The 233,200-nt window shown below is 61.0% G+C and overlaps 6 protein-coding genes, 5 long non-coding RNA genes and 1 other non-coding gene across 32 annotated transcripts; 4 read left to right on the forward strand and 8 right to left on the reverse strand.

Annotated features, from left to right (window-relative positions):
• Positions 1-16,867: 16,867 nt before the first annotated feature.
• NOC4L (nucleolar complex associated 4 homolog) lies at positions 16,868-24,897 on the reverse strand. 2 transcript variants are annotated; one of them, XR_015242144.1, is made up of 16 exons: positions 24,708-24,897; positions 24,382-24,502; positions 23,599-23,705; positions 23,229-23,336; positions 22,877-23,026; positions 22,705-22,804; positions 22,576-22,610; positions 22,123-22,173; positions 21,908-22,019; positions 21,644-21,704; positions 21,318-21,428; positions 21,060-21,220; positions 20,323-20,405; positions 20,073-20,186; positions 19,361-19,993; positions 16,868-18,775 (listed from the first exon to the last, which is right to left on the reverse strand). XR_015242144.1 is itself a non-coding variant. In XM_086681390.1 (15 exons), exons 1-15 carry the CDS (start codon positions 24,822-24,824, stop codon positions 19,871-19,873), a joined length of 1,554 nt encoding a protein of 517 aa, XP_086537516.1. In that variant the 5' UTR covers positions 24,825-24,897; the 3' UTR covers positions 16,868-19,870. The 2 variants fall into 2 exon arrangements, 1 of the variants encoding a protein (XP_086537516.1); XM_086681390.1 differs by having other exon boundaries at positions 16,868-19,993.
• Positions 24,898-24,945: 48 nt separating this feature from the next.
• Positions 24,946-30,258, forward strand: DDX51 (DEAD-box helicase 51). Of its 2 annotated transcripts, XM_086681386.1 has the most exons (15): positions 24,947-25,284; positions 25,373-25,524; positions 26,447-26,597; positions 26,912-27,057; positions 27,151-27,222; positions 27,313-27,419; positions 27,577-27,685; positions 27,771-27,916; positions 28,091-28,277; positions 28,355-28,470; positions 28,566-28,682; positions 28,858-28,959; positions 29,063-29,126; positions 29,219-29,353; positions 29,568-30,258. In XM_086681386.1, exons 1-15 carry the CDS (start codon positions 24,993-24,995, stop codon positions 29,592-29,594), a joined length of 1,923 nt encoding a protein of 640 aa, XP_086537512.1. In that variant the 5' UTR covers positions 24,947-24,992; the 3' UTR covers positions 29,595-30,258. The 2 variants fall into 2 exon arrangements, with proteins under 2 accessions (XP_086537513.1, XP_086537512.1); XM_086681387.1 differs by lacking the exons at positions 29,063-29,126; positions 29,219-29,353; positions 29,568-30,258 and having other exon boundaries at positions 24,946-25,284; positions 28,566-28,721; positions 28,858-28,947.
• A 6,420-nt stretch (positions 30,259-36,678) lies between these two features.
• Positions 36,679-41,832, reverse strand: LOC147575220 (uncharacterized). Its single transcript, XR_015242145.1, has 3 exons — positions 41,242-41,832; positions 39,621-40,987; positions 36,679-39,255 (listed from the first exon to the last, which is right to left on the reverse strand). It is a non-coding gene; the product is annotated as an uncharacterized LOC147575220 (long non-coding RNA).
• Positions 41,833-47,967: 6,135 nt separating this feature from the next.
• On the reverse strand, positions 47,968-145,803 carry EP400 (E1A binding protein p400). Of its 11 annotated transcripts, XM_086681375.1 has the most exons (56): positions 145,665-145,794; positions 134,842-135,005; positions 134,057-134,108; positions 130,798-132,158; positions 128,648-128,758; positions 118,968-119,058; positions 117,311-117,418; positions 116,444-116,826; positions 114,202-114,492; positions 113,086-113,271; positions 111,002-111,142; positions 110,459-110,537; positions 109,702-109,751; positions 109,275-109,332; positions 108,484-108,573; positions 106,044-106,151; positions 104,841-105,025; positions 104,420-104,597; positions 101,874-102,010; positions 100,866-101,035; positions 100,414-100,588; positions 100,177-100,313; positions 97,932-98,118; positions 96,282-96,448; positions 94,754-94,923; positions 93,778-93,987; positions 91,779-91,943; positions 90,139-90,294; positions 88,617-88,711; positions 87,887-88,158; positions 84,428-84,630; positions 83,945-84,114; positions 82,534-82,730; positions 79,394-79,505; positions 79,077-79,220; positions 75,778-75,918; positions 75,486-75,569; positions 75,013-75,147; positions 74,750-74,794; positions 74,517-74,670; positions 74,062-74,303; positions 73,779-73,952; positions 71,805-71,941; positions 71,631-71,687; positions 69,125-69,203; positions 68,757-69,008; positions 67,739-67,787; positions 67,555-67,664; positions 62,710-62,917; positions 62,384-62,580; positions 60,614-60,832; positions 58,647-58,842; positions 58,061-58,185; positions 56,030-56,176; positions 51,648-51,725; positions 47,968-50,866 (listed from the first exon to the last, which is right to left on the reverse strand). In XM_086681375.1, exons 4-56 carry the CDS (start codon positions 132,121-132,123, stop codon positions 50,594-50,596), a joined length of 9,354 nt encoding a protein of 3,117 aa, XP_086537501.1. In that variant the 5' UTR covers positions 132,124-132,158; positions 134,057-134,108; positions 134,842-135,005; positions 145,665-145,794; the 3' UTR covers positions 47,968-50,593. The 11 variants fall into 11 exon arrangements, with proteins under 11 accessions (XP_086537501.1, XP_086537503.1, XP_086537504.1 ...); XM_086681377.1 differs by lacking the exon at positions 134,057-134,108 and having other exon boundaries at positions 118,968-119,055; XM_086681378.1 differs by lacking the exon at positions 134,057-134,108 and having other exon boundaries at positions 67,739-67,784.
• Positions 82,950-83,080, reverse strand: LOC112856727 (small nucleolar RNA SNORA49). Its single transcript, XR_003223270.1, has one exon. It is a non-coding gene; the product is annotated as a small nucleolar RNA SNORA49 (small nucleolar RNA).
• A 5,081-nt stretch (positions 145,804-150,884) lies between the features above and the next one.
• On the reverse strand, positions 150,885-160,542 carry PUS1 (pseudouridine synthase 1). 3 transcript variants are annotated; one of them, XM_086681393.1, is made up of 6 exons: positions 160,450-160,542; positions 159,863-160,094; positions 158,777-158,914; positions 155,147-155,249; positions 152,393-153,084; positions 150,885-151,149 (listed from the first exon to the last, which is right to left on the reverse strand). In XM_086681393.1, the coding sequence occupies exons 2-6, from the start codon at positions 160,082-160,084 to the stop codon at positions 151,120-151,122; spliced, it is 1,185 nt and encodes a 394-aa protein (XP_086537519.1). In that variant the 5' UTR covers positions 160,085-160,094; positions 160,450-160,542; the 3' UTR covers positions 150,885-151,119. The 3 variants fall into 3 exon arrangements, with proteins under 3 accessions (XP_086537519.1, XP_086537518.1, XP_086537517.1); XM_086681392.1 differs by having other exon boundaries at positions 160,432-160,497; XM_086681391.1 differs by lacking the exon at positions 160,450-160,542 and adding an exon at positions 160,184-160,341.
• A 2,864-nt stretch (positions 160,543-163,406) lies between these two features.
• ULK1 (unc-51 like autophagy activating kinase 1) lies at positions 163,407-185,402 on the reverse strand. The gene is made up of 28 exons (XM_086681394.1): positions 185,058-185,402; positions 184,592-184,684; positions 184,467-184,508; positions 176,403-176,435; positions 176,038-176,074; positions 175,162-175,335; positions 174,998-175,071; positions 174,687-174,788; positions 173,758-173,816; positions 173,594-173,676; positions 173,290-173,340; positions 172,951-173,039; positions 172,123-172,276; positions 171,274-171,334; positions 171,049-171,138; positions 170,370-170,492; positions 169,485-169,633; positions 169,276-169,362; positions 168,688-168,956; positions 167,979-168,172; positions 167,575-167,684; positions 167,347-167,490; positions 166,777-166,970; positions 166,522-166,694; positions 166,301-166,419; positions 165,855-166,012; positions 165,031-165,166; positions 163,407-164,950 (listed from the first exon to the last, which is right to left on the reverse strand). The coding sequence occupies exons 1-28, from the start codon at positions 185,166-185,168 to the stop codon at positions 164,895-164,897; spliced, it is 3,165 nt and encodes a 1,054-aa protein (XP_086537520.1). The 5' UTR covers positions 185,169-185,402; the 3' UTR covers positions 163,407-164,894.
• On the forward strand, positions 184,631-192,215 carry LOC147575223 (uncharacterized). 2 transcript variants are annotated; one of them, XR_015242148.1, is made up of 3 exons: positions 184,631-184,755; positions 188,127-188,252; positions 192,066-192,215. It is a non-coding gene; the product is annotated as an uncharacterized LOC147575223 (long non-coding RNA). The 2 variants fall into 2 exon arrangements; XR_015242149.1 differs by lacking the exon at positions 184,631-184,755 and adding an exon at positions 187,565-188,041.
• LOC147575224 (uncharacterized) lies at positions 189,301-197,436 on the reverse strand. Of its 2 annotated transcripts, none has more exons than XR_015242147.1 (5): positions 197,300-197,436; positions 196,145-196,299; positions 192,997-193,089; positions 192,399-192,496; positions 189,301-189,672 (listed from the first exon to the last, which is right to left on the reverse strand). It is a non-coding gene; the product is annotated as an uncharacterized LOC147575224 (long non-coding RNA). The 2 variants fall into 2 exon arrangements; XR_015242146.1 differs by having other exon boundaries at positions 192,399-192,499.
• Positions 197,437-200,913: 3,477 nt separating this feature from the next.
• LOC147575225 (uncharacterized) lies at positions 200,914-210,722 on the forward strand. The gene is made up of 3 exons (XR_015242150.1): positions 200,914-201,280; positions 201,701-202,315; positions 209,884-210,722. It is a non-coding gene; the product is annotated as an uncharacterized LOC147575225 (long non-coding RNA).
• On the reverse strand, positions 206,452-227,204 carry MMP17 (matrix metallopeptidase 17). 5 transcript variants are annotated; one of them, XM_086681396.1, is made up of 10 exons: positions 227,046-227,204; positions 217,581-217,713; positions 216,728-216,800; positions 216,012-216,295; positions 215,567-215,743; positions 213,988-214,087; positions 213,386-213,468; positions 213,134-213,286; positions 207,832-208,089; positions 206,452-207,204 (listed from the first exon to the last, which is right to left on the reverse strand). In XM_086681396.1, exons 1-10 carry the CDS (start codon positions 227,187-227,189, stop codon positions 206,864-206,866), a joined length of 1,746 nt encoding a protein of 581 aa, XP_086537522.1. In that variant the 5' UTR covers positions 227,190-227,204; the 3' UTR covers positions 206,452-206,863. The 5 variants fall into 5 exon arrangements, with proteins under 5 accessions (XP_086537522.1, XP_086537521.1, XP_086537523.1 ...); XM_086681395.1 differs by having other exon boundaries at positions 216,728-216,857; XM_086681397.1 differs by lacking the exon at positions 227,046-227,204 and adding an exon at positions 224,223-225,797 and having other exon boundaries at positions 216,728-216,857.
• On the forward strand, positions 212,576-214,732 carry LOC147575227 (uncharacterized). The gene is made up of 3 exons (XR_015242151.1): positions 212,576-212,721; positions 212,870-213,251; positions 213,663-214,732. It is a non-coding gene; the product is annotated as an uncharacterized LOC147575227 (long non-coding RNA).
• Positions 227,205-233,200: the final 5,996 nt, after the last annotated feature.

Raw genomic sequence — 233,200 nt, forward strand, 5'->3', positions numbered from 1 at the left:
GTCTCAGGGGCCCGGCTGGTCTCTGGATCCCTGCATTGACACCTGACACGGCTGCCGGTTCCTGGGGTCGCCAGGTCTCCAAAAGCCCTGCCGGCGTGGCTTTCTTATGTGGCTCCTCAACTGTTGGCCGTTATCCACTGGATGGGCCGTCACAGTGTCTGGGGCCTGCGTGTTTCCCTGGACGGGCCCGGGGAACCCCTGAGGCTTGGGAAAGGAGGCAGCAGGACATCCCACACAGCCCCAACCTTGTCTCTGGGGGTGCGGTTTTCCGGGGGGAAGGGCCCCTCCTCAGAGCCCGGGGGGGCAGCAGGGCAGGGACGGGCTCTCTGTGCCCTGACAGCCAGCCACGGCTGCCTCCTGGTCGCGCCGACCCTGGGCCCTGAGCTCCTCCAGCTGGAGGGGTTTAGTGCTGGTCCCGAGACTCACAGACCCCCCGAAGGAGCTCGGGGAGGCCCCCACATGTTTGGGCACCAGGAACACGGTGTCCCAGCTGCCCTCAACACCCATGTTGTGACCCACGGCACCCAGAAGCCACGGGGAAGCGTCCTGTCTGCAGGTCTGCCTCGGTGCGGGTGCCTGCCATGTGCACCTCTCCCGAACCTCAGCCTGGGTCCTGAGTCCACCCGAGGGTCAGCCCCGGGGCACTGAGGAGGTCAGGGCGACTGATCACCAGCCACGCCCCCGGGCGCACATCACAGGCGCCCACAGCCGGCCCGGGAGCCGCGTCACCTGCCTGCCGGCTCAGGAGCCCGACCACTAGGTGGCCAGGCCCTCACGACGGCCTGTCCTGCACACACAGACCTTCGTCTCACCAGGCTGGTTTCTAGGGGTGAGGCTCTCCACAGGCGGGGCTCTCGATACAGCCTGGAGGGCGGCCTGGGGATGGCAGGGGCCTGTGCCTCTGCGCGGTGGCACTGTCCACCCGGAAAGCCCAGGGCAACAGGAGCCCCAGAGCAGGGCGGTGGGGGGGGATGCAGGCGAGGGTCAGAAGGCTCGGGAGCCACAGCCACCAACTGGCTCAGCGACGCCTTCCGTGGCCGTGGGCCGGCCAGTGAGAAGGTCTCCCCGCCAAGATCGTGGGCACCTGGAACCTCGGAAGGCGACCTTGTTGGGAATAAGGTCTTCGCAGGTGCAACTGGTAAAGATGAGAGCCCGCAAGTCAGGTGGGTCCTGACCCAGTGACAGGTCCTTGTAGGAGGAGGGGTTGGGACACAGACACGCAGAGGAAGAAGCCGGGGAAGACGGAGGCAGAGGCGGGAGGGACGCATTACAAGCCCCGGAGTCAGCGGCACCAGAAGCTAGAAGGACTGGAACGGAACCTCTCCCCAGCCCCGGAACCGCCCCGCTTGACAGCCTGCTCTCAGACACGTGGGCTCCAGAGAAGAAGCACCTGCTGGGGTCAGCCACCTGTGTGTGGTCCTGCGCTAGGGCGGCCCCGGGCACGGCCACGCTCCCATCTCAGAGACGTGAGGTGAGTTGTTGGCCGCACAGAGCATCGTGGGGACACAGCAGGACCGAAGCCCGGCCGTTCGCCGTTCGCCGTTCGCCGGACACGTCTGAGTGGGGCTGCGGCTTTCGTATGTATACGCTGACACACACCCCCAAGTGGACCCCCGTGGCCTCCCACTCTCTGCCTGACATTCCGGAGCAGCCACGCCTGCGCACGTCCGACGCCCCCGGAAGGGCAGCAGAGCAAGAAGTCAGGTTTGCAAATCCTGGTCCGGAAGATGTCCGTGCTGGAGACTGCACGAGAATGGGGAAGAGGGGCTGCAGCTCCGAGACCCGGATGATGCCTCCCACTGGGAGGAGGAAAGTTGGGGGGGGGGGATTGGCAGCCATTTGCACCACAGTCAGGTATCTTAGTGCGTGGAATAGAGTGCGTAGTATTACAGAGGACACCGATCCCACGGAAACCGCCAGCTGCAAACTGTGAGAAGGGAACACGCACCGGCATTCGTGCATCCAGTACCCAGACCGATCGGCAGGTGCGACAGCCACGAGGGCCACGCTGAGTGACCCCCCGCGGGTTTCTCCCATGACGGCCGCGTTGCATGATTTCCACGTGACGCAATCGCCAAGAACGGGGCGCTAAGCAGAGTGTGGCCGGCCGCCCCCGCCGGGCATCCTGCCCGCACACGCTCTGCCCTCACGCACCTGCCGGCTCTGCAATCCGCCCCAGGGAGCCCAAGCGGCGCAGCCGTGAGCGGCCGGCCGCGCGTCCCCACCCGCCTTCTCACCCGGCTGTTGCCTGCGAACAAGGGTCCTCGCGGGCCATTTAGTGCCTGTTTTCACAGCTTCGCGGCTTTTGTCGATGGCGCACTGGCACTACGAGGGTGAGGCGGGCCGGTGTCCGTCCGTCACGCCTGCGAGGCCGGAGACCCAGGCTGGGAGGGTGATGAGGAGGCCCCCGAGCCGCTGAGGCGATCGGGGCCTCAACGCTCGAGGAGTGTTCTCGCACGCACGTGGCTCCGGCGGTCCGACTCGGATGCCCGGGTGTGCGCCGGGCCCGGGAAGCAGGGGAGGGAGCTGCCGGGAGCCCGGGGGTCTGAGAGCAGGGGCAGCGGAGGAGGGGGTGGCGGGGGCCCCAGAAACCTGCCCCGGCCGAACTGCAGCTGCACGGCCGGCGGGCACTTCCTCTCGCGGTAAGAGCGGCCTTTCCCGATGGCTGGAGTTAATTAAACCGACCGCCTTGAGGAATCAGACGAGAAGCCCGGTTTGTTATTTCTTCTGCTGTTTTAAGCAGCTGATAGTCATTTTAAGATTAAATTAAGTGGCTTATCTGTGCTAATTCGAATCGACAGGGCGATCTGTCTTCTGCGACTAATTGATCGCGGATCACTTACAAGCTCACTGTGGAACGGGGAGGCCGGCCGTGCCGCGGGCTCGGGACTGATACCCTGGGTCCGTTTCTCAAAGGTAACAGCCGCGCGGGCTCCAAATTTTGTCCTTTGGACCCTCAGGACCCGCCTCTGAGGTGTCGTCCGGTGGGGGGAGCAGCGTCCGCACGGACACCCTGTCCCCCCGGCAGGCTGGCTTCTGCGTTTCAGGTCAGGGGGGCCTGTGATAACAGGTCAGGCGGACAGGACCGGCCAGGCCGGAGGCCAAGGCGCCCGGAGCACCTGCAGGCTGGGCTCACTTCTTCCGTGCAGGGGCGGGGTGTGTGTGTGTAGGGGGAGGTGCACCGGCGTCCTTGTGAAATTATTCGAAATGAATAAGAGTCAGAAAACGCTTTCTTGAATGCGCATTTTATCCGATGTAAATCGTACCTCAACAAAGAAAAACTTATTTCAAAACTGCATAAAGCATAATTCTGCCTAGTGAGTGAAATGTGTTCGTACGTGCACGCCGAAAGGTTTGGAAGCAAACGTACCCCAACACCACAGCGCATCAGATTTTTCACGTCTTATTTTTGCTTTTCTGTTTTAACTATAGTAAGAAAATATTCTATCGTCTTCCCAGAATTATAATTGTTACGGTATCTATAGCAATTATATTAATTTGATTTAACTGTTGCTATAAATGAGCTAAACTATTTAAATTAGCAGCGTATTAATTATATAGTTATTGCCAATAACTAATAATTAGAGTGCTTAAATTATATAGCTATAGGGGCACCTGGGTGGCTCAGTCGGTTAAGCGTCTGACTTCAGCTCAGGTCACGATCTCACAGTTTGTGAGTTCGAGCCCCATGTCGGGCTCTGTGCTGACAGCTCGGAGCCTGGAGCCTGCTTCGGATTCTGTGTCTCCCCTGCTCACGCTCTGCCTCTCTCTGTCTCTCAATAATAAATAAACATTAAAAAAAATTATATAGCTATAATTAATAATTGCACAATAAGATGATGGCTATGTTATTCACTTAAAATAGCCAGCCCCGGAAGTTCTGAGCTGGCTGGGGCCAGAATTCGCACCCCTTTTCTTAGAGCAAAGAGGTATTGTCCTACCCACGGTAAAGAACCACATCGAAACATATAGAGAACCTCCGGGTCTGCGTGGAAAAGTCACGTGGAAAAACGGACAGGCTTGATCGGACCTCGGAGGAGCAGGCTCCGTGCCCGGGTGTGCCGCCTACGGGACGTCCCGGCGCACAGACCGCGGCTGTTCTCCCCGCAGTTGCGTCACTGGCATCTCGAACAGGCTCGGGGGCCCCGGCCTCCCGAGAAGCTCCGGGACCCGACGCACGCGGCCCTCAGAGGTCGCCGCTGCTCCTACGGGAGCCCAGGGGTGGGCTCACCGGGCGCTCCGGCCGCCTTGGTACTGTCGTCCTCCCGCACCCGCCCGCACCGCCCCCCCCCTGCGCTGCCTGCCGTCCGCTTCGAGCAGCCACGCACGCTAGCAAAGCCCAGAAGGGCCCCCCGGGCGTCTCCCGTTCCCGCCAGCGCATGTGGTGCGTGTGCGCCTGTCCGCCGCCTCATCGGACCCTCCGGTGGCCCCCCCTCCGGGCCCTCGGCGCCCGGCCTGCCGCGGCGACGCTCCGGTGTGCGGGGTGCTCCCCGCCACCGCTGTGAGCGCACACGTGGGTCCCAGCCCCCGGTGCCTCCGACCACAGCCCACGGCCGCACCGCTTCTGGGCCTCTGTGGGGATTCAGCCGGCGCCGTGAGCCCGGCGTCTGGGACCGTGTGTCCATGCGGCCGGCAAGGCCAGCGGCCCCCGATCTCCACAAGAACCGGGGTCCGCAAAGCCCCAGACGACACGGGGCGTGGAAACGGACGCTGGGCCAGGCAGCCGCTGGGGGCAGCGGGCAGGAGCCCCGTCCTCGAAGCCTCGCGTCCGTCCTGGCACCGGCCGGGGAGAAAAGAGCATCTGCCTACAGGCCAAGGACACGGGGGCCCGGGGATGCCGGGGGATAGGGGCGGCAGGACGGACCCTCCCCCACAGCCTCAGGGGCAGCTCGGCCCCGCCACACCCTGGCTCTGGGCTCATGGCCTCCGGAGCCGTGACAGGACAAGCGTCTGTGGTCTGAAGACATCAAGTTGTGGTCGCTTGTTACGGGGACCCCGGGACCTGGGTACACGCCGTCCGGCCACCTGTGGGCGTCCTGGGGGACCGCCTCGCAGCACTTGGCGTCCAGCCGGGACCCCCGTCCCAGCTTCAGAGAGCCATTCCGCCACCATCTTTAATCTGTAAGCGTCTGGGGAGGCCCAGCCCCAAGAACCAGCCGAGCCATTTGCCACAAAAACACACGACTTCTGCTGGAGACGAGCTCTGGATGTGTTCTCTCCCTTCCCAGCATTTACACCAATCGACAGCACAGCGTCAACGGACACCTTGTGTTTCCTGCTCGTTGTTTGCTTAATGGGCTCGTTTCACTTGGCATTTGGATCCACCTCCCTGTTTGAAGAAACTGTAAAGGGCGTGTGTCCACCAACGGAGCTGACGTTCTGGTAGAACTCGGCAGAAAGAAAACATAGAGCAGGTCCACTGGCTTCTGCGTTCCTGCACCTGACTTTCGTTCTCCGGCAAATCCTTTCCACACAAAGCCCCATCTTTTGGTCATTTGTGACTCGGAAATCTGGTCTTACTTGTGGAAGAATGGGAGTGTCTTTCCAAGGAGAGCAGAGACCCACTGTGGGAGAGACGGTCAGTCTCTCTCGGCCGGGAGAAACGGGGAACCTGACGAGACAGCATTTAGCTATTTATCCGTTTTTCTCACACACTTAGCCCCTGGGGAAGCATTTCAGAGCCTCCAGGAGATCAGGACCAAGTGTCTCAGACTCCCTTACCCTTTCCTGGTGACCCCAAGATGGCTGCTGCAGCTCCCACCATCACACATACTTTCTAGGCAATGCAAATGAGGAAGAGGAAGGAGGAGAAAGCAATGGTGTATATCAGAAGGACAAAGGCTTTCCCAAACGTCCTCAGGAGACTTCTGGTTTTGTCTCAGGGGTACGCGTTTCACGTGGCCACCTCCCGCTGCAAGAGAGTCTGACAAGCTTGTTGGCTCAATAGTAGAGAACAGAAAACAGGGCTGGACAGATGCTGGTGAAGCCAGTCCACGGCGTGGTCACCCCGTGGTTCCGAGCAGGGCGTGGGAGGCGACCCTCACGGCTGCCCCATTGTCCCACCTGCTGTCTCTCTGGAAGGCCATGGAGGTTTCTGGACTGTGGAAAGAGGGCCCCGGGTGGACATGCTGTCACATAGTGACAGTGACAGGAATAGTGGGGATGGGGGAGGCCCCGTGGACTTCCCTACGTGAGACACCCCGGGTGGCAGAGGTCTCCGGTCCTGACCCCCTTCCTGGCTGGCCCAGGCTCCCCGCCCTTGGCCGGGCGGCCGGATCTGCTGTTAACGCCAAGGAGTCGTCCAAACGGGGACACGGCTGCCCGTACAAAGTGGTCGGGGCGACCACCAGGCATAGCTAGTATTTCACGTGCCCCCGGCTCTCCCAGTATTTCCTGGTCAGTCTCTGGCGGGGAGGGGGGCTGACTGCCCCTTGTGGCCTGTCCTTGGCCTTCCCGCGGGCCTCGCGCGTGCACCAGGCACCCAGCAGGTGCTCCGTGAATGTGTCTGTGGGGCAGCGATGCACCTCCCGCTGCCCGCGTCCCTGTGGCTGCTCCACGACCCTGGCCGCGACGCAGCCTCTCTCCTCTTTGTCCAGGTCGTTCTTCCAGAAGCCGTGGTCACGGGGCTCGGGACGGCCCTGGGCTCGCCCGGAACCAGCTCTGCCCGGAGACTTTCCCGCTCTTGGTGTTGAAAGGACCTGGGTGGGTGGTGTCGGGAGAGTGGCTGTGATCGGGCCCGGGGAGCCAGTGGCTTCACCACACGTGCGGATCCACAGGGACCCGGGAGCCGGCCCAGGACGACCGGGCAGCCCCCACGCTCCCCTCTGAGCCGGAGGCAGCATCGAGGAGACAGGAGGGCTGATCGATCGCCTGTCGCACCAGCTGACGGCAATTTACTCGTGAGGTCATTAGGTCTGGAAAGGAAATCACATTTCTCGTCCCATCGCCGCCGACCGTGGGTGCAGCTCGAGGTCTGCCTGGGAGGCGCCCGGCCCAGAAACCCAAGAACGTAAGTGTGTGATTAAGAATTCCTGTAACCATCAGAAAGGCTAATTAATGGCACTTTCCGTCGTGCAGGGAGAGAGTTTGCACCTTTAAACACGGGAAATTGGACTCCAAGCAAAGACAGACCGCGGAGCCAGCGGCCCCCAATTGCTCCCAGGTATTGACCGGGGCAAAGGAAAGAAAATTTAGCGCGGAATCAGTTCCAGAGTAAGGCTGACTGATGAGACGCGTTTGGGCTCTGTGCTCATCAAACACCAAGCTGGTCTGTAAATTCCCCATGTGGGCTGGGGGTGGACGCCAGACTCTCCCAGTCCCTCCCCCAGCCCCCACCCAGCCAGGTCTGCCAGCCTCCCCACCCCCAGCCCCAGCCCCCACCCCACCCAGCCAGTGGAAGGCTCCGAGCCTCAGAGACTCAGAGGCCCCCTGCCTTTGCTGTCCTTTTGGAAAGAGACATGAGGGGCGGGCTGGCAGGGGCATCCTCTCGGGAAGCCTACTGTCCTTCCGTCCACGGCACCCCCCTTCAAGCCCAGCCACGCCCCCTCGATGGCCCAGGCGCACGGCCGGGGGGGCTCAACAGACCCCTGCATCAGACACACAGGAGGTCTTGCCACAGACGTGCTGGGCAGTGTCCCGGGTTGAGGGCCACACCCCAAAGGAGGCTTTCCCACCGCTGCCTGTGCCTGATGGCGCCTGGGACCGGCACCCGCTGCCCCCCAGCTCCGTGAAGGACCGGACAGGACTGGGGGAGGGCCGCGCACCAGGGGCCCTGAGACAGGCCTCGTGTGCACCTGCAGAATCAGCAGGCAGAGGAGACTGCCGGGGCCCGCACGTCCGCATCTCTAACCAGCCGAGGGCGACCGCGAGGCTCCAAGGACCCTGCTCAGCCACGAGGACCTAAGCTGCAGATGGAAAACCGCCGCCCTGTGGCCACCCTCCTGGAGCCGCCCCCTCAATGGGAAGGCAGGCGTCCCAACCCCCCCAGACCACAGCTTCCTTCACTGTCGTCACCCCTGCTTGTGGGGGCATAGGATGCCCTTCACGGGCCTAGAACGGCCTGCGATGTCCCGCGTCAGAGCATAAGGTCCGCAGGTGGGCTCCCGCTTACTTCTCGAAGCAAATTATAGGGAGACCACGTGCCCTTCCAGTCCCACGTGTCCGTGGTGAGAGAGCCAGAACCTTCCACGAAGCCTCCACGCCGGATCACGCGGGGTCCTCCCCGAGCCCGCCAGCTCCCTTCCAAGGCCCCTGTGCCCTCCAGGCTGCGCCACACCTCGAGATAGAGGTCCCGCCACGCGCTGCGTGTGGAAAGCCAAACCTGTCCCTCCGCGCCAAGGCCATGGAGGTGGAAGCCACGGAGTGTCCTCCGGGGAAGCCACGCGGTGCAGGTGGGTGTCCCGCTCGCCACGCAGAGGCCGTCGAGGAGGATGCGGGGGACGACCGTCCGCCCTTCACTACGGCCCTTCTGCCCACGCCGTCGCCGTGGCTCTGCCGTCTACAACCCCAATCCCTCCCCGACCGGCACCCTGGGCGTTTCAACGTCTCCATGGCGTTTCCGTCTCTGTGTAACCGGCCAGGTTAAAATGAGCTGGAACCGGAGTGGGTGGGCCGAATCCCTGTGACCGTGACCCTGTAGGGAGGGGAGCCGTGCGGTGGCCGGGACGGGCAGGGCCCCGGGGGGAGCACAGCCCTCCGACACCCCACTTTCTGGCCTCCGGGCCGGGACAGGAGACATTTCTGTTCAGCCCCGTAAGCCGTCGGTCTGTGGGCGCCGTGGATGGCTAGCCTCGAGGGGCGTGTCCGCTGCTCCGCTGAGGGGGCCCCTCTGCCCTCCTGGCCCCCAAGTCCCAGCCCCGGCGGAGGCCTGCTGACCCCGAGCGGAGGGCCCCCCGCATCCGGCGTGGTGCTGAGGTTCTCCCAGCAGCCGGGGACCAGCAGGCCAGGGAAGGGCCACGAGCGGAAGCTCCGGGGTCAGTCACCGGTGTGCCCGGGCCCCTCGTGGGGACAGGAGCAGAGACTCGAGGCTTGGGAGGGGGTGGCTGAGGCCCCCGCCGGCCCAGATCCAGGCTCCAAGCCCAGACCCAGGCCCCGGCCACTGGCTGCCCCTGCCGTCCGTCCCGAGTCCGTCACCCCAGCCGTCACAACACCGTGTTTGCTCTCTCACGGCCCCTGTAGCCAGCGTCATGGCCTCAAACCGCCTGCATCCACCCGGCAGGGCCTGCAGCCGGTGACGGTGGTCCCGGAGGACACCTCGCCACCCCGCGGAGGCGGACCTGAGCGCAGAGCGGAGGGAGGCGCCCGGAGGCAGCCGGGGCTGGGGCGGGACGCGTCCCGCCTGAGGCCTCCCCTCGCTCTCCTCCCGCCCCCCTCCTCCGGGGCCGCCCTGCGGTGGGCTTCTGGGCACGGAGCGGGTGCAGGAAGGAGGGTGGGAGCCAGGGGCGGAGGCGGGGAGGGGAAGCCGGGGCCGGGCCTCCCCTCCCCAGGGAGCGCTGACCGTGCGACGCGGAGAGCCAGGCGCCTGGCCGCGCAGCCCGCAGGGCGGGGCCCCCAGGCACGGGCGCCGAGGGTCAGGAGCCCCCCGCGGGAGGGCGCCGGAGCCACCTGCAGGGACAGGGGCCGGGGCAGGGCGCACACCGGAAGCGGCACCCGTGGTCGGTGTGGGTGAGCTCCCCAAACCCGGGTAGCAGCTTGGAGCCCCGGGGGCCCGCCTTCCCTGACCCGGAAAAATGGGGGGAGATCTTGAATTCGTCTTGCACGGCCGACCTGACCCTGACCCGGCACGACGGGAGCCCGGCGGGCAGGGCCTCGTCCCCTCCCCGGGCCGGGCCGCCAGCCCGTCTGGCTCCAGGAGGCTGCGGGACCCCCAGAGACGGAGAGAAGAGCCCAGAGGAGAGCTTCCGCCGCCCTCCCCGCGGCCGACGGGCTCAGCCTGCGAACCGAGGCCGCCCACCCGCCCACCCTGGGCCGAGCCCCGGGAGACGCGGGGACCCACACAGCCTGGTCCAGGAGCAGCAGACTGCGACCCCCCCACCCCCGCCCGGGCAGCTCGCGCCCAGGATCCTCTCCGAGAGCCTCGGCGGGCCGTGCCGCCGACACACACACGGAAGACGCCCTCACAACCGCCCAGCTGAGCCCACTGAGGCTGCGCCCGTCCCGGCCTACGGACAGTGCTTACCCCACTGAGAAAGAGCGTCCAAGCCAGCAAGACGGACCGGGGCTCTGCCCCCGCCTCCCTGCCACCCCCTCCTCACTCCGCTCTTGGCAAGAGCGGCCTCCGCAATGGTCTCTGGTGCCCGAGGCACACTCCTGCCCCAGGGCCTTTGCACTGGTGAGCCTGTTCCTGGAGCCCTCTCCCCGTCACCCCACAGCCCCGGGTCTCCCCCCTCGCCCTCCAGCTCTGCTCGGACGCCCCCTTGTCTAGCGCAACGGCCCTGCTGGCAGGCTCGTCTCCCTTTCCACCTCCAGGGCGCTGACTGCCTCTGGAACCCCAGACTAACTAAAGTCCCCTCACCATCTGTCCCCTCCACCGCAGAACGAGCCCCAGGAGGGCCGGGACAGGAGTCTGGCGAGCCCCCCGAGTACCCCCACTTCCTGGGACACCGGTATGCACACAGTAGGCGTGCGCGCGAGTGTCTGTTGAATGAACGAGCACTGACGGAGACAGCCCTGGAGGCCTTCGCCCCCTTCCCACCCGCCTGTCAGCAGCCACCGCCCATGGCCCCCAGACAGGTCCCCAAGCCCCCGGCCCCACGGCCACGAGTGGGGTCTGTGGCCACCCCCAGGGCAGCCCCAGGGCCGGCTCGCATTGTGCAATGCCGCCTTTCTGGAAGAATCACGGAACGTCTCCACGACTCCCCTCACCCCTGCCCGCTGTGTCTGGCCATCCTTCCAGGAGGAGCTGGGGGGCCCCCCCCACCACCCCAGCTGAACAGGCCTCCCTCGGAGACAGAGCCTCCCGACCAGCCCCTCGGAGAGCTCTGCCTGCCAGCGGTCGCCAGTGGTGTTTTATGAGAACGCGTCGATTTTGTTTGTTGGGCTAAATGGCTAAGCGAGCGTGAACCCGGCCTCCCTGGCTGGGGAGAAGCCGAAGGCCTGATCACACACACCAAGCGGAAACACCAGGTGACATTTTCCGTCTGACGAGTTACGAGGCTCCTGGGGGCCGGACGGTGGTGGTCTGGCAGGGGATGGTCCTCCCTGCGGGGACAGGGATCCTCCGATCTTGGCTGGAAGGGAAGGACGGTCTGTGCAGGAGGAGGACCGTGGTGTGGGCGCGGCCCAAGGTCTGCGCGCCCGCCCCCACCAGCCCCAGGAGGCCGACCAGCCGACTACCTCACCTCGTGCAGGAGGAGGGCCCCCAGCGGTGGGGTCCGAGCCCCCCTGCCCACCCTGCACCCCTTTCCTGTCTCAGCACCTGCCTCCCCGAGAGCCGACGGCAGCCTGAGGGCCACGGGTTCCCTATGGCAGAGATCTTGTGGCAAACACTCTTTCTGCCCTGCAGTACGGGGTGGGGGGGGGGGGGTGGGGGGGGCTGAGGCTCGGTGGCCAGCAGGTGCAGGAAGCCAGGGTTCCGAGCCCACACGCTCTGCCCCGTCCACGCCGACCACAAGCCCACCCCAGCGATGCTGGGACAGCACAGCAAAGCTCCCAAGGGGCTGGGACGCGCAGGGAGGCCAGTGTGGTGGGCTCGCTGGCCCCATCGTGGCCTGAGAGGCGCTGACGATAGGGTCTTCCTGGGGCCCAGCCTCACCCCACCCTCCGAACACCGGCTCTGGGCCGTGGCGTGGCCAGGCCTCTGCCACTGTGGGACCCACGCTGGGGCCTGAGCTGGCCCTCCAAAGACTCGACTTTGCCCCAGACGGTGCGCGGGAGGGCTGTTCGCACAGGTCTGCTGGGAGCCTCGCTGTTGTTGGACGAGCCCTTTGGGAATTGTGTGTGTGTGTGTTTAAACTTTATTTTTGAGAGAGAGACAGAGCATGAGCCGGGGAGGAACAGAGAGAGAGGGACAGAATCGGAAGCAGGCTCCAGGCTCCGAGCGGTCAGCACAGAGCCCGACGGGGGGCTCGAACTCACAAACCGCGAGATCATGACCTGAGCCGAAGTCAGACGCTTAACCGACTGAGCCACCCAGGAATTGTTTTCATTGAACATACGGGTCCTTGGAGCCATTCTAGCTCGTGTGGCCACCCCATGGCGTGTAAATAATGTTAGCTCTCAGCCCAATGCCACCCCCTCCTCCCAAAATGCACCCCCAAGACCCCAGGGGCAGTGAAGGGGTTGGGGTCACCCCAGGGGAGAAGACAGTGCTGCCAGGGGCCAGCATCTTCCTGCCTTCGTGTTGGATCTTTGCCCTTTGGTGGGAGGTCGAGTGCTTCAAGCCCACGGGTATGGTCATCTAAGCCGCGTAACAAGCCATCCCGGAGTTTAAAGCAACGACAATCACTCTATCGTCTCCCTGGTCTCTGGGGGTTGGAACACGGGGCGGCCTGGGTGGGTCTGGTGTGCGCCACGGCTGGGGCTGGGCCGGCAGGGCTGGGAGCCGCCGCGCTCTGGTGACCATCTCTGTATCCTCACGCAGACCCAGCTCCTCCACGCCGTCAGGAGCACGTGGCAGGGTGGCCTGGGGACCCCCTGCTCCCACAGCGGCTCAGGACCCGGGGGTGAGTGTCCCAAGAGACTCTGCAGAAGCTGGGTGGCCTCGTCCAACCCACACTCATCGAAGAGCAAAGAGCAAGCCCGATGTCACTGGTCACCAGGGAAATGCTCACCGGAACCTACTGTCACAAAACAGCACACAACAGAAGTTGGTGAGGATGTGGAGAAACCGGGACCCAATACCCTCCTGCTGTGAAACCAGTGTAGGGTTTCCTCGGAACCTTGGGGTCGGGTGACCACGTGCGCCCGCAGTTCCCCAGAGAGGAAGCGGGCCTTCAAACCAATGCTTGTACGCGAGCGTGCCCGCGGCACCGGTCGGACGCCAACGGTGGACGCAACCCGGATGCCCGCCAACGGATGAAGTGGTGAACAGCTGTGGTCCGTGCACGCAGTGGGACACTGCGCGGCCCCAGCAGGGAGTGAGCCCTGACACCTGCTGCACACAGATGAGCATTGGCAAGAAGCCAGACGCAAACGGACAAACACCGTGTGATTCCGCGTGGATGGGCAATCCGGCATCGGTAAGTCCGTGCGGACAAAGCGGATCGGCAGAGGCCGGGGCGGGGCGTGAGGGCGAACGGCTGTGGGGTTTGCTTTCAGGGCTGACAGGATCTCTGGGAGACCAATAGGGGTGATGGTGGCACAATGTCGAATGAACTCACTGCCTCTGAATTGCACACTTCAAGCATTTTTTTTTTCAACGTTTATTTATTTTTGGGACAGAGAGAGACAGAGCATGAACGGGGGAGGGGCAGAGAGAGAGGGAGACACAGAATTGGAAACAGGCTCCAGGCTCTGAGCCATCAGCCCAGAGCCCGACGCGGGGCTCGAACTCACGGACCGCGAGATCGTGACCTGGCTGAAGTCGGACGCTTAACCGACTGCGCCACCCAGGCGCCCCTCAAGCATTTTTTTTAAGTTTATTTATTTTGAGAGAGGGAGAGTGCTTGCGAGCAGGGGCGAGCAGGGGAGGGGCAGAGAGAGGGGAGTGGGACAGAATCCCAAGCGGGCTCCGCGCCAGCAGCGCACAGCCCCAGGCGGGGCTCCAGCTCCCAAACCGTGAGACCACGGTCTGAGCCAAAATCAAGAGTCAGATGCTTCACTTGGCCGAGCCCCCCGGGGGCCCCTGAATTTTCAGCACACGTTAAAATGGTTGATTTCGTGCCGTGTGAATTTCGCCTCAATGAGAAGACGAAAGTCATAAGTAGATAAACTTTAAAATTTCAGGGGCTCCTGGGTGGCTCAGTCGGCTGACCGTCCAGCCCTGGGTTCTGGCTCAGGTCACGATCCCAGGGTCGTGGAACTGAGCCCCACGTCAGGCTCTGCGCCGAGTGTGGGGTCCGCTTGAGATTCTCTGTCTCCCCGCCCGCCCCCCGCCCCTCTCCTGCTCACTCGCTCTCTCAAAAAAATAAAACCAAAATAAGTAATAAAAATTTCATAAACACCGCAGAGCGTCGCTTCTGCCTGCGGGGTCCCAGACCCTGCCACGTTCTGGAAGCAAACGCCTTGCTGCATATCTGGTATTTAATCTACTTCCCAAGGGTCGGTCGTGTCCAGTAATACTAGAAATTAATCACAGCTTCTCAGAAACACAGCAAGGGTTCTCCGTGGTCGAAACAAAAGGGATCCGTCCCGAATGACAGGTCAACACCGTGACTCTGGGGACACACGGGGCAGTGGACCCTCTGCAGCCGGCGGAGGAGGAGACGTGCCCGCGCTGGGCCGTCGCGCTCCCCCGGGCAGAGGGCGGGTGGGGCCGCAGCGTGGGTTCCGGGGTCTGTGAGGAAGGGGAGCTGCCCCATCGTGGTCAGCGTGGCCGGGGCGGAGGTCGCGGGGACCTCACACAGACACAACACAGTCATCGGGGCGTCTGTGCGGCTCTCAGCAATGAGGCGACCTGCGAGACGAGCCAGCTCCAAGGAGAAGCCCAAGCGCAGGCCTAGCAGGCAGCCCGAAGGGAACCCCCAGACCCGCGCAAAGCCGGCCCCTCCCCCCGCAGGCCAAGTTCACCGGCACGTGCGGGGACGGGAGCCTTCCGTGAGGGGCTCAGCCAGGCGCGCGGCCGAGGGTCGCAAAGGGCCGGGGAGAGAGGTCGCCAGGCCGGGCGCTGGCGGCCACCAGCCACAGGCCAGACCCACCGCCTGACTCGGTGGATGGCCTTTCGGGCACGGGTGAGCTCATCTTCCCGTGACCACCGCAACGGGGCCGCGAGCCACAGCAGTCACTCTGGCCCTCCGTGCAGCCGGGGCACCTGGCACGGTCCGCCGTGCGGATGGGGCGGCTGAGGCTGGAGGGCCGTGCGTGTCCCAGGCTGCCGGCCACCTCCTCGCCTAGAGGCCGGGGGTTTGCGGTGGGGACGTGTGCCACGCTCGTCGCCCTCACCGAGCTCTCAGGAAGCAAGCCGGCTGACACCTAGTCGCCGAGAAGTTGCTCGGTGCCCGTCCAGTGCTTGAGCGTGGCGCTTATCGGCAGGACGTGCGGCCCGCATCTCGTCGCACGGGCGCCACGACTTCAGCGTCTCCCCGCCCAACCCCACTCGCCTCCTGGAGGGGACAGGGCACGAGAGACTAAGACAGAGAGACAGGGAGACTCCACTGAGAGCGCTGGCCAGGCGTGGGCCGCGAGGACCTGACGGAAGGACACTGCGGGGCACACAGTAGGTGCCCTGTCAACACCGGCCTCCCTGACGGTCCAACGGGGCCTTCAGCCACGAGATGCTCACGGGCGGGAGGGCCCTGCATCCGCGGCCCACTGACCAGGAGGGCGGCCCCGCGACAACTCCACGAGCAGCTCCCCACGGGCCTCACCCGTGCGTTTCTGCAAAGAGATGTGCATTCATTTTAAGCTCCCGTCCTGAACCGGGCAGAGTGGGGTCTCCGTGGGCCAGGGGTGGGTGGTGTCAGGGAGGGACGTATGGGCCAGGGAGTGGGACGTAGCATCTGACCCCGGGGGGTGGCTGACCGGCCAGGTTGGGGTGCGGCAGGCCCCTGCTCCCCCAAGGGGAGGGATGCAGTGGGGGGCAGGCCGTCCGAGGGGGCCGACCCTGGAGTCAGGGTCACACACCCTGCGGCACTCAGGACCCCCCCGAGTGGCCCCTGCACTGCCTGTCCTGCCCGACCCCCAGCAGCCCCACCATACTGCCCTGAGGACGTCCAGGAGACCGCTGGTCCTCCCCTGCCCTGCTGCCCCCAGGGCCAGGACGTTGGTTTGGACGCTCCATCCACGGCCCCTCCTCTGACATTTCCTACCCTGGAGGTGTCCCTTGCCCTGCTCTGCCTGATCACCTCATGAGCCCCCATCGTGGGGGTCTTGCCCCCTTAACGCTCTGCGAGGAAACCAGTGCAGGACCCCTCTCGGGGACCTCCCAAAGTCATACACACCCATTTCCCCAGAACAACCCCTTCTGACACCCACGGCCAGCCCGGGGTCCCCGAGACAACCTCAGGTTGGACAACCCCCTAGGAGGACCCCCGAACTCCCCGAGAGCAGCTCTTCTCGCCATCAGGGTTCACTGCAGGGAAGGGACACAGGGTAACACCACCCAGGGGAAGGCCCAAGGGGCCCCCAAACATGCACCTGCGGGGTCCTCCACTGGGGCCTTGGACAGACTCAGCTCCCCAGCCCTGACGTGTGACAGTGCACACGGGTCACTGCCAACCGGGGGGCTCCCGCCTTGGTGTCCCGTCTTTACGGGGGGCTGTGGAGCCAGGTGGCTACTGGCCCCTCCGGGGGTAGAGGGGATGCCGAGCGGCCCAAAGCCCGCCATGACCTGCACGTGGACCCCCGATGGACAGGGCGCTCGGGGCCCGAGTCCCTCCCGGAAGCCGGGCAAAGGCCAGCCCTCACTCCAGCCCGGGTTAAACGCTCCATCAGACCCCGTGCCACCAGGAGGCACGGCAGACAGGGCAGCGGCATGGACCTCCTCCCTACACAGAGCCACAGCCCAGGGGCCCCGGCCCGATGCCTCGTGTCCACCGAGGCTTTGGTTTCCTGCCCGAGGACCAGGGCTGACCCAGCTTGGAGTGGCCGCCCATCCTCAAGGGGGGTGGGGGGCATGGCGGAGTCCCCACCACGCAGGACTCCTGGGGGTGCTGGTCTCTCAGATGCCGTCTTTCCACGGATGTAATTACGAAGCAGGTGATGGAAAGAAAGTTCTGGAACTGGATCCAGATGATGGTCACACAGCATAAATGCACCAAGTGCCACTGAATCACACACTTTAAAATGATTCATTTATATCAAGTGGGTTTCTTCTCAATCTTCAGTGTAAGTACATCCCAAATATTGCATAGAACACACTTCTACTAAAAAGGTACTTAGTGTGTATTTCAAATTCTCCCCAAAATTGGTTTTTAAAAACTTCTGACTCAAGCTAGGGTGTGATGTCCCCAGCTGCAAACAAACTCGTGCAGACCCAGCCGGGTGGCCTCCTGGGGCGAGGGTGGCTGCCGTGGACTTGTGGCAGGTGAATGCGTGGGCACCAGAGGGAGCACAGCAAGGGAGGACCGCTGAGTGGCAGGGGAGCTCACAGCAGAGAGAGGAGGGTCAACATCGGGTGGGGACCTGGGGTGGCAGTGCTGGCACCTGAGGGCATGAACGGTGGAGAGAGAGAGACAGAGAGAGAGAGAGAGAGACAGAGAGAGAGAGAGACAGAGAGAGAGAGAGACAGAGAGAGAGAGAGGGAGGGAGGGAGGGAGAGAGGCACCAAGGCCGAGAGGTTCGCAGGGAAGAACCCGAGTGTCACTGGAACTCGTAATTAGCGTTGCCTTGCGTTTGTAATTTAAAAACGATAAACAAAACCAGAACTGCATCTTAATTGGGAAAAAGGCAGTCGGTTCACAGGAGAGGAAATAACCGCTCTGCTGTCCCGGTGCAGCCTGGAGCCGCTCGCTCCTCCCAGCGCCCACGGGGCTCCGGGAGGGCGCCCCCCCCCCCGCCCCCAGTCCCCGTCACGGTCAGTTCCCCCCAAGGCACCACACAGAGTTCTCTGTGCTGTAGGGAACCCACAGCACCTCGGGCCTGGCTCCCCAGGAAGACCGGTTCTGAGAGATCAGCTGGAGGAAACACACAGGCGCCAGCCGCCGTCCCGGGTGCTGGGACACTCGCAGACAAGGGGACGAGGCACACGGCTCTGCCGTCGCAGAGCCGACGGCACTCGGACCACTGAAGTGCACGACGCCGGCCGTCAGCGCCTCAGGGAGTCAGGGCGGGACACGGAGGCCGCGGGGCCGCGGGCTGGGAGCTGCCGGGGAGAAGGGCCCTCAGCGCAGAGGGTGCCGCCTGCAGACCTCCGGTCACCGTGCCCCCCCCCCCCCGGCTTGGGAGCCCCTGCAAACGCAGACCCCGGGCCCCAGGGGTCTTGTACTCAGATCCCAGACGGTTCTCGAGCCCCTGAAAGCCCGGCCCTGACGGCCATCAGGTGCTCAGGTCCCAGGGGCGCCTCCCTGCCGGTCTTCTCCATCTGTCCCCGCCCTGCGTCCCCTCAGCCACCTGCCCCCGGGGCCATGGGGCCCAGAGGTCGAGAAACACCACAAAGCGCAGCTGCCCAGGCGCGCACGGGGGTGAGGGGGTGTCGCGGGCGGGACGTGCAGGGGTGAGCCCCGGACCCGCTGGAAGGAGGAAGGCTACCGACAGCACACGATGCTGCAACAATCGAGAAAACCTGCTTGGTAAGAATCCTGTAGTTTTACTTTAAAAAGCAGGATGGCATCTCTCTCAATCAGCGTGAGGCCTCAGCCCTTCCAGGGCTGCCCCCCGGTGTCCCCGTGCCGGGGCTCAGCTGGGGCCGGGACGGCCTCGGACGCGCCAAACTCTGCCGGAAGCAGGCGGCTCAGGACCCCCGGGCCCTTCTACCACAGACGTGTACGCGCCCCTCCTCTGTGCCGGGTAAGTCCCGGGCCCCGGGGGCCAGACGAGGACCAGGTCGTGATGAGCTTCCCTCGGTCTCTGGGAAGGGTGGCAGGGACCGTCCACGGGGCACCGACGGCAGCGGGGCCATGAACAGGCGGCGCCCCACGTGCATGCCCGGAGCTGTTACCGACAGACAGGATGCCGGGCAGAGGCGCTTCCCTGAGGCCTCCCTCGGCTTGGGGTCCGCAGGCAGGAGCAGAGAGCAAAGCTGCAGAGAAGGCAGCGCAAAGGCCCGGGGGCAGAAGCGGACTTGAGATGGGGCCAGGACGGTACCACCAGGGGGCGGGCGCTAGCATCCCTAAAACCACACAGGTGTACGTAGAAGCAGCACCCCTTCACCCCTCACCCAGCGTCCCCACCAGGCACACAAGGGTCCTGGGCCACCGGGGCAGCTCCCTAGAGACCCAAGCGGCCAAACCACTGCCGGCTGTGACTCCAGGTGCTCCCGTGGGGGCGGGGAGGGGGGCGCTCAGGCAAGAGGCTGCAGAACCAGGGACGCCCCCTCCCTGGCTCTGCACCCACACCTGCATCTCCGCCAGGCCCCCAAACCCACGGGAGCGGCTATCACTCACGTGACTCTCTCCCTAAACAAGACGCTTTTTAAGAGGAAGCCGGACTCACGCCGGAGGGGAACCAAGCTCGCCCGGCAGAAACGGGGCCTTGAAGAAAGAACCCGGAAACACAGCAAACGACCGGCCTGCAGCTGCCAGCACCCACGCCACTCGGGGCCGAGACGGTTCAGGTGGCTCCACCCGTAACTGTCCCTCGTGGGGCAGACACGCCCACCGCGCACCTGGGACCATGGGGAGGTAGGTCCTCCTCAGCTCGACTGGGAACAGGTGGCTTGTGCTCCGTGCTGCCCACGACTAACCAGGACAGAGAACCCTCACTGTCGCTCCCAGGTCACAGTCCAACTGCAGCAGGGAGGGGGTGTGGCCCAGACGCTCGGACGTAAGGGGACCGGGGGTCACACAGGGCTGGCAGAAGCCACCGCCCAGTGCACCCAGAGCCCCGTGTGGCCGCAGCCCCCGACCCCCACCCTGGCCCCACGCCCACCAGGGCTCCGGCTAAGGGAGAGACTTCCAGAGGAAGGGAGAGGCGGGGGGCAGGCGTGGGGGGCCGCGGGTGGACACGAGGTGCCCTCCGTGCACGGCCGGCACTGTGACCACCAGCCTGCAGACCCGGCCGCCGGAGCAGTCAGAAGATAGGCCAGCGCTCCCCGGACTCCGCCCCGCCACCCACAGCCCACCCCCATCTCTCTCTTACAACACCACAGGTGGGGGCGGGGAGCGGGCGCTCAGGGTCAGCTGAGCGTGAAGTGCTGGGCGCAGAGATCATCCTGCCGGCCCAGCAGCCCCTGCGCAGGGAGGAACTCCAGGGGCACCGACTCCTGGCCCCTCTTTTTCTTCAGGTCTCGCTCGAACACCTGCAAGGGACGGACAGGTGTTCCCACGCCGCACGTCCCCTGCACCCCAGCCGCCCAGGCCTCAGCCCCGCGCCCTCACCTCGAACGCCGTGAGCTCCAGCAGGGGTGCGATGCTGGTCTCAGGCACCGACAGCGCCTGGTTGATGACGCTGGCGGCCTGCGACACCTCGGGGTGGTAATGCCGCTGGAGGGTCTGGGGAGGCACATGGGCCGTCACCCCCCTCTCCCCAGGGCAGCCCGGGGACCCGGACGGCACCACACGGTGGGAACACGTCCGGTCACGGCAGCCCCCGGGGGAGCCGGGGACGGGGGGGACACGCACAGCTCACCTGCAGCTCCCACAGCGAGCTCTCCAGGGCGCGGCTCTTGGCCGGGTCCTCCTCTGCAGGATCGTAAGGGTCGGCATCCAGCTCTAGAGCGAGACCCGGGCCCTGCTTCACAGCCTGCTCCTGAGCTCTGGCTGCTGGGGGCAGGCCCCCCACCCTCCTGGTTCCCCATCACTCCCCTGCCAGGTCTCTGAGCCCTCTCAGGTCCCCCCAACTCCCCTCCCAGGTCCCCATGCCCCCCAGGCTCCCCCCCACTCCCCTCCCAGGTCCCCACACCTCCCAGGCTCCCCCCAACTCCCCTCCTAGGGCCCCCCACTCCCTCAGCCTCCCCAACTCCCCTCCCAGGTCCCCAAGCCCCCCAGGCTCCCCCCGACTACCCTCCCAGGTCCCCAAGCCCCGACTCCCCCCCCACTTCCCTCCCAGGTCCCTACGCCCCCCAGGCTCCCCCCACTCCTCCCCCCCCCACTCCCCTCCCAGGTTCCCACTCCCCTCCCAGGTCCCCAAGCCCCGACTCCCCCCCCCACTTCCCTCCCAGGTCCCCACGCCCTCCAGGCTCCCCCCGACTACCCTCCCAGGTCCCCAAGCCCCGACTCCCCCCCCACTTCCCTCCCAGGTCCCTACGCCCCCCAGGCTCCCCCCACTCCTCTCCCAGGTCCCCACTCCCCTCCCAGGTCCCCACGCCCCCCAGGCTCCCCCCGACTCCCCTCCCAGGTCCCCAAGCACCCCCCCCACGCGCTCACCGGGGCCCAGCGGGCGGTGCACCAGCACGCGGCAGGCGGGGTGTCGGCGCAGCAGGTTGCAGATGAAGGGCAGCACCATGAGCAAGGCCTCGGGGGGCGCCGTCAGCGCCAGGCGGGACAAGCGCTTGGCGAAGGCAGCCACCAGGTAGGCGGGCAGATGGCTGGGCAGGATGGTGAACGTGAGTGACCCCCAGTCGCCCAGACTCCCGGCCCCTGCTCTGAGTCTAAGCCCCTCCGAGTCCCCTCTCCGGCACTCACGAGGACGACAGGAAGAGGTCGGCCAGGTGGAAAAACCGGGCCCGATACTTGACATGGAAGACAGACGGGTCCAGGAGACCGTAGAGTTTCCGGTAGAAATCAGGGTACTCGCTGGGAGTGCAGGGGTGAGGAGTGGCACGCAAGCCAGGGGGGCGGGGGGGGGGACACGGAGTGAAAACACGGATCATGGCTCCCAGGGGCCCTGTCATGCCCCAACTTCCCCTAGGGCAGCCCAGCAGACCACCAGCCCAGGACAGGGAGAGGACACAGGAGGGGCAGACACGCACGGCTGGACCCACAGGCAGGCGTCCTAGATCGACACTCACAGGTTGTGCTTGTGAATCAGGATGAAAAGTCCGTTCAAGGCCAACAGGCTGATGGCGCCCCCTGCAGACCAACGTGCGGCTGAGAAGCCCCAACGAGGCCTGCTCCCCCCCACCCCTGCCGGTGAGTTCAACAGAGCAGGAGGCCCCCGGCTCTGTCCCGCCAGGAAGGGGACTTGGGCTCTAGCATGCACCAGGCCCTGACGACGGCTCCTCCAGCCCCAGTTCCGGGAGCCCAGCCGGCTGGGAGGGGAGCCCGGCACTCACCCACGTCATAGGCGCGGGTAAGGAAGTCGATCATGAGGGTGGGCTGGGCCAGGTGGGGCAGGATGGCATCATGCATAATCACCAGCACCTTCTTGTACAGGCTGAGGGGCAGCTGGCGGGGAGGCAGCAGCGGTGGGTGCGCCCGCCTCACCCCAAGACCCACGTGGGCCAGAGCGGCCCAGACCCGGGGGACCTGCCCCCCACCCCGCCAGTACCTTGTGCTTGAGAAAGCCAAGCCACATCAGCTGGAAGGCCTTCTTGTGCTCCTGCGGGGGAGGGGGTGGGGTGCCGTCAAGGCCGCACACAAGGCCCCCACCCCAGCCCCCGGGCCCCGGAAGGGGAAACGGCACTCACGGCCTCCCTCCCGCCCTGCGTAAGAACTAGAAACCCAGAACTGGAGAAGTTCCAGCAAAGCGAGAACAAACGCGCACCCAGAACACGCCCACAGAGCAGCCGGGGAGCAGCGCACCCAGGGCCGCACGCGGCATCGACACCGGCACCCAGGAGCCCGCTAAGAGCCTGGGAGCCAGGTACCGGCGGCCTCCACCCCACCCCCGTCCCCGTGAAGGAGCCTCGAGGCTGTCTGAGCCGGAAAATTCTGGGTCCCACACGTGCTGCCTACGCGTGGAGAGGGCCCTGTCCCCAGCGCGCCCCCCGGAGCGTCTCACCTTCAGATGAGCGACCTTCCACTTGTGCGACAGCTCTGTAGGGAAGGCAGGGGTCAGAGGGCGTGCGGGAAAGAGGCGGCGGCTCGCTGGGTGCCCCCGCCTGCCCCCCCCGCCCCCCCCGACGCTCACCAGCGTGTTTCACGTAGAAGCCGGAGGAGCTGATCTCCTGGCAAGGCAGGCTCACGGCAGACAGCAGCGCGAAGGCGTTGTTCCAGAAAGCAGGCGGCACCTGCCGAAAGCCTGGCATCAGCTCGGGCGCAGCCCCTGCGCACCCCTCCCCCAGACACGGGACCCGGCTCACCTCGGGGTACCTGTCAGCCACCTGGCCCACGACACCCGTGGCCGCCTGCATCGTGTGGTAGCGGACGTCGTCGTGCTCTAGGTACTCCTGGAACCGCGACACCAGCAGCGAGTGGTCCTCCTCCGGAGACAGCAGGCCTTCCACCACCGACTGCGGGCCGGGCCGGGCAGGGAGGTGAGCTCAGCGGGCCCACCCGGGGTGCCCGCCACGCCCCACAGCCTCCCCCGCCCCCCGGGGTAAAGGGTGTGGCAGAAGCAGCTCCTCCCGGAGCCACCTGCAGCCAAGGCCCATCCCGGCTGTGCCCAGAGGTTTTTCAGCCCCCCCCCCCCCCCGACACCGTTGTGGCCCCCACCTTGAAAAGCTGGCGAGGGAACAGGTAGTTGCCCTCCCACTTGGGTTTCTCCAGGGGATGTGCTCCCTCCAGCTGTACGAACTTCATGAGCGTGCTGAGAGCCAGCTCCTGGGGAAAGCGGGCGAGGGAGTGGCTGAGGTGCCCGGACCACACGTCACCTCCCCGGCACCTAAGTCTCAGTGCACCCAAGACAACGCTCCCCCACGCGCTGGGACACAGAACACCGGCCGCTAGGACAACCAGCAGACAGAAAACCAGACGTCCTCAGGTAAGCGCGGACACGCAGAAGACTGAGGCCTCACCCCTGCCTGAGTGTGCGCAGCCTGGCGGGTACGCGCAGGGTAGAGGCAAGGCCAACGACCTGACTCACCTTGACCTCAAAGGAGGGGTGGGCCAGAAGCTCCCGCAGGCGGTTACAGCAGCTATGGTACCTGTGTCTCATCCACACCTTGTACTTCCGCGTCGCCCCCTGGGACCCTGAGGCAGAGCAGGGTGGTCAGACCACACACACCAGGCTGGACGCAGCTCTCCCCCCTCCGCTCTTTGCGCAGCCCCACCCGCAAGTGACCGGAAACGGGTCACCGTGGCCCCAGACCTGGTGCGGGGTGGGAAACCCTCCTTGCCTCACTTCACCCCAAGACCTACACAACCAGCGGTGGGAACGCGTAACCCCGACTGCCCACGTTAAACAGGATCAGATGCTACAAGTGATCCCCAAAAAACAAACAGGCGCCTGGTGGCTCAGTCAATTGAGTGCCCAACTCCTGATTTCAGCTCAGGTCGTGATCTCAACATTCATCAGTTCAAACCCCGTGTCTGGCTCTGCACTGGTAACGTGGAGCCGGCTTAAGATTCCCTCTCTCCCCCTCTGTCTCTCTCAGTCCCTCCCCCGCTCATGCTCTTTCAAAACAAATAAAACAAAACAAAACCCCGGAAAAAGCACAGCACGCTCAACCTTTGCTCTAAACAGACCACATACAGACTCTCTCACCCCAACCCTGAGCGCAATGGTCCCTCCCCACGGGGAGCCCCGGCTGTGCCCTTCCCCTGACCCAAGGTAAGGCCGTGTGAGGTCATCCCGTGTTGACAAAGTCTCCCTCCAGCCCTTCCAGAGACGAGGCCCTGGACCCGGCGCGTGCTGCGAGAGGCTCACCTGCCATGACCGTGTCCTCAGAGGGCAGCTGGCCCACAAACAGCTCTCCCCGCTCCAGCAGGGCCCCGAATAGGCGGCTGCACGCGCGCACCGCTTCCTGGGTCTCCTCCGGGTCCTCCGACTGCAGGGACACGGAGGTCGCAGGGGGCCGGCCCTCCCTCCTCACTCAGGGCCGCGACGCTACCCTCCCACCGGACACCCCCTCCCCGACCTGGGAGCCCCGCGAGACGGGAGCAGACGCCCGGGAATCCCGCCGTCGGCCCGCGTGCGCGCCCCCTGCCAGGCCTCCGACCCGGGACCGGCCCCGGCGCCCCGCGCGCCCCCACCTGCAGCACGGCCAGGATGTCGAACACGGCGTTGGCCTCGCGGCGACTCGCCAGCACCGCCTCCAGCAGGCGGCCCAGCGCCCGGCGCGCGCCCCCGGGGCTGGGGTCCCGCTCCATGCCGCCGCCGCCGCCGCCGCCCCACGCGGAACGCACGGACTCTCAAGCCACCGTCCGGCGCGCCCCTGACGTCACCGCCCCGCGCCGAGGCCTCTCGCACGACGTCCCCGCCCCGCGCCTCTGGCGTCATCGCCGCGCGTCTGGCCGAGAGGCGTGCGGCCGGCCGGCATGGCGCTCTTCCACGTCGCGCGGTACGCGGGCCCCGAGGCGGCCGGGCCGGAGCCCGGGGAGGACGGCCGGGCGCGCGCGCTGCTGGAGCGGCTGCAGTGCCGGGCCCGAGAGCGGCAGCGGCGGAAGCAGCAGCAGGAGCCCGCGGGGGCCGCGCAGAACTCGGGGGCGGCGGGACGGCGGCGGCGGCGGCCGCGCAGAGCGCGGAGGCGCGAGTGCGGCGGGCCGCCGGGGAGCCCGCAGGCGCCGCGGGGGAAGCGGCGGAAAGTGGACGGCGAGAACGCGGACGCAGGTGGGGCCGGGCCGGGCGGGGACGGGGGTCCCGGGTCCGCGGGGGTGGGGGGGCTGACGCGCCGCCCCTGTCCGCTTCTGCCGCGCAGGGAGCGGCGAGGAGGAGCCCGGGGAGAGCAGCGCGAGCGCCCAGGCCGCGGGGCCGCCGGGGGACTCGGGAGAACGGCCCCCCGAAGAGGCTTCGGGACCTCCCGCCCACGCCCTTCTGCTCGGGGGCTTTGAGAGAAGCAGGGCGCCAAAGGTGAGCGGCCCGGGGTGGGAAGGAAAGTCTTCCACGGCTTTGCTTCGGCCGGGAGTCGGGGTCGGGCGGCTGTCGCGGATCCAGCCCGTGTTGGTGGGGTAGCTCCGAGGGTCGCACCTGTTCAGCAAGCGAACGGCTTGGACTTCAGTCGTCTGTCCTGCAGTTTTCTTCTTGGTGCCTGGAATTCTATGTCAGCTTAGAGTTTTGTTTGTGATTATAATAAAACTGAGAGCGAAACTTGCAGGTAAACGTTTTAAATGGGTTTCTGGGTTGCATCACAGTAGCGTTTTAAAACATATTCTCTTAGCTGGTGGGCGTATCTAAGGAGTAGCTATCTTAGTGCAAGCTTTCGAGAAGCAGCTAGTAAGTTACAGAGCTCTTGGGTGGTGGTGATTACCAAGAAGAAAACGGTAGGTTTGCCAGGGTGCGCGGGGGAGCATTTGTGTCAGTGCCAGTGTGGAGGTGCACCTTGACTTGTGATCAGAAGACAGGGGGCAGCCTGGGTAAGGTGGACTGGAGAAAGCAGGGCAAAGGCCCTGAGGCAGCAGTGAGCTGTGGCACGTAAAACGAGGTTTGTATGGCTAAGGCTCAGGCAGCAACAGGAGGCTGGGGGCAGGTGAGTGTGGGTCACGGAGGGCTTTGCAGGCCAGGCTCAGGGTGTGGACGTTACCGCGGGTGTGAGAGGAAGCTCCCCCGGTGACCTTGCTCAGGGGAGAGGTACTTTCTGGTGCGCGTTGCTTAATTCCTTTAGAGGTGGCGTGGGGGTGGGGAGACGCCGGGAGACGCGTTAGAAGGCTCGTGGGGCCTGCCTTGCCGTGGCCTCTTCGGTTTGAGTGTCGCGAGTCCTTAGTTTCCGCTGGTCTTGTTCCCCTAACCCCGCGGGCTCTGGAGTCTTCATTTGGCCCCTTTCTCTTTACGGTAGGTCCAGCCTTTCCTGCCCTCGTGGTTGGCTGAGCCAAGCTGTGTCGGAAAGAGCGTCACCGAAGATTCGGTGCCTATCGAGGACATCCCTGCCGTCCATCCTGACATGCAGAAGAAGCTGCGGGCACATGGCATCTTCTCCTACTTTCCAGGTGCTCGGGGTGGGGGGAGGGGGAGGTGCCTTCAAGAGCCTCCTCGCCCAGAGTCACCAGAGCCGTAGCGGCAAGGCCGTGGCACAGCAGCTGACAACACGGGCCCTGGGCAGGGCCAGCATCAAGCGTGGTCTGGGATTGGGGCATCTTCGGCCGCCCGGGCCTGGCAGTCCCTAGAGGCTCTGGTGTCGTCCTCGAGTGAGAACAGCCCAGCCTGGAAGTCATAGATGGGGGACAAGTCTCCTTTGGGCTCCGGTGCCTTGCCGATTCTGGTGGTTCCGGCACAGACGTGCCTGTCGTCCCTCCTTGTCCAGTCCAGGCCGCGGTGATTCCCGCTCTCCTGGAGAGCACAGCTAACGGCTTTCTGGTGGCCAGGGGCGGCTACCGGCCCAGCGACCTTTGCGTGTCTGCCCCAACGGGCAGCGGGAAGACCCTGGCCTTCGTCATCCCCGTGGTACAGGTGAGCGTGAGGACCGCCGTCCTCGGAGGGGGGCTCGGCCGACAGGGAACCGGCTCTGCTGAGGCCGGTGGCTGTCCCCACCCCACCCCACAGGCCCTGCTGTGTCGTGCCGTGTGCCAGGTCCGAGCCTTGGTCGTGCTGCCCACCAAGGAGCTGGCTCAGCAGGTATGTGCACCCCACGCTCTGAAGTCAGACTCGGGGTCCTTGTCACTGTGGCGCTCCGTATCAGGTCGGTGACGGCCGCTCCTTCCCCAGGTGAGCAAAGTGTTCAACGTCTACACGGACGCCACTCCTCTCCGTGTCGCCCTGATCACTGGGCAGAAATCGCTGGTCAAGGAGCAGGAGACTCTCGTTCAGAGGACGTAGGTCTTGATGGGTCGTGGGCCCCTCGGGGAGCAGGGAGCAGCCGCATCGTAGCCGTCCGGCCCCCGCGAGAACAGAGGGCCTGGCTGTCTGCGGGTCTCCCCTGTGTTGGGGGTCGGCGTGGGGGCTTCTGCTGAGCCGCTCTCCGCTCCACAGAGCAGACGGCTTCCGCTGCTTGGCTGACGTGGTGGTGGCCACCCCTGGCCGCCTGGTGGACCACATCGACCAGACCCCGGGGTTCAGCCTCCGGCATCTCCGCTTCCTGGTACGTCGGGCGCCTGGAGGGAGGCCCGGGCTCGGAGCCGACACCGACCTCGGCCACCAGACTCCAGGTGTCCTGCTTCTCCTAGGTCATCGACGAGGCCGACCGGATGATCGACAGCATGCACCAGTCCTGGCTGCCCCGGGTGGTGGAGGCGGCCTTCCCGAGCGATAGCGCCAAGGACCCCTGTGCTCTGCTCCAGAGGAGGCAGCTCCGGGCCACCACTGCCGCCAGGTACACGCAGCGAACTCTGCCCTGAGCTTGGTGGGGCCACCCTGAGCGTGGGTCCCGTCGCAGTTCCCCTCGGTCTCCCAGACCCGCTCTGCCTTGGCGTGTCCCGGGCGGCCAGGTTCAGCAGGTGTGCCGGCCGGGCCAAGGTCGCCGGCCCACCGCCCGCTCCACTTCCAGCACCTGCTGCCCTCAGATGCCGCTGCAGAAGCTGCTCTTCTCGGCCACCCTGACACAGAACCCTGAGAAGCTGCAGCAGCTGGGCCTCCACCAGCCCCGGCTCTTCTCCACGGCGCTGGCACGCGGGGGCCCCAAAGACGCGGACGGGGACTCGGGCGGGAAGTACACCTTCCCCGCAGGGCTCTCGGTGAGCAGGGCGCACGGGGCGGGGAGGGGGCGCACGACGGTGCTTGGGGCGGGGCCAACCCCGTGCTGTCCCCGCAGCACTGCTACGTCCCCTGTAGCCTCCGCACGAAGCCACTGGTCATCCTGCACCTGATCCTGGAGATGAACTTTTCCAGGGTCCTCTGCTTTACCAACTCCCGCGAGAACTCACACAGGTGAGGTCTGAGGGGGTGGAGGGGGCAGAGGGGAGCAGAGGGGAGGCGGGTTCCGGGCCCTGCCCACCTGGCTCCCTCCCGCCTCTCCCGCCCAGGCTCTTCCTGCTAGTCCAGGCTTTCGGAGGTGTGACGGCGGCCGAGTTCTCCTCCCGCTGCGGGCCTGGCCAGAGAAAGGTGGTCTTGAAGCAGTTTGAGCAGGGCAAGATCCGGCTGTGAGTACCCGGAAGGAGGGGAGCGAACGCTCACGGCAGGTACCGGCCTGGGCCGTCCGGGGCGTACTTCCCCAAAGGAAGCTCCCCTCTGGAGCCGGTGGCGGTGTCCCCCGCAGGGCCGGAGGGAGAGGGGCTCCCGGCCTTGGGCGGGGTCTGAGCCCCTCGCACTTCACAGCCTCATCAGCACAGACGCCACGGCTCGAGGCATTGACGTGCAGGGTGTGCAGCTGGTCGTCAACTACGACGCCCCCCAGTACCTGCGGACCTACGTGCACCGGTGAGGCCTGTCCCGTGGCCTTGGAGGGAAGGGCCCCAGAGAGAAGCCACCGTCCGGGGCACCCCTGGGGGCCAGCACTCGAGGTGGTCGTGCTCGGTTTTAGGGTCGGGAGAACCGCCCGCGCGGGAAGAACCGGACAGGCCTTCACGCTGCTGCTCAAAGTGCAGGTGAGTTTGCGGGGCGCTTGCCGGGGGGACGGGGGGGGGCTCAGCCGATGGCCGAGGGGAGGCTGAGACCCCTTCCCGTCGTTGGCCTGCAGGAGAGGAGGTTCCTCCGGATGCTGGCCGAGGCGGGGGCACCGGAGCTGGCGCGGCACGACATCCCCGGCGAGCTCCTGAGGCCGCTGGTCCCTCGCTACGAGGAGGCCTTGTCCCAGCTGGAGCAGGCCATCAAGGTGAGGGGCCGTGGCGTTCTTGTGACACGCATCTGACAACGTGTGCGAGAGCGGGGGAGACGGTGGGAGGGCGGGAAGGGGGGCCGGGGCCAGAACCGCACTTCCTGAGCAAGCATCCGGAGGTGCTGCGTCTCAGGGTTGGGGCGCCAGGGCGGGGCCGCGGACGGGGGCGGGGGGCCGGCACCGTGCGAGTCTCTACCTCTCCCCTCCACAGGAAGAGCGAAGACAGAAGGCGGCCTAGACGCGCTCAGAGGACGCTGCAGAGCAGCCCCTTCCCACCCCGTGCCACCTGCTGGGCTTAGCCACCTCCTTTCTAGAAAATCCTGAGCGCCGCCTGCCGCGTAGGTGAACAGAAGACAGATTTCTCAGATTTCCAAGGAAGCAACCGGCCGAGAGGGCGCTTGTCCCCCTTCCCGCTGCCGCCTCGTGCCCGGCCCCAGGACGGTCCCTGCAGCAGGCCTGGCTCTGGGCCCAGGGTGAGGGTCTGGGGGAGGCTCAGTGGCCTCTGTGCATGGTGCTCTCTGCAAGCAGGGCTTAGTAGGACCGTTCCCGCGGTCCAGAGCTGGCAGGGCGGCCTCGGGGGTTTAGCCTCGAGCCACTTGGGTCCCCACGGTGCCCGCCATCCCGCATCACACAGGTTGCTCTGCGTCCCGCACTGGCACCTGGCTCGGGGGCTGGCTGGCGTGTGACGTCTCCTGGCGCCGTCCCAGCGTGGCGTGCCTGCATCCCCGTGGCATCAGCGTGGACCAGACCACACGCGCTTTCCCGTCAGTCACCACGCGGGAGCGGGGTAAGCCCGGCAGCGCGCCACGACATTCCGTTGCTTCAGAAGCGCTGACCCGCTGCTGTGCCAAGGGTTTGTTTCCACAGTTCATTTGCCGAAATTAAAACAACCTTACAAACCAGGGTCGGGCCCTAGTCCTTTGTCCTGAAGCAATCAGCAGGGTAAGCGGAGCACAGGCCGGGCTGCGTGGCTGCCTGCGGGGGGCGTGTGGCAGGGGTAGGAAGCACTCAAGCTGGGAATCTCCAGCTAAACGCGTCCATACCCCTTAGAGACAAAAACCAGCGTTCTCCGCGCAGAACCAGCTTACGCCTCTGTACGTGCTGCACACGGCACCCCCGGCACGAGCCAGAGACGCCAGAGATGCCAGGCCGCAGGTGCTCAGGGCCAGGAGGGGCCTGTGAGCCCCGTGTGTTCTCGCTCTGCGCCAGGGACCCGCTGAGCCGGCTGAGGCCTCGCCCACGGCCGGAGCCGGATGGCGCTCGACATCCACCCTGGGGCGCTGCCACCACGGGCACCGGAACCGGAACCGCCTGTGTGGCAGCGAGACCGATGGTCCGAATCACCTGACGGCTCTCGCTTCCCCGAGGACGGACGGGTGAGCTGCCCGTGGGCCGGAACCAGCCTCGCCGATGGGGGCTTCTTCCTGGGCCTCCTCGTGGTCAGACCCCTGACTCCAGGGAAACGAGGCCAGGCTGGCTCAGGAGACCTCTCCCCGGGGGCTCGTCTCCCACCCGCAGGGTGTCTCTTTCTTCACGCAGTGAGGCTCGTGCCCGTTGCCCGATTTCACGTTCGTCTGTACGTAACAGTGGGTGGACCGGGCACCAGGGAAGGGACGTAAGTCACGCTGTTGGCTCGGGAGACGTGGACGTGGCCAACAGATGATGCTTGGGCATGGACGGGGCTCCACAGGAACTGCCACCTCCCATCAGAACTCGGGAAGGAGGCTGTCAGCGGATCCTCAACCGTTTCGTGCGGTTGCGTCGTTGATTTTGGAGACAGCGTGAGTGGGGGAGGAGCAGAGAGGGAGGGGGGGAAAGAGAGAATCCCAAGCAGGCTCCACGCTGTCGGCACAGAGCCCAACATGGGGCCCAAACCCACAAACCACGAGATCATGCCCTGAGCCGAAACCAAGAGTCAGACGCTTAACCGACTGAGCCCTCCAGGCACCTGTTTCGCTGTTTTAAATGACCCGCTGACTGAAAGATAAAAATCACTTCATCCTCGAGTGCAATCCTAACGTACAGTATTTAAGGGTAAGGAGTGTGAGTGGACACATTCCCACTCTGCAAACAGAGGACCAAAGGGCCACGTCGCGCTGGTCCAGCGGGTGTTTTCGAGCCTCACTGGGTCCTCAGTGTGGCGCCCTCGCCCAAGGCCTCTGATGGGGGCGGGGGAAGATGCCGTTCTGACCCACGGCCACGTTTCTGGGTCAGCAGCTTCTCGACACTGCGTTTGGATCTCTGAAATAAGTGGTTGTGTGATCTCAAGACGCGATGAGTTTCACTGCGATTAACCTGGGACCTGTTACTTTCCCGGTAATAGGACGAACATTTGTGCATTTCTCTGTCTTTAGCCACGCGTGCTCTAAGAAGAGGTATGCTTCCGTCGGTCACGGCACACAAGGGGCCACGGACACCGAGTGACCGGCAGGAAGTGTGGATGTGGCTCTCAGCTGTCGCTCCCCCGTGGACTTGCACACGGTGCTCCGTGTAACCGCTGCTTCTCTCTACGTCCGCGGCCCCTGACACAGACCCGCGTCCCTGTGCCAGGCCAGAAAGCTCCACCTGTGTCTGCACAGGACGTCCCCGGGCCTTTAGAAGGCCACATGAATGGCCATCAGACTTCCCCGGGAAACGCTGTACGTGCACCTGTGACAGCCGCAGTCAGGCGCGCGTTGATGCCGTGTGCGGGTGTCAGGTGACTGCACCCTGACTGGGCGGGCCACACGGCCAGTGGGCGAGGTGCAAACGGAGAGAGACGTGTCCTCCGCTGTTTCAGCTACAGCGAGGTATTTAGGGACGGGGACGAGGCAGATAGATACCAGCCCAGCATGAGCAACCTGGTGGCCATAGGTGGCCTGAAGTCTCCTCAAGACCTGCAGCTGAGTAGTGACGAGTTTGTGGCAAGTTCTCCCCGTGGGCTGCCTCCACCAGGAAGCCTGAAGGGCCCAGAGGCCCCAGTGTAAGCCAGTGCGCCGTGGTCCGCGGTCCGGGAGCGTGTTGGCAGGTGACTGGGTCCGGCAGACACTGCTGGCCGGGCAGGACACGAGGCGCCTTGCTCAGGCCTCCCCCTCCCACGGGACGTCCCCGAGGGCCCACGCTTCTCTGTCCCGGGGGCCTTGCTGTTGTGAAAGGCTAAGGATCCGCACCGGGTTTGCGGCTTTGGGGGCTGCTGGTGATGCCAGGGGCCCAGTACCTGGGAGACCAGCTCCGTCCACCGGCCCCGGGCGTCTCTGGGGCTCCGATGGGTCTGGACGCCGGGGTGAAGGCCCCCAGATGCTGCACGTTGGGGACCGGGCGCCCAGAGAAGCTCCGCCTTGACCACGGGCAGACGTCAGGCTCCAGAGCCCGGGCTCAGCCTCTGCCCCGAACACGCCCTGCATGTCTGCTTCGGGAGCAAATAACCTACAGGAGACACTTGACACTGAAGCGGAGAGACCTCCCTACCTTCCGTCACCTCTGAAGCCTGCAGCCTCGCACGAGCCAACGCACAAGACAAACGTGATTTTCGGGAACGTCCTCGGCCACGATTCGGCACTCCTGATGCAGCAGGAAGTACACGCGGCCCCGCGGCCCGGCCCGGCCCCGGAGCGCTCTCCTCTCTGCAGGTCGTGAGGCCCGGGCGGCGTGCCTCTGAGAGGTTTGTACCCTCTGCATGGACACTGTGACATGGGAGCCGTGTTCCAGCCCCGTGCGACTGTCCCAGGGACCTGCTTTGAGCAGCGGCAGCTGTGATGCTGCAGAATGGAGGAGGCCGAATGGAATGCTCGCGGACTCCTCCAGAAGCCTGTCTGCTCACACCCCCAGCACACGCACCTCCGTTCGCCCCAGGGTCTCTGCACCGGTCGTTTGCATCACAAATGCTGCCGGACCTTCTTAAACGTTGCGTCTTTAAATAATTTTCTTTGGGTCTACCCAGATCTGTTACCCAAAGCTCACGTGTAGTTCATTCACTGTCTTGTACCTTCCTAAACCCCAAATGTATGAAAAATCTGTTAAGCGTTTTCTCAAATTTGTTCCTTCAATTGAACTTTAAAGCCCTTTAATAAAGCATGTCTGTCTGGCTGCTGCAAATTCCGCTCTTCATTAAAGTCCACGAGGCACACGCGCGTCCGGCCTCCCAGCCCCGGGCCACGTTCCCATCCAGTCTCGAACAATTCTAGCGGAACCGCACAACCCGGACGCAGCCTTGGCTCCACAGCAGGACTGGCCCGAGGTCCACCCTGTGTGACTGAGTCCACGTTCAAGACGCTTTCTCCGGCAGGTTCTCTCAGGAGGCGCCGCAACGGGTCTCATCATCGTTTCATGCCTCCTTCAGGTGAGTTTGCCTTAGCTTCACTACCAAAATGTCATTTCGTGAATAGTCTCCTGGAACACCCCCGAAGGATTCACTAAGAATTGAATACAAACTACACGCCCGACTTTCACAAAGGGGATTTGTTTGCACTGGAATAGTCCTCTAATGCGTTTTCAATTTCTGCTTAAGATTACAAATTCTCAGGACAGATGTAAGCCAATTTCTGGATAACTAGTTGCTGTAAGAGGCTACCGAGAAACCCCAAAACCCCAACGAAAAGCAGGACGCTCCAAGACTGCAGACTTCACACCCCGTGTGGCGTCACCTGCATGTCATGATGACCGTCAGCCCTAACCTTCCTACGCTCTGTGCTTGCTGTCACTGAACCAAACACAGGCGAGCCTCACGATCGCGGAGCCCGCCCCCCACCGTGTGCCGTGGACCCTGGGGGAGTGGGATGCCTCCCAGGGCCGGCCTGTGCTGTTGTCGGTCCCCGCCCTGCATGCACTGCCAGCCACTTCCCTCGCGCTTGCTGAAGGAGGTGCTGCAGGGCCCACACCCCTGTCCCCGCGGGCAGAGGAGGGAGAGCGACCGTCGGTCAGCAAGAACACTCAGGACCCCGTGACACCACCAGCCAGGAGCGCCACACCCAGCCACAGCACACGTGGAGCCCTCGCTGAGGCAGACTACAGTGCTGTCAAACTTTAAAAATTGAAATCATACGAAGTATGTTTTGATCATGAGTAGGTTTTAGTATTTGAATATTTGAAAGTAAGTATTAAACACAGAAAACCTTTGACAAAAATTAACGTATTGGAAATATGTGTCTCTACACAAAGAGATCGTATCTACAATATCACCATAGATGTAGGGACAAGGTCGTACTTCAGCGCCGTCGAGAAACAAACAAATCTCAGAAGGTAAAATCCCAGATTACTCAAGGCACGTGTTCTCATAGTGAAATCTTAACAAAAGAGATCTACTCAGCGTATCCCAAAGCTGATAAAAACAGTTGTATCACACCTATGAAACGCCAGCGTGACAGCATCCTCCAGAGTGTAACATCTTTTCTTCTAGCTTTGTTTACAATGTTACAAACGTAGTGTGCAGATACTTAAAACAGTGTCAGTGTATGAGAGGGCACATAAATGCACGCAGAGAGCGCAGTGTTCAGTGTAGAGTCCCGCGAGCACACACAGAGCTCCCTCGCCCCCAACAGCAAATAAGGTCACGGTTGGGCGTCCGACTTCAGCTCAGGTCATGGTCTCATGGTTCGTGAGTTCGAGCCCCGCCTTGGGCTCTGTGCCGACCTGTGCAGAGCCTGCTTGGGATTCTCTATCTGCCCCTCCCCCTACTAGTGTTCTCTATCTCAAAATAAATAAAGTTGAAAAAAAAAAATTAAAAAATTTTTAAAGTTTATATTAAAAAAAGAAAAAAGAAGGTTGTTATATACCCTGAGATGCACTGGGTCAGATTACCCTGAGTGCACTTGGTGATCCTGTCTGGACTTGCACAGCCGCGGCCGGGCTCTCTCTGTGTCCCCGGGACAGGCGCCCCGCGCTCCTGGTACGGGATGCGATGTGTGTATTTCTGCTGGCTCCCCGGCCAGCGGGCGCGCCCCCACCTGCCCCACACCAAGTGCTCTGGCCCGAGCGACTGTCCTCACCAGACTGACCTCTGCAATTGGGACTTATTCTGAACATGGGGCACATTAAGGAACTAACTCCTCGAAGGTAAAGCTAAGCACATTTTTCTGTCCAAGTAGCAAAGAATCATCACGAGCCCCTGAAGCCGCTGCGCCCCTCCCTACCTCACCCCTGCTCCCAGGCTTAAACGTGACCACAAGTGCCATAGGGCAGAGGACCGAGCAGAAATACGGAGCAGAGAGGAGGCAGCAGGGAGAAGGGAACAGGGGCCGGGGAGCCAAGCCCAGAGGGGCTGGAGAGACAGGAGAGAGGGGCGTCTAGAGTCACCTCCTTGCCTTTGGACCTGAGCTGGCTGGTGACCACCAGCTAGGTGCACAGGTCGACTTTTCAGAAGATCTCTTCTGCCCCAGTCGGCCAGAGTGAAGAAACGCAAACATTTCCAGACCTCTCCAAACAGCTTCATCAAACTGCCCGGCCCGCTGCGAGCCTTCTCCTACAGCTTTATCTGCTCTGCAGTTTTGTCCTGGGAGCGTCTGGGGGCCGGGCCACCGCGGTGGCGTCCTGAGCTCTGGGCAACGAGGCCGCCCGTCCGCATGGGGAGCTGAGCGTGGATGAGACAAAGTGGCCGGCGGGGGCCGCGTCCAGGAAGTAGCCGGTTTGCTCACGACATCAGCCAACTCTGCTGCTCGGACAGCTCGCTGTGCTTCTTGTTCTGCTAGAAGCTTCCACCAAAGGCTGCCCCGTGGCCCTAAACATTTGAGTGCTTGGTAACGAAAAACTTTCACCCTGGAAGGCACACGGATCTTCAGCACAAGCAGGGGGCAGTGTGGCCCGATGGCGGGGGCGGGGCGGTGACGACCGGCTCTGTATGCGCCACTGGGGCCCGGGGCCAGGTCTGTCCTCCACGTCGGGGCCACAGCGGCGTTCTGCACCGGAGGCCCCGCGGACGGGTCGTGCTGCTGCTGGCTGTCCTGTCCAGCGCATCCGTCCTGGAGCTGCAGCCACAGGGCCGGGCCGTGAGCACCGGGTGACATGAGCCATCACAGGAAACACACCGTGTGACCCCACCTTTACGAGGTGTCCGGGGTCACCCGCTTCACAGAGACAGGAAGTGGGAACGTGGGCGTCAGGGACTGGAGGGGGCGGGGGTGCTCAGTGGGGACAGGGCTCCAGTGTGGGAGACGGAACGTTCCGGAGACGGAACGTTCTGGAGACGGGTGGCAGGGACGGCTGCACAACAGTGTGGGTGTGCTTCCTGCCCCTGAGCTGTGCACTTGAAACCGGTAAAGAAAAACATTTGAATTCTTCTATGACATGATCACATATTTTTTAAAAAGTCATTTCTGCAGCGCTTGTTCCAATTCCAAAAGCTCTCAAAGTAGCGAATTTAAAAGATTTTATTTTACCTTTACAACAACAACAGGTAATTTCTAGAAGTGGGGTGCCTAACCTCTGCCCGTGGCCAACCGTGGGGTCTGCCCCACAGCTCTGCCGTCCCCCCAGCCCGCTCCCTGCCTCCCACATCAGTGTGTCACCGTCCCCAGGGCAGCGTCCTCGCGCTCAGTGACCCCCCCCCCCCACGCATCTCTGTTCTCTGCCACCACGCGGCCCTCCCGTCCAGGCGGCCAAACCATCCACAGCTCCCGTGTGTCTTCCCCGCTGCGCCTCTGTGGACGGGCGCTGATCCCGGAAGGCACCCCCAGCCTCCCGGGGGACCTGGCTCACACACCGGCCAGCGGCTTGCTGGTCAACGCCAGGGCTGAGCTGAGCGCCCGACCGGCCTCACGGCACCCAACCCGCAAAGCAAACTCTGGAAGCGGTGTGCCCACAGCCAGAGCGGAGGGTTCTGGAGCCACACCCCTACCTCACAGCATCCTGACACCACGGGAACTGCGGAAACAGCATTAGAAACATCGTTCTAGAGAAAATAAGAACGCTTCCACGGAGAGAGGTAGGAAAGTACACGAGGGTTCTCGTCAGTCTGGCTTTTAACCGACCGCAGGAGACACTCTAAGCACGAGCATCACGAGCCGGCACACGTGGCCCAGGAAACGAACGAGGCACAAAGGCACCACTGCCAAAACCCAGTTCACGTCTGGCAGAGTCTGGAGCAGCCCCAGTCCCACCGCCTGCCGGGGGCCGTCGGCACCAGCCTCGGGGAGCAGCTCCGGAAGTCCCCCAGCGCTGGAGGCCCGTCCCCAGGTGGCTGGCCGCCTGCCGTGGTCTCAGGAGGCTCTGTGTCACCCGTGCCAATCACAGCACAAGACGGCCGGCCAGGCTCCGGCTTCGATGCTCACGCTGTCATCAGAAGCGCGGGCTGCTGTGATGACAGAGCGGTGGCCGGGCGGGGAGCCCATGCCCGTCTAGACGACAGCCCCTGGGAGACGCCTCCGTTAGAGCAGAGCTGCCGTGGCCTGGGTGCCTGTCGCGGAAGGGTCCAACTCCCCAGCCCGCGGGTATGACAGGGGAGCGGTAGTCGGCCGCGGGTTTGCCCGGTGGGTGCGCTGACCAACGCAGAGCTGGGCGCCAGTGCCTGGGCCCCCCCCCCCCCCCCCCCGCCCCCGGCCGGCCCAGGTAGTGCCACTCTGTGTGCTCGTGCGGCCTTCCAGACAACGTGTTCATCACGTCTGTCGCTGCAGCGAACCCACGGGCCGAAGTGATCAGGATGGTGTTAAACCGACGCCCTCTCAGTAAGAACGAGCAGGTTCCGATTATCACTGAAACAGGGCGCCCTGGCCCCAGCCCGCAGAAGCCACCTGTCCACACCTGATGAACTGAAGAGGACAAAAGGCCGGTCTGCTTCCTGCGGGTGAGCCGGGGCACCCCTGTTAGCACCGGGGGGGGGGGGGGGGGAGTCGCACGCCCAGGTCCTGGGGCCCCTGGGTGTGCGGCTACAAGACAGACCGTTCAAGGGGAACGCGTGCTGACACATTTCATACGGACTCCCAGGGACCTCTGCCTACGGCCACGTCCACGTCTGTAACAAAGAACAACACTTCACAGCTTGGATCTACCAGCCGATGGAGTACAAATTCCAGAAAAACTCCACATTAGCTTCTGAACTTGCCAAAAAGGACAAAAAACTCTCATCGTTGGTTTTGTGACGGTCGATCGTTTGCTGAAGACGGACGCACTGGGCGAGGCTTTAGAAGCAGCGTCTGCGCAAGAACCATCGCTATCCGCCAACAAGTGTGAGGGTAAAACGTCAAAAATACTGATGTTGGGGCGCCTGGGGCTTCGGTCAGTTGAGCGCTGACTTCGGCTCGGGTCGTGATCTCGTAGTTCGCGAGTTCGAGCCCCACGTCGGGCTCTGTGCTGACGGCTCGGAGCCTGAAACCTGCTTCAGACTCTGTGTCTCCCTCTCTCTCTGCCCCTCCCCCACTCACGCTTGCACTGTCTCTCAAAAATAAACAAACATTACAAAAAAAAAACACAAAACCTGATGTCAACACCGAGTCTGGTGCTTAGAAAAGCAGTCAAACACGAGAGCATCACAAACGTTTTGGAAGCAAATAAAGCTCCAGTTTTTCGCACACGGTCATCCAAGATCTGAAAAGACAGGGCGGAGGGTCTGACGGCAGAGACGGGCCCTTTCTCGCACACAGACAACTTGGCGATTCATGAATAGCAGAAGAAAAGTCCACAGCAAGTGAGGGATCTGGGTTTTATAACCCCCCCACCCATCCCCTGCGGCCCCCGGCCGAGTCCTGGGTTGAACACAAACCCGCTGCGGAGGGTCTCCCGACAGCGGGGAAGCTGCACAAAGCTGCCAGGCGCCGAGAGCCCTGTTGTTGTGCAAGGAAAACACCCTGTTGGGAGCTGTGCGTATGGTGCTCAGGACTGAGCCTCTGTGACAGGACTCTGGAAAGAGGTGAGACACAGAGATACAAGGAGAGGTGGGTCGACAGGCAGGATGTGGATGCCTGATAGATGATGGACAGATGGATTACTTGTATCTAAGGGGGGGGGGGAGAAAGAGAGAGAGAGAGAGAGAGAATGAACCCTGACACGGGGCTCGATCCCATGACCCTGGGATCGTGACCTGAGCCAAAATCAAGAGTCAGGTGCTCAACCGACTGTGCCAACCAGGCACCCCCAAAATTTACTTCTTTTTTAAAAAGCAGACAAAGGGGGAAGAGAGAGAAGGAAAATCTATCACAAAGAGGGAACGGTCACAGAAAAAGCATAACAAAGCAAAAGCATCAGATGAGCAAATAAGGATGAAAACCATTCAGGCTGCAAGTTCGGCAGACGGGGGCTGACACATGGGAGACACCCCCCCCCCCGCCCCACTGCAGCAGGAAAAGAGAACGTGACTCACCCCACGGAGTGCCCTCCAGACGCCCCGTTTCACCTCAGAGCACGGACTCTTGGAAAGCACCGGGCTTCAGCGGATCCCCAATCTGAGTGGAGCAGGCTGGGGGGTGGGGAGGGGGGCACCGAGAAGCACCTGTTGCTGCTGGGATGAAAAGCAGCAGAAAGACTTGGCAGAAGCTGGGTTGCTATAGCAATGGGAGTACCTGGGGGGGGGGGAAATGTGGGAAGGGAAAGGAGGGGGAAAAGGGGAAAAGACAGTTTTTCAAAGGTGAGCAAAACCTGCGTTTCACACCCAGGCGGCGGGACCTCACTGAAGAGGAGACAGAAGTGAGTTGCCACCTGGTGGTTTCGGGCGACACGCTGTTCTGGAACAACAGGGGGCTGCAGAGACGGAAAGCCCGCCCTGGAGCTGTGCTGCGGCCCTGCTGGGAGCCAGGCGGGCTCACCCGCGGCACCCTCACCGCAGTCACCCGAGTGCGCCCACGGGGCAGCCGGCGGGGGGGGGGGGGGACCACGCGTGCACACACACCGCGAGTGTCCACGCCTCGGAAACACATCGTGACCTGAGCGAACCTGCGCGTCTGACACGGCGTACTTCTCAGAGTTAGGCAAACGGAAGAGTCTTTCCAGAGCAGTTAACCGCTTCTTGTCCGGGGTCTTCGCACGGAACGCACCCTGGAAAGCAAATTGGCCCCGAGTCCAACAGCACTTCACTCGGGGAAATACAAGACCAGAAACCGGTTCGTGCGGCTGAGGACGCCTGGAAGGCGAAGAATTACCAACAAGCGAACATCATCCTAATGAAAAAAGCCCTGGGCCGTGGTATTTATCAGCACCCTGGCACGGCGCTGAAGGCTGTCACCCCTGCCCCAGCGACCGACCGAGCGGCGGGCCTTGAGGCCGAGCGCACGCAGCGGGGATGGAGGCCTCGACGGCACCTGCCCACCCCAGGGGGCCGCGTGCTGCTGCCGTGAGCTGAGCACCGGGATGGGCCCGCACAACTCGTCGCCCCAAATCTAGAACGGACACTTCACCAGAGAAAGATGTGTGGGTGGGGCCTGGGAAGGCGAGGAGACACTGACCCGGCGGGTCCCGAGGACGTGCCCGAACCGACCTCACAGCGCGGCAGGGCAGCGGGACTGAGTGTGGGCAGGGACGCGGGGGAGCCGGGCCCTCGGACGCCGCTGCTCAGAATGTGTGACAGGGACGCCCACGCTGGGAAACGGTCCGGCACTTTGTTTCCCAGTTAAACACAAACCCACACCGACCACAGGACCCAACTGCCCCCCTCCCAGGGGCTCGCCTGGAAGACAGCAGGTGGCGTACAAAGACTCTCATGGCGAGAAACCCACAAAACGTGCATCTGTACAGCTATAAAAACTGTTTTAAGGGGCGCCTGGGTGGCGCAGTCGGTTAAGCGTCCGACTTCAGCCAGGTCACGATCTCGCGGTCCGTGAGTTCGAGCCCCGCATCAGGCTCTGGGCTGATGGCTCAGAGCCTGGAGCCTGTTTCCGATTCTGTGTCTCCCTCTCTCTCTGCTCCTCCCCCGTTCATGCTCTGTCTCTCTCTGTCCCAAAAATAAATAAACGTTGAAAAAAAAAATTTAAAAAACAAAACAAACAAACAAAAAAAAACTGTTTTAAGAAATGAGTAAATGGAGCCCAGCAGACACGGACAGAACAGTAGGCTGTCCTCAGAGGGGAGGGAGGCCCCACATTTAAGAGACTGGCATGTCAGGAAACTCACTAACTGTATCGCCCATTTTAAAGCTAAAAACCCCTAGATGACAAAACGATAGTTTATAAAATCAGCAGCCAGTCCTACTAAAAATTCACAATAACACGTATGCCAACGAAACACTGTTTAAGCCAGCTGCCCAAGCTCAACAGCGAGTACGTTACTCTCGACACACAGACACTGGTTCCGCTCAACTGGGAGCACGGCGACCGTGCGGGCCTCACCCTCTCATCCAACACTGGGCAGAGGCTTCCGCAGTGAGGACAAGGAAAAAACTAAACGGCGGGGGACTGAAACTATCATTATTTGCACATGCTATGATTGTATGGTTACAAGACCTAAGAGATCAAAAATTATAAAAATAACAGAATTTGGAGGCGCCTGGCTGGCTCCGCGGGAGGAGTGTGTAGCTCCTGATCTTGGGGTCGTGCGTTCGGGCCCCACATTTGGCGTAAAGATTACTTAAATAAATAAACTTAAAAAAAAAAAAAACCGGGGCACCTGGGTGGCTCAGTCGGTGAAGCGTCCAACTTTGGCTCAGGTCATGATCTCACAGTTTGTGGGTTCGAGCCCCGCGTCAGGCTCTGTGCTGACAGCTCAGAGCCTGGAGCCTGCTTCAGATTCTGTGTCTCCCTCTCTCTGTCTCTCTCTCTTTCTCTCAAAAATAAATAAACATTAAAAAAAGGAGGAGGAACGCCTAAGTGGCTCAGTTGGTTGAAGGTCTGATGCTTCATTTTGGCTCAGGTCATGATCCCAGATTCATGGGGTTGGGCTCTGCACTGAGTGCGGAGCCTGCTTGGGATTCTCTCTCTCTTTCTCTCTCCCTCTCTCTCTCTCTCTCTGTCTCTCCCTCTGTCCCTCCCTTGTTCTCTATCTCAAAATAAACAAATAAATAAAAATAACAGAATTTGGTAAAGTGCTTGGGATCAAGAGAAACACAGAAACATCAATAGCTTTTTTTCTATGTCAGCAACAGACCATAGAAAGGGAACTGATAAAACATCCTGTTGAAAAGAAAAGGAAAGGAAAGGAAAGGAAAGGAAAGGAAAGGAAAGAAAAGAAAATGGAAAGGGAAGGAAAGAAAAGGAAAAGGAAAGGAAAAGAAAAAAGAAAAGGAAGGGAAGGGAAGAAAGGAAGGAAGGAAGAAGGAGGGGGGAAGGAAGGAAGGAAGGAGGAAGTGAGGGAGGAAGGGAGGGAGGAAGGAAGGGAGGGAGGGAGGGAGGGAGGGAGGGAGGGAGAGGGAGAAGGGAAGGGAGGGGGGAGGGAGAGAGGAGGGAGAACCTTTATTAAAATAACATTTAGGAAACTATTTCTATAATCCTGAGATGGTGAAAACTTTCTTAGTAAACATGGGTTTCTTGGGAGACTCCGATGCCATAAAGGAAAAAATTACATAAAGGTGCTCTAAACAAAGTAACAAGGCAAAAAAAAAAAAAAAAATTAGGGAAAATACACGCATCATTTTATTAGTGGCTGCAAAGGACAATATTTCTAATACACAAGGAGCTCCTACAAATTAGTAAAGAAACAAAACCTCACCAGCAGGCAGGGGAGAATACCGGGACGTTAACCAGCGACCGGGGAAAAGCAGGAACGGCAGCAGCGGGATGCCCTTCACCCTCTGGATGGCAAAGAGCACAGCAGATAGGAGGTAAAGGGTTCCCTCCCGCACCGCGCACGGGAATGTCAACCGCTGTGACTTTCCGGGAGATACTGTGTCAATACCAACTAACGGTAAGGTCTAAGTATGCTTACCCTGTGACCCATGGTCCCAGCGCAGCTGCCGCTGACGGGATCCCGTCCACGAGAGACTGGCGTGGCCCCGGCCAGGCCCCAGATGAAACCCCGCCAGCGGGGACTGAGCGAGAAGGACGGTGCCCCCTTGCCGTGGACTGCTGTTTATCCATGTCCTGACTTGGACAGACGTTACACACGTACTGCTAAGTAAGAAGAAAAAGCAGGGGAGGAGGTGGGAGGATGGGGCAGGACAGAGCACAGGGAGGAACCCTGATTTTTCCGTGTTGCTTGGAATCTTGTTATGAGGGCGTGTTTCACAACATTTAAAATCTCACTTAAAAATATGCTCCATCAGGGGTGCCTGGGTGGCTCGGTCGGCTAAACGTCTGACTTCGGCTCAGGTCATGATCTCACGGCTTGTGGGTTCGAGCCCCGCGTCGGGCTCTGGGCTGACAGCTCGGAGCCTGGACCCTGCTTTGGATTCTGTGCCTCCCTCTCTCGCTCGGCCCCTCCCCTGCTCATGCTTGCTCTCTCTAAGAATAAATACATAAAATAAAATAAAATATGCTTCATTCTAAGACACACAAAATGACTTTGGCAAATCAAAGTTGAGATTAAAAGTAGTTAACAAAGAATCCAGAAATGAATGTATCGCTTCTGGGGCAGCTGCAGTGAGACACGCGGGGTAACACAGCCGGGCTGCTCTCCTGCAAGGAAGCTGAGCACAGGCCTTCCGCACTCGCCACCCACAGTGGGAGGCGCCACAGCCTTTGGGGACCAACAGCCACCTTAAAGCACTTTGTTCTTCTGGTTGAATGTGGGGTACCTCACAGTGCTTAAGGGGTCGTTCCTGAAAATCACGATCAAACTGTTACAATGGACATTTCTATTTCAGTTTTGGTATTACGATTGGGTCACTTCGGTTTGTATCCACAGGCTCAGGAGTGCGGACAGTCTCGCCCAGAAGTACCCAGCATCCCATTATCTTTCCTGTATTTGTTTGTTTGTTTTTTATGTAGGCCTCATACCTACGCGAGGAGCCCAACGAGGTGCTTGAACTCGTGACCCTGAGAACGGGACGTGAGCTGAGATCAAGAGTCCAGTTGCTTAACTGAGCCACCCAGGCGGCCCTGTTACGTATCTTTACGGGGAAAATTCTATTCGTCTGTGCCTGTGATATGAACGCTGGATGGAGACTCATAATATAAAGGAACAAAGCGCACGGCTCTCAGCCTCGCAGGGCACAGAAAGGCGTGTGCGGTGTGCGACAGCGCGCAAGCAGTGCTGGGACCCCAGGGCCCCCGGGAAAGCAGGTCAGGTGTGAGGCCCTAGGGTCCTGCCCGGCGGGAGGGTGACCCCCGGGAGCGCTCTGACCCGCGGGAGCGTGGGAGCGTGGTCTGGAGCCCCCGCAGTGCGCCCCCTTGAGCACCGGACAGCCGGCGCCTGGAGCACCGAGAGGGGCACTCGAGCCTCCCGCCGCGCCCGCTCTCTGAGGAAGGACGGTTCACGCGGCCCTTGGGCCAAAGCGTTTTTCCTTCTTCAGGGAGGGCGCGAACCGGTCCCCACGACCGCAGATTATGCGGTCGAGTTTCCCACCTTCGGGAAAACCGCAGTGGACAAGGCTCGCCGCGGAAAACCGCCTTCGTGACCACGGCATCCCCCGGGTGGGCCCAGTGGGCAGGACAGGGCCCAAGACAGCCGGTGGCCCCGGGAGGGAGGGGCGCAGTCACGGGGAGGGGATCGTCACCGGGGCGGGGGTCGCCACCACGGGAGGGGTCGTCACCAGGACGGGGTCGCCACCAAGGGAGGGGGCGTCACCGGGGCGGGGGTCAACACCACGGGTAGGAGGCGTCACCGCGGCGCCGACTACCGGCGGGGGACGAGAGCGGAGACAGCGGCAGCGGCCCCGACCAGGGGACGAAGCCCAACGTGCCGGCCGGCCCAGTGCGCAGGCGCAGCACGGGCCAATCGGAGTAGGCGGGGCGAAAGGGAGGACCCCCCCGGGAAGGGGCGGGGCCTGCGCGGCTCACATCCGGCCCCTGCGCACTCCTCTTCCTCTGGTCTCCCTCGGTCCCCGTGCCCGTGCCGGTCAGTTCGCGAGCCGGAGCTTGCAGCCCTCGTCACGTGCCCCCGCCATCCAGCCAGTCCATCCTCAGGTCACTGTCTGCCACAGACCACGCACGTCTCGTCCCTGCCCTAGGGGACGTGGGCGGGGGCGGTCATCCAGCAGTGGCCGGAGCCCAGTTAGAAGAGGAGGCCGGGCAGCGGAGGAAAGGAGGGGCGCTCCAGTGCCTACTTTCTCGACTGGGGCGAGGCACCTCAGCCTGGGGTCCGGAGGTGCGCGAGCACAGCTTTTGCGCTAGGGCAACGTCTGGCGTGTCCCGGCTTCGCTTCTGAAGCCTTTCCTGACGTCTCCGCTGCAGACTGGGTGCGTGAGCTCCAGCATTGCAAACCCAGAGGTCTGCCGTTCAGCACGGTCACGTCTGGCCTGCTAGAAGGCCACCTCCTTTTCTGTTTTGCGCACGGCTATAGCTCTGGGCAGAGACAACAAACTGCGTGTAGTATGCACTCAATAAACATCATCTGATTAAACCGGTAATTCACCCATCCCACTCATTGATTTTGATTTTCTTGAAGGAAAGAGCCAAGTTGTTGATCATTAAAAAAACAAAACTTCCACCATTGTAGCAGGATTCTCGCTCAGAGAGTCGTGACTCTGAGGCTTTTCTTTCCAGGAAGCAACTTTATTGGTGTCGGCACCCCAGCTGGGTTCATACCCGAAGAACTGAGCCCTGAACGCCACATGTGGTCTTTTATGCATTTTCGATTTGTCTCCCATCTATGGGTAACATACGGACATACAGTCTGATGGGGTGGTCTCATGGTATAGGGTCGTGAGGGAGGTCACGTAGCCTGGTTGCCTTCCCTTATCTTGAGGTCTTTTCTCACTACATTCCTTAGGCACGGGCCTCTACTCACCACTAGTGACTAAGTTTCAGCAAACGCTCTGAGCAGAGGTAGAACACAACAGCAGTGCTGCTGGGGAAACCACAAATACTAGTATCCAGTACAAGGTGTGGCTGGAGAACATTCAGGGGAGGAGCGAAGGCGTGCGTGCTCTGTGTGGGCTGGTCCTCGAAGACGAGACACACTTGACAACAGAGGACCGAACGATAAGGTGAACTTCGGGGGAATGAAGGCTGTCCCCAGAACAGAAGGGTACGTGTGCTGTGTACCAGCACAGGGGGCTTCACGGGGCGGGCAAGGACGCTGGGACCCGCCCCGTGAAGGCTCCTGAACAGCGGGGGCACGTGGGGAACATGCGATTTCTAGAGCCTTATTTAAAAATGACTAACTCGTGTACTTAGCAAACTGAACCCCCTTAATGGCTATGCCAAATGGCAGACACCCCTTTATCCCTGAGCGACCTCACCCCCCTCCCTCCCGAGGCGGCTAACGCCAACTCAGGGTATCCCGGGCACATCCAGGCGTACAAGCAGCTCCGTTCTGACAGACGGTTCTGCACCTTCTCACTGGCTGACCCGTGGAGGGACCTCTCCTTTCCAGATTATACAGCCCTACCTCGCTCCTAGTGGCTGCACTCCATTTTGCAGAATGCACGTACCATGATTCACCCAGTAAGACGGGACCTTTGCAAGATTAGTTTACTTCAGGGTGTGAACGCTACAGGCCCAGGACAGAGGAGGAGAGAACTCCTGCCCAGAACCTTGACAGAAGGTCTCCTGTCTCCCACGGGCCCCTGAGCACAGCCCCTAACGTGGAGCGTGGGAAGCTCGCTGCCAGGGGTTGACATCGGATCTGAACGGCAGACAGGAGGTTAAGGTTAGTTAAGAGAGAGACCCGAGTGAGCCTTCTAAAGCTGGTCGGAGTCAGGTGGCCCGCGGGCAACCCTACAGGGCGTGTTTCACGCTAAACTGAATCTGGACGCCCCGCGCACTGGAGGTGGTGGCAAATGGACCCGTGGGAGGTGCTCCCTGCTGCGGCCAGACAGCAGAATCCCTGTACTTGGTGGCCCCAGCCCCACCTTGAATGCACACGGAAATACGGCCTGGGGCCAGCTGTGGCCCGAGACCTGCAGGCTTTTCTACCGTTGGCAAAGACGTGATCACAGGGCCATGGTGAGGAACGGTTCGGAAAACACACGGTCCTCTCCACCGAGAGTAATCACAATGAAATCATCTACTGGGTGCGGGTGCCGGAGGCTAAGTGCTTTCCAGATGTCACAACCACTTCGGGAGAGAGGGACACAGGAGGAAACCGAGACCCTGAGGAGTGAAGTCACTGGCCCCATCACATGGCTAGGCAGGTGCCTGAGCGCAGACCATCACAGCCACGGAGCACAGAGGTCCCAAGCACCACCACCCCCCCTCCACCTGCAGGCACTTGGCAAAGGGTCGTAGGTCCCCATGACCTGCCCCAGCCAGGTCTGCGGATGCAGGCGACACCGCAGGAGCCTGCCCTCGCTTCTGCAGTGGAAGAAAAGATACCAAAAATAACCATCTGAGCTTTGTATGAAGTTGTGCGTTTTTTTTATAAAAAAGGTATTCTTTGTAATCAGCAACTTTTTTTTTAACTACGACAAAAAAAGGTAATCTAAAAGCAAAAGAGATGATAAAGAAAAGTAACGCGTGCGGGCCGTCTGCGCACAGGGCCGGTGGGCGCGGTCTCTGCAGAGAGAGCGTGACCTTCACTGAAAACCGCGGAGCGAGCTCGGCTCCTTCTGCGGCGCGGGCAGGCCTCTGCCTCCGACCCCGCGTTTCCCTTTTTTTTCTTCTTCACACAGATGTAACAAACACGGCTAGCGTCTTATTTTAACGAGAATACTAGTTTTCTATGAAAGAGAAAACGAGCAAACATATAAAAAGGTCATTTTATTACACCTTTTGTTTGGCGGGATACCGGTGCCCTTTTTAAAATCCTACTATTCAAGTACAAATGGTCATGTTTACAAAATATTTACAACCTCAGTCTTCCTGCTTTATATTTTACAACGCAACAGCTGTCTGGTCACACAGGAAATGGAAGATGGTGGAGACCTCAAACGGGAAAGCCCTGCCTCAACAGGCACCGAATCCGGCCAAGCGTGGGGTCCGGCTTCCCGCTCCCCACGGGGTCTTAGACACAGCCTCCCGCCCTTAACTGGAGCGAACGTCTCTTCGTAAAGAATATGGGGAACTGCTCCCCGTGGCGGCCGGGTGGAGCGTGACAGCGCTCTGGCTGCCGTCGTTCTCGGTCACTACGGGCCCGGCAAGAACCCGGCTCCCGGGCAGTGCGGGATTCCGCTCCCAGAACCACCTGAGGTCTGCGCACCCCCCCCCCCCCACCCGTACTCAGTCCTGAAACACGGACAGTGAACCTTCACGACAGAAGACCGAGAAACTACACACTGGGAGGAGGAGGTTTACTGGAATGACCACTGGGGCTGCGGGGCTGCTGGTGACGTCTAAGGAAAAGAGAAGTAACACGTCTCCTGCTCTGTATTCTGCGTGAGGGGACCCGCGAAGGAGACCCCCTCAGAGACGAGAGACTCCTGTCACGCACGGAGAAAAGGGCGGGGGCTCCACGCCACGAACGCTCTGAACCCCGGGTCAGTTCTGAGCGACGCTCCGAATTCTCTCCTGGTGTCCAGACTAACAGAGGACCGCCATCCGGGCAGCCCCGCCTCGGGGACGCTCCAACAGGTGCAGCCAGCACCTGCTCCAGATGCAGACTGCCGGCACCACGAAGGGCGAGGGGAACACGGACCGGGTGTGCGAAGGAGGAGCTGCGACAAGACAAGGGGGCTCTGGGGCACGGCTGGGGACGAAGAGGGGCAGGAATCCCCTCAGCACGCACAGAAGGAGCATGCACAGAGCACCCCTAGCACCCTGTGGTCCCTCCTGACGGCACCTGCCACACCTGAACCGACAAGCGTGGTTGTAAGAAAACAAGAGCGGAGGGCTCTTTGGATACATTCGAGTTAACCGAAATGCTAAGTCCCTTTCCAAATTCCCACCCAGAGCTCAACAACGAGCTGCCTCCTTGCTTCGGTAAATGCCCCCGTGTTACCGTCCACGTACACTGAATGGAAACAAAAACATACGGGCCGCTTTCCTTTGTGTCACTTCAAGTGGTACAACGAGGGGAGAACACGCGAAATTAGCAGGTAAAAGCCCTCAGGATGCCCACACAGACCTAAGACAACCGGATTTCCTGGACCGAGTGACATAAAAGAGGCACGGAGACAGAGCAGAGAGGCGGTCCCCGAGCGGGCGCTTCTGCCGGGGTGAAAATGGCCAGGTGAGCACAGGTCATCAGCCGACCGAGCCCACTGCAAAAACTCCTGCTTTCTCGCCGTAGTACAAAAATGAAACAGAGGCACACACGGGGCCTCCCCTTTGCCCCTCAGCTGTACCACCCCCTCGCCCCCAAATACTGCACAGAAGGTTCTCTGCTTTCCACAGAACCGCGAGGAGCGCAGGCGCTCACGGACGAGACCCCGGCACGGCGGGCAACGGAACCTGCCGCGAGCCCAGGGTGAAGAGCGGACCGCGCCTGCTTCGGCAGGCAACGCCTACAGGCTCGCGAAGAAGTCACCGTGCTCGAGGAGGTCTCCCGCGGCGGCAGACCACGCCCGGGACGGGCAGGAAAGCCAGGGGGGCGATGCCGGGCACCCCTGCTCTCACCGGGCCCCCGCCCGCACGGAGCGCTCCGGGCCCCAAACCAGTTCGAGACCGGAGCCTCACAAAGCCTGCCGGAGCCGCCGCGGCGCGTGGAGTCCAAGCACGGGCTTCCTCCACGAGCGGGAAGTGTCCTGGAAGTGCCGGGACGGAAACCGGTCACGCTGTGGGCAGGGCCTGTGGGAGGCCACACGGGCCGCTCTTTGGAATGAAAGTTCCACCGGAGACGGTATCCGGCCGACACCGTGGGAACACTTCACGAATGTGCTCGATGGGGGTCAGTGGTGAGAGTGTCCCGTAAACGTCCGAACAGGCCCCCTCTCAGGAGGAAGAGAAGAGAGCACCCTGGGCCTCTCGGGTCTGAGCTGCGCTGCGTCAGGCGGTCTGTCTCCTCTCCAAGGACCGGAGCGGGTCCTCAGTTAGGTGTGCAGCCCCGCGCGGAGGCAGACGTGGTCAGAGACCACGGTTCAGCTTCAGAAAGCGTTTTACGACCCACTGCGCACTCCACGCGGCCACCGTGATGCATGAGACTCGGCGCGCTAACGGAGGTTCTAAATGGCCTCAAGACCCAGTGCTACTGCTCTCGAGGAGAAACCGGAAGGTAGAATCGCCACCGTCACTTTTTTGACCGGCGACATACTACAGGGGCGGGGGCGGCGCAGCAGGAGGGAAATGATCACGCTGCTCCGCTTCAAGGAGAACTCCGCAGGTGCGGCACATCTCAAATGACATCGTCCCCAGGTGCAACGACAGACAGTCTACCCGCCTCTGGCTGGGGGCGCGGTGCACGGCGACCCGCCCTGAGGCCGCCCCGCTCTCGGGACTAGGGGCACGGAGGCTTGGTGGGCGTCTTTAGCCTCACGGCGGGGACCCTCATCTGTAGCTTGGGCTGCTGGCTTGGGCTGTCGGAGCTGGCTGGCACCTGGGCCGGGTTGGGGACGCCGGGGCTCTGCAGCTGGGCCGCCGCGGTCGTCACAACTTGCTGCTGCATGAGCTTCTGCTGCACCACCTGCGCCGTCGCCGTCACCGTGGGGATCATCTGCACCTGCTGCCCGGCCGCGGGCGCCTGGGTGAGGGTCACGGTCTGCGGGGAAGCCTGAGCCAGAACAGTTAGAAAACACACGCGGCCTAGAAAACACAGGTCTAGCGATGTGACCGACAAAAGGTTCTCGGGGGTGGGGAGGGGGTGCGAGGCCTAATTAGCACCAGTGCTTTTGTGAAACGTGAAACCACGTGACGGATCCAAGGATGCACTCTGGTTTCCGACTGCACAAAAGCAGGGAAAAGAGCCACCAAATGAAACCACTGCTGCTCTCAGGCGAAGGCTGACGACGGGGCGCTGGTGGCGGGATCAGCTCTTCAGACTAGCTGGTTCCTTGAAATCCACACGCCCGCGTGACTTCGAATGACACTTTGTTAAAGCACTGCTTTGTATGGCCGCATTTGGTAGCAACAGATACAAAGGCAGGAGCCTGATGGTTAGGTGACAAGGGTCACCACTGTCCCCAGCAGTCCTTACCCTTCTAGGACCCAAAGTCACTGCGAGCAGACAGTTTTCTTTCAGTGTTTCCCTAAAACTAAGGTATGGGGGCTTCGGCCTGTAGGTGCATCTGAAGTCACTGGTGAAGCAGTGACCCTAGAATAAGCCCCTGATTTCTGAACCGAACACGTACGTTCAGCTTTGTCCTGCTGGCCTAAGGGTTTCAAGAATCCTCCCCAAAGTGATTTTTTTCTGAATTATGAAAATCAAAAGTGATTCTGTTAACATTCTACTTTCTCACAACGAAAACCAAGAACCCCCCTAAACGGAAACATGAAGTTTACTGAGAAGTTGGCGTGAGACCCCCCCCAGAGGGCTGTGCGTCTGTGGGTCCTACCTGCTGGGAAGCAGAGGCGACCTGCTGGATGCTGGCCACGGGCGTCTGCTGCTGGACGACTTGAGGGAGTTTGGCAACCTTCGACAAAACAAAGAAAAGCCAAATGCAGAATTCAAAAGAACATATGCACAGAAAGAGAGTTTTCTCCCCCTTTCTTTCCTTCAGCTCTTAATAAAAGCAAAAACAGGGGCGCCCTGGGCGGGCTGAGTCGGTTAAGCGTCTGACTTCGGCTCAGGTCCTGACCTCACAGTTCATGGGTTTGAGCCCCACGTCGGGGCTGTCAGTGCAGAGCCGGCTTCAGATCCTGTCTTCCTCTCTCTGCCCGTCCCTCTCTCGTGCTCATACGCGCGCTCTCTCTCTCTCTCGGAAGTAAGTAAATGTCACCAACAAAAAAAAGCAAAAACAGAACAGCATCCAAGTGACCCAGAAGAGCCCCTCTCAGACTGCTCACCTGGAGCCTGAGAGACCCCGCTGACCACGCTGCGGGGGGACCGTGCCCGCCTCCGCAAGCTGCAAGCGGGTCTAACTAGCAGCTTCTCCTGGTGTCGTGTCTCAGCCACGTTTTTTCTTTTACTAAGAACTGTTTGTATGGGCGAGTTTATGTAAGAGAAGTAAGTCGAGGACAGAATGAAGTAGTTTAGCGTCTCCAGAGTTCTCACAAGAGTCCCTTCTTCGAGCCTGGGCAATGTCCCGGGAGGGCACCCCCACTGCAGCTAAGGCTCAGCCTGCTCCCACGATGCACCGATGTTTCATCACGCTGCCGTATTCTTCTCAATCACGACTGAGATCTCCCTTCCCGACAGAGTGCCGCTTCCCACCCCGCCACTGCCTTTCGCAAATGTTTCGCCACGTGCGTACGTGGCTGTCCCGAGGCAGAAAGAGGATTCTGGCCACTTGGGTCTACCCGGGGCTGTCGGTTCAGAGGCAGATCGGGCTCCTGAGTGGGCAGCTGCTGGGGGCCGGGCCGGGACACTGCTGCCTGGGTCTCTAACTCATAGAACAGGGATGAAATTAAGTCTTTTCTGAGACAATTCTGGAGCAAACGTGAAATTTCGTGACACACTTGTAAATGACAGAGCTCCAAGTAAACGCTGGTTCTCATTATAAAACGTGAAATTACGCGGAGAGCACACGCTAGTTAACTATTAAAAATCGTCACAGGATTTGCTGGGACAACGAACGCGCCCAAGTCCTCCGCAGCGCTGACCGGAAACAAAGACTTGGGCAGTTGGATGAGGGCCCCACTTGCACACAGCGGGCCGGGACTCCGTGGGCACACCACGAAACACGGAGACCCCGTGGGTGACACGGACACATCTTAAATGCGTCCATGAACTCACAAGAGGCGAGGAAGTCCCGGTCCCAAACCGCGGCCACGGTGGCACCCAGAGTGATGGGCGGAGGCGCTCACACCCTGAGAGCACGTGCTTCGTGAGGAGGCCCCGCGGGGGATTCTCACGGTCGCCAGGGGCGCGGCAGACAAGGGGCCGAGTTCAGATCCATGGTCAGTGAGGCCCCACTGTGGTTCCGTCACCGGGAGGGGATCTGCGAGGAAGTGCACCGCCCGAGGCCCTGGTGCTGGCGGGGGAGGGGACCCAGGCGCAGAACCCAACTGACATTACCCGAGGGACACCGACCCTCAAGCCACAGGGGATCTGGCCCTGGCGGAGCCCCCGGGAGCCCAGCAGGAGCAGGAATCGGCCTGCAACCCAGAGCTCAAAGCAATCCCAAAGATGGGCTTCAAGGAGCTGGCTCACAAGAAGGTAACTACTATGAACACGGTTACCGAAAGAACAGCAGCAGAGACATAAAATTAAAATCCTTAATTTAAACGTAGCTAATAAGGGATCTAATATAAAGAGCAAAAGCGGAGGGGCACCTGGGTGGCTCAGTCGGTTTAAGCGTGCAACTTCAGCTCAGGTCATGACCTCACGGTCTGTGGGTTCAAGCCCTGTGTCGGGCTCCGGGCTGACAGCTCAGAGCCCGGAGCCTGCTTCAGATTCTGTGTCTCCCTCTCTCCCTCTGTCCCTCCCCCACTCACGCTCTGTCTCCCTCAAAAATAAACATTAAATTAAAAAAGAAAAAAAGCAAAAATGGAAAAAAACATAAGGAGAAGTGCACAACCAGAGTGAGAGACTTTTAACACATCTGTGCAGTAACTGACAGGCCAGGCATCGGTAAGGACGCAGAAGTCTGGAGCGACCCAAGTAGTAAACCTGACCCAGTGGCAGGATGGCCTGACAACCGTGCCCGACACTGCCAGAGAGCCAGAGTCACTGGCGGACTGGGTCTGGAGTGTGAGATCAAGAAAGGACAGCTGCTGTGGGTTTGGCCCAGGCGAGGCCGAAGGTCAGGTGAGGCCAAGGCCCCGCAGAGGCCACACATCTTCGGGGACTTTGTCCAAAGGCAGTTAGGACCAGAGTCTGGAACAGGAGTAGCAACCGGCTGCAGGTGTGAATCTGGAGTCATGGGCACAGAGACAGAACCGGGGCGTCGAGACTGGGAGGGATCACCAAGGGAAGAAGAGCCTCTAAAAACACTTTTAAAACGCCACAAAAAAAAGGGAACAAAATTTCTAGCAAACTAGGTGAAGAAGAAAATTGTCTTGCTCTAATGAAGGATGATTTAACAAATCAGACCTTGCAAAGATGATCATGTGAACAGATACGGCTGAGCCTCCCGTCCACTCTGTCGGGGACTCTGCGGGCCTCACCGGCACAACAAAGCAGGAAGGAAGGGGCGGGGGAAGAGCAAGGCTCCAGCCACCACTCTGCGCGGGCCATGTGCCGGGGGACAAAGGAAGCGCAGGAGACCACGGACGGACTGTCGAAGGAACAGGGCTTGATGGAGGCATCTGGATTCAAAGGTCAAGGTACAGAGATTGTGCGAGGCACAGACAGAAAACAGAGACTCAGAAACACGTGACTACAAAAGCATCAGAAATATTCATTAAGTAGGAACAGATCCGATACAAGAGATACGACCTTCCTGAAAAAAGTCAGAAAACCTAGTTAAAGGGCATTAAAGAAGTTAAACAACAAAAGACACATCACGTTGGTGAATCTCCGGTCGAGGCTGCAGAGACATCAGCTTTCCCCCAGATTCATCTACAGAGTCCAGGAATGCTGCACCCCGCTAATTTTAGCGTGCGTGTGCCAAAGCGAGCGGTTCCAGCGAGAATTCCAACAGCTGTGGCTGTGGTGTGTCAACTTCACCAGCTGACTCGAACTGGGAAGCGCAGAGAGCCAAGAGCAGCAGGATGCTCCCAGCGGGACGAGGCGGGGGGTCTGCCTCCCAGATGCCGAGCCTCTCTACGCAGCCCGAGGGACGGACACAGAGCGCGGTGCTGGAGAAGGCACCGTTTATGCCAGTGCCACGCGACGGACCAGGGGGAAAGTAGTGCCGAAAGTAACAGGGTGTTCTAATGGGAAAATGAAAACGAATCCCTGTTTGTCTATCACCTGGAAAAAATTCCAACAAGGTTAAAAACCTAAGTGTGAATGAAAAACCACGAGGTTTGTAGAAGATACGGGAAAGGAACGTCGGGACGTCTGGGAAGGGTTTCTTAAGCAAGACACAGAAAGTGACATTCAGAAACAGGAAGACTGACGAGTCCCGACACGTTAAAGTTAAGAACTTTCGCTCACCCGGAGACACCCCACCGTGAGCGCAAAGATCGGGTGTCGACGGCAACAGTACAGAGCCCCGAGGGCGAACAGCCAGGGTGAGAGCAGCGCTGCGAGAGCGCGGGAACGGGCAGCGGCTCACAGAAGACGAGAGCCGCCGGTGCACGGGGTCCTGACGGGCGGAGCCGCGGCAGCCGCCAGAGGGACACGGCGGCACGCCGGCAGGCCGAGGCCAGGAGGAGGCCCGGGGGGCTGGGACCGCTGCGGAAGCCTGACGGACGCGCACCCCCCACAGCGCCGCTCCCCCACCCCGGGTGGCCGCATGCGCGGCTCACAGGTGCGAAGCAGCCCCCCTGCTGAGGCCCGGCACGCGTCTCTGCGGCTCCCGCCACCTTCCGTAAGCAGCCACGGGCCGGCGGCGAAGCCAGGAGCAGCCCACACGGCCGGCGGCAGCCGAGTGATGGCGCGTGTGGATGCGTGAAGCAGGAAGCTGACCGCTAACTCCCGGAGGAGCCTCACAGGCATGAAGGACGTCCCCGGAGTGTGACCTCAGCACGGCCCCCAAGCCACCCTGCTGAGACCCCACAGGCGGCAAAGCCAGCGAGGCACGTCAGGGCACGGCCACCTCCGAGGAGCAGAGGCCCACCGTGCGGCCTTCGGGGTATCCGCCGGCGGTCACCCCGCGCCCCACGCATCCGACCAGCCCGTGCGCGCCCAGTGGTGTCGCGCTGTCTCCGCATACGCGCTCCTGCTCACCTGGATCTGGGTCTGCACCTGTTGAGCCCCGGCCAGCTTCTGGGCCTGGGACATGGGTGTGGTAAGAAACTGGGTCTTGAGGGCTGGCTGGGTGGCATAGGTGACCTTCTGTGGCTGGCCCTGAGCAGCGATCTGCTGTGCGGCGATCTGGAGAGAGACGGCCCTAGGTCAGAGCCAGGCGAGGCCGGGCGTTGCCTCCTCGGGGCCAGCGGGGAGGGCCCCTGGCACCCCCAGCCCGTGCTCCCGGCACGGCCCCGCCTGTGTGTCACCGGCCGTGCCCAAGTCCCCTGGGAGACCAGGCTGGGGCTCACCTTTACACTGTCCGTACGCCTGGCGTCGTGTCCGTCCTCACGTCAGTGAGTGAACTTGACCACGATACAAAAAACACCCGCCTACAATTTCCTGAATCTAATTTTACGATGTGGGCAGGTACCCAAAACCATTTGGCATAAAGGGCGAGACACCTACACGCACGACCTTTACAGGTTTAATCTCGTTTCTAGTTTTCTCTGCCAGAAGAGGACTGCTCCCCGGGCCGTGCACACAGTCTACACAGGTGGTTTAGGAGGCCGTGGCCACCCACGGTATTCTTCAGTCTTTCGAGCCACACGAACATCAGACCGGCGCTACAGCTAAGGCCCCCCGCCCCTCTTCCCCGCCCCAAGGTATGCCAACCCTACAACGACACAGGCCCGACCACGGTGTCCTCGGCATCCTGGCACCAGTGCCTCCCAGCGCGGCCGGCTCTGCGAGCGGCCCCACCCTGCACGCCTATGGAGCCGAGTCCCAGGATGGCCCGAAAGGACCAGGGAGGGGACTCGGAGTGTGTCTCCTCCTCAAAGCGTCCGCCACAGGGGAGACACTGCCCCGGCGGTGGGTGTGGCTCTGCAATCAACCAGACATACCTTTCTCGAAGGCCAACGGCTCCACCCACCCGGGAGGAAGGGGCAAGAGGTCCCGAGGGCACACATCTGGCACGTGGAGCGGCTGCTGCCAGGATGGCTCTTGCCCGAGCCACCCGCCCCCTCCGCCCTCCCGAACGTGTCTGCCCTGGCACGCCCTAACCACGCCCCTGGCCGGCGCGGCCCCTTCCCTCTGCCGTCCCCACAGACACTACGGGGTCAGGGGCGGGCGGGATCTCCGCCCCCAGCAGGCCCCTGCAAGCGGGACGGCGACACTCCGGGAAGAGCCGTTCGTCTGACGTGTGTGCCGCACGCGGGACCCTGCGGTCCGACGGTCAGCTCTGCGACTCTGAGCAAGTCATTTCCTTTCTCTGAGCCTCAGTTTCCTCTGGGTAACACGCGCAGCCCTGCCCTGAAATCCGACACCGGAGCGACAGCTGCTCCCGTGCAGGAAAACAGCGGGTCTGACACGCACTTGGAGAACCAGCGTCATCGCCTACACGTCGGGCTGCGAGCTACCAGTGAGTACGCAGAGCAGCCCAGCACCTCACTCTCGCTTCCTCTCAGTGGGGCGCCTGCAGAGTGCACGGCCTGGGGACCCGAATCAGCTCAGAGCTACGTGCTCGCACACTTGTGAGTCGGCGAGACGCTGACAGCGCTCCTTCCGGCAGGCCCCTCTCCCCCCTCAGCTCGTCACTCCCCTCACGGCACGTACGCACGCGTGTACAAACACACAAGGACACGGCCCCCGCCTGGCTCATCTGAGCATAAGGTCTGTCCCGTACACCGGGGGGCCAGGCACTCACACACGGAGAGCTACACCTCCACCCCTGAATCCTTCCGGCCCTTTCCCAACCGTGCAATTCCACAGCCCGCTTCCCAGCTCCCCGCAGGCTCCTGGCACCCGGGGCTCCCCGTCCCGTAGCCACATTCTCCCCGGGAGGCCTCACAGCAGCTCCTACCCTGAGACCCCCGTGCAGCCTGAGTGCATGGGCACGGGGTCGTCAGGCAGCGAGGCGAGGCGAGGCGCACAGGACCCTCCCGTCCCACGCGCACACCGTGCCCGGCGGCAGGGCCCGGCTCGGCGTGGAGACAGGGTGGCGGGAGGATCCCCGCAGGAAGCCAGTACCTTCTGCTGGACAGCCGCTGGGCCCGGGGCAGCCTGTGGCTGGATGGCTTTCTGCTGCTGCACGGCTTGCTGCTTCAGCTTCAGCAGCTGCTGGACGTGCACGGGCTGGGCCACGACGGTCTGTCCTGTGAACACGACCAAGTCCTTAGTCACAGAGCTCAGGAGGCACGCGGGTCTCGGGGCTTCCCTGAAGCTCCCTGCATCTCCCTGAGCCGCTGGGTGGTTCAGACTGATGGCCGTCCCTATAGAAAACCTCACGCGGGATCTGTGCGGGACAAACACGGCCACCCCACGGGCACGTTTACGTGGTTTCTGGGCTCATGAGGACGTTCACGTAAAGGTACGGGGAGCTCAGAACGTTAACGGTTAAATGAAAGGCCAAACCTTGTACTTGGGAAGCCGAGGGACACTCCGGCTGAAGGTGCATTGCCCTGACATGCTCGACGTGGGCGTCCAGCACGGAAGCCGCCAGGGCGGGTGGCCATCATCGTGCCAGAGGACGCGCTGGCCCGCTCGAGGCTCTAAGCGCAGCGGGGGGGGGGGGGGGGGGGGGGGGGGCGGGGGAGGGGCCGCACAAGACAGGCACCTGCGGCTTTCTGCGGCTGCCCGATGGCCACACTGATCCCGGCAACGTTCATGGGCAGGGTCGTCACACCCGGCGAGGAGACCACGGCCGCAGGCACGGACACCACCGGAGGCTTCGCCAGCGCCACCTGGGCCGGCTGGGGCGCCTGAGCCTGCATCTGCCCTTGCGCCTGCAGCTGCGAAGGGGGAACCCGGGTCTAAACAATGAAAATAATGGGAGAGTCCAGAGATGTTCGGGACGGCACGCGTCTGTGCAAACATTTCCCCACAAGAGGCCAAGCGGTGGGAAACGATTCACAAAGTGAAAAGTGGTTGTCGGCTGAAGGAACATACGGGGGCGTGGGCTCATCTACGCTTGACCTGCCACCGGCGAGCGCGGGGACGGGGGCTCCATGAGCCCCACGTGCTGCACACCCACACTCGCGATCAGACCCTGCCACGCAGCTCGCACCTGTGCCTCTCCGCCCCCGATCACCGGAGGAGCCCCGGCCTGCAGTGTCTGCTACACAAGCCGTCTCCCGCTCCTTCCGCTACGACTGAAGGCCGGCCTGCCGCCCCCTCCTGTGGCCCCCGCCGCACTCTTCCAGAAAGCTCTCCCACGGATCCCACCTGTTGCTACTCAGTCATCACGCTGCTACCGAGTGCTCGTCGATTATGTTGCATCTTCGGAAAGGAAAACAGATCCACTTTACCCGTGCAAGCACTCGGCTAACCCTAAACCTACACACACATGAGTGTGAAAACCAGCGTTGAGCCCATGAGACGTTCTCACCTTCGTGACTTGTTGCGAAAGTGTGCAAGCGGGACGACTTGCACATGGCTTGTGGTCGGTTTCTCTGCCTTTTGCCACATCATCGTCCAAAGCTGCGTGCTGTCCCAACGAGTGGGACGCCACTGCACTATTTGGTAAAGTCCCCAGTTAAGGGGGACCTACGTCCCTCCTCTAACACGCCCGAAACGACAGGATTGTGCACCCGGCACGTGGTATTCCTCCTACTAGTTCTTTAGAGGGAACAGACACAGGTCCCCGAGGTAAACTGGTGAGCAGTTTTTGGCCGAATCACTGGAACTCCCCCCAGAGTCGGAGCCGATCTCCCTCCGGCAACCCTGCAGGGGGCATGTGCCGGCAGCCTTCCCTACACCCTGGCCACCACACGTGATCCCCACTCTTGTTTGAACTTAACGTTTCTTGTGAATACAGGCAAAACCACACTTGCCTTCCCGGTTCCCGTCCACTCCCACCCGTCTTGCGGCCTTAGAGCAGGCGTGAGGCACACGCACAGCAGAGCCTGAGCACCCAGCCCGAGCCGCCCAGTGGCAGGCGACTAGCAGTACGATTTGGGCAAGTTACCTGAGCTGTGGGCCTCAGTCTGCACACCTGCACAGTTGAGTGCACACTCAAACCCCCCTACTCCTGCCTCAGCAGCAGCCTGCGAGCACTGATCACGTGAGAGGTCCAGGGCCTAGGGCGGCGCCTGGCCCGGAGCAGGGTCCCTGCCGTTAGCGGTCACTAGGGCCAGAACGGGGGGCTCCCCGAGCAGGACACAGGCTCGCCTGATGGGACAGCGTCTGGCCCACAGCACATGAGACCCGCTCTTGCCGAATCTCACTCCTCTTCCCAGACGCTGATTTCACTGCAACTTTCTGCTCCCCTTCAGAAACCTCCAGAGTCTCTGGGCCGACAAAGCACAGGGACACCAGAGCCTGGTTTTCAGGCCTCGCCCACCTCCCGACATGGGCCTCGTCCCCAACAGAGCCTGGCCCTCCCTGCATCGTGTGGCTCACTCCCCGCCTCCTCCAGCTGCCCCGCCCGCCAAAGCTCTGGGCGGCATGGGGAGGGAAGCGCACCTATCGCTTTCCTAGGAGGCCCGCCAGAATGCCTAGCGTCGGCCTGAGCAAGCAGTAACAGTCCACGTAAACGTTCAAAGACATTGCCTCGGAAAAACAAATGCATCAACTGGAACTTACGAGCCGGGCCACCTGGAGGTTGGCCACGGTGGTGCCCGTGAGCAGGGCTCCGGGCCGCGGGGCCGTGACCGTGGCCAGCTGGGGGCTCTGCTGCGGCGTGGGTGGCGGGGCCTGCACTTGCACTTGTGTGGCGGGCTGTGGGGGCCCTGGCGGGGCCTGCGGTGGGGGGGCCTGCTGGGGCAGCTGCAGTTTCTGCTTCTGCATTTTGATCAGATGTTCCTAAAACCCAGATAAAGTAGCTTTTCATCAATATTAGCCGCATTCCAAATCCATAAATCTTGGTTTCAAGTTACCGTTGAACTATCCATTAAACACCGAGGTAGACAGTTGCTAATACGCAATATGCAAACCATAATCTAGGGGCTTTCTGACATTTTTAAAAAATGTTCTTTTATTAAAAACTAGCATTATTGACGCAAACTAGAAACAGTAATTCTGACAGATGAGTGAATTCACAGCAATATTTCTTGGTTTCTCTCACTCGCAAACAAGTGACCTTAAATCCATAACCTATAAAATTTTTAAAGTCTATAAATCATAATCCTTTTTGAACTTCTGAAGTTTATTAGGAGACGTGCATCAGCTCTCAACTTTTTGTTCTAAGTGTCTCCAAATGAATACAATCGATAAAGAAGTCTCATGCCTTTAAGTTAAAACATTAAGATGCCAAAACAGCCCAAAACCTATTTTAAGGAGTCAATTTTCTTTTTAGGGAACTTATGCTGTGTAATTCCTATCAGATCTGTGTCTACATGGGGACAATGACAACAACTCTGAAATCGACTTCAGAGAGAGCAGGCTGTGCCCAGGCACAGGCAAACAAGTGAGTGATTGGGAGGCCCTGGCAGCCGTGGGCAGGCCCTCGTGTCCTGGGGAGAAGCAGGACATGGGGAGGAGGGAAGGCAGTGCGGGGGGGGAGCTGGGCCCAGTAACTTTCTAATTTAAGGGCCGTCCCCCAGACTTCTGCAGTAACGGCCATGTTCTAGACCCGGGCTGTCCCATCCGGTAGTCACAGAGCCCCTGACACGTGGCTGGCGCGACAGGAGCTGAGTGCTTTCTCTGGGATCACTTCTGGGCCTTCTGGCTATGATCGAGTGTGAATGCTGTATCAGGTGGCTCGTCCTTTCTCTGGTGCGCCTGGGGCCTCACTAGTGGAGCCTCCGCTGAGGGCTTGCACACCGCCCCCCCCCCCCCCCCCCCGCATGCCCTCTTGCCCCTCTGCAAGCGAAAAGGGCAGGCCCAAGGTCAGGTACTTACCGTGGTGGGCCTGGGAACTAGCTGGAACTCTAAAACACTGTCTTGTTTCTAGCAGTTCTGTGTCTCTACTCACTACCCGTGCCAAGCAATGGCGCTTTTCCAACGTGGCAGATACAGTATCTCCCTTCAAAGTGAACGTATTTTTGTACACGATTGCACAGGTGGTGCAGAGCGGCAAAAATCAGGAACGTCAGGACTCAAATCACTTTGAGGAACAACACCGCACGTGCGCTACGCATCACCATTTTCTCTGGCTGGGGACGGAACCTCTACTTCGGAGCCTGAACTGCGGCGCACAGCGCCAGAAAGCGAGCGGGAAGACACGTCTCCAGAGCGCTGTGACCAGACCGCTCCCACGACCGTGGGGGGGCACCGTACGGAGAGTGGTTGTTAAAGACGAGACAAGCACGCTTCCCCCAAAGACCACAGCGGATCCGTGCAAAACACACTGGGAATTAAATGACAACGCGAGGCATCGGACGGCGTGCGTGCGGTTTCCTGCCAGATACTCACCGGGGTCAGCTTGCCGACAGCTTTGATCTGCGCCGGCGACTGGGCCTGGCCCTGGATCTGCGGGACCTGCACCTGGGAGGGCGGCGGCGGCGGCGGCGGCTGCGGCTGCTGCTGCTGCTGCTGCTGCTGCTGCTGCTGCCTGAGCAGCTGGAAGTGTGCGGGCGTGATGGCCTTCCCGGGCAGCTGCACCCCTGCGGCTGGAGAGGGGCTCCGTCAGACCTCGCACGCACACGGCCCTCCCTTCCTCCCGTGACAAACGGCCGCTCGAGGTCCCGGCTCGGTTTAACGGTGAGAAGGGTCACACGGGAAACCGAACCCGCCTTTACCTTGGGACACCTGAGTCACCAAAGACCGGGTCGGGGTCTGCACCGGGGTCAGGCTGGTAGTGACCACGGCCGAGGCTGTCACAGAGGTAACCGCGCGAACGCTCTGGGTGGGTGCCAGGGACACCAGGTCGGACGAGGCCGTGGCCGGGGAGCCGACCGCTCGCGGCTGGGTGTGGACCACCTGGGCGGGCGCAGGGCCTCCGGAGGTCTGCAAGAGGCGACGGGGGAGGCCGTCAGGTCACTCGGCGCTTTTCTCTTTTCTCGGTCGTGGGAGGCAGAGGACCCCGATCTCTGAACCCAAGAAAACGGAGCGCTTTCCGGATCTCAGCGGCTCGACAGGCTGAACGTGCCGACGGAGCGAGTTCCACTAAAGCGGGTCGGTTAACCGCAGAAAACCAGTCTGAGACGCCGGTGCTCCCGTCCCCGCTGTCCTCAAAGACTCTTGTCCCCGGGACACTGTGAGGTTTGGGCCATCCTCCAGACGACGGTGCTCACTCCCCAGACACCGAGCTTCTCCCGCCCCCGCACAGGCGCTGCCACTCCCTGCGCCCCACACGTGGACCCTCCGAGCCACGGCCGCCCGCGTCCCGCCACGAGCAGTGGGCATGCCCCACCGACTCCCCTGGTCCCTGCCGGCCCCTCGGTGCGGACGGCCGCCCCGTCCCCATCCCCGCGCACGGACCCGGCACCACGCTCTGTGCTTCCCGGGCAGCCGTCCGGCTCCACGCGCCTCGACCCTGCTCTCCCGCCTTCCCTCACAGCACGTCTCTCTCCTGCTCTTCCCTCCCGAGCACGGGAGTCACGCTCGTATCCCTCTGGTGGCTCCGCTAAAATTACCCCGTGAACACTTGCTGGAGTTTCCTCAACGGCGTCACACCCGCGCTCCTCCTGAGAGACCGCGGAGCGTTTCGGCGCCTCGGTCCCCCGCTGACTCACACGCCGCCGTCCCCGCGCGTGGTCCCTGCTGTCGGCCCCGCGCGGAGTCGCTGTCGGGTCGGCGTCCGCCTCGCTCCTCACACCTTCCGTCCGTCAACAGCCGCCTTCTGCCTCGAGCGTGTTTCATTCGGCCAGGGCCCACCGGCCGGGACCCGTCTTCGTCTGGGAATGCTACGTTACCCTCGTCCTTCAAGGTATTTCCGGAAGAGATGGAATACCAGAGGTGGTGGTCACCGTCACTAGCTCACCGTGTCATCCCAGCAGCTCCCGGCCTCACGGCCGGCGAGAAGGAAACCACCCCCGGAGGCGGCGTGCCGGGCTCGGGCTACCTCCACGTCTCTCTGCGGCCGGCCCCGTGCGGGCGCGGGCTCCGTCCCGTGGTCCCACATCGGGCTGCATGGGGACCGGTCGGGATTTCTGTAAGTACGGGTCAGCGCCGTCGCTCAGTTCTGGAAAACGCGCATCCTCAAACGCTACCTTAGCCCGCCCCCCCTCCCCGTCTGGATCCCGATGCACCACAGGCTCCCGGTCTGCAGCCTCACGCGCTCTCTTCCGCGCACTCCCTGCTGCCGCCCACACGGCACTGGGCGGGACTCCTCTTGCAGCTAATTCTCCCAGTTGTGTGTAAACACGCTGTAGCCCGTTACCAGAGTTTTTCTTTTTTCCAGTCCTGGTAACCGTATTTCTCGTTCCCAGACGTTCTCCATGGTGAACCTTGGACGGGTGTGGGGGCCACAGGCGCCAAAGCCCCTGCACAGTTGGAAATCCACAACTTTGCCCTAAAACTTGACTACTACCCTCCGGCTGACAGAGAACAGACTTGTGGCTCCAACTCTGGAGGGAGAGAGGCCCCACCCTGCGCCACCCCTGCGGGCAGCACGAGGGTGGAGGGAATCTGGGGTTCACTTCTGGCTCGGCCGCGCGTCCCGGGAAGAGCCGCCGGGCTCCCGGCTCACGGGGTCGGCACCTCTGTCCAGACACCCCAGGGGTGAGCGAGCCTCGGGCTCACACGGGGTCCCCTGTCCGGCGACACGGGTAAGAGGCACCGCAAGGCAGACACCACGTCGGTGCAGTTTCTCTGCATTTCTTCCTCCTTAGACTTTGCCCTAATACGTTTTTCGTCAGCTCCTTAAAACTTTTAAAGAGATGATGAGTCTTCTGTATCCAATGGTTCTGATGCATTTCATTAGAGAGCAGTGTAAGTAACAGGCCTGACCTCATTACCAGAAACAGAAGCCCGTTCCTGGACTTCGGAGACGGTCTTCCCTCTGCCCTTTTCTTCTCGGGTCCCATTCTGCGACACACGCAGCGTCACGGGAACTGTCCTAGAGCACACCTCTGCTCAGGCACTTTCCAGGGCTCCCAGCTGCTGGCGAACAAACCCATATCCTTCAGCCGGACACACAAACCCTAAGACCAGTGAGCTCAACGTCCCACGGTGCGAGCGCGCAGGGCCCCTCTGGAGGGGGATTCCTGCCTCCGTTCAGACGTCTGTTTGTGCCCCCTGAACAGAACCACCCGCCGGGCCCCGTACACGCCTTCCCAGTGCTGAAGAGTCGCGTGCATGGACGACGTCGTCCCGTCCTCTGGAAGCTCAGAGAGGCCTCCTGGTACCTGTCCCTCCTGGGCGGTCCCGCCGCGGGACTCTCAGAGCCCTGGGAAGTACGCCGCGTGGGACTCTATATTCTACTCCCACGTCGCCACAAAGGGTATCTCGTCTCCGAGAGCTACTCAAAAAACACGTCACGGATGGATTACTTTACCTCCTATAAACGTCAAATGTACAAACGGGTCTTTTTCAAAACAGAACGAGTGCAACGACTTGGGTGTCCACCCTCACACCAGCAGTGCTACTGGCCACGCAGGACATTCGTAACGCCACACGCCCAGCCACTGGCTGCTGTTATTAAGACGCTAAATCAAAAGTGCTTTACTGCAAAGCATAAAGAAAGATAAGTAAAATAATCCTAAATGATACGCTAGAAAAACTTCTCATTTATGCCGTAGCACAGACAGTACGACTCTCCCATTTCCGGTACACGGACCTACGAGTGTTCACAGGTGCATGTGGCCAAGCAGCCACCGCAATCTAGATACAGATCGTATTGTCTCCTGTCTCTACCGTTTTGCCTTTCCCATGTTATTTAAACGTGAGGCCTTCTGAAATGCTGCTCACTGGCAAACCTTGTCACGCGGGCCAGCAGCCCACTGTGTACGGCGGGGTGTTCCTAGAGGGAGCGGACGTGCCAGCGGGCCCTCCCATCCATTCACGGCTGAAAGTCCTGGGGTCGCTTCCACTCCGAGTGACTATGAACGAAGCCCCCTGCACACACACTCAGGCTTTCCGTGCAGAAGCGTGCTTTCGCTTCCCTGGGGGAAATCCTAGGCGTGGAGGTGGGAGGCTGTGCGGCAGGCCGCCTTCCCGCATTTCCCACACGACGCTAAGACTCCGCCACCAGCAGCGCGAGCTCCAGGCGGGCGGCCAGGTCTGGTTTCTAAAGCCGCGCTCAGAGACACGCGCCGGCGCACCTCACTGGGCCCTTCGCCTGCTTTTCCCTGAGGACTAACAACGTCCAACCCCGTCCACGCCTGTTGTCCCTGCTTCTTCTTCGGGGAGGTGACTGCTCAGATCCGTGGTCCGCTGTCTGCAATTGTTTTCTTACTGCAGACTCCTCATTCAATCTACAAACCGGTCCTTCATCACACGTGGCCAACGAGCATTTTCCAAGCTTTCCATTTTCTTAATATATTTCAAGCACCAGATGTTGACTTTCACGAACGCTAACTTTCGGTCTCCGCCCAAAGCAAGGGAGCAAAGCTGTTCTCCCAGGGTTTCCGTGTACGGGTCCGTCCTTCTGTTTCGGGTTTTACGTTTGGGTGTACGATCACCTCGGGTGACTCCTCGTACCCGGCGGGGGCCCGGCTCGTGGTCTCGCGGGCCTCCCAGCGCCACTCGTTGAGAAGACCAGGCTCTCCCCTTGTGGTCCTCTGGCGCTCTCCATGGAAACCAACGCCCAAGCGCACGTGGGTCTCTTTCTGGACTCGGTACCCCATTCTGCGGAGCTGTACCTGCCCTGCCACCGCCACCTTGTCTCAAGCGCTACAGCAGCACCTTTCGTAGGAGACACTTTCAAAACCAAGAGGGACAATACTCTACTTGTCAGAGCACTGCTCGCGCAGGGCACGTGCCGTCTTTGGGTACGTGACTAAACTGGAAACGGAGATGTAAGTTGAGCCTCCTCAGTCTCGTTTATTTTTGTCATTTACAGCGAAGCACCAGGGGCAAGGAGGTGGCCAGACACGGCGTGTGTCTTGGTGAGTGCAAGGTCTCCCGGTTCTGCGCTCAGAGGGTCTCACGGCCCCACGGCTTTCCCTCTGCCCGCTTCCCACGCACAGGTCTGGCCGCCCCACGAGCGGACCAACGCCTCCTGCGCTTCACACCCCACCTGGCCCTCACATGCCCACCCGTACGGTTCCCCCAAGAGTGGCCCTCTCTGCGGCCCCACGTCCCCCCAAGCAAATCTGTCACAGTACATGAGGCGCCCCCGTCAGTGGAGTCTGCGACCCAGCCTCACGACCCGCCTTTCTCCTCCCACAACCGCTACAGGGATTTCAACACACGCCCTCAGCAAGCACACCGCGGACGCTGTTCCCTGAACACTCACGTCATCTTAGGAAATTCAAGCTGGGTCGGTACTTTCTGCCCCACTGGGATATTTCTTTAAAAAGCAAACAACTTTTGGGGCAACCCCTGGCTTAGTCAGTACAGCCCCTGATATTGGGACTGCGAGTTTGATCCCCACATTCGGTGTAGAGATCACTTTAAAACAATAAATAAATACAAACAAGTTCCGCGGGGTCCTAAGTCTCACGTGCTACCGAAGGTACCCGTGCGCAGGGACAACTCACGGTCAAGGCTCCCGGTGCCACGGGTGAAGCAAGACGCTTATTAATTGACTGGAAGGTGGCGGCAGGGACACCCGCGATGGTGTTCACGATGACGTTTCCACTCACTGTGCCTGTGGGGAGAGCCCTGTGAGGCAGGAGCACGGGGATGCAGGAAATTCTCATGGGGGCGTCTGTGACCCCTTACCTGTGGGCATGCTTGTCCCCGTGACGGACGTTTTAATGGCTCCCGCCTGCTGAAAACAGAAAAGCATCTGGATTTCAGGACAAATTCTTCCCTGTGTAAAACCTCTGAGTGTTTCCACTTCGTCGGAATCATCCAAACGCATGCCTAGTTCCACAGCCCCACGGCCGACTCCTGCCCCGTTCCTCTGGGGCCCCGGCCGCACCAGCCGTCCCGACCCCCACGATTGCCAAGCCCGAGGCTCCATGCTAGCTGCTGCCCGCTCTCTCCCCACAGACTGCCATCACAAGGGCCGCACACAGAGTCCCTCCCCAACCACCCACCGCTGTGCCCTTGGGGCCACGGGAGCAGGGGCTCTGTGAGCGAGTGAGCTTTCTGACGGAGGAACCGTCCAGGTCACGCAACAAGCCCACCGCAACGGACGCAGCTACAGATGAGGACCCACGACCCCCACGCCCGGCAGTGGCGCTTCCCAAAAAGGTCCAGGCGTTCTCCCCACGTGTGACTCCAGTGTCCACACCGCATGGGGACAGGCCACGCGGGCGCACACGGTGAGGAGCACACCGGAGCACAATGACAGCAGCACAGGACGTGCGGGATCACGAGTCAGCCTTTTTATCCCTGTTCCGTGCGTCACTGTACCCCTCTCCCTGACGGGCACCGAAGACCCATGCGCACGCGTGTGCGGGAACATGCCCACACGGGCACCGAGGCGAGGAGCGAGGGTCGGGACAAGGGAGTCTGCACGGTGACACCAATGGTCCCCGTGCCTCCGTGGCCTGACCTCACAGCGACACCTCACTCGGCCCAGCCCCAAACTTCCCCGCTGCCTCCACCTCCTACCCTGCCCAACAGCCCAGCCACGGAGCCCAGCGTGGGCGGAGCGCGGCTGAGGGCGCCCCCTGTGGCTGCACGCTCCTGCCGGGGCAAAACTGGGCCTTCCGCCTCCTGAGTAAGCCGTGCTTGTGTCTAAACAGACCCTCTGCACCGACCCCGTCTCCAGGGAGAGGTGTCCCCTCACCAGCACGGCGGCGCTGCCCACTGTCGTGATGGCCGGGGGCACCTTCGGCGGGGGCTGCGCGGGCTGTGCCTGGGGCTGCGCCTGGGCCTGCGGCTGGACGGCCGGTGGCCCCGGGGGCTGCTGGCCACCTGCTGCCTGGGGCTGGGGCAGAGGCGGGGGCGGCTGCTGGGGTGGCGGGGGCTGCGGCTGCGGTGGGGGCGGCGGGGGCTGCGCCACGGGCGGCTGCTGCGCCTTCTGCTGATCGGCCAAGGCCTGCAGAGGCGGAGAGGAGAGGAGAGGGGAGGGGACGGGAGGGGAGGCGCCGTGGGGAGGAGCCCGCCCCCCACGCCCCCCACCCTGGCCCCACCCAGGGGCCCCGGCATCCACACCTTCTTCTCTTTGGCGATACGCTCTGCTCGAAGAGATGCAACCTGAATGGGAGGCAGCGGTTTGTCATAGTTGATGCCGCTGAAACACAAGAGCAGATGAGGAAGATAAACAGACGCGCTCGGGGGGGAGCGGAGTACTCCAGAAAGGCAGGGGGCTCTCACCACCCGAGCAGCCAGGTGCCAGGAGGCCGCTGTGGTCAAGCCCCCTCGCAAGAAAAAAAGCTGCAGGAGTCGTCCGAGACCACGTCTCCCGTTCCCTTTCCACAGAGAACCTTCCAGGAGGCAGGTCCGGTCTACCACAGCGGCAGCCGGTACAGTGCCGGGTACGTCGGGGGACTGAAACGTGTGTGTGCGCCCCACGGCTAACCACCTGCTCCAGGCCGGGCCTCCCCTCCCCCAACCAGCAGAGCCATCAGTAGCCCTGTGTCCCCAGGCCCCACTCCGGCCCTCCAGATGCCCCTGTGTCCACGACAACTAACATCAGGGCCTAGCGCCGCCAACACCCCCGGCTGGCCTCCCAACGGCTCCAGGCTGACCGGCAAAGCCCAGGGGGAGCCCAGGGGGAGCCCAGGGGGAGGGTGGGCCCCCTCAGAGCCCTCCCCATCCTGAGCCCTTGCTCCTGGGGGGGCGCCCCCCAGTTCCTATTCCCTCCCCATCTCCTCGACGCCTGCTGTCACAGAGAGTCCAGCTTTGTTTCAAGCCTCACGGACGCCCTCCCCGCTTCTGGGCCTTCCCTAGCAGGGCCCCGGGCCGTGCCGCACCTATCGGGTGCCCCTGCACGTCAGCCCCTCACCGCCCCCATGCTCGTGCCAGCCCGCTCGGGACGTCTCACCAGATCCCACTGCCCTGCCCCTGCTCTCACGTGATCACCTGGGCCTTCCTCTGGCGGTGGTCCCTCCTGCACACAGGGCTCCCTGGGCCAGCCGGCTCCAGGCGGGGCCCCTACAGCTCGTCCTCCCCCTGGGCCGCCGGCCCGGCCCCCGCTCCTTGCGGACCCTCACCCTCGGCTGCCACAAGACTCCGAGAGGACAGCCAGCTGCGGGCCCACATGCCGGCCTCTCCTCTCCCCTCACCCCCACCTTCTAGCCCTGTCTACACGGGGCCCGTTCCTCTGACCTGAGCCAGACGTAGAAACTAACTTGAGCCCCCAAGACACCCAGGCCAGTGCTTGCCTCACCCCAGCCAGGCTTTCACACTGAACAGCCTCGTCCGCCCAGGCGCCCCTGAAATGCCCACCTCCCCGCTTGCCCCGCTCCCCTACCTCGGAGCCACCCGGGCCCCCTTGTGCTCGTCCCGCAGACCTGCCTCGTAACCCGTCTCCCTCAGCCCCACGATGGGTGACCTGACACGCCCTCGCATCGGAGCGACATCCAGCAGGAACACCCCCGGTCCCCTCTGCCGGGCTGTTTCGTGCCGTCTGTCTGTGGCGCAGACCTTCCACCTCCATGAGATCGGTCTGAGTTTGTGTCTTGCAGGCACAACAAACATGATAAGAACGTGCCCTTCTGCTCGCTGACGAACCGCTGGGCCCAGCACAGCGCCAGGCACACAGCGTGTCAGTAAATGGTCCATTGTGGGGATCAATCCGCTAATTTAACCTACAAACACATACCGCGTGCCAGCTCTGTAACCCAAACCCCAGAACCCCTACGTCCACAGACACACGGGTGCTACATGATTCGAGTACAGAAGGCAGAGGCGGTCTGCACCGTGAAGAAACACAAAGGACCGCGGTCTGACTGTCGGCAAAGGGGGAAAGGTGGTGTGCGAGGGGGGGCCCGGGCACCAGCCACGTGGACATTCAGGGAAACTGTCCCGGGACCAGGAGGCGGGGAGCATCCTGCGGAGGCCAGGCCCGCAGAGCGGCCAGCACGGGCCGCCGGGGTCTCAGGGGAGACGGGCCAGCTCGGGACCACGCTGACGGCCGGTGAGGAGGAAGCAGGGCCCGTGGTATGCCGCAGACCATCGCTTGGACAACCAGGAAGGCTGGGCCCAGGTGGGCACCCAGGCTTCATCTAGACACGTGCTCCCTCGTCGTAAACCGTCCAACGCTCGGAAAGCAAGGGGAGCCTACGCCGAACACCCGGCCGGCCGGCACTCAGACCCCGACGTGGCCTCACCGCCCCTGCTTACTCGTAACCGCGCGTCTCCCTGCCCACCCTTCGGTCCGTCCTTTGTTCTCTTTTGGTCACTCACAGAGCAGGTACGCTCACCCCGACGCCCGGGGTACTTTCCAGGCAGAACGCGACGTGTGCCAGGATAGAGGCGGGTATGGCTGAGAGAAGACAGAGCCTCTCCCGCTGCCCTGCCCGTCCGCCAGCGTACCCCGCAGGCTGCAGGCAGGGACAGACCCTCGTCACGGGAACGCCACGCGGGCAGTTGCTGGAGATAACCAGCTGCCGCCCGGACGCGTCGTCTGCACGATTCGCTGACCGCGCCGAGTCGAAGGGAACATGAAAACAAAGACATTTCACGTGACGAAAACGTGCCACAGGTACAAAAATACCTTTCTGCCAACACGGAGGCGTGCTTGGGGTTTTTCTGAAAGGGATTCATGCCGAGCCTGCAGCACAGAAAGGAGACGACGGTTACCAGCGAGGACCGCCCGCAGGAGGACGCTCGCGGCAGGCCGCGCACGCCGGCTCCGTCACGGGCGGAAAGGGGACCTCGGGGAGCGTACAGAGGCTTGATGGGGGGGCTCCTCTTCCCGGCCGTCATCTTCATCAGGTCGAAGTGGCTCGTGTACAGCTGGGTGTGCGCAGCGTTCTCGTCCTGGGCGTACATCTGGCCCGTGCGCAGGGGACGGTTGTTCTTACTCTGAGACGAAATCGAGGGCAGCGCGTCAGGCGGGTGGCGGCTGATTCGGAAGCCTGGCGCTAGGCCTCCCAGACCGCGCGCGGGTCCTCCTTCCCGAGGCGGCACTGCCACCTGCCGGCTGCGGGCCCTCAGGCCTCTCCAGGCCTCTCCACGCGCCTGCTCGTGTGAGCCCCGCGGAGGGAGGACTCCCCTTCCGCTGGGACGGCCGCTGGGCAAGGCGCGCGCGGTCGCATGCGTCGCGTGAGGCGGGGCCGGTGTGGCTGCCCCCACGGCAGACCCCCGCCCGCACGCACAGAGGGGAGAGGCACGTGCGGGTGTCTGAGCCTGTTCTCGGGGGCTTCCGGCACTGTGTGTGGCTGGCGACCTTCCCCTTCACGTGTCCTACAGTTAACCCAAGCAGGGCTCTCTGGGACCGTCCTCTGCGGCTCCAGGCTCCGACCGCCCTGCCACCGGGAGTCAAACACTGCGTGTGGGACGGGAACCGAGACCTCTACACAGTAAGCGCCGTGCCGGGAGACGTGGTGCACGGGCACCTCCCTGCGTCGTCTGAGTGATGCCATTAAATCGAGCAGGGCGGCATCGGAGGAAAGCCAGAACGACCAGACGGGCGCGGGAAGGCCCCGAACGCGGGCCCTCGTCTCCCACGTCACCGTACGGGGAAGGAAGAAAGGCAGAGCAGGCTGGGGACCAGGTGCGTCACGAGAACACCAGTGGCCGTGGCAGGTGGCGAAGGGGCTCCGCTCCCACCCGGCTCCACCCAACACGCCGCCACCGCCGCCCCGCGTCTGTGAGCGCCACCCTCCAGGCGGAGTCTGCGCCCCACACGTGGCCCTCCGCATGCTGCCTACGGTTCGTTCGGAACGTCACCTTCGTGCCCGACACGTGTTTTGTCTTCTCCTAGGGGTTAACTTCACGTGTGACGAAGGAAAATAAAGCGTCAGCATCGTGTTTTCCACGTTAACGCTACGGCTGTAGCGCTTTCAACACATCAGACCAGACACGAGATTGTGCAAGGTCTCGTCGGTGAAGGCACCACAGGTGCTGTGAAAAACACTCGCTTTTTTTGTTCTTAAACAAAAAGCAAACGAATGCCCTGAGACGAACGTTTCTGGGAAAACGAACACGGAGACGATAGAGTGATTTTCACCCTTCATCCGAGGACCGCGCGGGCCTCTGCCGCACGTGCCCTGTGGGGTCAGCGTGGGCGCAGGCCTTGGGACGTTCTCCGGAAGGGAGGCAGACGGGCGAGCGGCAAGACGGGAGGTGGCGAAGACAGCAGATGACGGAAAGAAGCCCGCTCGGCTCAAGGAACGAGAGAAAGCGTGCAGGCGGACGCTTGTCCGCACAGCCGGCTCTTGGGGGTAGGGTGGGGAGAGGTCAGGCCGCCGCCACGGCCGGCTTTTCAGGAAAGACGCCAAGCGCCTGGCCGCTGTGCGTTCGGCACGTGCCACGCACGGTCGGCGGGACGGGGGTCCAGAGCCGGTCCTGCCACCGTGGCAGCCAACGGGCCCGGTGGGAGCACGGCAACGACACAGCGGGAAGACACCGACAGACTCTTGAGGTAGAGCCAACGGAGCCAAAGAAAGGCGCTCGAGTTCACCCGACACCTTCTCAGGAAAGGAAAGGAAAAGAGACGAAGGTGGGCCAAGCTTGCGGACGGCACACAGAACTTTCCAGGTATGGGACCGTGGCCTGCACCGACGGCGGCCGTGAAGGCAGAGCCGTGGGTGCACGCCGGGGACGGCGTAGGCGACCCGCCTCGCCAGGCTCCGCGGAGCCGGGGGCCGGAGTCCCGTGGGTGCAAGGGGGGTGGAGAGCGGGGGGGGGGGGTGCTCACCTTGCCCTCCTCCCTCGGAATGAGCACGTTCTCGTAGCGGCTCCGGCACTGCTTGGAAGAGCGGTAGATGCGGCTGCAGGAGTTGACCACGTCGCTGACGAGGTCCCAATTGGGCGTGTGGGCCGGGGACACGATGGCGAGGTTCAGAGGTAGCTCCAGGAGCTGCTTCACGGCCTAGAGGACGTTCCAGGCGACACGGGTCAGCGAGACCCACCGGCCGGTTCGCGCGCTCTCCCAAGGGAGCACGGCGACGGGACGTGGGCCAGAGGGGCCCCGCGCTCACCTGCAGCAGCGCCCAGTCCTCGCTGATGAGCCACTCGGGGTTGTCCGGGCCCGACTCGGCCGTGGGCTTGGCAAACGTTGGCAGAGGCTTGGCGAACTGCGTCTGCTGCTTCAACAGAATGTTCTTCTTCTGCTCCTTCCCTTCCCGCCGCATTTTCAACATGCCGGGCGTCGCGCGGTCGAACAGCGAGCGGGGAGGGACGACGGGCTCCCCGTGGCGCTGCTTCTTCTTCCTGCCTGCGACTGCACGGAGGGCTTTCGTCAGCCAGGCGGCCGACGGGAGACCGCGCCTCCGCGGGCGAGGGGCAGGAACGGGGCGGGGCGGGGGGGCGGTCACCACGGAGCCGCTGGCGGAGACGGACCCACCCTCCCGCTTCCACGCCAAGCGGGGCCACGGGGGCTCCTCCCCAGCCGCGAGCACAAACCAAGACACGCCAGCGTGGCCGCGGGGCGCACCTGACGGGTCCGTGCGGTGGCGCCTGCGCTCCTTCCTCACGTACACGGGAGGCAGCTTGGACTCCGGGATGGGTGTGCTTTCGTACGTGAGACACAGGACCGGGTCCACGTAGATGTCGTTGTCATCCTGGGGGGGCGTGGGCGGCGTCCAGAGCTGCGCACAGGAGGGAGAGCCTGAGCCGTGCGGCTCCGGGAGGGCGGCCGCCCCGACGCACAGGGGCACCGGCACTCACCGGCATGACCTCCATCTGCCCGTCGGCACCTTCACAGACGTACTCCTGCGGGTGAGGGGCAGGCTCAGGGCGACCCGGTCCGAGACGCAGCCACAGGCCACCAACCGTCTACCCTGCGCCGGTGACGCTGCCCTGACCGCACTCGGGGAGAAGCCCGCAGGAAGCAGACACCTGCAGCCGAGGGTCAGGCCTCCCGCAGCGGCCACGGGAAGAGAGAAGGGCCCGGCCCGGCAGCAGCGCCCCGCAGCCCGTACCCCGCTTACCGCACTGTATGCGTCCTCCCTCGTGTAGGTGAGGAGCTGCTCATGCTCCTGCTCCTGTAGCGCCCGCGCCTCCCTCTCCCGCTGGGCCCTGGCGTTCCGCGCCTCCCACTCCGTCACGGCGGTCAGCACGGCGTCCTGGCGGGGAGACCGCACACGGGGGCTCTGGGACTCCCGACACCGCGGCCCGGCTCGCCGCGTCACCGGCCGAGCCCCTATCCGGCCGCGGGCTCTCTGGACCCCTCCCCGCCCCCAACACCTAGCCCTCCGACCCAGCCGGCATCAAGCGACTTCCGGTCGAATGAGAAGCGTTCCCTGGGGTTTCCCAAGACTTCCTTTTTGTCTCTTTCCACACCGGTGGGTTGGATTTTCATTCCCTGACTTCCTGGCAAGTCACTTTACTTAAGGCTGAATTTGCCTCTGAAGCCGAGGCCCTCGTGGGTGGTGGGACCAGAAGCCCGCCCACCTGCCCTTACCTCGCCGTTGCCCTCCTTCTCCAGGCCAGCGGGCGTGTGGAATAACTCCAGGTAATTCAGGGCATACTTTTCAATAGGTGTAAGCTGTTTCAAAAATCACGTTTTGAACGGAATTAACAGCAAATCAAAAAGGTGAAGGTCCTTATATAACCCCCCGCCAACACCTGGATCGAGAAAAGGATCATTCTTTGTCACAGTGACAGCGGAAAACGTCACGAAAGGGTCAAGCGCTGAAACGTCTAGGTGTCCGGAAACTAAGTGAGTGGGAGCACAGAAGAGAAAGCGTCCAGACCTGTTCCATAAAGTCTGCTAACTCCTCCAGCTGCGATGGCTCTTCCTTCCACCCTGGGCCGTCACCGTCGGGCGACCCTGGCACCGCTTCCTCCTCGGGTTTCTGGGCATCGTCCTCCAGGTACTCAATACTCTTGAGGGCCTGAAGAAATTATCGTTTAAATTACTTTCAGGTGTTTTTAAATAAAAGCATTTTGAAAAAGAGCGGCCCTGCATAAATGCCGACACGCCTGTGCCGCACACGGAGCCTCCCTGCGGTGACGGAAAACTAAGCGTGACGGAGGAGGGCAATGAACATGAGCGGCTCACGGCCGCGGCAGACAGCAAGCCCCAGCGAAGGGCCGAGCGCTGCCGCGCCACAAAGCACCCCGGCCCTGAGAACACAGAAGCGCGGGGCACCTCGTTCAACCTCGCAACCGGCACGGCCACGACTCAAGATGAACGACAACCCTTCCACAGCACGACCGGGGGACAAACAACCCTACGCCGCAGCTGCCAAAACCAAGCCCACGGAAAAGGTAACGCAGACGACAGGCGTGTGAGACGGTCAGCATCACCACAGATCAAGAAACCAAGCAAGAGGAAGGAGGTGCCTTCCCACAGCCAGGGGCTCACGCCTGACAGGGGTGGGTGTGGATGGGCATGCTGGTGCATCAGACATGAGCCCACAGTCTCTGGTTTCGGGGTAACCTCTTTTCTTGGCAATCTGGCAAAATCTGCAGTTTAAAATGTTACCTGACCTCACACAATACAGAAATCATTCCAGATTGCACATCTAAATATGAAAACCACTGAAGCATCTACAAGGAAACGAAAGAGGACGTCCAGACGACCCAGGGTAAAACGACCCAGGGTAAAGAGAACGTTTTTTAAGCCCCAACCATGATAAAGATGGGCTACTGGTTGGCTTCAGGACCCAGGGTTTCTGCTCATTGAAAGACAAGCAAACCACAGAATGCACAAAGGTATTTTACAGATTCACCCAGAGCACATAAAAAGTGCCAACAAACCACTAAGAAAAAGAAATAACCCAGTTAACACAAAAAAGGGAGAAGGACACGAACAGGCACTTCACAAAAAAGTGCCTGCCCTGCCAGGGAGCACACGGAGGTCCACAAATTCATGGGCCGACAGCAGCGACACAACACCAGAGACGCGGCCCACATCCGCCAGCACGTGGCCGGAACGACACCCCCACGCCTCAGGTCCCATGCAGCCAACAGAGCATAGGTCGGCTCGGCCAGTCTGGAAAACTGCCAGTGGCACCTGCTAGTCACGTGCTCACTGATGACCCAGGGGCCCCACCCCAAGATGCAGTTAGGGTGTCTGCCAAGAGACACGGAGAAAATACAGATGCGGGGCTCAAAACACAGTCACACGGTCCCACAGTGGACCCGATGAAGTCACAATCGCTGGGAGACACGGGAACCACCGTGACCCAGAACCAGAGGCCAGGCCCACACAGGCACCAGGGTGGTCAGGGGTCAGAAGGGCGAGCCGCCCTCAGGGACAGGAGTGGTGAGGAGGCAGGCGGTCCCCGGGGTGCCTTCCCCGTAGCACCCTCTCAAGCTCTTTATGACGTGCATACTTGCCATACATTCTTGTACTTTATCACAACTTCCACGGAGAGCCATGTTCCCGCGCCAGTCCCCGGAAGAGCCCCACGCCCACTGGAGAGGTGCCGGGAAGCCCAAGGTGCCGGCTGCTCGCCCCAGCACACCGACGCCAGGGGCCTCCCCCAGACCCCCACACTCATTTCACCTTCAAAAGCCCCCCCAGTACCTCCTGCTCTCACGGGGCCACGCCGCTCCCATCAGCCTGCGCCCTGGCCCCCACGATCCAGACTCAGCACAGAGCCGGGAGGCCTCACTGCCCTCACCCCTCACCCCCTTCCTGACCCCCGGCCACCCCTCTGCCCGTGGCACTCCTCACCGGGCATCGGCCGCCCTGCACGGGGCCCTCTGCCTCGGCAGGGAGAGCCCGCGTGCTTCAGTCTCTCCTCTCCCGGTATGCAAGCTTCGTGGGGAGGGAGACTGTGTCTTTTACTCGACACTAGATCCCTGCCACCTAGAACACAGCCAAAACACACAGCAAGACGTTCAACAAGGACATTTCAACAGCAAGTGTGCGTCAGCCTGTGCACCGCACGGAGCGGCACACACACGTCCCCAAGCCAACGGCACCCGAAACACCATGTTTCCCGCACACACGCTTTCCCACCTCATTTTTCTCCCAGGACACAAGAGTTTTAATGCCGAGACGGTTACCTCATGGACAGGATCTATTTTCTTTCGTGCTGTTTTTCTTTTTTAACCTTGTGCAAATAACCCCTATCTTTGAAAGAAGGGGGTCAATCTATCTGTCCCCCAGATGAAGAGTTATAAGGTGTCCCCGCAGGGGACTCCATATGTAGGAAACTCCCGGAACGGCACACAGTGCTTGTCTCTGAGCAGGGGCGGGGGGGTGCGGGGTTCCTGGGGCGGGGCGCTTGCTTCCATTACAAGCTCTTGAGGATTTCACACGCACATTTATTACTTCTCAATAGCCAAGTGGAAATTTCTCAGGGCACCAAGGGCACAAGGATGGGAACACAGGCGGAGAGCCCCCAGACACGGGGGTCCCTCCGAGGTCGAGAGCCTGGAAACCAACACCCAGGAAGGAGGGGAGCAGGCGATGGCCTCCCAAGACGGGCCAAGGGGAGGGGGCACCCAGGGGCGCTGCAGCAAGACCACTGCACGAGGCGGAGGGGGGGGGATGTGGCCCCAACAGTGGGTCTGTAAGGGGTCTACACAGCAGCACCACCTGAAAGCAGCAGCACATGAGCCGCGTGCGCCATCTGAAACCTCTAGGTAAGTTAAAAATGTATTCAGCCCGGTAGACGCAGATACCACCATTTCAACGGTAAGCAACACAAAAAGGTATTAACGAGACCGTTTATGCTCTCCTTTGCACCGTCCCCAGAATCAGGTGTGCGTTCTATGGTCGCACACACGGGGCGCCTGCCAGAGGGGCTGAGACTGCAGACCGTGGGGACGGGCAGACCGAACGGCCGGCTGCGGCCTGGGGGAGGCAGTGTGGCTTGGGAAGAGCAGAGGAGCAGAGGGGCGCAGGGATGGCTGCTGAGCTGGGCAGCAGGGGCCCGAGGCCCCACCCTCTCCGCTGCTCCCTTTCCCTGCTTTTCCAGCCCAAGCGCCTGCAATGGAAAGAAAGCAGGCAGGAGGGGTGCGCCGGGGCCGAGCAAGGGGGCCCACAGAGCGGGAGGGCACGTCCCGGGTCACCTCCGGGAGGATCTGTCCTCACCTCAATGAAAGGTCTTGCAATTTTGGGCGCGATGATTTCCGTGGCAGAAGGTTCCTGAGAAAGGACGACAAACTCCTCCGCCTTCACCGGGAAGCCAGCGTCGTCCGTGGGAGAGCACACCTCAAACAGCTCCTGGATGGTACGCTGTGCACGAGACACACGTTAGCGTCCAACACGGGACCCGCCTCAGTGCCTGACCGGAGCGCCAGACCGCGTCACCAGGGAAACCGCCCGACGACCCCTCACCCGTCCGTGGTGAACCCACGTGCCCCGTCACCAGGTGGCAGGCGTGAGGACCACACACCAGTGACGGGTACCTGCGTCAGGAACGCCATGGAATAATCGTTGCCTTGAGCGGCTACTTCTCGGATCAAGTCTTTGGTTCCATTTTTCAACAGCTTCTCTTCGATGGAATTGCCGCTCACAAGCCTACAAGACAGACACACACTTACGATGAGCACGGGGCCACCGGGAAGCACAATGCCACGAGCGGCTGGGGTGCAGGTGCTCGGCAGGGGCTGGAAGGCTCTGCACGTGCTCGGGGCGTGCCTTAACACGGTGGCCAAGGCCACCTCTCCCGTGTCCTCTCCCCTGCCGCACAGGGTCCCGCGCCTCCGTGACTGCGGTCCCTTCTGTCCTCTTCCCCTCCAGCCTCCACCTAGAAAGGTCCTCCTGGGTCCCCCAGAGGGACCTCACATGGAGCACCTGACCCCCCAGCGCCGACAGCCTGGCGAGCACGCTCACACGGTCACGTGCACACGCAACGGCGGGCCGCGTCTGCTGCCCCGCACACTTCTCTACACTATGCTTCCCTCCTGAGTGACGTGCTGTAGGGACGACCCCCCCCCCCCCCCCGCAATGGTTCCGGTGGCTGTTCGACGGCCAGGGTACGGCTGTACTCTGGGCACGGACATTTGCTGGTTCCCAGTTGGTGCCGTGTAAACAAGCTACAGTAACGGCCTGCACCACAGGGGTCCCCTGGAAGGTGAGGCTAGGAACAGAGGGCACGCACAACCTTCCGCTCAGCAGACCTCGATAAATCGCTGTCCAAACAGAGCAACGACCCCACTCCCCACTCCGGGTGGGAGCTGCCTTCACCAGCACCGCCAGCAGCTTCGCCCACCGCTGCCTCCCATCTGGGTGCGTGAGGACGGCCATCACACAGGCGGCCACCGGACCTCCGCCTGCCAAGCCCGTCCCGCCACACGTGTGGGCAGCTGGAATGGCTGGTTTGGATTCTCAGGTCCCCACCCCACCCCCCAGCCTTTCTTGAATAAAGGCTCCTTTACTTCTCACCTTGTCAGAGCTATCCGATCCTCTGTCTGCTATGAGATTGCAAACGATCCCCCCAGTCTGTTATCTGGGCATCAGCTTTGCTATGGTATCTTTTGACAAACCCAAAACTGAAGTTTTCATTTGACTGCAGTCAAATATGTCTATCTTTCCTTCCTTCTGAGCTCCCTGTCCAGCGAAAATTATCCCTTCAAGCCACAGATACTGTCCCTTCAACTATCCCGACCACCATCTCACTTCCCTTAGCCCTGGGGTGGTGTTCTGGCCATAAAGCAGGCACCCTTCTCACGGTCAGCACAGTGTCAGCAGCTATACTAAATGAACAGGCTCCCATGAGGCTGGACGCCCCCCCCCCCCACAGGCTCACACCTGCACCGTTCACTGCTCCCCTCCTCCCGCACCTCTCTGCTGCAACCCTCGTTAGCATTTCTGTTGGCTGTTACCAGCTTTCCCTCCAGATGAACTTTATTTATTTTCTTAGACATTTTTATTTATTTTTGAGAGAGACAGAAAGACAGAGTGTGAACGAAGGAGGGTCAGAGAGAAGGAGACACAGAATCTGAAGCAAGCTCCAGGCTCTGAGCTGTCAGCACAGAGCCCGACGTGGGGCTCGATCTCACGGACCGTGAGATCATGACCCGAGCCGAAGCCGGACACTCAACCGACTGAGCCACCCAGGCGCCCTCCAAACGTACTTTAAAACCGACTGACCTCATCCAACTGCGTGTGCACACGCGTGCAACAAATACAGGCAAACACGACCACGGCTTTGGTTAAAACTGTGTTACTTTTCAACACTGCTCTGGGGAAAGCACGTTTTTATGCACCAGGTGTTTCTGCCCCAGGACACAGCACAGCCTGCTACTCGTGTCTTACCGCGTCTTGGTTTTATTCTCAGTCCTTACACACCCTGCACCTTTGCTGCCAAGACTGCTCCAGACTGTTCACGGATGACGGTTACCGAGAGTAAACCGGTTCTCCCGTTTCTGGCTAATGACCGCCGCAGGGCCAATGACAAGGAAAGGATCACCCAGGAAAACGTCACTCACGCAACACGCACACGGTGCACCGAGCTGACGTCTACCAGCACGGAGACAGGCTCCCGATGCCGATGAGAGAAACGGGATTCACACACGAGACTGCTGGCAAGAGCCACGGAAAACGTTAAAAAGACGTCGGAGAGACGTCCGCCAAAACGTGGTCAGCTTCTATCTCCGTGGGATGAGATCTGTAAAAGCAGCACTTGCTCACTGACTTTCAGAAGCATAACACGGCTCCTTAACGTCCGCCTCGGGAGGACCGCTTCGGCGAAGGCTACAGGCACAGGCTCGGGCTCGAGTCCCGGGCCGGCCGCCCCCACGGGGCTGCACACCGGCGCCACGCACATGCCACCACCGTGCACAGGCCGCCACTGCAGGCACGCCGGCACACACGCGGCAGGGCACCCGAGAAAGGCCGTCGCGTGCCGGCACACCCGGCCTAGGACGCGCGACGGGACGCAGACGCTTGTCATTACGCAAGTATAATAAATGCTGCCGGGAGTTTAGAGATACAGAGTAGAAGAACCTCCACTTCCCTCCGTTCCAGCTTTGGCCGGTTACAACTCACGTTTGAGGGTAACGAATACCGCAGCCGTCCTAGGACAGACACACCTGACGGTAACTGAGAAACTCGCAGGCCCTCTAGAAGAGGTGCGGCGTGTATACTTAGAACGGACGGCGTGGACAGCGCGTTACGTCGAAGCAACTAACTCCATTACGATCTTGAGCAAGCAGATTACAAACTGAGCAAACGGACACAGAGAAAACAAAGCAGCACGAACAGAAAAGTGCCTCAGAGAAAACAAGGAGTGCCAGGTGGCTCGGCCAGTTGAGCACCCGACTCTGATTTCAGCTCAGGTCACGATCCGGGGGTCACTGGGATGGAGCCCCGCATTGGGCTCTGCACGGAGCGTGGAGCCGGCTTAGGATTCTCTCTGCCCCTTCCCCTCTCGCGCGTGCTCGCGCGCTCGCTCTCAAAACAAACTCACTAGAAAAAACAAACGCCACAGCAGAACCACGGGGTGCGAGCCGTAGCGTGCGCTCGAGCTCCATGTGGTGCTTCTGCCCCCGCACCTCCCGCGCTCCAGGCTCGGCGGCTTGCTGACGGCAACCGCCGCCCGTACCTGTAGATGTGGACGTCTTTGCGCCTCCCGATCCTCTCGCACCACTCCTGGGCCTTGGCGTCCATCACGGGGTTCAGGTCGTTGTCGTAGAACACCACCGCGTCGGCCTCCACCAGGCTCACGCCTGTGGCGCGGCTGTGAGTCGACAGAATGGCACAGAAAATCCGCCTGTCTCTGTTGAAACTCCTCATCAGTTCCTGAGATGAAGTGAGATGTTGGGGTCAGCCCCCCCGGCACACGCCGGATGCCGTGGGCGCGCTCTGACATCGACCAGCTAGAAGCCAGCGTCTGGTCGTCCCGGCTCCTGCCACGTGCACGCGGCCACCGCTCACCACAAACCTCTCCGCACACTCCTCATGGGACACCGAGCCTCGCTTTTTTACGAGAAGGAAGATGTCTGACTCTACCTGAAGGGCACTGTCAGCTCAACCCGTGGGCCCCACGAGAACACAGAGTCTTCCTGGGGAGGGACGTGTGCTCGGTCCTGTACCCTCAGGCAATGCCGGAGCACTTCACGGCAAAAGGCTCCGGAGTAAGGCTGAGGGAGCGGGGAGACAGGCCCAGAGAGACCACCACGGGGACCCCTCTTCTTCCCAGAGATTCCACGTGTGACCTGTGACATCGCTGCCAGAAAACCTTGTCGGTTAACACCGCGCCGCGTCTCCTCCTAGGCCCTCCTCAGCGAGCGTGCGCACAGGCAGAAAGTCCCGTGGGTGCGGGAGCACGCGAAGAGGCCGACACGTTCCACGATCCGGCGGCAGGCCTTCCGGCGCTCGGGAACGTTCTCCCGTGCTCCCGACTCCCGTTCCGAACGCTCCGATGACGACCTGGTCATCCAGCCCACGGGGGACAGCGCGTGCTCACGACACCACCAAGCACCACGGCACACACGCGACCTGCCGACCCATCGCACGGCTGGACGCGCGTGTCGCTCTGGAGGGGAGTGAGGCGCTGAAGGGCTGAGCCCTCCACCCGGAATTACCCGGGCAGGCGCACGCCCACACTGTCGACCCGTCTCCTACAGAGCCGCGCGGCCTCACGCCCGCCGGGAGCGCACGAGCACGTCTGTCTCACTGCGCCCGCTGTAGCAACACACGCTTAGCCGACCCGGCGAGTAACGGAGGGGCACGCCGCGCGAGACGGCACTCGCTGGGTGCGCCGCGTCGGGACCGCGCCCGCACCTCCACGCCCCGCTGCTTCCTGGAGCCCACCAACCCGCTCCTCGTGACCGCAGGCCGCCTGTCCTGACACTGAGACAGCCAGCGGGCCGCACACGTCCAGTAACGGCGTGTACGTGCTAAAGACCTACTAAAGGGCCGCCACGGCTCTGAGAAACCAGGGCGGAGACTGGCGAAACTGGTTAACGACGCTGAAGCATAAGCTATAACAGAGAAGATCTTTTCTTCCTTACCTGCCGCTGCTCACTGTTGGCGTTTTCATCGATTCTGATGTAGGTGAGATAATGGAAGTTCAAGAACATTTCCAAAATGTCCAACATGAGAACCATCTGCGACAAGATCAGCACTCGACGTCCTTCGGATTTCAACTTCTGAAGTAAGATGGCTAAAGCTTCCAGCTTGCCTGTGAAATTAACGCCATCAAGAGTCTCTCACGACCCAGGGCAAGGGAACCCCACCTCACGAACAGAGCTGGGGCGCCTCAGCAGCTCCGTCGGAGGAGCGTCCGACTCTCGATCTCCACTCAGGTTACGATCTCAAGCTGGTGAGATCGAGCCCTGCGCTGGGCTCTGCACTGCCTGTGGAGCCTGCTGGAGACTCTCTCTCCTCCCCCCACCCACCCTCACCGCCCTCCCCCACTCGCTCACACACGCTCTTAAAATAAACGCAACCGAAACCGAAACCAAGGAGCAGAGCAAAAGGGAGCCTTCTCGTACCTGAGTCAAACTGCACCAATCTCAGCTCGGGAAACCGCAGGGAGCGCAGGGCCGTCATGCGCTGCAGCTGCTGTGCGTAGGGAGCCGTGTGCTCTCGCAGGCAGTGCCTCAGGACCCTCATCCTGTGGCTGTAGAGGGACGGCGGCCTCGCCACCCACAAGGAGGGGGGCGCGGCCACCACCGGAGGGATCACACACACCACCCTGAGAAGCAGAAAGTACACGCATCACACGTGGTGCCCACAGCGTCCCTACCGGGCAGCACCTGTCTCAGGAAGCAAAGGCTCAAGAAGGAAGTGGGCAGAACCTTCTAAGAGTGAGTTGCCAGAGAAGCCAGAGTGCCTAACTGTAGTCCCCATGGGGGTGACATGGCTGCTGGCCCACACCACCCGTCACAGCAACCATGGGAGTGGGTCCCTCCAGTGCCGGCCAATGAGGGCCCCCAGGACAGAAACAAGCAGTGCAGGGCACCCCGAGGTCGCAGGAGCAGGAACAGGGACGGCCCATTCTCTATGAAGTGCACGTGTCCATCTGGGGACGCAGGTGCCATGTCTCCTGGATGGCTGGGGGAGGGGATGGGACCCCCAGAGCCCATAGAGCCACCGTGCCACCAGGAGGGAAGCCAGACGCAGCAGGAAGAGGGCCCTGCAGAGAGCAGCCATGTGCCACCCCTCCAGCTTCCGGAGGCCACCCGCACCGGGAGGGCAGCTCCAGATGAATGTCCCGGACTTGCCACCAAGTGTGTGTAAACAAAAATGCCATCCATCAACAAAACCCTGATGGACAAAATCAAAGACCTAAAACAACGGAAAGCAATTCCATGTTCATCGGTCGGAAGAGCCCACAGGACAAGCACGTCTGCTCCTGACCTAAAGGCTCAGCGCGATCCCAAAGCAAACCTCAGCCAGCCAGTCTGCAGACAGCCCGCACCGTGGGCCCCAGGTCAGCGTGGGCACGCAGCGACCAGAAGAGCCCGCACGACACCAAACAAGAACAAAGCTGGAGGAGGGACGCCTCCCAACACCAAGTCTCACTGCAAAGCCACAGGGATGGAGAGGATGCCACCACGGTGCTGAGTACAGGATGGAACCTCCAGAGAGGCCAGTACAGTCCCCTGAGCACTCCCAATGGAGCAAAGACCTTCTCGCGACAAAGCTGCTGGAACAAGCAACAGCCGTGTGCAAACACACGCATCGCACACCCCGTGTTTCCTAACGGGACTCACGGTCACCCCCGTTCTCACAAACAAAAACCCCAAAGCAACAACCCACGGATGCTTGATCAAGCCTCTGGATCAAGCAATTTACAGACGAGACAGAGAACAAAGTAACACGTCCAGTTACACCCCGAGGAACCATCGCCAAATACAGACTGTGCAAAGTCCTACAGGGCAAACCCCCAGGTCTCCTCAACCAACAGTCCACGGCAGGGGGAAAAAGAAGAGGAAGCGGCAGAACCCGATCAGAAGACACACGACAGGGGCACCTGGGTGGCTCATTCGGTTGAGTGTCCGACTTCGGCCCAGGTCACGATCTCGCAGTTTGTGAGTTTGAGCCCGCGTCGGGCTCTGTGCTGACAGCTCGGAGCCCGGAGCCTTCTTAGGATTCTGTGTCTCCCTCTCCCTCTGCCCCTCCCCGACTCATGCTCTGTCTCTGTCTCTCAAAAATGAATAAACGTTAAACAAAAAATTTAAAAAAAAAAAAAAGGAAGACACTCGAGAGAGAGAGAGTTGTTGACCGCTGAGCACCTCCCTGCCAAGATTCGGACTTGAACTACACAGACAGGACTTAGGAGACAACCAAAAATGAGAAGGCTCAATACGCACTTAATAACATCAGGAACGGCTCCTTTTTTAGCTGTGATCAGGCGACCGTGTTGCTTTCAGAGCGCGACAAAATCATGTTTGTCTGGAACCTGTCTCAGGACGGCCTTGCTCCGGGGCAGCAGACAGGTGACTCGAGACTGGGCAGACGCTGACAGCTGCCGAGGACGGGCTCTGGGAGCACGGGGCTCGCTGCGTTCTTTAGCTCATGTGCATCTTAAGACTTTCCACAACACAGGACTGCAGGTGTGCGGGTTGGGGAAGACTGAATCTAGACACAGACCCAGTCCCTTCACTGGCACTCGCTCAGCTCCGACTGTAGATGTAAATAGGAGACGCAAACAGGGACACCCCTGCAGAACGATGCAGGGGGAGCCCGGGTGACCGGGGCTGGCCAGGACTTTGCAGGTCCAACACCAAAGGCATGACCACGAGAGGAGACACAGCTGGGCTCCGCTAAAACCAAACAGTCTGCCCTGCGAAAGCCAGTGTCACGAGGAGACGAGCCGTAGACAAGATGTCCGTGAGAGACACGGCTGATGAAGGACTGCGGTCCTAACACACACACAACTCTTAAAACACAACGAGAAGATGAGCAACCCGTTTACCAGATGGGGCAAAGACCTCAACGGACACCTCTCCGCAGAACGCGGCAAAAAGCCACGAAGAGAGGCTCCGTGTCCCACGTCCTCAGGGAAGCGCAGATTACGGCCCCCGTGAGACGCCACCGCACGCCCGTCAGAGCGACCCGAGCCCACTACGCCGGCCACGGAAGTGTGACGAGGACGGGGGCAGTGGGGCGGTCGCTCACCGCTGCTGGACGCAGGGCGGGGCAGCCAAGGGGCCGGCGGGCTCTGAGGGGAGGGGCGGACAGGCAGAGCACAGGGGGTTTCAGGGCGGTGAGACCGCACGGCTCACCCGAGCCAGGCTGCTGGAGGTCACCGCGTCCCCGCTGGAAACACGCGGTGACCATGAGGCCTGCGCCCGGCCCCACAGACAGAGCGGGAGGGAGAGAAGACTCGCGCCCGGGTGGGACCGGACATGCACTCAAAGCAGGGGATGGAGCGCAAATGGGCCAAGCCCCCCTGCTGGCTGCGGAGGAAGCGGAGATGGGGCGGAGGAAGCAGAGTTGCGGGCTGGGGCCAGGGGGCCGTGCACACAGCATCTGGGTGATTGTTTTCTCTTCTATAGCTCTTTTCTGAGTTTCGATCTCAAACACACACTTCCTGTCAAGCGACGTTACATTTTCCACATGGCTTTTGAGTAAAATGTAACTCCTCACTGCCACAGTGGACAGTCCCCCCATGGCCAGGCTGTGGTCGGTGCTGTGGCTCTGCACCCAGGCCAGCCCACGTCGACCCGGACGCTGCCCTGGGGACAGGCTTGGAACCCAAGGGAGAAGAGAGCACCCCGAGGACACACACCTTCCCATAAGGTGAAGAGACAGACTGATGCCGGAGCCAGAGACCCCGGAAACGATTTCTCAACAGACTTTCCGAGGGACAGTTCGTGGAGAAACCAACAGCCACGAAGTGGGGAGGCGGGGGGGGGGGGGGGGGGGCAGACACGCTCCGCTGGGGGCACTTGGGAAGCCCGTCTCGGGGAGCAGACTGCAAGCATACACAGAGGTCGCCCCACCTGTCGATGACATCCTGCAGGCAGGCTTGCCGTTGGGTCAGTGTCAAAACCAGGTCCCTCTGACCGCTTGAGGGTGAGGAGTGACCACCGGCCGGCCCGACCCCTTTCTGGTGACCGCTGTCAGAAGCCCTGAGCCAAGGTGCCTGTTCTCCGCCGACCACAGAACAAATCCGCAACAGATCTCTGCCGTAGACGGGAGCTCGAGAGCAGCGTCGCTCGTTGACCAAGTAGATCTGGTCCAGTCGCTCCTTCAGAAGTCTGGTCTTCTCCTCCTTTATGGGAAACAGGGCGAAAACGGCCACTGAAGAGCAGCAAGCCCGGTGCCTGGTCTCACCAAGCCCTGCGGCGTCCCTCCCGCACGCCAGTCCTCGGAGACGCCCACGGCCCATCCTGCGGCAAAAAGCAACAGCAAGGAGGCAGAACCGATGGGTGCACTTCTCCTCCAACGTGGTGAGCATTTCTGACGCCCAGAAGACGGACAGAGGAGCGTGAAAAACGTGAAATGTGATTTCTGGAATCACAAGACCCAGTTTCATCTGTTACGAAACGTATTTATAAAATCAAGTTCTGAAATTGAGAGACGATGTGCTTTCGAAGGCACGTATACCGATGACACTGTTAAAAACCATGCCTCCCCCCCACCCCCCAAGTAGCTTCTGAGAAATGACTTCCGCGCGAAGAGGGGCCCGCAGGCAGCCACGTAGCACGGGCGCCAGCTGCCCCGCCGTACCTGGGCCGGCCCTCCGACGGGGGAGGCCGCTTTTGAGGCCATGCCAGGTTCTCCTGTGGCCAGGGGGTTGACTGCCACTCGCCCAGGCGCACCAACTGCAAAGCAAGAGGGACGGGTCGGAAAACAGAGCTCCCGGTGGCTCTGCGGACCCCCTCCCCCAGCAGCTCGCTCTATGCAGTGTGTCACATCCTCTGGGGCTGTCAGCAAAGCCCCCACTCTCTGGTCCCCGTCTGAGCTGAACGGCATGGTGTGGAGAGCCCCCAGGGTGTCCAGAGGCGGCACCCACACTGGAGACCCGTGGTCATCCTCACTGTGACGATGCACGCGTCCCCTGGGACTCTGTTCACCTGCATGCCCCCCGGCAGGGAGCCAGCACCACCCTGTCTCTCCAAACTGAGGCTGGATGGATCTGCGCCCCACCAGCCCGCCCCCGTCAGCCAGGCCACGTGGCACATCCTGACAGGGACTTTGCACGGGGGGGCACTGAAGACTGACAGAGACCTGGGATAAGACAGCCACCTTGGGGCGCCTGGGTGGCTCAGTCGGTTAAGTGTCTGACTTTGGCTCGGGTCATGACCTCACGGTTCTCGGGTTCAAGCCCCACATTGGGCTCTGTGCTGACAGCTCGGAGCCTGGAACCTGCTTTGGATTCTGTGCCTCCCTCTCTCTCTGCCCCTCCCCCCCTACTTACGCTGTTTCCCTCTCTCTCAAATAAAACCTTAAAAAAAAAACTAAAAAAAAAACCAAAAAAACGCCACTTCAGGGGATGGGGCAAGGGCAGGCACTGGGCACAAGAGTGTGGTGGGGGCGACTGCCCTGTGGGGACAGGGGACAGGAGCGAGTTCTGGAAGGCGAGGGAGGCCTGGGAAACAGCACCAGACACAGGTGGGGGCACCTGCCGCGGCGGGGATGCGCAAATGCCACCAGCCCCGCGGTCTCCTCCAGACCCCACTACGGGGCCTGACAGGGAGCAGGGACAGAGGCCCCACCCAGTCTCGGCACAGACAACACAGAGACCGGGGCTGAGCAGGGGACAAGGGCCATGGGTTGGGAGGGGTCCCTGCCGGACTGCCTGCTCGGCCGCCTCAGACCACAGGAAGATGAGTATGTCCAGGACAGCAGGACCCTGGGGGGAAGCAGGCCAAGGACAGGCCAGGCAGAGAAGGGCCTGAATCCTGGTCCATCACCGGTCCCAGGGGAAATTCAAGCACGTTCACTAAACGTACTTGTGATGTTGACAGGCAAAATTTCTCATGATTCCAAGCCTCTCGTTAGAACAGAAAGAAAAAATCTGAGGTTGAGTGGAGACTGGTCATACTCGACAGACAGCTGTGCGGGGAAAGAGCAGGAAAACAACCCAGGCTGCTGGCGGCCTGTCTGTGGAAACCGGAGACGCTCACCAGCGGACTCGGGCTCGGAGGCGCCACAGGCGGAAACCCCAGACACCTTCCGGTTACCTTGCAAGCACAGTCGCACAGAAAGAAGCTCCAGAAGCCAAGTCTTCCCGCTCTGAGCACCCTACCTGGCGGTGTCACGGGTGCAGGGCCCGGGCCGCCCGCCGGGGGCTTGCTTCCCAGGGCGTTGAGGGCGCCCGCCTGAGACATGGTCTGCATCACCACGGGGCCTGGAGGCCGCAGGTAGGACTGGCCGGGGGCGGATACGATCTGGAGGACACTGCCTGCAATCAATCACACGGACGGCGGGAGGCGTCAGCCGCAGGCCGTGCACGCCTCTCCCTCCCGGCCACACTCACTTCCAAACACGGGGGAACAAATGAAGCAAAACACTGAATCCAAAATCAGATTTACTCCCAACAAGGCAACGCAGAGTTTAGTTACTAGAGAAACAACGAGAACATCTCATTTACGACGAACGAACACCAGATGGAGCCAAGTCGCTTTTGCTCAAAGTCAAGAAAACGCTCCTCGCATCTATGCGGCTCCTGACTTGCAGCGGTGCAACAGGTGCCCACGAAGGTGTGTCCCACCAGCCTGAGGACCCACACGACTCACGGGGCGAGCCCCAGCCCCCGGATCCCACGCTGGTGCTTGCCAGTCCAGAAAGCGCGATGAAGAAACCGCTAGAAACGGTTTCTGGCCCAAATGCCGCGGCTCTCCTCACTGGTTAAGGGGCTTGCCGCACCCGGCCTTTTGTGTGACTCTTTCTGACGTCTTTTACTCTGCAGGCGCGGCCCCACGTTGTGCTCCAACACGCTGGAGGCATTGCCAGATAGCCTTGCCCTTCTGGCCGGAAAACCGAAGGAAGAGCAAATGAAGCCCAATCAAGCGGCGTCTTTGCTGCAGGCTTCCTGAGGCTCCGCTCTGCCAACCCGCGCCTGACCATCCAGCGCCCATACGGAGCGCCCCAACCCTGGCTGACAAGGGTCACCTCGTCCCAGGAGGCCGCTGCAGGCGCCACCTGTGGCCGGGACCCACAGGCAAGGGGGACTCAGACTCTGAGCTGCTGCCACGTGGTCATTTCGGGCTAATCCTCACGTGCCCCTCAGACTACACCCCCCGTCCTCTGCACGGAGAAGTTACCATAGGAACACGTCCATTCAGACAAGGGCCTGGGGGGCTTTGGTCTGGGAGTCAATGCCATAAAACCTGTATATGAAAGAAGGTAACTTCTACGTAAATTGCTAGTTCTTTGGTGGCATCAGGACGATTTATTTCATGCCAAAATTAGAAAGTAACAGATATTTTCATTTTGATTTTTAAAATAGGGACTATTTGGGGCACCTGGCTGGCTCAGTCAGTAGCGCATGCGACTCTTGATCTCAGGGTCGTGAGTTCAAGGCCCACGTTGGGCGTAGAACTTACTTAAAAAATGGTAACATAAGTGTAAAAAAAAAACAAAAAAAACAAAGCAAAAGGGAACATTTCCAAAGAGCGTATTTTATCAAAAAAACAATGACAAAAACAAATCCCCCCTCCAAAAAAAAACCCAGATCAGCGACAGAGCGTGCCTCAACTCCAGACAAGCACGTGCTTTGGTGTTACCCGGCCAGTGCCCTGAACACCCCACAACGGAGGACTCACGAAGGCCGTCTACAGTGTCGGACGTGAGCTCCTCCGAGTCCCAGCGGCAGTCGGGGACGGGAGGGGGGGCCCGGGCTGACAGGAGAGCTGTCTGCGGTCACCACGGGCAGCTGGCCCTTACCTTGCAGCTGCAGGGGCTGGCCGGCCGTGAGCTGCCGCAGCTGGCTATGCGACAAGGTGAACTTGTTCCCTTGGAACTGCAGCGTCACGGGGGTCTCTGGCTGGGCAACTCGGCTCTGCGGTCCCGCCAGGGACGCCAGCTGCGCTATTTTGACCACCTCCCCACCTGCGGAAACGCAGAGGAAAAGGGGATTAAAGCCTCTGGGAAACTTGCAACTCTTCCACTGATGACCGCTTGTGGTCTAGACCCACCGTCTGTGGTTCACTGAAGTGTCACAGAAATGTCTCTTATGTATTGCTTTCTAACGCTTCCAGAAAATATTTTTATAGAAAACAGAAGTTAAAATTAACGTTGGATCTTGATGGTTAACTTATTTAATTATAACTGGTAGAGATTTTAAATTATCAGATATTAATATAAGAACGAAACTACTGAGAAATATTTTACTTTTCTCCGTAACCAACCAAAGAGCAGCAAACGTCAAATATGGCAGAAATCTACTCGTAATACGCTTTGAAACTCTAACATCAACCTCTTCAGAGAACTTTCAAAACGTGAAGAAGGATGTGTCTGATTCAGTCCACAGCGGCACACGACTGCGCCCCTGCAAGCGTAAGAGAGCTGGTAACTAGCTTCCGGGACACCCACAACGTTTGCACGACTGGGGAATGCATCTGAGGACATGCATACGTCGCACAAATGTAGCGTTAAGTATAAAGCTTCACGCTCATTAGAACTAGACTGTAGGATTCGATCCAGAACGTTGACTGAAAAATGCCAGACTCGACACTGCTTAGAACACGAGCTCTGAAAACGTAACTCGGACAGAGTCCTGTGCACCCAACGCAGGGAGGTGCTGCCCTCGGGCTGTGAACGGGCACGGGGCGCACGGGGCTCCGACCCCCAGTGGTCGATGATGGACACTAACCGCTGCCCCCAAGGAAGCCCACGGCAGAACGATTAGCGACACCGTACAGAGAACAGTTAGCGGAAGAGGAGGAGAACGTCCTGCCCCCGGAAAGCAGCGAAGAGGGGGGACAGGAGGAGGCGCGGAGAAGTGTGTGTGGACAGGACGCCCGGCCCTGCTCCATGCAAAGAGGAGGGCGGCGGGGGACTCTGCCCGAGCTCAGCTCCTGTGGCACGGCCCCCCGCACACCTGGCCCCGACAAACAGAAATGTCCCTCCCTCAGGCAGCTCGCCAAGACAGCCGCTCTATGTGCTGGCAGCGGAACGAGGCCTCGTCACGAGGGACTAGCTGAACTGGGGGGTCTCCTCACGACGTGCCCTCGCCCAGCTTCCCAGAGAGGTCTCGACACTGGCTGCACCCACACACCAAGTGCTCACGGGGCGTGTGAGAAACGATGATGCCTACGACTGTCTCAGTTAGGACGCGTCCCACAGCACAATGAGCAGGGACACGTGCAAGATTTGGAAATGGGTTAACGACACCGATCACGATAAACCGTTCTAAGGAAATTAAGTAACATCGTGACATTTCCATCACCAAATCATTACAAGATGCCTCAGCTGAGCAGTAACTCACGCCAGGCTTCAAGGTGACACTAAGCGAGAGTAAAAACCAGGCTGGTTTTCGGCAACCGCCACCAGTGCCCTCCGTGCTGTCGCTCTGGTGCCACCCGCTTCACGGGCTGAGCCCTGCAGCCGAGGGAGCGAGCCCCTGGCCGGTGCGGAGCAGGAGCGGGGCCACCGGCACAGCAGCAGAGCACGCGCAGGACGGAAGCAGAGCCGACACCCGGTGGGGAGCAGAGCCGACACCCGGTGGGGGTGGGGGGGCGGGGGGAAGGGGGGCAGGGGGGTCGGGCAAAAGGATGGGGGAGGCCCAAGCCCTGGATGCGGGCCCCGCACACTCAGGGTCAGAAACGACAGCGTGGCGAGAAAGGCAGCACCCGGGCACGGGGTCAGGGAGACAGAGGGGACGGCAAGGCTCCTGACACACGCTGACCGGACGCGGCGGGACGGGAGGGGCGAGGCCACTTACTGGGCAGGCGCGCCTGGGCCTGTGAGGTGAGCACCAGCCCCGGAGGCAGCGCGCTCTGCCCGGCCGGGTGCGGGGGGGCCTGGGGCGGGGGCGGGGGCGGGGCCCGCGGTTTCGCAGGATGGGCCGCGCTAGGTGCTGCGCTGGAGGTCGAGGCGGGCGGTCTCGGCGCGCCGGCGGAGGCCTGGGAGGTCTGAAACGGGGCTGCCGCCACTGCAATCGATAAGGTTGGTTTGTGCAAAGCCGTTAGAGGTTCTTCACGAAACGCAGTGTTTTCAAACCCGAGTCTCGAAGGAGCAAAGCAAACATCTACCGTCTCTGGAGGGAGAAACCCTCCCTGCAGAGAGGGCGGGGTGCGGCCTACGGGGTGAGAGAACCCTAACTTTGTGTCCGCTGTGCGCTGGTTGCCGAGGTCTGCTGCCACTGGACACGGGGTGCCGGGGGTCGGCTGGTCCCGCAGGAGCCCCCCCCCCCCCCCCCCCCCCCCCCAGCACGAGTGCAGCCGTGAGCCCTGGCCGGACGCTGAGGACCCAATGACTACAGCTGCAACACCGACAGTCGCCTCCTGCCAGCCGACCCGCCCCTTCTTTACGGCGACAGTCGGGCCACGGAAGCGACCCCAAGCACGAGCGGCCTTCTTGAAGTGTCACACACAACCCTGGACCCACGCTTCCCCGCATGGCTGGGAGCCTTCTCCAGGGCACATCCGCGTCAGCACGCCCACAGTGACTTGACTGACACCGCGATGTCTTGTTCGGGGTTGGGGGGGGGGGGTTGCGGGGGAGAAACTCCAGTTTCAACAGACCAAAAAGCCTGAAAGTCACGAGCGAGCTACGCGAGGTCCTCCGCAGAGCGGAAGCAGGCGGCCCGTTCCCGTCCAGAGCCACGGCCGCCCATGCAGAGGGGCAGGGGAAGCCGAGGAAGCACATCCACAGAGAGCCGCGGTCTCAGCGAGGGCGCACGAGCACACGAGGCCTACCTTTCGCATCCGGATTTGCAGAGAACGTAGCAATCGGTGGCCGTCCTCGCACGTGGCCCTGCGGAGCGGCGGTGGCCGCGGCGGAGGCCGCCGTCCTGGGCGGGTGCACGCTGGGGAAAGCCACGGTGCGACCCTCGGGCTTCTGGCCGTACTGCACTGGCTGAAACAACCTGGCGAGAAGGTGTGTGTGCCGCTGAGACACGGAGGGCCCGCGCCCCACCCCCCTGCCCCGCCCCGAGATGGCGAGGGTCCACTCCCGGTGTGGCTGGAACGAGCAGTTCGGCACAGGGGCGGGAGGCGTCGGCCACCCTCAGGACACAACGTGGCACCGTCTACCCTGAGGCTGGGGGACACGGTGAACGTGTGCATCTAACGTTCAGAAGCCTCAACGCTACTGCTTGCAGTGTGAGCGGAGCAGGGGCTCGGGGGAGCCACCTCCAACAGTCCGGTGACAAGGCAGCACAGGTCACAGTGGAAGCAGCAAGGGCGCCTTGGAGGCGATGGGGAGGAAACCACAACAGGGGACCTCTCCCACAGCCACCACACGCGACGTGTTCTTTACGTCCCTTTTACCTGGAAGACCGCAACGACGCAAATCCTAGACGCTTACGCCCCCGTGCAATGTAAGAGCTGGAGGCAGCCGACAGAAAGCCACGCCACGAGGCCGGGCTGGCCCCCGAGGACGGCAGCTCTGCTGGCCCGTCGTGTGTTTAAGGGAGGGGGGCGGCGGGGGGCGGGCTCCGGGTGCCCAGGGAGGCACGTGCACCACGGGCAACGAGAACAGGTGCCGTTTTGCAGAACTGGTCCCTTTCTCACTAAGCTCCCTGTTTTCTCGCTTCTTTCTCATCTGCCGCCCGAGTAGGAGATTTCGTGGATTTCCAACTTGCTAGATTTAGCGCATCTTAAACCACTTGCTTCCACTTCATCATCTAACGTGTCCTGCCCCTCCCAGCCACGTGGCACCTGCAAAATCGACTCAGATGTTCTTCAGGGGTCCTTGTGCCGCGGCCAGGGGCGGAGCCCTCTGCCCACCCCCACGCCCCCCCCGACCACACACTGCCCACGGTGCACCCTCTGTCCCAAACAGCGGCCACCACAGCACGCGCTGGGCAGATCCAGCCTGACCTCCCGCCCCGACCTCCTCTCCACACAGTCCCCTCCCACGTCCCAATGCTGCTAAACCGCCACCAGGCTGTTCTTAGGAGAGCAAAGGGCCACACCACCCTGCCCTGCCCAGGGGTACGGACTGCTCACGCATGCCACGTGCACAAGCTGCCCCCACAGACACTAAGGATGCCAGGCCAGCTTCCAGAAGCAGGCGACCCAGTGAGAGGATCCTCATCCCATAGCTGTTTCATCCCCAGCCACCTTCGGGTCCTCGTGTGGACCCACAGCAGGCATCCTGAGGGGCGATGGGGCTGGGCCCTTCAGCGGGGGGCGGGGACATCACCGACCCGATGGCTGATCGGGGGCCGGCCCGGACCCAAGCGAGGGCTTCGGTGAGGAGGCAGCGCTTCACGCCACACACCTGCTGGGCTTCAGTCTGAGAGCCGCTGGCCTGCCCGACGGGAGCGGCGCGGCGAACAGCTCCTCCATGAGTTTCCGCGTCACCTTCTTCTTACACAGCAGTTCCGCTTCGTGGCGGGTCATTTTATTCTCCAGACCGATAAGATCAAATACGGAGAGATCCGCTTCCTAGAAAAAAAACAGTTTTCCTCCACGAGGCAGGAGAAAGATGGGAACCCAAGCACATCCCAAACAGGATTGCCAGGCCCAGGCGGCCACGCTCCCCGGGAGGCTCCCTGAAGCCACTCTGAGGCTCAGGCGGGCCACCGGACCACAGCGTGCCTCAGTTTCCCCGCCGTTAAGACCATCTCAAGTGCCAGTGGGAATGGAGGAGACAGTGCTGAGGAACAGAACGGACTCAGCAGAGGAGAGAGAGAGACCAGACAGCGTGAGTGCCAGCCCTCATCGAGACGGGGAGCCTTCGGGCAGAGAACCATGCGCACCGGGGAAGCGGAGGTGGGTGCGTGCCACACCGCTCGGTCTGGAGCCCTGTAGACACGCGTTGCACAGGCGGGAGCACGGCCTCAGTCTCCAGCTGGGGGCAGACCCCCTCACCTGTGCTCTAACGAGGAAACACGGCCTCGTGCCCATCGCGATGTCGACAAGGGGAATGGACAGCAAGTGCCGGAGAGCCCCCCGCACCCTCAAACACACGGGGGGATGTGCAAACAGCCTGGCCGCTCCTCAAAAGGTTAACGCGGAGGAGCCACATGGCCCCACAACCGCACACCTAGACGCGTGCCCGAGAAACACAAAATCTGCGTCCACACAAAGCTGCTCCTTGAGCATCCACAGTAACACGACTCACGGCGGGCAAACCGTGGAAGTAAGCTAAGTGTCCCTTAAAGGACGACCAGGTGAGCAGCCCGGGCTCCACCTGCAGAGGGAATACGATTCAGCCTCGAGCAGGAAGGAAATTCTGACGTGCGCCACAAGACGGATGAACTCTGAAATCGGTACGCTCGGCGAAGTGAGCCAGACACAAAAGATGGAAGCAGACCGGGTACTGGCGTCTTGCTCACTGCTGTTCAGTGATTAGAAAACTGCTTGGCCCCTAGCAGGCCTCAGTGCTCACTGAGCGAGAGAGAGAAAACGGTAAAACGTGACCTACTCCAAGCTCTTGGGACGCCAGGCACAGCGTCAGGTTCTTCCCGTGGATCCCACACACACAGCGCACACAGGAAGGGCATGGTTACGCCCCTCCCCGCCCCCCACCAAGGGGGACTCAGCCCAAAGCCCCCCAGCCAGCGCGTGGGGTGGGGGGCACGCGGAGAACGCCAGGTTCCCGCAAACACACACATGCGGGCACAGGACCCACCCGAGGCGTGAGACGGCGCGTGACGGGCGCTCGCCTAGGAGACGCCAGCGTGCATCCCCAACGGGCACCCGTAGTGGTGCCCTGAGCTCCCCGCAAACGGCCCCTCCTGGGCGCTAGGAGCCCCTCCTTTGCAGCCGTCGAGCCGCAGGCTCGTCCCTCCCGGGCCGACCCAGGGCGCAGACCGTGCGTCAGGGGAAGGCGAGTCCCCAGCGCGGGCCGAGCGCGCCGAAAGCAACCTCCCAGCCCCGGTGCCGCGCACAGGGCGCCTGCTGCGGGTGTCAAGCCGACACAGACCTTCCGGGAGTCTCCGTCGAGTGCCTGGAGGACGAGGGAGGCGGAGCGGTACCGCAGGGGCCCCGCCGTGTAGGACGACTCCGGGAGCCGCGGCTCCACCAGCCCCGGGTGGTTGCAGATACGCTGCAGCCTCAGCAGGATGCTCAGCACGTCCACGAAGTGCCCGCTCTTCAGCGCCTCCTGTGTCCTGCTCTCGGGGAGAAACACCAGCACGGGCATTAGTGTGGGCGCCGTGGACACTGCTGACCGCAGGAGCACAGCCGGCGCGTCCTCGCCAGGTCTGGGTGAGCAGTCCCCCCGGAACACTCACGTCCCACTGTCCTCTAGGCAGTCAGGACTCTCAGAGCCGCTTACTGTTCCCTTGAAACCAGCCGGGAGGCAGAGCGCCAGGAGGGAGGGTCGAATGGGCACACAGCTGTCCCAGCCACCCCTCCCAGGGGAGAATGACACTCTAAATGGGCAGCGGTTGACGTGTTTCCGCCCCATAGTCACGAGTGCCGTAAAGCAAGGGCAGGCACCAGGGCGAGAGCACCCGACCCGGGGGAGGAAGGGCCCCCCAGGTGGGACAGCAGCCCTGGCCCTGCAGCCATGAAGGCAGACACACAGGCCAACCGCAGGCCAGGCCAGGCCCATGCGGGAAACACAGTGGCTGGAGACCTCCAGGGTGAGGAAGAGGGCGCGGTGTCCCCAGGAGGTGTGGGAAGGAGCCGTGGAGACTGAATGGAGGACGGGCTGGTCCTCAGAGACCCGGGAGCAGAGGCGACAAGACAGAGGGACAAGGAGTGGCAGGGAGGATGCCAGACTTCCAGATGGGCATCGGGGTGATGGGCTACTGCGTCCGAGGACAGGGAAGTCTAGACAAAAGGTGCTCTGGGGACGCCCTCACGAGACCGGGCACTCAAGGATATATCCCTCAAGGGATAGCCGAAGCAGCCGTGGGAGAACGTGGCCAGCTGGCGGGCTGTGCTGGAAGTCAGCAGAACCCCACACGAGCCACTCTCGGCCACAAAGAAACGGGCCCCAGCAAAGCGGCCGGGCAGGGACAGGGACAGTACACGGTCTGCAAGCCGGGGTCCGGAGAGCAGAGTCTGGAGAGGGAGAGGAGAACGTGTAAGGCGCCCCCTGTCTACACGAGGGCCGGTACGAGGGACGTATCTCAGAAGAAAATGCTGAAGCACAAGCGAGGCCCAGGACCCCGGAAATAAAGCCCTGGAGCGGAAGAGGCTCACACGGGCAGGTGTGCAGGGCCCCCAGGAAAGAGGGGGAGACGAGGTCTGCCGAGGAGAGGGCGCACCGGAAGACGGCAAGAACCGAGACCCGGCCTGCCGCCGAGTGACCAGAGCAAAGCTCAGAGCCCGCTCGAGGACCCCAGACCGTCACGTCAACGTGCAACGAGGCACGTCCGTCATCGGGAGCTAAAGTGGGGTTGGCCACAGGTGTGCTCGACGCCTCCCGTGTGACTGGACAGATTCAGGGAAAAAGAGGTCCACGGACACGAAGAGGAAGAGTCACTTCCCACTGCTCTACGAGGAGCAGGAGCCACGCCACAGCCCAGGTCTGCAGTCGCCATCCTCCCACGTCCACAGGCAGGACCGGCGCCACCCCCGCCAAGGCGAGCCCAGCATGCCCACGGCCCAGACGTCCTGAGGGCACCGTCTGCTGCCGGTGAAGGAACGCCAGGGGAGCCCCACAGAGGAGGACGGGTCTCCCCCCGCGGGCGTGACAGCACCCTCCACGGACCCCGCTCTCTGTAACCCGAAGTCACACCCGAGAGAGGAGCTGCCGGACGCGAAAGAAGGTGGCCGGTCCCCAGGGCACGGCCGGGGCAAGAGGACTCTGCGGCTCCTCCTCTCCCCTGCAGCATCGCCGATGCCACCCGTCAGGGACTAAGACCTTGTCCCAGGGCGCAAGAACGCACGCTTACGTTCCGGCCTCGGGTTTTCCAGAACCAGCCCGGGAGAACAAGCTGCACGCAGACGCCATCCTGACGACTCTGCCGGCGAGGACGTGGCGCGCACAACGGTCTCACGGGGACACCGTGCCCCGCTGGGCCCCCTGAGCCCCACCGAGACCCGCACGTGCAGCCTCAGGGCGGCACCCCGGTCACCACCTGTCCCCTCGGGCCGTCGCAGACCGAGCCGCCCAGTCGGAGCGCGCGTGCCTCGCCGGCCTCGGCCGTGAGCCCGGGGAGCAGGGAGGGCACGGGGTGCAGGCCGCGCGCCCTCTCGGCCGGGGGCCCGCTCACCCGGGCTGTAGGATCACGTCCTCGTACAGGGCCTTCTGCCGGCTCGACAGCCGGCACTTGAGCACGTGCTCGTACTTCCTCGTCAGCTGCTTCTCCACGTCCCTCTTCGTCCTCCTCAGGATGAAGGGCTGGGTCACCTGGACGAGACACGAGAGCACGTTGCGTCGTCTCCCTCCCGTCGTCTCCCTCGCCGCCCCCGCCCCCCCCCGCCCCGCCGCCCCGGCCCGCGGCGCCCACCCGGTGCAGGCGGATGACCACTTTGTGGTAGTAGTCCTGGTTCTCCTCGCTCGGGGCCTTGAGCGGCGGGTGCAGGTAGGGCCTGGAGACGCCGGGGATGAGGAAGTGCACCATGGTCCACAGCTCCAGGAAGGTGTTGTGCGGCGGCGCGTCCATCAGGAGCAGGCGCTGCTGGCTGCGAGCACAGGCCACGGCTGAGCCCTCGCCCGGCAGGCCGGCTGCGCGCTCGCCGCCCCCGAGGACGCGAGAGGAAAGGCACGGCGGGGTCACGGAGTCCGGGTAAGTGCGCGCCCCGGGGACGGACCGGACGACACGAGCGCCTCGGGACCCGCGGCCCCACACGCCCATCAGGGCGAAGGGAACCCCCGTGCGGCCGACCGCACCCGCCGGCCCGCTTCGCGTCACCGGCACGGCGACCAGAACCCTGGGGCGGGGGCGGGGGCGGGTCCCACCTCTTCAGGGTGAACACGGCCTCCCAGTGCCTCTCAGTCATGCCCTTGACGCGCTGCATCTCGTCGATGACCAGGCACCTCCAGCGCACCCGCGTGAAGGACGCGTAGCCCCTGAAGAAGTGCTTGTAGGGCGCGACGCACACGTTGAAGCTGTTGGGCTCCGTCCACTCCTGCGGCACAGGAACCCGGCCGCGAGCACGCCTCCCCTGCGGGAAGACGGCCCACACGGCGCCTCCCGTGCCGCCGCCCCATCCCGCCACCCCGCTCCTCCGGACCGCCGGCTGCTACGGCATACGGCACACGGCACAGGTCCTCCCGGGCTCTTCCTCTGGGAGCGAACGTACTGCAGACACAACCCGAGAAGCTGCTCTGAGGTGTTAACAACCGGTCCCGGAAGATGGGTCACCACGGAGAACCATGGAGGGAAACCAGCTGTTCCATCATCCGTGGGGACACCGCACGGAAAACGTCACGGGACGTCCGCACGTCCGCACCGCAACTGACTCCGTCACAGGCTTTTCAAAAACGAGCTAACGACCAGCGACGGTACGCGAATACATCCCAGGATACTCACTCTTCCAGTAACTACTACTCAACGTCACGGTCTGACAACGAGGCAGTGTGTCAGCTTCAGTGAAAGACAGTGACGTCTAGTACACTTTCACTCAGGATCCGGTGCCAGACAGCACAGGGCAGGTGTCCCGGCAGCTGGCCCGCGTGTTGGCAGAGCCCGGCGAGCGTTTACCACACGCGCATCAGGGCGTGCGCGGCACAAGCTCTCGCTGGGCTTACGCTGCTCAGGGGCGTGCAGGCAGCAGGGAAGGGACGGCCCCCGATTCCGGGCACGAGGGTGCCCGTTCGCCCGGGGGCTTTCCTCACGGGGCATCTGTGCGTTTAGGGGGCTCCAAATCAGGAACCGCCAGAAGGCTCGCCTGACACCCCAAAATCTGCCTTCCGCACAGACGGAGACCCTCCTGTGTGACGTACTCCACGCATCCACCCACCTACCTGTCTCTTTGCTCTCAGCTCTCGGTGGCTGCCCACGTACAAGAGGGTTTTGAGCCCAGGACACCAGCGCTTCAGCTCGAGCTCCCACTTGAGGATGCTACAGCCCCTCACGACCACGAGATGAGGGCCCCAATTGCCTACGTGAGAGAGGAGAGACAGAACCTTCGTCTGTAACAGAAAGCCTCACCCTTTTTTGGTAACAGAAAGCAGGCACCCGGCGCCGTGCCGAGCACGGAAGCACGGCAGCACGGCAGGCACGCGCACAAAGTGCCTGGGCATGACGCACAGGCGTCCCCCCCCCCCCGCCCCCCTGCTCAGCCAGTGCCCCTGGACTGGAGAGACTCCACAGGGAGCTGCCGAAGGAGGACCGGACAGAGTGAGCGCGCTGCGGGCGTGGGGCAGAGCTCTCCTGTACGGGGACCCTGCTCAGGACACGAGAGGCGCGTGCAGACCCGGCACGGCTGCCGGACCACCCCAAACCCTCCGCTTCCACTCGGTCCTCCGAATAACGTTTTCAACTATTAGAATAACATGTACGTGACAAACGCCAACTTCCGTGCTACAAACGAAACATAAACCAGGTCAGAAAGCGGAAACAGAAGACTCGAGAAAACGGCACGCAGCGCGCATGTCTGCAACCGGTGCTCGCCCCGTTGCGTCCCCTCCGGTTCCGAGAAGATCCGCCCAAGAGGAAGGTGAACGAGAATGGAAACGACCGCTTCGCGAAGAAATCACGGAAGTGGATAAAAGCTTTGCGCCAGGCGCACTCCAGGAGGAGAGACGCACATCAACCCCGGGTGCCCTTCCCCCACCGCGAGAACCAAGAGTTTTTAAGAGACCCGCATTCAGAATACAGTTGCACTTCTGGTTTTCTGCAGGCGCCCAGGGCGGGCCTCCCGCTCTGCTCACTGCTGCCCTTCCCGCACAGCCCAGCGCCCGCAGCAGCAAAGGCGCCACGCGAACGCCGAGCGCGCAAAGGACTGACCGATCCGTTCGTTCGTTCATTCAGCCGATGGAACAAAAGCCCGTTTTTGGGAGCGCTGTCTGCTTCCAATTTCTTACTATTACAAACACGGTAACCAACACCCCTTTCACCTCAACGCCCAGAGAGCGAGGCCAGGTGGCGTGCTGAGGGGGAAGCAGGCTAACAGAACCTGAGAGCTGGAGACTCTGGAGCTGGGGCAAAATCCAGAACCGATTAATGCGAGAAAGGAAGGAGCCCTGACGTCGATCCGTTTGTATTTAAAACCTGACTGAGCTGGATCAATCTTTCCAAACACAGGGCAAAGAAGAGGCACGTACTAGCGGTGGTGAGGGGAGTGCACCACAAGCAGGCAGACGGGGCGGGGGGACCGCCCCGAGTGGAGGGAACAAGCCCTGTCCACACCTGCATCCCCCCAGGTCTCCATGCGCCCCACGGCAGGACGCCACCTCCCTAATTTAATGAGCCTCCTCCTGGCTTCCGAAGGTCCGTGAAGAGGAAGAGAACGTGTCTGCTCCGCTATCCAGGAGCCCCGTTTAGTCTGGAATCAGAACATTTCCTTTCCAAGAGAAACACTACAGCCGACCCGGGAACAACACGAGTGTGAACTGAGCGTGAACCACACAGGTTCACGTACTCACACACGGATCTTTCTCAACACACATGATACTTTGTTTCCTCTTCCTGATGACGTCCTTGACATTTTCTTTCATCTAGCTCACTTTATCGTTAATAACACGCTGCGTAACACATGCACAAAGTAAGTGTTGGTCGTCTGTTCGTGCTCTAGGTTCAGCCCCCGATCAACGGTTAACTATATCCTCAGTGAAGTTTTAGGGAACTCAAAGTTACACACGGGTTTTTGTCTGCATGGGGGGTGGTTAGTGCCCGTAACCACCATGCTGTTTGTCCCAGACTCACTTGTATGTAAACCCCCGTCCTATGTTAAAGACACCAGGCACGTGCCCTTCTACAGCCCCCTCAAAGGCACAGAGCTGGGGACAAGAAAGCTCCTGACCCACAGGCTGGGTGGAGAGCAGTGAGTGGGGGCCGGCCCCTGAACGTGCCACTACAGAGGCCGCGGGGCCTGACTGGTGACGTGTGAGTCCAAAGAGTCAGGCGCGAGGAAGCGGCCGGGGTCTCCACTGTGGTCCAGCCCCCAAACACTCACCGGGCCCGCGAGCCGCTCCCTGAGGAACTCAGGCAGGGGAGCAGAGGCACTGCCAGGCAGCAGGCCCAGTCGGGAGGCAGGGGTGCAGGCACCGCAGCCCAGGGAAGGCACGGGTCCCGACTAGTGGGGGACACCGGGGTCACACGGTCCAGTGGGTCGTCACCGTGTCAGATTTTGAGTTACAGTGAGTTGCTCAATCTAGCGCGGACCGCAAATGAGTTTTCTGCTTGTTCAGACGACGCGTATTTCTGAGCCCTGGTCTCTTGGGTCCTGGACCAGAGCGCAGGGCAGTGGAGCAGGGGAAGACCAGCCACACTCCCCACCCTCCAGCCCGACGCACCGCCCACCGTCGGTCTTAGCGAATACGCGGTCCTCAAAACAACAAAATCTTACCTTCGTTGCAAGCCAGGTGGGCAAAAAAAGCAATGGTCTGTACGGTTTTACCAAGCCCGGCTTCGTCTGCCAATATACCATTGAGGCTCTTCCGGTAGAGCTTGGCCAGCCAGTCCAGGCCGATCTTCTGGTAATCTCTGAGCGCGCCATACAACAGAGATGGGGCGTTCAACTTCACCTGCAGCAACACACGGGCCAAATACTCCTCAAACTACCCGTTAGACACTTTTCTCCGCAGCGAAGTCAAATCAGTCGTTCGGTGGGCCTACAGGAGGACCACAGAGGAGACCTAGGGAAGCAAGAGCAGCGTTCGCTCTGCCTGACAGCCAACCTCTGCATCTGGAACAGTTACAGGGAAGTCGCGAGCCTTTTCTCGGCCTCACCGAGACACCGCCCCCCGGGGGGCAGCTCGGTGCCTCACCGTGGGGCTGACCCGGGCACTGCCCTTGGGCAGGACAGCTTCGGCCACAGCGGTCACCTCCGCGATGTCCTTTGTGTGAGGGTTCCCGATAGTCATTCTCTCTGCAGCCTTAAACTGGTCCATGATGAACAGCGAGTCGATGAGAACCACGTCCTTCCGGCTCTCAGCCGGGCAGTCTTCCACATCTGTGAACAGAAAAACGGGTCTGTAGCCGCTGCGAGAGTTTTATGATGGAAAGAATAAAAAGGGAACGAGCTGACAGAATCCAAATACTTCAAATGCAGTAGGTGTCTTGTCTTCGATCCGTTCTACTACCTAACAACACCGACCAAATACGTGGGTAGAAATTCCTAGGACGCTACCAGCTGTAGAACCGCTCTGGAAAGCTGTTGTGTGAAAATGGAGAATGAAGGTCTCTGTAGCAACTAGGAGCTGGCGTCACCAGATTTACGGGTATCTAAGGGCTTAGTGATTACCCCCACCACCAAGAAAGGGAAACTCAGCAAGCAAGGAGGCCACCAGCCCTCCCTCTGGTCCTGCCCGCCCCTAGCCTCTCTGCTCACAGGAATCCGTATCTGTGGATCAGAGCAAGTAGAATGAAAATAAGATGAAGTAGGCTTTTTTTTGGTGCAGCCTGTGTGTTTGTTCGGAATGTCTAATAAAACTGAAAAAAAGTCAAAACTAGCGTAGCCTGAATATATATGATGAATTCTAAGCCTATAAAATAATGACTTTTACAAATCTGAGAAAAATATTTCTACACTGTTCACAACTCGATCAGGTATTCTGAAATTTTACCAAGTTAATAAATAAAAACAGTGGGGCTTGGGTGGCTCAGTCAGTTAAGCGGCTGACTCTTGATTTCTGCGTAGGTCACGATCTCACAGTTGGTGGGATCGAGCCCCGTGTAGGGCTCTATGCTGACAGTGCAGAGCCTGCTAGGGATTCTCTCTCCCTCTCTCTCTGCTCCTCCCCAGCCTGCACGCACTCGCTCTCTCTCTCGCTCTCTCTCTCTCAAGATAAATAAGCTAAATACAGCATAAAGTTTAACAAAACTACATCAACAGAAAATTATACATCAAACACACTTGCGACTTTTTCTTCCATCAGAGTAAAAGAAAACGAAGGCAACTCAAACCCCTACGTGTTTTGGCTTTTGCTTTAAGGCTCAGTTTTTCAGTTTTTTAAAGGTTGAACACAGACCTTCTTCTTCACTCGCCTCCTCACTGTCAGGCTTCGGCTGCGGCCACTGGAAACTGGGCAGAAAAGCTCCTTCGTACAACTTCATCAAATCGATTAAGGGCAATTCGGCTGGAAAGGGTTGCGGGGAGAAGAGGGGTTAGTTTACATCAGGGGTGACAGGCAGTTGGGAAGAAGATGCAGAGGGAGGGCCGCGGCAAAGGGGAAAGGGCCTTCTTCACAGGTTCTCCGCTTCTTGGCTTTAACTCCTCGGAAAAAATACATACTTTCTAAAGACACACTGATGTTTTCCAAAGAGTAACTAACTGTTGCCCATTACTGACATGAGCTCTAAGACACTTTTCTTTATAAAAATGAGAATCTTTGAAATGAGACTAAGAAACTCAACTTTTATTCATAAAAAAATTTTTAAATTTCTAAAATAATACATACTAGAACCCATAAACTAGTAAGTGTAACTATAAAAACGCAATTGATAGAAAATAACTGGCGATACATAAAAATATGAAACATCAGATAAAAGTCAAACAAAAATAGAGCAAAAACCGTTTTGAATAGCGGGTACAACAGCGGTGATACCTTCTGCACAAAGAGCTCGCCCTGACGGACCCCACCCCCCACCCCTGCCAGGTCCCATGACCCACCCACGCTGGCAGAGGCGCCACGGTGCAGCACCAACACGGACTCCGAGCTACAGGTGACACCGAGCTCAGAAAGCCACGGCAGCAAGGATGCGGGAAGGGAACCGGGGAGATGCGAGAAGAGCCAGAGCGCCTGCCTGCGCGGTGGAGCGAGCCGCTGCCACTTAGGACCGCGAGTGAGCCAGGGCGCCCGGCACCAGCCCCCCCCCCCCCCCCCCCGACTCCCGTGTGCCACTGCAGGAGGAGAAAAGACGGGGCCGAGACTCCCCGGGAAGAGTAGTCGCACCGCGGCGGGGAAGGGAACGCGCCATGGAGCGATCGTGAGCCGGGCGGAGCCGCTGCACGTCACATCCCGTCACGCGGCCGCGGCTCTCCCAACGCCAACAAACGCATTCCTCGCTGCAACTTCAAAAAAGGTTAAGACGCCTAAAAACAAATCTAACAAAAAACACACGGTCGTAAAACGTGCCCGGCAGCTCCTGACCAAGACCTGTGTGATCGGGGACGTGCCACAATCAGAGGTTAGAAACGCTCAACTTGGTAAGGATGCAGTTCTCCGCCATCACCCGCCGGCTCAACTACGTTCATATCAAAATTCCCAACCAATTTTCCTCTGAAGCCTGATGAGCCAATCAGAGGTGCGCCCTAAATCAGCCGGAGACAGCCGAGGCTGCCCTGAGAAGGATGCGGGGAGGGAGCCAGGTGGCTCTCAGGGCGGGCACGGAGCCGGGGGGCGACGGGGGCCAGTTTTCATGGGGGGTACGGGGTGGGGGGGGCAGGGGAGCTGGTTCTCAGGGGGAGCACAGGGCCGGGGCAGGGGAGTGGGCTGAGCAGACTGGGACAACCAGCTAGCAAGGACCCGCTTGGCACAGGGCGCCAGGACAGCTGTGATCTGTTTTGGGATTAAAAAAAAAAAAAAAAATCGCAGTCTTCACACAACAGACAGATGCTATTCTTGACGGTTCAAAGACATCAACACGTAACTAAAATTAGAACCTTGTAGACAAACAGGGAGATATCCTCGTGATCCTGAGGCTAAAACAGGGTTTTTGAAAGCAGATAAATTCAAGCGCGCCAAGATTTAGAATGCCTGTTCTTCAGAAGGTCCCGTAAGGAGAATGAAGACACACGAGCCAGGAGGTGCCCACGGCACAGTAACCACGAAGGACACACGTGTGCCGTAAACAAGCACCACCCACAAGATGACAGAGAAAGGAAGCCCAAAACCAAAACGGAAAAGAGGAGCCCGCCGGCTCGGCAGAAGTACCCCGGCGGGACAGCGTCCGGCGCCCTGACATGAGGGGCTTGGAAGGAACCCGCAGCCCAAGCCCGGCCGGCCTCGCACGGCGGTCCGTGGTGCGCACCGGCCAACCTGCCTCCCGTGCGTGGGCACGGGCCACGGGGGCGCTCCCGCAGCGCGCGGAGGCAGAACGGGGGACAAGCGGAACGCCTGGCAGCACGCAGCAGGGAGTCAGTGACATGTTCGCGCCCGGGGCCGTGGCTCGGCAGGGAGAGCCCGTGAGGCGTAAGCAGCACACGAGCACCGGACAGGCCCGGGAACAGAGGAGCCGGGCGAAGAAGCGACAGGCCCGGCGCGCGATGTCATTTACACACGGTCCCGCAAGCGAGCCGGGCGGCGTGTGCAGACGGCAGGGGCGAGCGGGGCCGAGGCTGCCCGGCGGGATCCCCACGCCGGCACACAGCGTGCTTCCCGGCGGGTCGCTAGTCTCACACGATTTTACACGCACTCCCGTGCATTTTCCGGCGCCCTGAGCGCCCCCAGCACCACGCTCACGGCCTACCTTCTTTGGCCAAATTGGACAGCTCTGCCTGGTGGTCCACGGCCCCCTCGTTGGCTTCTTCCTCTTCTATGGTCTCCTCCTCGTCCTCCACTGAAACGGCCCCCACCAGGTGTCAGGGAAACAGACCTCCCCGCGTCTTCCCACCTGCTCACGAGACGCTACCAGCTCCGCCACCGTCTCGCCCAGCCAGCAGAGAGCTGGGCCTTTCCACCCCTCGAGGTAGGCGAGCGTGAGCAGGAACCCAGTGACCGCACCTCACCTCCCTCCTCGGGCTGCGAAACACAGCCCGGTTCATTACACGACAGACCTCCCGAGCGGCACACGGAGCGATGTCACACTTTTCGTCTGTCGCCTGACCCCGCCGCAGAACCCACCAGCCTGCTGCTCGGGTTTGCTCTGAGTTTGTCACCGCCCGTTTCAGACGACAGTCAGCCACTGCCCAGCCTGCTGTTCCGTGAACCCCGCAACTCACCCCCAACAGAGGCAGGCTCTGGGTGGCTGCGGGCCCACCCGCCATCCGCACACGAGCCCCCCTGCGGCCTTGTCACTAGCCGACGCTTTCTCTCCACCAGCTTCCGCCCTTCCCAGCGGGCTCCTCCGCGCAAACGAACTATCCACAAAAGGTCCTGCGCTCTGCCTCCTCCACCGTCCCCTCCTCCACCCTCCAAGGTGCCTGGTCCCGTGACACAAGTCACTGGGCCACCGGGCACCCTGACTACACTGAGGATGCCCCTGGCCTGCAGTTTGAGGGCTCGTCACACAGACGGCGAAGAGAGTACCGGGGAACAGACCTTCGTCATCGGTCAGGGATGTGCTAGCTTTTCTTTTCCTTCCAGACAGTGCTGACTCCTGAAACACAGAATAAAATCCACAAAGAATAGGACACCGAAGCAGAAACGTCCATTTCGCGTGCTCCCGGGAAGGCCCTGGTGAGCCCAGGACAAGCAGTCTGTGCACAGGAAAGGTGCTGGGCAGCAGGTAGGTGACACTAACCCCACAGTCCCACCCACGTCTTCCCATGTCCCCAGATCAACACCCCACGGGAGCCTAACAAGGAGAAGAACCGTTTATCTTCCCCAAAGTGAACCGACTCTGAACAGAAGGGCACACTACGGAGGCATCCACGTTTCTCCAGACAAGAGGAGGAACCCCAGGCACCACGTCTCACGCACACGGCTTTCACACTCTTACCCCGTACAGCAGCCCTCCTCAACTTACCAGGAAAGCTTCTGGCAAAACATCAAGCCCCTTAGGTCTCGACTCTTTTCCTAGAGACAGGGAACATGATTCGCTTTCACTGACGCTGCCTGTGCAGGCTGCACCCTGTTGCCACCTCCCCACGGGAGGAAGACAGCAGGAGTGAGTTCCGCTCCTTTCTTCTGGGAGCCAGCCCGCACCCCTGTACCTACAAAGTGCGCTGGCCGCTCTCCGGACGTCTCTGATCTGGAGAGGGACAGGGAGGCTAGGTGGCAAAGCCTGTCTTCTGTGATTTCTACAATCTTAACGGCCGTAGGACTGAGCAGAGGCCACCACCCTGCCTCGACTTCCTCATCAACAGGAGGAGGGCCGTCACACCGCCCGTGCCACCCCGCCCCCCAGGGCAGCCGCTTCTGCCAGTGCCCGATGACGGGGCAGCCGCTTCTGAGCGCCGCGGAGACCCCCCCCAGCAGCCACAGCGGGGCCCCACCGGGGGCGAGTGCCTTGGAGAACTCAGCCCAGTGTCCGGGCCTAGCCCCAGGTGACTGGCTCAGACCCTCAATCCTGAGAGCACCCCAAAAGCGGACCAGCCCGGGGGTGCCTCAGAGCACTGAGCTAAGCTGCAGAGAGGCCACGCAGGCAGACGTGTAGTGTCGGGCCGAGCAGATGCTCAAACCAACGCGCAAGCGCCCTGGGTGCCGCCACGTCGGCCAGCAGCGGGCCGGCGGGGTCCCAGCGCAGCGCCGGGAATGGTGAAGACTTTTAAAGAGAGTCCTACCTCTCCTGGGAACCTTCTGCAAATTTAAGGCCTTCTTCCTTCTCTCCTCCAATTCCACTCGCAGTTTCACCTCCACGACCTAGGCACAAAGAGTGGGACACAGACGGCACTGAGGGGGCTTCTGGAGGTCCTGCCACGGCGTCTGACAGCACGGCCGTGCCAACCTCCCCCCGAGGCACTTGACGACAGAGCTCTCGGCGCGGCGCTGCGGGCGCCCTACAGCCGCCCGCTGCCCGCGTCCCACCGGGTGGCGAGAGCCCCGCTGCCCGTGACGGGAAGCGAGGCAGAGCCGTCTCCCGGGACAGCGCCCACGCTAACGGACGCACCGGCAGCGCCGCAGAGCCCCTCGGAGCCCCTCAAAGCACACGGCACCCAAGGCGGCAGACGAGGGCCCGTGCGCTCGCGCTCGCGCTCACGCTCACGGCCAACCGCGCTGCGGGCTCTCCCCGCCTGGGTCTCTGGGCCACTCGGTCAGACGTGCTCGGAAGGCACAGTCGGTGCTGCTAGGTTTGACTTAAATTTTGTTTAAATTTCAGGATTCACCTGTTCAATGTTTGACCAAAAGCACTCTATTTCCCTGGCGGTCGAGGCAGCGATTCGTCTCAATCGGTTCTGCTCCTCCTTCCTTCCCCTTTCCTCACGAAGCTGCTTCTCCTCGTGATGGCGCAGCACAGTCCTGACGAGCTAGCAAATGAAAGGTCAAGAGCCTGGAGTCACGCCCCAGGAGGCGCGTCCGCACAGCGCAGGAACCTCTCAGCTGGGAGCTCACACATTCTGTCTGATCTGAGGGCACGGGGGACACGCGGCGCCAGCAAAAACCCCGCCGACACCCCACCTGACTGTCCACAAAGTGCCGTTTGCTGACCACGCTTATTTTTCTCCAGAAAGAACGCCAAATCGTGTTACAGCCTTCTTTCGTCATCTGACGCGCGATTCACACCTTCCCGCCGAACGTGGAGTAACGTTTGTAACAAAAGCATCCCTTCTGCTGCACGAGCGCAGCAACATACACTTAGTTATTTTAAACGTTTAGTCATTTGAGAGAGGGGAGAAAGTTGTCAGCACAGAGTCCAACGTGGGGCTCGATCCCACAAACCTTGAGATCATGACCTGAGCCCCAATTAAGAGTCGGATGCTTAACCGACTGAGCCAACCCAGGCGCCCCAGCGAGATGAACTTAATTGCAAGGCACGAAACATGCTGGGGGGAGGTGATTCATATTTTTCGAGGCTTTTGCCTTAAATCCCAAACTGCTTTCTAGAACAAATGCTCTTACATCATCCCAGCAGTCCTCGAAAAAGGTGCTGAGAGGGGCACCTGAGTGGCTCAGTGGGTTGGGCACCCAACTCTTGATTCCAGCCCAGGTCACGATCTCACAGTTTGTGGGATCGAGCCCCACGTCAGGCTCTGTGCTGACAGCGTGAAGCCTGCTTGGGATTCTCCCTCTCCCCCTCCTGCTTGCCATGTGGGCTCACTCACACGCGGGCGCACTCTCGCCTGCACCCTCTCTCTCTCTCTCTCTCAAAATGAACAAACGTTTAAAAAAAGTAAAGCTGCCGATAAGGAACCTGAAACAGACACACTACGAGCCGGAGCACGCCCGGCTGTGGGACCCCCAGCTGGGGGCCAGCTGGACACTGCAGATGGCCACCCACACACAGACTCCTCGGGGCGACATCCTGGTCTGATCGCACCCTCGGCACGGGGCCGTGTGAGGGGGGCAGCACGTAGCCACAGCGCAGGGTTCGGTGGCTTGCCACCTGCCCCATCCACCTGGTGCCCACACGCTCAGGCCCGCCCTCCTCTGTGAGATGTGCCCAAGGAGCAGTCAGGTTTCTCTGAAATTCCATTAACGGGACTCAAGACCTTTTATGCTCACATCCCTCTGTTTCCAAAGCTCTCGGGTTCTCTCTACCAAACCTACGTGGGGACAGCAGAGGGGACGGAGGTGAACAGCAGGGCACACAGGACCGCCCCCCAGGCCTGAGGGCGCGGGAAGAAGGGAAGAGCTTGGCCCTGAGGGACAGATGGTGATGCGGCACCGTGAGAGCAGGGCCTGGTGCCACTTACGCGTGAGCAAGGACACAGCTGCCTCGTATGCGGAGACCTAACGTTTCTGGTCCCTGTCCACACTCCCAGTACCGGCACTGCCTCCTACTGGCAGCGCCCCAGGACGGGGTGCCTGCTCTGGAACTGGTGAGGAGGAGACCCGCCCTCCGCCAGAACCGGGGGGGGGTGCACCAGACCACAAGACCAGGCAGGGCCGGGACCCAAGCTGCCCACCAACTCACCAGCCTCTGCCCACTCCCGACCCTGAGCCTGCTTGGCGCCCACCCCGCCTCACCCCGGGCATCCTCGCTCCAAGTGCCAGGACAGACCGGCCACAAAGGGAACCTACATCCCGTTCCGCGAATCCCAGAGCCACGGGAGACCGCGTTGGCCCCTGGCCATCCAACCGGGAATCCCAAGACGGCCCCTCGGGAAGAAGCCACAGGGCAGTCGCTTTCCAGACAACAGCAAAACGCTCCTCACGCGAAGGAGCTGGCCCCCTCCGAGACCCGGTCCAGACGCCACCACGCACAGCGGCGTACTCGAGCCGGGCCACGCGGCCACCGGGCCTCACCCACCTTCCTGGCCGCGGCCATCTTCCACCTCCTCTCCTGGGCGAAGTCCGTGGCCATCCACTGCATCTCCTCCAGCAGGTAGTCCCAGTGCGACTTGGGGCGCGGGGCCTCCTGCAGTTTGGGCAGTCGCCGGAGGGACCACAGGCCTTCTTTCCTCAAATCTGCGATGCGCTGATGGATCTGGTTCTCCTGCCGGGAGCGCAGGGGAGGGGGCGTCCGGCACATGATCAGAAGCGAACTCCGCTAATTCTGACCCCGCGTCCACGAAGCCTCAGCAAGAGAGACAAGACTGGACACGAGAGTCGAAGGCTCCCACCCCGTCCCAGAATCAAGGACACAAGGCACAGGCCAATGCTCACGTCAGAGCGCTTACAAGGGACACGACGCACGTCTGGCCCTTGCTCCAAAACCACCGGGGAGCGGAGGAACCGATCGCCTAAGACTGGCCACACGGGGCCACAGGGTTGACAGAGGACAGCCAGCAGCACCGGGGCGGCGGCATCCTGCCAGCTCTGACAGGTTAGATTCCCCTGACGAAGTCTAACAACACCACCGCTTAGTCACCCCACAAACGGCAAGTGCTAACCAGGTGCTGGGCCACGGCCACACCGGCCTGGGCAGCCCTCCTGACCCTCACCCGCAGCCCACAGCAAGCACAGGCTGTGACGTCGGCACAGAACGGACCTTCTCTCCCGAGCCGACCTCCGCGAGGGGCGCCTGGGCGGCTCAGTCGGTTGGGCGTCTGACTTCGGCTCAGGTCACGATCTCACGGTTCGTGGGTTCGAGCCCCGCGTCAGGCTCTGTGCTGACAGCTCGGAGCCCGGAGCCTGCTTCGGATTCTGTGTCTTCCTCTCTTTCTGCCCTCCCCCCACCCCCCAACCCCCTTGCTCACACTCTGTCTCTCCCAGAAATAAACATTAAAAAAAGTTTTTTAAAAATGCAAAAAAAGACAACCTGCTTGTAACCTTGGTTTCTAAGCGACCACAAACTATGTTCAACCGTCCTCACTACCAAGTGCTCAGTTTCAAACTACCGCATCCTTAGAAATTAAAATCAAATGCGCTTCACAAATTGGAACACGTCTCACAACCTTCTTGAGATGGTTTTAAGCGCACTTACCAGTGCTATCTGTTCTGCCAGCTTATCCTGAGAGCTGTCCTGGGGCGGGGCGGCGTTCTGAGCTGGGCTCTGCGGTTTCGGGGGTGCTGACACGGCTGCCCCTGGGGACCGGGAGGTGACTGGAGACAGTGACTTGCTGGCTGCTGAGGAGGGTCTGTTCCCTGTGGAGGCCCGTGCTGGCGATGGGCCAGAGCCGCTGGCGGGAGCGAGGGACGAGGTAGAAGAGGCAGCTGCTGGGGGCCGCTGACAAGGCTGGGCGGGGTCCACGGGTGGTCTTGTGGACGCCACCGCCTGGAGGGCAGAAAACAGGCCGGAAGTGAAGAGGAGACTTGAGCCCTGCTCGTGCGCCCACATCGGCGAGCGCGCCGGAGCCCCTCCTGCGGCAGTGCGAACGAGCCCCACGCGTGTGCGCGCACACACACACATGCACACACACACACACACACACACACACAGCACGTCACAGATGGGCTTTCACGCGCTGGCTATCCCACGGGAGCTTCTTTTGGTTTTTACCTTTTCTAGCACTTTCTCCCGTTTTATGGTCTTTTTTTAGGATTAACTGTATAAGATTCTTCTAAACTAAAAACCACCCAGTGGTCACCTTGCACCCTTTTTCTGGAAAGCAAATACAAATCCCCTGTGCCCCTGTCATGGCAGGTAGGCCGTCGGGTGAGACACCCTCTCCGTACGTCAAAGCGTGTGCAACCAGAGGGCCCTCCTCCCGGACCGAAGACAAAGCCCAGTTCATGCGGGAATTCCGTGGGGGCGCCGGGAGCAGGGCGGGCAAGGCGCCGGCACAGCCTAAGAGGGCCGAGCGCCGACGGCTGCCAACGCGCCACATTTACAAGCTGGAACCCGGGAAGACACAGACCGCAACACCGCACCCAAGCAGGCGCGGGCCTCCAGCGTCCCGCCGCCGCCGGCCGCACCGTGTGGAGAGAAGGCGCTGGAGGTCCAGCCACGGCCCTCACATGCGTGCTCGGGGGCCACTCAGCGTCCACGGCGGGGGAAAGAGGCTGCAGCACAAACCGTGCAGCCCACAGGCCTGACATGTTCTCCCGCCTGCCGTTTGGAGCCCTCACAGGGAAGGTCCGTCAGCCCCTAGCCAGGGCACAAGGGACAGGTTTCCGTGGGGTCTGTAAGGAGCTGATCCTCTCATCGACAAGGGCGGGTCGCGGAATCCACGCGAAACCTCAGCACGCGGCTCAGAGAGACCAAGTGTTCCAAACCCGGAGGCTGGTCTGCACAAAGCTCCGAGGGAAGCAGTGGCCCGGGGAGGCTCGGCTGCCCGACGGCAGCACCCTCCTCCACCAGGCGCGTGCAGCCGTGACGCGGGCCCACACGAGAGGCCCCGCACGCAGTCGGGGTGCAGACCACAGCTCCTCCGGCCGCAGGCTGCAGGATCTCGCCCAGGTACGCAGCCCCTCGGGCCTTCTTATGGCAAAACGGGGACAAGAAAGACCCTACGGCAAAGGGCTGCCCGGCAGACGAAAGTAGAGCTGACGAAGTGCTCCGCACGGCACGCGGTGGCAGGCACGCGGCGAGCACAAAGCAGCCATGACTGCTGTCGCTCCATTTCCACACAAGGTCAAACCTCACCATCAATCTCGAGCAGCCGTGAAGCATCTGAGTCGAAAGCCACCAAGGAAACCCCCTTGTTCGTAAGGGAAACGGGGAGAGGCAGGGGAAGCCTTCCCAGGGGGCTCCATCATACACGCTAAGACAGCTCCCTGAGAACACCACCGGCCACCCCGCGGTGCTCCCCACAGTGCTCCCAGTGGTTCACGCTCACTTTCAGGGACCCGCCGCCCCTCGGGCACGGTGAGCGGTTCACCACACGCTTTTCAGAAACAGCAACCCTCAGGGGAGGAGCACGATGGATACAAACACAGGTTCACGGAGCGCAGAGCGCCGCAGAGGGCCCGGCAGCAGGCCCGGCCGGCGCTCCCACGGCACCCTTCCCACACCACTGGCCACGTCAGCCGGGACAACGGCCACGCGGCCCTCTGAGCTCCCACTAAACCGCAACCAGCAACCAAAGCTGTTCTGTTCTCTGGTGTTTCAACAACCTGACTGTGGTTCCAGAGCCGGGTAAGACGACGCTGAGCGGGGGACTGGCTCCGAGCGGGACAGCGAGCCACGGGCAGACCCCGCGACGGCGGTGTGGCGCACGCCCCACCCAGAGCACGCTTAGCTTCTGCTCCTGTTCTAACCGACAGGACAGGTGCCCACCAAGTACCTGCGGCTGGGAGAGCGGGGCGGCCTGCATCTGAGCCTTCCCGGGCATCGGGGTGTGCAGGGCCTGCGGCACGGGCTGCGGCGGTGGGGCGGGCAGCTGGCCGGGCGGGGGCGCGGGCACAGGGGTGCTCGGCGGCTGGGCCTTGGCCGGGACTTGGAGCTGCGCATGGGGCTCCACCGCCTGCGGCTGCTGAGCAAACTGCAGCGCCGGCGGGAGGGGTGCGGCGGGGAGGCCGGCCGGGGGCAGCCTGCCGGGGAGCTGCGGCGGCGGGGTGTGCAGGCTGGCGGCGTTCTGCACCGGAGGCCCCGTGGTCGGGTCGTACTGCTGCTGGCTCTGCTTCTGTCCGGCGAGCTGAGCGGCCTGAGGGGCAGGAGGCATCCCTCCTGCAAGACAGGAGACGTCCCGGCAGCGCTGACTTTGGAGTCCCGAGCAACCCGCTGCTCGTCACGGACCCGCGCCTCAGCCATCACACACTCCCGACGGGGAATCCGACCGGCGGCAACTTGGCCCCGTAAACCCAATGGCAGGAGTGAGCCCGCGAGAGAGGAAAGATGGGCGCTTGACCTTCGCAAGCTAGCATCAGGCGGAATAGAACGGTCACCGGGGTCCCTACTGCAGCAGCGATCAAGGAGCGCACAGGTGTCTGGGGCCCGAGGACGAGGAGACGGCAGCTCCACCAGGGCCGGGAGCACGCCCGCGGGGCCTCCTCTCCCTGCACGGACCGGCGCTCAGAGCAGTGGCCGGGCCCCAGGAACCACCTGCCCCGTGGGCCATGACTGCGCGCATCCCGGCCCGAAGCTGGGCCACAAGACCCCTCTCTGCACACGCTTTTTCTGAGCCAGGAGGTGTCCTGGCGCCGGGCCTTACCTTGAGCTGTCGGCATTAGCTGCTGAAGAGGAACGCCTGCATTCGCCCCCGGGTGCTGGAAAACTGCCCCCTGGTGGCCCACTTCAAGCCGAGGCCTCTTAGACTGCTCTAGAATAATTTTCAGAAAAGGTGCAATTTGATATAAAAATAAAACCGTGCAAGTGGCAGAAAAACCACATGCAAGTGTTTTTATAATCTTTGAACAGGGAGGCCCTCCTCTATGTGACTCAAACTCCAGAAGCCAGAGAAGGTACAGTTGATAAAATTTCTTTTCGTTAAAACTCTTCAAGTATTAGAAGCAGTCTCATACAAGAGTGAACGAAGGGGGAGTGACATCCTTGGAGACTGAGGGTTCTGCACACGTGCGGGCAAAAGGCTGATGTGGCCGCCACACGGAAAGCTCTTCCAAGTTCGTGGGAAAACTGCCAGCCACCGGACACACAAAACGGCAAAGAGCATGAGCAGCTGAGCAGAGGGGGACTCACGAACGATTAATAAACATGAAAAGCTACATTGAAGAGATCCACAGAAAAACAAAAGATGTTTGCACCCATCAGATTAACAAACACCAAAGGAGTAATCGTACTTCATAAAAAAGCCAAAATGTGGGGGGGATCAGCCTGGGGGGGATCAGTCGGTTGAGCGTCCGACTTTGGCTCAGGTCATGATCTCACGGTTCGTGGATTCGAGCCCCGCATCCGGCTCTGTGCTGACAGCTCCGCGTGTGGAGCTGCTTCGGATTCTGTGTCTCCCTCTTTCTGTCCCTCCCCCGCTTGTGCTCTGTCTCTCTCAAAAATAAATAAACATTAAAAAAAATTTTTTAAGTGGTCAAAACGTGAGCATGCCAGAAACTGCAGACGGACCTGAAAAAGGCCGAGCCTGCCGTGGGGCCGTGTGTACCCCCAACACACTCTCAGGGAGCAATTCCCTTTCTGGGAGTTTCCTCCTCAGACAGAGTGACGGACACGTCGAAAACAATCTGGGACTAGATGTCCGACTGTGCTCACCGTAAACGAACAAAGGTGGTAACGAAAGGGAGCGCCAGCAAAGGTCTGAGGAGGAAAGGACCCGCCGTGCACCCGAGGGCGAGAGCCGGCAGGGAGAGCGCGGTCCCTGGCAGGACAGGACGGCCCAGGAAGCGACGGCCCTGTCGTCAGCTGTCACAGAGAGCGCGCCTCCACGTCCTCAGGTGCGTGCACGTGGGACGCCGCCGGCAGGTGGCCGGGGTGCGGGACGTACCGCCACAGCAGAGGCAGACTTGAGTCACGCCTTCCGCGACTGCCCGACTTTTTCACGTAGAATGTGGGCTTTTGTAACTGGAAGAAAAACTTCCGTATGAGAAAATGAGTAACGACTCGAAAAATAAGACGGCTTTACCCACAGTCCTTTGAAGGACTCAGAGCCGGCCAGGGCACAGAGAACCAAAACGGACACGCCCAATCCAACGGGCACACCTCCGCCCCCAGCACACACACACACAGCCACGTGAGTGTTCTCTTCAGCTGATCGTCGTCAAAACAACAAAATTACCTTCAAAGTACAAAGAAATGAACCCAAGCCACGTGCGTCGGCGTTCACGCGGCCGTCACGCTGCACCTCCCACGGCAGGAAGCTAACGGGTCCCTGAGGCCGCGCAGGCCCGGGCTCCGGGACGTACCTGCTGGGGGCCCCGCCTGCTGCCTCTTAAAGGGGTCCGCTTCGCCCACACTTCCGGCCCCTGCCACAAGGGCCCCCGCGAGAGCTTGCTGCTGAAAAAGAAAATGAAAACATGAGATTCTGATCACGTAGGTGCCTCAGAGAACGGGCATAAACTGAACTATCGTGATTATTCCACACTGGCCTCACTAGTCTCTGCCGACAGATTATCTGCCCGCTGCGTGTGACGTAGATTTATATGTAACAAGTAGCTTCAAGCTCTAACTTACCTCTGGAGGGACAAAAAGCACTTGTGACAGATCTTATTCTGGTTTTAACAGAGTTTCCTATCAATGCAGGGCCACACTCCCCCAGAGACGAGCGGGCTTTGCACCAACAGCGACAGCAAAGGACCGGCCAGTGTCGGGAAACACCAGTCCTAAATCCGACAGCTCGGCCTCCCTGTCCATCACACTGCCTGCCATCACTCACCCCCCAAAAAACAAAAGCTGAATAACAAAAAGGAAGGTTGCGATTTTCTTCCTCCTGGAAAATGACCCTAAAACCCTCCTCGACAGACAACAATCTGATAAACCTGGGTCTTCACACGGCATTTTTGCAAGTTAGCGCCCCGCTTGATACTCATCTGTTCTACACCGTAGGGCTGGCTGATTTAAGATGTTCAAATGAAAAGCTACTGGCCAAGCGAGACAGGCACCAGGCAAGTCTGGGCGCCCACGCATTCACATCTCTGCACCAACCTTGCAGTGACGCTAAATGCTAAGGACGATGTTCGCCAACCACCAGTTGCTAATTTTTTTTTTAACGATTCAACTCTGTCCACTCTACTTAGCCAACCATTTTAAAGGCCAAGTTACACATGCCCTGAACAAGGCATGGGCCCCATGATGGCCTGTGGGGGCTGTGGGGCCTGCTGTCCCAGGGTGGGCCCCACACTGCCCGCACCAGCCACACTGCAGGGCATGGCCTCCCGGGGGAAAGGTGCAGTGGCTGACTCAAAGGGACAGTAGCACCCCCATCTGCATTCAGTGAAGATGTGGGGAGGAAGGAAGGAAAGGAGAAGAAAGAAAAGAATGATTTGAAAAACACACGATATGTGAACAGTGGCTACGTCTGGGGACAGGATTACAGGTAATTTGTACTTTGTGTGTGTGCGTGTGTGTGTACTTTTCTAAATGTTCCAAACGTTCTACAATGAACATATATACTACCTTTGTAATAAAAAAATGCTGTTGTTGCTGTTAAATAAAAAAAACTGATAGAGGGTTGTGTCTCCAGTAACGGCCAAGTGCTTCCTATTGGACTACACATACTCCCGACAGACATAAACCTGGAGGATAGGACCAGACGCCTGCAAGAGGGGAAGGGAACCAGGAGGTCTGCGGCAGGAGGGCAGGCCCCAGTGTGTGCCGTACGGAGCAGCTCAGAACCAGATACACAGAGACTCACTGGCTTGAAGGCCACCAGAACAAAGAGCAGGAGGCCACAGAAGAAGGAAGGAAGGGGGAATCACCCCAGGAGACGGCTGGAGACAGGGAGGCCCCGAGTTCTCTTACTGATCTCTGGCTTTCTCCTAAGACAACGCCAAAACAAAGACGCCAAGCACAGGCCGACAAAACCACACTGAGATTTCAGGGGCCCTCACTCGGGACACAGGCTTTCATGGTTAAGAGTCAAACACAGTAACTATGAAAACAAAACAGTCAGTGCTCCTCAGAAGACCCTAACAGCATCCCGAGTGTCTGTAACCTGTCGTTCATGACACTCAAAATCACCCAAAAACACAAAGTAACAGGAAAACACGAGCCACACTCAGAATACAGTCCATGGACACAGACCCCGAGTAACGCACATACTGGAATCAGCAGCAAGGATTCTACAGTGGCTTTAACAAGTATGCACAGAGACATAAAGAAAACACACCGTAACGAAGGACGAGAAAAAAATCTCGACCAGAAAAAAGAAAACTATTAAGAGAACCAAATGGAGATTCCAGAACTGAAAAATAAAATATCTGGAGTAAGAATTCACTGGATAGCAGAGTGGGCTATTCAGCGAACTGAAAGCAGTCCCGAGAGGAGACGAGGGGACCAGACTCTGCGGCCCTGGAAAGGGCCGGGGACCAGGGTGGCGCACAACAAGAACCGGACAGAGCCCAGGAGACGCGCACTTATGCTACCCGGTCACGTCCTCAAGGCTACACAGCACCCAGAGGGAATGGAAAGTCCTCCAGAAAATGGTGCCGGGAGGCTGCGTGTCTACACGAAGAAACTGGAAAACTGGACGTCATGAAACAAAACCACCCGTGCTCCTCATGGACCCGGGCAGGAAGGGCCAGCCCCTCTCGTCCGGGCTTCCTCACTGCCACCAACTCTTGCTTTTGGAATGACTTCGCTTCCTTTTACGCTGTCTTCGTGGACGTTTTACTGGGAAAGAAGCTGAGGTGTTTAAAATACAAACCTGATTTCAGTTAGCAATCATTTATTGGAACTCTTGAAAACAAAATCAGAAAACAGAGAAAAGAGACGGTGGAACCGAATTCTGAGTCCCCATTTTAAGAGAAAACATCAGAACGGACTGTATCCATAGAACACAACATAATTTGCAGGGAATCTAGAAGCTATGGCAAGAAACAGAACAATGGAGGGAACCAGGAATGCAGCTTGCAGAAAAGATGGTCTGCCACCGAGCAAGAACAGACAAGTTATTCTGAGGAAGAAACGAAGCGGTCATTGCAGCTGGCGGTCCCCGGGGAGGAAACTTCTACGCAATTTCAACCAACCAACCAACCAACCAACCAACCATAAACTAAGTCAGAATCGGGTAAGGACTCGGGAGCGGGGAGGGCCGTGGACGAGACGGCTCCTGCTCTCTCAGCCCAAGGCTCCACGGGCGGCCTCCCTGGGCTCACCTGTGGCCCAGGGAAACCGAGGACGTCACAGACAGGACAAGCACTCGTGCTGTCTAACGGCATGTCTGTGGCAGCACGCTAAGCTGCCAACCTCTGCACAGTCTATACCTACACGCTTGTGACGATACACATAAAGATATGGACACACACGGAAGAATCAAGAGCATCTGTAGGGTAAGGTTACGGGACTGTAATTATTCATTTTCTCTAACACCGTCATCACTGAAAAATAACCTCCAATCAGGAGGCTTTAAAAAAATCTAAATAATAAGACAGTATTCTCTTGTAAACAACTGCGCTCTAATAGAATTACGCCTCAAGTTCTTCTAGAAGCGAACGAATACACAAACTGAGAACTCTGTATTTGTTTGGAGAGTTTAACTGGCAACCGATCAGGTTCTTATAAAAATCCTCAAACTGGGCGCAAATAACGAAAGGCATCCTGAGACTCCGTCTTAAACCCTTCTCAGAACGCTTAACTGTCCCGGCCGGGCCAAGTAACGCCGGGCCGCTGCGTGTCCACTGTCGGCGGAAAACCAAGTGACGGCACACGGCAAGCAGCACAAACAGACTTTCCTGATTCACTGATGCTGCGCCTGAAGAGTTTTTTCCAAACGGCAAAGGTAGAACCTACACTTGGAAAACCAGTTTAGTGAATTACAGTTCCTCCAAATGATGGCATGTTCAGAGCTGTCAAAACGAGAACTGAAAGTAAATAAAACATGAGGAGAGTTGGTTGAAAGAGAGTAAATACACCGCGTCAACTGACGTATATCATACAACACCTTTGTGTCAGAAGGACGGAATTATGGGCAATTATTCACTTCCTAACAGAAAAATCACTGAGAGCTACTACTTACAAGGGTTCTTCTCGTGAACACGTGTGTGCGCATACACGCGCGTGTACGCATTACTGTGCACGGGACACCTCTTACCCATAGCGCTACCTCGGCATTTTCTGGAAGCAAATTAATACATATGCAACACAGAAAATTCTGAATTTATTTCTAGCGTTTCATTGGTCGATACAGATTAGACAATATAAAACCTCTATGACTTACTGGCTGTAAATAATAAAACTCAAACTGAGATGTTTTTTCCAAAGAAAACAAGGGACGTGTTTTCATTTCAACTCTTTTCCCACACACTCCATTCTCCTGTTTCCTGAGACACGCAGTCATATTTGCCTCAAAGACCTGTAATTCAGACTGGAGACTCCCTGGTCTTCCTCTCGTAGTCTCTTAAATATTTGATTACAAAATATATCTATCACGCACACAAAAAAATATCCCAAGACGCATATGTGACCTTAAAGGCATAGTAAAATCGATGAGAGTTTAAATAGTGGGATATGGCTGTTCACCGAACACTGTTCAACTTTTCTGTCTGAAGTTCTTCATAATAAAACGTGGAGAAGGGAAAGGAGAAAAATGAACACACGCAGTTGAAAAGAGTAGTAACAGCAACCGCCCGTGGGCTGTTCACGAGGCTCAGACTGCCGCCCCTGCCCCCTGCCCCGCCCGGGGACTCGCCACCTGAGCGAGTGTGCACGAGTGTGCACCTCCCGGGACGCTGTCAGCTCAGACTCCTCCCCACAAGGTACTCCTTGGGCTCTGCTTCCTAGAAAGCCTCCCGTAAGCCCTTCCGCTCCGTAAGGTGTGGCTGAGCCCCCCACACACCCAGGGGCGTCGGGACCACGGCCGCCCCCCTCCCCACCGGTGGCTCTCGTCAGCACTCCTCTGTATGAACGTGAACGATCCACGGATCTGGGCTCCTGCCGGGGGACGTCCGGTTCTTTCCAGGCGGGGGCGATTAGGACCAGCGCTGCGGGGAACACTACCGTAGCTGGTCTCTGGTGTAGACGCTCGAGAACTCCCCACGGCACGCTGACGCGACAAAGGGTCTGCCCGTGTCCACCTTTTCAGGTCACGCAAAATGTTCCCACACACCTCCATGCTACATTCCCGCCAAAAGGAGATGAGAATCCCACTGACCTACGTCAACAGATTCTGTCCAGCTTCACTTCTGGAAACCTAGTGAGTGTGGTAGCGGGTGAGAGTGGTTTAATCATCTGTGTCACTGTGGAGACCACACCTGTTTCTCGTAAGCTGACGGGCACTCCTTGCCTTCCCATCCCCCCGTCCTCAGGCAAACATTTATCAACGTGTCATAAACACGATAATGCGTTCCATTCTGCTAAGCATGAATGGGAAAGACGCACTGCTGATAGAAGTTCCCACGATCTCAAACGTAAAGAATTTAACTTCGATCGTGTCAGACTCGTTACAAGAAGCACCTACGCGTCTGAGGGCCAAATTACTATTCCCCACCAGAGGGAACCGGAACCGTGCAGAAACGAAGTCTGGGCTGGGTCGAGGAATACACAGGATGAACCTTAAACGCTCTGTGCTGGCAAGGAAGGAGGGGCTCAGAGAGTGACGCAAATACATCAATGGCGCCCGAGGGCCAGCTTGAAGGTCTCCAAATCACCTGCCATTTGACCATCAAAACACACAGTAATAGAAGAGGGGGAGGGGAACGGGCAGCGGACGACGGCGGAGGCACGAGGAGGCCCAGCGGAGGTGGGCAACGCGGGCACTTGACAAAGCCCACAAACCCTAACGCTCAGGATCTGCGCACGTCCTTCCAACAGATTACACCTCGATGTGACGGAACTCACCACCCTCGCGGGCCAAAGAAGAAAGATCACATGATCACACGAACAGATGCACAAAGAGCATCTGACAAAATTCAACAGCCATTCGCGATCAATACTAGACATAAAGAACCCTCCACCCGGTGAAGGACGTCTATAAACTCCGCGGGCAAATATCAGGCCCACCGGTGAGAAACGAAATGCTTTCTCCCAAAGATCGGGAGGAAGGTAAGAATGTCTACTCTTACTACTCCATTTAAGAGCGTATTTGGAAGCCCTTGCCGGTGCAATAAGGCAAAACAAACAAAAAAATAAAGGGCATATAGACAGGGAAAAAAGAAATCTTGCCTCCTTTGCAGACACAATTCTCTACGTAGAAAATCCCACAGAATCTACAGAAAAGCTCCTAAAACTAATAAAAGAGTTCAGCAAGGTTGTGGAACATAGGTTCAAATAAATCACCTGTATTCTTATACACTTGCAAGGAACATCTCAAATTCTTTTTTGGTTGCCATTTACAGTACCGCAGAAAAACCGGACTACTCGGTTACAAATCTAACAAAACAGGTACGGAATCAGCATGCTGAAAAGTACAAAACACAGACAAAAACAAAAGATGACTAAAACAGAGAGACACAGCATATTCCAGACTGGAAGGCTCAGTACGGTCGAGACACTACTCCTCCCCAAACTGGTCAACAGACTCAGTACAATCCCAATCTAACTTCCGTAGACAGCGACAAAGCGGATTCTAAAATTTCTATGAGAACGACCAGACCAATTTTGAAAAAAGCAAGTTGAACCCACACTGGTTTCAAGCCTTCCTACAAAGCTACGGTGGCCGACAACGCGTGCCACTGGCAGAAAGACACACACACGAAGAGAAGACCGAAGAGTCTAGAAAGAGACCCACACAGACAAGAGTCGGCTCGTGTTCAGCCAAGATGCAAAGTCAGCGCAAGGGAAGCAGAACACCGGGTGTACGACACGGTCCGGGCACAACAGGAAATCAACACGCAGAAAAATGAACCTCTGCGTACGTCTGCCACGTCATCCACAGCTTTACTCAGAGGGGACCGTGGACCATACAACTTCCAGGAGAAATCACAGGCGATATCTGTGACCTCAGGCTGAACCAAGAGTTGAGATATGACACCAAAAGCACAATCCATAAGATAAAAAAAACGGTAAAACAGCGCATCGAAATGTAGAACTTCTGCTCTGTGAAAAATAGTGTAAAAGAAGAAAAGCAGAAGCCTTAGAATAGGAGAAAAACACGTGCAAATTTGTACCTGACAAGAAACTCACATTCACGATACAAAGAATTCTCAAACGCGACAGCGACACACACGATTCAACTACAACACTCGGCAAAGAAACACAAGACTTTCCCAAAGAAGACACCCAGCCGGCCAGTTGAGCCCACAAACTGGAACCACTGCACACATGTCAGCACGACCAGAGAGGACATACGGGGCCCAGCCGCCACGGGGGGGTGGCAGGAACGTGGCACGGAACAGCCCCCCTCCCCCCGGGTGACTTTGGCAGCTTCTCCTGAGATCGAACCCACACTCAGCAACACCCCGCAGTCCTCCTTTGAGGTTGCGTCGTACCCACAGGACACAAAGGCCTAGGTTCACACACACACAAGGCTGGATACGAACAGTGACAGCAGCTGTGCTAAGTAAACAAGCCAAGTGTCCTTCAAAGGGTGAATGAATAAACAAACCGAGAAAAGACTACTGGTAAATGGCATAGCGTGGACGCTCAGCGACAGAAGCCACATGGGGTAGGGCTCCCTCTAGATTTCATTCTGGAAATGGCAAAACCACAGAGGCAGAGAGCGAAGGTTCAGAGAGGGTGACAGAGCGGTTTCTGGACCGTCATGGTGGCCACACAACAGAACCGGAAACAAAACAGAATAGAACTAGAAACTCAACAGAACTAGAGACAAAACAGAGCGAGTTTCACTGAATTAAATAAGGCTAAAAAAAATACCATCAGTGACATAATCCACTGATTAAAATAAAAACCTACATGACAAATATAGAAAGCGCACCATTAACAGCAGATGGCCAACTGCTAAGTGCAGAAGGAACAATGGAGCTAGACGATCCATTGTGCAAGCTTTAGGGTGAAATCGGATTTTGGAAAGATAGTTTAATGAGATACAGGATATTTACACGGTCTCAAAGTATCTTCCCCAAACTACTCACCATTTACCAAAGGAAAGAGGAGAACTTCCACTGCAAAAGCCTGGTGGACGCCGTCCTCCCCCAGCGGTCAGAGTGCGCGTCACCGGCTGCAGGACCGTGGACCGCACGGCCCCAACACGGCCGTGACCTAGGCACGGGCCACCTCTGCGGCACTCCTCTCAACACTACACAGCCCACGTCAGACAACCTGCTCTCCAAGGACATTCCACAAAACAGCCAGCCTCAACTAAAAATGGTGAAGTTCAGGAAAGACCAAGGAGCCGGCAGGGCACCTCGGTGGCTCGGTTGGTTAAGCATCTGACTTCAGCTCAGGTCATGATCTTGTGATTCGTGAGTTCGAGCCCCGCGTCAGGCTCTGTGCTGACAGCTCAGAGCCTGGAGCCTGCTTGGGATTCTGTGTCTCCCTCTCTCTCTGCCCCTCCCCTGCTGGCACTCTGTCTCTCTCTGCTTCAAAAATAAACAAACAGTAAAAAAAAAAAAAAAAAAAAAGAAAGAAAGAAAAAGACAAGGAGTCAGCCCAGATTAAAGACGTGCCACGACATTAATGGAGACATGACAACCAAGCACTGTCAATGACCCAACACTAGGGTAAAACCACTACGGCTGACCCTTGAACAACACGGGTTTGAACTGCACAGGCCCGTGTCTGTGCAGATTGCTGGCGACAGCAGAGTGCTGCAACTGTATTTTCTCTTCTTCCTTAGGGTTTTCTCCTCTACAGCTTACTGTAAGAACATGATATATAAAACCCATAACACGAAGAACATATTAATCGACTACTTATATCGTCTGTAACGCTTCCGGTCAACAATAGGCTCTCGGTAGTTAAGTTTTGGGGGAGTCAAAAGCCGCATGTGGATTTTCCACTGTGCGAGGGGGACGGTGCCCCTGCACTGTTTGAGAGTCCACTGTATAAAAGACACCATCGAGGCAAGAGACAAAAACCGCACGCGGGCTGTGGCTTAGTCGTAGCACTGATGCGACTTGCACCGTGTTAAGCAAGGGAACGACGTCCCTACTAGATGCTGAGTGTTAGGGATAAAAGCGCATGACCTGGCGTGGATACCTGCCTGTCACCCACTTCCGGGGGAAACGTGTGCGGACACACGGAGGAGAGAGCGAAGACACCACAGAGGGGCAAAAGGTGCACGTCTGGGGAATCCAGGTAAAGGACACAGAGGGAGTTCTTTCAAAAACTGTTTTTGCAACTCACACGTGCGTCTGAAACTGTAGCAAAATTAAAACTTAAAAAACTTTATAAAACAGTGTCACTACAAACACGAAAGCACTTTCAGACCCAAGAACCGCCCACTCCGTCCTAGTAGAATCTGATCTCTGCTTTCGGGTTCTTGGCATCGCCGATGGCACACTGAGAGGTCTGGTTCTCAAACAACTAACACTACTCAGTTCGCCCTCCGTGGACACCGTGCGGAGCCTACGGTCCTGATGACTCCAGACTGTCTCCCTTCAGCGTTTCTTCCGGCTGCAGAAAACATCAAGTTACCACCTGCTTACACTTTTTTTTCTCTTGTTCTGTTTTGCACTGTTCTTAAAAATACAGATAGGAGACACAAGAAAGAACCAAACATTTAAAACACAGCGCACAAGGAATCCTGAGTACACATTCAACGGGACGGTGTTAAATGACATGCATGCTGGCGCTACCACTGCGTTACAGTCGACACACAAAAAATGATGATGCGTTAAGGTCTGTGTTGTCATTTACTCATGCAACTTAATTTTATCATCTTATATGCAGGAAGGCTTTTTAACTTTTTAAAAATAAGGAATGGGCTCTGGACAAAAATGCTGAAGAGCAAATAGTAAATCGAAGGTTAAATTATCTGGATGGAGGGAAGTCTGGGATGAGGCTACATTTGAGAACCATCGAAAAGTACCTGAAACGGTTGCTGCTGGGATGAAAAAGCAGCAGAAACATTTGGCGGAAGCTGGGTTGCTATAGCAACGGGAGTACCAGTCTGCCCATCCTTTCCTGTCACAACCTTTACCTGAGAGGAGATATTTTGAGAAAAAAAGGCAACATAATTTTTAAGACTGCTCAAAATCTTGTCAGAATTTTATCGCTGATAAGCTCGGTGGCCTCTGGTGTTTAAAAATGGAACGCTTTTGCATTAACTCCCGTAAAAGGACACCGAACTGACTCACGGTGGACTCGCAACATAACAACCTGACTCGGCCGCGCGTCTCCGGTCTGAGCGCGGGGCGGCACCCGTACCCTCTGCGGCTTCGAACCGTCAACGGGGAAGCGGCAGGCGGTGTCCGGGCGCCAGAGCCCCGAGACCCTCACGGGCGACCCGCGCTGCGTGCCAGCCGCCCCGGGGCCTACTGCGTCTGTCTCAGCAGGAAGGTGCAAAAAGGGAACTGTTTCCTCGCTAGCACAGATAAGGGGGGGGGGGCTGATCCTTTCGGACAACGCTGGAGTCCAGAGAGAGAACTGAAATTCACTATTTCATGGCAACAGAGGTGTCGTCCTCAAAACATCATATAAACTTTTGGAACATAAAAATGGTCCTTTCTGGAAAGGGTGTTAAAAGAAAACACACAATGGCAAAGCCACACAGATACGTCCATAAATCTCAACGAGGACGGCAGAGCAAAGAGACCAGCTTTTGGTCAGCAAAGGCTGATTTCTTTGCAGGAGAAGAGCTGACAATGAGTTCGATTACTTGAGCTGTATCATAAAACAAAGTCAGTCCCACCAACGTACTGTAGACTACACAACACAAAGGCACGAAGTACAGCACATTACAGCAGCCCTCACTACCACCCTGTTTGCATCAGCTTCTTTTTCAGGAAGTACAGGTAAAAGGGTCTCAGCGATCACCATGGAAATGAAAAACCTCAACTGGGGGATTCACTAAGCACCCGTTCCAGGCACCCGAAAACTTCACTATCTGAAAGAGATCCTGCTCGATAGGTACTTGCACACATGGGAGTTTAATTTCTCAAACTGAAGGGGCGCCTGGGTGGCTCTGTCGGCTCAGCGTCCGACTTCGGCTCGGGTCGTGCTCTCACGGCTCGTGAGTTCGAGCCCCGCGTCAGGCTCTGTGCTGACAGCTCAGAGCCTGGAGCCTGCTTCACGTTCTGTGTCTCCCTCTCTCTCTCTCTGCCCCTTTCCCACTCACATTCTGTCTCTTCCTCTCAAAAATACATAAACATTGAAAAAAAATTGTTTAATTTCTCAAAATGAAGACTGCATCTAAAAATTGAAAAACTCTCACTTTTTTTGCTGGAACAACTGTGTTTTAATCACGAAGGCACCACACAAATATACCTAGTGACTTAAAATCATGACTGGTATTCTATAAAAACCTAGTGATTCAAATCCCTTCTTTAAAAACCACATGTGGGGCGCCTGGGTGGCTCAGTCGGTTGGGCGTCCGACTTCGGCTCAGGTCATGATCTCGCGGTCCATGAGTTCGAGCCCCACATTGGGCTCTAGGCTGACAGCTCAGAGCCTGGAGCCTGTTTCGGATTCTGTGTCTCCCTCTCTCTCTGACCCTCCCCTGCTCATGCTCTGTCTCTGTCTCAAAAACAACTAAATGTTAAAAAAAAAAAAATTAAAAAAAAAAAACAAAAACAAAAAAACCACATGTGTGGGGTTTTTAACAGGTGGGCCCATAGGAGTAAAATGTGAAACCCTGACAAGCAGCCAGAAAGTCTCCACACCTCTAGCCTCAGTGCCGGCCAAGACCCATGCCACCAGCCGAGCACAGGGGAAGGCTGGGTCGTGCCAGGGTAGCCCTCGGGAAACGGGACCACCTTTCTCTAGATGAAAGTGCTCAGTTCTGGACCGGCAGTGCTCCTGGGGCCACCCTGCATCTTCCTGCCAGCATCCAGAACTGCCCCCCACCCCCCCCCCCCTCAGGAAACAACAAAATATGTCTTCGGGTCTACTCCTGGATCACATCCTGATGAGACCACATCCTAGAAACACCCCGGGCTCGTAGGTTACGCGTCAACAACAGTCACCTAGACTCAAATCTGCGTAGCATGGTCCTCTAATTGTTACGCTGCCGTTTCTCACCTCGTCGTTGATAACCTCAGACTTTTCTTCCTCCTCCTCCTCCTCCTCCTCATCCTCCTCCTCCTCCTCCTCCAGGTCCAAATCATTCTGCCTAAGATAAGCTTGCAACGGAGCATAATGCTTCTTCTTAAAAGCCAAGAAGTCCATCATGTTCCCTTGGAGGTGTTGCAAGAAGAACAACTCAATCAGGTACTCCTTGAAGGCCTCCTTCAACACCTCCATCTCTCTGTAGTGATAGTCCAGGCACTGCTTCCGCATCTGGGCCAGCTCCTGAGAGGCCGGGGGAATCTCCTCCAACTTCTTGGGAGCCTTCCTCACCCCCGCGCTCCCCGCAGACGTGAGAGGAAGGCTGGAGAGGCCCGAGGCCACCGTGGTCCTGGAAGGGCTCGTGGGGGGCGGCGGGGACGTCATCCCAAAGGCTGAGGCCCCCCCGACCCCGACCCCGACCCCGGGCAGCAGGGGTCTGGTCAGTGGCGGCCCCTGCAGCACCTGCTGCGGGACCAGCTGCCCCTGGATGATACTGCTGATCTGGGGGGGCAAGCTCGCGGTGGTGATGTGGCCGGGGCTGGCCAGGGGCTGCAGGCTGGCCGCGCCCGCAGCCGCAGGGCTCTGAGGTCCCAGGTGGTGGACGGTGCCCCCGGACTGCGCGTGGGGCTGTGACAGTCTCCGTTCTCGGACCGCGATGGGAGCCCCCGCGTGCTGCAGCTGCACCTGGGTGCCCGGAGCCATCTGGGCGAGGCCCGAGCTCTCCTGAAACACAAAGTGCCCGCCCCCGGACGGGCTCAAGCTCATCTGCCTCACCAGCACGCTGGCGTCCACGAAGCCCCCGGTGGGACTGCTGCTACAAAGGCCCAGGCCGGGGCCGGGGGTGCCTGCCCGAACGCTCTGCAGGCCCGGCCCCGGCCCAGGACTGGGCTGGGTGGGGCTCTGAGTCTGCACCTGTTGTGACAGCGGCGAAGTGACCTGGATATACGACGGAGAGCCATGCTCAAACCGCCTCTGCTGGGCGCTGAACTGGAAACCTGGAGAAGTGGGGCTGGGGAGCGGCAGAGGGGCGAGCGTGATCTGGGGGTTTCCCCCCACCACTGGTCCGACGCTCTGAAGGGCGAGGTTCACGTTCTGCCCGGTCACGGGACTCCTACTCATCAGCTGCTGCACTTGGTAGCCGGGCGACTGAGGCGCGGACGGGCTGGCCGACGGCGCGAAGGGCGTGGCCGGGGACTGGGGTGGATTTGGGTGGGCCTGCTGCTCTTCTTCACTGCTGGCGAAGGCCCGGGGCCTCTGCAGCTGGTGCTGGACGCTCTGAGGGCCGCTGCCATGGTGCATTATCGCCCCCCTTTTTAATCCAACTTAAGGTTCTCCTGAAAAAAATCAAAGTTAAAATCGAGTTACTTGAGTCAAGTGTAACCGTCCGATCGGCACTTACTACGAGCACCATTAAGCAGCACCAGAGAGAGATTCTGAAGGCATGCTCCCACTGGCATCTGACGCAAGTGAGTCTGAGATTCTGGTCGAGCCACGCAAGAGACAGCACTGGAGCCGAGGTCCCTCAGCACAGACGAGGAAGAGGTCCTTTGGGGTCACGGTTGTGCCCAGGGCCAGGGCACAGCCTGGCTGTAGGTGGGTGATCCCAACCGGCTACCACGGACGGTAACCGGCATCACCAGCTCGAGGCCAAGCAGGATCTGAACTCGGCACTGGCACTGGTGACGGGTACGTTTCTTCCCAGAGGCCTTCCCCTGGCCTCGCGGCCCTTCTCTGTTCCCACACACGGTGGAGGGACGGCGCCCCGCTCACTGGCAGGCATGACCGCTGCCGAGTAGAGGCGCGGGCTGTATGCTGCCGTCACCCCATAACCAGAACAGAACACCCCACCAGCCCCCACCAACTTCTGGGCTACATCAACTGCCAGCACACAGAGCACCCACTACGTATCAGACAGACACTCTCTTCCAAGCTCCTAAAAGAGAGGGCCCAGGCCTGGGGCCAAAGCCTCGCCTCAGACCTGTTGCAGGAGCCAGGACAAAACAGGAAGATGCCTCAAACCTCAGGGAGAGAAGGGGAACGGTGGGCACTGGGGCCCTTGCTTGGGGAGAGTCTCCCCCAGAAGTTTGCAAACTGTCTGAGCCTGGTACGATGGCTTCAAAGGGCTCCCACCCAAAAACTGCTTTGTGCACAGAACTAGGGAGGTGCTGGGGGAGAGGAAGACACCCGCTGGGGGTCACCTCTCAGGACGGGGCTGAGCAGGTGGTGAGGTGGGACCCCAAAGTGCTCCCAAGTCAGACCCGGCTAGAGAGTCTATGTCCGCAAGGGACAGGATGCCACCCACAGCTCCCACCCCGCCCCCCCACCGCCCCCCGCGGCTGTCTGCTTCCTGCTGTGGCAGGGTCACAGGCACAGAAATACCCTTCCATGGTTTGAAATTCCCACCTGGCTCCCCGCTTCTTGGGTGTTCCTTCCATCCCTGCCCCCCAAAACGAGCAAGAGGGCCGGCCCTCTCGTCCTCATAGCTCATCTCACAGAAAGTAGGAATGCAAACATCATAAACCAGAAGTTATCAAGCTGACAAAGATACATATATGCGTGGAGCGCCCCACAGCCCCAGGCCCCGGCTGGAGTAGACGGATACATGCAATCAGAAGCCACAGAACGTACGGCTACACGAGGAAAGGCTGAGGAAGCTGAAAATCAGGGCCTATTTAAACAGCAGAAACGGCACTCTGTGCTCGGCGGGCACCTCTGAAGACAGAGCCCAACGATCACAGGCCAGCAGCAGCACGCGTCTACACGGGAAATCAGGGTCACAGGGAGGAAGGCTTCGAGCAGCCCCCCCGACGGGCGCCCCGCAGAGGGGCCTCAGGCATGCCTGCTGCTCTCAGAACGAGCTTCTGCGCCTGGTCCTCGTAAGCACGCACCGAAGACCAGTGCGGAAATGGCACAAAGACAGAACTACAGGGTCAACACGCACACAGGAGCACAGCTGCGGTTACTTCCCTACAATACGTCCCCAGAGTGAGCAGTAAGAAAACAGAGGCCAGGAACAGACTCTCTTATGTCTCACAACTCACAAAACCAGGGGAAGGTAAGAGTCAGGGGGAACGGATCACTGACACGTGGTGAAAACCCCATTTAAAGTGTCACCACAAATCGTTCACCAAAATAAATGAAGCACTTTACAAGCTAACGTTCCAAGTTTTTTTTACCAAACGTAGGAAAGTCAAAACGGAAATATGTAAAGAACACAAAAGTGAATACTTACTAAAGCTCTGAAGAGAATTCAAGTCCCTAAACTTAACGCGGTAAAGTTGTATCTGAAAAGACACATGGATTTGAAAACACGCAATTTAAAAATGTTTAAAACTCAAAAGTAAATCATCAAAATCATGACTATTTGGGGTAATTACAACAAAGGACTACGACCAGTATCACAGAAAGCACTCCTGCAAACTGAAAAACACTCAAACCCCACAGAAAAATGAATCAAGGACAAAGGTGCACGAAAGAAAAACATGTACTTAAGCAGCTGGAAGGACAGCATCCAACCTCACTACTAATGAATGCGACACGCATGGAAATAACTATCTCCCAGGCCCACTTGGCCGAGATGTTAAATCCCACAGCAGGCACCCTGCCAACCCGCTAGGGGGTGTGGGAGGCAGATGGGGACACGGAGTGGAGATCTCAAAGGGCTCAGAGCCCAGAGCATGCCTAAGGGGGTGGGCGATGGTGCTGGGAAAGCAGAAGCCACCCATCTGACCCCATTACCTTTGACCCAGTAATACTATCTCTGGGAATCTCTCCTGAGAAAACGGACCTATTTTTTTACATTGTGCGTAAAAATATTCGTTGCAGTAAAATTCAGTAAAAAAAAAAAACCAGAAATATCCAGTGTCCAAGTTCTAGATGAGACTGTAATAAAAATGAAAAATGTTCAAACATGTTAAGTGAAAACAGTGAGACACCAATATGTAATATAACCACCACTCTGCTGAAAGTATAAATTACACAGTGATCCAGTGAAACATGTCAAATACAAACACTGACCTTCACCTGGCAAAGGTACACGGCACTGGAGCAGCCACACGCGGAGCCTCAGCAATGCAGGGACCAAGCTAGTGACATGCCCACACCAGGACCAGTCGAGAGACGCCAAGGAGCGGCCAGACTCGAGGATCATGTACCGCAGGTCACTGACATGACGTGATATCCTGGAACGGGCAAAACCAAGGGACAGAGATTAGACAGACCCTGGGGGCTGCAGGTGAAGCAGGAGCTGACCTGAGAGGAGGAGGAGGAGGGAATTTGGGTGTGTGGATCCATTTCTCCACTTGATTTGTGAGGATGGTCACAAACATGTTTGTCCCAAGTCACAGAGCCCACGCGCTAAAGCGTGAACTTTGCTACGTGTAAATTACATCTCAGCTTTTTGAAAAAGTGAATCCTGACTTCAGTGAGCTTATGGTCAAGATACAGAAATAAAGCCAATCGACTACAATGTAAAGAAACTGCTTACATAAAGCAGCTTTACCCCAAAATGTGCCACAGGTACCCCAAGGGAGAGCAAAGCTACCACCAATGGCAAAACATTTTTTTTTTTTTTTTTTACGGCGGCTGTGTCTACTTTCAAGGTCCATCAGAAAGAGCTGGAGCCAACCCTGAAGCATGGGCCACGTGGGCACTGCTCAGGAGAAGGCCAAGGTCAGTGGCACCAGGCTAGACCACGAGTGCAAGCCCTCAAGACCACTGCACGCAACACTCACCGGTGCCACCGGCAGGACAGTGCCAGCCAGAGGCCCATCTGTGCCTGCTGCTGCTCTGTCAGGGCAGCAATGACATCATAAAGGGGCACATCTGGACACCAGGAAGATGCCACTCTAAGGAATACTGCCTGGGCCTAGTTATCAGTGGAGGGCAGGGGTGCCCGGGCCAGATCCCTTCAGAGGGTGGGTGGAGGGCCCGGGAGACCGGACACTTACAGCAGCTGCTCCGAGCCCGCTTGCTTAGGCCTGGAACGGCTCCCGCTGCCCGCCCTCCACTCCCAGCTTCCCATCTGGGATCAGCCAGAGTCCGGGCGGCTAGGGATCAGAATCCCTCTTCCTCCCCTTCAACAGGTCGGGAGCTCAAGCCATGAGCCTTGCTGCCTTCCCAAACCCACATCCCTCTCTGCCCCCACACTTCCCCAGATCCAGCCGGGGCCATCTCCCGCTTCGGGTAGCTCCGCAGTGTTATTGCCATGGTCACGGTGCCCCACCCCGGCCAAAGCAGGGCCGGGCACCATTCATCACGCAGGGAGCACTGCTGTTCCTGCAGGGGAGTGTTTCTCAACGTCCGCAACACCACCCGTTTCCGCGCACAGAGCATGCTCACCGCCCCTATGGGCTGTGAGAACCCAGAGCGGCAGACACGGGGTGTCAGAAGACAGTCCAAGACTCCAAATGCAAAAACCAGAGCCTAGACTTGGCCCTTGAGATCCATCAAAACACGGAGTACCTCTCCGAGGCTGCTCACAAGTAGTGGACTACAGGTTTGACTCCGTTCACTCACTCCCAGCCCTTACTTATGAGATGAGATTTCCTATTACAAAAATCCAGTAAAACCAGGTACAACTCCAGGATACGGAGCTGCACTTTTCAAGCACACTTCACCTGTACATCATCACTCCTAGTCAAAAAATGGCAATTAAAATTGAGGCGAAGCGTCACTTCTCATCTACCAGACCGAACAGTTCAGAAGCCAGGTGGCGAGCCTGCGGGGGAGGCCACGGGGAGCTGTGGGACCCCCAAACGGGCCTGGAGCCACTGCGCACACCTGCACGTGCCCGTGCACGCACTGAGGCCGGCGCTCCGCTTTGCCCTGAATATCCACCTCCCGTACAAAAACACATCCACACGCCCGCACAAAGTTTTATTTGTAAACGCAAAACATCAGGACCAAACTCCACGTGCATCCATGTTTCAGAGACGGGCTGAATCCATGTGGTCCCTCCATTTAGTGCAGCACCACGCGGCCACACAAATGCAGGAGAAAGCTCTCGTGCGTTCACGCAGGGCTAACACGGAGTCAGATAAGCGAAGTGCAAAAGACCATGTGTGAAACACTACCCTTGCCCACGAGGAAAAGACAGAGACATATAGATACATCTTGCCTGCATGTTCTTCTACCAAAAAAAGCCCCCAGATACACACGTATCTGTACATACCTAATTTTTTCTTGAAAAACATCTTTCCTAGTCCTGTTCATTACAACAGTCTACAAGCACTGACGTCCCATAAACATCTGCTCATGTAAAACAGGTACTCGTGAAGAATGAGCCAGAAATCAAGGAGGCCGATGACCTGCCGAGGGTGGTGTAGACAGAGTGACAGGCAGTAGAGACAACGACACTCCTATGCACACCATCTTATACCACTTTGATCTTCAGAATCATGCGAAAGAGTCACGTCTTCAAAAAGCAAAATTAAATCAACAAAGACGAAGAACTCCCTAAAAGCCAATACAAACAGAAACAACAATGGAACTCTAGAAAGGACAACGCAGTCACCAATGGAAAAGGGAAGGCAGGGGACAATGGAACAACTCCGTGCTGCTGGACGAGAACCAGGAGTCAGTATAAACGTGGCTTTTCCCCTTAAAACACATCTAGTTCTGCTACCGAAATGGCCCACAAGCAAGGACACCCTTGAAGAACGGAGGACCCTAGGGGCAGGGGGGCAGGACACGATGACACACAACACCAGCAAGCAGGCAGCAGCCTCCACAGAAGGCAAAGGGTAAAAGGGCGAGGAGATTTGAGGACAGGGGCTCCTGACTGTTTTAACCTTATCCATCTTTGAAAGAGTAGTCAGGGGGCGCCTGGGTGGCGCAGTCGGTTAAGCGTCCGACTTCAGCCAGGTCACGATCTCGCGGTCCGGGAGTTCGAGCCCCGCGTCAGGCTCTGGGCTGATGGCTCAGAGCCTGGAGCCTGTTTCCGATTCCGTGTCTCCCTCTCTCTGTGCCCCTCCCCCGTTCATGCTCTGTCTCTCTCTGTCCCAAAAATAAATAAACGTTGAAAAAAAAAAAAAAAAAAAAAAAAAAAAAGAAAGAAAGAAAGAGTAGTCAGACCTTCACTTAATACTATTTGAATTTCAAACTAAGGTTAACGTTGAGAATAAAAACAAATCGAGGCAATAAAGATTAACGAAAGCTGCTCCTTTCACCGCAGCCTCTCTACAAACAGAGAAGCTGATGTGCACCCAACCCCCACTCCTAAAAACCAGCGGGGGGGGGGGGGGGGGGAGGAGCTGAGCAGGCAGCCACAAGTGGGTTAAGAAAGAGCAGGGTGAGGGGCGCCTGGGTGGCTCAGTCGGTTAAGCGTCCGACTTCGGCTCAGGTCACGATCTCGCAGTCCGTGAGTTTGAGCCCCGCATCGGGCCCTGTGCTGACAGCTCGGAGCCTGGAGCCTGTTTCGGATTCTTTGTCTCCCTCTCTCTGACTCTCCCCTGTGCATGCTCTGTCTCTGTCTCAAAAATAAATAAACATTAAAAAAAAAAAAAAGAGCAGGGTGAGGGGCTCCTAGGTGGCTCAGTCGGTTGAGCGCCTGACTTTCAGGCTGTGATCTCATAGTTTGTGAGTTCGAGCCCCGTGTCGGGCTCTGTGCTGACAGCACGGAGCCTGGAGCCTGCTTTGGAATCTGTGACTCCCTCTCTCTCTGCCCCATCCCCACTCATGCTCTGTCTCTCTCGGTCTTAAAAATAAAACAAAAACATTAAAAAAAATTTTTTTAAAAGAAAGAGCAGGGTGGGAGTGCCTGGGGGGCTCAGTCAGTCAAGTGTCCAAGTCTTGGTTTCGGCTCAGCTCATGACCTCATGGTTCGTCAGTTCAAGCCCCACGCCAGGCTCTGTGCTGACAGCACAGAGCCTGCCTGGGATTCTCTCTCTCTCTCCCTGTCTCCCTGCCCCTCTTCTGCTCTGTCTCTCAAAATACATAAACTTAAAAAGGAAAAAAAAAGAAAGACTGGGGTGGGGGTACCTGGGGGGGCTCAGTCGGTTAAGTGTCTGACTCTTGATCTTGGCTCAGGTCATGATCTCACCATTCGTGAGTTCAAGCCCTGCGTCAGGCTCTGCACTGACAATGCTAGCCTGCTTGGGATTCTCTCTCTCTCTCTCTCTCTCTCTCTCTAAGTAAATATGAGGAAAAAAAAAAAAAAAGAATTAAAGAGAAAAAAAAAGACCGGGTGAAAAAGGATGCTGGGGCTCCGGGTGAGCTGTGCCCCCACAGGCTGGGACAGGAACTCCTTCGGTGCGAGCCAGATCGGATCTGAGGCCTGGGAGATCCAAGCACCACCACATTGCAGTTCTGTGAGGAAGCAGCTTAAGGAGAGCCAGGGCCAGGATGGAGACCGAACCCCAACCCACGGTAGCAGCAGCTATGCCACAAGGACCTTCCACAAACACCCAGGTGCAGCCACGTGAAACCTCCCTCTTCTCCCAAGAAAGCACTGCCATGCTCCATAACATCCTTCTGCAGAGAGTGCCCCCTGCTCCCTGCTTCCCCAGGAAAAGTGCTTTCTAGCAGGCGGCTAGTACTCCCCTAAGTAACCTGGTAAACACCAAAAACAAGGCGGGGGGGGGTGCCTGGGTGGCTCAGTTCAGCATCCAACTTCGGCTCAGGTCACGATCTCACGGTTCATGGGTTCGAGCCCCATGTCAGACTGCGCCAAACAGCTCACAGCCTGGATCCTGCTACAGATTCTCTCTCTCTCTCTCTCTCTCTCTCTCTCTCTGCCCCTCCCCTGCTTGCGCTCTCTCTTAAAAATAAATATAAAAAAAACAAAAACAAAGGATATAACAGGCAACACTGAGGAAGCTAAAAAAAAAAAAAAAAAAAAAGGAGGGGGTGAGGCTTAAACATAGTAGACACTGCTTTAATTTCCCTTGAAATGCTTCCCAAAACTTTAAAAGGCAGATGGATGGACGGACGAGTGACAAAGCACACACAGAAAAATGTTAACAGAAACTAGGTCATGGGTATGTTGGTAGTTTACTGTATAATCCTCTCAGCCTCCGTGTTTCTTTGAAATTTTCACAGTAAAATATTACAGGAAAAAAATCAAGGGCTGTAACCGGAGTCCCAGACACTAACAAAGCGTTCACTCTTTCTGGCCCTGATCAGAGCCAATGATGAAGGCTCCATACTCATTCCTAAGGTATGTGAATTCCAAATGTCATAAAGCAGGCTAAACAGCGTTTTATTTTTTTTTTTTAATTTTTTTTTCAACGTTTTTTTAATTTATTTTTGGGACAGAGAGAGACAGAGCATGAACGGGGGAGGGGCAGAGAGAGAGGGAGACACAGAATCGGAAACAGGCTCCAGGCTCTGAGCCATCAGCCCAGAGCCTGACGCGGGGCTCGAACTCACGGACCGCGAGATCGTGACCTGGCTGAAGTCGGACGCTTAACCGACTGCGCCACCCAGGCGCCCCTAAACAGCGTTTTAAAACAACGTGGCATTCCCTGCGTCGTGTCGCAGTGCCACAGTGCGGAAACGGGGACCGAGACCTCCGTGTCCCTTCTAACTTAACAGGCCAGGACGCCAAGGGTCTCCGGTTGTGGCAGTGGCGGAGGTCCTTCACCTGACGGAGCACAGAGCTCCGTGCTCCCCAGGCAGACAGGATCCAGCTCAGCTTGAGAGGAAAGTCCGGACCAACCGAAGAAGTCCTTCCCCTCACACGTCACAAAGGTGCGGCCCCCGCCTCACCGTACTGCCGTCGTTTCTCAATCTTTTACCCACAGCCCCTGAAGGCCCTGCTTAGACATTTCTCTCCGAATCCCCCCACACCCCCTGCGAAATTTTAATCCCGCAGCCACAGCACATATCCACTGAAGCGCCTGACCCTATGTGAGGCCTAAACCACTGTCCCAGTATTTTTTTCACCCTCCTCCCAAGCACCCATTTTCAGTCCCTTGTGAGAAACACCGGCCTCAGGTATACCGTGATCCCGCTTCTAATGCACAGAAGGAAACCCGGAGAAACGGACACCCGATCAGTTCGTTCTGGGGAGGACGTCGAGAACGGGGAGAAAGAGCAAAGGGGAACTCCGTCAACCCGTGAGAGCTTCCGTGCCGCGTGAATGTCACACAACGTGAATTACTCACGCACTGCCTGTACTAGAGGACTAGCCGCAACCCGAACACCCTTCAGCAGGGGAGTGGCTCAAGTGCGGCCACACCACTCAGCAACGGAGGAAAGAAGCTCTGGGACAGGCAGAACCCGGATGAAGCGCAGACACACGACGCGCCAAGAGAGAAGCCAGACTCGAGAGCGTCCACGCTGCCAGCCCAGGAAGGACAGACATCAGTGGCTGCCGAGGGCTGGCGGGAGGAGCCGGGTAGGCTGGCAGCCCTGGGGACCTGTCTGGGGTGAAGACATCGTTGTGGCTCCTGACTATTATGGAAACGACACCACGTCTGTCAAAATTCTCAGAAAGCCAAGTGAAATGGCCGTGAGGTTATGCGAAGACCTTCCCTCCCGCTCAGTACGTAAGTGATTTTAAAAATGTATTTCTACCCTAATGCACCAAAACAAGATAAAAGTTTCCACTGACCAGAAATAAAGCAGCAATCACAGTGGGCGGGGCTGAGAATACAGGCCGGAAGGACACTCAGCCCACAAGAAAACACTTGAGGCCCAGACCTCGGCCCCTGAAGGCAGCAGGGCACCCAGTCCCTCTCCAGGAGGCTGAGGAGCAGAGCCAGGCTCCCTGAGGAACATGCTGCTCTCCCAGCTGTAAAAAGGCTCGGCTGCCTCTTGCAGCTGCAGCCAAAACCTGAGGAAGGAAACAGGCCAGGAGAGACCCCGTCTCTGGGACTGCAGAGCCTCGGGCACCGGAAGAGCCGGACGAGTGGCGGACCCCAGGGGCCCCGCTGGGCAGCCACAAACCCCCTGACAGAGAAGGAAAGCTTCCCTCCCGTGCAAGAGCAGGGACATAAAAATGGGGGCAGGGGGACGGACGGAGAGAATTCACTTCCCGCACACAGAACAGGCCCCACGGACGACGCCACGGGCGGCCGGACATTCAGCCTCAGTTGAATGCAGGGTCAGGTGACAGACTCTCTCCTTGAACGGCCCAAGCCCCCCCACCTCCCACCTGACTCTCTCCCCCTCCTCTCTCCCTGCATCAAGCGTCACCTCCTGCGTGTGTCTGTCCCTCTTGGAAGAGCCAGTTTCCCTCTTCTGAGCATGTGAATTCTATTCCTCGGCATCCCCTGGAATCCTTCGTTACCCCCGTATGCCTAGTTCCTGCCAAATCCTCCTGCTTTAGAGAAAAATTTGTTCATTAATATGTTTACTCGATAAATATTTATTACACACTTACTCCAAACGCTATTTGAATCACTGGGGGTACAAGAGTGAACACAGCGTCGTTCCTGCCCCCAGAAGGGGGACAGGCGACACGCAAAGCTGTAGCGGGCAGACAAGCGCAACAGCAAAGCTGTGGCAAGGTAAGGGACAGAGACAGCGAGTGACGTGGGCAAGGTGCGGAGTCCCACAGAAGCCTGTCTGAAGAGGGGCTTCTGAAAAGAAAGAGTCAGACCACGTAAGGGCCTGACGTTCCACACAGGGCCAGGGCACGCCCGGGTCCGGAGCCAGGTGTGGCTGGGCCAGGGGACAAGGAGTAAGGTGCGGGGGACATGAAGTAGCAGTAAGGACCTGGTCACCAGGTACTTCATAAGCTGCCCAGAGAACTTCTGGCTTTTTTTCCTGAGGGAGACAGGAAACCACGGAGAGCTTCAAGAAAAGAGATGCACAGTCTGACTCCTGTTTTGTCTTGTCTTGATGTTTATTTTTGAGAGAGAGACACAGAGACGGCACACGTGAGCAGGGGAGGGGCAGAGAGAGGACGATGGTGGATCCCAAGCAGGCTCCACGCTGCCAACAGAGAGCCCGATGTGGGCGGGGCTCGAACTCACCAACCAAGAGATCATGACCCGAGCCGGAGTCTAACGCTTCACCGACCGGGCCACCCAGACGCCCCTGATTTGTTTTTAAAACGTCACTCGGGGGGCCTGGGTGGCCCGGTCAGTGAAGCGCTGGACTCTGGCTCAGGCCATGATCTCTCGGTTCCTGAGTCTGAGCCCTGTGTCCGGCTCTTCACTGAAAGCGTGGAGCCTGCTTGGGATTCTCTCTCTCCCTCTCTCACAGCACGTGCGCGTTCTCTCTCTCTCTAAAATAAATAAACAGGGGCACCTGGGTGGCTTAGTCGGTTAAATGCCCGACTTCGGCTCAGGTCACGATCTTCTGGTTCACGAGTGAGAGCCCCGCGTCGGGCTCTGTGCTGACAGCTCGGAGCCTGGAGCCTGTTTCAGATTCTGTGTCTCCCTGTCTAACTGCCCCTCCCCCTCTGTCTGTCTGTCTGTCCCTTTCTCAAAAATAAACATTAAAAAAAATTAAAATTAAGTTAAATAAACATTAAAAAAAAAAAAACAAAATAAAAACGTCACCCAGCTGCTTTGCTGAAACTGCAGTGCAGAACAGCTCAGGCGAGCAGGTAAAGCAGGGAGGGGAATAACCCAGGTAAGAGAGGGGGGACTGTGGCCAAGAAGGCAGTGAGGGGCAGCCAGCTTTGAGTTCTACTTTGAAAGTGCTGACAGATCACATTTAGGATGTGCAAGAGAAACCAATCACGCCAGAGGCCTGAGCTGAGGAACCACAAATGTGGAGCTGCCTCCAAATGAAACGCCACAGCGTGTCAGCGGCAGGTTCCACCCAAATGCAAGTGTGGCGTGGCACTCGGCTCGGGAAGATCCAGGCAGGACCTCCACGTTCAGGAGATGCTGGCGTGGGACCTACAGCCGTGACACAGGGATCGCCTGGCCGTACAGACCAGCGAGGAGGCCTGGGGACTGCCCTGAGGCGTTACAACATTTAAAATGAGGCAGATGGGAAGGAGCCAGCAGAGCGACTGGAGGCGGTGCCCCGCCAGGTAGGAGAACCAGCAGGGTGGCGTCTCAGCGCCACCAGGAGACAGAGTTTGGAGGAAGCCAAGGGCAGCCGGGTCAAAGGCTGTCCACAGGGGCCTTGGCAACGCAACAGCTCGGGTGACCCCAACAGGAGCGCTTTCAGAGGAGAGGTGGGACCAAAAGCTTCAGTGAACTTGGTTCAAGACAAATGAGGAGAGAAAATGGTGACAGGAAGGACAGGATTTTTTCTAAATCTGGCGTAAGAGGAAACTAAGACCTAGAAACGGTGGCTGGAAGATTTGTATATCGTGACAAAATACGCCGGAGCGAAGATAAACTCAAGACAAGACAACATTAGAGCCGTGGCCTAGAGCACACAAGCCAGGGTGCATCCGACACGAGAGAGCAAATAACGGCCCGTGAACACTACAGCGCCACCAGCAGCGAGCACGGGAGGGAACACTGTGTCATCACCCTGTGTTTATAAAAGCACATAAAATTGCATTATACAATCTTACTGAAAAAAATTACACGGACAGAACAAAGTGCCATTAAAAAAACATCAATTGTGCTTATCTTTAGGTGGCAGAATAATTCAGTTTCAAGATATATTTTTACATTTGCTGCAATCGTTCAGAGAGCATATTTGTTTTATTAGCTCCACTCAAAAAAGTTACCAAAACCATTCTATTGCATGTGTCACTTCAAAAACCAATCAGAAAACACAGAAAGACTCAAACACCTACAACAGCAGGGATGGGCACCCACTAGCATTGGCTGTACCCTTCTTCTCTACTAATCAGGTGACGTCTGAGTCGAGACGGAGGGCTCCAGACCTCTGTGGAAAAGTGCTCAGGCACAGGGGACAACCAGCGCAAAGGCCTGGCGGTAAGAAGGCTGAGCCATCTGAGGAGCCCAAGTGGGCTGGCTACACAGTGGAGCCTCGAACATTCCGACTACGCTAGTGCGCAGCGCGCAGCCGCGTCCAAACGAGCTGGGTTTGCATCGGCCCGGGTGTCCCCCACAGAAGGACTCGAACAAGTCACTTTCCCTCTGCACCTGTTCCCACATCCGTGAAGGAGGGACGCCGCGCGCAGGAGGACCTGTGCACCGGGGAACGCCTATCCTTGTTGAGTATGTCGGACGTGGAGACTCCAGAACCAAACAAAAATCGAGCCAAGCCGACAGCTAACTGAGACCACGCGAGACCCCGCGGCCTGCCTGCAGTGAGGGTTGGAGAGCCGCCCCGCCTGGCACCCGGGTCTCTGAGCCGCGCCAGTGCCTCCTCCACCCTCACGGCGTCCCCCACCCACCCGGGAGCCCCGTCAGCGCGGGCGCCGTCTCTGCGCCAGCGCCCCCTAATTCGCCCTGGCGCCCCATCACGGCGGGCCACATCTCTGCGCCGGCGCCCCCCAACTCGCCCGGGCGCCCAGTCACCTCAGGCCGCATCTTTGCACCAGCGCCCCATCACGGCGGGCCACCTCCCTGCGCCAGCGCCGCCACCCGCCTCTGCGCCCCCTCCCCACCCCCTCCCCGGCGCCCCGTCACCGCGGGCCCCATCTCTGCGCCGCGCCAGCGCCCCCCACCCACCCCGGCGCCCCGTCACCGCGGGCCGCGTCTCCGCGCCGCACCAACGCTCCCTCACGCAGCCCCGGCCACCCTCACACACCCCCGCCAGGCCCGACTCCCGGCGCCCCTCCCCCGGCGATCCCGTCTCCGCGTATCGCGTCTCTGCGCCAAACCAGTGCCACCTCCACCCCCGGCGCCCCCGCGCCAGCGCCCCCCAACTCCCGGCAGCTTCCCCCCAACCCCGGCGCGCCCCCGACTACACGCCCCTGGCGGGGGAGGGCTCTAAGAAGGCCGGGCGCGAACCGCAAGACTCCCGACCCCGACCCCCACCGTCCCCGGTCACGCCGCGGCCTCACCTACCCGAGGCTGGACCGCACTCCGGCCGCGTCCGGCTGAGGCCTGGGGGCGGCGGTCGAGGCGGCGCCGCTCCGCTAGGCGCATCCGGGACCGCGGGAGGAGGAAGCGGCGGCGCGCCCGCTACGGCGAGCCGGAAGTGACGTCACACGGAGGGAGGCGACGAGACGGCCAGAGGGCTAGAGCGGTCGGAAGAGGGGCGGGCCGACGGGCCGCTGGCGGACCGGCGTGGCGGAGGGCACAGCCGTCGCTTCGGCCCCGAGGGTGGGCGGGGCTGGAGCGGCGTCCCCAGACCCCGCGTCGTGAGAACCAAGACGCTGGCGCTTCCACAGGTTGTTGACAAGGGACGCTGCATCGCAGGGGTCAGAATATTTGCAAAGCATACACCTGATAAGCGAGTTGGATCCAAAACAGACAGGGAGCTCACAACTCAAGCAATCAACAAACAAACGACTTTTAAAGAGCTTGTCTGTGGGGCACCTGGATGGCTCGGTGGGTTGACACCCCGACTCTTGATTTCCGTTCAGGTTGTGATCTCATGGTCGTGAGATTGAGCCCTCCGTCTGGCTCCGCACTGACAGCTGCTTGGGATTCTCTCTCTCTCTCTGTCTCTCTCTCTCTCTCTCAAAAAATTGAACTTAAAAAATTTTTTTAAAGTTTCTTCTTTCTTTGCATTTTAATTAGCTTATTGACTACATCTGTATCTCATACCTTTTTTTTAATGTAATTTATTGTCAAGTTAGCTAACATAGTTTATTTTTAACTAAGTTCTGCACCCAGTGAGGGGCTCCAACCCACAACCCCGAGACCAGGACCGGAGCCAGCCAGGCATCCCGGGACAAAGAAGTTTTAAGCAGGCGAAAGACTTGAGTGGATATGTCCCAAAAGAACAGACTCCTCGCTCAACATCATCCAGACCAAAACCCTTTCTTTTGCTAAGACGACCTGGAAAAAGTAAGTGCTGGTGAGGATGCGCAGAAATGGGGACCCTCGGACGCTGCTGGCGGGGGTCTCAAATGATACGGCTTCTGTGGAAGACAGTTTGGCACCCCTCCAAGTTAAAGACAGAGCTGACATATGACCCAGCTGTTCCACTCCCTTAGTGTATAGCCAAGAAAGTTAACACATGTCCACACAAAAACATGCACACAAATACTCTTAGTGTTACTCACTACAGCCAAGAAATGGAAACAACACAGATGAATGGATAAAATGTGGCCGTGTCCATACAATGGATTGCTACTCAGCCAATTAAAGGGAGCAGATGTCTAGCACACCTGCTACAACATAGATGAGCCTTGAAAGCAGTACCCAGCGAAAGAATCTAGACGTGGAAGGCCACATATCGTGTAATTCCATTGATATAAAATGTGCAGAGGTGCCTGGGTGGCTCAATCAGTTAAGCATCCGACTTTGGCTCAGGTCATGATCTCACGGTTTGTGGGTTCAAGCCCCACCTTGGGCTCTGTGCTGTCGGCTGGAGCCTGGAGCCTGCATCAGATTCTGTGTCTCTCTCTCTGTCCCACCCCTGCTCGTGCTCTGTCTCTTTCTCTCTCAAGAATAAACATTAAAAAAATTTTTTTTTCATGTGCAGAACGGGAAAATCCACAGAGGTGGAAAGTAGGTTAGTGGTGGCGGCAGGCTGAGGAGAGGCGGTGGGGGGGGTGACTGCAACCGGCCGTGCGATTTCCTTTTGGGGTTGATGAAAATGTTGTGAAATTAAGTAGCGCCGATGGTTGCACAATTTTGTGAATTTACTAAAAACTACTGAACTGTGTACTTTGAAAGGATGCATGTATGGTATGTGAATTATATCTCAATAAAAAATTCATTTACAAAAATGAAGGCCAAAGCAGTAAAGTGCCTGGGCAAAGTGCAGGTGCAAAGGCCCTCTGGTGTTAAACTAAAAATCCTTAGAAGAAACAAAACTAAAATCTGGCTATAAAAAGGAGACGAGGGGCATCTGAGCGGCTCAGTCGGTTGAGTGTCCGACTTTTCAGCTTGGGTCATGATCTCATGGTTCATGTGTCGGGGCTCTGTGCTGACAGTACAAAGCCTGCTTGGGATTCTCTGTTTCTCTCTCGCAGACCCTCCCCTGCTCTCTCTCAAAATAAATATGTAAAAAATAACAAAAAGGAGACAAGAGTGGGCAGCTGCACTTACCAGTTGTTCCAGAATCACATGGAAAAGAACAGCTTCCCTCAGATTGAATTGCCTGGGTGGGGACTGGCTCTTTTTTTTTTTTTTTTTTTTTTTTTTTTAATTTTTATTTATTTTTACATTTATTTATTTTTGACAGAGAGAGAGCAATAGTCGGGGAGGAATAGAGAGAGGGAGACACAGAATCCGAAGAGGGCTCCAGGCTTTGAGCTGTCAGCACAGAGCCCCACGCGGGGCTCCAACTCACAAACTGTGAGATCATGACCTGAGCCGAAGTCCGACGCTTAACTGACTGAGCCACCCAGGCGCCCCGGGGACTGGCTCTTTTAACCTTCAGAAGGCTCTCCTGCTTGGTGAGGCTGGAAACTTACAACGTACCTGCCACAATCCCCCACCGCCAGAGTCCCGGCGGAGTTAGCCCCCTTCTGTTGCCGCATCTGTGTGACACTGGAGGTAGAAGGGAGGTGACCACGTCCCTCCCGCTGCTCCTGGCCGTACTTGCTACCTGACAGCAGGGCTGTAGAACTTGGGTCTCCCCTGCAAGGGAGGCCCAGTGGTGGGTTGCCTTCAACTTGGAGCCGTGAACAGTGGTGACTTCTTGACACGAACCCCTCATCCTGGGCCAAAGCTCTGGGCAGCTTGTCAGCAGCTCCACCTGTGTGGCTGTGGGCCGGGAGCTCTGGGAACTCCTTTCCCCCACCTCCAGAGGGAGCATGAGGAAAAGGTACCTTAGTGGGTCAGTTCCGTATTGTTCTGGAAACCGTTCCAGACCTGCTCCAGTACAATCCAGGTCCTTGAGCCTCCCACCTTACCCCCCGGTCTGTAAGCTCCAAATTTCCTGTACAGAGTCTACAGAACCAGAGCATAACACCCTCCCCTCCAGAAACCCGTGTGCAGTCTTGATACGGCTGAAATGGCTTCCCGACGTGTCCCAGGTGGCTGACTCGTGTGCACACCCCACATGCTGGCCAACGGGGGATCTAGCAGGCGGCTGGGATCCTCCCTCATCCAGGGGCCAGGCCAGGGAAAGGAAGTGCGGGTCCTTGCCTTCCTGCGTCCTTGGGATAACACCACTTTCCTGCTTGAATCTGAATGCTGGCATCTGATACCCCGACCATGCGGATTCTGACCTTAGCTTCCTGGGGCTTTCCACGCTCAGGGATCATGCAACCCAGTCAGAGGCTCGCCCCAAGGTCAGGCTTGCTCCCCTGAGGTTCTGGAGGAGGAGCAGAGGGCAGCTCCTGTCATGTGATATTGGCAGGGATCCAATGTCAAACACCTTCCATGGAGGGCAAGAGCTGTCAAAACCAAGTGGTCATCAGAGACCCATCAGACCACTGATTCTGCATCTGGGGATACTCGCATGTGGACAAGGAGGTACAGAAATGCCCGGACAAACGCCCGGCAGCAGGCTGGAGACCGGGGCCGTCTACGAGATGAGCCACCAGCAAGGAACACGCAGACGCTCATGTCTCTGAAACCACGCTATGTCGAGGTGAGAGTTCAGTGTGCCTTGTAAGCCTTCATCGGTGTGAAGAGAGGGGTCAGAGGGGCTCACACATGCAGAGCTCTCTGGGAGGAGCCACGGCAACCACTACGAGCAGGGGCCCTGCAGAGGCCCTGGGAACGAGGGACCGAAGGCAGCCGCTCTCCTCTGCACTGCTGCCCCAAGTGTATGGATTACTTTAAAATACCATGTACCCATGAGTCCTCCAAGGTGGTTTAAATGGGTCACCCACTAATTACCTGCAGTCACAACTGGGAGTTATCTTCTCTAGTGGTTTGATCTTCCAACCAAGATCTCGTGTCCTTTCACAGGAGAACCCAAGGTCCCCGTAGCTACTCGGCTAATTTCTGCCCCCAGAAATGACTTAGTAGAGAACCCTGGCTATCACAGGGGACATTAACGTGCCTAAAACCAACCTCCAGACGTCCTCCAAACCCACCTTCCCCGGGGGCGACATCTGTCAATCGCCCCAGCTCACCAGTGCTCAAACTTAAGCTCAAGTCAGCCCCAAATCCTCCCTTCTGTGCTCACCTCCATCCACCTGGCAGCAGGAGGCCCAACTACTTTCCTGGCCCCACACACACCTCACTCACCCTCTGCACATGGCCTCCCCAGGTCACCACCAACATCCTCAAAGGTCTTCCTGATCCTACTCGAACTACCCCATCTATTAACTCTCAAGACCTCAAGAATATCTGCCCAGCCCCCCTGTGCGCACAAGTATGCCCATGCACACACCCCACACATCACAGGCATGCACACATCTCATGGGCACACGGGTGCCACGTGCACACACTCAAGCACGCAATCACGTGTGCACGCACGGGAGTGCACACGCATCACATGCAGGCACACATCACGTGCACACGGGCACCACACGCACACACACAAGCACACAATCACACGTGCATGCACAGGGGTGCACACGCATCACATCCATGCACACATTCAATGTACATACAGGCACCACGCACACAATCACTTGTGCATACATACACAGGGGTACACACGCATCGTATGCACGCACATACACAAGCATGCACATACAAAACGCACCCCTCTGCCACGCGAACTGTTCCAGACTTGCCAATTGCCCACCCGTCACCTGATCCCTCTCTTCTTGCTAACAGGTCACTTGTGTTCCGTGCCATGTTGCACACCACTGGGTAAAATGCATCCGCCAGTGTCCCTCGCAGTTAGACCAGCCTGTGTGACGCGCTCTTGACCAACGAGAGAAAAGGCTACTGGTGGGCCTTCTGCCAGGAACACTCCTGGAGGGGCCGCCCTGTCCCTCTTCTGTCCCAGTCCCCCCAGCAGGAGCGTGGGCAGCACTGGGGTGGACGTGACCGGGTGAAGGCCGTGTGCAGAGGCCGGGTGGGCGGCTCCGGGGTCAGGGCCACCTGCCCAGCTTCTCTGGCACCGCCGCACTGCCCAGCTCCGTCCCAAGGGCCCGGCACGGGTCCGGGCTCCGCTCGCCAGCGTCATACTCTGTCCCTTTACAGCACGCGGCACTGCCTCCCTCTCCGGACGCAAAACACATAGAAACGTAAAACAAGGGGTGCCTTAGGCAAAGTTTGTACTTATTTAATAAGAAAACTGCTTCTTTAAAAAAATAGTGTCTTTCCGTGCTGAGGTGTGAGCGGTTACTGCACGAGCTGGAAACAGAGTCGCGACAGGTCCTGCCGGCGACGGAACCCAACCTGACGCAGGTCTCGGGACCCTGAGGCTGCGGGGCCGCGGCGCGGCTCCCTGGGTCGGCGAGGATGGCCCTGCACCCGTGGGCCAGCCGCCGCCTCAGTCGCTGTCTCCCAGGGGGCTGGGTGCCTGCGGAACAAGAGCAAAAGTGGGGATGGGGCGGGGCGGTCCGCGGGGACACCCCACACCAGGGCCCCTCCCCCCGCCTGCCCTGTCGGGGAGGAGCGCCAACACGTGTCCTCGCCTGCCTGCCTGGGGGGCGGGGGACCCAGGGGAACAAGGGACGGGATGTGGAAGGTCTCTCTCAAGGTGTCCAGCCAGCCAGCAGCCAAAGGTGGTTCCAGCAATGGCGAGCAGAGGGCGGGCCCAGCACCCCAGCCATCAGATCTGCGCATGCGCCGCCTCCTACCCCACCCCCACCCCCTGCCAAATTAGAGTGGCAATTTTCACTTAAAATTCCAGAATGCCACTTCCTCTTGGAAAAACCTGGGACTCTCCCGACGTGGCCCTCCCCGCCCCTCCTCACATGACCCTCCCGCACAACGTGGCCCTCTCCCGGAGATGGCCCACCGCCCCCCCACCCGAAGTGGCGCTCTCTGGTGGCGGGGAGACGGAACAGGGGCGCTACTGCCGGCCAGCGTCCACCGATCCCCATCGCCGCGCAGACACCGCTGCCACTTGTGACTCTACCTGCACACCTGCTTTTCCACACCTGGCCCACTCGCCTTGCCTACGTCACCCGCGTGTACCAGTTTACAACCCCAGGCGTGCAGGCAGCAGTGTTTCTGTGGACGCCTAGATGACGGCCCCGAGAACACCGGCTCAGGACACCTCCCCCCGCAGGGGAGAGACCTACGGCCGCAGACCCACTAGCTCCAGGGCCTGGAACAGACGCTCCCTCCTAAATGCAGCTGGCAGGGATGAGCCCCCCCCCCCCCCCCCCCCCCCGCCCGAGCCATGGCCCTGAGCCATGGCCCCGGCAGGACAGGATCTTGCGGGTGGGACATTCGGGAGCGGGCGTGACAACAGACACGTGCTGAGGACCCAGCAGGGCTCACCCTGACACTTCCATCTCACCAATGGGAAGGCCAGCCACCAAGCACAGCCTTCGTCCAAAGTCACTAAGCACAGAGCGGGGAACGGACACCAAGCAACATTTTGGGGTCACCAGCCACCCATTCCAATGCCCCGGCTCTGCTGGTCTGCAGTGGTGTGACCCCGTGACCCCCCCCCTGGGGCTCAGCTTGCTTGTCTGCATGATGGACACAGGGACACCGGTGCAGAGCAGGCTAGAAGCTCGGCCGAGCTCCTGACAGGGAAGGCCTGTGGCGGCCCCAGGGCCCCCGCCTCCAGCCCCTGGTCCCCACCCCACCTTGGCGCCCAGGCCGGCTGCCGCGTGGGCGGTGGCGTCGAAGTCATGCACAGGCAGGGTGCCCAGCCACCGGGCCATGGACCGCTCCTGGCGCTCGGTGCTGATGATGGTGGGGTAGATGTGCTGCTCTTTGAACGCCGCGACCCCCGCCTCCTCCTGGGTCCAGTCCAGCGGCTCATGCAGCCCGTCGTTGCCAAAGCGCTGGTTGTACTTGTCGAAGTGCACGCGCTCCAGGACCAGGCCGAGCCCCGGCGCCTTGGGCACGTCCACCTTCGCCTCGCCCCAGCTGCGTTCCAGCAGGCTCTCGGGGGCGTAGCCCTTGATCACGGCCACCACCAGGCCGACCATCTTCCTGATCTGGTGCGTCATGAAGCTCTGGCCCTTCACCTTGATCACCGCGAACTCCATGCCCTCCCGCACGAAAGGCTCCTCGCAGAACATGTCCAGGATGTAGCGCCGAGCGCTGGCCTCCCGGGGCCCCTTCTGCGAGGTGAAGTTGTGGAAGTTGTGCGTGCCCTTGTAGCAGGCGAGGAGCGCGTTCACCCGCCGCAGCGTGTCCGCGCTCAGCCGGTAGCTCTCGTCCTGCACGTCGTGGTCCTTGTGGGCGAAGGCGAACGTGGGCAGCATGTACAGGTAGGTCCTGGCGTCACACTTGTTCTTGGAGTTGAAGCCGCCTGTGACCCTCTTCAGTCCTTGAGGGGAGAAGGGGCAAATGAGGACCACACTTCCCGCCGACAAGCGTCTGGACCGCACACGGACCGACTTCCGCGCACAAGCCTGCACCCGCCCAGTGTGCAACCTCACAGCCACGCACGCACACGCACACACACACTCATCAAAAGCACAGGCATGTGTTAAAACCCAGGGCTCATCAAGATGCAGGGGGCTCATCTCCACAGGACGCACAACACTGCGGATGGGAAGCGTGGCGGGACCCGAAACCACCCCTTACGAGCGGTTGGTTCTGTGCAAAGACACCGAGGCAGCAGCAGGTTTAACAGCAAAAACAAACAAACAAACAGAGAAAACTTAGAAAGCCCAGCCACAGAAAAACGGATCCAGGATGCTCTGGAACGATCGTGGGGTGAAGCAGTGGGCAGCCCCTGAAGACGAGGAGGGCAGGTCTGTGGGAGACACCTGTCCCGTGGGGGAGCCAGCACGTTCTTGGTCGTGTCTGCATGGCTGTTGTATCTGCTTGGGGGAAGGTTTTCTTCTAACGTTTATTTATTATTTTTGAGAGACAAAGAGACAGAGCGTGAGTGGGGGAGGGGCAGAGAGAGAGGGAAGCACAGAACCCAAAGCAGGCTCCAGGCTCCGAGCTGCCCACAGAGCCCGATGCGGGGCTTGAGCCCATGAACCGTGAGATCATGACCCGAGTGGAAGTCGGACACTCAACCAACTGAGCCACCCAGGTGCCCCGCTCCGGGGGGAATTTGAGTTACAAATTCACGGTCGTCCACACCGAGTATCGCCAAGCTACACTGTGCACGTGTGTGATGCCATGCAGGGAGCGCTGACCGCTGAGCTGACCGGACGGGACGCGGTGTTTGTTTTAGCGAAACGGGCCCGTCTGTGGAAGGTGCCGCAGAGCCTCCCACGGAAGCGCACTGTTCGAGGCCTCGGGAGGCCTGGTGAGGATGGGCTCCACGAGGCGCCACCCGCAGGAGTGTCTCCTGGGGGGCGGAGCGCCCGCTCCCCCATGACAAACAAGGGCCCCGCTTCGCTAGCACACGCGGGCTCGGCAATCGACGGGTGCTGGCCGCCTCACGCCCAGAGTCTGGTTTGTGCCACAGCTCGCAGCGGCTTTGCCCAAGAGACTCGCGCTCGCCCACGCCCACACCCCAGGCGTGCTGCCCGATTCCACAGACAGAACCCCACAGCGACAGGAAGCAGAGCGGCAGTGGGGGGCGGGTCTCACCCAAGAAGGTTCCGCAGACGTGAGGTATGTCAAAACCTCCCAACTGTATACTTAAACCTGCCGCTGGTCATTCGGCAATTGTACCTCGACCAGCCGGTCATTTAGCCGGCTGCACGCAGGGCGGCCGGCACGTCCGGGCGGAGCCATACACGCCCATCGGCGCCAAGCCCAGGGAAGGGACAGGGCCACGCCGCTGTGGTTTTCGGGCTCCACGACAAGTGGGCTGAGGGGAAGCGGCAAGGCAGGCTCGAACACAGACGACACCACGGCCGCTCGGCCTGGGCGCCGGCAGGGGAGGTAGGGCGGGTACAGTCAGGGAGCGCGTGCGGCCGAGACCGAGGTCCTGGGGCCACGGGGCCCCAGCCGTCCACAGAGTCTGACAACCACCGCTCTCAGCCCCAAAGCAAGCACTGAAGAACCACGGCAAGTTACAGCTACCGGGGCAGCCAAGATGATCGTTAATTAAACGGAATTACGAAAAATGTTAGTCCAGAAGAAGAAACAGAAAAAAAGGGGAACCCAGAACAGACACAACAAAGAGAAACAGACGGCGAGTTCTACACCAACCATCCCAGCACCAGGGCGAACGTGAACTGCGCGTGCAGGCCACCGAAGAGCAGAGAATCAGACTAAAAATCCCCACCGGGCTTGTCATAAAAGGGAATAATCGCCCGTTGTAACTTTCCCGAACCTGGACTTGCACGTCCAGCGTTTGGGTAAAGCGAGGCACGTGCAGCAGCACGTGAAGGGTCGTTCCAGGTCTGTCTGCGCAGCTGGCCTTCAGGAGGGCAGGGAAGCCTGGTGAAACGTCAGGGCCCCGCACGCGCAGCGCTTACCCAGTATCCGAATGTGAGGTGGAAGGTGGCCGTTGATCTTCTCCAAAATGTCATCGATCAGCCACACCTTCAGGGACACGACCTGGCCCGCCGCGGACACGCCCTGCAAAGGAAGCAGAGGGGTCAGGCGCCGGCCGGAAGCTGCAGTTTTGGAAAGGACGCTGCACCCACCAAGGGGCCGGCAGCACAGCTGCCCAAACGGTGCGAACGAGTTCCAATCCCCACAAAACCCGCACCGCGTCAGGCAAGTAGGAAACACAGTCCCCCTCGGATGGGACCCTAAACTAGGGGAAGAAGAAGATACGATTTAGTCGGGAGACCGCGAGGCAAAGCTAGGAAGATCCGCCAACCTGCTCCAGGCACCTGCGGGCACCCTCGCTCGGGCACGTGGCGGGGGCAGGGGGCTCACGCTCCGGCACACGCACACGCCATCCGCCCCCTCGCCTCACCACAGGGCACTTCCTGTGTCCCCTCCCCACGGGGAGGGCGGCGTGGCACACCAAGGCGCAGGGGGTACCGACTGGACAGGGAAGGGGTGCCAGCTGCAGAGATGACTGGATCCAGATGTGCAACCCCCCGCCCCCCGCCACCGATGCTGCACTTTCACCTAAAAGCTGTACTGAGAGTCAACGCGGCAGAACTTGCAGGGACAGGGAAGTGGACAGGAGTGCTCCTGGGGGGCGGGCGGGCTCTGGGGTGCTCACCCGAGTGCAGACACCCAGGCGTCCACTCCAGCATCACCCGCTTCGCCGCACGCTGCTGCGTGCACCCGTGGACCCATCACGTTTTCCAAAAAGGCTTAACACGCGCGAAGAAACCAACTCTAACAAGTGTAACGTTCCTGTCCAGAACCTTTATCCGAATTGAGCCACGAGGACAATCGGACAAATCCGGATTGAGGACATTCATCAAAACGCCATCACATCAGGAAGGTGCAGGAGGCATTTTAGGTGAAAGGGAGCTCAAAGGCCAGGCCGGGCACGAACCCGGGTTTAGGTGCTGGATCAGGAACAAAACCAATGCAGGCGGGTATTGGTATCCTGTAAGTGTTGGGTTCTCAGGAGCAACAGGTACACTGAGGCGGTGCCCGGGGCGCTGGATTTCAGGGTGAACAATGTCTGCAACTCACTCTCCAAAGGTTCTGTTTAAAGAGGGAAACTGGGGGCGCCTGGGTGGCTCGGTTGGTTAAGCGTCTGACTTCAGCTCAGGTCATGATCTCAAGGTTCAGGAGTTCGAGCCCCGTGTCGGGCTCTGTGCCGATGGCTCAGAACGCGGAGCCTGCTTCTGATTCTGTCTCCCTCTCTCTCACTGCCCCTCCCCCGCTCATGCGCTCTCTCGCTTTCTCTCTCGAAAAAAAACATTAAAAAATTTTTAAATAAATAAAGCAAGCAAGCAAGCAAGCAAACGGGGGGGGGGGGGGGAAGGAGGGGCACCCGGTTGGCTCAGCTGGAATCGCGTGGGACTCATGATCTTGGGGTCGGGAGTTCGAGCCCCAGATTAAAGGTAGAGATTGCTTCAAAATAAAATCTTACAATAAAATAAAGTCTTAAGGAAAAAAAAAGGACGGGAACGAGGGGTGCCTGGGTGGCTCAGGTGATTAAGCGTCTGACTTTGGCTCAGGTCATGACCTCACGGTTTGTGAGTTCGGGCCCCACACTGGACTCTCGCCATTAGCGGGGAGCCTGCTTGGGATCCTGTGTCTCCTCTTTCTGCCCCTCCCCATGTGCTCTCTTGCAGGGACAGGGAAGGGGACAGGAGTCCAGAGTAAACAAACAAACAAAAAAAAAAGGGAATGAAAACAGATCGCACTGCTACATTTCTGTATCAGTCACATGCTGACATGAGAACCTTCTGGACGCACTGCTGGGGCAGGAGAGACTGCCAAGGGGTGTGGGCTCCTTTCCAGGGAGATGAGCATCCTGACAGCAGCTGCAGGGGTGTCTGCACCACTCTGCAAACGCACGAGTCCACTGAATCGCACACTTTGAGTGGCCAAACTGAGCAGTGAATTGTGTCTCAACGAAGGTGCTTATTTAAATATCTGAAATCAGGGGCGCCTGGATGGCTCGGTTGGTTAAACGTCCGACTCTTGATTTCAGGTCAGTTCAGGATCTCAGGGTTTCTGGGATGGAGCCCCGCATCCGGCTCTGTGCTGACAGTGTGGACCCTGCTTGGGATTCTCTCTCTCTCTGCCCCTCCTCTGCTTGCGCGCTCTCAAGACAAATAACTACTTTTAAAACTATAAAAAAAAATAAAAATCTGAAATAGAAACCAACAAGATGTCGTCATTTATTCATCCCAGGGGCCGGAGGCACGAGCATTGGGATGTTAGTATCAGAAGTTTGGTTTCTTCAGGCTCTCCAAATTGCAAGAGGAAACACACCCGGACAAAGCAGTCTCTAGTAACAGTGGAAATTGAGCACCACGCTCTGAGATGCTCTTTGTCAGCTCAAGCAAATATCTGCTGTTTTCTGCCTTGAAAACAACCAGAGAACCCTAAGTGCAAACGTTAAAAAGAGGAAAACCATAAGGGAGTCCAGGACCCTGAAATGTTTCCGCATCGCCTACAAGAAACGAACCCGCGGCCCCATTTCCGTTTACCCGTCTGTACAACGGCACCAGTTCCAGGGTCCCGCCGGCCTGACGCACAAGCCCGGGGGATCTGGGTACCTCGGGACCCTGGGGGGCGTTATTCAGCAGCTCAGGACCCCGAGCTACCCGTGTCTGTGTCAGACCCGCGGTGACCTCAGGCAGCCACAGAAGCATCTCAGGGCCAGGGTCTCGGAGCAGGGGCAAAAGGCTTGGTGCACACTATGCGTCTCACGTCTACCAGCGAAGAGCTTGGGGTCTGTGCCCTCTGCCCTACCCACCCTCCCTGCACCCCTCCAGTCTCCTTAGGGAGCTCCTGCCCAGGCCAGTCCCAGGACAGGACAAGACCACCCAGCACAGCTGCCATGCCAGCCGTGACTGAGCCCACGACAGACACGTGAGCCAATGAGACAACAGAGTGGGACTCAATCTCAGGACTGAGTAGACAGCACCGGGCCACGGCCACCGAGGCTCCCCAGTCCACCAGATGTGGCCAGTGTGGTGGTGATAAGCCATGAGCACGGAGCACCCAGCACACTGCCAAAACGCACACACATGCGCACACACGCAATGGGAACTGTGTTAACTGTACTTATGTTGACCACGTGTTGAAAGAAGGCTATCTTGGAAATACGGACTCAAATAAAACCGACCGTTAAAACCAGTTTCACCTGTTTCCTCTCCCCTTTCAGAAAATCTGATGTTACAATCCCACAGGTATTGGCAAGCCTGAGACGCCTGTATCTAAGGCAGACGTTGTGGCCACCATGCCACCCGCAGGGACAAAGAAGGAGGATTCACAAACAGGACACAAACCAAGTGTGGGGAGCAGGGAGCACTGAGGTCCAGCCACACCTGGACTGGAAACACTCCAGAACTTCTCAGTTCCTTCCATTTCGGCGCGTCTGGTTTGTGCACCGGTCATTCACAGCCGTGAGTCTTGACAAGGGAGCCGTGAAGCTGTGAAGTCATGGACAAGCGCGGTCCAGGAGCTTCAGGCGCTGCTCGAACCTGTGGGGGAGGCGCAGAGACGGTGCCTACCTTGTCGGTGCGGGCACACCGCTGGAAGGACATCTTCCTCATATCTTCACCGTGATTTTCAGGAATACAGCCCGACCGGACCAGGGCAGACACCAAATCATCTTCGATGGTCTTGAATTGTGAGGACCCAACGTTCCTCTGAAAAAAAGAATAGAAAAGCAGTTTTTTTCACTCAGTCATTGCCCACAGGTGGGAGCCCTGGGCCCGCGATGCTCCACACATGGAGCCTGTGTGCTGTGTCCACACTTGTGGCCCTGGAGGGACACCGCAGTTACTCCCCACCCATGGCAGGTAGGACAGTTACCGGAGGGTACCCACAGTCTCTAGAAACGCTCCACCCCGGGCAGCCAAGTGAAAACAGCCAACAGCAGGGATCACCCCAGATGCTGCTTCCTCCCACCTGGTCAGATCCGAAAACCAGCACCTCTCCTGCTGGAGACCCATCTGTTTGCAGCAGCTGGGTGCAGAGGGACACCCTGTCTTAGCCCCCACAGGGAGGCAGGCCTCTGGACACACAGGGAGAAGCGCACCCCAGGACACTACCAGCCAGGGCTGGACTTGGAATCCTTGGCTTTTCCTCAACCCTTCAGTTCACACGACCAGCCTGCACAACAACCTCCTAGTATTAATGCGTGCTGAGAAAGGACACCCATGACTTCTAGAAGCTCCGTAATACTGCCCCTCAGATCTTGCCCCAACCAGACTCCAGGGCCCGCAGGACTGTGACATCAAGGAGGTGGCCCTCCTATTCTCACAGAAAAGAGAATTCTGCTTGCCCACAGGCTCTGACCCTCAATGTATCTGACAAACAAGACAACCGAGTCTTCCAGCCGCCCCCCCCCCCCCCCCGCCTATGGAAGAGAAAAGGGCACGAAGAGCTTGAATCAATCGCTTGCCCGTGGCCACACGATGGTCAGCGGCAGACGGGGCCCCTTGGACGCCCGGGAGGTCCGTGAAAGCCCCCCAGCGTGGCATCTCCCAGGGACGGAGCAGGGCTCAGAGCCGCCTGGATTCCAACCGAAATCCTGCCCAAGGGGACTCACCCGACCTGCCTGCCTGTCCCCGGCACACGGCGGCCCCGCACACCTGCATGCCGTGGTAGCCCTTCCCGGAATAGCCCATGAGCAGCACGATCTTCCGCTTGGGCAGCTTCCTGTGCTGCTCCGCGTCCGAGGCGCTCCGGAGCTTCTTCGCCTGCTGCTCCGTTTCCTCCCAGATCCTGGCCCCGCCCCGCCAGCCACCCCGGGCCTTCGGGTCGCGCTCCGGCCGGGTGCCCACGGGTGCGGGGGCCTCCACGTTCCCGGCCATGGGGGGCAAGCTGCAGAGACACGGACGGCGTGAGCGACGCGGCCGCGCGCGGCGGGGCGCAGGCTGGAGACCGGGCCCGGGCGAGCGCGCCGTCATTACCGGAGCAGACGCGGTCCCAGGCTCGGGCTGCACGGTCCGCAGGCTCTCCTCACGGCCCCGGCCGCCGCCCGCACGACTCGGATCGCCATGCGCGACCGGGGGGCGGCGGGGGGCGCGCGCCCGGCCCCGGCCCTCCCCCGGGTCCTCCCCGGCCCTTCCCGCCCGACCCTCCCGCCCCGCCCGGCCGGCTCTCCCTCCGGAGTGCGGGAGGCCGCGGCCACTCTCGCTGGAACCAGAAGGACGCGCACCCGCTCGGCCCCACTCACGGCGCGGCGGAATGAGCCCGAGCCGGACCACGTGTGCGAAGGCGGAAGTGCAACGCGCTGCGGACGGCGACCGGGCGCGGACAAAAGTCCCTCGGGCGGAGCTTAGGCCCGGGGGCGGGGCGATGCAGGGCCCGAGGGCGGGGCGAAGCGCGGCGCGCGACTCCTCGGAGCCTGCAGGTGCCGACAGGTGCTCAGAAGGGCGGGCGCGGACGCTCGGATCCCGGTTGCACCCCTGCCCTAGGGAGCCAGCGCCGCGGGCCCTGCGTTCCCGAGGGGGACCCCAGGGGACCCCAGAGGGCCCCCGCTGAGCCCCTGCCTGGCCTAGAGGCTCGCAGCAGCAGTCCTGGTGCGCAGACCAGCGCCTCCTCAGACTTTGCAAGTCTCCCGGATCCGTGGTAGCAGGCGTTTGCTCTGCGCCAGGGCTGGTTCTGGCACAGTTGGGAGCACTTGGGGCATACGTGGGGGGGGGGGGGGGGGAGAAGGGGGGCGGGGAGGGAGCGCAGTCCTCGGGGAAACCTTGAGTAGGGCCCTGTGGGGACGGGGAGGGGGGCTGGAGGCGGTGGCGGAGGTGCCTCATCTCCGGTCCGGGGCCTCGGGAGGCGGCAGGAAGCGCCTGCGCTGGGTCAGCGAAGAGAAGGACCAGGCGCTCAGTAGCTGTGAAGCTCCCGTTCTAGTGGGGGCACGCACAGTGGAACAACCAATCGGCAAAATAAATAGGGCATCACAAAGTAAAAAGTGTCGTGTGCAAAGCGAACCGTAAGAACCGGCCGCACGCTCGCAACGTGAGTGAACCTTGAAAACACTGCCCACAATGAAAGAATCCGGATGCACACGTCCCCGTAGTTTTGCGGGGCTTAGTGGTTGCTGACAGGGGTCTCTCCTGGGCCACACTTCACGCTTAAAGGTGAAGATGAGAAGGAACTCATGCAGGTGACAGAGGATGGCTCACCTGTGCTGAACAACTCCCAGGACAGCCCCCACGCCCTTGGCAGGAAGGAAGAGAGGGGCCCCCAGGTTCCAGGGCTGACAGAAGGGCCCGGTCATGTGTGACGTAGGGAACTCTGGCTCAGCAGCTTTAGGAAGCATTGGGCTGTCTTTGCAGAGGGCACCCCCACCCTCCTCCCACAGATGCCCTCTGCAGGGAATGCTCCCTCCCTGCTCTAGCAGCTCTGAGGGCACAGGCCCCACCCTGGCCCTCCCACCGAGGAGATGGCCGTGCAGCCCCAGGTGGAGGGCATCCACAGGAGTCCAGGACTAACCCAACCGAGACCTGGCAGGGCTGGATGCAGAGGCTGCAGGCTGTGCCTCCCTGCCACACGTGAGCCAAGGGCTCTCAGTGCTGGAACAGAGACCCAGACCAGGTGGAGGTCTGTCTCAGGGGCAGGCCCAAGCCCCCAGGCTGTGCCCCGTGCAGCCCCTGAGGAGCCCCCCCGCCCGCCCCCAGCCAGGCCATCGGGTGGGAAGGATGGAGGCACCTGTTCCTTCCTTGAGCCTGCCCAAGGGTCCCGGTAGGAGCGAAGCAGGCAGAAGGTACGCGCCGTGACAGGTCAGGTGAGAGGCTCCCTGCAATGCACTGTGTGGGGAGCAGACCACCATACCGGCTCCCTCCGCGGACCCCGCCAGCTCCGGTGGCTAGCCTGAGCCTGGTCCTCCTGGCCAAGGGCCCCTGTGCATGTGCCTGGAACGTGCAGGGACACGTGAGGTCGTAGGACAGAAAGGAGCCGGTCCTTCCCGCAGAGTTGCTGCACCCCAGGACGAGCCCTCCTGGGCCCGCCCCTTACCACCAGGTTCTTGCACAGGGGATGTTTATAGCAGTTTTAGCTATAACTGCTAAAACTTGGAGCTGGATAAAGTGATCCATCCAGACAACGGAGTAACATTCAGAGCTAGAAGGAAGTGAGCCATGAAGACGTGAAGAAACTTTAAACGTGCATTACTAAATGGAAGAAACCAGTCCGAAAAGGCTGCAGGCTCTATGATTTCAACTCTAGGACATTCTAGAAAACTCAAAACTATGGCAGCAGTGAAATGACCCGGTTTGCCGGGGCTGGGGGGAGGGAACGGGCAGAACAGAGGGTCAGGGGGCAGTGAGGCTGCTCTGTGTGATGCCGTGATGGTGGATACACATCATCGTTCATCTGTCCGACCCACAGACGGACGGCAGCAAGTGGGCCCTAACGTGTACTATGGCCCCAGGGAGATGGCGTGTGTCCTCGTAGGTCCACATGTCCCCCACCCACCCAAGGTGTGGACAATCAGAGAAACGGAGGGAGGGCCGGTGGGGAGTGTGGGCACTCTGAAGTCTAATTTAGCAACAAAATGCCATGACTGTCCTAATCCCCTGGGCGTTCCTTCCTGTTACTAACGTACCAGGAGCCCCACAGAGCGGATGGCTCCCGCCAGCCCGCCCCCTTACCCACCAGCACCGCGGGGTCTGCAGGGAGCCTCCGGGCCCGGGCCTCCAGGCCCCACCTTCTGCTGCCTCTGACACCACCTCCCCACAAGCTTTCATGTCTTATTGCAGTTAGCCTTTTCGGTAATGAGGTATTTTTAAGTCACAAGAACAGCTGTAGCTTTAAAAATGCAATCCTAAGAGCGGCCCATCGAGCACATGAAATGATGCCGAAGGTCACCAGCCGTAAAGGAAAAGCAACCAACCACAGCACAGCCGGAATCAGAGCGCCGGAGAGGGAGCAGTCCAGCGCTGGTTCCCCTCACAACCCACACCCCCTCCCGGACCCCCTCAGGGACGAGGACAGGCGGCCCTGGTGCCCCGGGGGATGGACACAGCCTCAAACTCACATCTGCACACCTGAGCCCTGGGGGTCTGTGCCCCAGGCTAAGCCCAGCAGCCAGCACAGGCAGGGCCAGACTCCCGTGCTACTGAAGGCCACCCGGAACGCGGTGCGTGACCCAACACTAGAGATGGTGACAAATCAACCGTCAGCCACACCCACTCAATTCCAAAGGTTTATTTCCTTAAATCGGTATTACACAATTTAATGCAAATGGGGGGGGGGGTCACACAAAACTCCTTTTAAAGTAGACCAAGAGTCAGGTGCTGTCTCGTGAAGAACAGGATCGGCCGGCAGCCCGCGTGGGCACCCACGAGTCCCCTCCCGTGGCACCAGCGTCCCGGTGGCCTGGGTCTCAGCCGACCATAAAGCAATAAATACGAACACGTTCCGTGCAGCGAGGAACAAGTCGCGGGGCTGGTTCTAAGTCCAAGCACAGTGGCAATATTTCAAGTATTGCAAAGAAAGAAACACAAAGATGTCTGTGTCTTGATGTAAGACATTAAACCCCTCACCCAGGGTGCCTGGACTCCGGCAGGCTTCTTCGGCCCTCTCCAGGATATAGACGAGGGGGGCGAGGCAGGGCCGGGCAGGCCAGGAAGACCCCCGGGCTCCCCAGTGGCAGCCAGGACCCAGCCTGGGGTGGGGGTGGGGGAGGTCCACACACGACTTTGGCATCAAAACCCACCGTGAAAGCTGGATGGGAGACTTTGCACAAAACAGCCCCTGGTCAGGCGGGGGCGGGGCAGGGCGGGGGCGGGGCAGGGCGGGGGAGGGGCCCACCGTGACAGACACCTCCTACCTCCACCCACGTGTGCGCGCGCAATACCAGGACGCGCCCGTCCTGCCCCACCCTTCCAAAACAAACTACAAGTTGTCTTCTTCTGTTAAAAAAAAAAAGAGCTGCAGAAAAATAAGACACATTTCAGGAGTAAAGTGGAATAGACTTCAACGTCTGTCCTGGGTTCAGAAAGCTTGGTGCTTCGTACTGTCTGTCCCTACAAGAACATTTAAATAAGAGGTCTGTGTCTCCCCGAGAGGGTCCCGGCAGCAGGCACAGCGCACACGCTCGCACACGCTCGCACGACTATGTATATATGTATATATGTATATAGGTATATACACACGCCCCGCAGCAACACGCGGGACTTGGCGGGCAGTCCTGCTCCAGGGCCGCCTGCATAAAGTGCTCCGTGATTCACAAAGCTGGGTGGGTGGTCTTGGGGAAGGAGGGGGACCAGGGGGCCGCACCTTTTCCTGGGTAGAGCGGTCTCGGGGCCTCTGCTCATCCTCCGCGCGGCGGCGGGCATTGGGGCCGCCCGGTGGTCCGGCCACACACGCCCCCGCTGCCAGCGAGGCGGCCAAGGGAAGTCGTGACTGCTGGCCGGGAGAGCTCTGCTAACCTGCGAGGCGGGGGCCCTGGCCTGTACCGGGGTTGCCCGGGGCCTTCCCAGCACGCCGAAGCCCACCGCGGCAGAGCTCAGGACGCAGACGCGCAGCTCGAGGCCTGGCTCTGCGGGAGCCCCCGACCTTCTCCCGACGCCAGCGAGCAGCACCGAGGCCGCAGGCTTGTCCCTTCAAGCCCGGCCAGCTGGCCGCCCCCAAGCCTGTGGGATCGGCAGGAGATCCGGCCCCTCGGGCATCCCGCAGTCAGGCACAGATGCCGGTCAGCAGTGCGGACAGCCTCCGCTCGATGCACAGCTTGCCTGTGGCGAGGGAGACACCGTCAGGGGACCCGAGCTGCCCACCTCTCCCCGCCCCTCCGGGGCTGGCCTGCAGCACTCACACTTGGCAACGCTCTCCACGTCCGCCTGGTCGGCAAGGAGGTGCTGCAGCCCCTCCATGAGCAGCAGAGCCTTGTGGTAGCGCTGGACGCAGTCCTCCCGACGGTGGAACATCTCGTCCAGGGCGGCCGACTGCACCTGCTCCGGGGAAGCGGGGGGCTCAGCCCAGCTGCCCTGGCAGCCCCGCACCGGGCCCGGCGGTCCCCAGGACCATCTGGCACACACATCGGGGGCACGCCGTGAGGGCTGCTGGTGCCACTCGGAGGCCCAGACAGGCCCGCGTAGCCCTGCGCCACCAGCCGGCCAACACCGCCCCAAGTAGGCCGGCGGTGGCGGGCAGGGCGCCCCCTTGGCAGGCGTGCTCACTACTGCCTGCGATGGCCTAACTCATCAGCGGTCACCGCTAGGGAGGGGGAGGCCGACTTCCCCAGACCTTTGTTCAGGCTGCGCACTTATGCCACAGAAACGCGTTCTCGCAAGAACCGCCGCCTCCTTGGAGCCCATTCTTTGGAGGCAGAAAGACCCCAAAGCCGCGGAAGCAGAGAAGGCCCAGGCTCCCGCGGCTGCCCGCAGCGGCTTCTCCCAGAGAACACTCACCCACCAAGAAGCTTGAGAACCAGGCCTCTGGCTTCACAGTTGGGGAAACGGAGTCACTCTCGCAGAGGGGTGTGGCCAGGGATGCCCCCTGGGCTGCGGAGCCCCGGCACTGGGGCCAAAAGCCAGGCGGGCTCCCGGTGCCAGACCGGGCCCGGAGGGCACCAGCCCAGCACCGACTCATGCCCCACCCCGGCCCCCACGCTGCCGTCACCCGCCCCACCCGCCCTACCGTCTGCACCGCGTGGCTGAAGATGAGCTTCTCGGCAGTGACGCTCTGGATGCGGTCCAGGAGCCGCTGCTTGTCCAAGAAGAAGCGTTGCAGGCGCAGGCTCAGGCCTTGGCAGGACACCACGCTGGCCTTGTACAGCTCGTTGAGCTTCCGCACCACTGTGGGCAGGCGGGGGGACGGGCACCGCCACCGTCAGCTCAGGCCACCCCCGGGACTGCCATCGTCCCACCTCCCCGCCCCTCCCTGGGACCACCCGCCCCCCGCCCCCGCTGCTCCCGGGTGACCCCCTCCCACCCACCTCCCAGCCCTTCCCTGGGACCAGCCCCCCACCCCCTGCTGCTCCCAGGTGACCCCCTCCCACCCATCTCCACCTGGCCTCTCTGTCCAGGGATTTCCCCGGCCCTCCCGGACCCTCACATGCCCAGTCTCTGGCCTCCAGCACTGACCCTGCTTCACAGTGGACGACAGGCACAGCTTGCCGGCCCGGATCTGGTCGATGGCGGTCTGCAGGCCCGAGGACAGCAGCTCGGCCACCTTCAGGTAGAGCACCAGCTGTTCCGCGAAGCTGGAGGGCGGCACCCGCGTCAGGCGGCTCGGGCTCGGAGACCCCGGCCCCCAGGCCGCCTCCCCCGCTCCCCCAACCCCAGGCCCCGCCAGGCACACCCACCCCCACTCCCGGCTCAGCAGGCTGATCTGGTCGGCCACCACGCTCTCCTGCAGCTGGAAGTCGGGGCCCCCGGCCGCCTCGCCGGCGCTGCCCCGCAGGGCCGCGATCTCCAGGACGTGCTGGACGAAGACGAGAGTGAAGCGCAGGCCGTGCAGGATCTCGGTGTGCTCTTGCTGGGGGGAAGCGGGCAGCTAAGTGGGGGCTGCGACCCACCCCGGCCCCGCCGTCCGTGGGCCTGCCGCACGCGGGGCTCACCTCCATCAGCGTCTCCTCAGGGAGGTCGGGGGCCTCGAAGGTCACAGCCCCCTCCAGGTTGGCGGTGACGGGATCGGCAAAGCTGCGGCAGTGGCCGGGGGCCGGGACCTCCGGGGCCACCTCGCTGCAGGCTCCAGGAGCCAGGTGACGGGCAGAGGAGGAGCCGGCTGAACCCAGGGAGCCGGAGGAGCCCACTGTGGGGACAGGGCCCCAGCTGTGACACTCGCACATGCAGGACGCACTCCCCACAACTCCCCGCCAGACCCCTCCCCAACCCCGACTGGGCGCCCCTCCCTCGAGCTACTGGCCTCAGTTCACATTCGGGAACTCCGTCCACCCTGGCTCCTGCCCCTGCTGCAGGCGGGTCCCTCCCAGTCCAGGAGCCAGAGCTGGGGGCATCTGCGTGGCCCGGGGCTCGCACACCCAGAGCGCCGCAGAGGCGGGTGCTGTGGGCATTATCCCTGCCCCTCCTGTGAGGATGTCAGAGCCTCAGGCTTCCCGACCTGTCCTGACCCATCCGCGTGGACCACTCATCCCCTGCAGCCTGGAGGCTCACCACGCGGTCCTCACCTGAGAACATCCTGGCACGGGGGCCCTGGGGCGGTGTGGTCCCACTGGGGGGCGAGCCCACGGTAAACACCACGGGAGATGGGCTGCTGGCTCCCCCGGCACGGGCTCCGGGGTGCAGGGTCCCTCCGAGGCCAGCAGAGGGCGCTGCAAGAGAGAAGACGTGCTCGGGGCCCTGCTGCCGGCGGCCTGCCTCCACCCCCACCGCGGGGCAGCCCCCCGCCCACCCACCGATCTCCATAGGCTTCTCCTGCAGGCTGTCCGTGCTCCCGGAGTCAGGGACCTGGGTCCCGAACGCAGCCTTAAGGAGCAGATCGGTGAGGCGCCCGGTACTGAGGGACCTGCGGGGTGAGCAGCGGGGATGAGCCGGCCTGTGGGTCCTTGCCCAGCCAGGGCCTGAGCGCAGCCTGCCGCATCCAGACCTCACGCAGCACTGGTTGCACGTATGCTGGCCCTGCGGTCTTCCACCCACCCTGGAGCAGGCAGCGTCCCCCACCGGACGGACGCGCAGAGTGAGACTCGGAAAGGGTCACAGGGGAAGAGGTGCAGAGCAGGCCGCTCCCCACGCACAGGCCTACTCGGGCCTCTCCTCCCTCCCCAGAGAGAACGCGACGGCAGGAGTCCCTCCCGCACACCTGCCAAAGGGGCTCTTGGTGTCCTCGGGGGGCCGCAAGCCAGGGCCCAGCTGCTGCCCCTGGAACGGTCCGGCCTCTGACAGATCGGGCAGCGTCCGGTTCCGAGGCGGTGTCATGACTACGCCCTGCCGGGCCAGGAGCGTCAGCAGGTTCTGGGAGCTGGGGGTCTTGGGGAAGTCGAAGGCAGGCACAGCCTAGGAGGCGCACACAGGGTGCAGAGAAGGGCCGCCGTGAAGGCATCAGCGGCCCAGAACCCGCGCGGCCTCCACCCCCAGGTCTGCACCGCAGACACGACCGGCACGTGCGGGAGGAAGCGCAATACCCTCTACGCACGTGCACGCGCACGTCCCTAGGACCAACCCCCCCCCCCCTCCCGTGGCCGCGCCTCCACGCACGCGCACGCCCCTAGGACCGCTGCGGCAGTGCCTACAGGGCCTGGCCGCTCCTCACAGAGGAGGGAACTACGGCAAGGGCTGAGGAGAGAAGTTTGCCCAGAGCAGTCCTGGAGCACGTGTGGCACCTTTCACATTTCTGGGCCCAAAGCTCCCCGTTCCCAGGCCCCGTCCCCTGGGAACCCTGCCAGGCAGGGCACTGACGGCCTGTGCAGGTGCACGGGAAGAGGTCCTCAGTACAGAGCCACCCTCTGAGGTCTTCCCGGGACCGACCCCTCCCTGCCTCCCTGTCCCCACCGAGCTCCCGGCCCCATTACCTTGGTGGGGGAGCCCAGGATGGGGGGCAAGGGGTTCCGCTGCAGGAAGTCAGGCAGCTTGGGCGAGCCTCGCAGGGGCCGGCAGGACTGCAGCACATGGGACGGCTGCGGGGGGCTGGACTGGGGGTGGCCAAACGCGGCCCCCAGCGGGTCCGTGGGGGGCTTGGGCAACTTAGGGCGGACAACGTGCAGGTCAGACAGGTTGGGAGCGCTGTGCAGGCGGCAGCCCAGCCCGGCAGCGTGGGGAGAGTGCTCGGGCACAGAGGAGCCTGGGACAGGACAGGACAGGACCCGGTCACTGCCATGTGGGGGCCACCCAGCCGGGCACACGCCACCACCAAGCAGAAGCGCGTACGTGAGGCCCTCAATCTTAACTATGCCCTCCACCCTCACCGCTCCGACGGTGCACAAGGCAGACCGTGTGGTGGGCGCAGAGACTGAATCCCCGAGTGCACCTGTACGGTCTCCAGGCTTGAGCTTGAGATGGTGAAAACCGTCTGGCGGGGCTCCCGCCTTCCCCTAACTGTAAGAAGGGAGGCAGCCCTCGCCGGCTCTGCCCTCCTGCCCCGGGGCCAGGGCCGCACCTACCTGGACGAGGGGATCTCCCGCCCCGCATCTCGGGTGCCTGTGGGGAGGGCGCCCCGCTCCAGCCCGGCCGCTCGGGGATGATTCCAGCTTGAGGAGAGGGGGATCACCAGGGTCACGCCCTGACAGCCAGCCAGTCTCCCCACCGCCCCCCCAGCCCGGGGAGATGCCCAGGACCGCTTCAGGATCCTCCGCCAGGGCGCCAGGTTCACCTTGTGGAGATGGTGTGTAGGGCCGGCCCCCGCCCAGGGAAAGCTTTCTGGCCAGGGCAGCTCCGTGCTCGGCGTGGGACGGGGGCGACGGACTGGCCCGGGCAAAGCCCAGGGGGCTGGTGCTGCCCGACCTGCGGATGGCAGAGGACCTGGGGGCACAAGCAGGCATGAGGTGAGGCCCCCAGCCACGTGCAGCGAGGGTCACGGCCAGGCCAGATGGCTCGTCCTCCTCCACTCAAATAGCGGGCCTCACCAGGCGCCTTCGGGAGGACTGGACCCCTCACCCTCCTGCCTACAGCGATAACTAGGGAGTAGAGACCCCGTGTTTCCTGGGGGCATCCTCACGCCTGAGGTCACAGTCCCTGCCAGGACGACACTGGCCCACAGGGCCTTCTGGGAATTACAAAAGAAAGGCCTTCTCCTGTTGTGCTCACTGGAGTTAGTGAGAAATCAGTATCGGGTCTTGTAGGGGCACCAGGGTGGCTCAGTCGGTTGAGTATCCAACTCTCGATTTCGGCTCAGGCCATGATCCCAGGGCCGTGAGACCGAGCCCCAAGTCGGGCTCTGCACTGAGCAGATACTGGGATTCTCACTCTCTCTCCCTCTGGTCCTCTCTCCTGCTCCCCTACGGGCTCCATCTCGGTCTTTCTAACACAAAACACGATAGTGATATCTGCCAGAAAGCTGTCCCAATAAATGTAGGATCTCTGCATGTCCACAATGTAAACTGTGATGGTGAGAGTCACACAGTGCACAGCCTGCACACCTGTGCATGTGAGACAACCCTGTAGTGGGATCCTTACTATAGCGCTGTAGGGCATGCCTTGCCGCTAGGGGGAGCCCCTGTAATCACAGAGGTGGGTGGTGAGGGGTGACTAGACTCACCGTGCGGTCTGGTACTGGGTGGGTGACTGCAGATTCTGCTCAATGCGCTGGTAATTATGCACCTGCGTGGGCACTGGGATGGGGACAGACACACCGCACCTGCTGCTGAACGCGCCGGCCCGGCTGTGGTAGGGAGAAGCAGGGGGGCGGTCGAGGGAGACAGTGCACCGGGTTGAACCCCAGGCTCAAACATCCTGGGGCACAGGCCACCCGGGCCACCTGCTTCCCCACCTCTGCATGTGCCCAGCACTGCCACCATTCATTCAGGCAGCAGGAACTGTTCACACCCCACCCCATGCACACTGTGCACAAGGGGCTTCTGGATGGGACCAGCCACTGGGACATGTGGAAAAAGGCCAGGCAAAGGACAGTGAGGCTGGGCCTGCTCCCGACCTGGGCTCTAGGAACCCGAGCACACCCAGCCCTGCAGGATGAGGACGGGGTGGTGGCCACACTGGTCCCTAGCAGTCCCCACAGCTCCCCGCTCCCGGGTCTACATCCCTCCGACCACAGCCCCGTCCCGTGGGCCACCACCCACGAGAAGCCCAGTGTCCTCGAGGCCCGAACTGAGACAGGACCTCCAGACCCAAGTGCTATCTACAAAGCCAGACCGGGGCTGGAGGCCCTAACCCTGCCTCTGGGCCACTCCCAACACCGTACCACCCCAGCCTCTGCTCACCCGGAGGGGCTTGGAGAGCTGCTGCAGGGTGGGGAAGGAGAAGGGGTCCGGCCACGGCTCTCCGGGCCAGCCGAGGCCACCAGTGAGCTCCTGGTGGGGACAGAGCACACGGGTGGGACACACCTCAGGCCGGCTGGACCCAGGCAGGGCAGAAGAACAACCGGCCGGAGCCAGCACGTCCGTGTCCCAAAACGGTTAGGGGGCAGCACAGGGCAGGGGGCTTACCCACTACACATCAGGCTGTCCGGTGGGGGCTTGACTCCAGCCACCTCGGCCACCAGGTCACCTGCGGGTGGGAGACGGGGCAGGCTGGGCATCAGGACAAGTGTGCATTCCACCCACCTGGGCCACCTCACCCACCCCGGCTCCCGGGTGACCCCGCACTCAATTCCAGGGAGTGGCTGGAGGCTCCAGGAAGGGCGGCTTCGTGAGACAAAGTGGGGGAGGAAGCCGTGCTCCCAGGTCCCCCTGTGATGTGCACCGGGGACTCCCTCTACCTGACTGGACCTCGGGGCTCTCGGGGGAGACCCTGGGTGCTCTGTGCATACCCCAGCCTTCAGCCAGGCCCAGGCCGGTCACCCCCGGCTCCCGGTCCGGGCCTAAGCCCTCCTCTGGCACCCTGGGTCCCGCATCTGCCCCATCAACCTCTCCAACGGTCCTCCTCGCCTTGCCCAACGTGGGCCCGTTGTCTGACTGACCCAAGTCACGAGATGGCCAAGGGCAGCAAAAGGAAGTGTCAACGTCCAGGGGCATGAGAGGACACCGGGACCCCCGGAGCAGGCTTAGGGAGGGGCCGGGCCTGTCCCAGAGGCCTGAGCCCTGCCTGTGCTCAGAACTGCGCTGGCAGCTCCCTCCTGCGAGCAGGTGCTCTGCATGGCGGGTGGGGGGGAGGGCAGGGCCTGAGCACAGGCACTCGGTCCGCGCCACCCACTGGTGACCGGCAGGACTTGGCTTGGACTCTCGCCTGGCTGACGCAGTACAGCTCCCAGAACCCACCCTGAGGGCCCACAGGCGGAGAAAGCGTCACGAGCACACGCACGCAAGCTCACAATGAAGCAAACCCCGGCCCCCGACCTGGAAACTGAGCCGGGACCATGACAAAGTCATCTGTGTCGCAGGACGAATCCTTGCTGCTGCCGCCGGAGCCCCGGGAGCCGTGCAGGAAGCCAGCAGCGTCGGCCGGGGACGTCAGTGTCCTCTGTAGCGGCTGCTGCATGTCCCCGAGGGACTGGGGGTCAGAGGGGAGGCCACTGAGACCCGGCCCCAGGGCCCGGGTGGAAAAGGGGCTGCCGGGCACCGGGGAAGGGGACGATCCGCTCTCCCCCCCAGGGGGACCCCTTCTCCCATCGGTTTCTGAAACGCTGTGCCCCCAGCTGGCACGGAGCTCCTGGGGAGACCCCTGTTTCAGCGACACACAGCCCTGCCCCCGCTCCTCCACGGGCCCGCAAAGGCCTGAAAGGGAGGCCGTGCGCGCTCACTATCATAAAGCGTCGAACGTCTGCCTCCGGCACGGCCCTGGCCCCCCAGCTCTGCGCACCCTCGCAGACCTCGCCCCCCCCCCCCCCCGCCCCGTGCCGAGGTGCCGGGGACTCCCCGGCGGTCCCCAGGACTCAAGGCCTCCCTGCCCCCGTTCCCGTGAGCGCTGGTGTGCTGAAGAACACAGACCCACACCTAGCGGGTCAGCCTCTGGGACGCGAGGGCTGGGGGGGGAGCGGCTAAAAGGGGTTTTTGCCAGCTTCTCCGCTTCGACATTTCATCATCAGAACGTGTCTGGCACACTGTGTGTGAGCGGATCAGGCAAAACCACAGAAATAAAGGCAAGCGTCCCGGTGCCGTTCTGACCCTGGTGGGATATCTACACGCCCCAAACCCCAGGGTCGGGCCCCCCCGCGGCTGACTCACCGGTGGGGAGGCGAGGTGCGAGGTGGAGCTGCTGCTGGAGCTGCTGCCGGACCCGGAGCTCGGGTACGAGGGCACGGGCACGGGAGGGGCTGGCGAGGGCACAGGTCAGCGCGCGGGCACCGTCCCCACCCCTCCCTCCCCAGTCCGCCAAGGCCCGCCCAGCGGCAGCAGGTGCACACCTACCAGCGCACTGAGCGGAACCCGCCGTCGCCCACCCAGAGGACCCGGGCACCGGCAAGGGCAGCCCCAGCTCCTATCCCTCTAAACCTGCCGCACGGAGTCAGCAGTGCGCGAGCCCCCCCGCAGCCTTGGGGGCCCCCAGGCCCTCGGGGGACTCACACTTCTTCACAGTGGCACTGGCGTCAAGGAAAGGATGATGGAAGAACTCGTCTGCAGGAAGGAGGGTGGGTGAGTGAGGCGTCTGAGAGCCCTGGCCCCAGGGGCCCCCGGAGGAAAGATGGAACTCCGCGCCACCCGAGACTCCCTCTGGGACCGCGGTCCCGGTCCCGGCCGGCCCCCCACCCGCCCGGGGCTTTCCCGCAGCAAGACCGCGCTTTTCACGGCCCCGGGCTGCCGGGGCAGGGACCGTAGGCATCCAGGAGCCCAGGGTGGGGGGCACGCGGCCAGGAGGGCCCTCGCTCACCGAAGTCCATGCGGTCCTTATGATTGCGCTGCAGCAGGGCCAGCAGTAGCTGCCTCAACGGGGCGGACGTCTCCCGGGGGATGCTGCGGCGGGGCCGGGAGACAGCATGATGCGGCTGCCCACCTGGGGCGGGAGGGGAGGGGGGTGGAGGCGAGGGCACTTACGTGGGCACCAGGGTCTTGCTCCTCTCGTAGAAGAGGCGAAGGTCCTGGGGGCTGCTGGCCTGGGGGGGAGGGCAGCATGAGCATCCAGGCCGCCTGGGAGGCCCCCCGGCCAGAGTCGGGGCCCTGGTCCGAACACCACACGCCCTCCAGGCTTCCTGGGACGGGCTCCCCTCCTCCCCCATCCAGGCCGTGGACCACCGGGACCGCACGGGGAGTGTCAGGCGGGCCGGAAGCGAGGCGGCCAGGCCCCTGGTATGACTGGAGGTTTGCTTCTTGAAATTAACTACTCCGTGAGCCCCACCCTGGAAAGGACCCCAGAATAAGCCTTCCCCTCCCCATTGGCACTGTGTCCCATGGGGAGCGGCTGGCTGGCACGTATGTGGTCTTCTGTTCGCCCACTGCACACCACTGTGGTGCCCGGCACTGAGCCCAGGACGAGCGTGCAGCCGAGAGCAAGAGAGCTTCCCGGGGCTGACGGCGAGGGACCGGGAGGGGTGCGGGGAGCCAGTGGGCCAGCCTGGGTCACCAGGCACTCAAAGAAGGCTGAGGGGCAAGCTGGCAACAGTGAGAGCTGCCTGGCGGGCTCAGAGCCCTGAGCGCGCCCTCTGGAATCCCACCGCCGAGCAGGCTGCCGCTTACCAAACGCGGCGCCCAGCGCCCCGGGGCCTGACGCCAACGCAGCGCATCACGCCAGCACCGGCCCGGGCAGGGGGGCAGGGCACAAGACTCGGCCCAGACACACACGCGGGCACACGGACCACTCCGGAGCCCGCACGCTCCAGCCGCGGCCCTGACGTGACCGTGGCTGCGCTGCGCTCTCGTGGGGGAAGGCTGCAGGGCAGTAGCCCTTGGCGGCCCAGCCGGGACCCAGAGGGGAACGTCGGGGTGCAAATCAGCAGCCGGCCCCGCCTGACCTGAGGCTCGCTCACCTGGAAGGGCGCCTTCCCCGTCAGGCACTGGTACACGATGGTGCCGATGCTCCACAGGTCGGCCTTCCCGTCGTAGTGCTGCGACATGATGACTTCGGGGGCCTGTAGGGTCGACGGTCCAGGTCGGCGCCGGGGGCAAGAGACGTGGCCACGCCTGGTGACCGGACTGTGTGCCCCGACTGCCACGGGGGTGGTGGGAAACAGCGGCACAGCCGCTCAGGCCGCCACCCGAGGGGAGGCCACGGCCACGGGAGGGAGCCCGGCCCCGCAGGGGCAGCAGTGGCAGCAGGGGCTGGCGGCGGCCCACCTACCATGTACATGGGAGAGCCGCAGAGCGTGGCCGCCATCATGTTGCTCTGCAGGTACCGGGCGAAACCGAAGTCGGCTGCGGGGGAGGAGGGGCGCGTGAGCAGGGCGGCCGAAGCTCTCGGGCTCCCTGCGCGGCGCCCTGGGCCCCCGCCAGCCCCGGCCTCACCGATCTTGACGCGGATGTTGTTGGGGTTGGCGCGGCGCCCGCCGGGGTTAGACAGCAGGATGTTCTGGGGTTTCAGGTCGCGGTGGATGATGCCCTTGCTGTGGAGTAGGCGCATGGCGCCCGCGATCTGCTGCAGGAAGAGCCTGATGGTGTCCTCGCTCAGCGTCCGCATGGCTGCAGGGAGAAGGGGGCGCGGCTCACCCAGGCGCCCAGGGGGAGGGGCTGCCCCCCCACCCCCCCAGCACAACGCGCCCCTCCGGGCCCTCCAGGGCGATCCACAGTGCCTCCTGCAGCCCCCACGACTCACCCAGGGTGGGTCGGGCTCACTGCCTCCAGGGGGCCGGCATCTTCTCCCCATTGGCCGCCCAGCCCCTCGGGTCTCGGTGCCACCGCCCCACCCACCGTCAGGTGCTTCTGTCCTAATGCCCTTTCTCAGTTACCACTTGAGCCCCAGGGCCTGCCCTCCGGGGTGAGGGCGTGGGTGACGGCCTACCGCCCTGAGTGGGAAGCCAGGCCTTGCTGGGGGCCCTGCAGCCCAGCCGGCCGAGCGCTTCGGGGACCCTGTAGGGCCGGGGGGGGGGGGGGGGAGGGTCGTCGGGAGGCAACGCCTCCCCACAAACCACTTAGGGCCCCGTTCAAGAGGGGCTCTTCCAGACCGAATCTGTCCCGCGAGGCTGTTCCCGACGGCTCTGACCCCGTCTGTACCCCCAGCGGGGGCCCACCACCCCTTCTGTCTTCCCCGGCGAGTGCCGCGGGGACCAGGGGACCCGCCACCTCCATCGAGCCCGGGGACCTCGTTCACATCAGACCACCTCGCAGGCGAGGCCGGGGTGAGACGGGGCACGCGGCCCTCCCGGCCACGGGGCGTCCGCTCACCATGTAGATAGTCCGCCAGGTCCCCGCCGTTACAGTACTGCAACACACCAGTGGCACAGCCCGGTCAGCGGCCCAGCCGGACCCTCCCCCCGCCCCGCCCGTCCTCCCCACCACCCTACACCTGCTCCCGTGCTGCTGGCCTCCTTCCTGGGCCAGGCGGCCCTCGCGATTCATACTGAAGAGGTCAGTGGAGGCGTTTTACCGCCCCTCAGGCACCTGCCAGGGCCACCGGGGCTCCTGACGTAGTGGCCCTAAGCCTAAGCCCACAGACGTGCAAGCAGCTTCTAACCCCAGGTGACAAGGTACAGGAGCCAGCAGGGTCCAGCCTCCCCGCCCTCACAGCCGGGCCTGCGGGAGGAACTCACCTCCATGACCAGGTAAACGGAATTGGCCATTTCCTGCAGGACACAGAAGAGGCGATGACAAGTGGAGGGGAGCACTCTCCACCCGCCCCCCCCCCCCCCACCAGTCCTCCAGGAAGCTCGCCTCGGCCTCAGTGAGCCCCAGACGCCCGGCACCCAGGCCCTCAACACCAGCTGGGCTACACGCAAGAGGCCAGTGAGCACGGGCACAGCTGGACTGGCGGGCCCCAGGGCTACAGGGTTTCGATTCTGAGGTCATTGCACGTGGGCTTGAATGACAGCAGTAGCAGCCAATCAGAGCACTCCATGTGCCAAGCTGGGGCAGGAGGCTGGGGTCCGGGGAGAGGTGGGGGTGGGTGGGCGGGCGGGGGGACAACCTTCAACTGCCCAGGTCACTGTCAACATCAGGGTCAGGCCCAGCCCTGAGGTTTCAACAGGGCTCAGCTTGACGCCCTACCCAGCCAGTGAAGACCCAGGTCCCCAGGAAGGACACAGCCAGGGTGCGAGGGCCTCAACCCACAAACCTCAGAAGCCACTCCCGATTCCAGTGTCAGAGACGCCAACACACGAGGTCGGCGCCAGCCCACTGAGCCCAGCCCAGGCCGGCCTCCGGCTCAGCTCTCAGCCACCCGTGGCCTTGGGCGCCGCTGCCATCCTCAGCGGGGTCCACCCCCACGAGACCGAGGAGCCCAAGGCCCAGGCCAGCGCAGACGGCCCCCACCACCGACCCCAACAGCCGGCACCCACGGGGCCCCGTGCCACCAGCAGAGGCTTCGTCCGCAGGCAGGACGCCTCCACCTGGATGCAGCCACTGACATCCCCAAGTCACGGCCAAGTAACAAGGCCCCAGAAGCCAGGTCAGCCAAGCAGGCAGGCTCTTAACCTCTCTGCTGTCCCCAGACAGCCGTCCCCAGCTCTCCCCCAGGCCAGGGCTCTGCCAGCCGGCAGCAAGGCCCCCAGACCTCGGTGCCGGCACACCACTGGGCCTGGGGAGCCACAGCATAAGCCCCTTCTCTGCTCCACACAACCCCAACTTCCCACCCCCGCACTGTGCAGGGAGGCAAGTCTGTGACCCGGCAGAAGTCCTCCAAGCATTGCGGGGAGAGGCCTGAAGGGGTGCCGGGGAAGGGGCAGGGAAATGGCTCCAAGGACATTTCTAGTGGCCTCTGGGGGGGGGGGCACCTGACAACGATCCAGAGGCCTGACCTCCAGCAGTGGGCCACCCCCCCCCCCACCCCTGCTCAGGTCCCAGGGATGCCCCCCACCCACGCTTGGTGGGACAATGGTCTCCTGGCTCGGCCCCCCTGTGGCCGGGTCGGGGCCTGAGCACAGACTCAAGGTGGGCACGGAGCAGAGACACAAGCTGCCGTCCTGGGTGACACCCCACGTTGAGGTCAGTACCCCCCAAACGAGAAGCCCCCCAGAGCTGCAACGGAGGGCTGTGTGTCCAGGGCAAGGACAACCCGGGGGGACGGCTGGGTAGCAGGGCTGTACCTGCAGAGTGAGACCAACACCGAAGCCCCTCGGGACCTGTTCCAAGCACGCCCCACCCCTCGCTCCCAGGCCTGTCACTGGGAGGGCGGGGCTCTCCCCACAGGCAGGTCCTTCCGAGCCAGCTGCAGGGGAGAGATAACCCCGGGCAACTACAGGGAGTCTCAGGCACACACATGGGGCGGGACGGGACACGGAGACCAGGACGGAGGCAGCCAGGTGGGCAGGGACTGGCGGCCAGGAGGGGTGGGAAGCTTCCAGGCACAGGACCCTGCAGAGGGCAGAGGGAGGGGCTAGATGGCATCACTCAGGCCACCTGCTCCCTGCCTGCCATCACCCTGACCGTGGCCACCTCCGCTGCCTGCCGGGCGTGCTCCAGTTACTACTGACCAGTGAGCTCCGGGGACACCGTGAACACTCTGGTCTTGAGTAGCCCAGAGAAGCCAAGTGCCCTGCCCCGGGCCACACAGCAGAGCGGTAGAGCTGAGACTCAGGCCCAGGCCCCTTCAGCTCTCAGAACAGCCCCAAACTCACCCACCGACCGAGGACAGGCAGGGCCAAAGTGACGGGCAATACAGAGACACAGCATCGGTTCCCCCCGGGTGTCCCCAGGGAGTGACCCACCAGGACCGGCAGGAATGCCAGGGCTATGCGGGAGCAGTAGGTGTAGACCCCTGGCCAGCCCACCTCCCCTCTCCAAATCTGGGAGTGCCCCAGAGCCCGCAACTGCCTCCCCTGGAAAGAAGGTCCCCTCAGCAGAAGTCACAACGAGTCCACCCGGTGCCTGAGACCCTAGGACACCGGCACAGGGCCTTGGCCCCACTCCCACCCTTCCCCACACCCCGGCCAGGGCAAGCGTCCAACTGTGATGGCAGGGGCCCTCCCTCCAAAGACCCTACCCCCCGGGCCCTGGGTCCCCTGGCCGCCGCCCACCCCAGGCATGCCCCATCCCCACAGGTCACAGCTTGTCACCTCCCCGGAGGCCTCTTTTCCCGAGACCACTCTGAAGCCTTCCTGGGGCTCACGGAGCCTCAGGGAACAAGTCAGGGAGCGGCAGGCCAGAGTGAGGCCTAGGTTCCTCCTCCCCCTCTGATCTTTGTCCCTCTGCCCTTGGCCGGGAGTCAGCCTCATCCCCAGCGGGCCCTCCCAGGCAGGGGGCACAGAGGGCCGGCGGGGAGAGAGCACAGTGGGGCTGGGGCCCAGGGCGGGGCACCAACCCAACCTCACCGTGGGACATTCAGGCTCGGGTGACCCAGGAGAGCCACATCGGAGTCTCCCACCACCCTGGGACAGACGACAGCTTCAGACCAGCCCCTTCCTGCTGGAATCTGTCCCCTCACCTGGGAGGTGGGCCCTCAGAGGCCTGTGACACCCTAACCGCATGGGCTGGCGCAGGCCGGGCCACTTCCCCGGCGAGGCCCGGAAGCACGCCCAGGCCTGGAAGCTCGTTCTCGGCCTGCCTCTGGGCCAACACCAAGCCAGGTCCCAGGAGAGCCCGGCGGCACGGTCGCTGGCCCTGACAGGGACCGGGAGATGGTGCAGCCAGCAGGCTTCCCGGCCCCCGCGTGGGGCCCTTCTGCAGACAGGCTCCGTGCCCAGGCCCCCATCCAGGCCAGTCACTGCTAGGGGCCCGTCGGCGGGCCGGGAGGGGTCAGCGCCGCCTCAGTGGCCACAGCCGGCCTGCCCCTGTCCACCCAGCACAACCCAAACGGGCCTGGAGTCCCACTGCTGCTGGCCTCCACACAGGCTAAGTTTGGCTTTCCCCAGCTCCCTGGGGGTGAACAGAGACCACCTAGGCCCCAGGCACCAAGCCACCTCCTTGGGGTCAGTCTAGACTCGGGCCCCACGCTTGAAAAGACTGGGAGCGCTGCCCGCGGCTCCAGATGACTGCCGCATCCCAGAGAGAGCTCACCTCCTGGGGAGGCAGGTGCGAATTACTGGCGTGTTCTCATCTTCAGGTTGGTTCTGAGAGACCCGTTATCCCGTTGATACAGAAACATAAATGTGGGGCCCCGGGGCCGGGGGGAAGGGCTCCATCGGTTAAGGGTCCAACTTCAGCTCAGGTCATGAGCCGGTTCGTGAGTTCAAGCCCCACACCAGGCTCTCTGTCAGCATGGAGCGTACTTTAGATCCTCTCTCCCCCTTTCTCACTGCCCCTCCCCTGCTCATTCTCTCTCTCTCTCTCCCCGCCCCCCCCCCAAAAAAAACTAAACTTGAAAAAAGAGAAAAGAAAGAAACATAAACGTGGCCAAGGCACGGGCCCGCCAGACCCCATGTCCACACCGGGTGCCCTCACTGCTCCACGGCCAGCTGCCGCCCTAGGCCAAGGCAGGTCCTGCCCACCTCACAGCCCACCTGAGGGAAGGAAACAGGACACACAGGGGTCCCGCAACCCTGCCCCATGTGGCTGGGGTGGGCAGGGCTGAGCAGGACACTGAGTCCTGACTACCTCCCTGTGCAGTCCCAAAAAAGGGGCTGAGGGTCCCCAGCCTGAGGTGCAAGGGAGACGAGAAACAGAGCCCTCTCCCGCCCCCGCCAGGGTCCCACAGGCCCTGGAGCCAAGCCAGGCGTCCTGAGCAGCCTGGCACGGGCATCCAGGCACGTAGGAGGCCACCCCGCCATGGGGCGCTAAGGTGCTTTGCTTAATAGGATCCCAACTCCCTGCCTGGGCTGGGCCGGGTGGGTGGGCCGGCGCTGACCTAGTTACCTCCTCAGGGGCCAGCCGTCCCCGCTCAGGAAGGTGGTCAAAGCCCGGGGGAGCCAGAACAGAGCCGCCCCCGGGGTTCTGCCAGACAGCGACCAGAAGGGAAGGATGCCCAGCCCCCCCTCCTTCCTCGGGGGAGCCTCCCCGGCTGCTCATTGTGTGCGGGCAGCTCCCTGGAGGCACCTGCCCCCCCTCCCTTCCTCCCGGCGCTGGGACCGCCCCCCACTCGGAAATGCCGGGGGACACTCAGGGCAGGGGGGCGTGAGCCGGCCCGATCCCCGGAGAACACCGAGTGAACACACACCGCTGGGGGCCACCAAGCCCTGGCCGCGGCACACCCAGTGAGCCCACGGACACGCCACGCGTGTGCCAGCAGCAGCTGTGCTCCAGGGCACCGACCGGGCGGCTGGCCGTGGGATCCAGCGCAGGCACCAGGGCCCCAGCGGCCAGCGCGGTGCTGAGAGCACACAGGCAGAGAGGGGTCCCTGCGAATGGAAGGGCCACGGGGCCCACAGCAGGGGAAGCTCAGGGGCCGGGTCCCTGGGGCCAGCACACTCTCTTACCTCACCTAGGAGTCCCGCCCAGTGGTGCATAAAGCATAATAATCTGAGTTTCCTACTGCCCAGGATGTATTATGCTTCACAATTTTAAGTTAAAAAAAAAAAAAAAAATCAGTAAAACAGCAATAACACAAGTTTGCAAGCATTTCCAGAACTGCCCAGACCCTCAGGCCTACTCACAGGCCCTAACCTCGGGGGCTGATGCCAAGGGGCACCCACAAGGCCCGCACCCTGCCCCCGGGGCCCTGGCGCCTCTCAGAGAGCAGACGGCAAGGCTGAGGACTGGCAGTGTCCTGAAAGGCACTAAAGTAAAGCAGGACAGAGGTGCCTACCGGCCACACGTCAGCAGGAGGTGGGACGGCTGTCCACAGCTGGGTGGCCTGGGTGAGTGAGTCACGTCCAGCTGTGGGAACCAGCCGCCTTGGGAGGGCAAGGCCTGTAGCCATCAGCCCTCCTCCTGGGGCATGCTTGGCAGGGCTGGTCCCAGCGGGTGGCACAGTCCTATATATCCTGACTCCTGCAACGGCCACCCTCCCCGGGCAAGAGCACGTCCAGATACCATAGATCACTCAGGTGCGGCCTCAATGGAAGGCCCCAGGCGCCGGGCTGCAGCTGCCTCTGCATGGTCAGCGGTGTCTCAGAACAGAGTACAGTCCAAAGCTCCCTCCCCCCCACCCCACCCACATCAGCCTGACAAATGTCCCTATTCCACAAGGACCACAAACAAAACTACAACCTGAGAGAAGGTAATCCATCACAAAAGGGCTTTCCTTAATATATAAAGAGCTCCTACAAATCAATATTTATATAGCACCTGTTATACAGCAGCCACAGATCTAGGCACCTGATGTAAATTGACCCAGCTTCTCATCACAACCACTCTACGACGCAGGTGTACTGTTATGTCCCATTTTACAGGTAACACTGAGACACCAAGAGGCTGACGAGCCTGCCCAAGCTAAGTCACACAAAGTACATCGAGGAGCTGGGCTCAGGGAAGGCAATATGGCTGGGGGCCGGCCGGTCGTTAAGCACAGTGCCATCCAACCTCAGTGATTAAAGGCCAACAGGGATCATGTGTAGGACAGGTGGTTTTCCTAATACACACGTCAGGCTGCTGAGCCTCACTCACGACAAGTGAAAAAACAAGGACATGTCATTTTCCACCAGGATGCAAGTCTGATAACCACCCCCCTGGCAAGGATGTGGGGAGACCGGCCCTTCTGAATGCAGCACCGTGTCCAGGCCCACCTCTGGGGACCGCAATCTGACAACTGTCCCAAACCAGAAGCACGTGTCCCCCCTTACCCAGGGACTCCTGTCCAGGAACCCATGCTACAGATACACACGTGGCCGGAAGTGAGGGCAAGGCCAGTCTCTCCCACACTGCTGACATGTCAGAATCCCGGAAAAACACCCGTGCCCTCAGCTGGGGTTGGGCAAAGTCAGCCCTGCAATGTGGGGCGATCGTACCAATGTGACCGCAAGAACACCCACGGACACAACTGGAACAGCAAGTGTGCACACAGATGTGAGCACAACGCCATCGTCTCTAACACAGCAAGAGATGGATGCCCAGAGGGGTTAAGATACTTGCCCAAGGACCCACAGCTAGTTTAAGGGGCAGAGCCAGGACTGAAGTAGGTCATCCAGCTTCAGCGTGTGAGCTTAGGGTCAGTAACCTCGCAGGAGTTCAGGGGGAATTTTCTTGGGAGAAGGGTGTAATTCTCACACACATTGGGACACTGTGGAGTGACAAAGATCCTTGCCTGAGATACCCACAGACCGTGGACGCTGTGGTGGCACAGGGGCTTGTAAGAACGTGTTTCTGTCCCTGGAGAGATCCAGAAACAACCAGTATGCGGGGGAGGGGGGGTGCCTCCGGGGTAAGATGGGGGTCAACAGGGAAAGGGGTTACCTTTTTCCAAGTCCGCTTTATAATCTTTTTTTTTTTAGCTAAGTTATCTATTACCTAGTTTTAAAAGCCCATTTCTTCTCGGGTCCCATGTGTCTCGGTGGAGTCCACGGACTCAGAGGGCCAGCCCACACCCTGGGGGTGAGGGCAGAGGCCAGGCCTCGGGGGGTGGGGGGACCACATGGGCCTCCGAGCAAGCGCCTCCTCCAAGCAGGGGAGCTGACTCACTGCCAGCAAGAGAGGAAGAAGCGTTGCCCACAAGCAGGTGTGCGGTGCGGCTGGGATGGGGAAGGAAGCAGGGCGGGGGCTCCAGGAGGGGGAGGACAGGGAAAGGTGTGAGGCGGAGAAGGCAGGGGGGCCGCTCTCCTGGCCCCAGGACACAGTGTCTCTGTGCCCAGTGCCCGGCTTCCAGGTACTTGCTGTCACACTGGACCCGTGCCCTGCCCGTCGCCTCACGTCACGCCACAGCCCCCAAGGCCACGGCCCAGCTCTGAAGGGGGAGGGGGAGAGCAGGGGAGGAGGGAGGAGGCCACCAAAACACAGACAGCCGGGCTGGGAACTTCCCCTCAGCCAGGGGCTGGTCCCGTGGCCTCCGTAAACAGGTTTCAAAATCATTAGTCAGCACTTTGGCCCGCATATCTGCGGCCTCAGGTTCCCCGTCCCCAAACTGGGTGTCCAGGGTCCTGGACGCTCGCCGAAGCGGGGCCCCACCTCGGGCCCTGGGGACCTGGGGGCGGTGAGGAAACCCGGCTGAGGCCTCCTGAGCCCGCTGGGCCTGACCGCCTCCCAGCCGCTGCTGCTCGGGCCTGGGCTGTCTGGCCCCAACTGCCAGCAAGAAGGAATCTCCCTCAGCCCCTCCCCTCCCCCAGCCTGACGCAGGAAGAGACTGGCCAATGCCCTGCCGCTGGAGCAATGTCAACAAACAACCAGCCGGCCCAGACAGGTGGGCCAGGCCGGCAGGACTGCCCTGCCCCGGGCCTGCCTACGCCGAGGACAGGACCCATGGTCAGGGCCACAGGGCCAGACAGCCCCTGAGGGCTGTGCAGTAGCTAGCCAGACCTCGAACAGTCAGAGTAACTCCAACGGGGGTGCTCCCTCGTGCCTGTGGCATGCAGGCAGCCGGGGGCGGTGGGGCCCTCCCAACGTGCCCTGAGAAGCCCGGGCCCAGAACTGGGCCGAGAATGGAGAATCAAGTCTCCGGAGTCCTGGGCAGCCCAGACAGAGATGTATACACACAGGTGCTCAGCTCCTTCTCCCAACATGAGACACCGGACTGGAACCTTCCACCACTGACCAGGGTCTCCAGCACTTGGCTGGTCTAGGACCAGGCTGTGCCCAGGCCAGCCTGGGAGGGTAGCGTACCCCCTCCCCACCGAGAATGCAGCCTGGAGCCTTACCTGGAAGTCATACAAAGCCACGATGTTTTCATGTTTCAATTCCTAGGACAGAAACCCAAGTTTCTTATGACCAAGGCAGGCTCACCCAGCACCCTCTTCCCCTATCACTTCCAACACCCGCTCACCTTGAGGATCTTGATTTCCTTCCCCAGCAGTGTCTGGGACTTGGCCAGATTCTTCTTGTTGATGCACTTGACTGCGACCTCCAGGTCGTGCTTCTGAAAACCAAGCGTAAAGGTTCCTCAGGGGCCAGGAATCCCAGAACCATAGAAGGCCACCCCCAGGCCAGGTAAGCACCTGGGGGGATTCCGGTGCCGCTGGCGAGGCCCCCGGTGTGGGATCGGAATGAGGTGTCCGGGAGATGTAAGGGCGAGGGAGCCCCGGATGTGGAGATGGGGATGAAGGGCCCGTGGAGTGGGGTGTGGGCATAAGAATCCGCGGGTCTGGGGCGGGGCCCGGGGGGCCCGGGGCGTGGGGCGGGGACAAGAGCGTCGCGGGGTGTGGGGCAGGGACGGGGGTCCCAGGTGTGCGGCAGGGAGGAGGGGTCTCCCCCTCGCCGGGCCTCGGACCGGGCCCGCCGGCGCCCCTCACCTCCCGGTGGCGCCCCTTGAAGACCACAGCGAAGGCGCCGTGCCCTATCAGGTCCTTGCGCGAGAACTCGAACTTGCCCACGGCCTCCAGGCCGCCGCGGCCGGGCTCCATGGCGCGGGCGGGCGGCTCAGGCGGCGGCGCGGGCCGGGGGCGGCGGGCGGGGGGCGCGCCCCATCGGGCAGGCCGGGCCCGCCTCCAGCCCCGCAGGCCGCTCGGGGGGGCGCTCGCAGCCCGGGCCGCTGATGAGGATCCCTCCCCGGCTCCGACTCGGGCTCGGATTCGGGGTCCGGCTCGGACTCCGGCGGGGAAACAAAAGAGCCGCGGCCGCCGGGCCTCTGAGCCTGAGACGCCGGCGCAGGCGCAGTGCGCTCCGAGAGGCGGAACACGGGGCGGGGCCTGGCGGGGCGGCCGCGCTCAGTGGGCTGCGGGACTGGGGGCGGGGCGGCGCCTTGTGGGGGCGGGGCCTGGCGGGGAGGCCGCGCTCAGTGGACGGTGGGGCGGGGCGGGACCTGGCGGGGGCGGGGCTTGAGCGGGCCCGGGGCGGAGCCAGCACTGGACTCGCCCCTTGGGGGGCTGCAGGGGGAACTTGGAAGGGGAAGGGAGACCGTGCCCTACGTCCCTCGCCGGCTGCCTCCTGTCTGCACAGGCACATTAATAGCTGGACGTGCCATGTGTAGCCCCAGGGCTAGGGGCTGCATTGAATAAATTCTTAGAGGGTCACCTGGCCGTTTCAGTCTGTAAAGCACGTGACTCTTGCTCTCAGGGTCATGAGTTCAAGCACCATGTTGGGCATAGAGCTTGAAAAATAATAAAAATGAAATAAAATTAGTAAAAAAAAAAAAAAGAAAAGACAAATTCTTAGAGAAGGGCTGCTTTACAGGTGATGCATTTTAAATCATATTGTTTCATAACAAATTGTCTGCCAAATGGAACCAAAACACAGGAAATCGGAGGGAAAGTTTAGATAAATCATTTCATGGTGATAATACACAGCAGATTCTCAGACACAGCGCTAAATATACGTGTACTTAGGTGTAAAGTGCTCCAAAGTTTGTAATTAACATGCAAAACAGTGAACTGGGCTATTAGTTGTCATTTTAGAAAATCACTGGGAGGGGGTGTGTATACCAGAACTCCACGTATGGACAAGCACATATACGTACGTACCTGTACGTACCACATAGTGCTAGGTTACATATGCATGTATAATATATAGCATAGTGGCTAAGCCCTGGCTGACCATGAGCCAGTCTTTCCGTATATATTCATTCATGTATTCCTTACAACGATTCCGTGAGGTACTTGCTATTATAGCACCATTTTACAGATGAGAGCATTGAGGCCCAGAGAAATTAGGTGATGTGCCCAAGCAGGGCAAAGAGCCAGATTCTCACACAGGAAACTGTTAACAGTGGCTGCTTCGGGAAGGGTCAAAGTGATGAGGGAGCATAAGGCAAGCCGAGAGCAAGCAGGACCTAGCAACACCCGCCCCGCCCCCCTCAGGTGGGACCTGTGTGACAATCCTCTGGCACTCCTGGCTGTCCAAGGACAAAGGAAAGGACAGAAAACAAATGGTTAAACTGATAGCTTCTCCATCAGTTTACAAACATCTTAGTAATATCTGGAGAAAAGGGCCATCTTATCAATAGCCTGACATCCAGGAACTTAGTACTGTCTTAATGCTAATGCTTTGCTAGAAGGAAAACAGCCTTAGCTTGACAACAGCCAGGCCTCCAGTGATCTGTGGGTCTCCTTCAGCCTATGAAATCCCTTTAAGAAACTTCCCCTTGACTTTTCCTCCCTCAGCTTCATAGGATGTAACCAGTCACCTCTCACAACCCCATTGCAGCTCTTCCTGCCCACAGGTCCTGTCCCTGAGCTTTAATAAAATCACCTTTTTACACCAAAGACGTCTTCAGCACAGAGCCTGATACAGGACTCGAACTCACGAACCCTGAGATCAAGACCTGAGCCGAAGTCGGACACTCGACCCACTGGGCCACCCAGGTGCCACTAGGGTGAAATATCCTTATGCTCAGCTACTGCTTTTGTGAATGCAGAGTACCCACAACCCCCTCACTGCCCTCAGCCTGCAGTAATGGCCCTGGGTGGTCGCACCAGCCTGTGGATGCTTCCAACAGGCAGCCCCCCCCACCCCCCGCTGCCTTCACAGAGCCACCCAGCAGCTATACTTCTTGCTCCCCTGGAAGGAATCCCACTTAGCATCTCCTGGAAACCCTGGGCCTGCACCCAGGCCCTTCTCCAGGCCCCAGGACACACAGGTTCCTGACACTGGACTGCGGCCAGAGGCCACCAGAGCTGGGAGGGACAAGGGGTCTCCTGGCCAAGCCCCTTGTTTTTCAGTATGAGGTCAGCCACGGCACCCCTGGGGTCACTATCCATTCCCTCCGTTGTCCAGGACCAACTGCGTTCGCCCAGGCCCCCCAGAGCTGCCGGAGCAGAGTAAGAGGGCTTCAGGAGTGGGTGGAGATGGACAGAGGGTGGGGACACAGGGTTGCCGGAGGGGGCTAGTCCCCGGGGCATGACCCCAGCCCGCCCTGGGAAAGAGATTTTCCAGGAAGGACAGTGAAGTTAGGGGCGGGCTGGGGTGGGGGGAGGCTTTGCATTTGGAACAGGTTACTGAGCCCCCAAGGGGAGGCCCCCCAAGGCACCCAATTCCAGCTCCTCGGGCCCTGTTGGTCACCTCCAGGTTCCTCCCTTCTCTCATCGTCGGTGCTCATACCCTCTTTATTCAGATTCCTTATCTGCAAATCTGTGCACTCACTGCCTTTTGCTGTGACCTCCAGATCAGAACTCACAAGGTTTCCTGGGCGTACGTTCCCAGCTGAGGGTGAGTGAGCAGGCACCCTGACCCTCCGTCCGGGGCGGCCCTCTCCTACCAAAGGGTCCGAACGAGAACTATGTGGGCTGCCTGTAGGCAACACTATAGGAACTGGCTCTCACAGCCACAGTGACCCTCGGGGGTAGGTTTGATCCCTATTCCCACTCACCTCAGGGAGGAGAAACTGAGGGCCAGAGAAGTGAAGTGACTCACCCCATGTCACACAGCTATGCGGCCGCTCGAGGATTTAAACCCGCACCCCCTCTGGCTCCTGCACCGCATCCGTCTCCAAAGCAAGGACTCGGTCCTGTCCATCTCTGCCCTCCAGTGTTCTGCCCGAGACCCAGCAAACAGTAAGGAAACTTTATGTTTTTATTTTATTTTTTTCAGTTGATTTATTTATTTTGAGAGAGAGAGAGAGGGAGAGGCAGAAAGGGGGAGAGACAGAATCCCAAGCGGGCTCAGCACTGTCAGCACAGAGCCCAACGTGGGGCTCGAACTCGTGAACCATAAGATCAGGACCTGAGCCGAAGTCGGAAGCCTAGCAGACTGAGCCACCCAGGTGCCCCGGTCTGTGAATATTTTATTTTGTTTTTTAAAAATGCTTATTTATTTAATTTGAGAGAGAGAGAGAGAGTGAGACGGAGAGCGTGAGTGGGGGAGGGGCAGAGAGAGAGAGAGAGGGAGAGAGAGAATCCCAAGCAGGCTCCGTGCTGTCAGTGCAGAGCCCGACGTGGGGCTCGAACTGATGAACTGGGAGATCAGGACCTGAGCTGAGATCAAGAGCTGTATACTTAACGGACCAAGCCACCAGGAGTCCCAGCAGTGAGGAAACTTTAAAAGGAAGTTGAACGAAGTTTAAGCCTGATCCCAAGAAAGACCCCCTCGCTCAACGTACAGAAACACTCCACCTTCCGCGGAGATGACACCCACCCAGACAGGGCTCTAGCGCCCACAAGAGGAAGGGCGAGTGGCTGTCATTTCAAAGGACCTGGAGGTGGGTCCCCAGGGCCTTACGGCGCGAGCGAGAGTGAGGAGGGGTCTGCGATCAGTCTGTGATGTCTGTCGCGGACGCTGGGGTGTGGGGTGGTCCGTGTGCCCTAAAACACATGGAAGTCCGCATTCTCGTGTCACTGTGATTCCCAGGGTGTCGCATGTAATTTTCAAAAAGTTAAAAACTCTCCTAGAAATATGGACAAATCAGGGACTGGAGGTGTATTTAATTCATTAAGGAAGGGCCCAGCAGGCCGGTAAAGATGGTTGCTGGATGGGGGCGCCTGGGTGGCTCAGTCGGTTAAGCGTCCCTCAGCTCAGGTCATGATCTCACAGTTTATGGGTTCGTGCCCCACGTCGGGCTCTGTGCTCACAGCTCAGAGCCTGGAGCCTGCTTGGGAGTCTCTCTGCCCCTCCTCTGCTCATATGCTCTCTCTCTCTCTCTCTCTCAAAAATAAATAAGTAAACATTAAAAACAGGAAACAAACATAACTTGCAAATTTACCATCTTAGCCATTTTCAAGCGTCTAGTTCAGGGGCACCAACTACACCCGCACCGCCCTGCGGCCACCGTCAGCCCCCAGCACTTTCTCGTCCTCCCGGCCTGACGCTCTGTCCCACCCCACACTGACCCCAGCCCCCGGCGCCCACTTCTACCCTCTGTCTGCTCTAGGCCCTCACGGAAGGGGAGTCACGCGGTGTTTGTCTTTTATGACGGCTCCTTTCCCTTCGCGTCGTGTCCTCCGGGTTCGTCCGTGTAGTCGCGGGTGTCAGAATTTCCTTTTTTTAAAAAAAGGTTTTTTTTGAAAGGTTTTATGTATTTTTGAGAGAGACAGAGTGCGAGCGGGGGAAGATCAGAGAGAGAGGGAGACGCAGAATCCGAATCAGGCTCCGGGCTCCGAGCTGTCAGCACAGGACCGGACACGGGGCTGGAACCCACAAACTGTGAGATCATGACCTGAGCCAAAGTCAGATGCTTAACCGACTGAGCCACCCAGGTGCCCCTCCTTTTTTTTTTTCTTTTAAATAATTTCTGTGCCTCATGTGGGGATTGAACTAGCCAGGTGTCCCAGAATTTCTTTCTTTTTCCAAGGCTGAATAGTATTGCGTTATGGGGATAGACCACATTCTGACTGTCCGTTGTCCATTCATACGTCGATGGACCCTGGGGTTTCTTCCACGTTTTAGCTGTTGTGAATAAGGCTGCTGTGAACAAGGGATGTACAAATATCTCAACATCCTGCTTTCAACTCTGTGGGGCACGTCCACACAAGTGGCAGGGTTGGATCACAGGGTACTTCTATTTTCACTCCTTTGAGGAGCCTCCGTACTGTTTCCCACAGCGGTGGCCCCAGTTTGCACTCCCGCCGCGCGTGCACGGGGGCTCCCCTCGCCCCCCCATCCTCACCAATACTTGTTATTTTTTGAGTCCTTAAAAATAGACACCCAAGTGGGCGTGAAGTGGTTTCTCGCCCCGGTGTTGATTTGCATTTCCCTAAAGATGAGCATCTTCTTGTGCGAGCGCTGGGCGTTCATTTGTCTTCTCTGGAAAGACGTCTGTCCAGGTCCTCTGACCCGTTCCGGTGGTTTGAGGTCCTCACCTTATCGAGACACAGCCCAGCCTGTTTACTGTGCGCGGCTGCTTCGGGCCACACCTGCAGGGCTACTGCAATGGTCTGTGCAGTGGCAAAGCCGTATTTGCCACCCAGCCCTCTGGGGAAGCTGTGTGCCGACCCTCGCCTAGAATTGCTAAGCGGTCCTCGGATGGGCCTAGTAAATGACACTGCGGTAGGACAGTGAGAGGGCACACTACTGTCGTTACCAGGAGTTCCACTCAACTCCTGTCCCTGCCGCCCTGCCCACAAGGCTCCCTGCTCCTCAGACCTGGCTGACACTTTGCCGGCGGGGAGGTGGGCCTGGGGGCAGCGTCCTCCCCCACCCTGACCACCCCCTCACCACCTGGCTCTGGGTAGCAGAGAGGGATGAGGTGGGTCCCCTCCAGGCGCTGGGCGTTTCAGTTACCTCCTTGGAAAGTGGGAGAGGCCCCAAAGAGAATTAGGTAGAGCAATGGAGAGGAGCCAGCTTCTTCTAGAAGAGTCCTCCAGAACGACAGGGCACCTCCCTGCCCCCGGGTCCCAAGCCGACTCCTGCCCTCGGGAAGCGCTACTGAAGTCAGAGCTCATTCTGGATAGGACTTTGACTTCCTCCGGGGGAACGTAGGCAAAGCTTCTCAGGGCACAGGTTAGACCTCAGGCCTTCAAACTTTGTTTAAGCAAAGGAAGGATGTCCCCCAACCCCACCCCTGCCTTTGCTCTGGAGGTGGTGTTGGTTCTGAAACGCTGGGAGGGGGTGGGGTGGGACTACACCTCTTGGACCTCTACAGGTGGGAAGGTGACAGCCTGAGGGCTTCCAAGGAGGCTCCCGGCTCTCCCGCCCTGGCCTGGCCGGCCAGCCCCCTCCAGCCCCGGGCCCAGAGGGAAGGGCTACACCTGTGTCCCTCCAGGCAGAGAATTTTGGTAGCTTTATAACTCAAAACATGAACTTCCCCAACAACCCAGAAATCCTATCCCCAAGTCCTGCATGGGAAAGGTTTCACTGCAGCTAACAGCCCAGAGCTGGAAACGAACGTCCATCAGCAAGAGAAGGAAAAACAAATTGCGGGAAAATTCTCAACAACCTGAGGGTCTAGACCGAGTCCAGCACCCGTGTGGACGAGCCTTAAAACTCTCCATGCACAGTACAGGCAGCTGGACACAGAGACCCCGACGGACGTCAGCGTCCACTGGCGGGGCTCGGTCACCGCGATCACGAGACCGGATCCCTGCTCTGGGGCAGAGGGATCCCTGGGTCTCGGGGGGACGGACGTGTCCTGTGGTGACTGAGGTCGTGCTGGACACATGGCTTAAAACGCACTGCGATGTTAGCATTTCACCGCGAAGGAGGCGCCCCTGGGTAGCTCAGTCGGCTAAGCATCCCACTGTGGCTCAGGTCATGATCTCACAGTCGGTGGGAGCCCACGTGGGGCTCTGGGCTGACAGTGTGGAGCCTGGTTAGGGTTCTCTCTCTCCCTCTCTCTTGGCCCCTCCCCTGCTCACTCTCTCTTCTCTCAAAAATAAACATTAATTTTTTTAAATCATGGATATGAGTTACACCCCATGAAGTTCATTTTAAAGGGAGGCACTGACACGTGACGCCGTGTGGATGAACCTGGAAAGCATCCTGGGAAGTGAGAAGCCAGATCCCAAAGGCCGCGCCTTGTAGGATTCCTTTTGCGTGAAATGTCGGGACTGGGCAAGTCCAGAGACAGAAAGCAGGCTGGTGGCTGGCAGGGGCTGGGGGGGACAGGGAGGGTCTCCCGGGCTGGGGGCAGGTGGGCGGGGCCCTCAGGCAGGTCTGGTGCCAGCGTCCTCCAGGGCCCGGAGGGAAAAGGACTGAGCCACCGGCGGGCGTGGGGACCGCACGCTTCCCCCAGCATCTCCTCCCACACGGAGGGTTCCAGTACTTACCCTTCAGCAGCTCCCCAATGAAGCCCGGACTGGTCCCGCAGAAGGCCTTAGCGGAGGGCCTGGAGGGGTGACTCAGCCTGACTCGGACTTGAGCCGCCCTGCTGAGGGAGGACAGACAGTCACGCGCCTGGCAGGACATCTCACAGGTATGCAGAAACCCGGCCGGCCTGAGTCACCACAGGGCTTGGACAGGGACAGGCCAGGGGCTGGGGCTGCGTCAGAGTCCCCCCCACCCAGCCCCAGAATTCTCCCAACCTGGCCTCGCTGCCTCACCTGCCGTCCAGGTGTTTCTCCGGGCCCACGCTGATGCCCCCTCCCGCCTCCCCTCCCCACCTGCTTCCTGCCCCCCGCCCCGCCAGACTCCAGGAGCACCCCAGGGCCCTCCACACCCTCGCTGCCTTCGCACCCCGCTCTGTGCTGGCGGGCACCGAGGCAGGTGGGGGCTCCTGTGAGTTGTTTAGCCTCAAGTGGGTTGCTGAATTCATGGATTTTCATAGTATAAACAGAGTAACTCCAGGCTGAGGAGTACCACAAACCAAGATCCCTCCAGGCAGTACATCTGAGGTCCGGTTAGACTTTTTTGAGAAGGACAGCTTACATAACCGTGTGGAGACGGGTCTATTTGTCGGACGCTGGCAGGCTCAAACGCCAGAAGGTCAAAGGTCACATGCTGCACAGCCCATTCCGTGGCCTGTGTGGGATGGGTAAGGGCAGAGACAGGCAGGTTGGTGGCTGCCGGGGCCCGGAGCAGGAGGCCAGTGACCAGTGACTGCTCACGGGCCCAGCGCTTTATTTTGGGGTGGGGAGAATGTTCTGGAACCAGATAGACGTGGCGGGTGCACAACGCTGGACGTGCTAAATGCCACCGAGCTGCTCCCGGGTTCAGTGAACCGGTGGTCTTGTACCATGGAACCACCCCCCCAAAAAACCCAGACGTGTCCTGAGCGAGGGTCTGGCCTGGGGGAGGTGCCCTGAGGGGCAGGCTCTGCTCTGAGCGGTGGTCCTGCCACCCTCCGTATTTCACAGGTGAGAAAGCCGAGGTCCAACTGGCCCAGGGTCTCCCACTAGCACGTGTGAGCCTGGATGTGAGTCCGGCGTCCGTGCGCCACGGGGCTGGTGTGACCCAGCACCGATGTCAGAGGCCCCAGATTCTTTTTTTAAAGCTTATTTAGGGGCGCCTGGGTGGCGCAGCCGGTTAAGCGTCCGACTTCAGCCAGGTCACGATCTCGCGGTCCGTGAGTTCGAGCCCCGCGTCAGGCTCTGGGCTGATGGCTCAGAGCCTGGAGCCTGTTTCCGATTCTGTGTCTCCCTCTCTCTCTGCCCCTCCCCCGTTCATGCCCTGTCTCTCTCTGTCCCAAAAATAAATAAACGTTGAAAAAAAAAATTTTTTTTTAAAGCTTATTTATTTATTGAGAGAGAGACAGGGACAGAGTGCTAGTGGGGGAGGTCAGAGAGAGAGGGAGACACAGAATCGGAAGCAGGCGCCAGGCTCCGAGCCGTCAGCACAGAGCCCGATGATGCGGGGCGCGAACCCACGAACCGCAAGATCGTGACCTGAGCCGAAGTCGGACGCCCAACCGACTGAGCCCCCCAGGCGCCCTGCCAGACTCTTTTTTAAAGGTTTATTTATTTATTGAGAGAGAGAAGGGAGGGGGGCGGAGAGAGAGAGACAGCAGGGAAGGAGCAGAGAGAGGAGAGACAGAATCCCAAGTGGCTGTCAGCCAGGAACCGGATGCAGGTCTCAATGTCACGACCGTGAGATCATGAGCTGAGCCGGAACCAAGAGTCAGACGCTTAATCGACTGAGCCCCCCCAGGTGCCCCACCCATTTTCTTTTAGCTACAGGGGCAGCCAGGGGGCTCAGTCGGTTAAGCGTCTGACTCGTGATTTCGGCTCAGGTCGTGGCCTCACGGGTGGAGAGTTCGAGTCTAGCATCAGGCTTTCTGCTGTCAGCGAGGAGCCTACTTGGGATCCTGTCTCCCTCCCTCTCTGCCTCTCCCCCACTCTCAAAATAAATAAAAGTAAACTGAAAAAATGTACGTTATAATTCGTATACAATCTTAAAGCGAACATTTCCACGGCGTTTAGTATGTTCAGAGCTGTGCGATCACCACCACGAACTCCAGAACATTTCCATCCCCAACAGAAGAAACCCCATCCCCATGAACAGCCGCGCACCTGACAACCCCCAATCCCCCCTCTGTGTCCGTGGCCCTGCTCTGAGCACTCTGTGGGAGGGATCACACGATACGCGGCCTTTTGCGTCTGGCGTCTTTCGTGCCGCGTGAGCTGTGGCGCTTTGTCTGCACCGGAGCTGGGTCGGGCCTCATCCCTGTTTCCTGCTGAATAATATTCCCCTTTGTGGGTAGACCCTTTGTTTTTAACCGTCAGTTGACGGATATTTGTTTTCTCTACGCTTGGCCGTTATGGGAATGGCCGCAAAGCGAGCACGGGAGAGACCCACCCGGGCAAGGCCCGGGGGCCCGCATCTGGGGCAGAAGAGAAGCCCGGGAGGCATCGTCTGGCCCCCGCGCCCTGCGCTTCCCGCCAGCTCCCCTGTCGTTAGGTGGGGACTCAGCCTAGGTAGGGATGGTGATTGGTGCCCACTGAGGGGCCTCTGCTTGGGCAGCCTCTGCCCGGGGCATCTCGGCTGCTCCCTGCTGGTCCCGGGCACGGCTGACAGTCCGGCAACAACCCCCCACCGCAGCCACTGATGCTTCCCGTGGGGTGCCAGCTCCACCCTTCCTGCTGCTCCCCGTGTCCTTGACCCGCCCTTTCGAGCACATCTGGAAATCCCGTCGGCTCTAGATTCAAAACAGATCCAGGATCTGGCCATTTCTCCCCCCGCCGCGTGAGTGTCCCTAACAAGTCAGCACGAAGTACAATGACTCCTCTCACAGCTCGGGAGGCCAGGTCCCTAAACCGAGGTGTGGCAGGGCTGTGCGCCCTCCTGAACTTCTGGGGGCCACGGGTGTCCCTTTCTTGTGACTGCATCCCTCCCATCGCTGCCTCTGTCTCCACGTGGCTTCTCTGCGTCTGTGTTTCTCCTCTTGTCGTAAGAACACCCATCACTGGATTTAGAAACATCTCAATTGAACATGACCTCATCTTAACCAGCACATCTGCAAAACCTTCTTTCTAAATAAGGCCACATTCTGAGTTTGCAGGTTGACATGAATCTTGGAGGACATTATTCAGCCCAGCATGAGACCTCACCCAGGTGGGAGACAGGCGTACGGTTCTTTTTTTTTTTTTTTCTTTTTTTTTTTTTTCAACGTTTATTTATTTTTGGGACAGAGAGAGACAGAGCATGAACGGGGGAGGGGCAGAGAGAGAGGGAGACACAGAATCGGAAACAGGCTCCAGGCTCCGAGCCATCAGCCCAGAGCCTGACGCGGGGCTCGAACTCACGGACCGCGAGAACGTGACCTGGCTGAATTCGGACGCTTAACCGACTGCGCCACCCAGGCGCCCCGCGTACGGTTCTTTAAAACCCCCAACAAGCCCACGTCACTCCGCGCAGGACCCAGCTCTTTGGCACTGGACACCACGTGCGTCCCTCCTCTGGCCGTGGCGCTCCTGCCAGTTCTCCTGCCCCAGGGCCTTTGCACTAACTTTCACTCTGCCAGGAGGGACCTGTCCTCCCCCAGCTCTCCCCTAGGTCCTGGTCTCCCCACTTAGGACTGTGAGGCCCCCTTTCTCCCAGGGCCCCTTTTGCCATCTAACAGACCCTATGCTTTACTTACCATGGTGTTTATCGTGTGTCTGCCTCACTGGAACGAGCACTCGAAGACATGAGGATTTTCCAGAAACTACATCGGTACCTGGCCCTCAGGAAGCCGTTGGAGGATATTTGTCGTGTGAATGGTCACGTGCACTGTCCCTGTCTGATGTCCCAGACCTGATGAAGTAAGCATTACCGTCCCCCTACACCAGTCAGCATCCCGGTGGGGAACAGAGCCCTACTCCAGAGGCATCACTGGACCTTAGGGGCCTCGCAAGGCCTGCAAGGCAGGGCTGGGGCTGGGGCCCAGACAGGAGGCATGCTTGCAGAATTCGGTGCTGGGAGGGCAGCGGAGGTGGGGACTAGGGGCCCCTGTGGCCCAGGCCTCTGCTTGGCCAAACCCAGGAGGGACCCGGCTCCAGGAACCGGAGACCCATCCGCCATTCCCAGGTGTGGACAGAGATGCCACAGGACACCTGCCTCGGGGGAGGAAATGGGGGCTCTGGGCAGAGCCGGGGCTCAGGCAGAGGCCTCGGGGCCCTGGTCCAAACCCTGCATCACCAGAGCCTCCAGCTTGGGAGAAGTGTCCGGAGGCGGGAGTCCAGCCTTCAGACAGGGCAGGGCGAGGCTCTCCCGCGGGTGTCCAGGATGGGAGCTGAGCTCTGAACCCACACGCCTACCACACCCATCCTCCTCCTCGGCCGGCACCAACCCTCCCTCCCTTTCCGTAACCAGGTGTGGGGCCTTGGGCGACTTACTTTCATCCTTTTTAATTGGTTTCTTCTCTGTAAAATGGGGCCATAATCTACTGGAATGCTTCCAGCTTCCTGGGTGCTGGGCACCCCGTGGGCATGCGCCTCCTGCCTTTTTGGGGTCAGAGCCCCGAATCGGGTCCGGCTGACCAGCTGTCAGTAGAAGCAATGCTTTAGCCTCCGTGTTGGAGCTCTGGACGGCTCCTCCCGAGCTGCTTCCCCTGGCATCTGAGACGGGCCCCGGGGAGCCCCCCGCCACCCCTGCAACGACCTCATAGCAGGAGCAAGCAATAAAGCGGCAAGGTTTTGAGTCGCTGCGCTCCGGGGAGTTGTTTGTTACTACGTGTGACCTGGCCTGTCCTGACTGAGGATCAAGGAGCTGACTGTTCGACACGCTGAGATCAGCGCCCAGCACACGCACATACCCGGCAGGTGATTCAGGGAGTCAGGCGGCCGTGCGGCCCCGACGTGTGTGCCTGACGTGTCCACTGTGCTCCGTGGTGAGCTGGCCCGTGCGGCCCTTCGGGACTCCCCGGCAGCGGGTCCCCTCTCCGGCCCCGCCCACGCCGGGCTCGCCCACCACTGGACACGCCCCCGAAGCACTGGCCCCGCCCTCGGGCCCGCCCACACGGGCCCGGCTCCTCCCCCGAGCGCGGGCACTCCAGCGGGCATCTCCCCAGGGGCCTCCTGGGCGCCTCTTGGGCCTCAGCCCAGACGTCCCTCCTCCCACCAGAGCCGGTCGGTCTACGCCGTGTGACCCCGGCCTCCTTTACCTGCGGGACCTGTCGCAGGGTGGTGGGTCCCAGCCTGTCACCGAGTTAAAGGTGTGGGGAAAAAGGGGGCGGTCGCAGATTAAAAGATTTATTGGGTTGGGGGGTGGACCAAATGGGCGAGGGGCACTAAGGAGGACACTTGTTGGGATGAGCGCTGGGTGTTCTCTGTAAGTGATCAGTCACTAAATTCTATTCCTGAAACCATTATTACACTATATGTTAACTAACTCGGATGTAAATTAAAAATTAAAAAAAAAAAAAAGATTTACACACATAAACACGTGGCCCTGGACCAGGTCTTTGGTTGTAAAACGTTTGGAGGAGGGCGCCTGGGCGGCTCGGGTCATGATCTCATGGTCTGTGAGTTCGAGCCCCGCGTTGGGCTCTGTGCTGACAGCTCGGAGCCTGGAGCCTGTTTCCGATTCTGTGTCTCCCTCTCTCTCCGCCCCTCCCCCGTTCATGCTCTGTCTCTCTCTGTCCCCAAAAAATAAATAAACGTTAAAATTTTCTTTTTAAATCTAGGTGCTGTGCATGTGGCTGTGCATTAGACTTTTTCTAAAGGCTGTAAGTTTTCACCACGGAGGGAAGAGAAACACTACGTGTGAGAGATTAAAGAGTACTTCTTGTATATTCCTATATGTTTGCTTTAAACACCTTCTCATTAGGATTCGATACATATAAAATAATGTCGGTAGCACATAGAAAGAGGCATTGTGAGATCATGGACGACCTCAAAGCCGCTGCTGACCCCGCCAGTTCTCTCAGCCCCTCGGAGGTGGTCAGTGCCTCCATTTTGTGTTTATCGTTCCTTTGCTTTAACTCTTAATTCAGGTGTCACTGATCCGCAGTTAGTGCGCTCATCTTTTTACTTTTTTATTTTTTTAATGTTTATTTACTTTTGAAAGAGAGAGAGACACACACAGCGTGAGTGCAGGAGGGGCAAAGAGAGGGGGAGACACAGAATCCGAAGCGGGCTCCAGGCTCCGAGCTGTCAGCACAGAGCCCGACGCGGGACTGGAACTCACAGACCGTGAGATCATGACGTGGGCTGAAGTCGGATGCTTTAACCAACGGAGCCCCCTAGGCGCCCCAGTGCAATGATCCTAAGGATAATTTCACAGACGTGTTCAGTGTACCCAGTGCTCTCTGCAAGACGCAGGGTTTTCCCGGACCCCAGAAGCTCTTGGGTGCCCTCATCCCTCCCTGCCAGAGAACTACCGTGGCCTCTTTCTGTGTAGGTGAGGGTTACCTGGTCTTGGGCTTTGGAAAAGTGGGTCGTACGGAGCCCACTGTGCCTGGCGCCTTCCAGAGAGCATCACGTCTGTCAGATGCACCCACGAAGTCGCGTCACTCGCTGGCTGCCGCAAAGCAACGCTCGCGTGTGTGTAATGTGCACCTGTGTGTGTGTGTCTACGCGTGCGTGTGTATGTGGCTGTATTGCTTGTTTTTGAACTTTGGAAAACCGGCATCCGAGCTTCAGGGCGCACGGCCGGAGGCCCCGACGGAAGTGCTCCGTGCGGGGCTCCCGCGCCACCTACAAGCCTGTAAACTGTACGTGATGGACAGTCACGCAAATCCGTTCTTATCCACCGTGTCCCGCTGATCTCCCCCCTCCACCCCCACGGAAAAACCCAGGTTTTCCTCCATGTACTTATCCATTTCAGTGTTTTTTCTAAGTTTATTTATTTTGAGAGAGGGAGAGAGAAAGGGAACGCCAGCAGGGGAGGGGCAGAGAGAGAGGGAGAGAGAATCCCAAGCAGCCTCCGCGACCCCAGCAAAGAGCCCGACTCGGGGCTCGAACCCACAACTCTGGGATCGTAACCTCAGCCCAAATCAAGAGTCAGACGCTCAACCGACTGAGCCCCCCGGGCGCCCCCAAGAGTGCCTTTTAATCTTCTTCTCAACTTTCTAACAGCTGCCTGGTTTCCTCCTTGAGCAAAATCTTTAACACCTCTTCGTTTTTATAGCTCTGTGAGTCATGGTTTTCCCTGTTTTGACCGTCTTGTAACGAGAGCACACGTGGCCTTCCGCCCGCTCTCCTCATGGCACGTGGTGTGGACGAGCCCCGTGTCTGCCGCCTCCCATGGCGGCTCGTCAGCTGGGCACCTCCTGTCTCCTCTTCTGTGACGCGTCTACTGTGTCCCGGCCCGCCAGGCCACGATGGAGGAGATCGCCTGGAACACGCCTGGAATGGAGTGGGCGCTAGGCAAACAGCTGCGCGGTGAATGGACGTGCGGAGGTGTGTCTGCCGGACGCACGCGGCCAACACTTCTTGAGGCCTCAGGACCTTTGCTCGGCACCAGGCGGGTAGGAGAGGAAAGCTGAAGGGGCCCTGGGCTGCCAGACGTCTCCAACTCGGGGAGGGGAGGGCAAGGATGGAAGTCCTGTCCTTCTCATGTCTGTCCTCCCCTCTCCTTGTCCTTCTGTGCTGCCCAGAGCGGAAGCCCACAGGCCGCTCACAATGGCCCCTTGATGTGCATTTGGAAGAGGAGGCTGGAAATCGAAGCTCCTGTTTGGGGTGTGTTGGAGGTGACTGGCCCCTGTGCTGTGCGGGAGGTCCTCCTTGCCGGGCTGCTCACCGTGTCCGTGGGTCCGTGTGCTTGGGTCCGTGTGCTCGGGTTGTTCTGACCGTGGCACCTGGGGAGGACGGTCCTGGGTCGTCCCTGAGCCCGGTTTCACCCTGCGGACCGAGTGTAGGGCTGCGCGAGACAACACCGGAGTCTGGGCCGGAGAACTGCTTAGCGGATGCCCTGCTTTCCAAACCCCTAAGCGCGTTCTCCAACCTCCCCCCGCCGAAAGCCCCTTTTCATCTCCTCTCTGGTTCCCCCGCTGACAAGTGATAACTTTGGCACGTGGTCCAGATCAACCTGCGGGAGACGTGGCTTTCACGGGGGTGGCGGCCGAGCCCCCATCCAGCCCCGGCCCAGCCTCGCCGCCGAGTCCACACCCGGACAGCCCTGGACTGACCCGGGACAGGGCCCATCTCCTCCTCCCTGCTCCTCCCTGGACCAAGGCAGGCCTGCAGGCCCGGGGTCTCAGACCCACTGCCTCAGGAGCTCGGCAGGGGCCTGTGTAGGACCAGGAGGAGCACGGGGACTGCAGAAGCCACTTTAGGCACATTTGCGCTTTTGAGCACCTGGTGCCCATGCGTCCAGGACGGGGGTGGGGGGTGCGACTCCTCTGCTCCAGCCTGGAGGCCACACCGGGGACCCCACCCCAGGCACAGCCACCGGGGCAGCAGGTGGGGAGGGGACGGGGAGGGGGCTCACGGAGTGGGTGAGGAAACACCCCCGCGCACGAACCCCCAGGGGAGGGAAACTGGGGTCTCAGCGAGAATGTGTGCAGAATGTTCACGTCCACGGCCGCTCGCTCTCCGTGGCCAAAAGGAGGGACCCCCTCCCCCCAGCATCGCTGTCCGTCCACGGATGAACAGAGAAACAAAACGTGGCACAGCCCCACGAGGAACAAGGAACGGACTCTGATTCTCTCTGCAGCCCCTGGAAAGACACATCACATGGCAGCAGCAGACACGAAACACCTGCTGTCGTGCTGTCTCTGAGCCCAGACACCTGGAGGGAGCAAGTGCACGGGGGACCCGCGGGAACGGGAACGGGTGGCCCAGGACCGGGTCAGGTGAGCGGCCCAGGGCTAAGACTTGGAGCAGAAGCAAAAGCCACCGGCTCCCAGCCCCTGACTGTTTGAGAGGTGGGAGGGGAAGGCCCAGAGGCGGAGTGGCAGGTGGGGGAGGGGCAGCTGGAGGCTGGCCTTTGGGGCGAGATCCGCGGGAAGAGCAGAGTCCAGCCTGAGCCGGGCAGCTGGGATTGCATCAGGGTCCAAGCTGCCGCGGCCTGGAGCTCCCCGGGCCGTCCTGGGTGACAGACCCCGGCCACCTCCCGGGCGGTGATGAGGGGCGGCAGATCCCAGGACACACGGACATCCGTGTGTCAGCTCTCAGCCTTGGCTGCCCGTGCAGACCCCTGGGGGCTCTGCTCCTCCTGGGACGCGCCCGGTGCCTGGTTCTGGCACCCGGTCAGCACCCTGTCCCCTTTGCAGGGCACCCAGCGTCCCCGCACCACACCAGCCCGGGACGTGCAGATGTGCACAGAGGTGCCGGTGCCCGAGAAGCGAGCCTCACGATAAATCCGTGCACTGCGTGGGCTGTCGCAGGGACCTTCCAGTGTCCTTGCCCGTGCCCCCTCCCCCCCCCCCCGCCCCGTTCTGTGGCCGCTCGGTCTCTGAGGCAGGGAGAGCAGTCATATTGCCTCCTTATCACCCCTTCACGTCTCAGTGCATCGACGCCCCAAGGAAAGCCTGTCAGCAGGGCACCTTCTGGGGGGCCGTTCGCTCCTCGAGCTCTGCCCTCTCCCCGCTCCCCCTTGTGCTGCTCCCAAAAGCCGCTGTGTTACCCTCCCCTTATTGGCTGGCCCTTCCCGCTGCACCCCCTGACCACAGGGTGCTGGCCTCTCCTGGCCGCAGTCCACCCACAGAGACTTAACACCATGACGCCACAGCCCCCAGCGTCCCTGACGCCTGCTTCCCCTCCCTGGACGACAGATCAAATGATCAATTCATTAAATCGAAGCCATGGCCTGGCCGGGTGGGAGGAGGGACCCCTGCATGTGGCTGAGTCGGCATCTGTCACTTGTACATTCACTCGACAAACATCGGGTGAGCCAGGTACTGTTGTAGGTGCGGGGCCACAGCACGCAAGAGACAGGCCGAATTGTTGTGGTCTAGTAGGAGGAAAGACAGCCGGCCAGACACAGGGGGAATTTATAAATATATAAACGGACCAGGGAGGGGGGGCTCAGAGTGGTGTTGCCGCACGGGTGACGTCAGACACGGAGTTTTGCACGCAGGAGGTGCGAGGCGGGAGCAGGCCTGGTGGTCTGGGGTGAGGCTGGACGGAGCGGCCCGGGGAGGGAAGGGGACAGTGAGGGCAGGGCCACCGTGAGGATTCGGGGGTCAGGGCAGGGGCCCGGTCTGGTGGGCGTTCCACAGGCCCCCGTGGCTGCCACGTGGGGAACACAGGTCGGGGCCAGTGCAGTGCAGGGGACCAGTCAGGGCTGCTGGAACATTCCAGGCAGGGCGGAGGGGCACATCCGGGTGTGTCTGGAAGGTGGAGCCGGGACCCCGCACGGACTGGGTGGGAGGTTTGTGAGAAAAGGTGATGAGGCGTCGCCTGAGTACGTGGAAAGTGGCCTGTCCTCTGCCGGGAGGGACAGCCTTGGGGGAGCTCGGGGCCCTGGTTTTTCCCCCGTGATGCTGGAGCTGAATGGCCGGTCAGATCTTCCAAGGTGGGCACGGTGGTTTCCTCGGAATGCAGACGGCACTCGATTGCCCAGGAGAGGTGGGTCTGTCCCCTCCCTTGGCTCAGTGGCCCGAGACCGTGGCAGGAGCCAGCCCACCGACCCCCTGACGAGGTCTCATCACTGGCGCGCTGTGCCCCGGCTCTCGAGGTCTCGCCCTCAGCCCCAGCTGCCACCTGGCCGCAAGTCCCGACAGCCGCCAGGGGAGAACCGCTCGGCCGCACCCCGGTGACCAGACACAGGACAGAAGTAGATTGGCATCGCTGCTCTAAGCCACAAGCTTTGGGCGGCCTGTCACGGTGTCCTGCCCGGAGAGAGGGCAGCTGGCACCAGGTTCGGTCTGCTTTGCTTTTCTCTCATTTCTCCGGAAGCACCAGGGTCCTGCCACCCTTTGGAGGCTCAGGGAGGGCCACCTGGGCCAGCAAGGGCCCGGTTCCCGGCGGGGGCCAGTGGCTGCGACCCACAGGGGCCTGCGGACGCCCTGGGAGCTGGGAGGAGCCGGCCGGCCCTGGTTCTGACTCTGTCACTCGTGCGGGTGCTGGCTCGGTCCCCAGAGCCGTAGAGGAACGTCTGCTCACCATCTTTGGGCCCAGCATCAGGTGCCCCCCCCCCCCGCCATCCACACCCACTGGGACACAGGGAGAGCACAGGAGTCGAGCTCACTCTCAGAGCGTGGCTGCCTGGGTTTCGCTCCCAGGCCCCTCGCCCGCGGAACTCACCGCCCTGCCCTGAGCCTCGGCCTCCTCTTCCGGAAAGCAGGCGCGACCACATCCCTCCCTTCACGACGTCTAGAGGATCCAAATGAGTTTGTGTTTGTATTTGTAAAGTGCGAAACGGGGCCGGAACGATACATTGTGATTACTCCTTGGGGTGACGAGCCCCCCAGAGCTCCCTAAGCCCCCAACCTGCTCCCAGGAAAGTGGGCGGAGAGGGCAAGGTGCAGCTGAGGTCTGAGTCTGGCCTGTGGCCCACGCTCCTGTGTGTTCGCACCGAACGCCGGGGTCCTCGTGGGAAGCCCCGCCCCCAGCGGGATGGCATCTGGGTGGTTAGAGTGGACGCGAGGTCACAGAGGTGGGGCCCCCGTGGGACCAGGACTCGCTCTTTCCCGCACGGGCACACCGCAGGGACCCGCCATCTCGCCGGTACCTGGCCGCAGACCTGCAGCCTTTGCAGCGCGGTCGGGCCCGTCTGCGGTGCTGGCCACACAGCCCGAGCTAAGCCCGTGCCTCCGTTTCCCCCACCGCAAGGTGGGAGCCGGAGCGGCTGCGTCCTGGCCCCTGAAGTCACCCCTGTAGGTGTGTTTTGTAAACTTGCCGCCCACGCTCACGTGGTCGTCAGGTGGACGCCAGCCGGCACCTGGGCCTGGAATGTGCCGTGAGCACGGCCGTCCTCACCTGGGCCGCCAGCGCCCTGACCTTTCCTGAGGGGTCTCTGGGTCTGTCACACGGCTGCTGGTCGCCTGGGGCGGGGGGCAGTTCTCCAGGCAGGACTGGCACAGCCCGCGGTAAAAACAGAGACTGGCTGAGAATCCAGAATTCAACACAAGCCTCCGGATGTCTGAATGGTGATTTCCCTAAAACACAGAGACTGTGCGGGCAGGATCTCCTGGGACCCCTGCTGCTGCTGCTGTGTTCGCGGGACGCAGAACCGGCGGGAAAGTTTCTGGAAAGAGCGTTTGGCTTCAACCCAGCAGTAAGACCACCGCCCGCACTGAGAGCCTCGTGGACCTGGTCCAGGCCACTGTGCACCTGGGGGGGGGCCTGGGGCAGGTGCCCCCAGAGCTGCCGGCCCACGAAGGGGGGCCACTGGAGGGGCATCCTCGGTGAGCAGGAGGCAGCTTGTTCCCACCGGAAGGACCGGCAGAGCCCCTCCCAGCTCTGAGGACCAGCTGGCACACACATGGATGGGGACGCAGCCCCATGTGGCCCGGTGGGGGGGGCGGGCAGTGCACCCGCACATCCCCGCATCCGCGTCCTGGTGGGCTCCCCGCCTGCCTCTTCTGCTGGGTGTTGGGCAGGGGTGCGGGTGCGGGGCCGGAGGAGCCTGCGCTCTCCTGAGACGTGCAGACATCTGTGCCCCTCCCTAGAGCCAGTGTGTGGGGTTTTGCTCAGAGGGAATTCCCCGTGGGCGGCCCTGTCCTCCTGGGCTCCCCCCACCCCCGCCACCTGACATTCACACCCGCTGCTCCCGCCCTGGCCTGCCTCTTCCCTCTGACTGTACAACCAGCTCCCCCCCCTTGTTTCTGCCCCTCCTACTCCGGGCAGCCTTTCTGGGCCCCCAGGAAAGCCATGTCTCACTTACAGGGGTGGGGGGTTAACACTCCCCCCCCCCCCCGCCCCACAGTGATCTGATCATAGGAGCGGGGCCAGGAATCTGCATTTCCACTAGGCCCAGGTGACGCTGTGTAGGAAGCACTTGCTGTAACCAGGCCCGGTAGGCCCTCCGGGCACCGGCTTCAGGGCCAGTGAGAACCCTGAGACCAGAGGGACCTCCGCTCCCTGCACAGGGCCTAACACCTGGGGCGACAGTGGCTTCCATTAGGAAGGAAAGGGCCGCAGGGGGCTAGGCCTCGGGGCGGGGGAGGGGCAGCTAGGCTGCGGGGCAGGGGGGGCTAGGCCATGCAGGGGAGGGAGGGCTAGGCAGCTGGGGTGGGGGCGTAGGCCACAGGGAGGGGTGGCTAGGCCGTGGCGGGGGAGGCTAGGTCACAGGGTGGGGGCTAGGCCGCGGGGGGAGGGGGCTAGGCCACAGGCGTAGGGAGCAGGCTAGGCCGTGGGAAAGGCGGTCTCTCCTGGCTGGGCCGCACAGCTCCCAGTCGCTGGATCTCTGGGCGGGAGGGCCGTCCCTGGACCGGCGCCCAACTGCCTCCTTGCACTTCCTGTTGGGAGGCTCCCTGGTTTTGGCAGCTGGCATCCCGGATGCCTCACCGAGAATGGGTGCTGGCGCGTTCTGCACGTCCGCTCTGAGCAGTGCGTGCACGCAGGGAGGGGCTCTGTTGGTGAGCCCCAGGCAAACGTGCCAGAGCCTCGGTCCTAAGACCTGCCCCGGCCCCGCCTGCTGGCAGCAGGCTCATTTCCCCCCGCTGGGCCTCAGCTCCCCCATCTGTGAAGTGGGCATAAGGACCGAGGGACAGGAGGGTCGGGGGGCGCTGGACGGGTAGGTGTCGGGGATCTCCAGGGGAGGGAGCGAGCGCCACACGGGCCTTCCTGGAAGCCCCCGGCCCTCCAAAGTGCAGCTGCGCCTGGGGCCAGGGCCGCACGGCCCCTCCAGGCCCCAGAGGACCCCCACCCCGCGGCTCCTGCCTGCAGTGCACCAGGGAGCTGAAGCTGAGCTTACGGAGCAGGGAAAGGTCGTGTTTGTTTGAAATGCATCAAGAGACCCCAGCTTGGGGGACTCCTCTGCTTCCCTGTGCAGGCAGCTGCAGGCCCGCAGGGACTGGGGACAAAAGCCCCCGTGGGCGGGAGCACCAGGGGCAGCAGTATGGACGACAGACGGGGCTGGGGGCAGCGTGGCCACCGAATGCCCTCCCGTCCCCAGCCCTGCGTCCCCTGGCTCGTCAGCTGAGTTCTGTGCGATCCAGCTGCCTGCTCGCCGCAGGGACGCTTCCTGTCCCCAGCCCGGCCTTGACAGAGTGTCCCCAACTCACAGATGGCAGTCAGGCCACTTCGTGGCAGAAAAGGAAGGACAGGTGGTAGGTTGCTTTCCTGCTCTTCTGCGGCTGAGCCGCCCGGGGGCGGCGCCCTCTGCTGGCCTCCTGCCAGTCCGCAGGGGCACGGCCAGGCCGCTGCTCAGGGCCGGCAGTGCGTTCGGATCTGCAAGGCCGGGGCCACTGAGGAACTCTCGGTCCGGGCACTGCAGGGGTGGGGGCGCTGGTCCTTGCCCTGAGGCCCACTGCGACCCATCGGCTCTGTCACCACAGGCCGGCGGCTGTCAGAGTGCCGGGGGCCGTCGACCACAGCGCAATCAGGGGCAGCAGGAGCGTGGCCGCCAGCAGTGGGCCCGAAGCCCCCGGGGGAGGGGAGGCGGGGGAGGTGCAGGAGCAGACCTCGAAGCCGTCCTCTGAGCGGCTCTGGCCGCGCTGTCCTGGCCGGGCGTGGGCCCCGGCCTCTCCGTCCTCGCCCTCCGGGTCCGCCTGTGGGTCTGTGCAGACCAGCCAGTCCCGCGCTGTGGACCGCGGGTACCCGGGTGCCGCCTCCAGCTCGCCTTCCACCACCTTCCAGTACTCCTTGCCACGGAAGAAGTAGGCAGCACCTGGGGGGGGGGGTGGGGAGGGGGCGTGAGCTCCGGGCAGGCCACAGGGCAGACTCAGGCTAGACAGCGGGACGACGAGGGAGCGGCGCTCGAGGCCGCAGGGAAGTGGGAGAACGGCTTACGCCACGGATAGTCTGTCTCGGCCCCAGTGGCCGTCTGCGGGCCCCTGGGGCCTCCCACGCCTGGGAAAGCTCGGGGCAGCCGCAGAAAGGCAGGGAGATAGACAAGATGACCTCTCGGTTTCTCTCCCTACGGGATGTTAAGTGAGGCCCTACTATGTGCCTGGCTGTTCTAGGTGTTGGGGATGTAGCTTTGGAAACAGAACAGCAGGGGGCATCTGGCCCCCCCAGAGCGGGCCCTGCAAGGAGGGAGATGCATGCTACCCTTTGCCGGGCAGGGTCGTGCTGTTTGGGCTGGAAGCACGTGAGGGAGGGGGCGTGCAGATGTCTGGACGGTGTCTGCAGGATGCAGGGCAGGTGCAAAGGCCCAGGGGCGCGTGAGACGCAGCAGGAGGCCTATGGCGGTGGGGGGCCCACGTGAGCGCAGCGGCTCCCGGGGGATCCTCCCAGTGAGCCCGCTGTGACCCCCGTTCCCCAGGTGGGGAGCCTGAGGCTGCACAGGGCTCACCGTCGGACCAGCGCATGGCGTCGTCGAGCGTGCTGGGGATGCCCCTCCACGGGGGGCTCCGGGCGGGGTGGCCGGGGTCCATGCGCCGTGTGTGCTCATCAAAGCGCCAGTACAGCTGGTCCTTAAAGAAATAAGTCTTGTCATTGTGGGCCCAGGAGAAGGCAGCGTCGACGCCGCCCGGCGGGAGGCCGAAGTCTGAGACGGGCCGCGGGTATCCTTCCTCTACGTTATTGTCCTTAAATACCCAGTATCTGTCTCCTGGGGGTGAGAGAGAGGGCCGTGGGCCAGAGCTCGGCCCGCCCCGCGGGGCGGACGCTCCAGCCCTTCCTCTCCCCGCCCGGCCCCCCCCCCCCGGTGCAACCGCCCCCCACCCCGGGGTCCTCATGAGCATTTACTGAGCACCTATTGTGTGCCTGGCACGGGCTCGGCCCACCTGCCAGCAGCCTGAGAAGCCAGGTTCTCACCAGGCACCCGCCATAAGGACAGGGAACGGGGTCACCAGCCAGCCCGCGGGAGGCCGCTCTGCTCAGTCGCGCCTCACCCACTCCTGCGACAGGCGGGCCGGGGTGTCCTCACGGGCAGGGCAGAAGGGCACTCGTCAGGGCCGTAAGCGGACGCATGCGTGCGCACCTTTGTCAGACTTCACACAGAAGCAAAATGTTTAGAAATCAACAAGAACTTCAAATCCATATGTAAAAATTAAAAAAAAAACAAAACAGTTTAAGATATAAGGAGGAGGAGGAGGAGGGGGAGGAGGAGGAGGAGGGGGAGGAAGAGGAGGGGGGAGGAAGAGGAGGGGGGAGGAAGAGGAGGGGGGAGGAAGAGGAGGGGGAGGAAGAGGAGGAGGGGGAGGAGAACGAGGAGGGAGGAGGGAGGAGAAAGAGGAGGAGGATGGAGAGGAGGAGGGGAGGAGGGGGAAGAGGAGGGGGAGGATGAGGAGGAGGAGGGGGAGGATGAGGAGGAGTAGGGACGAGGGAGGAGAAAGAGGAGGAGGAGGGAGGAGACAGAGGAGGAGGAGGAAAAGGAGGAGGAAGGGGGAGGAGGAGGAGGGAGAAGGGGAGGAGGAGGGAGAAGGGGGAGAAGAGGGGGAGGAGGAGGGGGAGGAAGAGGAGGGGAGGGGGAGGAAGAGGAGGGGGAGGGGGAGGAAGAGGAGGGGGAGGGGGAGGAAGAGGAGGGGAGGAAGAGGAGGAGGAGGAGGGGAAGGAGACAGAGGGAGGAGGGGGTAGGAGGAGGGAGGAGGAGGAGGGGGAGGAAGAGGAGGAAGGAGGAAAAGGAGGAGGAGAGGAGGAGGGGGAGGATGAGGAGTAGGGACGAGGGAGGAGAAAGAGGAGGAGGAGGGAGGAGACAGAGTAGGAGGAGGAAGAGGAGGGGGAGGGGGAGGAGGAGGAGGGGGAGGGGGAGGAGGAGGGGGAGGGGGAGGAGGAGGAGGGGGAGGGGGAGGAGGAGGAGGGGGAGGGGGAGGAGGAGGAGGGGGAGGGGAGGAGGAGGAGGGGGGAGGGGGAGGAGGGGGAGGGGGAGGAGGAGGAGGGGGAGGGGAGGAGGAGGAGGAGGGGGGAGGGGGAGGAGGGGGAGGAAGAGGAGGAGGAGGGGGAGGGAGAGGAGGAGGGGGAGGGGGAGGAGGAGGAGGGGGAGGGGAGGAGGAGGAGGAGGGGGGAGGGGGAGGAGGAGGAGGGGGAGGGGGAGGAGGAGGAGGGGGAGGGGGAGGAGGAGGAGGGGGAGGGGGAGGAGGAGGAGGGGGAGGAGGAGGAGGGGGAGGGGAGGAGGAGGAGGAGGGGGAGGAAGAGGAGGAGGGAGGAAAAGGAGGGAGGAAGAGGAGGAGGAGAGGAGGGGGAGGAGGAGAACGTTTAAAAGCGTTTTGCCAGAAGGGCGCCTGGGGGGCTCAGTCGGTTAACCATCCAAATCTTCAGCTCAGGTCACGATCTCAAGGTTTGTGAGTCCAAGCCCCACGTCGGGCTCTGCGCTGACAGCGTGGAGCCTGCTGGGGATTCTCCCTGCCCCTCTCTCTGCCCCTCCCCTGCATGCTCTCTTTCTAAATAAACTTTTTATAAAAAGTCTTTTGCCAGACAAAGAGTTGGAACGGACATTTCTCGGAGGAAGACATTCGAACGGCCGACAGACAAATGAACAGATGCTCAACCTCACTAATTAGGGAAACACGAATCCAAACCCCATGAGACACCATCGGACGCCCATCAGGATGGCCACTATCAAAAGACCCGAAAACACCCAGTGCTGGCGAGGATGTGGAGAAGGGAGGCCTGTTCCGCCGCTGCTGGGAAGGCGAGCCGGTGGGAGACAGCGTGGAGGGTCCTCAGAGTCGAACACAGAGGGCCCACTCGCCCCCTTCTGGGTCGGTACACGGAGCCGAAGGCAGGGTCTCAAAGGTACTCGCGCACCCGTGTTCACAGCAGTGCTGTTCACGGCAGCCAAGACGTGGGAGCCACCCAAGTGACCACGGTGGACGATGGCTAAGCGAGATGTGGTCCATCCAGACGATGGAATGGCATTCGGCCTTGGAAAGGAAGGACGTGCGGCCACCTGCCACGGCACACACGTGGACCTTGAGGGCTCGACGCTACGGGAAACGAGCCGTCCCAAAGGACAAGCGTTGTAGGACCGCACGCGTCTGAGGCACCCGGCCAGATCCACAGAAAGTAGACGGTGGGCACCAGGGGCTGGGGGGCTGGGGGGCAGCTTCCGTTCGGAAAGATGGACAAGTCCTGACGGCAGACGGTGGTGGTGGTTCTGCGCGGCGTGAAGGTGCCTAACGCCTCCGATCTGTACGCTTAGAAGTGCTCACGACGGTAGCTTCTCATGTTGTGTTTTTGCCATGATTAAAAGTAAACATAATTTTTTAAGAATCCTTTCCCACAGACAGGGAACGGCAGACGTGCCCGAGAAGGGGCGGGGTGAAGCAACGGTGAGCCCCCACGACGGGCCCCAGACGGCCGAGACAGGGCGCAGGCGTGCCCACAAAGCAAGGGGCGGGAGAGGTCAACCTCTCCCCGCGACGCGAGGAGCCGGTGACCTTAGAGGGGAGAAAATCTCGCAGATGCGCGGCCCGGGGGGGGGGGGGGGGGGCAGGGCACAGCGCCAGGCAGATGACGCCTCGGGCAGGGCAGCTCGGAGCGCGTCCCTCTGGGACAGTCCCGCTGAACGTGCAAAACCAGAACCTGCTGGGGAGAAGCTGCCAGGTGACGTGCCCGAGGGGCGCCGGCCCGGACGCTCCAGACGCGCCCGGGGTGTGTTGGGGGGGGGGCAGACGCGGTGGGAAGGCTGCGGCGTGTGCCATCCCCTCTTTGACCAGCAGGGGCATAAACCGTCCGCGGAAACGAGGAAGCCAGCAGAGCGGAAGGCTGACAGGGGGCGAGCCCGCGGCCTTCAGGTCCTGCTTTCGCAGCTTTCCTGGAAGCCGGACGTTATTTTTCAAAACACAGGTTTGAGGACCGAGGAGACTCTGTGTAGAGACAGGAAGGAATCTCCAAGATCTGTCACGTGAGAAGAGGGGAGGCCGGCGCGCACAGTAGGCCGGAGAGAGAGGAGGGAGTTGGGAGGAGGGAGGAGGTAGGAGGGAGGTGGGAGGCGGCGCACACACACACCGCCTACTTGGCGGACGGTCCCTCTGACAGGCGGTGCCCCGCGGGGCTAAGTCAGGTGCGGGTGGCTCCCGATTGTAACAGATCGGCTAGGACGTGCGCCGTTCTTCCTGTTTTGCTTTTTGGTGAACGCTGAAATCACGGCTGCCGCCTCCAGGGAGCCCTCCCGTGTGCCAGGCTCCCGATGGCCACTCGGCCCGAGGATGGGGACTCTGGGGGGACCACACCCACCGGAGGCAGCGGTGACTGACAGGTGCCCCACCTGGACCGGGGGCTGGCAGGTGACGTGAACGAGCTCAAAAAACACGCAGAACATTCTTGCCTCCTCAAAGAGGTACGGTCGCCCCAATTTTGTTCAAAGAGCTGCTGCAGGTTGAGCAATGCTCCCCCAAATTCACATCCGCCTGAACCTCAGAATCTGACTTGTTTAGAAATAGGGTCTTTGCCGCGAGATTAGTTAAGAGGAAGTCATGTGGGAGTGGGGGGCGGGGGAGGGCGCATCCGCTGACTGGTGTCCTTCTACAAAGAGGACGCACAGACCCGAGGCCCACGGAGGGGAGCAGCCCGATGAGATACAGGCAGGGGCGGGAGGGGCTGGGGCTAAGTCTCCCCTGCAGACTAAGCAGGAACCGGCCCGGCACCTTGATCTGGGGCATGCGGCCCCCGGCCGAGAGAACGAACCCGTTGCCTCACACCCCCCAATTTGTACTTTGCGACCGAAGCCCGAAAACACAAGTGCCAGCTCGTGCCTCAGCGTCCCTGCCCTCCGCATGGGATGCGCGTAGGGGGCGGGCTGTGAGGGCTTCCCTGGAAGGGGCGCCAGGCCGCATCTGTTCCAGCACAGGCGGGGCGGGGCGGGGAGGGGGGGCGGCACTCCGAGACTCCAATGCAGGAGCCGTGGGCGGATGTTGCAAAATAACCCAAACCCAGAAGATGACACCGAGCGGGTCCCAACCCTGGGACTGTGGCCTCGGGCAGTGGCCCTGGAGCCAGCAGGGGCCCCGGGACCTGGGAAGCCCGGTCCAGGGCAGCAGGCGTGACCGGGAAGGCTCACAGCCCCCGAGGCACCCACAGGTGCAGGCACGCCGCCCCCACACAGACAGCAACACCCGCCAGCCCAGGTCCCCGCGTCCCGTCCCGCCCCCACAAGACCGCACCCCCCCACCCCCAGCCCAGGGAGCGGGTGTGGAAGGTGCAGTGACGCCCTCTCCCAACAGACCCGCCATCCTGGACAGACACGTGGGAGCTGTGCGTGGCTCCATGCATCGAGGATAAGTCCAGCTCCTTCCCTCAGGTGTTGACCTGCCCTTCTGTCCTCGCTCACCCTCCCTCCGCCCCCTTGGCCGCTCTGTTCTTGCCCCGGGGCCTTTGCACTGGCAGCTCCCTCTGGCTGGAGCACGTTCCCTCAGCCCTAACTGAAACTAACTTCCTCATTCAGGCAGGTGCTCCTCGTGTGTGCCCTGTGGGAACAGGGCGGGGACCTTTGTCTGTTTTGCCCGCCGTGTACCTGCAGTGCCTACCGCGGTGCGGAGGACACAGTAGGTGCTCAGTAAGCGTGCATCGGTGGCATGCACAAAGGAGTGGGCCGGGCCCTGCTCTGTGCTTGGAGCAAACCACAGGCCGGGCCTCCGGGGCAGAGGTGGGCTGGGGGGGGGGGGGCCCACCAGCAGAGACTCAGGCGGAGCACCCGGGCGGGGCCCGCCCACCTTTGAAGAAGACGATCTTGTGGTCGCTGGTGCGCTCGAACACGGCGTCCACGCCGTCCAGGTGCAGCGGAAGGCCCCGCCAGAAGCGGTGCATCTGCGCGGGCTGCAGCGACACCAGGTGCCCGTCCCGGGTCAGCCGCCAGAAGTACCTGCCTGGGGGCACGGAGAGGGGGTGGGGCTGCAGGGGGCAGGTCTGGGGCCCGGAGCTGCCCTTCCATCCGGTAGCCACTCACTGGACCGGGTGGGGGTTACCTTTGAAGAAAAAGGCCTCGCCGCGGATCTGGGCCACCGCGTCAAAATCAGTGCTGCAGCGGAGAGGCACGTCCTTCCTGGGTCTGGGGGCAGAGAGCAGGGGGAGGGCTGGAGGAGGGGGCTGGGGCAGTGAACAGGGGGAGGGGAGGGGAGGGTGGGGGCTGGGGGGGCTGGGGGGAGCCTCCGTTCCTGAGCCACTCTGGGGGAGTAGGGCTTCACAAGCCCCAGAAGGACCTCCCTTAAGGAGACCCCGCCCCACCCCCGTCATTTGCTGCAGGCTCAGAGACAGTTGCATTCTGGTTTGTCAACTATACGCCAAGTAATAAAAATCAAAGCCCGAGTCCCTTTTGCGCCATCCAGAGTGGCCGACACAGAGCATGGAGCGAGCGGACATCAGGAGCATCTGGACAGACAGACGTTCTCGCGCACAGGGCGCAGGTCAGGGACAAAGGGCGGGCGGGTGTCCTTCCGCCGTCCGGAGGAGTGTAAGGAAGGCAGGGTGGCTCAGGGCTTAGCCCCGGGAGCGCCGGGAGTCCAGGCCCCTGAGCCATGGCTGGGGGAGGTGCTGGCCACAGCGTGCAGGGCAGGGGCCCACGGCTTACGGGGTGCCGGACCGGTTGTTGGGGGGCTCTGGCGGGAGGGGAGGCTCCTCGGGCTCTGGGGTGTCCGGCTGTGCCGTGGGGGACACGGACTCCCGCACACCTGTGGGGACAAGAGGCTGCACTGAACCCGGCAGGGCCCCCCTCCCTTCCCGGGACCCCCGACGCGGAGCTGTGGGCCCTGCACGTGCACCAGAGCCACAGCATCACAGCCCGAGGGGGAGACACAGGGGTCCCCGCGACCCCTCCTTAACCTCCAGGGGCTCAATGAGTGTTGCCCCCCACCCCAGACCTCCTCCCGGGTGCAGACCCCAGAGAACCAAGGACAGGCGTGCAAACCAAAACTCGTCTGAATGTGCACAGTAGCCAGAGGTGGAAACAATGCACATGTCCACCCACGAGGGGACAAACAGAATCTTTGGTCATAAAGAGAAAGGAAGCGTGGACCTAGGGCGTGGACAGGGCGCTCGGTGAGAGCAGCTGGGCACAAGAGGGCCCACGGCGTGTGGTCCCAGTTGCACGAACCGTCCAGAAAGGGCACAGCCGTGGACGTGGACAGAAGGGAGGTCAGTGGCTGCCAGGCAGTGTGGGGGGGGTGACCGCTGATGGCCGTGGGGTCTCCTTTGGTGGGGGGTGGTGACAAGTGTTGTGGAACCATGCAGAAGGGGCAGATACACAACCCTGCGAACGTGGCCAATGCCACCGGCCTGTACTCATCAAAGGGGTTAACATGGTAGGTTTTACTCTAGTAGGAAAGTGCCCATGTCAGAGCCTGGTGGACGCCGGGGCGCTCACAACAGCAGGGGAGGGGGGTTAGGAGAGGTGGAAAGTATGCTGGTGCCATGGGGGGGCACCCTGGGGTTGTGGCGGGCACCTGGGGGTCGTGGGGGGCACGTGGGAGTCATGGGGGGCACCTGGGGGTCATGGGGGGGAAGACTGGGGTCACGAGGGGAAGACTGGGGTATAGGGGGCACCCGGGGGTCATGGGGGGCACCCGGGGGTCGGGGCAGGGACATGGGAACCACGGGGATGTCACCACTACCTGCACCCCAGGCCCACGCCTGCTCCCTGATGGGGCCTCCTTCTATGCAAGTGCCTGATGGCGTCCCCAGCACAGCAGGTCCCCGAGCTCTGGGTTCAGTCCTGGCTCTGTCGGCCGCCAGGGTGCCCCCCGGCCTCAGCCTTCCCATCTCTAAGTGGGGACAGCAGGTCCGACCTCCCGGGCCATAAAGACCAGACGCCTCAGTGCACGTATGTACTTGGCACAGGCCGGGGGCAAGTCCGTGCCAGTTGCCACAAGCTGAAGCTACCTGGGGGCCGGACGGGGATCCTGCCCTGTTCTGAGGCCCTGTTCAAAGGCCTGCAGGGCGCCTGCAGCCCGGGGCCCCCCGCGAAAGACCACCCGTTTGTTCGTCCCACACACGTCAGGGAGCCGCTCGGGCCACGCGAGGCCTGGACGCTGAGCGCAGGGAGACGAGCAGGACAGAAAGAGCCATCCCGTGGGGTCCTGGGGCCGGGGAGCCCCGCGTTTCTGGCTCCGTCCCCGGGGCGACCCGGGCCCGGCTCTGGGGGACGGACTCACCGTACAGCTGCCAGACGCGCACCCTGTCCTCGTAGGGGAGCCTGTAGTGTAGAGGGTCGCCCACGGGGCCCTGGTAGTACGGCTGCATGATGGAGCTCGTGGCCGCCACGTGGCTCAGCCCAATGGCGTGGCCAAACTCGTGGACGGCCACCGCGAACAGGTCCATATCGCGGGTGTCTGGGAACACGGGGAGCCGGGGGGTCAGGGGAGGGACGGCCAGGGTGACCGGAGGGGGCTGGCTCGCGTGCGCAGGCCGGGCACCCGCGGGGAGGGGGCGTGAGGCGACGGGCGTTCCCATCACGCTGGAGGCCCGGGTCCTCGACGGGCCGGTTCCATGTAGTTAGTGCCGAGGCCCCGGCGGGGGGGGGGGGGGGGGGTCACTGCTGGTCCCTGAGGCCCGAGTGGGAGGGGGGCCCCCGGGACCTGTGGCCTCAGCCCCACGCACCTGGGGAGCGGAAGGCCCAGGACTCATCGTCATCGAAGTGGGCGTCCCCCGCGGAGAGCTGGTCGCCGGGGAGGAAGGCGTGGGCCACCGCGCCACCCGGGCCGTCGAAGGGGTAGGCGTCGTTGTGGTCGGCCTTGGAGAAGTCGATCTGGATGTCCGCGGCACTGCCCGCCACCTCGTGGAAGTTGAGGGGTGTGATGTCGCTCCAGACTTTGAGGGCGTAGTGCATGAGGGCGCGCACGGTGTCCCGGCCCAGGGGCGAGTCCCGCGGGAACGTGCGGACCCTAGGGCGGGCGGGGTCAGAGCCTGGGGTCTGGCCAGCCGGCGCCCCCTCCCCAGGGTTACCCAGCCCGCCGGGGACCGTATCTGGAAACAGGGTTTTGCAGACGATGTTAAGGTAAAGGTTGAGACAAGGCCACACAGGCAGGGGGGGCGGTGGCCGCGTGGGGGGAGGGGAGGCTGGGACCACAGCAGCAGCCCTGGAGCCGAGAGGCTGGGGGCGGGTTCTCCCCTCCCCTCCCCGCCACTGAGCCTCAGAAGCAGCGGCCCCGTGACCCTTGGACCTCCGACTCCGGGCCTCCAGCGCTGAGGACCGACCCCTCCCCCCCCTTCTTGCTGGGCCCGGCCGTGGGCGCTGGTTTGGGCGGGCCCCCAGGAAAGGGGACCAGGACGGTCCGGTCCGGGCAGGGCCGCCCCCCTCCCCGCCCCCCGCCCACCTCCACGACAGGCTCCTCCTGTTCCACGTGGTGGGAGCCGGAGCCTGGCGCCTCCTTCGGGCCGGGGCCGCAGCTGGGAGGTCAGGGAGGGAACACCGAGGGGTTTTCATCAGCGCCAGGGTGGCCTCGTCTGCGGGGGAGGGTGGGGTCAGGTCCCCTAGAGGTGGCACCGGGCTCAGGCCCCACGCCCTGCTCCCCGGGGACCGGGTCGGGTGGGGGCGGGGCCTCACTGCCAGGCGTGCGTGCAGGATCAGGACAGGGGTCGCTCGGAGCACGTGTGAAATACGACAGGGCCTGGACCGGTCAGGTCGGCCACTGGCGGGGCCCTGGCCAGGCGGGCACGGCTCGGCCCCGATCTGCGTCGGGTATCCCGGGACCCACACCTGACCGGCTCTGTGGTGACACGGGCGTGTCCACCTCTGCAGAGGCCCGGGGACAGCTGTGATCCGTCAGCCCCCAGGAGGGCCTCCACAAAACCGGAATGTGCCCCCAACGCGTGAAAAGCGGGGCGCTCACATAAACACCCCAGGTTTCTGGTTTCCCGTGGAAAGCTGGCGGTTTCGGCAGCACAGATCCGCCGCTTCCAGGGGACAAGATTCAGTGGGGACCAAGGGTGGGCTTAAGTGCAGACCACGTAGTGGGGGAGGTGGGTCTGGGTGCAACGGACACACACGCACCCATCACTGTGCCCACATCCAGGGGCGGGCCCGCGTGGCAAGAATCCTTGGTCCTGCCCCCAGAGACAGCGGGGACCCGTCCCTAACCACAGCCCCACAGAGGGCCCCCGGGGCGGGGGAGTTAGGGGAAACCAGGCTCCTGGAGCGCCCATCCCCCGCGCCCCTAGAGGACTGACCTAGGATGCCGGTGGTCTCCAGGCCCCCGAACCGCTGCATGGCGGCAATGGCCTTGGACACCTCCTCCTGTGTCTGCAGCTGGCCTGTTGTGGGGTCGGCTGGGGGCAGGTAGCCAAATCTGCTCAGCCACTCCTGAGAGGAGAGAGCAGGGTGAGTGGCGGAGTGGGTGGGGGGGACGGCTCAGCCCCACAAGAAGAGCTATGGGCCCTTGAGGTGAGGGGCAGGCCTCTCCCAGCCCTGATCAACACCACCCTGGCCCCAGCCCCCCATTAGCCCACAGGGCACCTCGTGTTCCTTCTTTAAATTTTTTTTTTCTTTCAATGTTTTTATTTATTTTTGGGACAGAGAGAGACAGAGCATGAACGGGGAAGGGGCAGAGTGAGAGGGAGACACAGAATCGGAAACAGGCTCCAGGCTCCGAGCCATCAGCCCAGAGCCTGACGCGGGGCTCGAACTCACGGACCGTGAGATCGTGACCTGGCTGAAGTCGGACGCTTAACCGACTGCGCCACCCAGGCGCCCCTAGTGTTCCTTCTTTAAGTTACTTTACGGGCCGATGCCGGAGAAGCGCCTGAATAAACCTGATGCCTCTTAGAAGGGGTGAGCTTGAGCAGTGCACAACCTGTACGACTGCTCACAGCAGCCTGCCCCACCTCACTTCTCTTGAGCCAGGAGATGCCCAGGGGACACTTAAGAAAGTGAAATTCTACAAAGGTTACTACATGTGGCATGGGCCAAATTCAGGCCCTTGGGAGGCAAGAGTCGAAGACCTAAGGTCTGAAACCCACACTGAGAAGAGCATAGCCTCAGGCTCCGGTGTTAGGACTCTGGTCACGAGCTGCACATTCACAGCATGTAAGAGCCCAGACTCTGAGGCCACTTGCTGTGCATTTGCACTCAAGCCCTCTGGGCTGATTCCCCGCCTGGGAATGTGAGCACAGAATGAGTCAGAGTGTGGAAAATGCCCCGTCAGCACCTGACACAGGTGTTGGATGAAGCACGCCGTGGCACCGTCAGGGGACGGCTCTGCCCGAAAGCGCCCTGGTCGGGGTTCCCTGAGCCAAGCTGGAGGCAGGAAGCAAGGCGACCCTTCAGCACGGACACAAGTACAGCCCCGTCTCAAGCCCCAGTCACCTCTACCATCCGTGCGGGGCCCTAGGAGACAGGGAGGCGCTGCTGCCCTTGTTCGGGGGGAGTCCCCCCTTGGGGTTCAGTGTCTTGAACAGCCAACTGGTGCTCATGCCCACTTCCTGGGCTGTGTGACAATCCCACGATAGCGCCTGGGCCATGTGGACACTGGGGGGACTCACCCGGCAGGGGGACGGGGGAACCCAGCGGCGGGTGGAAGGCAAGGTCCGGGATTCCTGAGCCCTGCCCTTCCCAGGCCTGTGGCTCCAAGATACCCGCTTACAGGCTTGTTTGCGTTTTGGTAGATGTTTAAAAAACCCTCTCGATTCGTTTATGCTACTGCAGGCCCCTCGGAAGCGTCTGAGTTTGTAGCCCTGGCCAGGAGGCTCCCTGCTCAGAGGGGGGGTGCCTAGCTCAGTGGAAGGGGGTCCACCCTCCTGGAGTTCCCAGGGCTTCAATTGACCAGAAGCTGCCACCTTGATGATTTGCATACAATTTGCATACACCTGCAGAGAACCAGCTAGATTCCTCCCTTTCCAGGAAACACAGGGTCTTTCCCAAGGTTTCTCTGTTCCTTCCTCCCCCCCAAACCCTTACTGGCCCAGAGCCCCTGGTCCTAACTGGAGGCCCGCAAAAGTGTGTGCAAAACTGGGGCCCCTCTGAGGTGGTTGGACACGGCTGAGTAGCACCAGGAGCGACTCGGTCCTTGATGAACAGCAATCAAGACACCTTCCCAAGTGGACGCGCCTCATTAGACGGCCCCTTCTCCCCGGGGGCCTGGGAGTGACACCCTGTGCTCAAAGGAGGTGGCACCGGCTGGGACAGGGCCACCTCCCCATCCTGGGCTGTGCCGTCCTCAGGGTTAAGACCTTTGCCGTCACCGAGCACCCCCTTCCTCTGGGAGGACCCCCCTTCACATCACTGCAAACACACTGAAGCTCATCAGCTGGGCCACCAGCGGGATGAGCGTGTCCCGTGCCTGGTCCCTGTCCCGGCACTGGAGCGACCCGAGACAGCCTCAGGCACGAAACACCTGTATTCGTGGCTACACACATCTTCGGGAAAAGATTCAAAGACTACTGAAAGTTTTGACTCTGCCGTTCTCTTTCCGAACGTCCGAAAACACATACGTGCATTTCAGAGCCCTCTGTTAAGACTCCAGGCCTGAGCTACGGAACCCCAGGGCCTCAGGGCTGCAGCAGCCCCCTTGCTCAGCACCACGAGGCTGCCTCCTCTAGGAAGCCCTCTGGAGTTCCCTCAGATGTCCAGGATGCCACATGAGGGTGCCGGCAACCCCCCTCCTCACCAGGGAAGGGCCCACCCAAGCGGGTGGGGGATGGGGCACTCTGGGAGAAGAACCCCCTTCCCCAGCTGTCTGGCCCGGGGGCTGGGATAACAGCTGGGTGTGGGCACTGAGCTGTGCCCCACCCCCACAGGCACCGAGCTTCCCTGAGGGGCACTGCCCTGCCCCAGGGAGCCTGGCCAGGAGACCACATGCGTTTCCAGGCTTCCGAGGCCTCAAGAGCCCTTCAGGTGGTTTTGGAATGTTTGCCAACGCTGGAAAGCAGCTTTTAGCCTCAGGTCTGAGGGGCCGCCTGTGCTAACTTGCAGAACCACGAGGGCAGCTGAGTGCAGGCGCTGGCCGCCCCTACCAGCCTGGGCCCTGGGAACACTGCAGCTCGAGACCCCGTCAGCGGCCAGGCCAGAGGAACAGGGCCAAGGCCCCCTCCCTCGCAGGTGTGGGCTGGGGGTGGGGGTCTGCACCCTCAATCTGACTTCCCACCCCCCCCAGTGTGGACCCCTCCCCTTGACCTTCGCATCACGAGGCAGCCCCCTCTCAAGGCCCCAGCTGTCCCCTCCCCACGGCCCCTGCCATCCGTTGTGTGGGGGGGGGTGGATGTGGGCAGCGGGGAGCTCTCGGTGGCCACGGGGAGCGAGGGGGGCCGGCGGGTGGAAGTGCCTGGAACCGGAAGGCCCCATCCCCCTGGGGAGGCGCCAGGACCACAGCGCCCCCCCCCTCCACTGGCCAGCTCATCTCCACCTCCGGGAAAACAGGCAAAGTCCCAAACAGCCAAACGGCCAGCCCCGCCCCGGCAGCACTACCTTCTGAAGTGGGAGCTGAGAACCGGCCCGAGGGCGGGGGGTGGGGGGGGGGTGGGGGGTGGGGGGGGGGTGGGGGGTGGGGGGGTCCTGGCAGGGGATGCGCGCTTCCCCCCCCCCGCACCCCCTCCCCATCACTAGGGAGCCCGGGCCGCCCCTCCCTGCGCGCCCATCCCGCGCCATCGTCAGGCGACCGCGTCTCCAGGGCAACCAGGCTGCAGCAGCGGAGGTGAACCTTCCAGAAGGCCGTGGGGAGGAGAGGGGAAGGGAGGGGAGGGGAGGAGAGGGGAAGAGCAGGGACGTCCCAACCTCGCAGCCGCCGTCCCGCCGCGGAGAGTCCCCAACAGCCAAGGAGATGTGCCTTTCCTCCCCCCGGGGATCCCTGAACTGGGCCGTTAACGCCCGCGGGGAAACTGAGGCCGGAGCCGCGGCGCCCCGTGCAAGGCACTAGCGGGACATGGTGCTTCCGGGCTCTAGAGCGGCCCCAGGCCTCTCCGCTTTTTATCTTTCCCCGTGCGCTTGTCACGGGCGATACCACATGCCTCCGTCTACTGGGATAACAGGTCCCACTCCCCTCCCAAGTCTTGGATTCCCGGGGGGGCACAGCCCTGGCCCCAGAGTGGCCCCAGCAGGTGAGGGCCCCCGGCAGGTGGGCAGGTGGGCACCTGCAGCCACAGCCCCACGGGGGGGGGGGACTGACGGGCGGAGGGACGGACGGAGGGACGGTGCTGGGCTGCACCAGGCTGGCGGACAAGCAGCGCTCACTGTGTGCAGGGTCTCAGATAGTCCTCTCCACGGTCCCACGGCGTGGCCGCTGTTGTCCTCACTTATAGGGGGCAAGTGGGGGCCTAAAGACTGCGACGACCAGGGCTCACACTGCCCCCTGGAGCCTGGCGGGGCCACCATGTGCCGGGGACCACGGTGGTGGGTGGCTGACCCGTGGGCCCTTCCCCCCGCACGGTCCGTCTGTGACTGGATCCCCCCCCCCAGCCTTGTCGGGGGGCAGGGAGAGCATGAGCCCCTCTGTACAGATGAGTAAACCGAGGCTCAAAGGCTGCAGAGGGGCCTCGGCAGAGCGCAGCCAGTGAGACCTCGGCCACGGTGCCGTGGCTCAGGGGACGTGGAGGCTGGCAGGCAGTGGCTTTAGAGTCCCCCCAGGGCCCAGATAACCAACGGTAAGTCCAGCAGAGCCCGGCTGTGCCCGGGAGGTGCTGGCTCCCCGCCCACCCTCTGTACCTTCGCTCGGCACCCGGGTCGGGGCAGCGTGCGGCCACCACCTCCGCTCACAGCTGAGGAAACTGGGCCCTCGGTCGCACGTGAAGCCAGTGGCAGAGCCGCGGTCTGGCATCAGTCTCCGCCTGCCTCGCTCTGCCCCTTGGAGGGAAATGAGCTGGTGCCCGGCTTGCTCCGGGAGGGGCGGTGGGTGGCCACGGAGATCCCCCCCGGCCCCTGTGTCTTCCCCAGGGGGACGCTCCTGGGCCTCCCCCCCCCCCCCCCGGGACAGCCTGTCCATCCCCCTGACACACCCAGAATGAGCACTCACTGTGCCAGGCGCTCTGGGGACAGGGGAGACCCGGGAGAGCCCTCCCCGCAGACGGGGCTCCAGAAGCGGACGGGGTTCTGGGGAACAGTAACGATACACAAATGGACGTGGGAACAAGTGACTTCACGCATGACAGCAGTTACCAGATGCGGTCCTAACAGCGGACAACTGCTGAGTGCTTTTCCAGTCACTAACCCGCTTCATGCTTACGACGCCCCTCAGGGCAGCGCTGCCCGAGGACGGGGGTGGGGGGCATCGTCTGTGGTGTTCGTGCTGGGCACACAGTAGCCACGAAATAAGTACCTGCTGCATTAATCTTATGGGTGAGCACCGTCATCCCCGCTTCACAGACGGGGACACAGAGCCAGAGAGAGGTTAGGACAGGCACCCACAGTGACGCAGCCAGCCAGCATGAGGCAGGGCGGGGACGGGAGCCCAGAGCCTATGCCCATAACCTCTCTGCTATGAGGGGACGTGAGTGACAGGGTACAGGGGCCAACTAAATGGTTGTCAGAGAAGATGTCCCTGGTGGGTGACAGTAGGCTGAGACCTGAGAAATGAGGAGCTGGTCAGGGGACGAGCCCTAGAAGAGTTCACAGAGGTGGGCGTGGCACACACAAAGGCCCTGGGGCAGGAGGCAGCCGGGAAGTTCCGTAGAGAAGCACAGAGAAAGGCGTACAGGAGGCAGGCACGCAGAGGCGGGCAGCCGGTCAGCAGTGCAAGCTGATTCTGGGCAGGGGGTGGGGAGAGCCAGGCCATGCACCCTGCCAGACCGCTCTGTCACTCTGTCCCGCCCCTGCGGAGAGCCGACGGTGCTCGGGAGACCCCACAGGCTCTCAGCTCATGAGGGACAGACCCCTCGCCCTCCACGAGCGACGCACAGACCCTGCGCACTGGAAACTCATCACCGTCAATAGGCAAAAACCACAGATGCTCGAAGCACCCTCGGAAGGCACTGCACCAGCCGCCTGCCAAACCCCAAATCCTCTCCACTGCTCCCTCCCCCTCAGGACGGGAAGGCAGCTGACTTCCCACCGCTGGGAGCAATCCAGAGGCCTCACCCAGTGAAGGTCCCAGTGGCCCGGTTTCACAGACTGGAGACCGAGGCCCGCGGGCTGGATCCAGACCCCGGTCTGCCTCAAGGGCCTGCGTGAGGGGGACACACATCCTAAGCCCCCAGGCCAGATGCTGGCGGTGTGGTCGGGGTCCACACTCCCAGGGCTCAGTCCACAGGCGTCCGGCACAGCCCTGCCCAGGCTCCCGCCACAGAAGCACACAAAGACTTCTTTCAGACTGGCCGTCAGCCCCGAGGCCAGGAGTGCTCCACCCGAGGCCAGGAGTGCTCCAGGGCCAGAACTCCCAGGGGACAGCACGCCTTAGGGCTGGGGGCCTGGGGGGTGCTGGGTGGACCTTAGGACCTTCACATTCACATCTAACCCCCCACAGGTATGCTGGGAGGGGGCCCCCTGGAGTCTTCCCTCTGGAAGGCTCAGCGCAAAATCACGCAGGGGTTAACCATTTCCTGCTGTCCGTCCTGGCGGAGGGCGGGCAGTCCCAGGCTGCAGCTGCGGGGTGCCATGTCTGTGACCTCAGTCCTGAGCGCACGCAGGGCCCGTGGGCTCCCTTGGGTGCCGGCACTGAGGAGCAGGGACCCAGAGGCCAAGGGTGACTGTCACCCCTGCCACAATCTTTCCCCGGCTCAGGAGGGGGACACGGGGCTTGAGCACGCTCTGCGGTCCCGGCTCACATCCACCACTGCCATCGTCCGGCCACGTCCCGCCCGTCCCTTCATCCTCTGGGGCCTCTCGGGCCACGGGCCTTGCTTGCTCCCGGCCATCCTCACATACAACCTCAGCCGCAAACCAGTCACCTGTCTGTCAAAGATCACGCGATGCCCCGAGATGCTGTGTGGTTGGGGGCAACGAGGACTTCGTTGCTGGAGGTAGAAACCCGAGCACCTGGGCACAAACTTCAGAAGACCGGTTGGCAAATCTGCCGACGCTCAACGTGTGATGTTCACGCCTGTCACTGGCCCCCCTGCTCCAGGGCCTGGGTCCCCCCCCCCCCCCCCCACAGTCACGCTGCAGTAACCGGGAGGTTCTAGCACTGCCTCTGGCTTAGCAAGAGCGTCGGCAACAGCCGCACGTCTGTGCCCAGGGCCGGCTGAAGGATGTGACGTCCGCGCTGGAGCGAGCTGGGGAGAGCACAGAGAACCGGGCAGATCCCGACGTGCCAATACGGAACGTTCCCCAGGACAGGCTTCCAAGTGAAAGCAGCCGGGCACGCAACAGTGGGCAGGAGGCTGTCATCCATACAAATAAGGGGCCCAGGTCCCCAAGTCCTTGCGAGTGCCCAGACGACCTCCAGAAGGATCCTTAGGAGATGAGGGGAGGACGGGGGAGAGGGAATTTCTCCCTCGGACCCTCTGTATGGCCTGAATGTCTTGCTACGGGTGCTACCTACTTGGAAACACAGTAACGAAAAGCTCGGTGGACCCCAGGAGAGCACAGCACACTCTTTCGTCCCACTGTGTACGGCCTGAAAGCCCACCCTTGGCGGGGCGCAGGGGACTCAATGCAGGGCTTTGTCCTCACTCTGAAGCTGGGGGTGGGCCGGGCCAGCCTCTCCCAGCGACCAGCCAGTGCTCCAGACCCGCTGGGCTCGACTCTGTCTGGCAGAAGCTGGGTCACACTTACAAAGAGGCCCTTCTCCTCACTGGCAGCCCCAGATCTGAATACCCAGAGTCAGCGGACCCGGGCGTCTACAGAGGGGGCGGGATGGAGTCCCCCTCCTCCCCATAAATCCTGCCGTTTCCAAGACTTCCCGCATCTCTGGGGCTGCGGCTCCGAGGTGTCATTCCCCAGAAGGCCACCAGAGACCGCCCTCCACCCACAAACGGGGCAGAAAGCTGGAAGGCTGCTCCACCAGGCGGGTGGGTCCCGGCCTTCCCCGGGTGGGAGCCTTAAAAAAGTGTCAGGCGCAGAACCCTCGGCTATTTACCCACTGGGCCAGATGCCAGGGCCCTGCTGGCTTTGGGGTTCCAGGCTAAAGAGCCACATTCCCCACCCCCCACGCCCCCACAACGGCATTCCACAGTTTGGCCCAGTGACTGCCCACCCGCTGTGGGGGGGGGGGCGGTCTCGGGAACCCTGGCAGCCAGAAGAGGGGGTGCGCAGGCTCTAGCTGGCCAGGAGTGTGCACAACCGGCTGTCCCTGGGCAGGCAGAGAAAAACTTCAGAACCGCCCCGAGTCTGACAAACCAACTTGGCGGGGCCAGAACTCCCAGCCTTCCCAGCAGGGTCTCTCTGAGCTAGGAACTGGAAGCCTGGGTTCTACCCTCACTCTGCCTCGACCTGGCAACAGGCTGCCCCCCAGATCATGCGCCCCGAGGGGGGAGGGGATCCAGGAAACCCCCAGCTACAAAGGAGCACCCCAATCTCAGAGGCAGTTTGGCAGGGAGGAAGCCCACTGTGGGGTCCCTCAGGCGTCCGGAAGCCGGCAGCCGGGACCGGTGGCTGCGCTGTCCCAGATGGCTGCGAGGGCTGGGGCAGCTGGGCGGGGGCGCTCCCCAGCCTGTTTCTGAGCCAGAACCTGTGGCCAAGTCCTGCCAACTGTACAGGGCTGCGGATGCCTCCCCCCACACCCCCAACAAATGCCTCCGCCTGCCTGCCTGAAATCCACCTGCAGCTTCCAAGTGCCTACGGCGCTGGGAGAGGGGCTCGGCCAGCACCCCTCTAGGACAGCCCTTTATGCGCTGGTGGATGTGGGCCGTGTGCGGGGGTGGGGAGGGCGCGGCCCCTGGCCCGGATCCCCGCGTCTCTCCGCGGAGTGAGGGGCCGCGGCAGGGGCGGAAGCCCCCAAATAAAAATCCGACGGCCCCTCGCGCCTTCGCCTGGCCTCGCCAACCTGGGGGCGGCGAGACCCAGAAAGTCTGATCTCCAGGTTCCAGGTCCAGAGGAGTGTGACTAGGGGGAGGGCTGTGGGAGGAGGGCGCTGCCGCCGGCCCCAGGACGGCTCCCAAGGCAGGGGCACAGCTGGCGTTCCGGAAGGGGGCGCTGGGGACGGCGGTGGGGCTGCATCCGAGTCTGGGAATGGGAGGGGAACCCCATCAAGCTCGGACAGGGCCAAGGGGGAGGCAGAGCAAGGCTGGCGGCGGAAGGGGACCGGGGACAGGGCCAAGATCCACGTCCAATGGGGCCTGGGGGCCGGTTCTCTCGCTCCCCGACACCCCACACGGAGCTAACTCGACAACCGCCGGCTTTCCGGGGCGTCCCCACTCCGCAGCCCCGACCTTTCCTCGGTGGTGGGTGCGCGCCCCTCCCCCCCCCCCCCGCCACTCCCACTGGGAACGCACGCGGGGCGCGCTTCTCCCGGCGGCTGCGACGGCCGTCCCACTCGCCTGGGGTCCTCCTTCGGGGCCGCTCCGAGCCGCGGGCAAGGGCTCGGCCGGGCAGCTCCAGCCTCCGCTGCCTCCCGCGGCTGCGGCGCGCAGCGAGCGCCGCGGTGCCGGGAAGGTACACGGCGCCGCTTTCCCAGACCCGGGTGCGCGCGCGTCCGGCGCTCAGCCTGCGCCCCAGCCTCAGCTTTCCGCCCAGGAAATGGGTCCAGGGCTCCCCGCGCTCCCGCAGGCGCCGAGGGGCACTGTCGGGGTCCTCCCGGCCCGCGGGACCCCGCGTGCCGGCCGCGCACTCACCACTCCCAGGCTGAGGTCCTCCGCGCGGGGCGCGGGCGCGCCACAGCCCCCGCGGGCCGCCAGCGCGAGCAGCAGCAGCGGCAGCGGCGGGAGCCGGGGCCGGGGGGGCGGCGGGCCGGGCCCGGGGGCGGCGCGGCGCCCCATCCCGCTCGCGGGGCGGTCGGCGCGGCTGTGGGGGTCCCCGCGCTCCCGCGCCCCTGCGTCCGGCTCCCCGCGCCGCCGCGCCCCGCTCCGCCGCTCTGCGTCCCTGCACCCCTGCGCCCGAGCGCCCCGCTCTGCTGCGCGCCGCTCCCGGCCGGCCGAGCCCCGCGCGCCGCCTCCCGGCGGCGGGGCGGGGCATGCTAATGTATGCTAATGGACTCCGGCCGCGCTCGCCCCGCCCACCGCCTTAAAGGCCCCGCGTCCTGCGCAGGTACTCGGACCCCAGCCGCACCCCACGCCTCGCGCGAGCGCCGGACACTGGGGCTGCGGTGCCCGAAAGGAAGGAGATTTGCGAGCGTCCCCCGACGGTCTCGGGGCGGCGGGGGTGCGCGGGAGGGCGCCGAGTCCGGTGGTCGGGGCCGCCCCTCCCCCCCCTCCCCCCGGGGCTGCCCCGGCTCCCCGCCTGTCCGCGCGCCCCGCGGACCCCGAGCCAGAGCCCAGATTCGTGGTCACGGCTGGGCACCCCAAGCGGCCTCCGTAGCGCGCCCGGCGGACGCCTGGTGGAGCCCTCGAGACGCGAAAGGAAGGGGTGGGGGCGGGGTGGGGGGCTGAGAGCGTGGGAGGGGCGGGGGCGCCGTCGGAGCGCGAGTCTCCCGGGGTCTGGGCGCGGTTGGGAGTCTGTGGGCTCTGGGCTGGGGAGGCGGATGCTGACGTTTGTCCGAGGCCCGTGGGCGCTGGACACCGGCTGGGCCTGCCTCATTTATAATCTCATTGGCTTCTCACAACGTTTTACGAGAGGGAAACTATTATTCCCAGTTTTCGAACGAGGAAACTGAGGCCCAGAGAAATTAAGTACCCTGTGGGATCTTCGGTGGGGAGGGCTTGGGCGGGGCTCAGATGCACCCCCCACCCCCACCCCTTGTTAGAGTTCTCATCCTGCTGGGTCTACAACTCTGTCCAACCATCTGGTTAGTCACAGCTAGTGCTGTCGGAATTGAGGGCCCATTCTACGGAAAGGGAAACCAAGGCCCAGGCATTTCGGCTGGGTCCACGGCACCCTGTTGGGGGGGGGGGGGTGAGGGCCGGGTTCCAGGCAAGCCTCCGCTTCACCATCCTGCCCCAAGCTGTGGCCCCTGTGGAGCAAGGAGATTCTGCACCTGCTTCTGGAGCCCTTTGTATTGACAAGTTGAGATCCCATGTGGCGAGGCACCCTGGCACACAGTGACCTCTCACAGGCACAGCCCTACATTTTGCTCATGTGCATGGGGACAAGCTGGTTGTCAGTGGCAGAAACCAGCTCAAACTGCTTCTAGTCAAGGAAAGGAAATGTAGAGGCTTGTTAGATTGGGACATCCCAGGGCACACTGATGTCAGGCAGGGCTGGATCAAGTCGCACAGTTTCTCCCTCCATTGTTGAGTTGTCTTCAGTCTCAGCCAAGATTTCTCCAAACGGGAGCAAAGGTGGCGCAGGGCCGCTCCAGCCAACGTCCTTGCAGCTCAGCAAGCCCAGCCACAGACGGACTCTTCCTGAAGCCAGAGGCCCACGGCCATCTTTTATTGGATGATGCAGATTATGTGTCTGTCCCTGAGCCAAACATGTGTCCGGGGGATGGAAATGAGCTGATCTGCCCGCACAGACTGTAGGAAGGAAGGGGTTTTCCAAAGGAAACGGGAGGTGATGAAGTCTGAGGAAGGGAGATGGATGGCAGGCAGGGCTGGATCAAGGGGCTTGGAAGGGTTGCCAGAGCAATTGACCCCTGTGTAAGAGTTCTTCCTGCATTTGAGGGTTTGGAGCATGATGCTGTGGGGGGACGCATTCCAGAGGATGGCGAAGAGGCGTGGCTGTGACGGTGGCCTCGGGAGCACAAACGTGAGTGTGGGCAGGCTGTGGTTCTCCTCGGACAGGTCCAGATGGTGGCTGGTGACCTCAGCGAGCACCAAGGATGCTTGCGGGGGGGGGGGGGTCACTTCATGCCTGGGGACTACCACACCACAGCTGCTGCTTTCTCTTGGAGCCTGCCATGGAATCCTGATGCGCGAATGTGGACGGAGTCCAGGCACCGAGAAGGGGCCGCTTTCACCATCAGATGGGTGACATTGGAAAACTGATACGTCATCATGCGCCGAGGGTGTGGGAAGTGGGGACTTTGGTGCCACTGGGGTGGGGGTGGGGGGCCCGCTGGTACAGCCTCACTGGAAGGCCATCAGGGAGCAGATATTAAAATTTAAAAAGCACGTTTTCCATGGCTAGCATTCTTGGTGTCTGCCCTAGAAAAACGCTCCCGTCTTTGCACGAGAAGACGGATGCAGGATGTACTGGTTTAACGTCAGAAGCTGCCCGGACGTCCAGGCGGGGCGGACCGGCTAGAGCAGGGCCGCGGGCCTGGTCAGTCGTGCCCACTGTGGCCCGCGATGCGGGTGAGGGCACTGCCTGCCCATCTGTGGTCCCTGCAGCCTGGGGTGTTGTGTCCCGCCGGAGAGACAGGCACCTCTTGTAAGACCCACAAGGTGCTGTGGGAGAAGGCGGTGCTCTGGGCTGGCCACACTGGGACACACCCGGAAGATGTTGCACTGCCTGGGAGTTAGACAGGACCAGGTGCACCAGTTGGCCGCTTAGACGTTTTGTTGAGTGAAAAAACAAATTGTTTTTAAGACAACAGTAATTAGAAAAAAGCCACGAAACAACTACGTATTTACATCGACCACACGTGCGCGCACGAACACGTAGGTCTGTATCATCTTTCTGAGCCCTTGATCCAGCCTTGCCTGCCACCCATCTCCCTTTCTGTGGCGTCAGCACCTCCGATTTCCTTTAGGAAATCCCCTGTTGTCCCCGTCAGCCCAGGGGTTTGTGACACTGCCGCCCGGGCCACTCACTCGTCGCCGTCTCCCACTGCGCTCGTGTGAAAGCAGAGGGAAAGTTCTGGAGGGAACCCACTGAAGAGCACGGTGATGACTTCGGGCAGCAGGGCAAGGGGCGGCTGCCTTAGCTCCGCCCACGCTCCCCGGGCGCTCCCTCCCGCCACGTGCACCTGCGGCTCCTGGTCCTGGGGCCTCGGGCTGCGGGACGTCCGTGCCTGGGCAGCCCAAGCTCATGACCAGTCGAGGGAGATGCTCCGGGCCCGTGCACGTGACCCGCACCGTCCGGGCCGCCGGCTCTCGCTTCCCCTGTCCTTCCCATCCCCACTGCCAGGGCGGGTTCTCCAGGGTGGGTTTCCTCATTAGTCACTGTCACGGGGACCCGGTGAGGCCCCCGGGCCAAGGCCTTCGGCTTCCCGGCCTGTTCTCCATTCCCGCCAGGAGCGGCTGTTTCTGGTTTGCTTGTGTAACTGAAAATCAATAAAAATGAGAACAGGAGAAGTGTGCTATGTGTACGGGATGCAAAAGGTCGCTTACTCAAATGAGGTCCCCTCTCCGAGACAGGGGTCTGGAGGGCGGTGGTGGCCCTAGACCGGGGCCCCTGCCTTCGCTCTCGCAGAGTGGCGAGGCTCGGGCTGCATGCCCGATCTCCACCCTTGCGGGGCTGGCGCCCAGGGCGGGGGATGAATCGTGAATCCCAAGTGTGGGACAGTGGCCCCGAGACACCCAGTCCTAACCCCCGGGATCCAAGAGCGTGTTCCCTTATGTGGCGAAAGGGGCTTTGCCGCTGTGTTTGAGTCGAAGATCTTGGGACGGGACTGTCCTCGATGGCCAGCAAGGGGCCCAGGGCCGCAGACGCTGTCTCCTTGCCGTGGCCTCAGTGGTCGAGGCCCGTGCGTGTGTGTCTGCGTCCTGCTGTGCTCCCCGCGGGGACTCAGACATAAGGGGCAGGTCTGCCCCGGTGACCCCACTTCACCCTGTCACCTCTGTGGGGCGCTGCCTCCACACGCGGTTACATTCTACCGTGCTGGGGGTCAGGGCTCCCCCGGATGGGTTTGGGGGACACAATTCAGCCTGGACGGAAGGTGAGTGGTCACTGGGGCAGGGTCCCGACACGTGGTGACGTGGTCGTGGGAGCTGGGGTCCCCAGGCCTTACCCCATCGTGTCCCAGCTCCTCACGCCCACGCCGCACCTCAGTACGAGCTGGACCCCGCGCCGGCCACGTCCCCGTGCCCTGTGTCCCCGAGGGGCTCTGCAGCCGCTCCCTGACCCTCGCCGGTCTCTCCTCGGAGGGTCCTTGCGTCCACCCTGCACAGGGGCGACTGCTTCCCCCAACTGAGAACCAGGCGGAGAAATTCCGTCTGCCGGTGAGCATCACCACAGCGCTACCCACAAGGGCCACAAAGCGGGAACACCCAGCATCCACGGGCCACGGACGGACGCACAGGAGGTGACGCTTTGACGAGCCACGGGCCGGGCGGTGCCCGAGTCCACGCGGGAAGTGTCCACAAGAGTCACATCCGGAGACGCAGCGCAGACGGCTAATCTGGGGGCTGGGGTGGAATGTTCTGGAATCGGGTGGTGAGGATGGTCACACAAGTCTAGGAGGATATTGACACCACACAGGGTGCGGGCCCGGCTCCCCCGCAGGGCAGGAGGCGCCCCGACGCGGGCCAGGGAAAGCGACGTGCTCTTCCTCAACCAGTTCCTGGAGGAGCCAGGCCGGCCGGGAGGCAGCCCAGCGCTCCTGGGAACCCAAGCCTCAGGGTTTCCTGCCGGCGCCCTGTGGTGTGGCCAGCGGTGTCCCCCAGATGCGCGTCCACCCAAACCCGAGAGGCAGCTCATCTGGGGAGAGGGCTGCTGCAGGTGGGGCAGCTAAGTCCTCTTGAGACGAGGCCGTCCCGGCGGGTCCGCGTGGACCGCACGCAGCCCCCAGCCTGGGTCTCCCTCAGAGCGCCACCCCGGGCCCCGAGGCCATGGCACACGGCACCGAGGATGGGCTCCTGTGGTTTGGGATGGCGACCCGCCTGCCACCTGCCTCTGCACACACCTTGCCTTCCTGCAGGCTGTTCCCTAGGTTGCAGCCGGGCCACCTTCCCCACGTGGATACTGACAGGGCCTCCTGTTGCACTGGGGACACAATTCCAGCTCCTCGCGGGGTCTGCAGGTCCTGCCCAGACCCCCCAATCCCACCCTTTCCTCTAACATGAGCCCCCCCACCTCCGCTTTCTCCTTCCCTCACTCACACTCCTGCCGCAGGACCTCTGCATGGCAGCCCAGGGCCCAGTGAGCACTCCCCTGCCTCATTCCTCCAGGTCGCTGTCCCCATGTCATCTCCATACAGATGCCCCTGGCCCCTCTCTGCAAAGCACGCCCACACTGGCCCCGACGGTGTTTATGACAGAGAGACGGTGCAGGCTGTCCGACCGGCAAGCCCCGGGAAGGCGGAGAAGCCGGGAGAACTTCCGGTTTCCTGGACCTCGGGAAGGCCGTCCGGGGGTGGCGCCCAGCCTGCCGCGTGGACGCCGGTTCCCGCCCTGGGTGTGCGGTCTCGCGGCGGGTCAACTGTTCTCGGAGGCGGCCTCCCACGCACCTTCTCTGGGCAGTGGCACCTGATGTCCTGTGGGACTGGCCTGTCCTGCTGGCTCCGTCTGCGCCTGCACGGAGACTGCGTGCGCCGTGCCCGCTGAAAGCTGCGGGAGAAGTTGGGAGAAGATGACACGGGGCCCGATCCCACGACTGTGAGATCACGACCCGTGAAATCGCAACCTGAGTGGAGGACTTGGACGCTTAGCCACCCGAGCCACCCCGGCGCCCCCACGAGAGCATACGTAACCACGTGACCAAATGGCAGCTGCAACCTGACAGCTGGGGCCGCGGGTTCGGCGAAGGGCCCTCACCCGGGAACCTGGCGGGGCAGCCGGGGGTCGGCCCCGGAAGCGTGCAGGTCACGTGGGGAACCAGCGCGGCCGAGTGAGCACCACGAGGCTCAGGAGCCAGTGGGCGAGCAGGTGGGAAGTCGCTGCGGAGAACATTCTTACTGGCGCATCCAGGAGCCGCGGGAGAATCTGTGCAGGGGGAAAGCTCTGGGCCCGGCGCACTGGCTGTGTCTCCTGAGGACGGCAGGGGTCGCGCGTTCGCCCCGAAGCCTGTC

Source organism: Puma concolor, chromosome D3, assembly GCF_028749965.1.
Source record: "Puma concolor isolate L17-30 chromosome D3, mPumCon1.1.hap2, whole genome shotgun sequence".
Classification (NCBI taxonomy): domain Eukaryota; kingdom Metazoa; phylum Chordata; class Mammalia; order Carnivora; family Felidae; genus Puma; species Puma concolor.

Coding starts and splice junctions, on each gene's coding strand:
- DDX51 (XM_086681386.1), top strand. CDS start 24,993: ATGGCGCTCTTCCACGTCGCGCGGTACGCGGGCCCCGAGGCGGCCGGG. Junction 27,223..27,312: donor CCAAGGAGCTGGCTCAGCAG/GTATGTGCACCC, acceptor CTCCTTCCCCAG/GTGAGCAAAGTGTTCAACGT. Junction 27,686..27,770: donor TCCGGCATCTCCGCTTCCTG/GTACGTCGGGCG, acceptor TGCTTCTCCTAG/GTCATCGACGAGGCCGACCG.
- MMP17 (XM_086681395.1), bottom strand. CDS start 227,189: ATGGGGCGCCGCGCCGCCCCCGGGCCCGGCCCGCCGCCCCCCCGGCCC. Junction 213,469..213,987: donor AACAACCGGTCCGGCACCCC/GTAAGCCGTGGG, acceptor CTCTGCCCCCAG/ACCCAGGAAGGACGTGCCTC. Junction 213,287..213,385: donor CGAGGCCTTTTTCTTCAAAG/GTAACCCCCACC, acceptor CCGTGCCCCCAG/GCAGGTACTTCTGGCGGCTG.
- PUS1 (XM_086681391.1), bottom strand. CDS start 160,272: ATGGCGATCCGAGTCGTGCGGGCGGCGGCCGGGGCCGTGAGGAGAGCC. Junction 160,095..160,183: donor CTGGGACCGCGTCTGCTCCG/GTAATGACGGCG, acceptor GTGTCTCTGCAG/CTTGCCCCCCATGGCCGGGA. Junction 155,250..158,776: donor GGTGTGCCCGCACCGACAAG/GTAGGCACCGTC, acceptor CTTCCTTTGCAG/GGCGTGTCCGCGGCGGGCCA.
- ULK1 (XM_086681394.1), bottom strand. CDS start 185,168: ATGGAGCCCGGCCGCGGCGGCCTGGAGGCCGTGGGCAAGTTCGAGTTC. Junction 168,957..169,275: donor CGGGAGATCCCCTCGTCCAG/GTAGGTGCGGCC, acceptor GTCCTGTCCCAG/GCTCCTCTGTGCCCGAGCAC. Junction 167,491..167,574: donor GGAGAAGCCTATGGAGATCG/GTGGGTGGGCGG, acceptor TCTCTCTTGCAG/CGCCCTCTGCTGGCCTCGGA.
- EP400 (XM_086681376.1), bottom strand. CDS start 132,123: ATGCACCATGGCAGCGGCCCTCAGAGCGTCCAGCACCAGCTGCAGAGG. Junction 91,944..93,777: donor GGCCCAGGCGCGCCTGCCCA/GTAAGTGGCCTC, acceptor GCGTTTCCGCAG/GTGGGGAGGTGGTCAAAATA. Junction 73,953..74,061: donor AGGACTGGGCGCTGCTGCAG/GTGAGCGCGGGG, acceptor AACGTCCTCTAG/GCCGTGAAGCAGCTCCTGGA.
- NOC4L (XM_086681390.1), bottom strand. CDS start 24,824: ATGGAGCGGGACCCCAGCCCCGGGGGCGCGCGCCGGGCGCTGGGCCGC. Junction 22,805..22,876: donor TGGCTGACAGGTACCCCGAG/GTGAGCCGGGTC, acceptor GGCTTTCGGCAG/GTGCCGCCTGCTTTCTGGAA. Junction 20,406..21,059: donor GCACCGCCCGCTGGGCCCCG/GTGAGCGCGTGG, acceptor GTCTCGCTCTAG/AGCTGGATGCCGACCCTTAC.